A 243,156-nucleotide genomic window follows, 5' to 3' on the forward strand; every position below is an offset into this window, starting at 1 on the left:
AAATTGTTCTCTATAGGCCAAAACAAAAATAACAAACCTAACACATTAAAAGTACAACATACCCTTTAGCAGTTCCTTATTTCTCCTTATCTACTACCTTCCGTGAATGATTTTCTGCTTGGTTTTATTACTTTTTTTTTTAACAGTATGATTAATTAGTATGTTATTTTCCTTTCAGCATATGGGTACAGTAATAACCCAAAACTGCAGGGAGTCCCACTGGATTCCGCAGGGTCCTACGCAGCTGCTTTTATCATTTATTCAGGTAGAAATGGCCCTGTATCAAAAACGTTGGAAAAAATAGGTGATGCTACAAAAACATTTACAAATTTTTATGTTAAAAAGAATCAGTGGCTCTCCCACTTCAGAAAGACAGATAGCTTGAGTTTGGCATCCCAACAGTAGACATCACACACTAGATGCTGGTTTCAGTTCTTTCTTACCAAAGTGAATATTTAGTTTAGGAGATTCAATGAGAGATATTTGAAGTTAAAGGAAACACGTGTGGTCTCAGAACGTTTACAGGAAACAACATGTTGTTCTAAGAATCATATATGTGTCAACCAATAAAGTCATAGTTGTGAGTCCAGACAAGTCTGAAGATGACATATATATGTTACCAAAAATACTCAATGTGACACTCTTGGTTAGTTAGATGGGAGTGTCCAGACATATTTTCTGGCATAGTTAAAGTACAATGTATCTGGCAGACCAAAAATACAACAATATACAATTAAAGATACATTTCAAATCAAATTCATAATATATTCATTATTAAAGTGATCAAATACTTAAAATGTATCAATGTTTAAAATACAAAAAAAAAAAAAGAATTTAATAGTTTATTATCAGTAACTGATCTAATAACAAATATTTCAAATATGATTAGTCATGATACTTTACTGTAATTTTTTTAAATGTTCTGCATACTCTCAACACAGTTCTTAGGCTTAAATATGGAACTAGGGAACCTCTCAGTTCTGCTGCAGCTAACCAATAGAAAGCATCAGAGCGTTGCCCTCCCTGGTGGATATGTATATATATAATAAGCTAAACTTTTTGTATGTGATCATTACATTTGGATATGAGTATGTAGTAAATGTGAAACAAAATGTTATACATTTAATTGTTATTAAAATATATAGAGAAAAAGAAGTTTCCTTTTCCTTTTTGTTGTTTCTGGGCAATGTTCCCTTTGGCTGTGCTGATGCACTGTGCAACCTTTCTAGCCAATCAAATATCATGGCTCAGAGAAAATGTGCTTGCAGCAACATAAATTTAGCCAATCAGCATTCTGGAATTGAACAAATCAGGGTCACTTCATCTATTGCTCCAAGCAGAGTCAGTTAGTTGTGAATTAAAGACATGTGAAGGTTATTGATGATGATGAGGAATGTGATGAATCATGGCACAGGATTCCTGCTGCCTCCAAATTTAATATTAATATGTTTTCTAAAAAACACTTGAGAGTTGAACGCCTGTGAAGAAATTACAGGTCAAAGTGCTGAGTCTAGATACACACACACACACACAGCTTAGTTTTCTTTGTACACAGATACTGTATGATGTATCGATATATGTCATTCTAGACATTCCTAATATTGTCTTATTAGTGTTTTTGCTAATATATGAGTATGTTTCTGACTCGGCCTGTAATGTAATGATTCATATAATGTACCTTGTATCTGAACACATTAGAGCTGAAATTGATGGTAACTTTAATAACCATTGCTCTCATGATTTAATTTAGGGTCAATGAAAAATGACTGACTGAGAGCTTTGTTTTCCTGCTGTATGGGATAAGTTGTATTGGGATGTTTGTTGACAGTGACAGTGTGACACAAACAGCCCCACCTAAAATATATTTCACCAGCTGCATACAGTACCTATTTGTCTATTTAAAAGCTAGTGCTCAGTCAGTTCTGCTGGAACAGATCTGAAGCTAAGATCAGGCTGTGCTTCTACAGACCTGACTTCAGTCCCAGCCAGCTACCGTAGCCTCAGCATTGCTGTGTGGGCTTTGGAAGAAACTCCAGATGGTTCTGTGCTCCCAAACACTTGCGTAACACCCAGTCGGGTACCAGAACGCCAGCTGACTGAAGACGTGTTCCAACAGAGGGAGGTAGAAAGAAATATAAACAAACAAATACCATTAGATTGGATCTGCAGATTGTGGAGGCATTGTCTCTGGGACTGGGATAAGAACGGGCAAAAACCTAATAAGTCTGTATATCAGCAGTTCAGAGTGAGTGAACACTGGAGGGTACTTTATATAGTAAGGTCATGCTCTTATTTGTCAGATAAATGGCATTATACAACACAGGTCAGTGGTCAGCATCCCTGTTTTTTGAGATCTACCCTACAAACTTTACTTGTCTGTAACCAGGAACCATTTGTCTGTGTCCGGAACCTCCCCGGAATTACTGGGTGCAAGGCAGGAACACACCCTGGAGATTGCAGACAATTAATGAATGAATGAATGAAGGATTGTGAAAAGCTGTAGAAATGCAGACAGCTTTTAATTCATTTAATTAATTTGCCAATGTCACTAATTGCTGGTATATGTTATTTTGCCATGGTAAAAAGTGCCATTTCATCCTCTATTGGAATAGAGACACTATACATGTTCTTTGGATAGAAACTATGCAACTAAACATTTGATATGTGGTAGATGATTGTCATGCAGTGCCACTAGGGGAGATAATGACCTACAGGGTTAAGGCAGCTCTTCTTGCACAGGTGTCTGCCATGTGTGATTAAAGAGTTGTATCCTAAATATCTTCTGTTGGCTGAAGGTGACACATTAACCAGAAATTCATGGACACTGCTCAGAAACGTGATGTCACCCAGTTCTGGTTTCCCCTAAAATACTCCCATTCCTGTGATTAATTGTGTCATGTTCATGTTAGGTGTTGTTTTAATGAAATTCCCCTAAGAGAACAGCACACCGAAACGTTGGATGCTCTGTGAAATACGTCAGCGAATCCTGACCCCATACAAACCTCTCCCTCATTTCTGTTCTGCTTGAGAGATTGTGAGTAATGCTTGAAAGAACTGCAGCCCTCAAGAGCTTAGGGTCATACATAGGGTTATTCATCTCTATAAGACATCTCATACATCTATGAAGGAACATTTATTTTATCTATAATTTTATCTTTTATAAACAGTGTTCTCTCCGCATTAAAGAAAGCTAAGATTTCAGTGGTGTTTTGGCAGTTCACAATGATATCAGCAGCAGCATTGTCATTCTGCCAGTAGGCTACTCTTTTTTTATAACACAGACGTTATTAAAAACATTGTGAATTATGAATACCCAGAGGTTAAACTGGACCAAAGCCCAACAGACTACAGCTCTAGAACCTATTGTTTATTCAAATTGCAAACAGAGATGAGCCTTGAAGAATAGCAAGCTTTCAAAATTCAAACGTGTCAAGTGGTTACAAATGAATAAAACGCATTACATGACAAAGACATGTCATTATTGCAATTACTAAACAAGTAGATCAGGTAAAGCAATACTGTTGGTTTTTAAATATATTACCTGTGTGCAACCACTTGACACATTTAAATAATGAATCATTATTTTCCAGTGTCTGGTAATTTTAATGGAAATCATTTCTAAACCAGTCTTTGTAATATCCATTTATTCAGTTGGATACATTGTGTTGGCAGGTTCAGACCTTTTCATTTGTCCAATTTGTTAGCCAATTTAGTTTGTTTTTAGCTGCTGCATTAACACTGCACAATTTCTGGACAGAACATCTTGTACCTAAGCGCATTGTCCATTTTATCAGCTCCACTGACAATACAGGAGCACTCAGCTCTTCAATGGTCGGGACCCCCAGAGGGCCACCACAGAGCAGGTGTGATTTAGGTTGTGCAACATTCTCAGTGCTGCAGTGACACTGATGTGGTGACAGTGTGTTAGTATGCGTTGTTCTGCTATAGGTGGATCAGACACAGCAGTGCTGCTCAAGCTGTAAAGCCCTCAGTGTCACTGTTGGACTATGAATAGTCCACCAACCAAAAATATCCAGCCAACAGTGTTCTGTGTCCACTAATGAAGGACTAGTGCATGACAGGCCAACTGTGCAGGATCAGATGAACACATGTTTACACAGCACCACCATGTCAGAGTCACTGCAGCGCTCTGTGGTGGTCCTGTGGGGGTCCAGTCCCCTTTAAATCCAAAGAATTTCAAAGTAAACAAAACAAGATCACAGAAACAAGTCGAATATTTCGTTCACATTCTCTTGATATCAATGTTGAAAACTCCATTACAACAGCACTTAAAACTGGGCTCCAGCAGTAATTTGTTATTACTGTAATTTGTGAAACTGAGATCCTTATAGTGTAGTATGGTCTAGACTGTCTTGGTGCATGTCATGTTTTGCATTAATGCATTAATTACATAACTATAAAATTTGATTTAAAAGCAGTACCACTGGTTGTGGAAATGTAAACTGAAGTTAATTAAGGTCTGAGAGAAATAATTTTATGACTTTGGGAGATCATCTAAGGACACATGACTATTATGTGAGTTTTCCTGGAAAAGGAGATTCCTGAGAGATTCTGCTGGCCCCATTGGACTATGTTAAGCTCCAGTGAGAAGCTGCAGAGGAGTGGTACATTTCTCAGAATGAAGCTATTGGCTTTTGCCCAAATAATGGATTTTTTAAAATATAATGCCTGGGTTGAAAAACAGCAAGCCTGGCTTTTAATTCATGATGACAGGTGAGAGAATTGTGCACTGGTGTTGAGCGAGGTGCAAACAGCACTTCTTTAAGCACTGAGCCAGAGAGCACACTCGCACTGTGCTGTTGTAAATGAGATTACCTGATTCACTGTGAAGTGGCAGAGTTCAGCTGTATGTGTGTGTGTGTGTGTGTGTGTGTGTGTCAGAGCTCAGGCTGCTGAGTAGAGCCTCCGCTCAGCCAAAGCCAACAAAAAAAGCCTGCTAAGCTGACAGCACGAGACAGAAAAGCGCTCTGAGAGGAACAGTGAAAACAACAATGGCTGGAGAAAAATGGCCCCACTGCAGCCTTCTGAGAGGTGTCCTTTTAACCCACTCAAGCATAAATTCAACCAGGGATGCTACATGGCTTGGCTATATGCTCAGATTGTATATATCCCCTGGTTAACAGCGAGAGCAGGTCTTGCATGTTTAGTAGGCATTTTGTGTGTTTAAGAAGGGATTTGGGCTCTAAACCACAGGAGAAATGTATAATGCCAACACTGGCAAAAAATTTGTCAGTGTGGTGGTACATTTTGCTGTCACTGTGGTGGCTACATAGTTGTACCTTTAATTAGGGAACCCTTCTATAATGAAAACTTACAGATATCCCCATCTCCTTCTGGAAAAGAGAATGTAATGTAAATTTAGGTAACACAACTGGATGTTTAAACACTGTTGTACCTTTAAAGATACATTTAGACCTTTTGTTCCTTTAGTGACCAATACTGTACCTCTACCGTACCTCTTTTTTTTCTGAGAGTGTATGCTAGGAATTCTCTCAATTTACTTGAGGTATCTACTTATTAATCTTTGTGCTTGTTACCAAAATATGCCATAAAGCACTGGCCTCAAAATATTAATATTCATACCCTGGAGCTGTGTGACACTGTGCCATTTGTTGTCATAAATGTATTTTTTGTTATTTTTTCTGTGTGTGATAAATAATTATTTTTTCATTTGTTTGTTAAAAAAAATCTGCTCATGTATCTCATAGTAGAACATGGGTTCAGAACCCTTGAACACAAATGAGATGGTAAGTATACCAAAAGCATTTAGTGCTGTTAAGAAGGTATGGGATCTAAATTTTAACTGAAATGATGTTGAATGAAATGAATATGAATATGACACCACAAGCTACTCAAACTCTATTCATAAGGTGCCAGAGATTTGAGACCAATTACTGGACAAGCTGCAGCTTAATTGTGTGTGAATAATGGACATTTAGCTGGATTGTCTGAGTTCAGTCAAGAATGATTTGAATTGAACACATTGAGCTTTCCCTGATTGATGCAACACTTTTTAAACCCAATTTAGCTATTGCTATTTCCGCTCATTAGTTAGACCTTCCTCAATCACAGGATGCTACCAAGAAGAGAGCAAAGTGAGGGCAGATTTAAAAAAAAAACAGCTGTCATTATTAGCATTTTAGGTCAAACTAATCAATTAAGCTGGCTGATGTAAATAATTCTTGTGTCTAAGACATAAGAAATGCTTACTAGCTGAGTATTAATTTTAGTAATTTTCTGAAGGAATGGATAAGCCAACATTGCTACTAATTAGCACAGAAGCATGCTAATATTTGTTTACTGCTATTGGCTTTAGCTGCTATTTGCATTAGCATTTTGGGTCAAAATTGTTTAAGTTGCATTATACAAATTACTTCTAATGATAATGTGTATTTAAGGATTCCAGACTACAATAAGTACACAGCTGTACCTGCTGTGTCTACTCAGCTGATCTCCTGAGCTTTACTCACAGAGTGTGCTCAGCTAATTGCTTGAATGGAACTCTTTAGCCAAAAGCGGTTTTAGCAGTGTCCACATCCTAGAAGAAGCACTTTGCTGAGGGCAGTGTTTGCTTATTCACCCTAATGGCCCACATTTTGGAGCCTGTGCTGTTTCATTTGCGAATTAGCTGGCGTTTGCTTAGACATATTTGGCAGTTTGAAACCCTGCTCTTACTCTCTGAACCCCAGCTCCATTTATCAACTGCTTAAGACAGTGGCCCTATTCCAATTGCCCTCTGGAGGCTGCTGGAATATTGGAATACTGCAGACCTTTAGTGGCTGTCGTCAGGGGAAATTCACACCATGACAGATGTGTGGGGTTGTGAGCTCTAGTGACCCACTGGAGACATCTTAACCAAGTGGCAGAAATCAAAAGATAAGAAAGTCCCCAAAACATGCTGACTTAAGGGGAAGTGATGTGTGTTACCAGTATAATAGGGAAGTACAGAAAGTGTCAATGAATGTGTAAGATACGAAAAGGCTACTTCCCCATTAAGCTCAGTTTTCTGCCCTGGGACATGAAACCTATTTAAAATTTAAAACAACAGCATACAACACAGTTAAGTGCAGGACTTCATGACTGTGGGTGAATGACTCACTGTGTTCATTTGTGAAGATGTACATAATTAGCTTTAATTAAGTCTGAAATGCCTTGCAAATCATAATCCACAAGGCAACCTTGCAATGCAAATTTCCTGTTATTTAATAGGAGTGATAATGTACAAATATAGATTATCACTTAGAACAACAAAGCTGTAAGTCACTTAAAGCCATACACATGCTCCTAAGTGGTTTATTTGCCCTAATTAATCCAAAAGGTGTGGGAGAGTTGGGAGCAATTATTGGACATGCTGCAGCTTTATGGTGTGTGCATGATGAACATTCATCAGGAACATGTGAGCTAAGTAAAGAATGATTAGAATTGAACACATTGAGCTTTCCATGATTGATGCAACAATATTTTTAAACTAATTTAGCTACTGCCAATTGCCATCTTTAGCTAGGCCATCCCCAACCACACAAGAATACCAAGATTAGATAAAAGAAATGTATTCTTATTAATTTATGCCAATTTTTTACAACCTGCTGCTAACATAAAGCCACTGGAAAGTCCCATGTGCTTGCAGGAGTATGCTAACAATCCAAGTTCTGTGGTTTAACCTATAAATATGACAAAAGTATAGTTTCCACGGATAAAAATAAATGCTAATGTAAACTTTAGTGAATATCATGCTAATGCCCTTGCATACATAAAATAAGCTAAAAAAGGTCTTTATTGTTCCTGTCAGTGAGTATAATAACTTAATAAATAACTTTTATGGTTGATTGGGACTATGATGTTTGCATTTCACTGCAGTTCACACTGGCAGTGATGTGTCAGTGGTCTGATTGTGCTTTAAGGACATTCACACATTTTTTTGTATTTTTAATCTGTTTGGAATTTGATAGATATGTCCCAAAGTGTGGATTTACCCAGTGTTTTATTGCCACCAGTGGTCTTCTGTCACTGTCACCCATCATACTTCATTTTAGGGAGAGATTTACCCTACTCAAGCAGTTAAAATGAAATGTTTTATTAACCCTGCTGTTAGCTCTACAGGGCTAATATGACCTGCCTTGGCTAAATGAAGCCATTTGAACACTTGCCAGTTCCTCTCTCCTCTGTTCTTCTTAAAGAAACTGTCGGCTAGGTCTGTCCTGGAGGCGTGTGGCCTGTCACAAATCTCCGTGATTCTTATTCCCAGAAATTCTAGCAGATAGTCCCTTGGCAAGTCTACTAGCATATAAAAAGACTTGCTGAATTTTTATGAAGACACACACTGGGGAACAGAATTCTACTTCATTTTTTCCTTTCTCTTCCTAACACTTCCTGCCATGTTGTCCAAGTCAATACAAAATGTACCCCGTAGATGCCAATATATGTGTAGGCTCCTTATGTAATGTTTTCTTTTATGACATTATATAGATAATATCTATCTATCTATCTAATATCTGCATATGTCTTATCATCGTGACCTTATTTTTAAGTTCATTTATAGAATTAAGGCAGGTTGGTTGTATGTCCCCAAAACAATAGAAATTCATTTGAACTTCTTCCTTGTATTTTTTTATCTTTTAGTTTTTATTACAATGCTTCTAAACATTTGCCAACTATGACTGCTAGAGCACTAGGCCTTTATTTTAGAGCATTCATCTCGGTCATAAGCAAGGAAGAAAACCTTGATGATACTAATTTAGCATCATTACAGGATTCTAATAGTATATTAGCACTAGCTAACACAACTTTCAGGAAAACCTCTTGCCTATTCTAAATTAAACACATATATTTAAAGCTATTGCAGACTCACAGACATACATTTTTGCCCATATGTGGTCATTTCACAGTGATTCATCTGTAAAGATCATAGCTTTCCATTTTAACATCGGACTGAAACACAATAGTAGACTCACCGTGACACTCCCATTCAAAGTCTGTGGAATGAATTGTCAAGATTTTTAAGACCTAGACATTTTTTTCACATTTTCATTTTACAAACATTGGTCTCAATCATTGGAAATCAAAACAGTTTGGCTGGTGCTAATTACAGCACCTTATGCCATTGTGTCAGCTCATGTAGTCCCAACCAATAGGAGAGCTTGGTTGACCCAGATACCACAGAAAAACACATTCAAATATATTCCTTTTTCAACTGAACCAACACAGGGCCATCACAAAGCAGGTATGATTTGGCTGGTGTATCAGTCTCAGTGCTGCAGTGACATTAATGTGGTGGTGCGTTGTGCTAGTAGGAGTGGACACAATTCAAGTCCTACTTTGGTCCATGGGACCAAAATAAACATATTTTAATGACCACAATGTGCTTGCAATGATTTAGAATGTGTAAATGATTTAGTCATTGTAAAACATTTTAATCTTGTGTTGACATTTTTTCCATTTTCAAGTCTACCCACCATGGGTCACTTTGCATGTTCTAAACTACACAGGACAGATTATAAAAAGAAGACATCAAAACAGGTAGGTGCTGACAAGAACTGCCGATATAAACATGGGCACATCTAGACAATGAGTAGTCTGAGGCAAAGTGGGCAGATCCAGACATCTATGACCTGAATAGAGTGGGTGGGCAAAAGCAATGACACTAGATTTTGTGGGTAGATGCAGGCATAATGTGTGGTTGGAGTAGGCAGGTACCGGTATGAAAATCAAGCCTGTGCAAACCCCTATTTGGTTAATGTCAGGAGAATGTTACATGCCAGATATACTGTGCCAGCTGCAAAGTTTGATCTAGGAGTAATAATACTATGTGGTTTTTTTTCAGGGGTTGGCCTAGGACCCTTAGTTCTAGTGAAGGGAATCCAAGACATTTTGGACAATTGTATGTTTTCAAATTTTTGGGAAAGGTCTGGGGAAGGCCCTTCTCTGTTCCAGCATGACTGTGCCCCAGTGCACAAAGCAAGGTCTATGTAAGCATTGGTGAATTTGGTGTCTCACAAGGCTTTTCTGTATGAATGGGCAAAAATTCCCCAGAGGCACTCTCCAAAATATTATAGAGAGCAGAGTGGAAGCTATTGTAGCTACAAAGGGGTGGGCAAAATCCATATAAATGTGTAGAATGGGATGTCATAAAAGCCACAGTATATGTAATGTGTAGGTGTCCAAATACTTTTCTTCCAATTTATGTTTGAAAACACATTTTCCATGTTATAGGGTCCTCATATTCAACCACACAGGCAGCCCCCCATGCTTCTCGATATATTTTCTAAACATTTCTGTCAGAGGGAGACTTAATACCCATTTTGGACAGTGTTATTTTCTTTCCCTTACGATTCCATTTTCAATTGGCATTTTGTTCAGAGCGACCAATTTTCCACTTCATCTCCTTCGTAACAAGAAAGCTAATGATTCACTCCCCAATGCTATTACTGCTGTTGAAAAGGGAGTGCTAATCTCTAACATTCATGGAGTGCTATCCTCTGTTGGGGGCGCCTGAAAGAGTTGTTTTGAACTCTAGTGTGGAGCGTGCTGAGTCCTATTCCCCTTAACATGCACCATTCACTCGGCAAGATTGGGACACCAAGGGAAATCACCAGAGTGGTTCAAGGAGTGTCTTTGCAAGTGAAAGTATCTTAAATTCAGGCGATATATCTAATTTTTCTCATTATGGGATAATGTAAGAATATAATAATGTTATTCTGTTTTTTACAAGTGTTATTTCCTGAAGGAATCATAGTTATCTACCAGTGCACTGGGAATTTCACTTGAGAAATGAGCTCTGAATATGTAATATTGATAACAGTTTAGTGTAGGTAACTATATAAATTACATTGCTGCAAGAATTTTACTGTGTTCAACCACATTAACAATAGTGATAGTGATGTCACTGATGTTGGATGATTAGTTCCATAATCCCTTTCCAATTCATCCCAGAGGGCATTAGTTGGAGCTCTATCACTCCAGAATATACAGATCCTTTTCTCCACTGCCCTTTTTGCTCTCATTTGGCACTGAACACAGTGATTTTGGGATCAGGTGCCGTTGCCCCAGATTGTCCAGAATGGGTATATATTAGCTGATTTCACTTTAAGGTGTGTATAACGGTTTGGACATAGACTTTATTGATGTTTCACTAGCCAATATACATTTTTTCCTGTGTTCAAGAACATTCAAATATACATATACAGAGGAACATTTTGTTTCTGTGACTTTTGAGGACACTACATAGAATTTGGTTAAAGTCCCCATAATGTGTGTGTGTGTGTGTGTGTGTAAATAGATTTTGGGCCACATTCCATGAGGAAAACTTGGTGTATATCTACACACTTACACACACACACACACAAATACACACACTATCCTACAACTATGCCCTGCAACATCTGAAAATAATTTTCCAGATGTAGCATTTCTTATTAACCCTCTGTATTCCGAGATAAAATCCATATATCATGCATTAGGCTCATGAGTGTGATTCTCCCCTGGAATCCCGGAGGTCCAGTTTAAGACAGTCACTCAGGTATCCATTACACTGGGGTGATCTATTCTTAGAAAAGCATGCTTAAGAGCTGGTGGAAAAGATTTATCACACCGTAGTCAGGCTTTTATTATCCTGCAGGGGCAGTCCAATCTTTGTGCTACACAGCATCTGTCTGTAGTGTGGATGCTCATAATGTTGTTTATAATCATTTCATGACCACAAAATGGTCAAACCTAACATGACTTTGACAATCATGTGAAAGATGGCCTAACTATTGACATTAACCAGTAGAAAAACAACACTGATTAGATTTGTGTTCTTTTGGAGTACTGAGACCCTTTTAAAAATGAAGATGACAGACAAACTTTCATAGAGATACCATATTCAAAGTACCACTTCTGATCTGAATAGTGGATCGTATTTTCAAAGAAGGTTACACAGTCTATGTGTCTATCCTTTTTAAAGGGCTCATATAATAGAAAAAACAAATACCCCAATTTTTGACAAACTGTGTTAATATTTTAGCCCAGTCTGTGCAATTCATACATGGTAATTGTAGCCAGTTTTGCATTTTTTTTGTTTTGTGATGTCACAACACCAATACATTTACAGATATCTGTAATCAACAGTTTAGCTCCACCCATTCAAATTATGTTGTATGGAGTGTTTCAGTATGAACTGATCTTTGAATGAAACACAATATAGGCCAGGCTGGCCAATCAGAATTATTTTACATATCATTGAACTTATCATCTCCAAAGCTGTCAATTTTTTCAGGAGAACTACTGTTCTCACAGCAAAAGAACCCCCCACCACTACCACGTTTATTCCAAAGCTCCACGTCTTTTAAGTAGAATGGTATGTTTGAGTAAAAGACCAACTGTAGCTTCAGCTACTTGGCTGAAATTTAACTTGTCTGTACATTTTTGTTTATTATTGTATCAGTATTTGCATTGACACAGAAACTCATTTGTAACTCGAGTTGTTTAGCTTCATAGCATTTTCGGTCTGTGTTTACGTTCATGTAGTTAGCGTGAATTTGGAGTCAACTTTAGTGATCTGTACGCAAAAATATAGCAATATAACCCACCTTTGGAACAGAAATCAACATCCTAATCTCTTTTCATGCTTTTCAACGTTCTGAGATCTCTCCACTGTCCAAACGCCTGCAGATGCCATTTCTTGGCTGTGGCTGGTGTGAGTGAGTGATGCACAGAAAAGAACCCTGAGCCATTTCAGAATGAGAACCTTAATTTTCCCATTTTCTGAACCAGGGATGCACACAAACACCACAGCTGTTTCCAGCACACAGAGCAGAGAGTTAGCAAATGGTGAAAAAACATCCCCTGAATTTTAAGAAGTGTATTTTGAATAAAATTGCAAACATCACCTTTAACTTCTAATGGAATTTAATGTAACCCTATATTTTTTTCCCCTAAGTAATTTAGTCACATTCCAAAAAAAGGTTCATTCATATTCATAGTTTAATAAAATGGAAAGGAAAACTTTTCAAAGGAATTTTCAAATTATTCAAATAGTCAGAAACAACAAAAATTGAGATACCAATTTCACAAAATGCATGACAGTGACGATATATTAGCATTGATGTATATGTAAAATAGAACATGCTTTCTTCAAGATATATGAGGGTAGCCTTTTTTCAAACAGCAACTGATATAACATCTCAGTATGTTTGGAAGAAAACACAAACCACCCAGCTCTTAAGGAGAACCAAAAACAGCATAGGGCAGAGAAAGAGCCATGCTACTCACCCAATAAGAGCAAGGCCAGTAATGCTTACTTGCTGAGGTATCATCACGGATCGAATTTACACTCTCCTGATGACTGGACATATTCTCTGACAGCTGCACCACTCAGAAGCTCCCAGCCAACTTCATTCTAAAGGAGATAAAATGGGGATCCTTTATATTATATAAAAGTTAGTAGCAAACATCCAAGCCAAAAACCAATTAGGAACCTTCAATTTTATGAGCAATATCTACTCTTAATCTGGCAGAGTGAGTTAGAGCTAGTAGAAATATACAGGACATATGCTATTATTAGGAGTGGGGGGGGGGGATAAACTGCAGAAAAAGGAGAAGTGGGACAGCACAGAAAGCTGCTGGAGATTAGAAGGCTGGTGAGAGAGGGAGAGCAAGAAGAGTCAGAGGAAAGAAGATGCAGTAAGACTTCTGGGACTTGAGCGTAGGATTCCTACTAGGATGTGGTTTTCAATAAAAAAAAAAAAAGATAAATTCTGGTGTTGAGGGAGAACAGAAAGAGAAGAAGAATGAAAATCTTGGAAACATGAAACATAGACAATGCATCAGAGCTATTAGGCACTGGATCATTGTGTGCTTGTCTACAAAAGAAAGGAAGGCTGATTTAAAGGACAGGAGACGATTCTACACTGTTTGAGTTTATAATAATCATACAGTTACATTTTGATGCCTTGCTGCCAACGCCAAGATAAAGGCTCCACAAAGAAAGTCTTTTTATGAAGGAAAGAATGTAGTTTCTCTTTTTTTTCTGGTAAAAACAGGTCAGATGAGACACTGACAGGAATAATGTTATGCTGCTAGAGTAATGTGGAAGGCGAGGCTCTTTGATGTGTAATTTGGTGAGGATTTGGTGAGCAGGTTTCTGGAGCTGGAAAATAATGGAATAATTAATAAGAAAGAGGGAGGCTTTAATCTTGCTGAAGTAAAAATAACTTGGAGATTACAGAATGGAATACGTTATTATTCCACACTGATTACAAATGTGCAATTACTGTCATTCACAGCTGATTGCTGCTTTTTTTTTTTTACAGAGCTGCAGCTTAAAAAACTCTGCCTCCACCCCCCAGCCGTACAGTACATTAATTAATTAATTCATTCATTCATTCGTTGTCTGTAATCACTTATTCAGTTCAGGGTCAAGGTGGGTCCGGTGCCTACCCGGAAACACAGGGGGCAAGGCCGGAACACACCCTGGAGGCGGCGACAGTCCATTACAGGGCAACACACACTCACACCTATGGACACTTTTGAGTATCCAATCCACGTACCAATGTGTATTTGTGGACTGTAGAAGACTTCTGTGAAGGCATTAACAGTGAACCATGGGAGGAAACTGGAGACCCCAGAGGAAACCCACATGGACACTGGGAGAAAACACCAAACTCTTCATAGACAGTCATGGAACATCATACTGTCCGTGTACAATACAGTACAAATACAGAAGGCTAAGGCATATTTTTTTTAAATGGCATTACAACATACGTTATTATAACCCTTTCCATAAATGAACACAGCTCCCACAGGTTTTAATGAATCATCTATTACATTAATTCATTCATTGTCTATAACCAATTATGCAGTTCAGGGTCACGATGGGTCCAGAGCCTACCCGGAATCATTGGGCACAAGGCAAGAACACACCATGGAGGGGGCGCCAGTCCTTCAAAGGATGACACACTCTCACACATATGGACACTTTTGAATTGCAATCCACCTACCAACGTGTGTTTTTGGACTGTGGGAGGAACGATGGACACGGGGAGAACACACCAGACTCATCTGTGACATGTTTTGGTTAAAATTCAAAAAGGATCAAACTGAGCGGTAGCCACTGTTTTCATACCATAATACCATCTTGAATTTTCAACAGTAGCTGTAACAGTTCTTGAACCTGAGTGAGAATGTATGTGAGTGAGTTTCTGCTCTTCTGCTATTAGTTGCTGGTTACAGATAATTATCAACCACCAATCGTTCCCCAAGAGCAAGAATGTTGCTGTTATCACCATCGCAATCTTTTCATGGTTGAATACCACATTTGTCCACATACCGTCGTTAATTGCATTACTTCCACCAGATAGGACAAGGGGAGCATGTAAATACAACATGTGATATAATTATCTTCTGCAATATAAACCTGAGAATTGAATTAGAATCTTTCTGAATTAGAGCCCGAGCAGTACATTTGTGCTATAGGAAGAGCTCAGGTGTCCTGGGTTTGATCCACATCTCAGATCACGGTCCGTGAGGAGTTTGGTATGTTCTCTCTGTGTCTGTATGGGTATCCTCCAAGAGTTTCAGTTTCCTCCCACATAAAAAATAACAATAATAATAATAAAAATAAAAAGCATTCATTAGTAAGAACTTATCTGAATGCATGTGGCATTGCTCAAAGTGTGTAATTATTAAACATATTAAGGTCATTTCAGCTGGTATTAGTGAATATTTAGCTTTCATCTGAAACGTGCCTGTGTAAAAATGAAGATAAATTTAGAAAATATTATTTGGAATTAAAAGCAGCTGGAGGGATATGGGAGTGTAGACCACCCTTGAGTGGACCAAACAAGAGTCAAAACACAATTTCGAAAAAATGAATGCTGCTCGCTGTAGCCCATTTCTGTCATAATTAAAGAACACATCCTTTTAGAGAGGAGAGAAATTGAATTCGTTTCCAGGCACTCTCTTTCCCATGTGTTATCTGGACAACCGGCAAAAACATACTCTGCTTATTACCAGCTGCTGCATCCAGATATAATACATTAAGGTTTTTCCATTTGACTAGTGAGCTTTAACTAGCCCAGGCTTGGATAATGAAAGAATCACATGTGTAAACACATCTTTATTGAGCTTCCCTGCTTGTGTTGTGCTGGTTTATATGGATTTGGTTAAGACACACCTGTCTTTTGAGTCCCCTGCTACTGGTGTCCCTCTGTGAACACGAGGGTGTAGGATGGAGAGACATGACAAAGCATTGTTTGTTTTAATCAAATGTGTCCAGAGTCACACCTCACTTCACCTGAAGTCATTTTTTTTAAATTGGGGAAAATTGCTAGAGGAAATAGAATACTCCAGTTGAGTATGAAAAAGCCCTGCAGAGCACCCAGAAAGTTATTTCACCCCAAAAATTATTTAAATGCTGTTTTCTTTGGCTTTGTTTGTCCTGGATCATGTGTGAGGTCTGTTATAGTGAGATTCACTACACCATCTCCAGTGACGGGTTGATATCCCACCTAATTAGAGAATGGGGTGGGATGGGATATCTGAGAAAATGAAACATGATCAAATTGGAATGCTCTGGCACAGCCACACAAGCTTAAAATCACCTAGTTTGACGCCAAGCGCAGGGTACAGTGAAATGAAGGAACTGTGTTCTCTGGAGACATGGTGCTCCTTCCAATATTTTTCAGATGAGATGGAGTGGCGTTTGTGATCCAGAAGTAATCAAACAACATCAGTACTTCAATACTCTTCTGACTGCCATCAAATCTCACAGTAGAACTGACAAGTCTCACAGCTGTTTGAGTCGCCAATCCACCTAACAACGTGTGTTTTTGGACTGTGGGAGGAAACCAGAGCACCCGGAGGAAACCCACGCAGACACAGGGAGAACACACCAAACTCCTCACAGACAGTCACCTGGAGCGGGACTCAAACCCACAACTTCCAGGTCCCTGGAGCTGTGTGACACTACCTGCCCCTTTATTATATTTATATATTAAAAAAAATATATATATAGGCCATACAATCTCAGATAAAATTCTGGGGTTTGCTGTCTCTGTGGTGACTCTCTCAAGGCACTCTCAAGAGTGCATATTCAGTATCTTTAGTTAGGGAACATTATTGTACCAAACTTTATATTAATTGCATATTTTAATGTTGCATTTATTTCATACATTTAGACAACTGGTTTAAAACAACTGTTGTACCTTTACCTTTTTTTTTTCCTGAGAGTCTATGTGTGTGTGTGTGTGTGTGTGTATATACTTATTTTAGTATATTTTCAGGGGGAAAAATGTCCTGACTTTGTTAATAAACTGCAGCAATCTGCCAGCAAGGAAGGCCCTGAATTTATCGAGTGCTTTTTACAAATGCTTTGTGTGTCATGTATCTGTAAATGGGACACACTCAACACCCTGGCACTGGAAGGAAACAAACCTGCATGTCTCTGTGTGTGTGTGCGTGTGCAGGGTGAAATGCGTAGTCTGGTTTCTGAGGCTGGCTCCAGATGAATAGAATTTAAATATGCAATTGCTGTGTTATTATGCTGCTGGGAAATAGAATCCGTCCACCAGGACTTTCATCGCTAGCAATATGAACACGAGGGAATTCCAATTTATTTTATATCCCTAGAAATAATCAGAGAAAATCAACACAGCTGAAATTGTAAATTAGGTAATCTCTCCACAGAATGCCTATTACTAGATGCCATTTTTAAAGGTAAGACTGTGGAAAAGGGGGTAAAAGATTATAAAGGGGGTAGTGCTTTAAGAGAAGTGATCACTTTTCCAGTGTGGCTGCACTTTGCAGCTACTAACCTTTCTTTCTGACCCAGTCAGCTGAATGAGGAGAGTTTTAATGAGCCTTAGAGAGCAGCCTTGCTTTCTGCAGCAAACAGCACAGTACATTTTCCTGAGGGGAGAAACACCTAGGAGTGGGTCCACTGGGAAAACACTCATATATATTGGGCATCCATGCCGCAGGAAAGCCGTAATATCCAGCAGCAGCCAGTAAAACTGACCATTTGAAATCTCTGGCCTGGAAGGTAGAGGTTCCTGTCCCAGAGGATATAAATAGATTCTTTAGAATAAAAAGGTTGTTAAAAAGGAATGCTTTAAGGATAAGGTTTGGGTGATTTTAAGTACTTCATCTTAATGAAAAAAAAAATAGCAGGATATTTTATATGTCACTGCTGTACAAAACCAATATCTCCAAAGTTATGATCTTAACTTAATTTATTATAAAATTCTACATTAATGCAATTGAAATATTTTATAAAAAAAAAGAAAGATGAAAGCATTTTGTTTTGATGCTGACAATATACTTTCTCCAGTGTTAATGTCAGCTGTTTCAGTTTGCTAACAATGCTAGCTCTTTTATTATCATTCACTCAATCTGATGCTTAGCCTTGCTCTTAGCCTGAAGAGTCGCTTCATGTCACACCAGAAATGTATTCCATTTGTTTTGTTCCATGCCATGGTTCTCTGTGTTTTTGTTCTACAACAATAGAGACCTCTTTGTCTCGTTAATCCCTCCCAGCTCTCAACTAACCCTGCAAAAATTATGAAATCAACAAGTCACTTTTTTCCCAAATCAACAAATCACAGATTAACACATACAACATTTGTTTAACAGCCAAAGATCCAGGCCTCAATTTGAGGAAAAATTATAGAATTAACTTTTTCATTTTAAAAAATTTAATGAAATCCATCATTTCTAAAACAATTATCAGCACAATTCTAAAAATGCAAATGAGTCTGTAGTTAAAAAGGAGTGCTGACAGACCTTATGAGACCACTGGACTAATTGAAAGAAAATGCAGGAATGTGACCAACAGTGTTAGTATTTATCTAGTTCTGCTCTAATTGAAAATATAAAGATGACTGTCTGAAGAAATTAAAATTCAAAATTCCCACAACATGGACTTGCATGTCAGGTAAAGGACCAGGGGAGGTGACTATCATTGTGCAGACCATTTTTCCATTCAGTGCCTAGAAAATAAGTTTGTGATGATGTCATGAATGGCATGATTGTAATAGTCAGTTTTCAGGATAATAATTCATTTTCCTACAGACCAAAGTGTGTGTATTAATTCATGGAAGGCATCAACTCAATTAAGTGCCTAGCAAACTCTCCAGATCCTAATGTGGTAAAAATGGTGGAAATTTATCTAAAAAATAAAAAATGTATCTAGTGCAAGGCTTTGTTCTGCAAATATGATATATCAACAGCAACTTCCAGGAAGTTGGAGCTAGATTTTAAATATTATTTGTCCTTAGAGAAAGCCATGATGTAAAGAATTTAAGACCAAGGTGAACCAACAAAAGTGAGTTTCATAATGTTACAGTGTTCAGCTCTTTAAAAAATAGTTTTGTGTCATATCTGTGAATGGTTACAAATAAAAGAAAAACTGATTGAACAACCTGTTGATCACAATTTTGAGTCCATCATTTTTGCCAGGAGTAGAAATCTATACAACGCTGCATTAGAAAGCCTGTATCGAATCATGACTGTGTGATGTCTTGACCCTTGTCTTATTTGAATGCTGTTGTAATGCCTGCTTGCAACATCGCACAACCAAGGTCTGCACTTGATGTGCTTCAGCAGTTTCCACGGCAACAGCGGGCAAATATGCATAGCGCAGGGCTGCGCCATCAAGAAATAAACCCAATGTGTGATTGTATTGCTACTTACTGTGATTGTCATATGTCCTGAATTGTATTAAAACACATTGAAGGGCCCTTGAGACAGCATAGTTAAAGACTGGCCTGTGGTGTTTGGATCACAATCATACAAATTTGCTCAATTTCATGAATGCATCCAAACTCTGATGGAACAGTCCTGTCGAGTGTCTGAGGTCCAGGTATTCTCATATTCTTGGTTAAAAAAAACTGTAATGTGAAATGGGAAAGTGTGCTTATTTGAATATATATCCTATTGAAAGGCCTGATAGAAAAAAAAAGAAAAAACAACAACAAAAAAAACCCCAAAAAAAACAAATGCAGTACCCAGTATCTATATCAGGCCAACTATTGAAAGAGGTATGATTTGGGCAGGGGATCATTCTCTGCGCTGCAGTGACAATGATGTGATGGTGGTATGTTAGTGTGTGTTGTGCTGGTAAGAGAAGATCAGACAAAGTAGTGTTGCTCAGTTTTAAAACCCCTCAGTGTCCCTGCTCAACTGAATAGTTCACCAACCAAAAATATCCAGCCAAAAGTGTCCTGTGGGTAGGTTCTTGATAACAAGATTAGAAGATGAAAACAAAAAAATGTGCTGCAGCAGATGATGGTTTTGTCTCTGACTTTACATCTGCAAGGTGGACCAGCAAAGTAGGGGTGTTTAATTAGTAGACAGTAAGTGGACACAATGTTTAAAAATCAGTGCTACTCACCACCATCATGTCAGTATTCACAGTGAACATTAAAGGGTAGGGTGAAAGAGGGCTAACAAGTTATGCAGAGATGGACTACAGTTTGTAATCTTCAAACTACAAAGTGACCCTGTGTGGTCAGTAGGGCTGATAAAATGGACATACAAGGTATGCATTCCTAATCCAGTGATTTGCTATATAAACAGCACTGAATGGCAACTTGGCTGTGTCTCAACATCTACCTATCGTGATACCACAATATGTTGTCTTTTGGAATCCAGACCAGCTAATTCTAGCATGGAATTCATAGTGATCTAAGCAGTTTTTTATTCAGTGATAAAAAAGAAAATGTGGATTAATGTCATTATCTAGTAAAGACAGGCATTATTAGCAGTAATAGACATTTCTGCTAATAACCGTCCATGTTTCTCAAAAATATAAGCATTAGGAAAGGCTGCAGAGCCCAAGCTTCTACTGGGTTCATTAAAGTTAACGGATCTACCTCTGAAAAAGAGCAAGTTGGTGTACAACAATGACATTTGGCCAGCTGACGCTAATGGCCTTTGTAATGATGAGTGTCATCGATTAGAAAGAACATCTCCCTTAATTAAAGACTGGGTGAGTCCCTATCATGTTATTAAACTGATGGATTAAGTGACAGGGGTGAGGCAGCGCTGTGAATTTGGGAGCATGTCAAAAGAAAGGCAATACTGCTGAAGCAGTCACCAAGATATCAGCACTTAAAGCTGTGTGACAAGAGAGTCCAAGAATAGCACTCACTCCTTTTTTCCAGTTATTATTCTCCAGTCTGTTTCTTGGCGCTGAAGAACTTTAACAGTAGTGAAAGGTCAGGCTGTTGTTTTAACACCACTTTTAGGCCAACCCAAGATCCAAAACCTGAAAAAGAATGTCCCTAAATCGCTATTCTTACACACCAAGCCAAAGAGTGAATAAGCCTTTTGAGCAGATAACAGGCAGCTAGCTAGCCAACTAGCTAAGGCGTTTAACGGGAAACAGATCTGGATGGATCTACCCCCAAAAAAGAGGATATCACCACCCAAAATGAAGACAGCATCATTAGAAACTGGCATAATAAGACAACATTAAAACAATATATGGCATGGTGGCGCAGCAGGTAGTGTTGCAGTCACACAGCTCCAGGGACCTGGAGGTTGTGGGTTCGATTCCCGCTCCGGGTGACTGTCTGCGAGGAGTTGGTGTGTTCTCCCTGTGTCTGCGTGGATTTCCTCCGGGTGCTCCGGTTTCCTCCCACAGTCCAAAAACACACGTTGCAGGTGGATTGGTGACTCGAAAGTGAATGTGTGTGTCTGTGTTGCTTTGTGAGGGACTGGTGCCCCCTCCAGGGTGTATTCCTGCCTTGCGCCCAATGATTCCAGGTAGGCTCTGGACCCACCGTGACCCTGAACTGGATAAGCGCTTACAGATAATGAATGAATGTTATTTTCCTCACCAAACCTAATGCTTTCTTGTGATACTTAAAGCTAGGGTAGGTGATTTGTCTTAAAACATTTTTTATTATATTTCTCGAAATACCCTTGAGAAATACTCCTGATAGCAGCTGATATGTTTTAAGGTCTGATGACATAAAGAAAGAGATTTGTTGTGTATACATGCCAAAAAATAGCAAAAACTGTAAATACACAGTAAATTCTGTAAAGACTCGGGGTGTGTCTGGAAGTTTCAACTGAGCCATGGGTCCATCTTATATAGGCCAGCTGTCTACTGTGATATGGAACAAATCTGGGCCTAATCAACACAACACGTGTTGTAACACAGGTCAAGCCTGGATCATGGCATTTCCCAGAGGGACGTTTTATCACTCATAGGTTGCTCTGTAATTTTCTGAGGAGACATCATGGTGATTCTCCTAAAATTCCTTAGGAGGAAAAAATGAGACCAAAAGGAGAAATGTGACACTAGAAATACATAAATGAGTGAGTAAGGTTTCATCTGATAAATATGGCCACAGGTTGTGGCTTTACTGAGATCTCCACTAAACCTGTAGAGATTACTTGCCAGCATCATGACTGAGCCATAAGTGAGACAGACTTGGCTTTTACCTGGATATCTACCTCAGGATGGTTTCTCCCATTGCTCCATGTTGTGCTCATCACTAAAAACCTACAGGAGAGGGCGGACTTTCTGTAGTAGCTAGCAGATGAGATACAACAGCATATAATTCTGAATGTCTTCTGAAATGTGCATGAACCAATGTCAAAAAATTAAAACAGTCCCAAGTACAAGGTTTAACTAGTTAGCCACAAAAAGGAGGGCAAATAGAGGACTGAGGGCTGGTGATCTGGGCACCCTACCATCCATATTCTCTCATTACACAGCCATGCTATTGAAACACTCATGAACACTTGAGTTTTAATGACATAAGCATAGAGGTTCTTGTACTATAGGTCTTTTTGAAGGCCGTTTGTAATTAAGATCTCATTTTTATCATCTAAAATTACCCTAATCACTAATAGAATAATTTCCAACTAGGGATCAATTTTATCTATCTGCTAGGTAGTTAGCCTAATCCAAACCTAACTAGGTAGCTAGCCTGTAGCCCTAAATGATGTCTGCCTAAGCCAAAGGCTTTTTCCATCAAGCTTGAAGCTTCACATCAAAGGACTGCAGGTCTGCAGATATGTGATGGAGCTGTTGCTAAAGCCTGCCTTGGCTAGAAACTCTTGACATTGATCAGGCCCTCTCTCCTCATTAAAGAGGACAGAGAGAAACTGCTGACGGACCCACTGTAAAGAAGCTTGCATAACAGACAGTTAATGTATTGGCTATTTAATTGAGGCGTTCGTGTGGAGGAGTCTCAGTAGCCTCTCCAGATTCATGTCCATGAATCGTGCCATCAGTTTCTGTATGATATCATAAGCCTTAGAAGGTCCAACCTCTTTGAATTAGGCTCTGAAATCTGAGAGCACAAAGGCTGCCGAAACTCCTGGATCAGATAGAGCCCTGGGCCCATGTGAATTAATCTTGAAATGGTTTATTTTTTGTTGTGTTGCGACAAATCTTGTTGAAGATGGAGGGGATACACTGACCTGCTAAGCCTTAAAGCTGTATAAACCCAGTCTGGGCAATAAGCCAGACTCAGAGCATTGTGGCAGAATATCAACAACAGAAAATTCTAGCTTTCAAAACTGTCTCTTACTCACTTTTTCTGTGTCTCTCAATCTGTTTGTCTTCCTGTTTGTCTGCCTGTCTCTCTCTCTCTCTTTCTCTCTCTCTCTCTCTCTCTTTCTCTCTCTCTCTCTCTCTCTCTCTCTCTCTCTCTCTCTCTCTCTATATATATATATATATATGTGTGTGTGTGTGTGTGTGCAACTGTTGTTTACAGCTTTATAACTCTGTTGTCTTGTATAAACTCAAACTGAGAGATGGTGTGCTCTGACCAGCTGCTCTGATATATGTCCTGTAGAGTGTTATATGAGAGTGTGAAGAAGTTTCTGTCTGTGTGTGTCAGCACTTCTTTATCAAAGTAACTACATTTTCCACCTTCCTTATCTCCCTCCAGCCAATGAGCTACTGGGCTCTTTTCATCAGATTAAAGACACAGCAGCTTCTGATTACACTCATCTCTCACACTGGACCATGATTCTGAACACAAGTCATTTAAACAAAAAAAAAACGTCTGAGTGAAACTTGATTTTGATAGCAGTTTCCATCATATTGTCTCTCTAGAATGACCAATTGATGTTTGCAAAAACTAAAAACTTGGATTCAAATATGTCTTATATTTATATGACATGGATTTGAAATTGTTTGTTAAAATTAAAGGAGAAAAATGCTGCTAAAATATAATGCCCTTCAGTGGAAAATAAGTCCTAAACTTTGTTTTTTTTTATTTGTCAAATTTTCTGTTTCAAATAATAAATTTTTCTGTGGTTACATTCAAATACATTAATTACTGTTGGCACAAATTTAATTCCATAATGTAGATTACCATCAACTTGAAAATGCTCAGCCACAACTCATCAGATAAATCTGCTCACACAAATATACATACTGCAGCTTTAAAAAGTACACATTCTGGGGAGAATATATGAAAAAAAAAACATTTTCAGTGTATTTGCAAATTAATTTAGGGATCTGGAGTCATTCATTCATTATCTGTAACTGCTTTTCCAGTTCAGGGTCGGGGTGGGTCCAGAGACTACCTGGAGGGGGCGCCAGTCCTTCACAGGGCATCACACACATTCACTCACACACTTCTGAGTCACCAATCCACCTACTAACGTGTGTTTTTGGGCCATGGGAGGAAACCGGAGCACCCAGAGGAAACCCACGGGGAGAACACACCAACTCTTCACAGACAGTCACCCGGAGTGGGAATCAAACCCACAGCCTTGAGCTCCCTGGAGCTGTGTGACTGCAACACTACCTGCTGCTCCACCGTGCCGCCCTGATCTGGAGTCAGAAAACTTAAAATAAAATTAGCTATTCTCATTTTGTTCCATTCCAATATTAACAGCGGAGACTTTATTATTATAATTATCCCACCCTATCATCTGTGTGTCTCTAATCTCAGTGCTGGGCCTGCATTTATGTGAAAGTGCCACGGCGAGGTAGTACAGAAACAGTGAAGAGAAATAAGAGTACAGAGCAAAAAGGTCAAAAACATTAAGAAAGAAGAAGAAGGAAAAAACAAAAGTGAGAGCTTCTGCTTCTCACACCAAGCTCTTTTAGCTGTAGGTCATTGTCATTTAAAGGAACAGGCACTGTTCTGAAGATGGCTGTTTAGACAAAGGAAGTGCGGTGCCACTGTATTTAATCTTTGTGATATTTTGATCAAAGCATGTCATAGATGTTCCATTAAGACTCCAGGAAACAGTGTCCAGTTGTGTAAAATATGTTTCATTTGAAGCATGGCACCTAAAGCTGATTTTTAGAATGGTCTAAGTAAAAAAAAAAAAAAAAATACCCAGCCTTTAGCTTAGATTTGTTCCCATTTGATGAAAATGGACTATTCTTTTCAAACAGATGTCCACTGCACCAATGGGACCTTTAGCTGTTTTTCGCTCTTTATTCTGATTGAGCAGTGTTTAGGGCATCTGTGCTTTATGACTCAGGCTTTCTGCTGCATTATGGGACTGAATGTAATCATCTATTATCTGGAAGCCTGTCTGATAGCACAGGTATAACACAGAAACAGATAATGGAGCTCTATATTTGGAATGGGTTTTAGTGCCAAATGGAGGTGGCAGACTTTTTTTTCTTCCAGCTTTCAATTGGCCCAATTACATGTACATTTGTTTGAACCTGCATACGCGCTCTCTCTCTCTCTCTCTCTCTCTCTCTCTCTCTCTCTCTCTCTCTCTCTCTCTCTCTCTCTCGCTCTCTCTCTCGCTTGCTCTCTCTCTGGATGATCATATAAAAGTACTTCTAATTTCTCTTCAATATTAATCAGAGGTTCACATCCTGTTTTTGATTCAGAGTCATGTAATAGGAGACAGCGGATGTTGTGACATTGGGTCTATTCCAGGAAACTGTGTTCTGATGGCTTTTTTAATCCTGTGATCAATAGATTCCCTGCATGCACTGCCCAACAGTAGCATATAACCGACACGCCTAATCATGTCATGAAAAAAATAAATGTTATATAAATATATAAAAAATAATTAGTAATCATAATTATATTAATAACATATAATGAATAATAATTATATAATGAATAATAATAATATATATATGGATACGTGTTTGCTAACATATATATATATTGAATTGTCCCCGCCAGACTCTGTAGCTATGTTTGGTTGTTAGCAGCACCAAAACCAGAAGGAAAACTTTCCAGTCACATACAAGACGTACTGTGCAAGACTCATGTGCAACATGGGTGACACATAGGTGTCAAATGTGAGTGAGAATGGCAGCAAAAAAGAAGGTGTACATAAGGGGCTAGTTTTCAAAGAAACTTGTAAGTCACATAAAGTCAAGTTTATTAATGAAATGAGTGCATTATAACATTGTTAACAGCAATGCTAGGCTTTGGTGCACAGCATATAGCAGGTTAAAACCTTGTGTAGCTATGAATAACATGGTTTGGAATATAACTGCATAAAAAAACTGCCAACTGTTCTCTTACAGTCTCCCAGAGGAGCATGTTTAACTTCAGTTGAAACTCTCTGTGTCAGAGAAAACTAGCCTCATGCAAGGAACTTATGAAAATATGTCTTGTACTTTCACTGACATATTGAGAGATTTATTTTGTGATAGAAGACGGTGGCGTAGTTTAATGAATCATGTTTCTACATGGGTACAGACCAAATATGCCCTTCCACTGAGTAGTAGTCTCTAATGGCAGTGGCCTGTTTCAGCAGGACAGTGCACACGGCCACAGTGCATACAATTTTCAGTGAATGAATTAAGGAACTTGGAAGATTGACAAAAGATTTGGCCCCTGATTTCCCTAATTTCCCAATAGCTTTAATATTATGGCTGATGGTATATTCTTTCTGACAGTTTTTAATTACTTGCTGTTGCGAGACCGCTGAGTCACACTGAATTTTTTAGGGAGGTGTTGCAAGGATCAGGAGTTTGCTGATGTCTCCTGACTGGCCCCACGGGGTGAAAGCACATGGCATCACGCAGATGGTGGATGACGCTGCTGTAATCTTTTTGTAATCCTGCGATTAGTGAAATATCTGCTGAATTTCTTGACCAGGCTAATTTCAGTCCTTTGTGATCCCTGCTGTGTCAGTAATCCAACACTGCCCTCTCTCAGAATCACAGAGAAATTTACTCTACAGTTCATAAAGAGCTCTGAAGTTGCCTTCTGGAATTAAGGACTGAAATGTTTTTTGAAATAATAATTCTGTTAGCTGAGGCCATCTTAAATGGAGGTGATATGTTTTAGCATTAAAGGAGCAATCAGTCATTCCCTCCAATGAATGTTTGTCATGTTATGAATCATCCATTTTACTGACATATTAAACATGGCCACACCCTTGTGTGGGACCTGCTCTGTGGACCAGAAAGACATTTTATTCTTCATCTAATTTTCTTTTAGGGGAAAAAGCAGAATATATTTGCAATTTAAAGGCTCAAAATATTACACAGCAATACACAATTCACTTATTCAACCTGCAGTGGTTCAGCCCCACCCTCTGACATAGCAGTTATACATAGAAGGATCTGAGGAGTATCAGAATAAAGTGGTTGAGTATTCCATTAACCCAGGCCTGTGAAGTCATTATAAATTGTTCACCTTCATTCAGTGTAGTCATTGTGTGGAATAAATAAAGTGGCAGGCATCTGAATTCAATCCGCTTTTCACAGATGATATTTACCTTTCTCTCATCCTTGTGACTCAAGCCATGAATACATCCACAGCTTCTTTATAAAGTTATTTATGCGCATTCATGAATATTCAAACAGTACAGCATACTGCACTTTGAAGAGGGGTATGAATACCGGGGTAAAGAAAAAAGAAAGGTCAAGAAACGAGAGGAATAAAAAAACATAGTAATACTTTATTAGTATTGTTACATTATGTCACAGTGAATATGCTGAGCATAGTTTAGATATGATCCGTATTTCCAGAATAATGATTTTTTAAAATATACCATTTGAATACAGGTTTGGCACTGTAACAGGACACCCGCACTGCAAGCAGTCAGTTTGTGATATTGATTGCATTCTAGATATTCCACAGTCAACTATCAGTGGTTATTATTCTAAAGTGAAACTATCTAGGAACCACAGTAACTCAGCCACAAAGTGGCAGACCACGTAAAGTCACAAAGCGGGGTAACTTTGAGGTGTACAGTGCATTAATGTCGACATTGCCCTGCCCAATTTCCAAACCTGCTGTTGTAGCAGCAAAGGGGGCAAAATCCATATTAACACCTGTGGATTTAGAAAGCTTCTGTCGGTGTAAGGTATAGGTGTCTCAGTGTTTTTGTCCATATAGTTTATGTTGTTAGCAGCAGTTTGAAACTCATCCTGCTAGGATGGTGTCATTGTGTGTTACTGAGGGAGCCCTAGCTAAGTGGGTTTGGTGATGACTAAATTTGGGAGAAAATTAGGCCAAAATAAATAAAACTAGATTGGCTTCTTTGGATTTCAGATAACAAACTCTTAGAAAAACGAAATATTATGTATGAAACATTGTACTGTGAAAATGTCAGAACCTATCACCCACTTCTAACTGGTAAGGAAATCTCTTATTAATGCCCTATGGTCCTTTTTTAGGGGCAAAGTAGGGCGTAGAATATATTTACATAATTCATACAGTAAATGTATGCCCTAACACCAGAGATGATATAGGAGCGTGCAGAGGACATTTCCTGACTTCAAAATCCTGAGGGATCCTGTGTGACGAGGTGTCACACTGCTGCCTCCCATTGAAGCTATCACCAATTTCAAATACAGTAATAGAACCCTGCAGCGCTGCTACCTGCCCGACTCTACAATTATGCCACAACCTGTCACACAAACAGCATCACTGATTCTACTGCCACGACCAGGGAACCAAAGCTGCACTCAACTCCAGACTCAGAACTGTCAGTGCCCATCTATTTCCCAACACAATACTCTACATGAGCTGAATCAAAGTCCTTATAGGAACGGCTGTCCATTCAGCATCAAATACTGTAGTTACTTCCTTTCATATAAAAACAGGGTCCTGTGTCTCACATGTTTGAAGAAATGCCTTTAACCCCAAAATTAAAAGCATGTCCCCAAAACATTTTGAAATGGCTATTTTCCCCAGGAATTTTTGGAAGTGTACTCTGAGAAGATTTTCTGTACTGCTTTTTGAAAATAGCTGTCCACACAGGCTTTGAAGACTTCATTCCTTATAACTTTTAGAATATTTCTGATTTATTTTAGAGTTTATCTCACCCTTGTGAATGGTGGCCATTGAGCGATTCTTTGGGAAAATAAAGCACAATGACAAAATCAAAAATCATTCACGCTTGTTTTATTTCACATGATGCAGAGGCAATAAATGCAGCACTGCTGACATTTCATGAAACTAGAGATCTTTAATTTATAAATAAATAAAAAATAAATAAACAATGTTAGTACAAATATTTTTATTAAAAATATATATTAAAAGTGCTGAAAAATGTGAAAACGACCATAAAACCTTTGGTTAACCTCTTCATTTTAGTCCAAGACTCAATTTATTTTCAACAAACATATGGGCCCAAGGATGTGCCCTGATTTCTTAAAGGGAATGTGAGTTTGAGCAGCAACTAAACTGAATGGAACACCCGGTCAGCATTCTTATCTTCAGCACCTTTCACAGGATAGTTACTATCTACCCCATGGTAGCTTCTTTCCATAGAGGGATAGGACTTTCTGCTTGCCTTGGAGAGTGTAGCTGCAGGGTGTCCCATTTCTCATTTCAGCATTTAAGAGTGCTCAAGCACCCTCTATGCACCAGAGTACTGTGTCTCTTATCCTGAACTCCTTCTGATACAGTTATAGGGCTCTCCTTTCCAAGAACCTGGTTTTCCTCAAATACAGTCTGAATAACCTTTGGGAAATTATATCACAGTTTGTGTAAATATCTTATTTCTGCAGAATGTAACTGTATTCTGATTTTAATACTAGCTGAAGCATTTCTGCATATTAAAAACTATTTGGGCCCACAAAGAATACATTCTCTGAGTAGACAAATATATACAGCAAGATGCATGCACAGCCACCTTTGAATAAGGGTAGGAATCTTTAGTCACCAAAGTAGATTTAATTCAGGGTGCCACAAAGACATTATAAATGGGTTCTTAATGCAGCTCCATGAATCAGATTTATTTATATATTTACATAGCCTACATTATAATTTTAAATTATATTATAATGTAATATGTATGAATGCAAAACACATGCATCAATTACATCCTGCATTTTCTTCTCCAGTCACATTGCCCAAAGTATTGTATCTCAAAGATCTCTCTCATTTTGTGTGTGTGTGTGTGTGTGTGTGTGTGTGTGTGTGTGTGTGTGTGTGACTTCAGTTACAGTACCGAGCACAGACTATATGTAGACATCCCATAATGACACATTTAATATGTCAGGGTTTAAATGTGAAAAGAGCAAATATGAAGTCAGCATGATGTTTACATTTGCCATGCTCTGAGAATATTGAACTATTTGCTTGTAACAATGATGTAACAATGCAGTTGAGAATGAGGGCTGCTGGGATATGTAGTTTTACCTGACATTTATTCAGACATAGGCATATGTGCAGTGCTTTTAAACCAGTTGTTATCAACTGGTCCATATGGACACATCCACATTTCTGCTTAGTTCTTGTTTAGGAGGACCGGTGTGACAAGCACTGCTTCAAACAATTACTGGAGATTTTCAGCAAGGGATCTCTAAGAGTCAAACTCGTGGCTCTCTCTGGAAGTCACTTAAATTACAGTAGACCTCTGGTGAAACAAATACAGCTGGAGTAGAGTTTTAAATGCATTGTGCTTCGTAAGGAGGTGAGTCTGACAAGGTTTTAAGGAGGCATCCCACTGTGAAGATGATGTGCACAGGAAGGGAACTCAGCAGGATGGTCAAAACCAGGGTCAAGGTCTTCCATCAATCTATTTAGGGCACCATTAATTCATTGCAGCACAGTATCGGACAAGGACGCAGAACTGTGAACCTGCTTTCATGCATACACAATATTCACAAAAGGCTCCTGCCACCGAGCACCCACCCCTCCTTCGCCACTCATCGTCTTTCTCTGTAATGTGTGGAGATATTATGAAGTGATGTTCACTGCTTGATGACCCTGTGTCTTTGAGGGGGGGCCTGGCTTGAGGAAGTTGTGTTTAAATCAGTCCTTAATGTGTTTGCCTCAGTGCTTTTCTGTCTGGAGGTTTTCTCTCTCAGTCTTTTTAAGGCACTGATTAGGAGTGGGAATGGGGATGAAGTGTGGTAGCCATTTTTAGCAACTGCTAACGCACTCTGCTCTAAGTGTTAATTGAGAGAGAATTTCAAATCACATGAGATTGGAAAAATATATATTTTAATTTCTGTATTTTAATCAAAAATGGTATTGAAGATTTGGAAGACTTTGTAGTCAGTGTCTGCCTAGTGATATTACAAATACGTAATATAAAATTTATAATATGTATATATTAGCATATATAATATATAGTAATATAGTATATATAGAGAGAGCACAAAACAAGTTTATAAAATAACATAATGATACTGGCATCATATATTCTGGTCAAATTAAGTTTTGAAACATGGTGGAGGTAGTGTTTTATGAGGCTTTATAAAATCTGAAGGTTTATGGGAGAAGCCTCTATAAAAAAAATTAGACACCCTCTCACAGCATGTTTGTCAGAAAAAAAAGTGTGGCAACATGATATTGATCCTAAATACACAGCAAAAGGCACACACCAGTTTTAAACACAGTGTGTATCACAATGAAAAAAAAATTACATCACTTGGAGTATGTAATAATTTACATTCTGAAGTGAGCCATACATTTACATCCATCTGCTCCAGTCTCAGCCTATCCTATCCATCCTGTAGGTGAATTGAAGGATACGCAGCAGCTGAGATGCTGAAAGTGGAGCTGTAATGGCTTAGGCTTGAGCTGAACATTTGATCAGTGAAATCCTGACAGACTGCTGTTAGTGTGACGAGCAGCTGATGAGCTCCGCCCTCCTCTGTGTTGCCTCTGCCCTGAATATCTGCTCAGCCAATCAGAACTCTACTGGCTATGGCGCTGTACTGGAGGAGGAGATTAAACAGATGTGCCATGCACTGCAATATCTTACTATAGTATCACAGCATGGTTATTTGAACGATGCATCAATTCAAAGACAGGATTATTCCCCACTTCCATTTATTAAACTGAGTTTGTGCCAGAAATCACATATTAATGCAATGCTTCTGCATCTACAGGCAAAATACAAAATCCATTTACTCATTTACGCATTCAGAAATGCTTTTTTCTATATAAAGTCCACTGAGATATAGCCACAACAGTTAAATGCACAATAAGAAACCATTTTTCATTATTAATTTCCAAGCAAAATGGCCATTACATTATTAATTTTTCTGGGGATATTTCAGAGAAGATTATGTATAAGATAATCCACTTGCATAAATAAGGAGGTTATCAAAGGAATAAGTGTAAAAAAAGTGGAATTAGTGAACTGCTAAAAGAATCAGAGAAAATGGGACACCAAATAGCCACGCCAGACCTGGCAGACCATCAAAAGTGTCTCCAGTTGATATAAACAGCACATGAAGCTTTCATGTTAGATCTAAAATCAAGTTTCACTCTCACTTCAGATCTGAAATAATAATAATAATAATAATAATTTTAAAAATCCTCAGGGGATTGTGTCCATATTTCCAGGGTTAAAAACACTCAACCCCGTGGGTCTGAAAGGATGTGGAGCTGTCAAGGTGTTGCAAATGAGAAAAATAACAAAAAAGTACAAAGTCTGCAATCAAAGAGCTTGTTGGTGTTCCCAAAACCACAAACTGTCCTCCCCAGAGCCCATACCTCAACATCGCTGAAAGTGATCTGGATTACTCTGATTGTGAATATCTGAAGATTGAAATTCTAAGACTGAATTTGGAGCGATGGATATAATTCACTGCAAATTCCTTTGAAATACAGAAAGCAGTTCTCATGATACTAATGAAAGCTGTGAATAAATCATAGCGAAGACACAATAATAATGAATATATACATATTGTATTTAGTTAATGAGGCTTCAGGATAACATGCTTTCTGATACTGAAAACTGAGCAACTTGTACTTTGGCCTTAGACTTGCACAGTCATGGAGCTTAATTGGTTGGAAATCTTTTTTTTAATGAACAAAGGACATGCAGTTCATAAACAGCAAGCAGTTCATTAGCCCACTATCGATGTTCTTTTCAGGGACTCTGTTTCCTGTACTACCAAGATTCCTGCAGCTTTGTTAACACAATAATAGCAAACAAGCCATTCGGAAAAATACTGTGAGTATGCCCAACAAAGGGTTTGAAAAACCAGACAGAACCACACAAACACTTGTTAGTACTGTTAGGTTACATAAGATTAGAGCCAAGCCTCAGTGGGACACCTTGGTTTCTCTCATGTGTTGAAATATTTATCAGGTGTGTGTGTTTGTGTGTGTGTGTGTGTGTGTGTGTGTGTGTGTGTGTGTGTGTTAGCTCTGTAAAAGTGCAATGGTGGAGAATCTCTGGGTGCTTTTAAAAGCACCAAATGGAATGCTAAGAATAAACACATGCAGTATCCATCAGAAGGCAAATTTCACACCTGAAGGATCTTCTGAACAAGCGCCAGTGCGACTGCTCAGAGCATTGGGGTCAAATTACTGCGGCATAACAGCTGAGTCCATTTTAATACAATGCTCAAATCATCTCTCATGATGTTATTGACCCTAGCCCTCATTGTTTAACAGAAATGGACTGAACACTGGGAGAGAGAGTGTGGGGGTGGGGGGGTGTATCGTTGCTCACTCTCAGTCCTTGTTCAATCACATACTCCAGTTAAAAGCCTAGGATTGCCACATTTAAGCAGGAAGGGTCTAGCAAGCATGACATCCCAAATGTCTAACACATTCCCCATTCTGTGATTATTTTGTGGGGTTTTTTGTGTTGTTTTTTTTTTTATAATTCTATTTTTCTTCATATTTGCCGAATGAACATTGCTTTACAAATTCATATTTAGGCTGATGGCATGCATAAGAACTGTTACAAATGCTACCAGCTTCCATGCTACCAACATTTACTAAGGGAACTTAGACTTTGCAAAGGGTCAGCTTGCTATTCACGCTCTGGCAGCAGAGTGCAGAGTTGCACTTTATAGAAAGAAAACATACATTAATATAATTCCTTTATTTATTCATTGATAACCACTTCATCCTGATCAGGGTCACAGTGGGTCTGGAGTGTACTTGGAGTCAAGGGGAAAGGAAGAAGCACACACTTGATGAGACACCAGCCTATGAAGACCATCACACACTTACACAGTGGCTCACAACCCCCACACACCTGTGGGCAGTTTCACACATATGGAAGAAACCCATACAGCCACAGGGAGAACACCATACAATATAATCCCTTTCTTAAATATTGTTTGTGTTTTGTTACTACTCAAATCAATACAGGGCCATTCTGAATTCAGGCTGAATTTAATAATGCATGGAGGGATCAGCTGATTGGATGGACTCTGGGCTGGAACAAAAATCTACCAATCACATGACAATGGACTTGTTTACAGCACTATCTTGCTTGTCTAATTCAGGGCCAGGAGCAGATAAAGTGAGATGAATGCTACAGAGTTAAGCGGCTCCCCACAGTAAGTCTCTCCTATTCGTCAGCATCTGTCCAGAGCTGCTTTCTGTTTGAGGAGCTTATCATGAGAGCCTGACAACTGCGTGTTACTAAGTGAGCATCTCTTGGGATAGACAGTTCCGCAGCTATCTGTGTCATTTCTGAGTGTGTGTGTGGGCCTGTCTACAAAAATGCATGTGCACCCAGATGTGAAACTGTGTTCTCCCTTGAGTCCAGATGATGCATAGTCTGTACAACTCACAGGCCTTTTTCTTCATGTCCCTTTGGCATAACCAGCGTAATCCTCTCTCCATGGGAACTACTCCCACTTCCCTCTGCCAGAAAAAAAGATGATCTAAATGGAAAGCATTTCCGTTTATTTATTTATTTATTTATTTATTTAGAACAAGCCATTATTTGATAAATTATGAATGCCCCGTTGACAAAATACACTGTTAAGTGTCCACGGTCAAGTATTTCCCTCCAGTTCGGTGACTTTCAGTTTCAGGTTGCGTCTCCTTTTGGTATAATCAATACTTGGCACACACATCTTCATTATCTTTCGTTTTATGCTGGAAATCTGTCTGAGGTTGAGGGGTTGAGGCGGGTAGTAAAGGACTGTCAAGGTTACGCTGCATCATTTCTATATTTGGCAACACTCTGGATCCACAGGGCTGCCCTTTCCTGATGATTTAAAGTGATAGTTTAACCAAAAATCCTCCTAATAATGTCTCCTCCCCTTTACATGAAACGTATGCAATCAGTCAAAACTTTAGTGTCTGAAGTGATTCTTTAAATTTGAAGTTGAAAATGTTTGCAATTCAAATGTTTCATATCATCACTATACAAAGAAAAACATTTTTTCACATTGTGTGAAACGTTTATGGTGAATGGACCAATAGAAACACACCAAAATGTTTTTACACTGAATTCCACTGAAGGTTAAGAAGGTTTTTTTTTTACTTGTTTTTCTTGGCACAGTGATGATATGTATTTCAGATGTTAAGATGTAAATAAAGCCAAATTCAGAGTAGTTTAAAGTAAATATATTCACTATTGGAAAAACCAACAAATTGTATTTTCTTTCCAACAAAACAATGAACCTCATGAATCTTAAATTGTATTGCTTAAGGGTAATCATGTTTTTACTGTATTATAGTACATTTTTTATTCATTTAAGGGACTAGGGTATTGTCTTAGAAAATACCCTGCAGGTAACTTTCCTTCGGCAAAGCACTGAACATCGCAACCTTGCAGAAGAAATAAGAAAAAAGAAGGAAAAACAGCAGACATGAAAACAATTACATACTAGTTATTATCAGACAATTACCACCATTTTGAACAATTTGCATCTATAAAAGTGTTCATATTATATACTATTAAATACATCAGCAACCATTTTCAAACTTACATTTTTTTTTTAATTAATCTGCATCAGATCCTGTGGTACAGTGTCAGTCTGAGCATGTTGAACAAATGCTAGTGGGCTTTTAAACCTACATTACTTATCTGCTGCACAAATTAAGTTAGCTCCAGTCAAATGCATAAAAGCAACCTTAGGATGTAAGGGTGGAATTGTGTAAGCTGTATTTTTGTTAAGCTCTTATTTTAACCAAAGCGACTGGTAAACCATTGATAGCCTTTAGGGTTTGGTTTACACCTCAGCCAGCAACTCTATCACACTACACCAGTAAGAGCTCATTGGCAGGACTCCTAACACTACATTAGCCTACCTCTGTGTTTTCATCTTAATAGGAGTGACTGCTGTAAACACACATAACATGATGATATGTTAATGGCTGTGTTTACCGTACAGTCCCATTGTGTTGCTTTGCTTGTCTGGAAAGACTGCTACTGGCCCTAGACTCATTAACATGACCCCTTGTTTGTTTTTCCCAAGGTGCCATAACCACAAGAGTTGAAGCAGTGTGTAAACAGCTGAATGGAAAAAGGTGCCACACCTGAACACATTCTGTCTGACCTTGGCTCATTATTAGCTGGTCTGTTGACTCAGTTAGTGCTAATGGGATATGGTTTGGTTCCCTATCAAGTTTTCATGACAAATCATACTACAATAACAATAAACATGCCCTGAAACCATATTCCCAGCTGGTAAGTATTGACCTTATCACCTTTGCCTTGGAGGATAGGTGTGATGATGAGTGTGTTTCTCTGTGTGGGTGCATGAGGGTTGTGCTGGCATGGGTTAAAGCAGGAAGATGGGGTTAGGTGTGATAGTGTGTGAGGGTGGGCTGGGTGGGAGGTGTGAAGCTTGCGGGTGGGGAGCTGGGAGGGGTAGGTGTGAGGTGGGCTGGTCTGTGGGATAGGTGTGATTGTGTAGGGGGTTGGTGAGGTTAGGGGCAGCAGGATGGGGTCTCTGAGTGCTGTCAGAATGTTCACAGGTCTCAACATAGCTCTGATATCATAGATGCTATTTTTTGTTTCACACCTCTCTGTTAGAACACACAAAGCTGTGTAGTAGTCCAGTCTGTGAATGAACCATCTTTTTGAACCTTTTCAGTCAGTCAATAGAATCGATTCAGAAATCTGCTTGAACTGAACTTTTCTCAAACAACTATTACATCTGTTGTAGATTAAATATCTTTAATAAATTTGATTAACACTATTTTGTAATTTAATCTCAATAAAATCATTACACATAATATGACATATTCAGATTTACCTATTTGAATAAAACCCATAAACTGATGGAAACCCAAATATTTTCTCAGGAGTTTACCCAGAGGAACTGTATGTGTGAATGGACATACCCCCTTGTAGAAATTCTGGGTAAAGTCTGAGTAAACAGATGTGTGAATAGAGCAGTTAATGTAAAAGGAGTATGACCTGCAAGCAATGCACAGGCACTGCCCAATGCCGAAAGGCTGATTTACACTTCTGCATTGACTCAACAGAGAGAACTTGCCGTAGGCAACGCAAGATGTTTATAGATCTGCATTAGTATTTGCGTCACTCTGCAATTGCACCGCAACACCACTAGGGCTAAATCTCAAACATCAGCCTGTAAACAACATAGTAGTGCAGTAGAATTACTTTTATAATTCTTTAAAGTGCACTATTGAGAGATGAGGTCAGTGTTTGGGACAGAGCATAGTTTACATGAGGAGCCAGGAAAGTAACAAATACAAAGCCAGCACATTTTTTTTCCCACATAGCCCTGCATCTCCTTGAGTTTTGCCGATCTGCCTACCGGGCCGGCCTAGAAGAGGCATTTTCACTTACTGACTGACTGACTCCTAATGTTAAAATACGCATGCGCAAGTAGGAACTGTTAGTTAGATATGGATATTAGTTAGATATTTCACAGAGAAATATTAAGTTTCCAGTTTGTGAACTAAATTTGGAACCGTTTGGCAGTGATCAAACATCCTCTTTTGGGAAACTAAAAAAAAATGCATCCAGTTGGCATTTCTAAATTGCCAAAAATGAATTTTGCTGTCTACAGGCTCATTCCCATCTCATTTCATGTCGCCGTCCCATTTCTTGCCATAAGCCCTAAATCCTTAATTGAAGTGTTCACATGGATGACATTGTTGAAAGGTGAGTAGAAGGCATTTCAGAGCTGTAGGTCCACCATCCTCCACTGAACAACTCAGGGTTTCACTGGAGCCTCGAACAGAAATGTGTTGAACGGTGTTGAGGTAATATTTATCATAATCTCTGCTTTATGTTTGGAGAATGTATCTGTGACCCAGCCTTTTGTTTTCTACTATATATTTAACAAACAGAAAGTCATCTTGTCTGTACCTATAACGACACAGAAACACGGACACATCTCTCCGTTACTGACTTTCTGACGAGTAAATTACATCTGCACAGCTTTGTGTTTAAATTTACATGAAAACAAACAAAATCTCGGGATGATTAAAACCAAAACACCAGAGCGAGGCGTTATTCAAAATAAATGAGGTTGTGAATTTGTTACAGACCCTTATAGAAATGCAAGTCAGTAATAAATATCTAGTTCACAGTGATGCCCTGTTCCTTTATCAGGTATGGATTACTATCAGAGATAGATTACTACAGTCTCTATAGTGTGGGAAGAGTTCTGTACTTCTTCAGTTCAACATAAATAATGTCCATCCTACTACTGACCAATCACAGTCATTGCGGTCTGCGTTGGTGCAACGTTTTTGATGCGGAAGTATTAATTAGGCTTAAAGCACACAGAACATTTCTATGCAAGAACGAGTTTGGTATTTAAAATCTCTCACTGCGAGATACAAATGTAAAAGACTATTCCATGAAATATCAAGACCTGATACTCTGAAGTTACTCCTGAATTCATGTGTGAAAACAGCTTCTGAGATGCACTGAACCAGACCTCTAACACATGTGATTCACTGCAAGTAATCACTGAGTTAAACAGGTTCAGTGAGTCTATAAGTCCAAAGTCCTCCATATTCTATGAAGTTCATGAACTTTTCTTTGAAACGTAGTGTATAGTGCACTATAGGATAAAAAGTGCATGGTTTGTAATACTGATCCTTTCAAGTGTAGCACTTAAACCCTACAACCCCACACCAACTAACACAAACATTTGGAAAGGAAATTGAATCATAAAAATTGGATAACCAACTCATTAACCCAGACAGTTCTAATGAATCAGCAGGGGAAAATAAATACAGAATTTTTTATTAGACGTTATTAGACTAAATGATACAGTGGAAAGAACTGTTGCAAAGCTATGCTTCTGTGCTTCAAGCAAAGCCCAGTTCCCACTGTTGTACTGCACACAGGAAACTAGATTATTACTACTAGATTCAGTCAGTCTTTTATGGCTGCATCCAGTCCAAGTTTAAGCAATAATTATTTCCATTTTCCATTAGTTTACATTGAATGTGTTTGAGAATTGAAAAGGTTCACATCAGTGTTTTGCAAAGTCTAGCATCTACAATAACACACAGGTAAAGCAGAGCAATCACATGAAAATTATGAAAAACTATTAGTCAAATCTGATAATAAACATCATGTACTTTACTTCATGTTTGCATGTTTCAGCTAAAAGCCATGTGCTGCATTCCCTTTCAAAAGGCTGTAGCGCCCTGGATTCAGCTCTGTTGGGTTTCAGCTCATTGTAACATGTACATAAAGTCAAACACAACTGAGAACTAACGAGATGCAGTTCAGTAAGGAATCACTTTTTGGATTATGTGAATTTGGTTCAGTGAGTAGAACTCTCAGAGTCTCAGTGGAGCCCTTTGAGGTCATATCATGCACACAACAGAGGAAGCTACAGGCAATGAACAAAATAATCATTTAATTAAATAAGTAATTTGTAATTTGTGGTACTTCATGTAATGATTCTCTTAGGTTAAACAGTAGGCATATATTATTAAACCTATAAACATATTTGCTGCTACAAATGTTACAGCTACCAGAATCTACCAGGTGTTTTACTTAATATAATCAGCTCATTTAAAAGAGTTGGTTAAAAACATGAATTCTTTCACAAAATCAGACACATGGTCCCAACATTTTGCTGCCTCTATCACACTAACTCTCTCTCTCTCTCTCTCTCTCTCTCTCTCTCTCTCTCTGGGTCTCATTCTCTTCATTATATTTTTTGCTTTCTCTCTTGTGTTATCTCCCTCCATTAATCTCTCTGACTCATATCTCTCCCTCCCACTAACACTTTCTTCCTCTCTGTCTCACTCTCACTCCTGCTTGTATATTATTGTCTTTCAGAACAGCTGTCTGTGACTGTGTCCCCACTGTCTGAATGATGAGAGCAGACACACTTATCTCCCAGGGCCTCAACAATATGCCATTTACCAGAACATGGATGTTAACAGCCTGAATAAATGCCATGTGAATTCATGCAGTTCATGCATTAATGTGAGCTTACACTGGAAACAGGGACACTTAACATGCAGTACAAATACAGCCCTATTCAAACCCGGTTTATTTATAATAGAGAATGGCTGTAAACATTAATCTCAGTGTCTGTAAACATCATCTCATTGATTTTATTTTCTTTCCACTCCTGAAAGTGTTCTCTCAGGTGGTGAATACAGAGAGTAACCACAGTCAAAATGTTTCTTTCCAAAGACATGTACATGTATCTGGACAGGACCAGAATTACAGTAAGTAATAAACAATAAGTATTTCAGTCTGTTATTTTCTCACGGAAGGAAGTTGTCAGAAGGAAGTATTACAGGGGAGTGCCTGTAATACAGGAAATCACATCAGGTCTTCTGTGGATATATTATCACAGCAACATTTTGCTTAAGAAATTCAAGCACATTATTTAAAAGATATATTAAAGCTTCCAATCCTGTAATGGAGCACAGGACATCTTTCAAAAGAATATATTTGAGGTTCTGTTGTTAACAATGGTAGCTTCCACTCATATTACATCGAACAAGAGCTTCAGATGAGCTGAACTGCAGTGTAGAATTCTTATCTTGCTTCATTATCTCTTTCCTCATTTTGCACACTTTCTATTATAGTCCTATTATTTCCAGGTCCATGTTAATGTACGCTACTGTGGCTAAGCTTGCTATGAGCTAAAATGAAAATCCTAAGATCACTGTGAGGTGCTAATTCCAACTCTGTGGGGTTCTGAGCCACTCAGCTCTAAACGCTGGGCTTCATAAAATGGTAATGATTATGCTGCCTTGTCTGCTGACAGTAAAATTGTGTGTGTGTGTGTGTGTGTGTGTGTGTGTGTGCCCTGTGTAAGCCATAAAAATGCTGCAGGACAAAAATCTGTGCACTGACTTACAAAACCAGTTTATGGAAAACTTCCTAAAACAAGAACAACAGACTATCAACATCTAACGCACTGTCTGTCATTCACCACTATGAATAAATATGTACAAGCTCTGAATTATTACCACTGTCTTCTGACCTACATACACAGCTCCGTCTACACTGTCCCACTCAGAGTTCTAACCCAATAAATACCTGCACCTCACATATAGCAATAAACATACACACAAACACAGGGGCATTTCAATAAACTCTTGATATCAATATGAAAGTTTGTCTTTTTTCCAAGAGTGGTCAAATAGGTGGGTAGCCATAAAAAATGAGTGAACAAATTTAGATCACTTTTAGGGATAAAGCAGAAGAAACACAGCTGGAAAATATTCGCACACTGCACAAGGATCGTACCATGGTTCAGTTTGATTATCTCTTTTTGGACGGACCAAATTTTGGTCCTTTGGTCTGAGCCATGGTCTGAGGCACCTTTCACACCATCTATTTTTGTTTGGACCAAACAAGTAATGTGTGAAAACTCCTCGAGTCATCCTGTAGTCCTTCATCAGTAGTCACAGTTCATTGCCCACTGGAAGCTTTTGTCTGCATGTTTTGGGCTGGTAAACTATTCACATTCCTGCAGTGACCCTAAGGGGTTTAAAACTCCAACAGCACTTGCTGTGTCTGATCCATTCTTACCGTAAAACACCACCATGTCAGTGGCACATGAGGGCTGAGAATGGTCTACCACCCAATACATACCTGTTCAGTGGTGATCCGGTAGGGATGTTGACCACTGAAGAACAGGGTGAATTGGAGATAAGAATGTATGAAGAGCAACAGGTGGAATACAGTATATAATTGTAAAACCAAATCGCACGTGTATGGTAGTCAGGGTCACCAGCCTGTATCCTTCAACTTAATCATTTTCAATTCCACCTACTAATTAATTATCCACCTATCATATGATGGTTCTAAGCTAATAGAGTGAAGGATAGAACATGCTTTTACAAACCTTTTAAAAACTGCTGCTAACCTTACATCACTGTATAGCTCAACAAATTCAGAGAAACTCTCAATGCTTTGGCATCAGCCACACACATTGGCTAGTGCTCAGATAAATTATGAGGGATAGGCAAGTCTTCCCACTCCCCAAACATACTTGCTTTGATTCCCAGTTATAAATGGCTTTGGCATTGTTAGTGATTCAACTCATATTTTCAATGCCAGAGCCAGTGTTTAGCAGGAACACCCTGATTATGTGTTCTAGGATAACTGAGTAATCAAGATGAATTGAGTAATCATATCAGTTCTGGGCGGCACGGTGGTGCAGCAGGTAGTGTTGCAGTCACACACCTCCAGGGACGCCTCACAGTCCCTTGGTGTGTTCTCCCTGTGTCCGCGTGGGTTTCCTCCGGGTGCTCCGGTTTCCTCCCACCGTCCAAAAACACGTTGGTAGGTGGATTGGCGACTCAAAAGTGTCCATAGGTGTGAGTGTGTGAATGAATGTGTGAGTGTGTGTGTTGCCCTGTGAAGGACTGGCGCCCCCTCAAGGGTGTATTCCTGCCCAATCATTCCAGGTAAGCTCTGGACCCATCGTGACCCTGAACTGGATGAGCAGTTACATATAATGGATGGATGGATATCAGTTCTAAAACAGAGTTTGATGGTTTAATAACAAGTTTGAATGCCATATCCCTATTGGGCCTCTGTTTAATATCTGTCACTTGATCTTAGATACATTACTTGATCTTGGTTTCCGATTAAAAACATGCATCTCCATTTTTGTGGGTTTTTATTTTTCTACAGCATTTGAAAGCAGCAGCTGTCCTTCACATTGTGTGAAAAAGTCATGATGAATGGATCAATAGAAATGCTCCAAATTTAATTTGAATAAAATCTTCTTCCACTGACTTCCACTGAAAGTTAAGAAGGTTTTTCCTTCTCCTGTAAAGTTACTATTTTTGGAGATACATGTTTAATTTTTTTTTAATTGGACAGTGGTGATATGCAGATAGCACATAATAAATCATATGGAATGTCACTAGATACAGGTGGAAAAATAGTCTTCTTAACGGGAACAGCTGCATAACAAAAATTTTGAGCTTTCCAGGTCTGTTCCTCCAGCACTGCAGTCTCCAGCGTAAGGTGTGAGTGTAGTGTTCAGTGTGAGGAAGAGGTGATAAGGAACGTGTCTTCAATTGTACCACCCCCACCCCACAGGAGTGAAAGGGATATTAATATCCCAGAAAGACACCACTGTGATAGAGACAGATTGGCCTGTGCCTAAAAGCTGTTGTTCAGTAGTCCTCACGACTCTGGAGAGCAAGAAAGCAAAGATCTCTGGGAAACAAGTCCCTGGCACTGAGTCACTCACAGAACAAGAGCAGCAGATGGTGGTGAGTTTGCGTCCACACACTTATAGGACAAGGCAGCCAAGGGGTTCTCATAATAGCATGGATATTTTTACCTCCCTCTCAGCTCTTTTTAGGGATATGTTTTTGATGCGTTAGAAAGTAGGTGATGCTGCCAAAGAGTTTTTACTCTTGGAGCTTTCAGCAGGTTTTGCTGCATTTGATCTTAATGGAGGTCTGCTTTAGCATGCTAAAGAATAATTGCATTATCAGAAAGGACCTTCATACTGACCGGTGCTACTGGATAGCCCTGTGGTCCCATTACTGAAGTCTGGAATCTGTCACCAGGTCTGGACACGTATTCCATAAACTCATTATGTTAAACATTAGCCTAAGAGGGTTTCCTGCCTGGCATTTCAGCAATGCTGAAATCTCTCATGCTGCTATTAATATAAATGATACTATACAGTTCATTTGGTCAGTCTTTACCCAGCTGGCCACCAATGCCCATAGAGGTTGTTATCTGGTTGAATGTAGGTCATGACATCAGGTGACTAAAATTCAATATTCAGACAACATTTAATGCCAGTGTTAATTTGATGTTAACACATTTTGGACATAAGTCGCTGTGTTAATTAACCAACATCCATCGTCTTTCAAACCTCATGTGTCCAAGTAAAGCTTTTTATATCTGTACTCGTGAAAAAAGAATAAACCATAAACCTATAAACTGACACACAGAGGAGCACTTTGTAGTTCTACAATTACAGACTGTAGTCCATCTATTGCTCTGCACAAATTATTAGCACACTTTCACCCTGTGCGAGTGGATCAGACACGGCAGGTTCTGCTTGAGTGGTAAATGTTTTAAATAGGGCAAAGAGTGGACACTGTAAATACTGAAAAATTGTATATTACATTTTGCTATTGAGGCTTCTGGGTAACTTTAATTCTGACACTGAAATATTAGCAACTTGTACTTTGGGCTGAGCCATTGGCACAGTTCTACTGGAAAAATAGGTCTTGCAAAAAGTAAGGGAGTTATAAAACAGCAGCGTAGACAGAGTACGTGCTGAAAGATTCTCTGACATACTTTGTTGTTAACCTGTATAATTTTCTCTTAATTAAATTTTCTCTGGGCGGCACGGTGGCACAGCAGGGAATGTCGCAGTCACACAGCTCCAGGAGGTTGTGGGTTCGATTCCCGCTCCGGGTGACTGTCTGTGAGGAGTTGGTGTGTTCTCCCTGTGTCGGCATGGGTTTCCTCCAGGTGCTCCGGTTTCCTCCCACAGTCCAAAAACACACGTTGGTAGGTGGATTGGTGACTCAAATGTGGTGTGAGTGAATGTGTGTGTGTGTGTGTGTGTGTGTGTCTGTGTTGCCCTGTGAAGGACTGGTGCCCCCTCCAGGGTGTATTCCCGCCTTGCGCCCAATGATTCCAGGTAGGCTCTGGACCCACCACGACCCTGAACTGGATAAGCGGTTACAGATAATGAATGAATGAATAAATTTTCTCTACTTTTTTAGGTTTCTACTAAGTTTCCTCAATCTTTTAACAGGTCTTTCATCAAAAATATAAATAATGTTGCTCAAATTAGAGAACCCCTACTCTCTAATTTCATTCAGCACAACAGCATGTTCTGATGGCATAGGCACAAAGGTCACACTTACATCTTCATCTGACCATGAATGTCTGCTGACTCATCCTGTGTCACCATAGCCCTCAATGGGATGCGAATGTGTTGTCTTCACATTGTTTAACCAGCCACTGATGCAGCTGAGCTGAGCTGAAGTGGCGGCAAATGAGCAGGAGATAATCCCTAAGTAACCCAACTGCCAGATGCTGGCCCTTAATAAATGATTGATGTTGTGTATTTTCAGGGTCTAATTTCAGAATCGTGTGTGTCTGTGTGTAAAATGGAAGAATGTTTCTCTGGGCAAGTTTCAAAATGCATTTACAGTGTCCATCTGAAACAGTGCTTTTTAGGTCATTTCCCAGGGAGTATACATATATTTCTAAGTGTTTCCAGTTCCAACACGCCAGATTCAGACCTTTGTGTGATTCTGAAGCTCTATCAAAGCATGATAAAGCTTGGAAAGTGCACAAATATGCTAAAGGTCTGGGGTTCCCAGTGGTGTAACTGAAAGCCATTTAGTGGTGTGAGCAGTGGGATATGTATATACATACTATATCTATGTTAGACTGCAAAAGGTATTGACTACCTTGCCATTATTTCGTTTTCAAATTATAGAGGAATATTAAACTCCTAATAACCATACAAGAAAGGAGAAATATTAAGCTCCATTCTTGCTCTATATTCTTTGATGTATAGTCTGTTCCAAACACATCAGATTCAGCTAACCGTGTGGTTCTGAAGCTCTTTGTGAGTTGAATCAGGTGTGTCAAAGCATGGAAAACTTGAAAATATGCTGGGCAGGGGGTTCCCAGCAGTGAGACTGATTGCCACTCCACTGAGTCAGCGTGTGCTCTACTAGACACTAGGCAAACTGGCCTTTATTAATGTCAGTGGCCTGTGGAGCAGCAGGGGCCTGGTTTGTGTACTGCTGAAGCACAGCTGGTTAAGGCAGTCTTTAATCCATGCCGAATGAAGTGAGCTGCCTTTGACTTGGCTCCTGTTATCCTCCATGACTGAGCAGCAAACACAGAGCAGAGGTGAAGAGACGAGTGGAGAGGAGCATGAAACAGAATATTTAATGCCACTGAGCTGCCCTTCAGCTTATTTAACCAACACAGTCTGCCAACAGCTCGTCAGTTTGTTCACTCAGCTTATTCGAGATTGAGTCTTCCTTTCTTCTTTTTTACACTCTTAGAAATAAAGTGGCATAAACAGTTTTTTGGAGCTGTGCCATTGAAGAAGGAAATTATGTTACCTAAAGTCCCTCAGTAAATGTTCTTTTAGGCATTTGGCAAAAACCTTAATACACAATTTTTTATTTAGCTTAAAATAGCAAATGTGCCATCATTTATTGTCTGTAGTTGCTTCATCCAAATTCACAGTGTGTCTAAATCCTACCACACCCGAGACAGAGCATCAGTATCACACACTTTTACACAGCCAATAAACCATTTTTTTGTTTTGTTTTGTTTTTTACATGGATCTCTGACGCTAATGTTGCTAACTCTAGACCTCAAACTGCGTCAAACCTTTTCTGCAAATTAATCCTCAAAACTCATCTCAGCCACCTCCACATCACAGTATGACAAGCTGAAAGCTTTAAAATTCCCATGTGTAGCTGAGTCAAATACATTATAAGGGAGGAGAACTTACTGATTAAACAATGGGAAATGGAAAAACCAGCATGGCGTCTGTTCTGTGGGCAAAGTCATGCCATACAGTAAAAGCCCCAAGTGAGAAAACCCCTCCCTCAAGCAGCAAGGACCTTGTGTTATTGGTATGAAAATAACTGCTCAGGTCCTTTCCAAAATGGCAGTTCTACACAGAAACATGTATTTTAGATTATGCTGTTATTCCTGTTTCTAATTGTAAACCTAATATTCTGCCAGATTAGCCATTATTTATTTTTTTGCAGGTTCGATGATGGGTTTTAAGTCACAGCAACACTGCAACATGTGAACCATTATTGAGTGCAGGCACACAAGGGCACATGTGAAGAAAGGCACACGTCAATGAGCAGTATTTCAGCTTGTTGCAGGGGCACTACCTGCCAGAACACACCTTTCTTCTAGTGATGATCCTCCAACAAACACAATAAATAACAGTAAACAGAGTCTTTCACCCACACAAACTACCTAAAATCCAATATCTAAAACCAGGTGGAGATGCAGTGTATGATGGGAGCTGCCCTGTAAGCCCTCCAGGCTGATGCAGCTACAATTTACATTGTGAATGTGTCCTTACTGTGTTTATTAGAGGACACTAATGACATACCTCACATTTCATTCAGTTGCAGAGTGTACATTTTATTTATTGACAGTAAGTCATACTGTCCTAAACCTAGTCAAGAATCTTCATCACCTTAATAAATATCTGGATGTGATTTGAGTGGGTTGGCTGAGGATATATTCATCAGAGGTTTAACTGACTTGACTTGTTAGCAACATTTGTCTTGCTCCAGCACTAAACTAAGAAACAAATACTGGAAAATGAATACATTTCCAATCACTGACCACATCTGAGGTAAGTGGACAATTATGTAAATGATATTTTTTTGCGTATAAAGAATCACACAGCTCCTGGGTTATGTTGTCCTGGGTTCAAACCTCACCTCTGGTCACTGTCTCTGAGGAGATTGATGTGTTCTCCGTCCATTATCTGTAACAGCTTATACATTTCAGGGTCACGGTGGGTCCAGAGCCTACCTGGAATCATTGGGCGCAAGGCAGGAATACACCCTGGAGGGGGCGCCAGTCCTTCACAGGGCAACACACACACTCACACAACTACGGACACTTTTGAGTCACCAATCCACCTACCAACGTGTGTTTTTGGACTGTGGGAGAAAACCGGAGCACCTGGAGGAAACCCACGCCGACACGGGGAGAACACACGAACTCCTCACAGGCAGTCACCCGGAGCAGGAATCGAACCCACAACCTCCAGGTCCCTGGAGCTATGTGACTGCGACACTACCTGCTGCACCACCATGCCGCATTGATGTGTTCTAACTCTCAGAAAAATCATTAGTGGTAAGTAGATTATCTGTGCTTAAATACCCAAAGGCGTGAATGTGTGGTGGTGCCCAGTCATTCCAGGTAGGATATAAACCTATAGTGACCCATATGAATCAGTTTAAAAAAATGAATCAATGAATCAAACTTAGATGTAAAGTTTTTGATGTGATTAAATTTGTGATCTATATGTACAATCCAAGAAACACTTAGTAATGGTTCCTTCTTTCTTCATTTGTATGTTTATTTATTCATTTGTTTATTATATTTTTAGCTGCAAGCTTCTGAAAGCTTTCTCTGTGTTTGTTATTTCTCTTCTGCTCTATATGCTACATTGGCATGACGGCATTCATGTGATGTAACTTCGGAAAAGAATTGTTGCCCCACACTGATTGTGCAGCTCATTGAATTCCCTCAAGCGTATCCAGAGTTATCTCCAGACACAGACTGTCCATGATACCTTCATGAAATATGTTATTGAACAGTGACCCTAACAGTTTGGTCATTTGCCATTTCATCAGTTTATCCATTAAAGGAATTTTATTCTATATTTAATTAACTATATTCTCTCCAGATGTTTGTTGCTATTGAGCTGTTCTTTTGCAGACTTTCTTCTGGTTTGGATTGAAAATGCACCCCAACAGCGCAGTTATTATTTTGGTGGGGGATCTCCCACCAAAAAATATCCATCCTCTATTCATTAACTCTGCCCAGATAGCAGACACTTTTGGGCCAAATCTAGCTCATGTTTGGCACTTAAAGCTCAGTTATTGCACCGGCAAATAGTGTGAGCCAGGTGTCATAAGCCGAGCTTGTGGTGTGGGCCAAGCGTTGGCCATATGTCAATTTGTCCCACAACACACTTGATATCTGACCTATATAAAGTGGACCTGAGGCTGGAATGAGGCAGCCAGGCTCAACTTAATTCAATGCTGTCTTCAAGGCCAATTGTTGTGGGTGTCAGGATTGCAGAAACTGACGGAGGCGGACACACTTGCTAAAAACAGTGACTAATTTTAATTACAGCACAAGATAACAATACAGAGACAGACTAAGATAACTAGACAGAAATACTTAAAGACTGACACAAAGACTTGGACAGGATGACCTGGACAGAGGGGCTTAGACAGATAGAGAGGGAACAGGACTGACAGGGAACTGGACAGACCAACCTAGACAGACAGAGCTAAACAGAGATCTAAACAGAGAAAGAGCTAAAGCAGACTAAACTAAAACACAGAAAGCTAAACAGAGAAACCACAAACAGACATGAGACAAGAGTGAAACAAAGACTGACTTGGAAGGCATGAGAAACAACCAAGACAGACTGGAGAGCACAAAATGAAGGTGAATGTCCAACAAAGGAGCACAGAGACAAGGGAACTTAAATGAACACCACAGACAAGGGACACCTGGACTGATAACGAGGGGGCAGGATTACAAATGACACTGACAAGGAGGAGGAAGAAAGGTGGGAAATGGGCGGAGACATGGACAATAACAAACAGAACCATGTGCCAAGTGAGCACATGGCAGGGACAACAAACACGACAGGACAAGGGCGTGACAGTGGGCCATTGGGTGTCTGGGTGCTCACAAAATGTTTTTAGTTTGGTGGAGTATCCTTAGTCCAGGAGTGACCGGACTGAGAAATAAAAAACTCAAGCAGCACTGCTGTGTCTGATCCACTTGTACCAGTGCAACACACCCTCACACACTACATATGGTAACAGGCAAAGTGGAGCCAATAGACAATGAGTGTAGAACAAAGAGTTTGCTATAACATTATGGCTGATCATATGTTCATGGTTGTGACATCCCAGCATCCTGTACTGGCGAGGGAAACACATTCTAAACTAAAACTTTTTAAACAGCTCTTATGAGAACTTTAATAGGGGTACTTTGGAATCTTAAAAATCCCCAGAGCTCATATTAATGCTTGATTCCCACTGTGACCTGTCAGATTAAGACATGTACTACTCACATTTTCCTGGCAATTTTTATTAGGCCTAGACTAAAACGGTCAGCTCAAAGTACACAAGACTCTCATGAACACTCATTAAAATGAATTATGATCCAGGAAAGTACATTGCCTTTGTGGAAGCAGCAGATGCTGTGCACCTTGGAACAGACACAACAGATGGCCCTCTTTCCCGTCTCCTGGGATTCTTCTAATTCTCATCCACATTGATTAACTAAACTTGGTCGGCAGCATCTTCAGTAAGAGGCTGTATTCATTTCAGATGTGATTTGTGGTGGAAAGCCAAGAATGTCTTTGTGAATGAATGATTATTGATGAGCGAATGAGCACTTATCACAGGCGGCTGATCCTCAGCTGACTACCGCTGAGATATTGCCACAACTGCTAATTAAAGAGGACTTTTATTACCGATCTTCAATTTACCTTCATGTGTCTGGACTCTTTTGTCCATTGACTATGTATTTGTCTTAATTTACAACAGGCTTAATCTTGCTAATCTGTTTCTTGTAATTATTTCAGATAACAATCCAGAAGTGCCTGCTTCTGTCATGTTTTAAATGAAAGCCCAATGCTTTCAAATGATAATCGAGGATCATCTTCATTAGTATGCTGGCCCATCGCTTTATACTGTCAGCAATGCTTTCAGCAGGCGAGTTCTTTCCAAATCAAGTCTAAGCGGCACCATTTTTAAAGAGAAATGCTGAAACACACACTAGCTGTCTCATTAGGGAGCAATGAGTGTGACAGTAGTGTCCTTGGCAGTGAGGCTTAAATAAGGCCTAAAGACTGCACCTAATGAGCTGTCTCTCTCTCTCTCTCTCTCTCTCTGTCTCTCTCTGACAGGCTGTCAGTCTGCCACCATTAAGAAACAGACTGCTGAGAGCCTTCTGTTTGCCCAGGCATGGAACACGGCCTATGGAAACACTCCCTTACAACATGTCTTTGATACACCATGCCAAACCAGAAACAATTTACGACAAGTTGAATCTTTCTAAGAAAGTAAGTCCCCTATATTGCTGCTTAATAAAGCTTTCGACTCTCTTCAGTCACTGGAGAACTGGAGAGACGTTCTTAAACACATGAAAGTTTATTACCAAACTATGAGCACAAACATTTCTCTATTTATACTGTCCATCAATGATGCTCATTATGAGCATGTAGTTAACAAAACTAAAACATACCTAAGTCGGCATGCACTAAAATTACACTGGTACGGCATTCGTTTTTAATGAACTGTTTCTCCTCCACATTTGTGACAAATAACATAGAAACCTGTCATAATGAGGTTGTGGTGGAATGTTTAATGCAAAATAGGCCTGCCATGCTCCCAGTTATCAAGGTCAGACTGTTCAACTTCAGTATTATAGCAGTAAACTCCACAGCCTCTGAACGTTATGAGTACTGTCAGACAGATGGTTGGACACATTACACTTGATGGATCGTTTCTCTTATACATTATGGTTACACGTGTCTGGATTATAACTCACTCCTTCATGAGGAGGTCATCCAAAGATCGTATCATAAGCAGTGCTTTTAGGTACTGAATCTTTATGCAATCATTGTATTATGCAGGACTTACAGCAAATGAATTTCATGCAGTTTCACTGCTGCAGACATTTCGATATCCGAATAAAATAATGTGGAATCGTAGCACACACCTGTTATTTTGATTCATATGTGAAAGTTCATGCTAAAAGTGATCCTGCAAGACCCCAGGAATCATAGTCTGTGACTAAAAACTCTTTGTCTTTAAATATAGGGTGTTCATGTCTTTAATGTATGGATTGCATATGTATTTTATTCATATTTTAATCCTGCACTGCAGAAGGTATTCATTCCGTCATTCAGTGTCTGTAACCACTCTAGTCTAGTCCAGGACCAAGGTGGGTCCGGAGCCCACCCGGAATCACTGGGGGCAAGGTGGGTTGCTGGCTGAAAATCTAAATGAAGGGATCCTGACAGATGTGCTCTCTATAGATGAATTACTGAAGCCAGTAAACGTTTGACAAGAAGCACCTAAATATTTTTAAGCTTTTTCTATGAAAGAAGAATCAGAACCATTTGCATCTGTTGTTTGCTTAATTCAAAACTCCAAAGTATCATTTCCCTGGAGTGTGAAGAAGTGACAACTCAGGATCAAAGATCACGCTTAGCCAATTTCTGATAAAAGTAATACACTCTGCCTCTCGTAGCCACCGGCGTTTTCTCACCAGTGCGGCCGAGCTTAGACACTTTGAAGTGTTTCTTTTGTGGTGGAGTTCAAAAAGATGGAAGGCCCTGCTCTGCGCTGGACTCCATGCTGTCAAGCCTACTGCCCTTCAGGTGGATGATTACGCTCTCCTCACAGTACGAGCCCCTCCACAAGGCTGTGTTCTCTTAATGCAATTCTAATGTGCCTCTCCTGATCTCCACTGGGAAATTTCAGCAGGACACGATTCCCTGCGGCCTAATCAGCCGAGATAATTCCATCTGAAGGGGTGGAACCGAGTGAGGCTTGTAGCTGTGGATCCAGCCTATTATGCCTTCGAGCAACCCAAAGTGCTTCTGCTGTTTGATTGATTATGAGCATAATTGTTTGGAAGGGAATACTCTGAATGAGGGCTGCAGTGGATGGATGATTGTAATCGCTGTCAAAATTATTAGAGGTTGTAACACCATAGCAAAATTGCACGGCCATGTTTTTGCACAGCCATTACAAAGAACCTCAGGTGGGAATATTTGGGGAGTCAGCAGTTCAAAAAGAGTTTAAATGGTGTTTAGAAGCAGTGAGGCATGAGAAAGCAAATGACAGAAGATACGAGCAAAAATAAAACGCTCTGTGAAATCTAGGCCAGAAATGTCAAAATTCCTGAGCGGAGGTGAGGAGAATATTAAATATGAAAGAGTCATTAACAAGGGTTGCCTGTAATAGCCAAGCAGTATTACTGAGTGTAATTTTCTTGGGGATTAGGGTTAGGAGTTAAGGCCTTTAGTTCAGCTCCTGAAGGCCTAACTGGAGATTTCAGGGTTTTAACCTTTTACTTTTCAACACAACCTTAACTTGCAGTTAGAAAATATCAGATATGATTATTTCTTCTAAACTGACATGCATTAAAATAAAAAAAACATCTTTGAACGTCTTAAAAAGACAATTATACATGTTCAAATATTGAATTGTAGAAGCCTTATAAGACACTACCCAGATTTCCCAGCAGATGGCGCTGTGTCTCAGCCAGTGAGCTTGACTAATTTTCAGTAGTCCTGCTGAAGGCGAGTATTGTATCATTTTCGTTTTAATTACACAGTTTCATAACAAAGAGCATGATTCATGATTTCAAAGCATAATTATAATTTGCTTATCAGGGCCTTACTCCTTCCGTTTACACAATATAATTACACAGCGATCTGGTGCTATACCTCAAAGTTATATATATATATATATATATATATATATATATATATATTCCTTCCTATATATTCCTTCATTCATTCATTATCTGTAACCGCTTATCCAGTTCAGGGTCGCGGTGGGTCCAGAGCCTACCTGGAATCATTGGGCACAAGGCAGTAATACACCCTGGAGGGGGCGCCAGTCCTTCACAGGGCAACACAGACACACACACACATTCACTCACACTCACACCTGCAGACACTTTTGAGTCATCAGTCCACCTACTAACGTGTGTTTTTGGCCTGTGGGAGGAAACCGGAGCACCCGGAGGAAATCCACACGGACACGGGGAGAACACACCAACTCCTCACAGACAGTCACCCGGAGCGGGACTCAGAATTTCTTCTGAGTTTCTTCTCAGCTTTTCAGAATTTCTGCATAATTATATCACTGAGATGGAAAGCCATTCTGAGTAATTTGATCTGAAATGCTGTTAAGAAAGTTACAGGAGAATGTTCACATTTTAGTTCAGAATTTGATAATTATGAGGGTTTTTTTAAATTATTTATGAATCATAACGAGTGAATACAAACCCAGCAATGGTAAACAATTCTAAATTACTATACTATTTAAACTTTATTTCACATAAAACAGACTAAATCTAAATTACATCAATAGCACATCACCACCATAACTCTTTGATATTTATCATTGCTAAAGCCTCTTGCAGATTCAAAACACATTTATGTTGGAAAAGCATATTGGAATTGGTAATTGTTTCCACTAATCACACCCTCTGGATGTGGTACATGGTGAAAGGGCAGGTTTATTTACATGCATATTTTATATATATTCATTTTCATACACAATAGAAAAACGAAATTACACTGGTTACAAAAATTATGAGGTAAAATGTGATTTACAATTTTTTTATTAAATAAAAGGTTTTAAAGATTTAGAACAATACACATACAGTGCAGTGAATATAGCAGCATAAAAAAACATAACCAAACTGGGCACTCTTAGCAGGAAAAACTGCATTTTATAAATAAAATACGTTTGATGTAGGATGTAGTCGCAGCTACAAAAACATCCTATTCTGAGTTAGTTGTTTTTGTGATGTCACAGTAAACTGATATACATATACATATACTTGTCTATTCAGCCAACAGCAGTTAAGATCCACCCATTCCCATTAAATGGAACTCAGCCTGGAAGGTTGGTATACCACCTCCAATTAAACGCTTGAAGTGAACCATACTGACAAAATAGTAGTTCTCAACCTTTAAGAAACAGAGCCTGACTCCTAAGTTATTGAGTGATAATAAGAAAGTAGCAGCAATTTATTATCAATATAATAATTAACTTACATCTAGTGCAAAGATCCTAGAATTAGAGTGTTTTCATTTAATTAAAACTTCTTCAGCAGTGTTTTGAATGACCTTCAGGTATTAAATGTTCTTTAAAGGATGACCATGTAAATGGGTCATTATAGTAGTAGATGCAAATAGTTATAAAACAATAAACAAATAATATAAAATGTTATTAAGCTTTTTTAAATATAACTAAGTTAGCTATACACAGTTTGTGTTTATATGGTCCCTGTAATTCTCTGCTCTGTACTTTTACCATGATGAGTGAAGGATGCCCTGTGACTTCTCTTTGCTGTCAAATATAAAATGAGATCTTCTGTGTCCTCACTTAAAGGTCTGTCCTCCACTTGCAATTATCTTGCTTCAAGCATTGATAGAGGGAGTTACTGTGCTATATTCTGTTGGTATTTTATTGAGCATGTGTATGTGAGTATCATGGCCAGAGTGGTCAGTATTGTTTACTTCATACAACTGCATATAAATCTGAGTGCAGAGGATTCATTCATTTCACAAGGACCAGTGATATTTACAGGTCAATACATTTGCCTCAGCTCTTCCAGGTGTATTTCTGGAGTTGGCATGTTTCCAAATGCTGGACAATGGCTCTGTCTTGGGCTGGAAGAACGATCAGAGGGAGTTTAATTTCTGGGTTTTTGGTGAAGGACACATCCAGTACAACCTGCAAAATTGAAAATGAAATTTCTTTCAGTGATTTCTATTTATTCTGAAGTTCTATTTATTTGCTTAATGTAAAATATTGGGCAAATGTATAACATACAAGTAGAGTGTAGCAACTATTTAAATATATGAGAGCTCTCTGTACTTATAGTGGGTCCATAATTTGTAAACACCTCTTCCAGTATGTGAATTCAACTACTTTAAGGTGCATACTTTGCTGACACACTCAATCTCCTTAGAAAAGCATGGCTGATAGAATGGAATTTTCTGAACCAACTGCACTTAAGCCTAAAATCACCATGCCCTATACCAACTAAAGTAAAGGATTATAACGCCCCCAGCACTGGGCTCTGGAACAGCAGAGCATCATTCAAAGCCTGTGGAGCTTGTTATCCAGAACTAATCAACAAACATCGGTATCTGACCTCACTATTATTTACATGACCGAATGCTATTCAATCCTCACAGCTATGTTTCAATTCTAATTTAATTTACTTCCATTACAAAGCTTTTCTTGACAGGCAATACCATTCATTTCATTTTCTTTACTTGTCATGAAGAATCATGTTGTGTCCTTACAACACAATAGTTGCTCAACCTTTAGATTGATGGACTGAACCGAGAAAGGCTATTGACTTGTTTCTTTTTATTGCCTTTTTGATCAATACTAAACCAGCACACCTCTCTTAACACTCTTATTATAGACACTGAACAGATACCTTCAGCCTATATTCCACTTTCAGAATGCGGCAGTTGAGGATGGTGGGGGTGACTCCCCAGGGAATGGTCAGTACTTTAGATACAGTTTGCCTGGTGGAGGAGGATAAAGGAGCCTCCTTTTCCTTCAGGATGCTTGAAGTGTGCACTCGTCTGTGCCCTTGAGCAAAGAAGCTCTGCTTCTGATAGATGATGTATTTGGGAACAATCTTTCTGGTCGAGCTGTTAACGAGTTCTCCTCTGACCACCAAGTTTTCACCTGTGTTGGAATGAGATCAGCAGCCTTTTCAAGGAATCTGTTTCAATTTTAGTTCACAGTTGAAACAAAGCTGCAAAAATACATTGATATGGCAGGGGAAATCATCGTAGATCTTGGCAGTACAACGAATAGTCCTCATTTTGGAATCGTAGGCAAAATATAATATTGATGAACATATTTCTGGGCAATTTCACTTATATTTACAGATGACTGAATGAATTTGAGAGAATATCACTTTCTAAAAGATCATGGTTACACTTTAAACTGACAACTACAACAATACAGCATTTTTTTTAATTTTCTAAAAGGTGTTAGGTCATTTAATATCACTAATTAAAAACAATCAGTGTGACATAGAAATGATTCATTATGAATTGAAAGCTCAGATTTTTCTCCTACCTTGCTGGTAACCTGTCTTCTCTAGGTAGATGTTCATTGAGATATTCCCAGAGGCGAAAAATATGACGTCCTTCTCTTTGACTCCATACTGTGGAGACTGAAAAAAAAACTTTGCTGATTAGAGAAAAAAAACAATGTGCAACCAATGCCATTTTCCTCGTAGAGACAGATACATGCACTATAAAAATGTGAATTACAAACTGCATGTGATATGAACAGTGAAACAGGTTGTATTCCCAAGTGAGATAAATAATTTGATATAGAATGAATCACAAATACTAAAGGTCTGTATGCGATATAGAGTCTGTATAATAAATCAGATTAAAGGTTATAATATTTATACCATGGCGACTGGAAGCAGTGTATCAGGACGTGAAACAAAAGTGAACTTTGTCAAAGCTTTGCTGGGCACTCGCAAAGTTCGGCTTAAATGGGCCACCAGGTGGTACTCGACTTTCCCGGATTCACCTTTGAAAGATGATGGCATTTCACTGAAACAAAGAAAGCAACACTGACCCACTTCATCACTGTTCAGGGAAAATATAAATGAGACAGCAACAAAATATAAACAATGACCGCTTTCAAACATTTCATATATAAGGTCATAAATTTATCCACTGCTTCCCAAACCTTTCCTGCAGTGCCTCCCTTGTGTAGATGAGAATATTTGCCATATTTTCATCTCACTCCAAAAACTACTGCTGCTAACATACACCCCCACACACACCCTGTATTTAGCTGCACTTCTGAATTATTATTAACTTACATTACTGGAAGCTGAACCATAATCGGAAAACTGTGTCTTCCAGGGCCAATCGTGAAAGAACCTTTAAATATTTCATTAAGAAAAGGCAAATACATAAGTGAGGACACTTATTGTAAAAACTTAGTTAAACATATTAAACAAATATTCAAATGATTATAAATATCAGGATGGTGGCGCAGCAGGTAGTGTCACAGGGACCTAGAGGTTGTGGGTTCGAGTCCTGTTCCGGGTGACTGTCACCAGGAGTTTGGTGTGTTCTCCCTGTGTCTGTGTGGGTTTCCTCCGGGTGCTCCGGTTTCCTCCCATGGTCCAAAATCACATGTTGTTAGGTGGATTGGCAACTCAAAAGTGTCCATAGGTGTGAGTGAATGTGTGAGTGTGTGTCATCCTGTGAAGGACTGGCGCCCCGGGGTGTGTTCCTGCCTTGTGGCCATTGATTCTGGGTAGGCTTTGGACCCACCCAACCCTGAACTGAATAAGGAGTTACAGACAATGAATGAATGAATGAATGAATGTTTATAATCCTGAAGATAATTCACTAATCTCATTAGACACTGGACAAACAACACAGCTAACAATAGAGGAAGGGATATATCATAAACCTGACACTGAAACATGTTATAATCATTTTATACTGCCATAATAAATATATAAATAATAATATATATAAATACATGTATAATAAATATAAATACACATTCATGACACATTCACTACTGATATTGTATGTACTAAACATCATTTGAAATATTACTCTAAGATTTACAAATAATGTTCCATATTACCATTGTTATTCTCACTGGGGAGAATAGACTGTGTTTGTGAGAAGTACTTCTCATTATCCCAGTATGTCACTTGATGATCTCCGTGTGTTTCTGTCCAGGCCACATGGGCTTTCCCTTTCGCCTTGATGGTGAGGGACTTGATGGTGGTTTTCTTCGAGACCTCGACAACAACTTGACCCAACAAACTGTCTCCATTGCTGAAGGTGTTATATTCATTTATGGCATTGTACTCCACAGTGAGTTTCATCGCTTCAAACACAGAATCGAGGTTTGTGTGTTGTGGCGCAGGTGTGGAACCTTTCTTCTAAATCTCTGAATGCTCACAGGCAAGATCTTTTTGCCAACAGCCAATCAGTTGGCAGAATGCTTGACTGCAGGTGCCCTCAACTGGGTATGTCAACAATGACAAAAACTCAGAATGTAAAACCGCCTAAACAGGTTTCTCTGCTGGAGATAAATACCATTTAAAAAGCCACATCACATACACACACAGTGTCTGAATCACATGGTGTAGTATCTCAGAATATCAATAAGGAACAGCCACTCAAATCATTTGACTTGCAAAAGCAAATACAGAGCAATGATTAGGCCACATTCTGCAAAATGATCTTTCAATAAGTTTGAAATTTATAATGTACAAGCTCAAAACTATTATCTAGTAGTCTAACATAAACAGTAAGGTGCTAATTGATGATGTGGCATCAATATTTTGTAATAGTTTTAATAATAATAAGTACACCTAAAAGAACTAAACCTATGGTACCACTTTAAAATAAGACTATACTTATAAATGTTTATAAATGTTTTAAAATTGCATGGTGATTAATTAAGTTTTAAAAACCTTAAAAATAATTAATAATCATTTAACACAGAGATAGGAAGTTTGACAATAATACATTTTTTTGTCTAATACTGAAAGTTTCGGAACTGAAAATATCACAATTGAATAAGCTATGACCTGAGAATGTGATTTTAATAATTTCATATGTTAAAGTACATCACTTTATTATCAATGTCTAAAAAGACATATTGGTAGTTAATTGATTAAACTTGGTGGTTAAATAGTAAAACCTATTAACAAATACATGTTGAAGAAAATATGGAGAGGAAAATGTACTATGGTATATGGTTTGGTATTTGGTAAGATCTGAGGTTTAGCAGTGTAGATGGATTTGGGTTCACTATTTGGTAAACAACAGGTCACTGTTCCCCTTTCTATGTGTTATAACTGATTGTTACAAAATTTAAGGTGTTTACAATTTGATAAATAACTATTAATAAACAGATTGTAAAACATTTATAAACCTTTATAAGTATAGTCTTATTTTAAAGTGGTACCAAACCTACATTTGATTTGGAACCCATAAGTCTTTAACTACAACATTATTATAGCTCACATACTGGCTGGTAATTAGCAAACACCTCAGTACTGAAAAAATATGTTTAGGTGTACATCCACTTTCGAAATGGCACATGCATAATGAAAAAGGCCATCAAAAATCTGTTTTCTTTTAGGGTTGTTCAGTCTCTTTTCTAGTCAAAGACTGATGGATGCAATTATCTCAGGCAGATTGGCAACACAATGGTACTGAAATGCGGCCCTCATGCTTGATGTAGCAATCTAGGTCTACATCAACTCTGTACTGTGAAGTCACTGGAATGGTATTGTCAACTGATGTCACATTTTCCAAACCACACGAATGTGTGGAAGCCAAAACCGATGTTGCGTTATGAGACAGCTGACTTGCACTATCGACTGAAAATCTATCACCCTGCGGGCATACACAGGATGTAGCTTATTGATACTCCCAAAATGTCCTATTCTTACTCATGTCCAACATCAAATAATTGATGTGGTGCATAGATCATTTTTCTGTAGCTAAGACTTTCAAAGCGGTGGTGTGTCATAGTAGTCTATTATTATTATTATTATTATTATTATTATTATTAGTAGTAGTAGTAGTAGTAGTAGTAGTAGTAGTAGTTACGAAAATGGGTTAGTAATAACAAATCTGAAACAGCAACTTAACAAACATATAATTAATCTTCCCAATACCAGTAACTTGTTTAACATTTCTATTATCATCCCTTGGGTTTTTGAGGTGCATCAATTGGGATTGGTATTATTGTTACACCAAGTCGGTAATAACATTCAATCAATACGTCATTATGGAAAAATGATTGATTATTCAGAAAATATGAGAAAAAAGAGGAAAGTTTAAAAAAAAAAGAGTTCTACAAGAAGCTGATTTTGCTCTCCAAACAACTGACTGATCTCCCAATGCTTAGACCTCAGATTCTTTGAGAGTGTTTAGGTTTAACTTTAACTGATATGAAAAAATATGCAGCCAAACTGTAAGACAGAATTTGTAACAAGATGACTATATTTACAACAAAATCAAAACAAAACATAAGACACAACAAATGATTAAAAACCAAAGTGTTTAAACGCACCAAAACCACAGCAGGCTTATATTAACATTCAAACCCATTACAACAAAACACAAGGCTAAGGACAGGACTGAAACAAGGGGGTTAAACAAACTCAGAAAAGAGGAACACCTCAGAGTAATATCACCACGCTGACTGACAGCTCTCAGCTGAGACTAAAAACCAGGGTGGACGTATGGAGCAGCCAAAAACCAAACCAAAAACAGCAGCACATAGGCAAGGAGAAACAAGACAATGCAGGAGCAGACCATTACAGTGATGTGGAAGAGGATGTAAACTGTAATAAATGCAAAAGTAAACAGTAAATAGTAGTGAATTCATATCTAGATATCTTTCCATTTTATAATCACTTTTTGTGTTTTTTTAACACTGAAACATAAGCAAGTCTTATTTAACTATAATATTAATGAATTTCAAACTATAATGAGTTTATTATTTATTAGTTTTATCAATTCACCAGCTTATGTTTATTCTCTCAAACCCGTAAACTACAAAGCCTCATAGAGACTGTGAACAAACACTGCACAAGTACTACTTACTACTACTGCACTTTTTCACAACACAGTAATGGTCTTTTGCACTGCACTGAGACAACAGCAGAGAAAGGTCCAGCTATAGCTGAGCTTCTGAACGATTTCAATCTAAAGCTAAGGCTTTTCCTTATCTGTTTCTTTGCGCACTGTATTCATTTCTTCTTTGTAAATGCTTCAGTGGGTCTGGTCCAGCAGAGCAGGTCTTTGTGTGAAAATTCCCCAGTGCTGCTCTCAAGCTTGGAGCAAAGGATTTTCTCTCATCGATAATGGAGAGGCAGCCACATCTAACATGGCTTGGTTCACTGGACATGAATAAGGCAGAAATGCGCTGCTTCAGGTGGAGAGCTTTAGGCTCTTCAGACAGCAGCTTACCACTGTGTGTGCTATTCAGAAAGCCAGGATAACCATTTTGAACCATTCTGTGTTGGCCCAAAGAACTCATCAACACTACTGACCACGACAACACTGCTAGCCCTAGATATTATTGATACTGAGTCGCCCTGTGTTGTGTAGGAGCGGTAAGTGGCGTTTTACAGAATACACAACTTCCTATCGTTTTCATATTGTGTGCATTAAGCAAATAAATCAAAACAACATCCCTGTTGTTTTAAACAATTCTGACAGCATTTTTAGTTGGTTGTCATATCTTCCATTTGAGTAAATCATTCTCCCTGTTCTAAATATGATTTGAAGGCAGCTGCCACAATTATATATTTCTGCAACAAGATATCCAAGCTTATAAAAGTGATGTTAAGAGTCAGCTACCACAGATCCAGCCCCCCACTAGACCCAGAGGAACTCTGAATCTTGAATGGGGGGACTCCTGTCAAGGGGAACTCCAGCCAGCAGGAATGCCCTGGGATGCCTCACACCCTGTGGATTTGAAACCAACTTGAAGGAACGGGATAGACTCCCCGAAACCTGCAGAACCCAAACACCATCTATTCACCAGAGGTGGTATGCAAAGCAGGTTTGCTCTGCATTGTGGACCAACTGAGCAAACCTGGTTCACATGCCACCTCTGGCAAGATTTTGGCTGTATCTGGAGGTTGTGTGTTCAGGTTCTGCAGGGTACAAGATGTCCCCTCACTTAAGGATATCCTTAAGGGTCACCCTTTCCTTTTGGTTGGATTTTCTCTCACCAGCGAGACACTGGATTTTCAGAGTTCCCCATGGTCTGAGGGACCGGATCTGTTGTAATTCAAGCAGACCAATGGTCCTCCTGTGACAGTTAAATGTTTGGCTTTCTTCTTTGTTTACCAGCTAGCTGACAAAAAAGGAAAAAGAACCTCACCCCCACAAGAATTCATCCCAAAGTAGATGTAGTATTTTCCAATTCTTCCTCCCACATTCAAGCTACATCATCAGAAAGAGTTTATCCTTGTCCTTAAAACACAGAATTTCACTCTGGAGACTACAGCACCACTGTATGATTTGAGTAGGCTTGTTTATAACAGATGTAACAATGGTAGATTTATTGTGTAATAAGTGTATATTAATAAACAGTACTAAACGGACAGTATTAATTAATAAGAGTGTAATAAGCACTAGAACAGTTACACAATTAATCATTAAGTAATGCTAAAAGGGCTAGCATTATTTTAGGAATTTTATAAGAATGTAAGTTATAGTTTTTTTTTTAATCATTATATTATGATAAATTGTGACACAGGACAACACACATACACTCACAAATTCATACCTACGGACACATTTGAGTAGCCAATCCACCTGATAACGTGTTTTTGGACGGTGGGAAGAAACCGGAGCACCTGGAGGAAACCCACGCGGACACGGGGAGAAAACACCAAACTCCTCACAGTCACCCGGAGCGGGACTTGAACCCACAACCTCCAGGTCCCTGGAGCTGTGACAGTGACACTACCTGCAGAGCCACCATGCTTCCTTTTATGAATTAATGTACCCTGATTGTAAAGTAATATATTTATTTATTTAAACATTTTTTTACACATTTAGTGGTCAACAGTTCCACCCTTTAGCTAGGACTCTCACAAATCATACACCAATCTGGGAGGGTAATGGTTATGTTTCCTCTGAAACATGAATCATTTCTGTTTCTGTTCAGCTGAACTTGCTTGGAGGGGAATGTTTTCTTTCCAGATTTGCAATGCAAGCTAACTGTTATGCTTTGGTCATTACTGCACTGCACTTGTGACGAGTGGATGATGAGGCCATCCTACCCAAACTGAGTGAAGCCAATTGTGTTGTAATGTTCTAAGTATTGTACATGGAAGATCTTTCTGTTTAGAAAACATTGTGATGTTAAACTAATGCGAAAATACTTCACAAAGCTTTCTCTCTTTTTTTATGTTTTTTGAAAGAAAACAGTTTTTTTAAAACAATGTATTGATTGCAGCACTCTTCTGACCGCTGAAGCATACATAATGTCGCCCCTGGAACACAGTGGTATCACATGTCTGGCACCGCAAACTTACAGCCCAGGACAGGAAGGCCATATGGAGGGCCATGTGGAACACCTAAACAGCCACAGGATCTGATTTCCATCAGTGGTTCTATATCAAAACATGCATTACCAATGTGTTACTTTAAAAGGAGTATCTGGAATATAGTATCTTATATAGTATTCGTAGTATCTGGAGTAAAGGTAAAGAATATTGAAGACATTGACATGAGAATTATCTAAAAATGCTTTCTTCATTAAGGGTCTGCTAGAAGGCACATCACAAGACTCTGCCTGAACACTGCCTGATCATTTATTCATTCATTCATTCATTTATCCTGTTCAGGGTCATATCAGGTCCACGGCTTACCCGGAATCATTAGGCACAAGACAGGAACACATACTTGGGTGTCAGTCCATCACAAGTCATCAGAGGGCATCGCATCCTCACACCTGAACATACCTGAATAACAAATTTACGTACCAGTATATGTTTTTAGACTTTGGGAGGAAATCAGTGCCCTCAGAGGAAACCCACGCAGACACATGGAGAACACACCGAACTAGTAAAGTTTGAACCACAACCTGAGTACTCAGTGACACTGCCTGTTGTGCCATGGTGCCAGCATGTATAAAACATGCTGTTATTGTTCATTATGCTAAATACATATAAATTCGATTACAAACCATTACATACCATTACTATACTGAAGAGTAGCAGACTGAAACCGGATCTGAATACAGAATGGATCAATGTACGAGCAGGGTTTACATGTTAAAATGTCAGGAAGAACAACAGACAGTTATTCAGTTGGGGAATGTTTGTGTCACACATGCTGCAGCTAACATTAGTCATGACAAACAGGCCTTAATCTTCCGGAATTACGCATGTTGTTGCTCAAGGGGATCCGTAATTGAAGATCCCGTGCCATTACACATGCCCCCGGCACTGTTTCCAGGATCTGTAAAGCAATGCATTATCGTGAGGACAGTAACCTGTATGAACTACTGTCTAAATAAACAGATATTAATCATAAACACTTACACCACATTGTTTAAGATACTTGTAGCATGAAATCCTCACCTTTATTTTGCTACCACAATGCTAATCAATGGATGTTAGCATAGCATAATCATTAGCAATACAGGGCATTAAAAATATTTCCCATTATTTCTGAGGTTTTGAAAGTTTTTCCATGTTTTTACCCCATATATCAGACTATCAGACATACACTGTTAAACAACTGGTTCACTGTTGTTAGGTTGATGTTTTATTAGGGGTTAGTTATTGTGTGATGTTGCAATGTACTTTGTCAAGAAAAATAAAGCAGATCTCTTCATTACAACAAATAACTATTCATTTCAAAATTTATTTATCTAAACTTCAGTTCTGTGATTTACAATAGACATATAAGAAATGGTAAGCCCTTACTTTTTGTGTTTTATGTATATTATTATGCATTATGTATATTATTATGTGTACATATATATATATATATATATATATATATATATATATATATATATCTTATGTAAATAGTTGAGTTAATCAATTTTTCAGACAAAGCTTTTATTAGTTTTTTTGTTTGTTTGTTTGTTTGTTTTTTATCAGTCTCAAATGTTCTGATAGGACAACAGCTCTTAAGTCAGACCTTTAAATTTACCAATAACAGTAAAGACTTACAGGGTTGTAAATTACCATTTTGCATTATCTAGTCCATTGTAACTGTATAGGGAGGCATATCTAATTCTGCTTGTTCAAACTTATGTGGTTCCATGTTTTCACAAAATGATTCGTGCAAGGTCAAGCACAGACAAACCAATACATCTCTATATATGTAGTTTTGTTTTTATCCTCTGTGAATGTACCACCACCTACCGGTGGGATTTGTATCACACCATAAATATTACACCATGAATAAACACACACACACACACACACACTTATTTCAGTAAATCTATTGAAAAAGTGAGACTTGTATATTATATGCATTCATTACACATTCATTTTCAAGTGTTTATTTCTTTGAATTTGATGATTATAACTGATGACAACTAATGAAAACCCAGCCACCAGCCAGACACTGTAAGATAGTGGACTACAATGACACCCTAGTCATACAATATAATGAACTATAGACACTTGCATATCATCAGTACAGTCCAACCTATGGCAGTCCAGTAAAATTAAGCTTCAATACTTTTTTTTTTTTTTTTAAGTAGGGTGTAGTCCACTAAGCCTTTCAGAAAATTTCATGATGAACAATATGGGAAGTGACATGTATTTTTCTATGCTGTGTTGTTGCTTAAGGCACCTGGTGTTGACATGACAATTAACAGAACTGTGCGTAGTTTATGTGGCTACATTCCAGTTAAACAACTTGCTTACAGCGATAAGTATCATCCTTCCAAACCACCACGACCCACTTCCCCTCCTAAACACAAACCCACACTCCCCTGTGCCCCCAAATGCACATTCAAGTGCTGATTGCTCACCTCATCAAGTCTAGGCTTGTGTATAGGGCTGACAGAGCTGAATTCTGGCCCTGACTCACATCTGTCTGGATCTGGCAGGAATTTCCCTGTTTCCCCATTTTTCCTGCCTTTTAGCAGTGGTTTCCCAAAGGAAGTTTGGTTTCATACCTGACACTTCACCATAATGATTTAGCTGACCTGATTTTATCTTGTGCATTGTATAAAACAAGATAAGTTAACTCTCAATTACAGAAGTAAAACAACATGCCTTTTTAACAACATGGGAAATGAAGTATAGGAATATATTTTAAAACATTTTAGAAAGAAAACTGCTCCTAACATGCAGAGTACACATAGAGCACACTGGCTGTTAACTGACAGAATCCATACAAAATAGAGCCCTTTGAAAACCACTCAGGCCATATGCAAAAATACCAGTCCTAAAGATCTGAAGCACTGACTCCACTGACGAAGAAAGTGAGCAAAGAAACTGTTGCACCACTGTCTTCCTGGCTGGAATTTACCAGTGTAAATGACTAATGACAAGACCAGCTTTAATGAGTTTGATACAAAAGCTGCTAACTGTGCAGGTGATGTAGGTGTGTGTCACATACGGGATATTCCCAATGTAGAGTGTACATTTTTAATATAGATTACAGATGGTTAGCCACATTAGAGTTATTGGTCAGTAGATACATTAAACTTCAGTTTCATAAATGTGAGATAAAGCTATTGTTTTTGTGAAAATACTGTCCCATTACTGAAATGTCACTGTGTGATTAAATCACTATGCCCTGTTATTCTTCAGTCCTGTCACAACCATAATAGGAAATTTGCGTCTAAGCTTTATTTTTTTTGTGAAAGAAGGAAAGAAAGGAATGAAAATAACAGACATCATGCCCTGTATTACACACAAAAAAATTTCCCATTACGTTTAATTGGCCAGAATTCATCCTCCAAAGGAGCTAACACTGCTGCAAAATGAACAGACATGAGAAGATTAGGAAACATCACCAAAGGACCCTACAAACACCAGTTTTTTTTTTCCAGTGTTGTCATAAAGTACATTGGATGAGCTTTCGTTTTTATAAAATTCTGTTTAAACTGTATAGTTATTAGCCTTAATTTAATGCAACATCCTAGTGGCCACACTCTTATAAATAAACATGTTACAAAAGGTTCTTTGAGCAATGCCATAGACAAACCATTTTTAGGAGTGTGGTGTGTTCTCCCCGTGTCCATGTGGGTTTCCTCCAGGTGCTCCGGTTTCCTCCCACAGTCCAAAAACACAGGTTTGTAGGTGGATTGACGACTCAAAAGTTTCTGTAGGTGTGAGTGTGTGTGTGTGCTTTGTGCCCATAGATTCTGGGTAGGCTACAGACACACCACGACCCTAAACTGGAAAAGCGGTTACAGACAATAAATAAATGAATGAATGAATGAATGAATGTACCATCAGTCACCCATAACATTCATCCTGGACCTTACCCGGACTTTATCATCCTCGCACCCTAGGTCATGTTCACACATACAGCTCCTTTGGGAAAACTCCGGAACATTTCTGGATTACTGTACATGTGTGAAAGGTAATTAACTTATTGAGTTTTCAGTTGTTTTCTTTACTACAAGGAGTGACCATGGCAGCAACAGTTTCCAAAAAAAACATTTATTTTACAGCTGGAATTCCTAATGGATTAGAGTCAGCTGTCAAATGACATACAAACTAAGTGGTCTATTTGAAGCAGATTCCCTCTGGCCTTTGAAAAATGAGTTTTTCATGATATATTGAGTGTATTTATACCGTTGGTGTTATATACTGGCATTATTCAGACCATTTTTAAATCTGGGACTTCCCCAACTCACTCACTTAAAAATCTAAGCCTTCATGAGATAAACAGTGAGATATTATCTAACAGCTGTAGGACTGTTTAGCTGCATGCACATGTAAATTCTGCTTTGTCAGTGCTTTGTTACTGGCTTTGCAAGGAAAGATTATAGCATTTTTTATTTTGTTAAATCAGCTGCTCTGAACTACACAGATGCAAAAAGTGTTGTGTTGCTACTAACAAATCAAACATTTAATGACAAGAAAGAAATATCACTTTTAAGGAGCCATTTCCGTTTAGTTCTTCAGTTATCGGCATTTTCCCTCCAGTCCTAAAAACCCATTAAAACTCAGCTCTGTTCATAAAAATGACCTATTTACAGGTGGCTTCTATGTATCTCTACACCTTTGCCTTAATTCTGTACACACAGCTCTATCAATGTGCCATTAGTCCCTAATAATTGGATAATCTCATATTACCCCTGTACTAGTCGCTTGCAGTTGGAAAAGCCTCACATTGCATGTTGACAGGATTGGTTTGTTAGGTTCATGTTCATCTGTTGTCCTTGGATCACTGCATTTTCCAAACAGAAATCTCAGCCATGACGTTGTCTGATTATTTCACTCATATTATGTCTTCTAGCATGTAAACAACACCACGTGAACATGATTACAATGTTAAAAACTGTTTTTTGTTTGTTTGTTTGTTGTTGATTTTAGGTCTTTTTTATCTGCTACATTTGTACTTCCATTTAAGTTTGTGAATGTACTTTTTATTATACTGTAGTTATTCTTTAACAAAAACAATTTAACTTGAGGCTACTTTACTGAGTCTACTCTGCTCCCCTGTGATTAAAAGGAGGCACAAATATCAGCCTTGTTATTTCTGACACTGATTGCACTCTGTACTCTAAATCTCTCACTTTCCTCATTTTTATAGGCCATCAGAGCACGTTCTGTATTCCTTTGTCTCAGACAGTCAGAGGGCAGAGTGAGAATATTACAGACAAAAACACGAAACGGAGGCGTAGTCGTGCGTACACCACAGTGTTAAATAAGCAGTAATTATAGCTTGAGCAATCAAAGCCTGTGGTATCCTCAGCAGTGTTTGCCCTTGCACTTGGCTTTTCCCATCTCAAACCATCCTCTCTAAACCCCTCACTCTGACAATCTGCTGCACAAATAGGGTCTTAAAATGTTTTATCCTTCTTTTTACCCTCAAATACTGTTTACAGCTTACTACTGCTGTCTCTCTCCACCATTCAGACATCCTCTAATTGCATTTAAACATAGCTGTTAAACGATCTGCAGTGAGATTTGTTTTTTTTCCCCCTAGCATCTTGCCTATGCTGAAGTTCATGGAGTAACTCCATTTACCCTTAGCACTGTTTTCAAGTTTTTAAAGAATGCACCATTAGAATGGGGTGGGGGTTGGGGTGGGAGGGGGTTGCACTGTGACACAATGGGTAGCTTCACTACCACACAGCTCCAGGGTCTCTGGGTCCTGGGTTCGCCCCTCATCTTGGATGAGTTCTCCACATGTGCTTCAGTTTCCTCTTACAGTCCAAAAACACACATAGATAAGTTGATTGGCTGTAAGAAACTGTTTGTAGGCGTGAGTGTCTGTGTCAATATGTGATGCCTTGTGGACTGGTGCTCTGCCCAGCATGTGTTGCCAATGGTGCCCAATGATTCCACAGTGTCCCTGACTATGATGAAGCGATGAATGAATGAACAAGTGAACTGAATGAATGGAAGAAATGATCAATATTAATCGTCTAAAACCCTAAAAAGTTGGAACTCATCTTGCTACAATAACTTTCATTAAAATCAATGTTTTTCCTCTGCTCCTATAAAGTTACCATTTTGAAGACATGAGGTTTTGTTCTCAACATTGCTTTTCACATATATTGCCACATGTATAGGTCAGTGCATGTCAGGCAGCTGGCCATGTGCCTGTATCCAGTAAAAGAGCAAACAAATTTTTATAGGTGGGCAACCAAGGTTAGTCATTTAAGACTGGGGTTACACTTGCATTACTTGAAAAATTCTTGCTGATATTGCCATGTTGTAGCATTTTCTTGTTTTTAATTATGTTTCCCCCTTTCTCTCTCTCAGGCCCATGTATCATTTTTGTGATAGCCATAGCCACAACTATTTCCCAACCTCTCTTTGTCCCATTAAACAAGTTGTTTTTGTTAGTCTGCCTTTTAAGCTTGACAACTGTAAATAACATCTGCTCAGACCTTGAGCTGTGCCTCATTCTAAATAGCAAACCTGATAACTCCTTATAACCACAGGAGGAATGAGCATGGAACAATTTCTTTAGAGTTCTGTCAAGGAAAGGCAAGGCAGGTTTATTTATAGAACGCCTTCAAAGTGCTTTCCTGAAACTACGACAGAGTTTTAGGGCCACGGCATTGAAAAAATAAAAAAATAAGATTACGAGAATAAAGTCAGACTTCTGATCTCGGAATCATTCACTGAACGTATAATGGGGCAGACACAACCACAGTGTAATTGAGGAATGCAGTGTGTTGCTGAAGTCATACTATGGTATAGATTTCAGGAATAAATACTCAGCTCTCTGCCACATCAGGACCAGATCATGATTAGTTTTTAAACCCTGAATCAGTGCAAGAACCCGTTTATTCAGAAGAGGGCATGTAGTTTTACAGGATACAATGAATGATCACAAAAATGATTGATCCAGAGTGAATGAAAGTCCCACGTGCCCACAAGTCTCCATAACACGGCTCATGGACTTGTACAATAAACTAAAGCCGTATACATCACAGTCAGGGGCTGAACTGACGGGGTTTTGTCGTCATGTCGTGATTGATCTCTGACAGAATCCCCACTGTGATGATATTCAGTTTAAGAACACTCCTTTTGTGTGAATAATATGTTTATATATATATGTATTAATAGCCAAATTAATATCTTGGTGCTTTAATTAAGAATTTATGCCTATATCAATTAGATTACAATGATTCTGAACACAGCCACCAGTCGGAGTTTAGAAACTGCTGATTTAGAACTGATATTTTGTGGGGCAAATCCTTAATTTTATACTTGATGGTTATGATTAACTGCAGCTAAAATCCTGATTAAAACTAACATTCCTACTGAAGATACATGAGCTCCAGAGGTTCTGCTGTCCTCAGATAACATTTAGCATGTGTTCTATATGGTCCTTCACCCAGTTATTATTTTTAAAACTAAAGAGGAAGTTTTGCTGGATTCACACATACAACCCCCCACCCCCAACACACACACACACACACACACACACACACACACACACACACAAACTCACACAAAGAACACAGCACTATGAAAAGATTTAGCAGAACTTCTTTTGGGCCAGACTATCCACTCATCCCAGAGCTTCTTCCACAAGTGCTTTGACTCATTCCTACCGAGGTCATCAGACAAGGAGGATTATTTCTGTTTAGCTGGTTTCACCTTCATTCACATTAAGCTTTCAAAGATGATACATGGGTTGCTGGTTTAAGGTGTTACTCACTGACATATTCAATGCGTGACAGAAAAGATGTCATAAAAATCTAGTTATTAACATTTCCACATCTCTATCCAGGAAAAAAAAAACACTGGATATGCCACTCAGGCCCACATTACTATGTATCCTAGCTGCTGAATGAACCAGATTCCTGTAAGGAGGTTTTTTCCAGCCACTTAAATCTGTGATACATTAGAAGTCTTACATCTGCTTCTGATTCTAGGTTTGTAAATGTCCATGTTAATTCAGCAACTGTAATATTAAATGTGCATAATGTTTCTATATTTGCTCATGATTTTAATTTTGAACTTACGAGGGCAGCAACATGTTGTCATGTAGGGGAATTCTGCTATGATTTTGAGGAGGTGTCATAAGAATAGAAAAGCAAGTATATGTATGCATACATACCACAGTAAATAAAAAATAAAGAGGGCTTCCTAATATCTGTCACAGGCCTCTCCTACCTCCTACTCCTCTGTGGTTTGGTCTTATTTCTCTGTTTGGTTCTGTTTTCCACTTTGTTTTCCTTGTATGTTTTCCATTCTTTCATGTGTTATCCTTGTTGTAGTTTTCCCCATGCTTGTTGCTGTCTTTGTTCTCCTGTGTTTCTTTGTTTACATTCTCCATGTGTGTTTCTCTCATTGTGTTAATGTAGCCACATCTCTAGCTTGTGTGTCATATGACTCACACAGGTGTTCACACATTGACTAAGTGTAGAGACGTAAGTACTAGGTTTCATAATTGATCTGTGAGTTTTTGTTTTACTCTCTGCTTCTAATGTTCTTAGTGGTGTTTCAGGTTCATGTTTCTTGTGCTCTAACCCAGGGGGTTCATTAGGGCAATGGGGCAACGCGCCACCAAAAAAGATAGGGAGGAATTTTATTTTATTTTATTCTACTACAGTAAAAACATAGCTCTGCCAGACAGATTTTCCCACCTCTAAGTATCACAGTCCAGTCAGCGTTAGGTTTTGTTCCATACAGTCCACTTCTTTTTTGGGCAATTTCAAGATGGTGGAAAATTGCCCCAAACTACTCTCATAAACTCTCATGTTAAGACTCTTTTGTTGAGCTGCAGAGCCTTCAGTACATTCTGAGTGTGTTCCAGGAGGGCTCATGCCAACGGTCTTTATCTGAAAACTGAAGGGTGAAGAATGTGTAGAATTTTATATGAGTAGTGATAAAGCTATTTTATATGAGTATTACCTTTATAATTAATTTCTTGATAAAGCTCTCCACAAATACTCAGCAGTATGTAGATAAATAGAAAGCTTTATGAATCTAGTGGTTACTGGTGATATTTCTACATGAGGTGACCAGAAATAAAACTCTTCAACATTACAAGACACTGTCAATTAGATTTCTGATTAATTTGTACACCGCATTGTGCTAATAATCTCTCTCCTCAGGAAAATCTAATGTGTCTCCTGTTGATTTTTAATGGAGGCTACAGTGACGTTTCACACTGTCAGATTTGCTGATTTAATTGCACATATGTTTATTTTGAGCTAAATTAAATCCTCATCAATCATCAGGACCTTTACCAGTTTTTACAAAAAAATTGTACATTAAAAAAATTAATTTATCATTATCACATCTGAATAAGAAGCACCTTATATCTCTATTTTATCTAATGGTATTTCTCCCAAAGTGTCTTTAAAGAATCACTCTTATGTCTTCCGTGCCCCAAAGAGCAACTTTAGAGGTATAAAGTCGGTTTTGGGGCACTGTGATACACATTTAACCTTTGGCATAAAAATGGGAAACTGCAGTTTTGGCTTGGAAGCATATGTGAGGATGGCCTTACAGTTGATTAGAACCCTGTTGTCATATTCAGCAAATTTCTTTATGTTGGTTACATCCAGCCTACTCATGCTAACCACATACATGAGATGTTCACAGGAAGCATTTCTAACCACTGGTCAATAGGTAAGTGTAAAGTCAGGGAAAAATACTCTTTTATTTGGTTTTAACTCTGCTTGTCTGAGAAAAATCCCCCAGACTTTAACCATGTGTCACAACTCACTGCTTTTACAACCTGTTGATACAGAACATGACCACATTGTACAGTAACCTTGTTCAATAGAAGATTTCACAGATGATAATTTGACCAAAAAGAGGAATATGACAAATAGGGATGGAGGTGACAGACAGTATAAAACCAAATGAAAAATATTGGTGGTGAAAATATAATATTTTGTATTTTTAGTCTGTTGGGGTCACAAGCAACTGTAGTATTCAGAGTGCCTAAATTCTGGGTGTGTCATACGTGATATTGAAAAACATCACATTGTTAAGACACAAATGTGCACAACACCATGCAGGGTGATTGGCATTTGCCAGAGTACACCAAGATTGGCAGATTCGCCATTGGCTCCCTGTGCTCTTCACGGCTGAGAGCAGGTTCACACTGAGCACATGACAGATGTGACAGAGTCTGGAGCTGCCGTGTAGAACGTTCTGCTGTCTGCAATATCCTCCGGTTTTGCAGTGAGTCAGTAATTGTGTGGGGAGGCATTTCTTGATGCCAGAGGTATCCTGACTGCCATTATGTACCATTGTGAGACCATATGCTGGTGCAGTGGGCCATGGGTTCCTTCTGATGGATGACAATGCTAGGCCTCATGTCGCTGAAGTGTGTCTGCGGTTCCTGCATGATAAAGTCATTGATGCTGTTCCCCAGACCTGAATCCAATCAAACACATCTGGGACATCATGCCTCGTTCCATCCAACGCCACGTTGCACCACAGACTGTCCAGGAGTTGACTGATGTTTTAATCCAGGTCTGGGAGGAGATCCCTCAGGAGAACATCCGCCGCCTCATCAGGAGCATGCCCAGGTGTTGTAGGGAGGTCATACAGACATGTGGAGGCCACACACACTACTCATTTTGAGTCTCATTTTGACTTGTCTTGAGGAATTTCCACTGAAGTTTTATCAGCTTATAATTTGATTTTCCAATTTTATTTTGAGTATGATTCCAAATCCATACCTCCATGGGATAATAATTTTGATCATTTTTATGTTATTTTGTTCTCAACGCATTCCACTATGAAATGAATAAAGAGAATATTTCATTCTCTCAGATCTAGGATGTGTAATTTTAGTGTTCCGTTTATATTTTTGAGCAGTGTACATAAAAGGAAATAAAACACGAAATGTGTCCTTTTTTGATTTCTAGAGCAATGTTAAGCACAACATAAATCCAGAACAAAGAAATGGGTTAAAAAAGAGCCCTACTGGCTCTCACTCTCACTGGGTAGGTAGAATGGCACTTCTTCTTCCATCATCATAAGTAGGTAGCCATAGCAGGTGTCTGTTAGCTAATATAACAGATTGTGAGAGTTAACATTCTCCTCCATGCAGGATAAACTGTTTATAGACACAGTGTTACTTTGTCTTGCATGTCTCAGAAGTTGGTGGCATTGTGTGTTTGAGGGAGTCCTAGCTAATGTGTAGAACTGCTGATGACTAAGTTTCGAATAGCTGCAACAATATAAAAAAAAAATGTTTCCAAATTTTTCGCCAATTTAAGTTCAGCCATTAACAAGACTCCCCCTAAAACACAATGCTACCAGGCTGAGAGGCTCAAGATTAGCATATTCTTCCTGGCTAAAAATAAAGTGCAACACTTTACACATCATTATGGTCATTTATTGTTAAGCAACACATTGGTAAATGGCTTTAACACCATTTATATGGTTACCTACGTATTTCATAATATTAAACCTATGTGCCAAATATAATATAAAGTCTGACATGAACCCTGCTTTCCCATAAAGCTTGCTTGGCTCCCAGAGTGTTCAAGCCAAGTATGAGGGCACAGTCTGAGTGGGATATGACTGAGTGAGGAGGGCAGGGCCAACTCAGCTGCTGCTGTGGTTCTTTTATGGCAAAAGTTCTCTGCCTGCAGCATTTAAAGCATAATAATTTTCATGTAACAATGTGTGGCTTTTAAAACAGACTAGCTCCAGGCAGGACTTTTGGTTTGCTAAAGTTCTGGAGTTAAAAATCTCAGACAGTTGTTTGGGTAAACTCGCATGTAAGGACATAGCTATCCCAATGAACCATGCAAGACCTCTGCCATTTGAAAAGATGGTCAGTAAACCACAGTGCCAATGGAGTTAATCTCATTTACAATGTGGTCGCTCTAGTCTAGCCTCCTCTGCTAACATAGAGGACATGAAAGCCAGTTGCCAAATAAGGGAGTCATTGTTCATTCATTGGGAATGCATTCTTGGCAAACATGATATGATATATTTTGTTTACAGGCACGTTTTTCCTAGTATATCAGCCATTTTGGACCAGTGAAATATAAAAAAACATTTAAGTGCCACTGAAGGTAGCCTTGGAGCCATATTCATTAAACACTTGACGCCACACTTAAACAGTGGCAGATGTTTTCTGTGTTTTCTCCTGCTTCTAAAAATGTGAAATGTAAAAATAGAAGAAGACATATATAGTTGTATATAAATGGTCATAAAGTGGCACTGAATTAGCTTTGCTGGCCTAGCTTGGCGTAAGCTGAAATACCTACAACTTGCTTCACAATAGTAAAAGCATTATGTAATTTTTCAAGGCCTTGTTTACAAAAACGATGTGTGAGTTGTCATCTGACCTATTGGCCACAATAACTTTTGTGCCAACCCGAACCTGACCAAAACCACTGGCTCATTGCTAACTCATAAAACAATGATTTAATCATTTATCTCTGTGTCTGGATATGGACTATGAGAGGGTGTGCACATTGTTGTTACTCTTGTTAAAACCACAATGTCTTGGAGCTGTTAAATCAAATGTTTGACATTGGCTTGAATGGGGTGTTGTCTTAAAAGCGTTTTTATAAGTACTCTGCTGTTGAGGAACACGTCAAGGAAATAATTGAATGGTTGAAGACCATAAACAAAAGCATACCTTCCTCTTCTACAGTTGTGTAGAATCACTTCCTTGTGTCTCGAATATTGTGTGTTTTTATCAGTCTTGTTTATGTTTACCCAGTTTACTCCCCAGTTTTCTCTTCTCACCAAATCCACACTTTACTTCCCCAGGATTCCCCCAATCACACAATGCCACCAGCCTGGGAGTGCACATGCTTCCTCCAAGACATTAATTCATTCATTGTCTGTAACCGCTTATCCAGTTCAGGGTGTGTCCAGAGCCTACCGGGAATATTTGGGCGCAAGGCAGGAACACACCCTGGAGGGGGCATCAGTCCTTCACAGGGCGACAGACACTCATTCATTCACTCACACACTCACATCTATGGACAATTTTGTGTCGCCAATCCATCTACCAACGTGTGTTTTTGGACTACAGGAGAAAACCAGAGTACCCGGAGGAAACCCACACGGGCACAGGGAGAACACACCAAACTCCTCACAGAGCGGGAGTTGAACCCACAACCCCAGGATTCTGGAGCTGTGCGCCATCGTGGCGCCCTCCTTCAAGACATGTGAATCCAAATACCACTGAACAGCTTAACATGCTTGGAGGAGAACACTAATGGCACTTTTCAATTGCATGGTACTTACTCATCTCAGTTTGGCGTGGCTTGATATGCTTTTCAGCCCTAGCTTTTGCATGACATGTAGTTGATTTTGTAGCAAATCTCTGTCTCTAATGGGAACTGTGGGCTTTGAAATCCACTACAACAGCGACTGTAATGTTAAACTCTGCTTATTCTTCATGTATTCTTGTGTTGATTTGGATGTTTTTGTTGGGAACGAACACAGCTTTGCCACCAGTTCTCACAGGTAAGTAGCGTTTATTGTTCCTTGTTGCATGTCCACCTCTCACTGGAGTTTTTCATCCGCCATCAATCCAATAAATGTTTCAACCACTACAGAACACCACGCCATAATTTTATGCACTGCCACTATGAGTTAGATTGTGCTTATAATTACAGGGGAAATAAACCTGAGCATTTTGTCTGCATTTCCCCCTCCTCAAGTGTTTTCAAGTGGTCCCCAAGGTGGCAATTTCTGTTGCCAGTGTTATCGTGTTTACAGTCAAAAGAATATTTGTATAACCCTGACACAGTGTGTGGCCAGGCATGTCCATTTGTTGTGTGTGTGTGTGTGTGTGTGTGTGTGTATAAGGGGATGGATAAAAGTGTGTGTGTGTGAGAAAGAGAGATGGAGAATGAGAGAGAGAAATAGAGAGAAATTAAAGACAAAATGTTTTTTTAGTCATATTTGTGTGTAGCTTGGAAACTTTTCTGAAGCACTGTTTGTGTGTTCAAAGATTTTTTGAAAACCCAGACTAAAACATCAATTTTTAAAAATATACAGATACATGTGAACAGAAATGTCATAATGACAGGGGCAAGAATGCTGTGCCTGCTCATAAACCGAAACAGATCCCACCATTCACAATAAATGAAACCAGCATATGTTAGCAAACAGGACACCTGCTCATCTGACATAATTTCTTTGGAAATGAAAGGTATATTTGATTTGATGGCATTCACACATGAGAATATCAATTACATCAGGTACTGGTGTTTGATGATTAGTTCTGGATCTAATCTAAAACTCTGCAACTCATTCCAAAGGTACTAAATTGAGCTCCGGTACACCAGGGAACAGTTTCACTGCTCCACTGCCCAGTAGTTTCAGTATTGCTATAAACAATTACTTGTGATGAATGCTGTTGCTAGTGATGTGATTGGTTAGTTATCCTGTTTGAGTAATGCTGTGAGTTATTTCCGGGCTGTCAAAACAAACATTACATTATACTTTTTGCTTAGACCACTAGTTCCCCTTTGATTCACAGAAGACACCTGATGGAACTAGAGCAGGCTAGACAGAGATCTAGTGAGATTGGGTGCGGAATCAGGATGTAGAGATGTGGTTGATGTAGTTAAGGATGTCAACATTGTGAGAAAGCAGCTTGGGCAATTTTCGGCTAATTGATGTTTAAATGTGGTGCCTGAGTCTTACCTAACATCCCATTTCGCTGTGCTGCTACAACTTTCCCGAAACATATACCACATACGCCCTTACCACACCATGCCTTGGTTGTAATGCATCCATCTTCCTCATTTTAAGTAGGCCATCACGCACAGGCAAAATCTTAAGGTGTAAAATATGATGGTATTTAGTATATTTTGTTAAAGTCTATATGCAGTGGTGCAGTTAAAAGGATATCACCTACACAGATATAAGCCATTCTTATAAACTGCAAGTTATGAAAATGGTTTCTTTAAATAAAGAGATAAAGAACCTCCACGCTATATAAATATAGGTTTCTCTTATAAAGGTTTCTCACTGCAGCATAATCCAAGCCACACACCATTTAGGAAAGCACTCCAAATGTTGACATTATCAAGAGCCCTGATCTCAAGCCTGATGCATAGGGATGCTATTACTTCTCCCACAGTGTAATGCTAGCCAATGCTAGTTAGAATTCAAGCACAAGCATCAGATCACTACTAATTTGTAAATTAGAATCTTTCACCAAGCACATTGACTTTCATTCATTGCTGTTGAATTTTAGAATCAGTTTGAAGAGATGGCTGGAGTCAGATGAACACCCATATGCTAGTTTTCATCCTCCTAGCATCTTGTACGCCATAGGAGACTTGGATGGTAGTGACCATGACTTAAAGTGCAGGGAAAATCATTTGAATTGTTCTGAAACAGCAAAATCCTGCACGTCTGCATGAAAAAAAATGCACCATAAATTACCATATTCTATATTACTGTAGATTACTGTAATTCTCTGTTCTATGCCTTACCTTCTAATATACTCCGCCCTCTTCAGTACATTCAAAACTCTTCAGCCAGAGTGTTAACACACACTCTAAGAAATCCCCATATCACCACTGTCCTCCACTGCCACTTCATTGGCTCCTGGTTACCGATTGCCTCAGATACAAAATCCTGCTGTTGACATTTAAGGCCTTACATGGCCTTGCTCCCTCCTCCCTGTCCTCACTTCTACACACATATACCCCACTGCGTAAACTCAGATCCGCTGATTCCTGTCTTCTTCTCACAATCCCAAGATACAGGCTTTCCTCAATGTGCAGTAGGTGTTTCAGCATTGCTGCCTCCACACTTTGGAATTCCTTACCTTCCTCCATCCACTCTTCTTCCTCTCTTTCCATCTTTAAAACTCAGCTCAAATCCTATTATTTCTCAAAGAAATTCCACTGAATTTTTTCCCTCCAAATCTCTTCTCACTGTAAAGCATCCTTGATTATGTGAAAGGCACTATATAAACATAATTTATTATTATTATTATCATTATTATTATTATTATATAAATTGTAGATTTTTATGTTGTGTTATGATTTTGTCATCATGACTATTACTTTACACAGTTCTATAATGAAAGCTTACAAAATGTAAAGTCCTGCTATGTTCCCTAAATTATCTTCTCCGGAAGGAGCGGGGAATTTTTTTTATGACATTATAGTTCACAAAATTGTACAAACTCTGTAAATGTACCTTTAAAGATGCAACAGTGGTTGTATTCCCTACATCCTCTTCTCCAGAAGGAGAGGGGAATTTCCCTATATTTCCTGTTACACTAAGGGATACAGCTAAACACTTACATACATTTGAAAAGAGTTTCATTTATAGTGTACAGTGAGAGCTGGACCTGCGCTGTAAATGTTGTGGCATTCAGATGATTGATTTAAGAGTGAGGTTTCAGAACAGATCAACAAACCAGAAATACATGACCACAATTAAAAATAGAGCATACGAAGTCTTGATAATTGTCATTTGGGCTGAACGTAGTCTAAACTGACCTTATACTAGAAGTCCACAAAATCCACAACGCCTCCTCAGAAGTATTAGATGTCTGCTATTAAAAATATATATGAATATAGCACATGTTTCTCAAATATAAATACAAAGTTAAGTATTAAAACCATAACAGCAACTTAGGAATATTTTTTTTTTCTTTTTACAAATGGAATTTAACTTGCCAAAATATTATTTTAGTGTAACATATCAGTTCATTCAAACTGGCCAATGATTGTTTCCTCAACAGCAGGTTGCTGACCATAACCAGAATAAGACAGTGCATGGTGATTGTTTAATCAGTGGACAATGATGATGCAATGAGCAGGGATGATGTATAGCTGCTGTTCGAAATATTCACTGAAAAACCTGCAGTTACGGGATCTCTAATAGTAACGGATATAAGCTCATTGTTAATAGTTTGTCTTCTGGCCTATAAATAATAAAAAGGAAATGATGGTTGTTTTTATTTTAAGCATATATGTCCACATTACCATATGTTATATTGCCATTTGTGTGAATATTATTTTCATTGAGTATCACTGAGGAAATGGTCAAATAAAAAAAGGAGATTAAAGTGTCTCAGCATATGAAATTATATTTTATATTTATATTATAAATAAGAAATGTACCATAAAGGCTTCCATGAAGCAATGTCATAGACTAAGCTCAAAATGGTTCTGAGCTCACTCCACAGAAGACTTTTATTTTTATTGCCAGTTTGCTTGATTCTGGTTCTGTATTGAGGATTGATGATGTGTTGACTACTGTTCATTGTCCAAGTAAAATAATAATGATGTAGAGTATAACCGGGCAGCACGGTGGCGCAACAGGTAGTGTTGCAGTCACACAGCTCCAGGGGCCTGGAGGTTGTGGGTTCGATTCCCACTCCGGGTGACTGTCTGTGAGGAGTTGGTGTGTTCTCCCCGTGTCCGCGTGGGTTTCCTCCAGGTGCTCTGGTTTCCTCCCACAGTCCAAAAACACACGTTGCAGGTGGATTGGCGACTCGAAAGTGTCCGTAGGTGTGAGTGTGTGAGTGAATGTGTGTGTGTCTGTGTTGCCCTGTGAAGGACTGGGGTCCCCTCCAGGGTGTATTCCTGCCTTGCGCCCAATGATTCCAGGTAGGCTCTGGACCCCCCGCGACCCTAGAATTGGATAAGTGGCTACAGATAATGGATGGATGGATAGAGTATAACCCAGTCATTTGAATAAATGATTGGGAAAAAGTACATCTCTGTCATTTCTCCTGGACATCAAAGAAAGTATATGAAAAATCAAAAGGGTTATTAGCATATTTCTCTTGCGACTCAAATATTTCACTTGAGGAAAAGAATCCAAAAGCTCAAATTTGTGCTCTCTTGAGATTTAGTTGAGATCTCAGTAAAATCTCACACTGGGGTAAGGGTTGCTCAGATAATAGCACTTGATCCTAAAGCAGTACTCAAGACAGGAATTCAACTATTTCTCATTTAATGCTATAACCTTCTCTGTTTTGAAGTTGTGAATATTACTATGTGGAAGAGAATTCTCTAATGTCTCCTCTGTCTAATGCTATTTCTCCTAGGGACACAGTGTCCTGTGCCATAGGAAGCAATAACAAACTTCCTTTTGAAGTGTATTGGATTGTATTAATTTGCAATGGATTTTTCGTGTACTTAAATATTACTTTCAAGACCATATTTGAGCATGTGCTAATTTCAGGCCCAATGCTGTAATTTCTCATGATGTTTCACAATCAAAACAGGAAAGCACTGTGGCAACAGTGATGATCACTAGTGACTAAAGTCGTGTGATGTCAATGGTTTTTAAGGGACTCTGAAAAATTAAGAAATTAAGTTTCAAAATAACTGTTTGTGTAATGTTCTTTATTTGTTTTCTTGTATTTCATTATCTGTTGCGCAGGTTCATACTCAAACCCATTCCTGGATCTTTGCCCACGTCTATGCTCTTAGAGAACTAGTGATAATGAGAGTGGTTATAATAAATGTTAAAACACTAATAATAAATACAGTATAATAAATAATATAACACTAATAATAAATGCTATCTGACTAAATGACCTAACAGAGACTAATTAAAGGATATAAACCGGAAAGAAAACATCACATTTTCAGTTTCAGCTGTATTTTTAATTTGTAGTAAGTTATCTTCAGCGGAATTCCCCTTTTTAGAAAAGTGGGGGAGAATTTAACCAGACACACACACACACAGACACACACACACACACACACACACACACACACACACTAACACACGCACAAAAAAAAATCCCATCCCACAGTTTGCTGTATGTGTGTGTGGGAGGGCTGAAGTAAGTGACAGGCAGGTGGTGAAGCAGAGTGTGACCTAATCTTCAACAGGGCTATAAATGCTGGGTCCAGAGCTACTTCAGGAGCAGACCAAGAGCATCCAGAGCAGAAAGGAAAGGACTGAAGAAAACACTGCTGAAACACTCTTGTCTGATAGAGCTCTCCTTCAACTTCTGCAGATCTTCTTTAGACTTGTTGTTTTCAGGTTCAGGGACTGCTCTGAAAGCTCTCACTATGAGGCTTAGTGCCCTTGCGTTTGTGGTTCTTGGAACCTGCGCTTTAAGCGTATGGTGCCATCCAATTAAATCTGTCTTCGTGAACTTCCCCGGAGACATAATCAAGAACACAACAGACATTGAGCTGGCTGAAGTGAGTACTGCTTGCCTATTTTCATGTATTGCACTGGTTAATGCATATGTAGAATTATTCTTGGTTATAAAGAGTTCAGGTCGATTCATTATTTTGCCGTAAATCTGGTTGTTGTGAAAAGATTCAGTCACTGTAGGTCAATTTAATCATCATCTGCAGCCATTGCATAGGAACATCTAATTAACCTGGCTTAATTAATGAACAGCAAACCAAAAAAGTGTGTTGGAGTCAACATATACAAAAAAATTCTGTGGTAAATGCCTGTGTATAACAGATGCAAGAGAATGGATTTTGGTTTCTATAATTCTACACTTTACACTAAAATAATATTATCACTAGTTCCTTCCTACATACTCCATATAGATCCAAATATAAGACTAATATCTTAGTTGATGTCAGTATATTTGTAACAGCCTGAATGCACCTGATAGGATTTGTCTATTTTCTCTGCTTTCAGACATACCTGAAGCGTTTTGGTTACATGGAGGTTCAGGACAAAAGTGGACTGCAGTCTGTGGTGTCCACCTCTAAAGCTCTGAAGAGGTTGCAGAGACAGCTGGGTCTGGAGGAGACCGGAATGCTGGACAAACCCACAATCAGCGCCATGAAGCAGCCTCGCTGTGCAGTGCCAGACATCCGCAACTATCAGACCTTCGAAGGAGACCTTAAGTGGGACAGCAATGACATTACCTACAGGTAAAAAGTCTTCTTCTCACTGCTGTCAAAATAAGATTGCGCATCTCAAAGCATGTAATTCTAAAGAGACATACGTTTTTAAAGGTCCGTTATAAAGGAAAATGGAACTTCTATTATTTTCTATTATTTAAGTTTACTGTAGCATGCAAATTTCAAAACTTCCTATTCAGTTCCAGTACATGTAGTCCATATACAGAAAAACAAGCAGTAAAATGTCAAAATAAATGTCCTAAATCAGTAAAGTGAATTTCTCTGGATTTAGAACAGATTTACAACTAGCTCCAGTGAATTACAGTGAAGAATACATTCATTAAATGCTTTACTTTCTTGGCTGCTGAGGACACCAAGAGGAATATTGCAGAGCTGCAGAATAATTAAAACAGCTGCAGTAAACACAGAAAAAAGGGACACTGTAAAAGTACATTTTTTCACTAAAGGTACCAACATGGTAAATAAACCCTCAAAGGTACAACAGTAGTTTTGAAAATGTGTTGCATTCCCTAAAGATACACTACATTCTTTTATGCAGAAATAATTGTGAAAATTTGTTTTCATAAATGTTTAGTAAAATTACATTTAAAATTATGGTTAAGATACTAAAGATCTACCCTTGATGGTATCACCATAGTAACAGTGGTTCTAGGAGTGTAGCTTATGCAGTCAAACGGCTACTGATTTTAGAACTGTTTTCTCTCTCTCTCTTTCTCTCTGTAGGATTCTGAATTATTCTCCAGACATGGAAGCCTCTCTTATTGACGATGCCTTCGCCAGAGCCTTCAAGGTGTGGAGCGATGTTACCCCACTGACTTTTACCCGACTATATGAGGGTACTGCAGATATTATGATTTCCTTCGGAAAAGCAGGTTTGTTATCACAATAAGATTTTTATTCTTTTGTAACTCCAATGTGAGGGTGCCCAGAATACTGCATGCCTCCCCCAAAATAAAGAAAAACTTAAACATGGTGTCTTTTCCAGATCATGGAGACCCCTACCCATTTGATGGCAAAGACGGCCTGCTGGCACATGCTTATCCCCCAGGTGAGGGAATGCAGGGAGACGCCCACTTTGATGATGATGAATACTGGACGCTTGGCACTGGACCAGGTGAGACATAAACACTAACTGACTCACCTTACATTATATCCATGCCCATGTCATATTTATCTGAAGATGGAGATGATGCAGAGCTGCAAATACCTGCAAAATGGAACAATAGCTTCCCCTAGAGTTTTGAATATACACTGCATGTAAATGCCTAGAACCTTGAGAAAGTTTGCAAATGTTTTTATAAAAGCTCCACATTTTTCTTTCAGTGGTTAAAACTCGCTACGGCAACGCAGAAGGTGCTATGTGCAACTTTCCTTTCCTATTTGAGGGGAGGTCTTACTCCACCTGCATCACTGAGGGCCGCACTGATGGTCTGCCATGGTGTGCCACCACTGATGACTATGACAAAGACAAAAAATATGGCTTCTGTCCTAGCGAGCGTGAGTTCTGTTATCTCTTAAAACTTCAAAGGAACAGTAAATGGACAGTGCTGTACTTTGAGATGGTACCCATTACTAAGCATGTCTTTCCATTTCCACAGTTCTGTTCACCTTTGGAGGCAACAGTGACGGGGCTGAATGTGTCTTCCCTTTCACTTTTCTGGGGGTGAAATATGATGGCTGCACCACAGAAGGACGTAGTGATGGATATCGCTGGTGCGCAACCACAGCCAACTTTGATGTGGATAAAAAATATGGGTTCTGTCCTAGCCGAGGTGAGAAAACTATTTTTAACTCACTGCTAAATGAAATAGATTCAAAATTTCAAAAGCATCTTATAAAACAGGACTGACTTTGGCCCATAGATACCGCAGTGATTGGAGGAAACTCAGAGGGTGAACCATGCCAGTTTCCTTTTGTCTTCCTGGGGAAGATCTACACTTCATGCACCAGTGAGGGTAGAGGTGATGGAAAACTGTGGTGCGCCACAACTGGCAACTTTGATACAGACAAAAAATGGGGATTCTGTCCAGACAACGGTAAATTCATTGGCCACGTTTTATGCTTCTATCAGCACAGATTACATATATTCTGTATGTCTAGGATCAGCCTGAAACTCACTCGACATTGTTACTTTCTTTCGTAGGATACAGCCTGTTCCTGGTGGCTGCTCATGAGTTTGGACATGCTCTTGGTCTGGATCACTCCAACATTCAGGATGCTCTGATGTTCCCCATGTACAAATATGTAGCAGACTTCTCTCTCCATGAGGATGATATTGAGGGCATCCAGTATCTTTATGGTATGACATCAGTATTGATCCAAAGTGTCTAAATATATGAACTTTAGATGTACACTTACAAATACATGATTTATTTTTCTTTACGTAATGCTATAGAAATGTTTTTTTAGCTATAGTGAAATAACTCACATGCTCTCTCTTACAGGACGCAAAACAGGCCCTGATCCCACTCCTCCCAAGCCCACGACAACTAGATCATCCACAGTTTCTACCCCTAAATCTACCACTCAAAAACCTAGGACCACAACTCCCACCAAAACTCCATCTTTGGATGCTTGCCAGGTGGATAAATTTGACACAATCACTGAAATCCAGGGCCAGCTTCATTTCTTCAAAGATGGGTAAGAATAAATATCCTGTATACAGCAACATATGATGTACTATTTAGACTGTTACCAGTACATTCCAGGAGGACCCCCAGTTAACACTATTATTTATTCAGCAAATCTGGGAAATAAGTCATATACATTTCTTCTCTATCATTTGGGAATTTACATTTTGTTTGTTTCCTGTTTAGACTCTACTGGACGGTATCAAAGCGTGATAATGTGAAACACGAAGGCCCTTTCCAGGTGTCTGAGAAATGGCCTGGTCTACCAGCTAAAATCAACACTGCTTTTGAAGACCCACTGACCAAAAGGATGTACTTCTTTTCAGGTAACAGCATGTTCAAATGCTCAGATTACCATATACCTATGATTACCCAATTCAGATTTACAATTAAGATGTTCCATTTATCTCTTTTCCACAGATGCTCAGTTCTGGGTATATATCGGACAGGACGTTCAGGGACCACGCAGCATTGAGAAACTTGGTTTACCCAGTACTTTGCAGAAAGTGGAAGGAGCACTGCAGAGAGGAAAAGCCAAGGTGCTTCTGTTTAGTGGAGAGAACTTCTGGAGGTGAGCACAATTCTCTCTCTCAAAAGATTTCTGGAAATGTAATTCAAATAATTTGCCGACCGTGTCAGCACCTCCATACTCCATCTTTCAATATTCTTCTTCATTTTCTTAGGCTGGATTTAAAAACTCTGCAGATTGATAAGGGATATCCTCGCTTTATTGACCAAACATTTGGTGGGGTTCCAGTGGATTCTCACGATGTGTTCCTTTACAAAGGTAAGACCTTTAAGGCTATGAAACAGGCTCTTGGCAATCAAGTAGACCACATATCAGTTTTGCAATATGCAATTACTGGCTATAAATTAAACAAATTCATCTGCTAATTTCTTACTGGTATAATTTCAGGAAACTTCTACTTCTGCCGGGAAAGGTTCTATTGGAGGATGACCAGCAGACGGCAGGTGGACAGAGTTGGATATGTGAAATATGACCTCCTGAGGTGTTCAGACTCTTGAATCAACAACCTTCAGAAGACACCTTAAACTTTGCAAGATAGGAAAGCACAAACCTTTGGGAAGAAACTATACCCCACATATTTAAATTTGTGCAGTGAATACAATGTTCATTTGAGAGTTAAATTAAACAGTATTAATAGACGAACATGTTTTCATGTAAGATATTCAGAGTTATGTGCCTGGAGCAAATGTTAACTCAGTAGTTAAGTTTATAATCGGTTAATGTATTTTTCTTTGTATTTTTCCTTGTCTTATAGCTAAATTTGCACATGTGAACATGTTTCCCATTTGTTTTATTTATTTATAAAATCAGTAGTATTTTGTTATAACTATTCAATAAATTTTTAATTTAAATGTATTGAATGATTGCTCTTATTTGTGTGACAGATGAACACGAATATTAAAACTATAATTAATTCCTCAAAATCTAATAATTTAATACAATTAGTATGACTAATATAGTGAAAATCAATCATACGTCATTCTAAAAATTTAAATGCATCAAACACAGTACCCTTGCCTTGCAAAGACGAATACTTAGAACCACACAGAAATAAAGACATAAGCATTTGTGATCATTTGAACAAGGGAAAGAAAAGAGAGAAACAACAATTTAATAAAAGGTGATAGTAAGTTTTACAAAGTACAACTGATAACTGTATGCACAAGTGACCTGTAAAAATTACTTTACATTACATTACTTTCTTCAAGATTATATATTTTAAAATTAATTGAAGTGTGAAGACCCTTGCTTTGGTTCATCATCTCTGTTCCTGCAGGTCATTCTCCCACTGTTCTGTGCTTGGTTTCAATATTTCAGTCTCTAATTGGCAATTTTAGAGGGTTTCTTAGTCACAATATTTTTGCCAAAGATCTTACCAAGGTCCATATGAGGGCTCAACTATATCTCAATGTTAATGGCTTCAAGAAATGCATTATTACAGATGTTTGTGGGGAAAGAACTGTTGCTGAAAGGAGTTCTAAAAACATTTTCATTCACCTTGACATTTAACTGTATGAAATCTAAACATGTAGAACTTCCCCAAACCTCCAAACACATCAGATAGCTTTTTTGTTTGTTTGTTTTTATGAACAAGTATTTTTTATCTGATCCAACTAAATTAAAATGACATTAATAATGTAATAATTGGACCAATCCTCCATCAATGCAGTATGCCCCTCAGCAGGGTTTAGGCTAGACCATTTTATTTCAGCAGAGAGGGTTTCCAGTCTGAATTCAGATTAGCACTAATAAAACTGTAAAGAATCATTAAATGCTCCAATTTTTCATTTCAAATTTATTTATATTGTGATATGGAATATTTAAAAATGATGCCAGGGGCACCTGTCCCTTCATATTAGGATGTTTAACTAAATGTATAAGGACATTATAATGTAGGAACATGTTTTCTGCTTTTGGGCTTCACTGTATATAATACAATATATAATATATAACGTATTAAAAAAATTTGTTTAATCAGATTATACTGAAATGTGCAAAACTGTAATTTTATGAATGTCAAAAAGCAAGTACACTGAACACCATTGGACATTCCTTGCTGCTTTTCAATAATATTTCAAATTTTAGTATATACAAAAAAAAAACCATTTATTTAAAAGTTCCCATAAGGTCTTCCCCAGCCCCGAACTGCGTTTCGTATTTTCTCTGCATGCTAATTCAGTAAATGAACAGAGGTGCACTGTCTGTGAACTTTGTGTAAAACGGATGGTTAGGTTTCCTTCGCGTGCGGATTTGTTAACAGCTATAGCCGTTTAACGATCGTCAGATTAATCCGCCGAAAATTGAGAGAATAGTCCCTCATTTTCACACACCTTTTGACAAGTTACTGCCCGAGACTAGAGTCTAATGTTTGATAACTTAAAAGAATAAGCGGGTTTTAAATGCTGGCGCTCGGTGTGGATACAGCGGCTGTGTGTTTGTTGGGTGCTAAAGAGGATCCGGTGTAGTGAAGGAAGAGAGGGGACAGAGATGGCGCCCGACTAGAAAGACTAAGCGAGAATCTGTCTCTCCAGCGGATTTACTCCAGCGACCAGTGGCGGGAAAAAGAGGCCCGGGCGACGTCTCCGGTGAGTAGAAACGGCGCTGGTCTGTGGCGATGTGTTAGAGTCGAAGTTTATTTCTCTCAGGGCCGAGTTTCGGGCGCTCTGTGAGTGTGTGCGTGTGTGTGCGGAGGCCCTCGAGGTCCCTGGGCCGCTCTCTTAGCGCCTGAGCGGAAACATGGCGAGAAAAACGGTGCGGGCGCTGCAGGCAGCTCGGAGGACAGCTCGGAGGACTAGATGAAGAGAAAACACCGACTCGAGTAGAGTCTGTTGCAGTGTGTCTCTCTCAGTTCAGACTGTACACTCAGACATAGGAAAATAAAACATGTACAGCACACTCATGATGGCTCTAGTGTCTTCTCGGTTGTGTTAAATGCTGTAAAGTCCGATGTGGCCTATTCGTTGTCCTTGTTTTCTGAAGCTACCCAAAGCTAACTGACTTTATCGTGAGGCCAAATAAGCTAATTATAACGGCTAGTTTATAACTGTCTAAAGTAGGAATACAAGTTTGTAAATGGTTAAATGGCAGATAATTAATACCCATTGCCCTCTACAGTATGTTGTTTCTATTAACTTACACGTTTGGATCCAGTGCTGGCTAACGTAATCCCTGGACGCTGTTAGCTAGCTAACACTTTAGCCAGGTAGCAGCAGCCACAGTGTTCTCTGTAAACGGGGTTAATGTCATTGACCACATATTTAGACCCAGTAGCTGAACCACCACAAACCTGACAACAGTGTTACCTCCCGAGGAACTTTAAAACTTTAAAATATTTCTCTCAGCAAAAAAAAATCTTCAATCGAATTAAAAAGCAGTTCTGCTTTTTTCCATCTTATTTTCTATGCCAACTGCCCCATGTATCGTTAAACGCTTAACATTTGACAAAACTAACCATTCCTGTAAGCAATTAGGATATTTAATGCAAAGCCTGACACGAAAAAATATGTTGTATATTGCACATGTACATTTTACATTTTCTATGCTGTAGGGACAACAGTAAATAATAATTATGATTTAATTATTTAAAATCAGCTGTCCTTGCCCAGACGTGCTTTACAAAGAAGCAATATATACATACCAACCAAATAGGACAAAAAAATAAGAAGGAAACAATAAGATAATACACATTTGTAAAATCATGAAGAAAGTAATTTAAATTGACAGAAAATAACAGCAACTAGCAAAGCAAAAATAGCTTTTACACACACCACAAAGTTAGATTTTACAGAATTTTAGAATATCCAATTTCCTTGGAGTTATGAGGATCCCTCTGACAGACCTTAAATATTTCAGTCAGTATTTGTTAGGACATTATTTTGAAAGCATATCTGGAGTCATTGTCTTATTGTAATCTCTTCTCAGTTATGTTTCTTGGCAGAATAAACTTTCCCAAATAATTTTATTTCTTTTTATTTGTTTTATTTATTTATTTTGAGGGGGTTGATTTATGCCACAACATTTTTTTTTCTCATATTACAGGTTAGATTATTGCTAAGTATTTTGCAATTGTTGACTGTTTAACCCTTTGTGCATTTATACCCATAACCTATTTTCCCTACATGTTCTGCATATTTAAACCCTGTCTAGACACTGCCCAAGCAAGAACAATTTTGCATAAAAGAGATAAAATGGATTCAGAGGAAATAGAAGTGGAGAGCAGCAGTGATGTGGGGCATTCAGGAATGGAGGAGCCCTCTGAGAGTGGAATGGGGATGGAGTCTTCAGAGGCAATGTCAGCTGACAGCAGTGATACAGCCACACTACCCGCTATTGCACCAGAGTCAGACTGCCATGTTGGACAGAGTTCAGAGGGCCTTGTGGTAGGATGATCTATTTGTGTATACAAGCCGCATCTCATCTCGTCCTTTTTTTTGCCTAGTTCTCATGGAAACAATTAGTATTTGAAAATTATAAACAAAAGCAGAAAGCAGTGATATGTAAATCTACATTGTCATGTATTAAACTAAAACAGTGGGGGGAAAAAAGATATTTAATGAGTAATCTTATCAGATTAATACGTTTCTGTTAATATGTGTTAAAGGAATGGGCACATTACTGAAAAACTGGGAGAGTCATAATGTTAGACTTGAAACATTATGAAATGATGTAATTATATGTTATACATCTTGACTGCTGCCCATTGCAGGTCTTTATCCCTGAGACAAGCTCCAGTACAGATGTGCGTAGGATCCATCTCCCAGACTCTTCCTCTGTTGCCCAGTCAACCAGCGTCTCCAGCGTCTCAACAGTAACCCAGTCCATTCTGGTGTCAGAGTCGGCTCAGGTCCTAGTGCACTCTAGTGCTGCTTCTGAAGGTGGGATGATGGTATCTGATTCAACGGCTTCAACCTCTTCAGACCTGGGCTCTGCCATTGACAAGATAATCGAGTCCACAATTGGGCCTGATATAATGAATGGTAAGAAGCTATAAAGCTTAGAGAACTTTAGGCCAAGGTGCTGCTTTGAGTAACGATAAAGACAAATCACAATTAGTTTGTTTCAGCAAGGAAATATATATTTATATATATTTATATAAAAGTATAAAATATTTTTCTTAAGTTTAAAATTTGTTTTTACAGGGTGTATAACAGTTACAAGTGCAGATGATGACAGTGCTGAAACGACACAGTATCTGATCCTGCAAGGACCAGATGATGGTGAGCATGTAAAAAGGTTCTTCTGTCAGTAATGCTTTATTTTAGGCCATCTTTAAATATTTAGGAGGTCCCAGCACTTCTTTCCTGAATAGAATGCAAATGATTAGGGGCAGTATTATAGGGTAATAAGGGAAGATATGGAATATGTAAATTTGATGTGATTTCTTTTGTATTTTCATATGTTTGCAGGAGCTCCTATGGTTGCTCAGATGTCTTCCTCGGCGCTGTCTAGCCGCATTTCTATTGAGGCCTTAGCTGACGGTCCCACATCCACCTGCCTAGATCAAGCTGACTTGTCCGAGAGCCTGCAGGGCAGCCTGGAGCCTGACCAGCCTGATCAGCCTGAACACTCTAGCTACCCAGAGCATGAGCATGAGCACGAAGATGGAAGCAGCAGCAGCAGTCGACCTGACCACCCTCAACACTCACAGTACGTAGAATGTGGAGGAGGAGATGATCCCGATCAAACTGGTGAGGCCCGCTATATTGAGTGTTCCAGGGCAGAAGCAGATGAAACCCCCCGACAGTCTCGATTCACAGACTATGAGGTGAATGGCTATGTGGCTGACAGCAGTCCTCAGAGACGGTATATAGTGGAATGTAGTGATGGCTATCTGCCTGAGGATAGACAAGAACAGCCACAGCACTCTCGCTACATTGACAGCAGTGTGGACGATGGAGAACATAGCCACCACTATGCCGAGCATGTTTCTGCCTCAGAACAGGATGCTGAGGCAGTAGCAGAACCCCAGCATTCTTACATGGCCCAAGACTCACTCTACACTGATGACGGTAGGGTTCAGCATTCTCTGGCTGACACAGCAGGCTCCCAGATGCCAGACCAGATGGATTGCAGCGAGAGCCAGCCTGGATCATACATAAGCAGTAGTGGAACTTATTTGGCCCACCCAGAGCCTGAGGCAGTGGCCAGGTGGTCTCCCGAGCCAGGAGAATCGGCAGAGCCAGCCAAGTCAGATATACCTCAAGAGGATGATGTGCCTGTGGTGGAATCGGGGGTGGCAGCCGGGCCAGGGGACAGAGCTCCAGACCTGGCTCAGCTGGAGGAGATGATGGAGGTGGTCATTGTGCAGCAGTTTAAGTGCAAGATGTGCCCATATAAAAGCGTGTCCAAGGATACACTCATTAATCACATGAGAGACCGGCACTTTAAACCTGCTGGTAAGGAGTGCCAAAAATCAGAAATGTCTTATTAACCAAGTACAGGAGGTTTAAGCAGTTTGTCTTAATTCAAGTGTCAATGGAAAAAACACAAATACATAAAATGCTTATATTTATCATGACTAATCACATCAGGTTGTTGATTTAATGGCCATTTTACTTGTATATTTAATTTGCCCCTAAGTATTCAAACCAAGTATTCAAAAGTTAGGACACTGTGCAAAAATGTAAATCAAAACATTATAAAATAAAAGTTTAATTCATTTAAAACCTATATTTAATTGCAAATTGTACAAAGACAACATTTGGTTATTGGAAAAAGTATAGGCCCATTTGGAAATTGATGCCATCAACATCTTTCAAAAAGTTGGGACAGGGGATGTGTTAAACACAATAATACTTCACCTCTTCTTTTTACAACTTTATTTTTAAAACAAATTTTACTCTTTTTGTTTGATTTAGGATTTCATCTGCTACTGCACCCAATGCTTGGAACTGAAGTAGTTTAGCAACACTTTTTTACTAAGGGACAAAGTGTTATAAACTTTAAGAATGTGATTTGGTATTGTCTCACTAACATAAGGAAGACTTTCCTTGAAAAATACAAGGTCTGAATGTCAGCCTGTTTCTCCAAAACCTCTATGTATCATTATGCATTAACAGTGCCTTCAAAGATGTTCAAGTGTCCCATGGTCCAAAAACACGCATTGGTACATGGATTGGCGACTCTAAAGTGTCCATATATGTGAGAGTGAGTGTGTGTCGCACTGCGAAGGACTGGCACCCCTTAAAGGTGTGTTCCTGCCTTGCAGCCAGTGATTCCGGGTAGGCTCCTGAACTGGAAGCGGTTACAGAGAATGAATGAATGAATCACTCTAAAACCATAGTGCACCAACAGGACACGTGAACAAAAGCAAGGAATCTAATATTGCATCATTCTCGGGATGTTCTTATTAAAAACCATAAAAAATAATATTGCATAAGAGAACACAAATAAAATACACCAATCAAATGCAACGATTAAATGTGTTAATAGACAATGTATATCAAAAGTGTATATTGGAATCATCTCCCATGAGATGATTTCCACAATTGAATCATGTCTGTTTGTAATGCAGTGCCTCACAGATTGTTAAACTCTGTTGCGAATGAAATCATTTTTTTTATGTATTACACACATATACCAGTCTTGTGTTGTCCCATCCCAACTTTTTTTTCAGTGTTGATGGTATCATGAGCATATATATATATATACACCTCAGTTTCTACATTGTTTCTTTGTACTGCTTTCAATTAAATATGGGGTTTGAATGATCTGCACATCACCGAATACTGTTTTTATTTGCAATTTTGACAGCATCCCTGCTTTTTGGGACTTCAGGTTTGTAGATTTTCTTATTTATGAATAGTGCATGTAGCTATATAATACAAAAGTTGACATTATTAGCTTCATTATAATGGCTTTATTATCGTAAATGTCAAAAACAGTATTTTAGTGTGTCTCGTATCTGTTGTACCAGAACAGACACTTCCTTTAGAGAGTACCGTGTGTTTTCCTTTAGCTATAAGCTACTGTTGAGGATGTGTGTAGGCCTTTTTCTATCAGGGACCAAGAAAACACAGGGCAAACTTTAAATGTTTTGGTATGGAGCCACAACGCCCATGATATATATAAAAATAGTGAGCTGGATTCATTTAAATGATTCCCATTAACTCTTTTGTTAACAGTGGTGTCCATGTAAAATGCATGCCTTTAAGTCTCATGCCTACCAGTGTTATCTTCATACATAAATATGATCCAATATGATACTTCCAAACAAACCAGTGTCCTGTTAAAACACAACCTGTCTCTGCAGCAGTCAGAGTCACACCCATGCGCACACTACTTCGGCATCTCTTAAAGAAAAGGAATTGGCGATTTAAAAGCTTTGTACACATTAATGTGTTACATTTGAAGCCACTATGAAATATGTAGAATACTGTCATGTACAGTTTCATTGTATGATTTAAAAATTATTTTTAAATCTTGTAAACGTTTATGCAATCAATCAAAAATAAGTATTTTGCAGTAAAATAAAAAATTTATTAATTTTTCCTGCTTCATAAAAAAATATTTATCATGGCATTCACAGCTATATAAAATATGAACATTTGAAAAAGTGTTCCTACCCTTTGTCTACATAACTTCACATAGTTACACTTCTGAGAAAATTGCAGGAATTTCTTTTAAGCATCTGAAGTTGGTTGCTTTGCAATTTACTTGGCTTTGGAAATGGCTTTAAGAAATTGTGCTGTTATGTATTCTTTCTTCCATGTTGTAATATTTTTGTGTCTTTTAAGGTAAAGTGAGTAGAGTCCGTAAGACTTTGGTAGAATTTGAAAAGAGACGTGTCAAGCATCAACATATTCCTGTAGGTTTTAAGTAATTTCTGCTCTGCCTGCCACGCAGGTGTTTCTCATAAAAAGCGAGGGAGGGGAAGACCAAGAAAGTCTGAAACACTAGCAAGACAAGCAGTAGATGTGAAGAAAGAGGAGCCACAAGAGGAGGAAGAAGATGACATAGTAGATGCAGGTGCCATTGATGATCCTGAAGGTTGGTGTTGTCTTATTACTTGAAGGTTTTGTAATGTGTATGGAATGTTAAATTCTTTATTGACACTGAGAATTTTTAGGTGACAGTGACTATCACCCAACAAATGAACAGCTGAGGGTCAAACAACCTCCACCTCGGACAGCCCCTCCCACCTGCTCATCCTCATCCTCATCCTCGTCCTCACGGAAACGACCTCGAAGGATGGTGGGCCCACCCCGCAAATTCCTTTTCCCTCAGAGCTACACAGGTCAGTTAGTTACATGATTAAGTCTCTGTATATTCTGTGAACTTAAATATCTTATAGGAACTTACATGATGTGTTTAAATACACTCGCAAATCCGGAGAATTGGCTAGGTATAAATAAGTAATTGTAGAATACACATGGGAGAACACTTTGTAACAAGTGTTGTACTGCATTCCATATCCCGAGCAGATTTATTTCATCATAGTGAGGCTGTGAGGATTCTGCATTATAGATTTAGAGTTATGTGAAAACACTGAACATCATTTTTACAAGTATCAAATAAAAAAAAAAAGGAACTGAAAAAATGACACAAAATGCCAAACTTAAAATTATTCTCCAAACAAGCCTCCCTATGGTCGCTCGCTTTATGTTTTGTAAGCCAAAACTTTGTGTACCTCACTCCAGCACTTTATTACAACCAAGCTTCATACAACAAGAGCCACGGCTCTGTGCGCCTTGACCAAGATTGATGCATATTGCTGAACCAGTGCTCTTTGCCTCACAACTAAGAAGCCAGAATACTGCCTGCTTTATGGTGTAACACAAAATTGAAATTAGTCAGAGAATGTGAGACACACAAAAACAGATTATGGCTAGGTTTACTTAACAAACTTTACATTTGATTCCATCACTGAATGTCTCTTCAGTTATAACAAGAGCAATATAGCAATTCTCAGTGTGTATAATTTAAAGGCAGGATAAATAAGATTTCATAACATGTTTTGTGCATTTCTAAATAAAACATTCCAATGTCTTCTCAGAAACAACAACTGCAGCACCAGTGTCTCAGACCAGCAATACAACAGACTCTCAGGCTCCAGAAGAGGCCAGTTCCTCTGGGCTGGAGAATGAACCCATCCAGTTATCTAATGACTGTGCTGCAGATCCAGGTGTAAGCCAGTCAGACTCCGAGAACAAAGATCCTTCATCAAACACAGGGCCAGAGGATGATGAGTTTCTCCCAAGAAAGCGAGGACGGCCATCCAAACGTTTCCTACGCAAAAAATATAAAAAGTATATGAATAGGAAGTGAGTGTCTACACATTCCTCTGCATTTGTGCATTCTGTTTTTCCACATTGATATTCTAACGATTTGTACAAGGAAATAAGCTTTAATTCTGTATGCTCTCATCTTTTTTATTTTATTAGTAAGTACTACAAATCCCTCAAGCCTTTGCTGAGACCCCATAACTGCTGGATCTGTGGATCACGCTTTCTATCTCAAGAAGACCTTAAATTCCATGTGGACTCTCATGAAGGAAATGATCCAGAATGTTTTAAATGCCTCCAGTGCAACTACCGCTGCAAACGTTGGTCTTCACTTAAGGTAGGGAAATAAATCTAAAAGAATCGCAGATACATGTCCATTCAGATATTGAAAATAATATTTTATGTATTCTCAAAACTTATTTATTACAGACACATAAGGATAATATAATACATGTAGAAAACTTGTAGATGTAGGAATGTTCTGTGTGAATTCGATGACATTAGGCTACAGCACATTAGTAAGGTACAGGGACCACACAAGACCACAATAGGGCATCTATGATTTGGGGGGAATATAATTCTCAGATTTGCGTGGAGAATGTGTCACTTCTCGACTGAGAACTAGAAATACAAATTGCTTCTGTATTGTCAGTGGAGCTGAGAGAAAGGACGTTGTGTAGAAACATGGCGATGATGTTTTGTCTTTAACTTTCTTAAACCTGATTTACTCTTTCATCATAGGAACACATGTTCAACCACCAGGGCACCAAACCATATAAGTGTGATTTGTGTAATTACACAAGTGTCTACAAAAAGGATGTGATACGACATTCTGCTGTTCATAGTAAAGACAAGTATGTTTTCATTGACCTGTACTGTAAAATATAGCCCCAAAATCTTATGTAAATACAGCTACTGTAGACATAGATATAAATTACATTTCCCACAATGAATTAGTCCACAATTTATTAAAAGTTATTGAAAAAAAAAATAAATGAATAAGTTTATGTTTTTGGGAATTATTTGTATTAAAAATGCTCTTTTATTCTGTCTTTCTCACCACAGGAAGAGGAAAACAGATGTGGTAAGATTCACTACACATTTTTTTAACAAGGCATTATCAAATGCACCTTTTATGTTTTAAATTTTATATATATATATATATATATATATATATATATATATTTTGTCCTCTCAAAATACCATGGTAGTAAGGACATATATTCTCTTAATTCTTGCTTAGCAAAACCTTTTAACTAAATTCTTCTATAGCAGCTCATATACAATAGTAGATTATATATAGACACTAACAACTATTACAAGCATATAAAGATTAAATATGTAAATAAAATAATTTATGAAGTTTTCATCTAAGTATTTATTAATTAATTAATTAATTAATTAATTAATAAGAGAATTGTACTGCATGACTTGTGCCCTGATCTGTCAGCAGTCGCATTTAGAATGTTGCACATTGCACTGACCTTTATATGACTTTTCGTGAAAAATATATATATACACAAAATATTTTTATCTCAGTTTACAGTATTGTAATTTTATTTGTTTGATATTGATTAGTTTTTCATGTTACAGCAGTCTTGTGATGATACTCCGCAGATTCAGAAAGTGTCAGAATTCCCATGCCCTATCTGCCACCGTGTTTACCCCATGCAGAAACGCCTCACTCAGCACATGAAGACACACAGTACTGAGAAACCTCACATGTGTGATAAGGTACAAACACCAAAGTTCTTCATACTACGACTATATTAAACAAAACCTTTTAATGAAAAACAAGCCCTGCAAATAAGATGAAGTTGGTGTAATATGCTTGAAATGTCATAAATGAAGAGTTTGAGTCCTGCACAGTACATTACAAGAGTCAAGAAATATTTGTATACCAATTCAGCTTCCAGCTAAAATGTCGGTTATATATTATTCATTGCTAACTGTCAGTGCTAACTGTCTGGTAATAAACCTGCAGGGATGATTTTTCACACGTCTGAAGGTCAGTCTTAGAAACTCCAATACAATCCAAGTAATGGCAAACAAAGGTGTGGAAAGTCCACTGTGTTGAGAACATATGTATTTTTTTAACAAATGTCTTTTTTTTCCTCTTGTACCTCTGTGTTTGTGTCCATTTTTTAAAAACAATTATTCTTTTTTTTCCCCCAAGATGCAGTAGTGGATCTTAATGTTAATGTAAATAAATTAGGTTAATTTGTTGATGCTAGTGGACTGCTTTTTATCCAACTCTTAAAATGACTGGTTTTGAATGGAAATAAATAAGGGAACACCCTGGCTTTTGTACTGTTTTTAGTGCTGTGAACTTAACAAAACAGGCTAGCTCTGATGTGTAATATTTAATAATATTTCACAGTGTGGAAAGTCCTTCAAGAAACGATATACTTTCAAAATGCATCTACTCACACACATTCAGAACTGTGGAAATAGTTTGTAAGTTGCCTTCGTATTTTATTTTCACTTCTATTATTTCCTACTTAAAATGAATGTTTACGCTATCATATTAATGTTAATTTTGTGCCAGGTTTAAATGTGAGTACTGTGATGTCACATGCAGTGACAAGAAGCAACTGCTAAACCATCAACTCTCCCATACGAATGATAAACCTTTTAAATGTGACTATTGCAAATACTCCACAAGCAAAGAGGATTTCCTGGTGTCCCACGTTGCTGTCAAACATACTGGTGAGTTAAAGTAATTGACAGACAATTAAAAAGATATGATGTATTTGTTTTAGGAAATATCTGGCCAGAAACTTATATTTAATACGTTGTTTGATTTAGTTACACAATAAATCACAGCAGATACAATATTTTACCCTCAGCCTTATTTGTTAGACAGATATCAACATGTTGTACCCTTTCATCTGTTCATGCATTTATTGCACAAGTTATGATAATGATTTTTATTTTATTTTATTAAAATTGTAATAAAATTATAGTGTAATATGTCTTTGAACAGAGAATGGAATAAGTGCAGTTATTGTTTATATCACTGTATACGGATAAAAGTATATATATCCACTTTAGCACTGACTGCCTTATGCATACGTTTTAATAATACTTTTACTTTCTATTTTTATATTTTTACACACACAGTCATGTCAATTTTTGAAAGTATTCAAATCCTCTGAAGAGGGGTACTTATGTGTTTTCATCCATCACTTTTTTCTGATAAAAAATAATCAGCATGTGTTGAGCTCATAACAGTCTGATCTACAGAAGAATAAATGCATATATTTATCTTTGTATATTCCCCAGGAGAAAAACCCTTCTCCTGCACCATGTGCCACTTTATGACCAAGCACAGGAAGAACCTGCGGCTGCATGTGCAGAGTCGTCATCCTGAGGAGTTTGAGAAGTGGAGCCAAGCCCATCCTGAAGATCCAGTGCAGCAGCGCAGGAGACCTTTCTTCACCCTGCAGCAGATTGAGGAGCTCAAACAGCAGCATGAGAGCCAGGACCTGGCAGGCACCATTGTGAGTTCAAATAGAAATTTGCTTCATATCAAATTCATCCCAATCACACAAGTAGGATGATTTTATTGGGACTGGAATTAGCAGTAACTGAGTTGGGTGGGAAATTAGTTTTAAAAAATGCTTGTCATTCTTCTAAGAACATCTAAATTCTTTCCCTCAGGTTTCTGTGGATCCTTTATCTATCCAAACCGTGGAGCCCATGGGCAGTGCCCATGCACTGGGAAACACCACCATCATCTATGAACAAGGTTTGGAAAGCACAGTATACTAAGAGATGTTTATTCAACATTTATAACATGCAGTATGCGTATATGTAATACAAAATTGTGTTATCCCTTGTAGCTCAATCTTCAGACCTGTCTGCCCAGAATGCTCTAGACCTTCTACTAAACGTGAGCAATGCCAGAGAGCTGGTGGGAAACTCACTCCAGGTAGCCCAGCAATGTTTGTTTGAAACGTTAAATATAACAGAAACATTTAATTTTAGATTATAAATTATGAAACTTTTATAAATGGAGTAGAGGACATTGTTATCACCATATGGGCATATGCAGTATGGATATTTGCAAACTACTGTTTCTGATACTGATATTAATACAGGTATTAATCTCAATATGTAGCTGTATGATCACAATTCTTATATTCATGTTTTGCAGCATTACTCTAGTGTAATATTTCTACAAATTAATTATTAATGATTTTTGTGGGGATGATAGTAAGTTCCACAACATTTAAAAATGGTCAAACAAACCTGTTTATAATTCTTCTGTGAATAAAGAAGTATACTTCCGGCTGTTCTCAGGTAGCAGTGCTGAAGTCAGATGGGAAGACATTAAAAGCAAGCTCATGGTCTGGAGCAGACTCAGGAGATCAGAGCTCGTCTCTGCAGCCACAGAAAGTGGTGACGTTCCACCTGTCTGACAGCGGAGAAACTCTGGTGCAGGAGGCATTTGCGACAGTGGCAGAAACTGTGGCAGAGGAGGAGGAGACAGCTGAAGGAGGCCAGGAGTTCACACAGATTGCTATAAGCACTTATGAGAGTGCAGGAGAATTCAGTGTGGTGGAGCAGGCAGCTGAGGAGATCCAGAGCACTTCTACAGCATATAGGTGCTGCTTTATAACTATTATCAACATCACAAACACTGCTGTTAGAGTTATGTGGAAAAGATGTCTTTTAGCAGGCTGTGGTGTGGTATATATTAGTAGTGACCTAGATCTGACACCTGGTTCTTTCATGTGACTAGTTTGTGGATTTCATGGTTTTAACCGCATGCTTTTACACTTGGTAGCCTTGTTAGTTGGATTGGAATCTAATTTCTGTGTCTGACAAATATATATCTCCGTGATTAGCCTCCACCCCATCATGGATCACATATTGTATTGGGAGATGCTTTGGTTGTGTGTGCCATAGTTTTGGATGTATTGGAGACATAATAGTTAGATTTGGTGGGTTTTTGGTTTTTTAATATGGCTTGGAGAGAGAGAGGTGACAATTCTGATGCTAAAGACACGTGAATAGATTAGAAATAAACAGGATGTTTGTGGACTCTTGGGTCTTGGAAATGTCACTCTACTGCTTGTACTGGCATCTTAAAGTATAAACATAATGTTTTTGACAGTGTGGAAGAAAGCTCGGATGATCCTTGTGCTGTAGAGGTCAGCAGCAAGTCTGTATCCATCTCCACACCACTGAAAGAACACAAAGACAAGTTCTACCTGAGCTCCAGCTTGGCTGATGGAGTTCTACAGCAAGTGGAGGTAAGAGATTTATATCATTTATAAAATGGGCCATAGTTTAAAGGATATACAGGTGCTGGTCATAAAATTTGAATATCCTGAAAAAGTGGATATATTTCAGTAAGTTCATTCAAAAAGTGAAACTCGTATATAATAGTCATTCATTACACACAGACTGATATATTTCAAGTGTGTATTTCTTTTAATTTGGTGATTATAACTGACAACTAATGAAAACCCCAAATTCAGTATCTCAGAAAATTAGAATATTGTGAAAAGGTTCAATATTGAAGACATCTGGTGCCACACTCTAATCAGCTAATTAACTCAAAACACATGCAAAAACCTTTAAATATTCTCTCAGTCTAGTTCTTTAGGCTACACAATCATGGGGAAGACTGCTGACTTGACAGTTGTCCAAAAGACGACCATTGACACCTTACACAAGCAGAGCCAGACACAAAAGGTCTTTGCTAAAGAGGCTGGCTGTTCACAGAGCTGTGTGTCCAAGCTCGTTAATAGAGAGATGAATGGAAGGAAAAATGCGGTAGAAAAAAGTGTGAAAGCAATAGGGATAACCACACACTAGAGAGGATTGTGAAACAAAACCAGTGCTCAAGAACCACCACACACAGTGTTCAAGAACCACCACACACAGACGTACGCAAGACGTGTTTCATCTGTCGCATTCCTTGTGTCAAGCCACTCAAGAGACAAGAGACAGCGTCAGAAGTGTCTCACCTGGGCTAAAGACAAAAAGAACTGGACTGCTGCTGATTAAATTTTGTATTTCCTGTGGAAAAGCAGAGGAGGAGAGGCCCAGAATCCACGTTGCTTGAGGTCCAGTGTAAAGTTTCCACAGTCAGTGATGGTTTGGGGTGACATGTCATCTGCTGGTGTTAGTTCACTGTGTTTTCTGAGGTCCAAGGTCAAAGCAGCCATCTACCAGGAGGTTTTAGAGCACTTCATGCTTCCTGCTGCTGACCAACATGGAGATGCAGATTTCATTTTCCAACAGGACTTGCGACCTGCACACAGTGCCAAAACTACCAGTACCTGGTTTAAGGACCATGGTATCTCTGTTCTTAATTGGCCAGTAAGCTCTGATCATAAGCCTGACCATAACCCCATAGTAAATGTATGGGGTATAGTGAAGAGGAAGATGCAATACGCCAGACCTAACAATGCAGAAGAGCTGAAGGCCACTATCAGAGCAACCTGGGCTCTCATAACACCTGAGCAGTGCCACAGACTGATCGACTCCATGCCACGCCGCATTTCTGCAGTAATTCAGGCAAAAGGAGCCCCAACTTTGAGTGCTGTACATGCTCATACTCTTCAGTTGGCCAGCATTTCTAAAAAATCTTTTTTTGTATTGGTCTTAAGTAATATTCTAATTTTCTGAGCTACTGAACTTGGGGTTTTCATTACTTGATAACACAATTATAGTCATCAAATTAAAAGAAATAAACACTTGAAATATATCAGTCTGTGTGTAATGAATGAGTATAATATACAAGTTTCACTTTTTGACTGGAATTACTGAAATAAATCAACTTTTACATGATATTATAATTTTATGACCAGCAACTGTACAATTTTGACAAAAGTCAAACACTGCAGATTTAAACCCTCTAAATTAGACAACAGGTTTTATTTGTATAATTATTTATTTTAGAATATTTTAATTTCTTTCTTTAGTTTATTTTGTGTTCTATTATGCTGCTCACTGCTATATATAAGGGCTATATAGGTTTAATTTTGTTTGAATTATTTTTCTGTATCAAGTATCTGGAATTTAGCTGATAGTCACCATCCTGGGTTTAGCTGATATCCAGTTTTTGGATGCTTTTAATTTCAATGGTGAAATTGAAATCCTATCCCTTTAGTTGAGCAGTGAGACCCCAAGCTCTCCATCACAAAGTTCATCATCCACTCAGAGTCAGCAGCTCAAGCGCTTCTCCTGTCGTGTCTGTATGGAGACTTTCCGAGGTCGTTCTGACATGGAAAACCACAAGAGGGCGCATGTGGACCCCAACACTTTCAAATGCCCTGACTGTGAATTCACTGCTAACTCTTGGCCAGAAGTCAAGGTATGAAATGTCTGACTTGTTCACTCCGTGAAGGTTCCCTTATAAAACAACACAAGGTTCAGGAACGGTTTACAGTCGTTTTTTTACTCCCAAACAATGAACACAAATATACATCATTTATACACATTTGTTTACCAAGAATCAAATTGCTTTATAGCCTCTGGATAAAGCAGTGTATGCTCACTACAGCAGGTCACCTTCTATGGGTGTCCTGTTTAAAGGCCTGTGCAAAATCTCTGATACATCCAGGCCAAGATGCATCAGTACAATGGGTTTTATTCGTCCTTGGAGTAAATAGTTGATTTCCCTCACAGAGTAATGTGAACTAATATGTTTTTAAAAATGGATTTGATCGTTTACTTGCCGGTGTGTGCGTCAATAATGATGGAAATGTGTTGATCGTTAATTTTTCACAGAATCACATGGGCATGCATTCCTACCTGCGGCCACACAAATGTCCACTCTGCAGCTTCGCTTCCAAAAACAAGAAAGACCTGCGACGCCATATAATGACACATACCAACGAGAAGCCTTTCGCTTGTGATGTCTGTGGACAGAGGTGAGGAAAAAGGGACAACGTTTAGAACTGTGCTTCTGAGAAAAACAGTTCACTATGTCTCTCTCTTTAAATGTGTGACAAAAGCAAGACTAATGCTGAGGCGTGTGACTCAATGAGCTTAAGTAATATTTTTGTTTATTATTTTGCTTTTGGGAGGGTTTGGGGAATGGATTGTTTTTTTTTTCATCAGATACCTCTTTATTAATCGTAAAACAAATGACTCTGTAATTGATACAGATTTAACACTTTCAGTGCAAAGACACTAAAAACATAGACCCTTCACAAGCATGGCACATTTTTTCAGCCTCTAATGTGTGCATTGTTCTCAGGTTTAACCGCAATGGTCATCTAAAATTCCACATGGAGAGATTGCACATGCAGGAACCTCCCCCTCGTAAACCCAGATCTAACAGTTCCCAGCAGACCATCATAGTGAACAGTGATGAGGAAGCCCTGGCCACGCTGCAGAGTAAGTGCTAAGGCTGATGCTGAAGTTATTATTTTTGTCAGTAGAAACAAAGTAAAGTGTAATCCTGCCTGTATGAATAAGCAATGGTTTTACTGAGTTAGATAGTACTATTGCTAGTATCCTTGTACTTCTATATAAATATATTTATAGCTTGAATTGTCTCTTCTCCATTTTGTGTGTTACAGGTTTGCAGGCTGGTCAGACTGTGATCAGTTCTGAGCAACTTCAGCAGGCCTTGGAGCAAGAACACATAATTGTAGCACAAGAGCAGACTCTCTCTGACCAGGTATTGACATTCATCAAGTATAGACATTCCAGTTATTTGTATACAGGATTAAAAGCTTGTTCCTAAACATCCCATTCTGTTTACTGGAAAGTTTTATTATTCCTTTTAATAATTCTCAATAATTTTTCTGTGTAGAAAAGAATAGGTCTCCACAGGTTTGCAGTGTTAGCTCTTTCATCTTCTCTGAAGCTCAATATGGTGTGGAGTCTCTGTCTGGAATGTTTTAATATAAATGCCATTGTTCCTTTCCTTAAAAGCATGTCATTTGGAAAACAAAAATAAGGCTGACAGATAAAACAAATATTTCATTAAATAAACAAACCTTACATCTATGGCCCTGTGCACACAAGTCTGGATATTTATCTGCATTTTCTAAAAAAGCATCCAGAGATTTTTGTGATTTTTCAGTGTGGTGATGTGAAAAAGGGGTGGTGGGGGATGCAGCTTTAAAGGGTGAATAGAAAATTTTGCATTTTCATCTTGGTGAAGCTCCAGTTTCCACCCATGGTCAAAAAACACACATTGGCGACTCAAAAAGCATCCATAGGTTTGTGTGTGTGAGTGTGTCTTCCTGCAAAGGACTGGCGCTCCGGACCCACCGCAACCCTGAACTAAATAAGCAGATGCAGACAATGAATGAAATAAATGTTGCTTGCGATTTAAAAAAAGACCAGAAGTTTTTGTTTTTAAGCTATAGGAGTGGGGGAAAAAACATGCATTATAACATAAAATATTTCCCTCAGTAAAACCACAGAGGTGCTTGGTTTGAAAGCAGAAACACTTGTGTGGAAAGTGTCAGTTACATGGCATTCCTGGAATTTTAGCCCAGTGCGTTACAACCACACTACGTCAGTCACTAAAACTTTCTCTTTTCTCAGGAGGAAGCTACGTATATTCAGCAGATCACAACAGTAGACGGCCAAACTGTGCAGCATTTGATGACGGCAGATAATCAGGTGACAGAGGTACCATTCTCTCTTTATTGTATCAGTAATCCAAGTCTTAGCTAGATATCATACTCTGCTATATGACTTCACAGGCTGTATTTTGAAAGAGGCAATGATAAGTAATGTTTTACACAGCACTTTTCAAAAAGTCCCAGAAGTATACAAAAAAGAGGCAGAGACATGGGAGTACAGGCGTTGACAACAAAAAAGAAAACTATGTAGACATATGAAAGGTCAGGCTGGCGTAGGATATATATTGCCCAAATCTATGTGTGTACTCACACTATGGTATCTGTACCATGCCCAAACATATGTGACCCAACAGCTTGTTTTACTAGTTGTGATCACAGTGCTGATCTACACCTGCTCACTTTTGAAGAAGTGGGTTAGAGCATGGTTCTGTTGGGAATCAGGCAGGGTATGCCTCTAGTGCAATCACTTATTGTGCCCGAACATTGAAGTTGAATGTGTTGTCAATGATGCAATACCCACTGTAAACAAAAATAGAGGCAAAGTGATCACTCTTGTCAGACTAGAGTATACAGGAACAACTGGACACAACACACAAGAACTCTGAGATATTTGTTAAAGTTTGGGTCTGTCTTCTGCAATAAAATTCTTCTCATACATGGAGTACGCTTAATGGAACATTGCTGCCCTGCATAATCGATAAGTCTATAAACCATGTGAGAAGTGAGAGTCGCTTCCCACAAAAACGACTCCAGATAAGGCATAAAGTAAGTAAAATAACAGGCTACTGCCTGTAGACGTAATTGTGATCAGACACTGAACTTTAAATTCAATGTGAGTGCAGGCCTCCAGGGGAGGAGGGAAGGGGCAGTCTTGCTCAGGCTGAGGTTGAGTACATCCTAAGTCTTCCCAAAGGCTGTCTAACCGTAATTCTCTGTCTGCCTTCTTTCACCCAGGTCCAATATATAATCTCCCAGGATGGTGTACAGCATTTGATCCCACAGGAGTATGTAGTGGTCTCTGATGGGAATCACATTCAGGTGAGTCTGCACTCTAAAAAGGATTCATTTGAATCCTTTGCACACACACTAACATAAAATAAAAATAAAACAAACTTCAAGGAAGCAAGTAAGTCATTATAAATACTTATGTTTTGGCATTACACAGATGTAAGCACCTAACACTTTGTCATGAACGTGGTTAGTGTACTGTTCTTTTCTTCTGTAGATGGAGGATGGGCAGATCGCTCATATTCAGTATGAGCCCGATGGGACGTTTCTGCAGGAACAGCAGGTAAGAAAATGTGCTGCTACTTATAGAAATGACCCAACAATAGCGGTGTATAATAAGCAAGTTCCTTGTTGTGAATGTGTGTGCACAGATCGCTCTGACTCATGATGGACAAATCCAATACTTCCCCATCAGCAGTGAGCAGCAGATTGTAAGCCCTGAGGATCTGGAGGCTGCAGCCCACTCTGCTGTCACTGGTATATTCTTTCATAAATATTAACATTCTCACCATTTTATGGTACTGATTTAAATCACTATCTTAATGTGACAGAATATGATTCTCAGTGGGGCTTGCACAGTATACTGTATTCCAATATCACTTTCTGAGTAATATTTCTGTCTCCAGCTGTAGCAGATGCAGCCATGGCCCAAGCTCAAACAATCTACACCACAGAAGCCACACCAGAACAGCTGGAGCAGATGCAGCAGCAAGGCATCCAATATGATGTCATCACCTTTACAGAGGCATAGAGATTAACACAGTTGTACAAAGCCTGTCATAAGATAAACAGCCAAATTCTGCGACCTCATACATGAAGGTGTCACAATCCAGAGACTTTTTTTGTGTATATTCTGTATAATGCAATTGCTGGTCATTGGTGCAGTTCAGTAGGAAGCTCGGACAAAGAATCATGCCTTGTAATTATTTAAAGTGATTTATCTTGCTGTGCATCCTCTGTTCTGCTTTGTAAAATTATTGCGTATTTAATTAAATATGAGCATTGGTTGGGTATGCTGTAGGGAATGAAAGAAGAGTGACTGTGGATGGTACCAGGTACTGTTTCTCTGCTGGGGGTTATGCCAGATCTAAAATGTATTTTGTGATATGGTTCCCAAAAGCTGTGTAAATTCCGAGGCATAACATACATTTTCCTTTTCTGATTATGTTTTTTTATTTATAGATACAGTTATAGAGTTTTTCAGGAGGGATTTGCTTTGAGAGATGGTATTAATGCTCATACCAAATAAATCACGTCTACTTTACATTGAATCTGAGTTTTCTGACTTGAGTTTTAAATGCAATATTTAATTGGGATGATATTTATACGTATACAATTCTCTACTAATTAGTATTCACCTAACGCAGCAATTGCTGACACCGGTGTTCATACTTCTCTGTATCACTAAAATAAATCATGTTTCAAATGATAAATGACAATTACCAGGTATATTTACCTATATCATAAAAAGGTACTCATGATCTGTCTCAGGAAAGCAAAGATTTTAGTCAAATAATTTCACCAGGCCTAAGGATTACAAGGGCGGCACGGTGGCACAGCAGGTAGTGTCGCAGTCACACAGCTCCCCAGTGCTCTCCCCTGTGTTCGTGTGGGTTTCCTCCAGGTGCTCCGGTTTCCTCCCACAGTCCAAAAACACATGTTGGTAGGTTGATTGGCGACTCAAAAAAGTGTCCGTAGGTGTGAGTGAATGAGTGTGTGTGTCTGTGTTGCCCTGTGAAGGACTGGCGCCCCCTCCAGGGTGTGTTCCCGCCTTACGCCCAATGATTCCAGGTAGGCTCTGGACCCACCGTGACCCTGAACTGGATAAGCAGTTACAGATAATGAATGAATAATGATTACAAGTGTTCTCCCCATTGTCCGCATGGGCTCCGTCTGGGTGCTCCGGGTTCCTCCCACAGTCCAAAAACACACATTAGTAGGTGGATTGGCGACTCAAAATTGTCCTTAGGTGTGAGTGTGTAAGTGAATGTGTGAGTGTGTGTCACCCCCAGGGTGTACTCCTTTTTTTTTGGGCGGGGGGGCTCCTGTTTTTTCCCAAAAAATATGTGTGGGTAGATGACTCTGCAAATCAAAATTACCCATAAGTGTGAGTGTCACAGTGTGTTCCTGCCTTTTAACCAATGATTGAAAGACTCCAGACCCACTGCAACCCTGAAAGGTTAAGGTACGGAAAAAAATAACAAATGGGCTGTTCATGAGCAAATAAAGTGTTAGGTCATCTGGATTTAATGAGAGGAAGTTGTAAATGTGAAAAAAAAACCTCTCTGTTGTATTCAGCTTCTCAAATGTGGTTCCTCATTTCTCCAAGCCGAATCGTCTCCACTCAAGAAGATTAAGACGAGCAGATATGACGCTTTTCTTTTTTGTCCTTTTCTTCTTAAATAATGGTGAGCTCCTCAAACACTTGAGATGTATCTAAATCATTTTCCAAAATGTTAATATTTATATGTTGTTTTCAACTCTTTTAGGTATTAATCAAACACAGGGACAGCTGTATGCAGAGTTGTCAGGGGAAGTGACTCTACCATTTAAATTTCACCCAGTCTTTAATAACTACAGGACGACATGTTTTAAATATGCACACTCTCAATGGTTCATAATTGTGGACAATGAGAATAGTTATGGGACTTACCACAGAAGAATACAAATGATTAAATACAGTGGAAGGACTGATGTAAAGATCTGGAATTTGCAGAAAGAGGACGCTGGGTTGTACAGATGTCAGTTCTTAGTACAAAACCAGATCTACTTCACCGACTTTAATGTCCATATAACTGGTAAGTTCTTCGGATATGTAGTCATTTTAACTGTTCTCTATTGATGTCCCTGTAGGAAATTCCAATAATTAGTAGTTAGGTTGTCACAACTCATTTAATGAACTGCCAAGAAATGGTGTTTGCTGAATTGTAAGATAAGTTGTTAGGTAGCAATCTGTGGTCAGGTCAAGGATATGGTTAAAAAGAAGTGCTGTTATCACAAATTTCCCCACAGTTAGATAATTTGGTTGTTATAAGATTTTCAGACCATAACTTTGCAATATCAGAAGCAGGTTTTTTTTATGCTAATTATGTTTTTGGATTGCAAGGCTTTCTTTAAAAAAAAGCACTTCTCTAACTGTTAGCTGCTGACTTAAATCACCATTTTGCAGTCATTAAAATGAATAATTTAGTTCTATAAATGATTTAAAAGCTGCTATGGAACTATGTAAATCAAGTGTGAACAATAGAAACATGGTGTTAAGTATAATTTATCATTTTATTGTCATTTTTCACACTCTTGTGTGTTTTTTAAAGATAGGAACCCTAGATCTGGCATTGCACAGCTCGTCCCAAAGTCTACTATTCCAGCTGTCACTTTATTTCACAAAGTCTCAGAGAAACTTTTGGAATCACCCAGGTAAGAGCACAAACACACACACACACACGCACACACACACACACACACGCACACACACACACACACACACACACACTACTAAATTCATCTTCTTGTTACAATGTCAAAATGAGAGGAATAATGTAAAATGATATATCACTTTCATAATGGCTTTTCTGATCCTTTTAAATATATTGTGTATTTATATGGTATTGTTCAGAGAGACAACTCGCATCTGATTTTCTAGCCTGTACAATCTGAGCAGGACAGAAGCTTTGTGAAATCTTTCCACTTTATTATTATAATTTTTTTGGCTGCAGAATTTCTTGCCTTCCTACTCTCAGACTGTCACTACAAAAACGTATGTGTCTAACCCAGTTAATGCAGTTACAGACTGACAATAAGAAATTCGATTCTGGTCAAAGATAATGTGAAATGTGGACATACAGTCTAAAAATCAGATTTCAAATCAAGTGTGAATAAAGCCTATAATGACTTGCACTTAAGACTAAATTGAACTCTTTCTGCTGTGTGATCAGTAAATCATGGATTTTGAAACCCATATTGGGAGCAGTGTTTGGTGCTATGATCATTACCAGTATGTTGGTTTTACTGGGAGCACTTTACTGCAAAAAGAAAGCAAGAGGTAGGATTGGAACTCAACTTTCCACAAATAAGATTCACTGCTATTTCATGCTATGGGTATGAACCACCATATACCACAATTTTTCTTTTTAGGTCCAGTATATGGTACACCTTCTATTTGCCTGAATAAATATGGAAAAAGCCTCAGCAGTGCCCCTGATGTCATCCCTGTAAGATCTTCCTGTTTTGACTCATGCTCAGATGCTTGTTGTGGAGTAATTTTGTACTATTTTGTAACACTTAGCGTGATAAACATATGTTTGGCAAACTCTTTTACAAGGATATAAAAAAAAACTAAAGGGCTTTGTGTCTGTTGTCACAGTTACTGCTGTTTGCTTGAATTGCAATCTTAGGTTCCTTAAATTGTATTTGGGGTTTATCTCCAGTCTGAGTTTTAAAAAAGAAAGACAATTAAAAATGGACTATATAGAACAGAAACATAAATAGCTTTGTCTGTTAGATTCTGTTTTACTATAAAAGATCAGTAGGTCTTCAGAATATACACCTATGTAAACTGCAAATTAATCACTGCTGCTTTACAAAGAAAATATCACGTTAATGATTTATTTTAGCTTTGTTTTTTTTCCCCTCTGTGGATATTTTCATGTTCTGTCTCTTTGCGTTCTGCAGCAGCCACCGCAGGAGACCAACAGCATCATCTACACAACTGTGAATTTCAAACCCCACGAAGAACCATTTGCGATCTACGCCAATTTGTGCTCTCACAACTCAAGAGACAGCCAACCTGATTCAGCCAAGGCAAAGGAGAGTGTGGAGTACTCTAGCATAGAATTTTGTAATAATCTTCCACTGTGATAACATTTAGATATTCTATGTGCTGTCAAAACATATCACTTGAATTGTTTTATTTAACTTGTGATTTAACGTAACAACATTGCTTTCAAACGTATTTTAGAACATTATTTCTGTTGGTCTAACTTGAAAATTTTAAGTGGTAAGTGTCATTTTCCCTTGATATGTAATGGAGCAATATTTTTGCTGACAGTAAAGTTACGTAATATTAAAATTTTAAAAAGAACAGTTACGTAATTCTGTTAAGGCCCAGCTCCATGGGCTGAGTACATGGGTTTGACCCTTGCATCGGGTCACTTTCTATGAGCAAAGGTGCTGGTCATAAAATTAGAATATCATTCATTCATTATCTGTAAGCGCTTATCCAGTTCAGGGTCGCGGTGGGTCCAGAGCCTACCTGGAATCATTGGGCGCAAGGCGGGAATACACCCTGGAGGGGGCGCCAGTCCTTCACAGGGCAACACACACACACACTTTTGAGTCGCCAATCCACCTGCAACGTGTGTTTTTGGACTGTGGGAGGAAATCGGAGCACACGGAGGAAACCCACGCGGACACTGGGAGAACACACCAACTCCTTACAGACAGTCACCCGGAGCGGGAAACGAACCCGCAACCTCCAGGTCCCTGGAGCTGTGTGACTGCGACACCTACCTGCTGCGCCACCGTGCTGCCCTATTAGAATATCATGAAAAAGTTTATTTATTTCAGTAATTCTAATTCAAAAAAGTGAAACTTGTATATTATACTCATTCATTACACACAGACTGATATATTAAGTGTTTATTTATTTTTAATTTGATGATTAAAAGAATTTAATCATCATGATTAAATTCTTTATGACCAGCACCTGTAGTTTAGTGTGTTTTCCCTGTGTCAGCATGGGTTCCCTCCAGCTGCTCCAGTTTCATAAGGAGTGCAAAATCTTTAGTAGGTGGACTGGTCATGTGAAACTGTCCAATGGTGTGAGACTGAGTGACAGGGTGAGTGTGGGGCGCATGGTGTGTGCCCAGTGATTTTGTGTGAGCTCTGGACCCCTCCACGACCAGAGCTATAAAGTTGAGTTTACATATAAATCTGAAACATCAGTAGATGTGTTGTCTTGTTATGGATGATGAAACCAATATATATATTGTGCAAATATACTTTATTTGTTATTCAAAAGCACATAGACCTCTGCTATTTATTTTGTTTTTTCAAAGTGGATGTTTATATATATATATATTTAATAACACAACATGACGACTTCTACTATCAATGCATTAATTGCTAATATGATAAACCTAAGAGATATTGAAACCTGTATCTTGTGATATTTGTTTCTAATAACCATGAAGAGATCATAATATCATCAGATGTAAGTCAGTGTTGTTCCTCTTTGTTTATATATGACACATTTTGTGTTGATCTGGACACAATGACAGAAGCAGAGGTGATTTCTGATGCAATTTGTTTTATTTTTTGCACCTAAGAAATGATGCCCTTATCTCAGCAAAGACAATGTACAGGTTGGTGTTGATTTTGGGCTTTGTGCTTATGCAAGCTGAGCCAGACCCACGCTGTTGTCTGCCCTGTTAAAGATGGTGTACCAGTTCCTGATGAAGACATCCCCCAGGATCCAGGAGAAGCTGCTTCCAAAGTTGCCACCTGAGAAACCTGTCTGGCAACCATAGTAACCCTAGAACCAGAGGGGTACGTTAAAACTTTTATCTAGCTACATGTAGTCTACACACAAAGGCTTGAAAAATAGAAAATCACTTAGAAAATCAACATAAAATGGAATTCAACCAGTGTGTTACAGCTTTTGCACATTATTTAATACAGTTATATTAACACATTTTTGACTGCCAAAGATACCAAAGAGTAATTGACTGACCTGTGTGACGAAGGAGGAAGGAGGGATGGAGAATGTATAGCCATTAAGGGTGAATGTGACTGAAGGCATGCTCTGAACATTGCTGCAGCTCACAACGTACTGCAATGAGAAATGGATGGTATTAGAAGATAGTGTTGAAAATCTAGCTGAAGGGACCTAGGTAAATTTGGCTTCATTAAGTTCAAAAAGCACATGTCCAGCCTTCCACTTACATCTCCATTTTGGTCCTGCTGAGCTCCCAGATAAGCATTCAGGTTGCTGACATCACTACTTGGTCCGATAATCAGGGATGTCCCAGTATCAATAATAGCCTGGCAACCACCGGAGCAAGCAACAACTTGACCGTTGATTGTAACACTGCAAAACACAGAATCATTTCGTTTTTAACTGTTTTTAATTTACAGCTGTTGGAAATCTGATCTCCTGTTTAAAGTAGTCTGAATGATGGGGACAATTTGAACAGGCATCTGAGAGGACATGCTATTATTAATGCAGGGAACATGTAACTAAATATTAGGAAAGATTATATGAATGCAAATACTTCTGCCATCTTTTCTCACAGAGGGCCATGTAAATTCTATATAAGATGAATCAGGGTATCAGAGTAGACCGTTACATGCTGTAGCTCACCTGTCCATGGTGACCTGGTAGTAGCTCTCAGAGGAAAGAGGGAGCCAGTAGATGCTGCCAGTGTAATAGGAACTGTCAATCTCACCCAAGAACAACATACTGCCCTGCTGACCACTGGAAGATCCACATAAGATCATTTTAGTTTATCAAGCCAAACCTAATGTGGCTTAAAATACAACTTGTAACTGAACATACATTAAGCAACATCAGTGGAGTTCTGATGAAATACGCTAATCTAAATCACTAGTCAGTATGAGAGATTAATAAGCATTTACAAGCCATTCACCTGGGTAAATAAATTTCTTACATGTGGTTCTGTTTAAGATCAACTTTAACCAATTTCCACCTTTATTCCAAATGTAGATGATCTGACAAGGCATGTTTTATAAAGCTTGTTAATGCCCTGTAGCTATAAGGATAACTTGCTTAACATGAAATGAAAATAGCTTCTGATTAACGTAGCACACATTTGTGATGCCTAAATCATCATACTTTGACTAAGCCATGTAAAGAAATCATGAGCATAGTGGTAAAGTATGTAAAATAATCTCAAATAGACAATTTGCATGGCTTCTGAAAGTAAAATTCAAAATTCTAAATAAATCTTAGTACTAGCTATTTATAGCATTATGACATACCCATATAATTTACCGATAACATTAAGCTGTACAGTGTCAGTAACTTCTCATTTTGGAGAAAGGCAGTTGGCAAAATGCTAGCCAAATGGCCAAAAATGTTGCTTTTTGGCTAGTGCCAGTGTAAAACTGAGGATACAATTTAACATGACTTAATAAACTAATTTAATGCAATTTAGAGAGTTCCAAGGACTTCCACCGTACTTGCTGCTCAGGTAGACAGAAGACATCCTGAGAGACCAGACCCTGGCTCATCATGTTGTCAAAGACAGGGGTGGCACTATCAGAAGCAATGGACTGGTAAGCCAGACCCATAATACCATCAGGAGTCATGCTAGCCATGAAGGGAGCCTCAGTCTGGCTCAGCCCAAAGATCTGATTCTGCACTGAGATTCCACCAACCTACAGCAAAAAAAAAAAATTTTAGGAGTTACTTGCTAGTTACTGATTTTTTAACACTTTTCCAGAACCAATCAGTCGGTATTTTCATTTAGAGAGATGTAAGTGTCATTTACTGATAAATAGGAATTTGACTCAGAGCAAGAAGTGATAATTACAGTAACAGTGTCGTATCCCAGGTATCCAGTCATACTGCCAGTGCCATATGCAATGGAGACTGCAGTATTAGTACTCTGAAAAGTGCTGGAATCTTGAGGGTTGAACTGATCATGGTTCTCTAAAAAAAATAGAAAATAAGAATAATTTCAGGGTTAAAGTTTTACATACCATGGTACACAAATGCCCAAAGTCCATTTCAGTACTTACGGCAGGCCTGGCTAGAGCAGTAGACAGAAGGCACCCACAGATTGGATGAGCCAGTGTCCATAAGCACTGTGAAGGACTGACCAGGGGTACCAATGGAGATCACACCATAGTAGGTGAGCTGAGATATGACAAGAAAAAAATATATAGGTTTTGTTCACCACTATTTAATGCAAAACACAACACTAATTTCTCAACACTAATTTTGTACATAACACCTTATGTACAAAATGTAAATCTATCGTTATACTTATATAGTGCCTTTCTAGATACCCAAGGACGCTTTACAATCCACACACACTGGCGAGAAGCAGCAGAAATGCGCACTGGAGGACTGCATTGGGCACTAGGATTTCACCCAGGACAGAGCACCAATTCATATCTGGGCACACACATTCATTCACACACCAGGACAGTTATCACCTACCCTCCATGTTTTTGCACTGTGGGAGGAAACCGGAGACCCCGGAGGAAACCCATGCAAATACAGGGAGAACATGGAAACTCCACCCAGATGGGACTTGAACCCAAGATCCCAGCACTGAGAGGCGAACGTGCTAACCACTAAGCCACCGTGCCACCCAAGTACAATAAAAACAATACATAAAAACAGATTTGTTTTTTTCATTTAGTACATAATTCCATTATTAGATAAATTTGGAAAATCTCTATATCAAAGGGATAAGGCCCAAAGCCAATACTGGCTGGCTATGATCTTCAGGCCCTCACTTGGCACTGTGTTAAAAACAGATATGTTCCTGTAGTCGAAATTACTGCATGAGCTCAGACTGACTTCCCAAACTCCTTGTCCGTGATCACAGAACACAGTTTGTCACTGCAGCTACAAATATTTTTAATCTCTATCATGCAAAGCAGAAATCATTTATCAACATGATCCAGAAACTGCGTCACCTTCTCTGGGCCTGAGCTCATTTAAGATGGACTGAGGTTAAGTGGAAAAGTGTCTTGTGGTCCGACCAATTAAATTTTTAATTTCTTTTTGAAAGCCTGGATGCCACATCCTCCAGGATAAAGAGGAGAGGGACCATTCAAAAGGTCATAAGGTCACATTTGTGGAAAGGAACATCTCTGAAGACACTTAATGCAGAATGATATTTACAGATCCAACTTAAAATGTGCTCAAAATGAGCTCAAATCAGCTCAAAATGGGAAAATAGCTTAAAAATGTAAAAAGAATGTAGGGTGTAAATTACTTGAACATACACTGCATACAGGTTTTTTTTACATTTTGCATACCATCCCAACTTATTTGAAAATGGGGTTTTACTTGCAAACGTATACACTATTTCAAGTCCCAGTCCAGTCATTTTGTTTTATATTAACTTACATCAGCATCGTTGGTCATAGACTCTTCACCAGTCTGAACAAACTTGACCCATGGCTTATAGGGATATTGCTTTCTGTAATCTTCCCACAGACCTTGCTCCTGCAGCCTCTGGCGAGCAGATTTGCCCTTGATGAGAGGCACCCTGTGTAAAAAATTATGACAATTCCTGGTTAGAAACAGTGTATTGATGAACTGATGTTGAAGGAAAAACTCTAAACTGGCAACTGAATAATAATAATAATAATAATAATAATAATAATAAATTAATTCCCTTTACCTAGATGCCATCTTTGGTAACATTTTACTGCAGGTTAATTTTCATAAAACTGCATGACACCTACATAAGCTTCTTTGCACTGTAGAGTTTCAGCTGGCAATGGCAGATGGCATGGTGGATTGTGTCACTGACAATGCTTTCTGGAAGTATTCCTGAGCCCATTCTGTTTTTTCCTTGACAGTGCCATTCCTGTTTGAGGTGCAGTGATGTTTAAGGGCCCGGAGATCATGAGCATCCAGTAGAGGTTTATGGCCTTGACCCTTACGCACAGCAATTGTTCCAGATTCTCTGAATCTTTTGATGATGTTATGCACGGTTGATGATGATAACTTAAAAATCTTTGCTATTTTACGCTGGGTAACACCATTCTGGTATTGCTGCACTATCTTTCTGCACAACTATGGTGGAATTGGTGATCCTCTTACCATCTTGGCTTCAGAGAGACACTGACACTCTGAGAAGCTCTTTTTATACCCAATCATGTTGTCAATTGACCTAATTAGTGTTAATTGGTCTTCCAGCTGTTCGTTATTTGCTCAATTTCCTTTTTCCAGCCACTTATTGCTACTTGTCCCAACTTTTTGGGGATTTGTTGACACTGTGAAATTATGAATCAACATATTTTTCCTTTAAAATGTTACATTTACTCAGATTAAACTTTTGATCTGTCATCTATGTTCTATTACGAATAAAATATTGACATTTGCCATCTCCACATCATTGCATTCAGTTTTTATTCACAATTTGTTTAGTGTCCCAACTTTTTTGGAATCCGGTTTGTATAAATAAGACATAAGGCTATAGGTGCTGTCTGTTATTATGTCAGCTTAAATAAATAAAAACAACAACTTTATGGTGTATATCACAGTGTAATAGCAATGAGATGACATACTTAAACCTTATGAGTTATCTCAATCTCACTTCAGGTAAAGGCTACACAAACTCTCACCTTTGTTCAGTAAGGCAGACATAGCAGGCTATGTCAATATATCAACATTATATCACTGTAATATACACTGAGCTACAACCTTAATGCAATGTCAAGAAAAGTCACTTGACCCAGTGGTGATATCAGTTTGAAAAATGCAGGCATGAAATAATAATACAATAAAACAGATTTTTTTGAAAATCACACATTATGTGGCCCTTTAACTAAAAATATAAATATTGTTAATTTATAAATTTTGGATCATATAATTTCTGAATGCATCATTTTTTAGGAATATTTTTTTCTTTAATTGGTCTTTCATTTAGTTCACTGCATCTGTTAAAACAGTTCTTTAGATATTTTACAATTCTTTATTAATTTTGATTCATTTCAATTACCCAATCGATAGCAAATGATTGTCTCTGATCTTCAGAACTTTTCAGGAAAATATAACATTGAGCCGATGAGAAACACTGCTCCAGAGGCCCTTGACCTAGGAGTACTCTGTCCTTCATTCTGACCTTTTAACATTTCATATTCTGGTGGTAATAAAAACACCAAAACACAAAAAGCTCTTTTTTGTTGATCTGCACAGCCGTGTTTCTATATTTAGAGGAACTAGTTGTTTCGGTTAATGTCTTAACCTTGGCTTGAGGTATGAGGTCATTCTACAGACCTCCCACATTCACCTGTATCGTCATCTTCTTCCTCTGAATCTGTCTCACAAAATCTGTGCTGACAACTGAGCCAACACATTTTGCATGCAAAGTGTTTTGGAAAACTAAAACTATATTTTTGTTTCATGAAAATGCTTTGTAAAATTGACTAAATGTGTTTTGCTGCTATAAACAACAGATTGAATTTTCTGAATATTTATCATAATTAATGAGCATTTGACCGGTAGAATACACTACTATATATGAAATGGAACAAAAAACGCTTAGTTTTAATACAAGTAATATCACTCAAATCATACCTGGAAATCAAACCTGAAGTTTTAGCAAAAAGTAGCCTTGAGATTTTCTCCTGTGTTTTCATGATGATTGCAACAATTTTGTAATGGCTTGGTAAATACATGGGAAATACTTATATTTTGTTCACAGTTCAGTAGAGAACTCAGAACACTTGCCCCAAAAGGATGGAAGTTTGTTTCAGTAGTTCTTTTCATTAGATGATGAAAGAGCCACCTCTAAAATCATGTATCATATTTGATACGTTTGGCTTTATAGAGTTAAAAGCTCAATAAAAAAGTCACAAAGAAAAGCAAGACCGTGCTATGAAACAGAGTATAATAAACAGCTGAATATCTACAGTGCATGTTGAGAATACTTTTATGAAAACTTCATTTGGTCTAATGAGAAAATCACAATGCCTCCATGTGTCTCATTCTCTGTATCATAACTAAATTAGAAGTAGAAGCAAATAAAAGGTTAAACCTTTCCTAAAATAAACATGTACCAAAACAAAGAAAACAGACAAATTGTTTACCTGATGCACTGCGAGAGTGCGACCAACGCACACAAGACCAGGATCAGTTTCATTGTCTTCACTGAAACTCAATGCATGATTACACATTGAGACCCCATAATATATATACAGTTACAGTACTCTCCCTATCTCTACTTTTCCTTTCCACACAGATAATAACATAGATTAGTTTGTACCACTCAGGGGAAGGTGCCACTGCATATCATTTGACTTGTGTACATATGACTTATTTCTGAATGTTTTGGAATCATGTGGATCTTTTTCCCAAGGTCAATGCTCTGTGTATTGATATCATTAGATAAGATTGTTGAATGATATGAAATGTCAACAAAATGTTAATGAAACGCTTGTCTTTTACATTAGCGTTTTTGGTCTCCCATCACATTATATGTAAGACTTTTATTCTGTATTTAGACTTTTATTCTGTTGCTTTTAGTAATGTGTGAGTGTGTGTATTGCCCTGTGAAGGACTGGCGCCCCCTCCAGGGTGTGTTCCCGCCTTGTGCCCAGTGATTCTGGGTAGGCTCTGCGACCCTGAACTGGATGAGCGGTTACAGACAATCAATGAATGAATGAATGCTTTTAGTAACTCTTGATTTTTGTTGTTTCATTATTTTATTTTTATAATTATGTTATATATATATATATATATATAATTATGACGGTACGGTGGCACAGCAGCAGGAAGTGTCACTGTCACACAGATCCAGGGATTTTCCACCGTTTTTATATCTAGACATCTGTACAGATTTTTATACAAAATAACAACACACAAAACACTACATTATATATTCACTAAATATTTAAATGTTGATGTTGATAAAACTGTAAAAGATAAAGCTAAGGGGTTAGTGTATCACTATAATTTAATTAATAGAAAATGGTGATATGGTGACTTGTTTGAGTTTAAACAACAGCAAACAGTGCTATGCCTTGCAGTCAAATTAGTTTATCAGAAATTTCCAGATGGAAAAAATCTCAAGTTGAGATATGCATGACTTAATTTTCCAGACATACTATGCTGTGGATATCTGTGTGTGTGTGTGGGGGGGGGGGGGGATGAGAAACCTGACAAGGCAGTGAAATCTGGTAGAGACCACCAGATTTGTGCCCTTCAGAAGAATTTAACTTAAACCTATCATCTATGAAAAACAGGACATCCCTCTGCTCAACAAAGTGGGTCTGACAGGATGTGTAGCATCCAAGCAGTCATTATTACGAGAACAGCGCCATCTTGTGACATACTCATTTTTAATAGCGTAAAAGGTATGCTGAGCTCTAGTGCTTTGGGTACATCTGAATGGAAATGACTGAGGATATTTAAAAGTTAGATATTGTACACAGGACAAATCACGTGAAAATGTTCTCAATGGTGGGTCAAACCTGACTGGGTTGGGAGCAATAAAGTAAACACAAGAAGAAGGCCCTGTGTTCTGTAATTGTGCACCAGGTGGTGGCTAGCTTTATGTCTCAAGAGCATAAACTTTTCTCTGTTAAACATTAAATTTAACGTGAGCTTCAGATTTATTTTAAATGAATGCAGGAAACTTATTATCAGCTATCAGCCATGTTCACACTTGGCATTAACGTGTCTAGGGTGATCCAATCACAAGGGCCTGCCATAGAACAGCCAATGACATAACCCGCCATTGTGAATGTATCCCCTGTGATTGCATTTCAGCGTAATTTCTTTTAAAGAATGTGACATGTCAGTATTCACACAACACACACACTCACACATTCCTAAAAGCAACAGAATAAAAGTATAAATACTGAATAAAAGTCTTACATATAATGTGATGGGAGACCAAAACCGCTAATGCAAAAAAACAAGCATTTCATTAACCTTTTGTTGACATTTCATATCATTCAACAATCTTATCTAATGATACTGCTGCATTTGGTTTCAGACTGCAATGACTTGCAAAGCCTTGCTTACATTCCAGTAAATGGTTGTCAATTTTTGACTGCTTTGTATGATTGCAAATGAAGGGAGAGGACCGTCTGATATAAAGACTTCTGTTGGTGTTGGGGACACATCAGTACTACAGATCCGTTCCAAAATACTTAAAATGTACACTTACTCAAGACACATTAATGCCAGGTGTGAACAGGGAGAAGTATTAGCTAAGGTTTCTGTGCTGTTGACTGGCTAACAAGAGTACACTGAATCTGAGACTGGAATCCTTAGAAGACAGCAGGTCACATACAGAGAAAACAGTGACAGCTTTTACTGTAAATATGACATAAACTAGAATTCATTATTCCAGCAGCTTTACAGACAAACAGTAAACAAAAATGTTAAAGATTAATTTAAAAAAAGATTGTAAAATGGTATATTTATGTTTTACTCTCTTATTCTTCATCTTTTGCCTAATCATTAATAGGTTTGTGAATATTTAATCATATTTTAATGATTTAATTTATGAATTTGTTTCTTTATTTTTATATATACCTATATATATTTTTTGCTTGTAGGTCGAGACATGGTTCCCTACATGATACAGTCAATGATATCTTGGCTCTCATTAGGCTCCCTAATCCTAATTGTGTATGGATGGAAATACAGTTTTTCTAATATTGTTGCATACCATGTTTTAATGACTACTTTCAGTCATTAAGGGTGATAATGCACACTTTCACAAAAGTCAAGACAAGGATTTCAGTGTAAATTAATGGCTACCCTATTTAGCAGATATGAGTCAAATAGAACATGTCTGGGGTGTCACAGAATGTGGGATTAGCATCATAAAAATGCAATTTAAATCATGCAACAGAACCTTTAAGGAATGATTCAAGCACTATGAATATTTCTGGATTTACTGAGGGCAAAGATTTTTCTTGTAATTAGAATAATTAGAATTGAATAATTGCAATAATAAAATAATAATAATAATAATAATAATAATAATAATAATAGAATACATTATAAATGTAATGTAAATGTTTTCATACAAATGCATTAAAAGAAAATTCAACAAGAGATGTTTTGATGCTATGTTGTATATTTTATTGCTTAAAACAGAAACACTTATCTGTTTTGTTTTTTTTTTCTTCTCACATTATTGTTTAAATTAAAATATTTGCCATCCTTGCTTATGCAAGCTGAGCCAGGCCCACACTGTTGTTTGACCTGTCAAAGATGGTGTAGAAATTTCTGATGAAAACATCACCCAGGATCCACAACTGGTCTCTGCTGCCAGTAAATCCAGACCAGCAGCCACTGGAGTCCTGGAAGAAAATTTATTCAAATTATTCTCCCATTACAATTTTTGGGACAGCAGCAATATGAGATGATTAATGTCCTGTTTGATAAAGCTGTTGAGCAAAATGTAATATGTGGTTTGTCTCTGAAAAATAAAAGAGAGCTAACCTGAAAGACATAGGATGAGGCAGGAATGGTGAAAGTGTAGCCATTGATGGTGAAGGTAATTGAAGGCATGCACGGAACAGTGCTGCAGCTAACAGTAGCCTGCAAGGCAAAGGACATATGATGTCATTTGTACTGTGTCACTTTAAAGTACTTAAGTAGAATATGTAGATGGTTAATCTTGTCTGACATGAAAAAATAAACTTTATGAGGCATCAATAAGTACATCGACTCACATCTCCATATATGTCTGTGGTGGCACCAATCCAGGAGTTAATTTTGTTGATACCGCTGGTTGGCCCAACAATCAAGGAAGTGCCAGTATCAATAATAGCCTGACACCCACCAGCGCAAGCCACTATCTGGCCATTGATTGTAACACTGCAAAAATCACAATGGATAACACACAAGTATGGAATTCCACATTTATAAAACAGAATTTTAATAAACAGCACAAAAAGCAAGGAAATATGTGTTTGATAGATTATTTATTTGTTGTAACAAAGTATAGCTTCTTGGCCATAAATCTTATACCATTAGAAAACCTGTGAATTTCTCTTTTAAATGGTGCCACATTTGTAAGGAACATGCATTTGTGGGATGAGCAGTAGAGCTGAGTATGTGGGTTGCGCCCCTTTTTGCTGAAAAATTTGCCAATTTTTTTGCCAAATTTATTGTCAAGAAGCATTGTTACAACAAATAAATAATCTACCAAACATGCATTTTCTTACATTTTGTGCTATGTTTATGTATATATTTTAAGCAAAAGACTGTATTATAGCCTACAGTAAGAAAAAGAAATTACCTAATTTTAAATTTACAGGGTGGGCCATTTATATAGATACACCTTAATAAAAACTACGGATACTAGAAGCCTGTGCTATCATTTCTCCTGCGGTGTTGCTATCAGTGTGTGAAGAGTGGGAGAAGAGGGTTGCATTGACAATCCAACACAATGGATAGCCCTTTGAACACATTTTATAAGTGGTCAGAAACTTGTAAATAACTCATGAAAAAATAAAGTTATGTTAAAACCAAGCACAACATTGTTTTTCTTGTGAAATTTCCAATAATAAATTCCAAATCGATTTCTTTTCATTCTTAATACCTTATAAAATTATTATCTGTGCACTAACAAACTTTCTCAAGTTGTTTGACTCTTTCTGTTACAAATGTTAATTGCTGTATGTAGCACTTCAGGTCCACCCTTAATACTGAATGTTTTCTGGAATGAAAGGCACGTTATTTAAAACTTATTATTTGAAGCTAGAAAGTTTTTAGTACTGGTAAAAACAAGACTAATCTAAACACCCCTACCAAAAACTCAAGACTCTATTCATATATGTACGCCAGAGACTGAAGACATCATTCAACTCGCCAGAGATCTGAGGCTCAACTCAGACTTGCATGAACAGTCTCAGGCCAGCAACAACACCAATAATTGTAGATGTCACTGTCATAGTTGATGTGTGTGCTATGCATGGCATAATCAGACTGAGTGTAGTTCACCTGTCCATGGTGACCTGATAGTAGGTCTCAGAGGACAGTGGGATCCAGTAGATGTCGCCGGTGTACAATGAGTCGTCGATTTCACCAAAAAGCATCACACTGCCCTGCTCACTACTGCAGATTACAAAAAAATAAAAGTAATGATAATTCAAAAAAGCAAGTTGTTTTAAACTTCTAAGATGCTCTTAAACTAGAATTAATGTTAAAATACAGCTTGAGTGCCCAGAGAAACATCTACATCGTTGTGTGCTACCATCATCTGAACAAGTTAAAATTAGTGCCCAGTAAGAGGACTGTATCAGGTGTCACCGTACTTGCTGCTAAGGTAGACAGAGAAGACATCCTGTGCGACCAGACCCTGGCTCATCATGTTGTCAAAGACAGGAGTGGCATTATCAGAAGCAATGGACTGGTAAGCCAGACCCAGAATGCCATCTGCCGCTATGGTAGCCAAAAAGGGTGCCTCAGTCTTGCTCAGCCCAAAGACCTGATTCTTCACTGTTATTCCACCAATCTACAGCAAAAAATATTAACAGGTAGTCACTAGTTATAACTAAATATATCAGCACTTTTTTATATATATTCATTCAGTCAACAGTTAACTTTCATTCCAAATAACGTCAGGTTTCTGAAGCTAGTTTTTTTTTTTAGCTAAGTAATTAATCTAATAATATGTTAGATTAATAATATAATATAAGGATAAAGAAATAATATAAGGAGTAAATTAAATAATTTAATGTCTGTATTAATATTATCAGATTCATTCATGATGTTGAGCTGCAGTATCCGAAGCAAAATTAGCAGGTTAGCAAGTTTATACACTACTACAGTTCTATAACCACAGATTTTTAGGTACTACATTTCAGTTTTCAATAGAAACTTTAAGCTTTATCTCTAGCATTAATGTTTGAAACCAAAGAATGGTTCCAGTCCATGGTTTTTTTTTTTTTTGGAGAAGGTCTAAATAAGTTTCATTCTAAATAAGTCAGGTTAATCTGCAATTAAAATTTTGGTATTTATTTATTTATTTAATAACATTTAAGGTATAAATTAAGTAAAGGATTAAGCTTAATCCTGGACTACATCCCAATGCAAAATGCTGTGTAGTTTAGTGTAGTCCTGCTGAAGTCCCTGTCTAGGAAATTACTCATTAATATTTGTATAGTAGTAGTGTCGCAGTCACACAGCTCCAGGGACCTGAAAGTTGTGGGTTCGAGTCCCTCTCCGTGTCACTGTCTGTGAGGAGTAGTTGTGTTCTCCCCGTGTCTGCGTGGGTTTCCTCCAGGTGCTCCGGTTTCCTCCCACAGTCCAAAAACACACGTTGATAGGTTGATTGGCGACTCAAAAGTGTCCGTAGGTGTGAGTGTGTGAGTGAATATGTGAGTGTGTGTGTGTTGCCCTGTGAAGGACTGGCGTCCCCCTCCAGGGTGTATTCCCGCCTTGCTCCCAATGATTCCAGGTAGGCTCTGGACACACTGCGACCCTGAACTGGATAAGCAGTTACAGATAATGAATGAATGAATTAATATTTGTAAATAGATTATCAAATTGACCATTGATAAAATGAACTAGAGCATCAGTAGCAAGTTAGCAAGTTTACACACTACTAAAGGTTTATAGCATGTGCAGCTACTGGCTTTTAGCTCTCAAAAGAAACATAAATAAATTTTATCTCTAGCCTTAATCTACAAAGCCAAAGAATGGTTCCAAACCATGTGTTTTATATGTCTGAGGAACCAATGACTTATACTATAAAATTCATTTCTGCTACATTTTATTTTCAATGTTAGGATTCAGAAACACTATACCTGCACATTGTCGTATCCCAGGTATCCAGTCATACTTCCAGTGCCATACTGAATGGAAAGGGCCTGGTTGGTGCTTTTGAAAGTGCTGGAAGCACGAGGATTGAACCTCTTGTGGTTCACTAGAAGATTAAATAACTTTTAGTGCAGAAAAATGATTATTGTTTTGGTATGTCTAGAAAGAATTCTTCAAGAAAAAAGCTAATGTTTGGAGCACCATTAAGTAACTTCAGCTCATTCTGCTTCTGCCTCTGACTCTTTTGTATGGACTGTTACTTACGGCAGGCCTTGCTTGAACAGGAGACAGAAGGCACCCAGAGGTTTGATGAGCCAGAATCGAAAATCACCTGGAAGGACTGACCTGGGGTACCAATGGAGATAACACCATAGTAGAAGAGCTGAGAGAAAAATGTAAAAAAATTTCAGTTATCTGTCATTGTACAACAAACTGTGTCTTTTGCATTTAACCCCTCTATGGCAGGGAATACATGCACAAGTGCCTTAGGGGCAGTGAACACAGCCATGGCAGGCAGCCATTGCAGGTGCTTGGGGAGCGGCTGGGGGCCTTGCTCAGGGGCACTTTAGCAAAGGATTGAGGGAGGAATATAGTGCTTTTCCTTCACTCCCACCATTCTTAATTTGCCTGTCTGTCATGGGAATTAAACCAAAAACCTTCCAATCCAAAGCACATTATTCTAGCCATTAGGCGAACAAGAAGATGTTTGATGGAAAAAAAAAACATTTTGACTACATGGCAGCAATCCACAATCAGTCATGCATCATTGCAGTGTTTTTCTGTAGACATGGTAAAAAAAAAAACTTCTGAGGTATTTTTTTCTGAGCTATCTATGTTGTCAAACATAGACATTAGACTTTCGACCTGGCCCCAAGACCTAAATTCTAATATCCCGAAAATAAAAATCTGGCCATAGCACTGTGCAGGACCAATGTTTAAGTAACTTACATCAGCATCGTTGGTCATAGACTCAGCACCGGATTGCACAAACTTGATGGTGGGTCTGTGAGGATGGTTCAGCCTGAATTCCTTCCAATGGCCTTGCTCCTTCAGGTTCTCACGTGCACTTTTGCCCTTGATCAGGGGAATCCTGTAGCCCGGGTTACAGAAGAAGGGATTCATTCTTGGACAAAGTGACACCTGGCACTTTGGTTTAACTGACCAATTAACAGCTGCCACTCTCTGCTCAACCCTGCTGTAAACTGTAGAATCAACTCTATACAGCCCTTACATCCTGAACAGGAACATTAGAACAGTACTGAAAGCTACATCATCTTATTCTCAGCTGAATATTGAGGTTTTTATATTCTAAAACACTGACATTTGAAACCATGTGATTTCTCAATGGGAATCTAAACATTCTAGAGACTTGACGGTTACCAAAATCCAGCAAATTCTGTTACTGTTAGGGTATCCCCAATATTGCATTTTAAAAATACAGGGTAAAAACAAAGAATTCAGCACTTACCTGAGGGATTCTGAAAGTGTCACTAAGGCACACAAGAGCACGATCAGCTTCATTGTTTTTGCCCTGACTTTCCAGTTGGGCTCAGTGAGTGACTGCACAACCAGAGACTCAGCCTTTATATACAATCAGTCCACACACCTATACTTTACCCGTCATGTGCAACTTAAAACAAATTACTCAAATGTGATCTTTACATGATGTCTTCCTAAAGGTTTTAGCAATGTTTTAACACTATTTTGCATGGAAACATCAAACACTCTTGTGCTTGAGAGATTTTTATCCCTCAAGGTCAGATGGTCTTGTTCCACCAGAAACCTAAAAAATGATTCAAGCACTGTGAGGATTTCTGGATTCACTGAGACCATAGGGCTGGCCTATAGATTAATAGGTAACACTTTAAATTACAGGCTGCTAATTACTGGGTAAGTTAAGAGTAAGTACTTGTTATCTAAGCAGTAAGATACAATAAGTACTGAGTAAGTAAACGGTATGATACTAGAAATATGTGGTTATTACTGGGTATCTTACAAATACTTTACAAATTATGCACATAACTACATTCTGAATCCATTTGTACTTCTCAACATAATTACAGATTACAAAATTGACAGTTTATGTATGTGACTCTTACTGTCCTTTTTTATAAATAAGGAATGCAGGTTCTATTTTGAATTGACTGTAGTTCTGAATGTAATTATAAATCCTTTAAAATAATTTACAGTGCACATACAGAGAAGGACATGGTCAGTTACTTTTATTGCAGGCACTTCCAGAGTTTCACTGTGCTTTGTACTCATTAGTTTCAGAACATGGGATTTACCACAATAATCATCATCACATAATTCTGAGATATTTTACATTGTTTTGCCTGTATGTATTAAGACATTATATGTACATAGCTGACTAATGATGAAATGGGTGTTTCTCTTCTGCTCTTCTTACTTATTTGTAAAATGTTTCTAAGATACCAGTAATAACCACATATTTCTAGTGTCATACCATATCAATAATAGCCTGACACCTAAAAGAGCAAGCCACTATCTGGCCATTGATGGTAACACTGCAAATATCACAATGGATAACACACATAAGTATGGAATTTCACATTTATAAAGCAACTTTTTAATGTGTATAGGTTTTTAATAAAATACTTGCTTTTAGTGTAATTAAAAATCGACAGTCAGACTATGATGAGGTCCCTGTTTTACAGGTTCCACTATTTGAGTACATTTGGCTCTGGTTTGCAATGACTATATGCTGTCACAAATGTAATGTAATCCATCCATCCATTATCTGTAACCGCTTATCCAATTTAGGGTCGCGGGGGGTCCAGAGCCTACCTGGAATCATTGGGCGCAAGGCGGGAATACACCCTGGAGGGGACGCCAGTCCTTCACAGGGCAAAACAGACACATTCACTCACACCTACGGACACTTTCGAGTCGCCAATCCACCTGCAACGTGTGTTTTTGGACTGTGGGAGGAAACCGGAGCACCCGGAGGAAACCCACGCGGACATGGGGAGAACACACCAACTCCTCACAGACAGTCACCCGGAGCGGGAATCCAACCCACAACCTCCAGGCCCCTGGAGCTGTGTGACTGCGACACTACCTGCTATGCCACCGTGCCGCCCATGTAATGTAATGTAATGTGCAATTATTTGTCATTTTACAACATGCAATGAAATGTGTCTTCCTCATTTAACCCATCTATGGCAGTGAACACACACACACACACACACACACCTTATAGTGCACTAGGGACTATGAACACACATGCAGAGCAGTTGTGGGTTCGGTGCTTTACTAAAGTGGAATGAGGGGGGCATCACTGTGGCTGAATACAGTGCCATTGCCACAGATAAACGAAGTCATTGTTGAATTTTTGTTTACTGTGGAGTCAGATCAGAGTGAGATATAATATATGTAAAAATGTTGCCAAGTTACAAGCCGTCCTACTGAGCTTGTGAACAGCAGAGAAATATATGCGCATTGTCACGACAAACACAGCCCCAGAAACACACTGAGCGTTTTCATGTTTTATTTCCTATTATTTATTTATATGAAACTTTGTAAATGACCCCGTCCATCTCCACTGGGTGATAACACTGTGTTTGAGGCTCTGAGCTCTTTCTTGAGTTACTGAACATTGACAAGACCATGGACAACCTCACGGTTCAAGCTGAAATACCATCTCTTCTTTAGTTCCAGCTGGGAACTAACTTTTCTGGTTTGCGAACCAGTTTATATCGGTGGAAATGCGCCGAACGGTTCCAAATTTAGTTTGTAAACTGGAACTGTTGCAGTTCCTCCTTGGTGCAAAAGCGCTGCATTAGGCCATGGCTGTCCAAAGTGTTTAATTTACTTGTGGAGTATTATGTTCGACACATCTTCAAGTTTATCTCTTGAAACCAAAATGTTTTTAGTAGGTTTCTTTAGTAACATGCAGTGCTTAATGCCAAGAACAAGACTAATCTTAAAATCTCAAACAAAATCTCAAGACTCTATTCATATATATGATAATTTAAAAAAGCAAGTTATTTTAAACTTCCAAGATATTCTTCAACTAGAAAAGTAATGTTAAAGTACAGTTTGAGTGCCCAGAGAAACATCTACGTCGTTGTGTGCTATCATCATCTGAACAAGTTAAAATTAGTGCCCAGTAAGAGGACTGTATCAGGTGTCACCGTACTTCCTGCTAAGGTAGACAGAGAAGACATCCTGAGAGACCAGACCCTGGCTCATCATGTTGTCAAAGACAGGAGTGGCATCATCAAAGCAATGGACTGGTAAGCCTGACAGAATGCCATCTGCCACCATGTTAGCCATGAAGGGTGCCTCAGTCTCGCTCAGCCCGAAAATCTGATTCTGCAATGTTATTCCACCAACCTACAGCAAAAAAAATATTAACAGGTACTAACTAGTTATAATGAAATATACCAAAACTTTTCATTTATTTATCATCATCATCATCATCATCTTCTTCTCCGCTTCTCCACTTCAGGGTCGCGGTGTCATTTATTTATTCAGTCAACAATTAGCTTTCATTCTAATTTCATGACCTGGTGTACCAATGGAGATAACACCATAGTAGGAGAGCTGAGAGAAAAATGTAAAAAATGTTCAATTATCTGCCATTGCACAACAAACAGTGTCTTTTGCATTTAACCCCTCTATGGCAGGGAATACATGCACAAGTGCCTTAGGGGCAGTGAACACACCCATGGCAGGCAGCCAACCCTGGTGCCTGGGGAGCGGCTGGGGGGCCATGCTCAGGGGCAATTCAGCAAAGGATTGAAGGAGTAAGAGAGTGATTTTCCTACACTCCCACCATCCTTAATTTGCCTGTCTGTCATGGGAATCAAACCAACAACCTTCCAATCCAAAGCACATTATTCTAGTCAAGTTCTGAAGTATTTTTCTCAGAGCTATCTATGTTGTCAAACATAGACATTAGACTTCCGACCTGGCCCCAAAACCTAAACTCTACTATCCCTAAAATAACAATCTGGCCATAGCACTGTGCAGGACCAATGTTTAAGTAACTTACATCAGCATTATTGGTCATAGACTCTGCACCGGATGGCACAAACTTGATGGTGGGTCTGTAAGGATGGTTCAGCCTGAAGTCCTTCCAACAGCCTTGCTCCTTCAGGTTCTCATGTGCACTTTTGCCCTTGATCAGGGGAATCCTGTAGCCGGGGTTACAGAGGAAGGGAGTCACTCTTGTACAAAGTGACACCTGGCACTTTGGTTTAACTGATCAATTAACAGCTGCCACTCTCTGCTCAACCCTGCTGTAAACTGTAGAATCAACTCTATACAGCCCTTACATCCTGAACAGGAACATTAGAATAGCACTGAAAGCTACATCATCTTATTCTCAGCTGAATATTGAGGTTTTTATATTCTAAAACACTGACATTTGAAACCATGTGATTTCTGAATGGGAATCTAAATCCTGAACAGGAACATTAGAATAGTACTTGTCGTGGAAATAGTATGCGAATGTGGCAGATGGTGTTTTTATTTATTTCCAGTTAATATTCATGGAAGGGTAATGGCACTTAGTGATTCGTTTGCCCTGCTTGGCTCCAACCCCTTTCAGTGAACTTGACCTTCCTGTCGTTGGCTTGGTGTGTGGTGTGGTTTGGCGGATTCAGGTACAACTGCAACGATTTGCGTGCTTTAATTATTTTAGGTAGGACCATGGGTGTCGGTACATTTTTTCCTATTTGTTTGTGGGTTTACAATGTGTGGAGTAACTGGGTGATTTTTGTGTTTATTTAGTAGTGATTGCTGCTTCACAGCTTAATTCCAGGTAGGCATGTTCCCTCTCTTTAAGAATATTTCAAGTTGTCTTTTGTATTTACTTTCTATATTTCATTAGAACCATCATGCTGCCAGCTGCTCCTTCTCTTCTATCGGTTGTCGCACCTCATAGTGCCGACGGAGAAAGATAAACTCCTTTAAAACGGAGCTTAAACATTCCTCTAGCTGCTCCTCCACCCGTGGTGCTGCTGTTTTGCTATAGATTTGTATCACTTGCCGGTCTGTTAAATTGTTTTGTTTGTTTATTTTTGTTTTTGGTTATTTTTTGTTTTGTTTTCAAGGAGCAGTTTATTCTGGGACAGTTGCATTTTTTTGGTAATTGTTGCTTTTCTTTTGTGTTAAGTTTTTCGTTTTTATTTTATTGAAATTTGTTAGATTATATTTGTGTAAATTTTTGGGTTTAGTTAGCTGGTTATTTTCCAATTCTTGATGCTTATTTTCTTTTCTTCTTATTTTTTTGTGTGGTCTCTAAGTGTATACTGTCCTTATTGATTTTCATTTGTTTATTTTGGTTTAGTTATAATTGGTTATTTTTCTTGAGTTTGTGTCAAATTGTTTTATTTTTAAAGTTTGTTTAAATATGTGTTTTGTTAAAGAATCTTGCTTTAGTTGTGGCAGCTAGCTTATGGCACCTTGTTGTTGTTTAATATATAGTAAATTTGACTGATCTTTTTAAGGAATGTCGATGTATTAATTTAAAAGCAGCAGCTAAGTCTTTTAGTGTTTTAGGTCAATGTTTGAATGTGCATTGAAATAAAATCATATTATCGTGAAAATAAAATTGAGTGTGGACAACGGGTCTCTGTCTCCAACAAACGAACCTGGGTTGCCCGGCTAGTTTTTACTAGTCTTATTTCCTGAGGTGAAACTCCTCAGGTGGCGTAGTCGGACTATAATCACAGGTATTTTTTTTATAACTCCATTCTGTTAGTGGGTATTATCCCTCTTATGACCATTGGAGCTTGGTGATTTAATGGGTAAGAGGTAGGCCGCGTCACAAACATGTTGCGGTGGCATAAATACTACATAGCGGAGTCAATGATAATTAATTATTATTTTATTAATAATTATTTAATTCATTTTGGTAAGCTCCGTGCTTGGGAACCATTAAATCATATGTAGTGTCTTTACCTGTCCAATTTTAGCTTAGACAAGTAGGTCATCATGTTAGATGACTTTACATATTATATAGCAGAATTAGCTAGAATTAATTATTATTAATGAATTATGCTCATTGTAGGTTCTTGGCTCTGAAATTGAATCTGAACTAGAAGAAATAATTCCATACAAGAAAAGTGCACACACAAATAACCAAGGATTGGTTTTATCACACAACGAATATTGATTATACATTCATATAATGAAATGGATGACAGCGATACATGAGGGAACAGGGAGATTAATATATGAGGAAATTTCTCTATGATAATTACTCTAAATTCTACAAAGGCTATTGTTTCTCCCAGCAAGCATTCAGCACCAAGCTTCTGAGCCATGAAAGAAATGAAACCATGTGACCTTACGTATCCCTGGAGATAGCTGGGAGCATGTCGCTGATGCGCGGTGCTTTCCGGCACGGCTTCCTTGAGCACTGCAGACGCTGGCCTGTAGAGCTGCAGCCGCTGGCATTCCTTTTCTCCCCCTTTTCAGACACGGTCACCCCTCCGTTGGAGCTGGTGGCGTTCTGAAGTTCTCCGTGGGGATTCTCCATCATCGCTGATCTGCCGCCTTGTGAGAGACATGTCCATGCAGGTCTCTCCTGGGCCTCATCTCAGAAGGTCATTCTGAGGGTGCATGTGGCCATCTTCTGCATAGCTAGTCAAGAAGTCAAGATCACTTTGAGGGTCAGAAGTCTGAGGTCTCCTCAAATGCTCTGGCTGTGGCGTTGAATTTTGCTGGAGCAAAATATAGCTTTTCTTAAACTATAGTTTTCTACAAGACATAAAATTAAAATAGAACTTCTGTTCTATCTGGACCATGCTTGAGGAGCCCAAGACTGTTTAAGAAAGCCATGAGAGTCTGACGCCTGCAGAGTCATTTCAAAACCTGAGTCAGTTCTCTCTTTTAGCCTGTGAAGGGCTTCTTCTTTCTCTCTCTCTCTCTCTCTCTCTCTCTCTCTCTCACTCTCTCTCTCTCTAGATTTTGCGCCAATGGGCTTTTTAACCAGAATTTAGAAAACCCGCCTTTAATACCAGATTCATAATATCATTCAGACAGGCATGTTTTACATCATTTGTAAACAAAAATCATTCATAGTTCATATAAAAAAGAAATGACTTTAAACACATGTAAATTAATCCCACTCATTTTGATTGTCCAAATGGACTTAATTTTAAACAGATGTGCCCATAGGCAACTTGTTCATCAGGTAAACCAAGGAATTAAGGAATGTGATTATTTTGTTTAACAATCTTTCAAAATGTGTGAGTTTTAATCAAGGTTGAGTCTGTGTGTCTCTCTGCATTCTGCATTTGAGAAGAGTTGCATGACCCTCCAAGACCCTGTGTCGTAAACTGTCCTTAAAAGGGCCTGTAGTGTCAGTTTTATGACTCTCTGACACAGACCTTCAGGCACAGGCCAGTTCTTGCTGAAAAGCTTATCTCAGATTCCAATATTGGCTTGTTTGGCTGGGAGATGTCCCAGCTAAAGTTTGGGTATTTAAAATCAAAGTCATATTTCTTATTAGAAATTAATACACATTCATCGTATCACACTGCATACTGAAAGCTACATCATCTTATTCTCAGCTGATTATTGAGGTTTTTATATTCTACCACACTAACATTTGGAAGCATGTGATTTCTGTTAAGTAAACAGTAAGATAAAATAAGTACTGAGTAAGTAAAGGGTATGATACTAGAAATGTGTTGTTATTACTGGTATCATAGGAACACTTTACAAATAAGGCACATCATAAGTACAGTGTTAGTACCTACTAAGTAAGGTGTAAGATAAAATAAGTACTGAGTAAGTAAAGGTTATGATACTAGAAATATGTGGTTATTACAAATACTTGACAAATTATGCACATAACTACATTCCTAATACATTTGTACTTCTCAGCATAATTACAGATTACAAAATTGAATTAAAAGTATGACAGTTTATGTAAGTGACTATTACTGTCTTTTTTATAAATAAGGAATGCAGCTTCTATTTTGAATTGACTGTAGTTCTGAATGTACTTCTTACTTATTTGTAAAATGTTTGTAAGATACCAGTAATAACCACATATTTCTAGTGTCATACCCTTTACTTACTCAGTACTTATTTTATCTTACAGCTTACTTAACAGTTACTTACTTTGTACTTGGCCAGTAATTAGCGGGCTGTAATTTAAAGTGTTACCAATTAATAGAATTGTGTTTCTAATAAAGTAGTTATTTGTCTAATCCATGTTTTCTTGTAGCACTAGTCCTTGATATCATTAACCTATTAAGTAAATCTACTAGCACCTCAATGCAATAAAAATGTAAAAAAAAAAAAGAATATAATACATCATTAATTAATTTGTAACAGATTTTATTCAAATACATTTAAAGAAATACAACAAGAGACGTGTTGATGCTACATTGTGTGTTTTATTACTTAAAGCAGAAACCCTTATCTGGGTGAACATTTTTCTTTTGTTGTTGAATATTTTGGTTTGAAATATGAGTAGATTTTGCTGTCTTTGCTTATGCAATCTGAGCCAGGCCCACACTGTTGCTTGACCTGTTGAAGATGGTGTAGTAGTTTCTGATGAAAACATCACCCAGGATCCACAGTGAGTCACCGCTGCCACTAAATCCAGTCCTGCAGCCATAGGAGTCCTGAAATAAAAAGATTGATTTATTCTTCCATAACACTTTTTGGGACAGCATCAATATATAAAATATATAAAATGAGTGGATTAATGTCCTGTTTGATAAAGCTGTTAAGCAAAATGTAATATGTGGTTTGTCTCTGAAAAATAAAAGAGAGCTAACCTGAGTGACATAGGATGAGGCAGGAATGGTGAAAGTGTATCCATTGAGGGTGAAGGTAACTGAAGGCATACTCTGGACATTGCTGCAGCTAACAGTAGCCTGCAAGGCAAAGGAAATATGATGTCATTTGCATTGTGTCACTTTAAAGTACTTAAGTAGAATATGTAGATGGTTAATCTTGTCTGACATGAAAAAGTAAACTTTATGAGGCATCAATAAGTACATCGACTCACATCTCCATATTGGTCTATGGTGGCACCAGTCCAGGAGTTAATGTTGTTTATATCGCTGGTTGGCCCAACAATCAAGGAAGTGCCAGTATCAATAATAGCCTGACACCCACCAGAGCAAGCCACTGTCTGGCCATTGATGGTAACACTGCAACAATGGATAACACACATAAGTATGGAATTTCACATTTATAAAGCAACTTTTTAATGTGTATATGTTTTTTAATAAAAAACTGGCTTTTTATATTATGTGACTGGCTGTCACAAATGTAATGTAATGTAATGCGCAATTATTTGTCATTTTACAACATGCAATGAAATGTGTCTTCCTCATTTAACCCATCTATGGCAGTGAACACAAACACACACACACACACACACACACACCTTATAGTGCACTAGGGGCTATGAACACACATTCAGTCCTGAGTCATTATTGAATTTTTGTTTACTGTGGAGTCAGATCAGAGTGAGATATAATATGTGTGAAAATGTTGCCAAGTTACAAGCCGTCCTACTGAGCTTGTGAACAGCAGAGAAACGTGCGCGCTTTCTCACATCAAACACAGACCCAGAAACAAACTGAGCGTTTTCATGTTTTATTTCCTATTATTTATTTATATGAAACTTTGTAAATGACCCCGTCCATCTCCACTGGGTGATAACACTGTGTTTGAGGCTCTGAGCTCTTTCTTGAGTTACTGAACATTGACAAGACCATGGACAACCTCACGGTTCAAGCTGAAATACCATCTCTTCTTTAGTTCCAGCTGGGAACTAACTTTTCTGGTTTGCGAACCAATTTATATCGGTGGAAATGCGCCGAACGGTTCCAAATTTAGTTTGTAAACTGGAACTGTTGCAGTTCCTCCTTGGTGCAAAAACGCTGCATTAGGCCATGGCTGTCCAAAGTGTTTAATTTACTTGTGGAGTATTATGTTCGACACATCTTCAAGTTTATCTCTTGAAACCAAAATGTTTTTAGTAGGTTTCTTTAGTAACATGCAGTGCTTAATGCCAAGAACAAGACTAATCTTAAAATCTCAAACAAAATCTCAAGACTATTCATATATGTACACCAGAGACTGACTCGACTAACTCCCTTGACTCCTTGTTCAAAGACCTGCTGCTCAACTCAGACTTGCATGAACACTCCCAGGCCAGCAACAACACCAAAACCTGTAGAAGTCACTGTTATAACTGATGTAAGTGTGTTACGCATGGCATAATCAGACTGAGTGTAGTTCACCTGTCCATGGTGACCTGATAGTAGGTCTCAGAGGATAGGGGGATCCAGTTGATGTTGCCAGTGTAGTAGGAGCTGTCAATCTCACCAAAGAGCACCACACTGCCCTGCTGACCACTGCAGATTACAAATAAATAAATAAATAAATAAATAAATAAATAAATAATTAAATAATAATGCTAATTTTAAAAAGCAAGTTATTTTAAACTTCCAAGATATTCTTCAACTAGAACAGTAATGTTAAAGTACAGCTTGAGTGCCCAGAGAAACGTCTACGTCGTTGTGTGCTACCATCATCTGAACAAGTTAAATTAGTGCCTAGTAAGAGGACTGTATCAGGTGTCACCGTACTTGCTGCTAAGGTAGACAGAGAAGACATCCTGAGAGACCAGACCCTGGCTCATCATGTTGTCAAAGACAGGAGTGGCATCATCAGAAGCAATGGACTGGTAAGCCAGACCCAGAATGCCATCTGCCACCATGTTAGCCATGAAGGGTGCCTCAGTCTGGCTCAGCCCAAAGATCTGATTCTGCACCGTTATTCCACCAACCTACAGCAAAAAAAAAAAAAAATATTAACAGGTACTCACTAGTTATAATGAAATATACCAGAACGTTTCATTTTTTCATTCAGTCAAGAGTTAGCTTTCATTCTAAATAATTTTAGCTTTCTGAAGCTAGTTTTTTTTAGCTAAATAATGTAATCTAATAATATGTTAGATTAATAATATAATATATGGATAAGGAAATAATATTAAAGAATTAAATAAATTAGTTAATTAAAGAATTTAATGTCTGTATTAATATTATCAAATTTATTCATGATAATGAGCTGCAGTATCAGTAGCAAAATTAGCAGGTTAGCAAGTTTATACACTACTACAGTTTTATAACCACAGAATTTTTAGGTACTACATTTCAGTTTTCAATAGAAACTTTAGGTTTTATCTCTAGCTTTAATGTTTGAAACCAAAGAATGGTTCCAGACCATGTTTTTTATTTTTTTGGATAAGGTCTAAACGAATAACTACTACAACATTCTCTGCTACATTTTATTTTCGATGTTAGGATTCAGAAACACTATACCTGCACATTGTCATATCCCAGGTATCCAGTCATACTTCCTGTGCCATACTGAATGGAAAGAGCCTGGTTGGTGCTCTGGAAAGTGCTGGAAGCCTGAGGATTGAACTTGTTGTGGTTCTCTAAAAGATTAAATGGTTTTTAGTGCAGAAAACAGATACATTTTTTTGGTACGTCTAGAAAGGGGTGGCACCATTCAGTAACTTAGCTCATTCCACTGATGCCTATGGCTCTTGTGTGCAGACTGTTACTTACGGCAGGCACTGCTTGAACAGGAGACAGAAGGCACCCAGAGGTTTGATGAGCCAGAATCGAAAATCACCTGGAAGGACTGACCAGGGGTACCAATGGAGATAACACCATAGTAGGAGAGCTGCAAAAGAAAAAAGTAAAAAAAATGTGTACTTAAAGTGTACTATTTTGAAACCGCTCATTTGTACTAAATCATTACAAATATGTATTTTAAATTACATTAAGTTATACTTAATATATACTGAGTGAACTAGTCATATGTTATTTCTTCAATTCTGTGAGTACACTTTAAATATATTTATATGCTTAGTTTTGTAAGTCAAAATCTTATCATTTACAAGTAATGTAATTTGTATTACTCTATATTGATATATTTTGTGCTACTGCATAATTCTATTAGTGAATATTGACATGGTCTGATTGTTTATATTAGTGACTTTTATTTTATATTTTATTAATAATTTAAACTCATTTTAATGTGTTTCAGAATTTAGGCATGCATCTTAGAGATTTTATTTCAGTTGTATTGGAAGAGTAAAAAAATATGTCTAGTATATTCACTTATTCATTGTCTGTAACCACTTATCCAGTTCTGGGTCACAGTGGGTTGGGAGCCTACCTGGAATCATGGGCCCATGGCAGGAACACACCCTGAAGGGGGCGCCAGTCCTTTGCATGGTGACACACACTCATACATAAACTCACACACTCACAGCTACGGAAACTTTTGAGTCTCCAATCCACCTACCAACGTGTGTTTTTGGACTGTGGGAGGAAACCGGAGCACCCGGAGGAAACCCACACGGACACAGGGCGAACACACCAAACTCCTCACAGACAGTCACCCGGAGCAGGATTGAACCCACAACCTCCAAGTCCCTGGATCTGTGTGACTGCGACTTTAATATATACTGAATATTCGCCCTTGGAATATTCAGTATATATTAAATATTGATTAATATAATTTAAATTACATATTCTAAGAGATTTAATACAAATAAGTGGTCCAAAATAACAACTTAAGTATACTTGTACAACTGTGTCTTCTTGTGCATTTAACCCCTCTGTGAAAGGGAATACATGCTCAAGGGCACTAGGGCAGTGAACACATCCATGACAGCCAGCCAACCCTGGCAGCGGTGGAGGACATTTCAGGGGCACCTCAACAATGCATTGACGGATTTAAGGAGGGGGACATTGTTTTCCATTAACTCTCACCATCCCCAATTTTCCTGCCAGTCATGGGAATCAAACCAGCAACTTTAGACTCCAAAGCACTTTACTCTAGACATTAGGCGAACAAGAAGAACTTTTGAAGAAGAAGAAGAAGAAGAAGAAGAAGAACATTAGGTGAACAAGAAGAACCCTAATATCCCTCAAATAAAAATCTGGCCATAGCACTGTACAGGACCAATGTTTAAGTAACTTACATCAGCATCGTTGGTCATAGACTCAGCACCGGATTGCGAAAACTTGGTGATGGGGCTGTAAGGATGGTTCAGCCTGTATTGCTCCCAACGGCCTTGCTCTCTCAGGTTCTCACGTGCAGTTTTACCCTTGATCAGGGGAATCCTATATGCCGGGTTAAAAAAGCGGGGATTCACTCACATCATAAACCACAGAGAGACCAGAAAATGCAATCATAAATTCACAAAAAGTTAGGGGTTAATGAAATATTGTACACGTAATTGTACATCAATCAAAACTGTGACAGGAACATTAGAATAGCACTGAAAGCTACATCATCTTATTCTCAGCTGAATATTGAGGTTTTTATATTCTAAAACACTGACATTTGAAACCATGTGATTTCTCAATGGGAATCTAAACATTCTAGAGACTTGACGGTTACCAAAATCCAGCAAATTCTGTTACTGTTAGGGTATCCCCAATATTGCATTTTAAAAATACAGGGTAAAAACAAAGAATTCAGCACTTACCTGAGGGATTCTGAAAGTGCCACTAAGGCACACAAGAGCACGATCAGCTTCATTGTTTTTACCCTGACTTTCCAGTTGGGCTCAGTGAGTGACTGCACAACCAGAGACTCAGCCTTTATATACAGTCAGTCCACACGCCTATACTTATCTTTTGGACTTTAAAAGAGATTACATTTGTAAAACTCAAATGTGACCTTTACATAACCTCATTCAAGAGGATTTCTTAATGTTTTAACACTATTTTGCATGGAAACATCAAACACTCTTGTGTTTGAGAGATTTTTATCCCTCAAGGTCAGGTGGTCTTGTTCCATGCAAGGTATGATACTATAGATGTTTTATTTAACTTTGATAAGATTAATGATCTAGGACTAACACAAACAAGGAACGTTAATGTTTTATGCTCTTTTAAAACATCAGTTATATTTACTGACCTGTGAAAGTACACAAGGTACAAGATTTCTTATGCCTTAAAATGTATGATATATGCAATCTATATACTATTTGTATATTCATATATACACATCGCATATATATGTGTGTGTGTGTGTGTGTGTGTGTGTGTGTGTGTGTGTGTATAGATGGATAGATAGATAAATCATACGCGTTTAAATTATTAATTATAAAATGTTCTGTTATTTACTTTTACATTTCCAGAAAAATGTAGATACTTTCTATTATGTATATAAAACATTGCAATTATGTGTAAATCACTTAACCCCTATATTAAATTGATAATAACACAACACATTGAACAGGTTTTCCACTGTTGAAATTCCTGGAACTACAGCAGGCAAATCCAGTGTTTAAACAAATATCTTTATATGGGGGTAATTCAAAAGAAAAGAGAAAAAAAGACAAATACCAAGCTAACACCAAGAACCAACAGATCAAGAGGGCAATGCAAAAGAAAAATCGCTTTCACACCTTTGAACAACTGAAGGGCCAGTCCACCTACCAGCATGTATTTTTGGACTGTCGCAAAAAACAGGAACACCCAGATCACAAAAAAAATCTAAAGAAAAGGAATCATTTTGCTTACTAAATATTTATAATATACCATTACATTAAAAAGACTAAACAGGAACCTCTGTGTATCCCACACAATTAGTTGTAATTCTTGCTAAACTGCAATACGTAAGCAATCTGTGGTAAAGATATTGCTTCTTTGTGTCATGTTATTAATCTGAAATAGATATAGCTCCTTTGTATTCCTAATCTATTTTTAAACATTTCTGCACGTGCCAGTGTTTAACTGGCCCTCCTTGTGGAAAGATTGGTGCAAGGTCGGGCTGCACTTGTGACTTTTGAATCACCTGTGACTTCTAAATGTGGTGATATGGAACATAAGAAGAATGTTAGCATTTTACTGATTTAGAAAAATCTAATTAGTGTTTTTCTCTTGTTTTTAAACAAAGTCACAAAATAAAATATGTTTTTTCAGTATTGATGAGCAATCTGCTTTTTTTTTTTGCTCTGGGTTACTGAGTTAAATACTTGTTTATTTATTTCTGCTGTAAATCATGATTTTATTCAGAGTGTAAAAATTGTGAATAAATCATTTTTAAACTTTTAACTTTTGTTTGCAACCTTAACCTGTTCAAATCATCCTGAATGTTGCCTAGAATAAACCTTTTAATTAATAGTTGAAAAGATATACTAAGCACAGTGTGCCATCCTTCCCTGTGTGAAAACCCCAGCAGAACACAGAACCATATAGTAATCAAATACAGAGAGATGATTTATATTCATTGTATTTTTTATGTTACCCAACCATGAAAAACATGGACATGTGGAATATGGAGTATTAGATTTATTTGGAAATATAATATTTAATATATCCTTATTTGCTATAAGCACACATTTTAGTGCCCATGATTTATTACATGTCATATCAAGTATAAACACGTTGAGAGCCAAAGTAAACCAACTGTGACTTTGCATTTCTGAAGCAGACACTGTGACGTGCGTGAATATGCTGGCATTTGAGAAAAACATGCGCAAAACGCATGGACATGAAAATTAACCTGGGGGAATGATGGCATTTTTCTTGTGCAATTTTGGTTTCTCCTTCAGGTATTCCACTCCTTACATTGCAGTCTTCCTCCTCTCTCTCTCTCTCTCTCTCTCTCTCTCTTTCTCTCTCTCTCTCTCTCTCTCTCCCTCTCTCTCTCTCTCTCTCACTTCAGTTAAAAGTCAATGTTTTTGTAATCATTTGTACATCGGTATCTGTTGTCTGCAAATCTGGTGCACACCAAATGAGGCAGACAGGGGCAGGTGTGATGTTGTCTTTTCCCATGGAAAGGTACCTGTACAGGGAGATAGAGAAATAAACAGAATCAACACAGCACTATTTCACTTTTTTTTTTTGGTACAAAATGTTCTGCAGAAAACATCTCTTTATTTGCTGCTTCTTTCACTCTCTCAGTTCAGCTGCTGCTTGAAACCCAGTTTCAATATCTCAGAGCGAGATGGACTGGGAGGGTTAAATTCACTGATCTCTGACTCAGGCCTCCAAAAATCCTGATCAGCATCTCATACACTTTTCAGCAGTTTTCTAAACCAGTGCCTCTGGCCTGTCAAGGGAGTTTCCCCCAGACCGCTAAAAAACCCATAGCTCAATTTTTGTAACTCCTTCACTAATTCACTTTCAAACTCAGTCAGTTGCTTGCTGAGAGCCACAGACAAAGGCTCTCTCTGCACACACAGAGGATCAAAAGTACCTTTCATTTTCATGTTTTATTTCTCCAATACATTAAACTCTGAACTGTTTGCAGTTAAAAGATCAACAAGACATGTTATGTGGAGTTTGTAAATGTTTTCATATGTCTGTATATACCACACACTGGAACTGATTAAATATGTGCACAAAACAAAAGTAATAATTTGATTTATCATAATTGTGTTTGATTTTTGGCATCTTTTTACAACCAGCACTGGTCGCAATAAACCACTTTACAACCAACTTTACTTTATAAACATGACTACTCCTAGTAAACCGCTCACATCTACACTGACACTTTACTTTCACTAAGAATACAGGATGTACATTTATTTGGATGAAATATACAATGTGCAATATCTTGTGCAATATTTCCATGTACAATAATCTTGTTCATTAATAAACATTCTTCTGAGCTTTTGATATTTCTATATTTCATTATAATTTATTATTTATGTTTATAGTAATTACTATAGTAATTACCGTTTTTATTACTGAGTACTTCACTGTCCCTTTGCTGCTGTAACACTGTGAATTTCCCTAATGTGGAACTAATAAAAGATTATCTTATCTTATCTTATCTTATCTTATCTTCATTCAGGCTGTGGCAAAAGTCCATAGCACCTCCTCTACTTTTACATGGGGCATCATTAGTCCTTATTTCATCTAAACCATCCTTTTCCTTTTTTTTTTGGGTGGTGGGTGAATGACAAATATTGAAGATCTTCCAACTTCCAAAAGATTCTTCACATTGTCTCATCTCACATAAGCTGTTTTTTAAATTGATTTTATTTTTTTATTATTATTTTTAAATGATATTAAGTACCTTGTGGCTGAATGGATGACACTCGTCTCCTTCTAATCCCTGTGGTGTGCACATCCGGAGACCCCTCAGCCAGAGACTGACCGCACAGCACAGCCCCACACCACACTGGACATCTCTGTCACATGCCTAATAAACACACAAACACACACACACAAATCATATGTTCATACTGACACGTACACACATGTCACACAGTGCCTCACACCTGTGTAGATATTTCGTCATACAGAGATAAATGTACAGTTCATTCAATTGCAAAAAATACAATCTGATCCAACACAGACTTCAAATGTTGGGCATTGTTTTCATCAGATATTATTAACAAAAAAAGTATTTTTCTGTCAGTTCTTTAACTCTATTTCTTTGTGATGACACTAAAGTCATATAACACACTAAAATACACATATTTATTGAATTTGGACATTATTTATGTTTAAAACCTATTATCCGAAATCTGAAAAATAAAAACTGAATTTTGTCCAAAATACACCAGGTTCCTGAATTGTTTTCATAGTCAATAAAATGACACTGAATGCATTTGAAAACATGTATGAAATCCAGCACTTGTTTCTTTAAACACAGATCAATGCACTTAGCAATACTTGGCAGTAGCAGTAATATTAGGAAGACTTACCCCAGTGATGACAGCACATCTGCAGCCACTCAGAGACACAAGAAGCACTGAGATTAAGACCACCAGGTTCATAGCAGCAACTCCACTCCAGACTATTACACTCTCAGTTTCTTTCCGTCTTTGCCCACTGTAAACTCAATATTTATATCTATATGTGTATCTATATATATATAGATACACATATAGATATAAATATATATATATGTATAGCACACTAATTCTTTCTCTTCAGGACAAATGCTTTCAGATGAGCTCGTTTGTTTTAGTTTCAAGGAAAGTACAGGGAGCAGAGGATGCTGTCCTACTCTTCCTTTCTTCTTCTTTGTCTGTTCCTTTCTTTTTCCTCTTCTTCTCTCTGGTGTCTTAGGTCACAGAAGATCTGGTGACTACTAAGACCCAAGGCTTTCTCTCTCTCTTTATCTGCCCTCAACCAACTCCATCCCCCCACCCTCCCCTCCGCAGGTTCCTCGTCATCGTACTCTGGACAGGTCAATAAAGCAGTGTCATTCTGGGTGTCTCTGGATGCTTCCCTTTAAACATTACTTTGAATGAAATTGAATCGTTTGTGGCAACAATTTATGTTTTCTGACAACAACATTCTGACCAGATGCTCCTCATCAAAGAGATCAGGGAGGTGTTGGTCATGTTAACGGATACTTTAAGAATATATTATTAGTAGTAGTAGGAGTAGTAGTAGTAGTAGTAGTAGTAGTAGTATTACTGCTACTGCATTACACACATAAAAACAAAAATATTTTGCTCTCTTGAAAAGATCAAAAGAGAATTTTTACCACCTAAATATCAATTTCTTGTTATTTACAGAATGGATTTTTGGTGTGGAAAGTTCAGCAAACCCGCAATAACAAATCTCCTGCATGCAAGACCCAGGTGCAGCTCACAGAAGTAAATTCATTTACCGTCCTGTTCCTCTATTATCTGACCATCTAGGAGAACACCATGCCCCGGACCATGACCTTATTACTTCAGTCATGCTATTTTCCACCTTTATTTGACCTGCTGGTCTGAGTTGTGAGTTTAAGAATATCAGTGAACGTCATGTAAGTTCTCCAGAGATGAGTCATTGGTGAGAGGAGTTGGCCTGAGTAAATTTGGATTTCCGTTTGCATGCTACTCGTTGAAAGTATTCAGCTCGCAGGTAGATCACAACAAATTAAGCACTTGTCACTGCTGTTGAGAAATAGCAGCCTACAGTCACACACTGATATAATTCACCCTGTCATTCAGTGACATCCTCAATTTGCACATCTAGGAATGACACTCAGGCTAAAGCCATTAAGTACATGTGACCATGCGACCATTTATGCCTTAATACTTCCTTAACCAGTGACACTTATGAATCACCACAGACTCATGTGCTAACCATTCAGGGAGTAAAACAGAACACATTTATAAGCTAAATTGATTCTATGATATTTTGAAATTGCAGGTTTTCTGTGTTAAGCTCTATCTACAAGTTTATCTCCCAGCAGAATCTGTGCTCATTGTTCACTGGGAGTATTTGAACTCAAATCAATCATGACACGAAATGACATCTTCACTTATGAATGGCATGGTGCCGAACAGCTTAACATCGCTACTATTTACAGTGTTACAAAGGTCAGAAGGCAGCCTACATTCTACATTTAATTAATTTAGTACAAGGTTACTATTATTATTATTATTATTATTATTATTATTATTATTATATCAACCCTGCAAGACCAGGTGGACCACCCAAATATTCATGGGCAGAAAAAGTAATACTTAAAGCTACTTAAACCGTATTTAAATCATTGATAGATAATAGAAATCAAGCTCAATGTTTATTTCTGTTCTGAGCAGAAGTGCATGGGAGTTTGTGTGAATCCTTCCTTGAAAATTCAACTCAGCAACAAAACCTTTGATGAAATTCAACACAACTAATGGATGTGTAGCTGCCAAGATTAAATAAAGTATTTTATTAATATTTACTAAATAAAGAGAATGAGCAAAAAGGGCAACCTTTGTTAATCAAAGAAAGAGATGCTGCTGCCCTTAGAACAATGAAGTGGCTACTCCAGTGTACAGACCTCCACATTACTAAATAGGTTTGGGATTAATTGGATTAGAGGCAGAAAATATAACAAAATGAATATGAAAAATATCCCTGCAGATTTTTTTTTAAAGAAAAAAAAAAATAAAAGCATGGAAGCCATAGTAAAGGCAAGCGCATGCAGTTTCAATAATCCTACTGAAAATGTTGTTTAGAGAATTGGATTTTGTAGAGCACCTGCAGAGAAGCCTGAGGTCACATGTAGAGGGGTATAAATCCCACTGTATTGGGCTGTGGTGCAGTGTAATAGTGTTCTTTGTAGCGATGGATGTCCATCATTTTAGCATGAGTTTAGGATGAGTTTAGGATGAGTTGAAGATGAGTTAGTGTTTGTGATTTAGTAGCTGGTCTCAGTAATGCTGTCGTGGCTAAATGGAGTCAAATTCTCAGAGCAATGTTCCAGAATCTCATGTAAACCTTTTCAGAAGAGTAGAGGCTGAAACTGCAAAGTGGGACAAATCAAGGTTTAATTTTATCATATGAATCCTGATACTATTTCAAAGGCACATGCTTTTTCAAATACGTTATTAAAGCAATACACTTTGGTGTGTTTTCTGTACATATCAGAAACCTGTCACCAACCTCTGATCTTAATAAATAAATAAATAAATAAATAAATAAATAAATAAATCTCTTAGAAGCTCCAGGGCAAATGCTTCTTCACTTGTCCACTGGCCTTCATTATAAATGTATTCAATGTCAACAAGCTCTGTTCTTTCAGAAAGTAGAGAAATGCATGCTACGGATTCATTAAACATAGATTACACTCAGAAATGCTGGACTGTTCCTTTAAACTTGGGTGACTAATCATGACTATAGCCCTCAATTAATTGCAGTGAAGATTAGGACACTTTAAAGGCTCCAAGGGTGAAATGCAGGGGCAAAGTGGAGCTATTCATGGCAGTTGTATTTCATTTCTCTCCCTGGCATTTTGAATTAGAGCTGGATAAATTATCTGATGTGGTGGTGACGTGCGTGAAGTATGACAGCCTGAGAGGTGTTCCGTGTGCCTGTTTGACTCTGATTTAGAGTGAGTTGGAGCCTTAAAGTGCCATAGAATAGTCAGCAGGGCATCGCTGAGCTGCAGTGGGGATGATATATGCTTCACATCCACTGGCCAAATAATTACATTGCATCTTTTTGCCTTGTCAGCATAGTACTCTGGCCTGTGTCTCACTGGACAGGGTAGAAATCAACTCAGAGTGCAGCCTACGAGAACGTTTTTGCTATAATAAAAAACCACTGTAGAGCTCCCTTGTGGCAATACAGAAAGTAAGTTAAGCAGAATTTCCCCCAACAATTTTTTTCCAGTCTGTGCACTTGTGATGGAGGTTCTAATGGGATATTTATTTAAATAACACTGTTCAAATGTCTAGGGCCAAAGATCATTATTTCCATTTGCAGTCATTAAAGTACTCTGTGGGAGCAGTGAGGGCAAATATTTTTTATTTATTGCCTTTTTCTGTAAAGACTGATACACATACTTACAGACCCATAGTGTTAAGCTGATTTCTCTAAATGAATGAACAAACGTACCTGAGGATTTTTTTTCATATCTGAAGTAAAATTAGAACATTAACATTTTCCTCACATTATCCTCAATATTTGCCTCAAAAATATTAAGTAGAATTTATTTGATGGTGAGTGATTTGATTTTTCAATACCTTTTTTTTCTTGATTGGAGAAGCAGGTTTGGAAGCAGAAGTTCACCAGTAAAACCCCCACGGTTGCAGGAAAACTGATACACAGTTGAAAGCAAAATATAATAAAAACAAGACAACAATCAAAAGATATTCCATCACATTTACTAAAATAAATAAATAAATAAATGTCTGGTCATAATATATAATGAAAATTGGGCATTCAAAATTCCATGGATGAAAACTGATGTGAAAATTTGGTAGCTGTAAAACCTGCCTGTAACATTTTTTGTAACACTTAATACATCCCACATCTTAACGTGTACTTACCCAGAACTTACAATGTACATTTATGCATTTTATGGTGTATTTTCCCTCGATTTAAAGTGTATTTACCCTGTATTACCCAGACAGTGTACCTTCCCATAACTTCATTATATGTACATCTAAGAAACTTACCAGCCCACGTTTTAACGTGTAATTCCCTGGCACTCCTCGCTTTTTTATGGCGTACATTCCAGCATTTTAAAAGATTTACCTCATATTTATAGTGTACCTTCACATAACTTACGTATTATTTATATGAATTGGTAAATATCAAATACTTACGGGTTCTTTCTGGTACTTAAATATTGGGGACTATAATATTTTACCACATTATTTCTCCAAATATATTGTGTACATGAGTGTGTCGCACTGTGAAGGACTAGCGCCCCCTCCAGGGTGTGATCCTGCCTTGCACACAATGATTCCAGCTAGGCTCTCAACCCACCGCGACCCTGAACTGGATAAGTGGTTACACATAATGAATGAATGAATAAATTAATGTAGGAAGGTACACTGTAAGTACCAGTTAAATCCCACTTTAAAACGCTGAGAAGATGCAGTCAGGGATGTATTTTAGATGTACGCTGTAAATGCACTTTAAATGTGAGAAGATGCATTATGTGTCGGGGACGTACTTGTAAAAACATGTATTTTAGATGCACAGAAAACACATACACTTAAAATACACTTTAAAACACGGGAACGTACAGCATAAAATGTGTGAAAATATGCAGCAAGTACACGTTAAGACGCGTGCTGTATTATGAAGCATTACCACATTTTTCACTGAGTTAAAGAAAACTGTAGAGTTGAATCATCATTTAGAAGACATCAAGTAGTTTAAACAATGCAGCCTTTGTAAAAGTCCATACACCCGCTATGTTAGAACTTATGGATGAAAGTACTGGTAGCTGAATTACAGATATTACAAACAAAACTAAAGATAATTTTCATCCTAAATGGAGTTGTGTATGCCCTGTGAACTACTTATATAATGATAAAACTGCTAAACTTTTAGATGTTTGGGTTAAATTAGACCATGCTTTTTCCCCATGTCAAAGACTGACAAGCAGATAAGAGCTTTACTGACCCTTTCAACTGGAAATGGATAAATGACGAATTTCAAGGTTTCAAAGTTTCCTTGAGTTTTGCACATGTCCAAAATTATCCAGACAGTCATTCAAGTATGCAAATTCAGCCAAGGTGGACGTGTAATAGTATATGGTACTCTTTTTTTTTTGTCATTAATGCTTTCTTTAATGCTATTGTGATACTTATCAATAAAGGAAAAAAATAAATAAAAAGAAAGAAGTGGAGCCATTACTAACACAAGCTCTTAATTATGCACAAAATGTGCTTAGTCACATACTGTACACAGCTGTAGTCACATTTCCATACAATACAATCACATACACAATGAAAATATCAAGTGTCCAAGCTTTGCCAGTAACAGCCTCTGCTTTCAGTGAAAATTGAATGTGCCTAACAACAAAAAAGGGATAATCTTAAGACAAACCAAAACTCAGGAAACCCAGGATCTTACAGCTGACAACTGGAGAGCAGAATTATAACACAACCAAAGCAATAACAGTTATTGGAATAATGAATTTAAAAAATGACTATAAAACGAGCTGAGACTAACTTTGTTAAAGAATAGCTTTAGACAAACATCAGTATGTCTCTGGAAATTCAATGTTGGAAAAAGATTGTATAATTCTTCTTCTATTATTGTCTAATATTTCTCATAAATCTTGGACAACAAGTAGCAACATTCATGTTCACATTTTTTTCATAGAGAACTAATGAGTCACCTCAGTCCAGTTTTGCCTGCAGTCCTCACATGCAGCACTCTTTACTGAAGAGAATGAGATCATTCTGATTGCTATTTGACCTGTGGTAAAATAAAGTCATATGAAATATGCCATATAATTACATTTATTAAACATATTCATCAGGAATACCAAATGAAGCGATGAATGCATGTAGACAGGACCCCACTTAAGCTGTTCATAAAACAGCATATTCTGGCAGAGCTGATTTGATTTTGAAGCCTTGAAATAGTAGTTAAGAGCTCTCCTTGCATTTCCTATTTGCATAAATATTGAGTTCATAAATAAGTCAATTTAAATGAGATTGACTGCTGGCTTACAAGCTCTGGGAGAAAAGGAAGAATATAAGAGGCATGTGAGATGAGATCTGGCATTTCCTATTGATCTGATATGGAAGATCTAAAACCTGGCCTTCCACTAATCTCTCTGGCTACTTTGCGAAGCAGGAATCAATGTGTAAAATGTTCAGATGGATATATAGATTGCCATGAAGCTCCAAGTCCACAGCAGTCGTGTGTCCAAAATAAAGGATAATATTTGATAAGAAACTATGGTAGGGTCTTCAAAAAAAGGAAAGCCATTCATCTCTTTTGAGCTAGACATGTCCCCTCGTCAGAAGCAGTTCTTTAAAATAGATGTCAGCAAACACAAAAGACAAAGTTTTGCAGTGTCATTTTCAGCGGACAAAGAAAGAAATGCTGATTTCTGATAAGGCCATATACCCTTTAAAGAGCTAGAGGGGAGAAGAACTGGTCTTTTCATGGTGTTACAGTCAGTGGAGAGGGTTCATCTGATATCTACATTCACAGTGGGCACTATACCGGCCACAAGAGACTTTACCAACAATAGCAGCTAAATGTGAGCTTAGCATCTTTAAATAGCCACTTCCTTGGATGGTTTCTGTGTTCCTACAGGAAAAAGTTTGAAACACTGGGGCAGCTTGTTTTGAGCGATAGCCAAAAAATAAACAATTAAAACATTCTCCTCGTTAATTAATAAAATATTAATAAAATATTTTCCCATATTCCAACAGCATTTAAATTATTATTAACATGATGTATAGAGGGATGGCATGGTGGCACAGTAGGTAGTGTCACAGTCACACTCTCTGGTGTGTTCTCCCCGCGTCCGTGTGGGTTCCCTCTGGGTGCTACCGTTTCCTCCCATAGTGACAATGAATGAATGAATGAGTGAATGATGTATATAGGGCGGGATGCTGGCACAGCAGGTAGAGTCTCAGTCACACAGCTCCCAGGACCTGGAGGTTATAGGTTCAAGTCCTGTTCCGAGTGACTGTCTGTGAGGTTCTGTCAGATGTGTTCTGCCCCGTGTCGGCATGGGTTCCCTCCGGGTGCTCTGGATTCCTCACATGGTCCAAAAACACACGTTGATAGGTGGATTGGTGACTCGAAATTGTCAGTGTGTGTGTGTTGCCCTGTGAAGGACTGTGCCCCCTCCAGCCCTGATAGCAAGGAGACGGCGGACCACTGTTGACCCACTGAGGGCAAAGTTGGAGGTCCAACTGGGCCGCTGAGTCAACATTTTTAGCATAATCATTTTATATCAGGCTTAAACTCATTATTATATCTCTCATAGTTGTTGGTAATATTTGTATTAGTTTGTTTTCCAGAATAAAAGTCTCTGTGAATTTAAATTCTCTTTGAGGAGATTAAAAATGAGTTATATCCTGTACAGGACAGTAATCTGAGTGGTCCCATGGTGGACCAGCAGTGGTCTACAGTCAGTGGTGTGCCAGCCTTTTATGCCAGTGGACCGATATATGCTCACTGTCTGGGAGGGTGTGTTCCTGCCTTGTACCCAGTTATTCCAGGTAGGCTCCGGTTAAAGACGATGAATGAATGAATGAATGAACGAACGTACGAACGAACGAACGAATGAATGAAATATATATTTCTTTATGAATACATGAACATACCAATTTTTTTGACCTAGGAGCAAAATTCCTTTCATTCCAACATCAGTACTTAATTATATATAGAATTACTTATTTTCTTGAAAACTGGAGGAGTGTTTCGAAGTAATGACTGTGGGAATAAATTGTATTATTTTTAAGATAATATACTTATTGTGTTGTGCTAATTCAAACATTCTAGAAAGACAATAAATGTTTATGTAGGGTGACCATACGTCATCTTTTACCCGGACATGTCCTCTTTTCTAGACTTAAAAAAATGTCCGGGCGGAATTTCGCAAACGTCCGGGATTCTGTTTTTCTAGAGCTTACATAGAACTTCTAGAAGCGTTTCGTTTACAAACTAGTCCCGCCCTCACCTACTCCGATTGGTTCGCTTGAGTGAGAAGGGGGCGTGATGAAGTATCCTAAAATCATAGGATTGGACGGTCCGACGGTAGAGCTACTGTTATTGGTCGATAACCTTCTCTGTAAACATTTAATTGGTCAGTCTGAATGTCAGTAGTCATTGTTTACGTCAGGCAAAGCTCATGTACCTACCCTCATCTCGAGCAGCTATGCTGAAATGTAAATGTAAGTTCTCGGATGAATTAAAAAAGAAATATCCATGTTTTCCCATGTTTAGCAAATAAAGGTGTAAATGACCTAAAAGCACACATAGGTTCAGCTAAGCATACAACGGCAGCGAGAGCTCACCCCCAAGACGCGTGTCCTCTTTTTCACCATCTCAGATCTGGTCACCCTATATTTATGAGACAGTAAGTCCGGTTTGGTACTGGTTTGGTTTTTTTTACCAAACAACGCAGTGATTTATGGGTAATTTGTTATCCGTTAGTATACATGGGTTGTACACTAATATTTGCAGTGCACTGTGGGATTGTTTGCGTGCACTGAATGTCCATGTTTTCGGACACTACTGCAAAATGGCGGAACCTCAAAATAGTACACTATATAGTAAATAGGGCACAGTTGACTGAGAAGGATGAGAAAGCCTCTGGTGGGAGTAAGTTCACAACACGAAGTGAATTAGTTTGGCCGCCAGATGTCGCCACTCTATTTTTACCTGCGTTGGAACTAATCACATGATACAGTGTCAGCTGATGACTGAAGTCACCCATGTAGCACGTAGCTGTTAGCATAGTGGAGAAATCCTTTAGTGTGCTAGTTAGTTTAAAAGTGTTTCATTCATTATTATGGAGTCAACACTGGAGCAACATCTGGACGATACGTAAGAGTGTATTTATAGTCGTCTATAACTCTGACTATTTCTGTGAAACGGGGAGTTTGGTGGTGTTGCAATAGGAGCAGATAATGGATTCTGTAATTGATTTAAATGTTTTTACTTTGTTTTAGGATGAAAAATCCCGCGATTGTTGGGGTTCTGTGTACGGACGCCCAGGGTCATAATCTTGGATGTAAGTGTTGGGAGTGCTTCTGTTGTGTATAATACAATACCTCTATATTTAAAAGGCCAGACTACAGATTATAGGTTTATGATTGAGTAATTCCTAATCATCTTCATACTGGCGGAGTATAAGCGTCTAAACAAAGTAATAATGCAGCATTGCCCTAGCAGTATTTCCGAGAAATAAAGGGATATGTCCTTTTTGACCGGAATGCCCATTTCATAAGGCTAGGGTACACCAACAGACAAACATGCTGAAAATAAAACTGAACTTTGGTGAATGAGAAAAGAACATAATAAAACCTTAAAAAAAGAGCTGTGATGCACTAACCAAACATTTGTTCACATTTGGCCTGTCTGTACACTGACCTGGTGCAGACCCTTCTTCAAAAACATCAACCTGAGTTTTAGGGTATGGTGCACACAGACGTCTCAGGCTCTGGACATGTATGTAGGACAGAATATTAGGAAATATAAGGAGTTTTCCACTTGTTAAATAAATTAACCATGCAGCCATCTATGCTTGACCATACAATAATATATTCCCTTCACAACGGCACTTTTTTAATTCTTTAAATACACTCCACCAAGTATCTTCCCACTTTCTTAGCCATGATTCTGATGAGATCTGTTACTAACTAACTAGAAGTAGATTAAACATGTCATTGGAACAATGACTGGAGCAGGGATTAGTTTGAGGTGTTTTTCCACAGCAAGACTAAGATCATTAAAAAAAAGACAATTTGAGAGTCATAATGACTGGCTGTAAAAATCTCCAGAATGAAGAAAAAAATAGTTAATGATACTTGAGAAATAATATCGGCACTACAGGCACACATACAGACTTGTATTACATAGAACAGGGATGCAAAGCCTATACTGAGGAAAGTTTACTAGCACATTACTCCTATAGCTTGTCCATATACATGCAGCCTGAACCCACTCTGTCATTCTTCACATCTGCCCATCAGGAGGGTTCTTCCTGATGCAGGATTCCATCCTGATAACTGCCATTTCACTTCCCTGAAATAATACACACACTCAACTGTCTTCAAGGTCTGAACAAATAGATATTATGACACAGACAAAACAATGGAGAAATCTTATAACCAAACACTACTTAGGGCAACTATGGCATGAAAAGACTCCCTAGCTGTTAACTAGAAGAAGCCTTGAGAGGCATAGTTTTGAAAACCAATCTTTTTTTTTCCCTGCAGGCCGTGGTTCCTTGTCAGATGAACACGGTGGTGTTGTGTCAGTTTTAGCCAAACAAGCTGCTTCTCTAACTAAAGACCCAACAGACACACCTACTGTGTGTCTTGAATCTGATTCTGGGTAAGATGCTACTATATATATTTATATGTGTCACAAACTCTTTGTATTTGTGAATTTTATTTTGAAATGCTCTGTTTGTGTTGTAGCTGTTGAGTGAAGTGATTGCCATCCTCTCATGATGTGACATTGATGCTTTAGTCCAGGGGTGTCAAACCAGATCCACGGAGGGCCGTGTGGGTGCAGGTTTTCTTTCCAACCATGCAGAAGCCACACCTCATTCCACCTGTTTTTAATCATTGGATCTAATCAATAGATCTTGACTTTCAGTAGTGTGGGGCTTTTGCGTGGTTGAAAAGAACACCTGCACCCACATGGCCCTCCGTGGATTTGGTTTGACACCCCTGCTTTAGTCTGTGTTGTGTGGGTTTGAGTGAATCGGACACAGCTTTGCTTTTGAGAATATGGGATGTTCCTGTGGGGCAGGAAGAAGTCCAAAATAGTTTTCTTAGTGAAAAGGAAAAGTGGCTGTAATTAAGATCTTCTGTAAGTCTCTGTGCAACAAAAAAAAATATTTGTCCATAGTCTTGGAGGGTTTATGAGCTCCAGCAGAAAAAAACTGTAGGTTTTCCTAAAAACAGACTTTTAATCCATTCCACCACTGAATTTGCATATTTGCCTGTTCATACCCAGCAGGTCAGTGGTCTGCATATTTAAAAGAACATAATTCTAATGCCTCATTGACTTAATAGAATTAATCCGATGCAGAAATACCTCATCTTACCTAGTGTTGTTAAAGACATTTCAGGTTGAGCTTAGTAAAAACACTGGTAGGACAGTTCCCATAGAAAGTGAGCCAAGTGTCCTCTGACCCTGTTGCTCCAGTGGCTGTGGGTTCACCATCTAATAGGTGCATGTAAAAGATTTGTTGTGTTTTTTTTATTTAAATTGTTTAAAGACACAGTGAGTTAAAGCAGTTAACAAGTGTAAATATATTCGATAATCTAAAATCTAAAATATATAAAAACTGTAGTTATCTTTTAATGCAATATTTATTTTCTTGCTGAAGATACTGGCCCATGATGGAAAGCCTAATAGAATTATGGTTATTATGGTTTCCCAGACAGGGATTAAGCCTAGTCCTGGACTACATGGCATTTTGAGTTGTGATTTTTCTATTGAAAGGAGGATATAGTCCAGGATCAAGCTTAATCTGGGAAACCAGCCATATGTTCAGTGGCTTCATAGAGATCACTTTTGAACTTGCATTTCAGAATATGTTGTCTGTAGGCTGTTTTAGTTTATGGTGTTAGTTGTTAAGATGACTTTGATGAAATGACCTTGTTATAAAAATATCTCCCTGTCTGTTACAAACAGTTTCAACTCATACATTTATTTTTTGCAGGAACGTGTTTGTGAAAACTCATGGATCCATCACATTAGCAGTCCACAAGATTGTGTCATGAAAGGTTTGCAGAGTTGATGCAACTGAAAGACAAATCTGCACATTCATATAATCATCAAGTATTCTGTACATGTAGGTGCTAACTGTTGTAGGGGATGCTGTGCTTTTAACATATTTTGGTTTGAGAAATGTCTGAATGCTTGTATTGTATAAATCTTTTTTTTTTTTTTGCTAATATTTTGATGTTCTCAAAAAGCTCAGAACTCTGCCTTTTCGGTTATCAATGTTTTCAGTTTTCTTTGTTCAATAAATTATTTTAAAAATGCATGTGCAGATATTTTAATACAAGATGTTCGGACAAAATAAAAAAAAAAACAATCATGCAATTAACAACATTTATTAATGAGAAATGATATTCAATATTGCTCATATGGACTTAGTTGCAACTAATATTGAATTATTTCAGTATGTCTAATCTGCCAAAACCTGATTAGCTCCAGCCATTAACATTTTAGTTTTATAGGACTGTTTAAACCTGGCTTAGTTTCTAGCACCGCAACAAGACACATGTGGTTGGAAAACTTTCATATAAAAATGAAATTGAAATATTATCTTGAGATAGAATTTGTACATAAAAACATGTTTGTTTTGAACATTGTTGAAGTTGTTATAAATTATTTAGTTTTATATTTGATTCTAAAATTTGTATAATTTGTTGGTTTGTATAATGTAAGTAAATTCATCAAGAATATTGTGGACATGTTCACTGCAGAGGAATACACAAACAATAAGTTGTACATAAAGTACCACTGGTTAATCACATGGTGGCAGTAGTCAGTAGTTGAAAAACATTTGAACTATCCCAGCAATGCACTGAGTAAAACATGCCAGAACAAAATACTCTGCTTTTAAGTTGCAGCACGTTGTAGGATGTGGATAGAGTGCCAGGATTCGTCGTCTATGAACACTGAACTGTTTGTCTGAGCACTGAGGGCAGCAATTCCATTAAAATTGGGACAGTTTTATATTTAACGTATGCCTCAATAGTGTAGGAATATAGTGTTATTCTCACAGTCACACATTCACACTCATGCTGAAGTGTAACAAACAGAATTCTCAGAACTTAATTATTCAGTCAGTTAAACTGATGATTTTTCCAGAATTGTTGGCACAAAACATTTGATGGTTTACTTACTGAAATTTGAACAGTCATCATTTCTGTTGATTACACAGGTAGGCGTGTGGAACAGTATCTCCGGATAACCATTAACTGGAATTGAGATGAATAAGTTGACCCCATTCACTGTTAGAAATTCATTATCCATGAAGAAAAGTGACCTTTCCATGGCTAGATTCACATTAAGGTGCAACACTGAATGAGACTTCTTGTGCTATATATATATATATATATATATATATATATATATATATATATATATATATACACACACACACACACAAGTCTCAAAATGTACTTTTAAGAACTACATATACCACATTATTTGGGAAAGTTTCAATAACGCAAAGAAGTGTAAAAGTATATTGCTGAGTGAATTAGTTGGTTACTTTAATTTGCCACATGCTCAAAAATATTTAACACATCCATAAAAACACAGGTTAAGAGTCTGAAATATATAAATGCCTCTAGGTGCAACCTCACAGAAAGATAACAGTGGATACCATGTTTTGCCTGATGCTGTTTATGAACTTTGAGGTATAGTTTGGCCTCAAATACAAAAATAATATTAAAAAATATATACAATATACACCGCAACCCTGAAATGGAGAAGCGGAGAAGAAAATGATGATGATGATATACAATATATAAGTGTGTTCAGGGCATTTAAAAGCAAAATAGTGATGTTTTCTGTGTCCAACACCAAACAGTCCCTGGTGTTAATTATATGCCCCATTTCACATCAGACTTCTCTAAATTACTTTGCTTACAATTGAATTATAAAAAGATTTGAAAAAAATTGACAGAATTTGAGATTGCAAGCTTTGAACCTGCTTTAGAAATTGCAAAATTGGTCCCAGGCAATGCCTCAGACAAGTGGAACTGGCAGTGACTTAAACAGGTTAAAATATATATGCCTCAGCATCTCCTTGTGTCTGCTATCTCTGAGGTAGGCATATAGAACACTAAGTGCAGACTAACACACATTTGTTCCAGGAGACCCCGTGTGAAAAATAGACCCGGATCACCTTCTTACATAACTCCAGGGTTTCACTGAGGGCATGCAGCTCCCTGTAAAGGGTGAAAGTTTTAAGACTGGAGTCTTGGCCTCTGCTGTAGGTCGAGATTGCAGACACGTGGTGGTGAAATTCTCCTTAGAGGCTGCAGCAGTGCTCCAGTGTGTGGCTGCAGTGAGAGCAGGAACCATGTAGCACTCAGCAAAAAAAAGGCAGTAAAATAAATCCACACACGGCTCAGAGAGCAGGACAGGACAAACGAGCCGGGAAAGGCAGCTATGCCCAGGCGTGATGCTGGAACAGTGTGTAATTCGGGGGGGTCTGTGCTTGGGGGCTTTATGGATGGAGCACAGTGAGAGAGAGAGTAGATGACCAGAAGAGGAAAGTCCCGACCTGCCTGCTTCACCAACTGACCTGAAATACACCGAGGAGAATATCCATGACTCGTCCATACAGTGAGGTGATGCTACACTTTTTGCACTTGTTACGAACAGTTCAAAACAAACTGTTGAGACTGTGGGTCACGATGTGTAGGACATTTTTGTTAGAACTTGAATTAGTGGTTTGTTTTATAGAGTTTGGATACATTTTTTATTCTTCTGACTACTTTTTAATCGACGGCATCATTTGAAAACAGAGGCCATAACCACATTACACAACATTACTGAGAATAACATGTTCTTCACCTTAAGAGACGTTAAACGTTTTGTTTAAACGGTTTGTCTGATAAAGTTGGTCGGGTTGCTTGTTTTTAGAAAGTGGCGTTTTTTGTAATATAGCCTATATTTACAAGTTAAATATATTCAGTTGTATTGCTTTGTACATTTAGACCAAATGATAATACAAAAGAATGGCGGCCAATGCACTTTGTAGGTGATAGAACCGTACTAAATTGTTCCACATAGTTCTGAGGAGAATTATGTGCTTTAGGAGGGTTTTCTCCATAATTGGTCTCTCTTTTATCTCACACTTAACGGCTTTCACTTCAGTCTGACCCATTATTTATTGGCAAGTGGCTTCCTATTCCCTTACCCTCGTCATTATGAAAGAAGCTGAACGTATGGAAACGAGACTGGGGTCTTATATATAAAACGAGCCGAGTGAACTATTGGCGCTTGGGTGGTCACGTGACCGTATGGGAGTTTTTGAGCTCGCTAATAATTTAAAGAATGGCTTGTGTCCCTTCTGTACATTGGGTGAAAAATCTGTTACTCTCCGTCTGCTTAGTTAGGAGTTCAACCTCTGGTGTGTTTGCTAAGAGGATTATTCTGATACCTGGCTTTGATCAGGTCTGAACTGAACGTCAACTGATGCTGTGCGCCTCTGCAAACACAGTGGACAACAGCGCCAGGACAGCTGGTCAGTACACTACTCTTTGCCATTACCTCTCAGATCTCCGGCCTCATAACAAACAAATAATGGTTGCTATGCAAATAAAAAAAAAGTAAACTGAGAACACCTCTGATTTGTTTCATTTCCAGTGAAATCAGTGTCAAATTAAAAGCAGAATATAAATATATTCCATTACAGAGAAGCCTAAACAACTATATATTATTTTTCTTTTTAAATACAGAATATTCCACAATGTGCCTTTGTTGCATGTTTTATGGCTTCGATGAGAGATATTATTCAAACAAGCCTCCAAAGAATTCAGTCTTAGAAGTTGGTTGCATTTCTACATTTCCAATTAATTAATGTTGAGGTTTGTGTTCAGGGGTGGCCAGTGGTTTCTTTGATAACACCAGCAGCTTTTTTCATTTTTTCCCCCTTTTCTCTGTTACAGCGTTATGACTACACATCCTTTCAGACCCACATTATTTAGTTGTCTTTCCATCGTCAAAGAACAGAGAAAAACAACTGTGGAGCTGTTCTAAACTCCAGTTCAAAAAACTCCGGTGGTTTTCTCTTTCCTACAGAATTTCATATACAAGGAATTCATGTTAATTTCATTATTTTATATATAATCCATTAAAAAATACCTCCTGTAGACCGATAATCCACTGGCAACTAGTCCCTGGCTTTTGCAGCATACAGGATTTACTTATAAATGATCATTCAAGAGCTCAGATAATGGTAATTTTACAAAGAGATTTTTGAGTTAGCTATATAATTTAAACCCAAAGTCACGGCAGTCAGATGGGAGGAGAGGTTAGGGGTTTTCCTATTGGACAGATTGGAGCTGACAAATGCTGCTGTCAAATACCACCAGGTGTGTTAAAGCAGGAAAAAATTTAACTGGTCAGTGGAAGAGGAGCTGGGAGACACAGTTAAAATAACTGATTTACTTTCCTGACATAATATTTTATACTGCAGTCATTGTTTAAATCACAAATTATCTTTTGTCTCAGCGTTTTTCTAAATCTAAATTGCCTATGTTCAAAGAAAGTGTAATCATTATAGAAATTGCTACCTTCTTTGTTATATGAGTTTAACCATGAACCACGAACTTTCTACATATGGTAGTTTTCTCACAAAGGGAGCCAGTCAACACTTTGTATGATGTGTAAACATGCATTTAGCACTTTGTCAGTTGGTTCCATGAAATTATCTGCTTTCAAAACTGAAATTAAACTATACTTCTAAGTTATAATTAACCACTAAACAGTACAATAAAAGGCTATATGTGAATTCTAAGTGCATCTTTAAACTCAGCCAGAGCTCTGTTTGAATCACAAATAAGTTTTGTAAAATACAGATGTCAAAATTGGTGGTGTTTGCACACTTTTTTGAGCAGGGCCAAACAAAATGTAACTTATTAAAATTTCCTGTCAAATCTGTTTTATTAAAGTTATTTAAAACTTATAAATATGCTTATAAAAGTTGTTTTATGTTTATAGTTTAATGTGAATATTAATTTCTCTGTTACCTTGTCCATCCAACTAGTGCACTGGAAATTCCTGCTAAATTGTATTGGAATGGACGTCATTGTCCAGAATATTAAAGTGATGTTTTTTATTTGGAAGGCTCCTTTAAATGTCTTTGCACTGTCCTTCCATCTGCACTCCAGCACCTCACACAGGCCAGCAGTGCAGTAGGGTGGAGATAAGAGAGGGACACGTCCACTGATACTGTAGTGGAGACTCTTGCTCCACCCCCCACCCCCCAGCCCCCTCTAGACAAACCGTACTCTCCTCCCACTACAGACAAACAGCACTCTCCTCCCTTACTTCTTCCCTCCCTCCCCCCTCCCCTTCTTTGGAAAACACTCTCTTCACTGCAGCATGGGCTGGCTGCATTTCATTGCAGCACTGAGATGATAGAGAAATGCCTACACCTTGGGAGGAAGTACATACTACAGTAGTATAGGAAGTAAACGATAGTTTTACTTGATTGCCAGGATACCTGATATTTCAACTTTTTTTAACAGATGCCAAAAAAAGCTGTGTCATTAAACAAAGAAGTTTAGCTACTTTGGGTTGTTTTTCGGGTTGATGTGCACACCTGAATTTTAGAAAAGCAATAGGTTGCAAAAAGTGACTAAAGTACCACTTTGCTAGCTAAGAGAGCTGTCCAAGTGGATGACATAGAAATGGGTAAGCTAAGCTTTTGTTCTGCTCCCTCCTTGGCCTTTCTCAAGGACAAGGGATGGATTTCACATTGCTTTACACTTGTTTTTATCACAGACTTTCAAGGCACTTGCTGCAGTAGCTGGTTTTCTGGTCATGAATATAGTTTACCTCAGCGATGATAATGCCAAATTCCCAGATATACATTACACCAAATGAATTCCTTATTTCAGCACATCAGAACCCCTCAGAAAAAAGAGACACAGACATTTTTGGGAATGACTCCTCTTTAGGTCTTTTGAGAATTTCTGCAGAAACAGGATTGGCTAAAGTTTGAAAGTTCATTTGCAAACATGTAGCTTGTGTGATGCCTTAAAGACTTAGGAATGCTCTGTTAACCATGTTTGTGTGTTGTTATTTTTTGCACAACAGGTAAGACAAGAACTTCAAGCTGCGTTCCAGACCAAAAGATGGCACAAACTGTGTAAGGTTTCTTTGTGTCTTCAACTGGAGTAGAAATATGCTTCCCAAAGAGCATAATTGGTAAGATATACTTGTTGAGTTTTGTCGAGTTAAGTTTTGGTCTTGAGTTTGTTGGTTTTTAAAGATTTGGCAAAGTACATTTCTTACAGAGTCTTTACAATAATGCAAAATCATTCCTCGGTGTCATAAAGTGGATGACTTGGCAGTAAAATCTTTAGCAAGCTTTTAAAAGGTTTAGGTTGTTTTTCTCAAAATCAAGTCCTTGTTTTTTAACTATGAGTTTTAAGGTAAGGATTCTGTGGCTTCTTATCAACATCTTTAAGATACTAAGATTCAGCATCTTCTGTTGTTGAGTGAACCCTGAGCAGTGTCTGTTAGATAAGACCCTGTGATCAGATTTTGTCATTAGCTATGTACTACATGTCAGAGTTTCTTAGTTTTAGTGAAACTTTTCATTCTGTGTTTTGTTTCTTTCACTATATATTGTAACTCAGTTAACTGCAGTTTTACAGATTTCTCTGTGATCTTGGCACTATCAGCAAAGAACTTGCGTCGGAACTTGCATGTTTTTTCACACTTTGAATTACTTTACACCACCTTTCTCCTATATAAATCACTGCCACTATAGCTGCAGGTTTTCTTCTCTATTTCATGAAAGTAGTACGTGATAAACTGCTACATGCATTTGAGCTTTTTGTGGAAGGTCTTTCTGAGAAGTTTCAAATTCTGGTTCTGCCACAGCACTATTCAGCATACTACACTGCATGTTGCTTTACAGGCTACAACTCTGGGGCTATTTTAAGTTTAAAAGAGCTCTGAAGACAGACTTGACTTTATGGATTAATAGATTAGGTTTTTTTTTTTAACATGACCCCATAACTTCAAAACCTAATCACAGAAAAATGCAAGCAATGCTGAAAACCTGTGGTTAAGCTGGGTAAGAGGAAAGCAGAGAATATGCTTTTCTTACAACTTTTTTTAATTTTATTTTAGTGTAACAACTAAAATATAAGCTGTTAATATTTTTTTGAAAATGTCTGATTATAGACCATGAAAGTAATAGGAAAATCAAGACTTTTATTTTAATAAAAATAATATAGATTTTGCTATTATATTTCTATTGGATTATGTAAATACCTTAATTTATCAAAAACCCACAGAAAACACAGTGGGAACTGTGTATGGATGTGTAAATGAAAAAAAAATATATATATATATAGTTAAAAGTTGCTCCTTATAATATTATATTTGCATATTTTGTTATATCAGCTAGTTACAGCTTTACTGTAGCACTTACCATAGTGCAAACAATATTAGCAACACTGCTAGCACCTCTAGGATACACAGACTGTTGTTTACACCTTTGTCAAAATATCATGACAACAGGAATGGTCAAGATAATGGTAAATATAATATCATTAACTTTAGGCTGAATTTAACAGTGTTTTGCTTTCATCGTGTTCTGCACTTGTGTTATAAGGGATTCATAAAATTCAACTAAATGTGTTAAAGAACACAGATTATTTTGCTGTTTTGAAATATCTTACCCTAGCTGACATAGAGGTGAGTGGGAATCATGATAGTTTGTACCTGTGAATTTCCTTATTCACCATTGTTGCAGATGTAGAGCTTTCATGAAGTTTGATGGGGGGCTACAGTACTACAGCACTCAGCTACAACTCTCCAACCACACATACAAGTACACACACCACACAAAGACACATATGCACACACACCCACACGCTCTGGAGCAGCCTGTGAAAAGCACATGTAAATAAATGCTTTTGCCTGCGACACACAGGCGCAATTCATTATTTTCTAATCCGCTAAGCAGTTTCTGCCTGATTTGGGCTAGGCCTCTCAACATATCTGTTTCTGCTCAAGTTCATTCAGCAACTCACAACATTATGAATAGTTATTTTTTAACATTCTCATTACGGTGTTAGAAATATCTCTGACTAATATCTGGCTGTGTTTCAGAGTGCGTTTTTATATTATAGTGTGTCATGTGAAGCTGTTTTCTTTTGTATCATATATTTAACAGTGTAGCACTTTTAGACCCTGTGGCGGTTAGAGGTTTAAGGGCACTAGGAGTTTATTTGCATCTACAGTATACCTGTTTTTCAATGCAATGGAATATAACAGAGGCATGTTTTGAACTGCCTTTCTATTAAAGTAGAGAACTGGATGTTACCAGATTGACTGGGTTTCTCCCAACAGCTTAGGGGCAGAACAGAACAGAACATTCAAGGCTTATAAAAGATAATATTAATTTACAAATTTTATATTTAATTACCTATAACAAATTGTTTGTGTCTCATCTCAAAAGGTACCCACTAGAAAAATGCAAAATGCTGACAGAGACAGGAGACAGTTGCCTACTGAGAAAGAAAGTGATTAAAGATTTACAATGACTGCAGTAGATGTGACCCTGAAAACTCTGGTAGAAGTATGGAATACTTTCTTTAGCCTAGATTACATTTAAACAATGATTCAAAAAAATAAAATACAAAACAAAACATGGTTCCAGTTAAACAGTAAAACACAATATCTCAGTGATGTTACATGTTTATTCTGGATTTTTCAATTGCTTTCAAATGTTGCCTTTAAGACTCGGCCTCTTTTGTTGACTTTTGTGATTGAATGTTTGAACCGGTTTGCTTAGTCAGGTGGTTAGATTGTCTCTGTCATGCATATGTTCAGTTTCCCTGCAGCAATTTGAAAGCAAGGTTAATCTGATAATGACCAGTGTTCTCACACAGTGCTTGGAAGACATGTCCCTGATTTGTATTTCATATGTTATAATATGCTTTTTAGGCAGGTGGCACATCCAAAGGAAGGTTGAAATCCAAATGAATCCCTGAACCTAGGACTTCCCCACATGCTTGTCTTCCTCCCATATTACAGCCTGGTGCCATCTGTTCTCTATGTAAATTCCTATCCATGTCCACATGATTTTAAAAGAAAACAAGGCTCATTAGACAACCTCCTTAAATTGTTCTTGGAATAGCCAACATGGCCCTTGTGCACAGGTGAGCTCCGGGGATCCAGTGCTGTTGTTATCAGTTCAAGTTTTGTCCATCCTTAAACCAGTGTCAGTAGGTTCATATCACTGCTGAATGCTGGGAGCACCTCACACGTTTTACTGTTTAAGGCCACAATATTTCCAGCAATAATTATTTGACCTTTGTCAAAGTCAATCAGATTTCCTCCACATAATCAAATTTATTTGGTTGTTACTTTCACTGGCTTTTATTTTTGTCACTGATTTTTAGTTGAATATAAATCACTGTGGGCTTTTTTTTTCAGTGAGGGTAAAGCAGCCAAACTCACCCAGTATGAGCAAAAGGTCAAAGCAGCCAAGAAAGAGGAAAAGGAATTATGTGATCCACCGGATGGAGGATGGGGCTGGATGGTGGTTCTTCACTGTTTTCTGGTATGTGCGAAGAAGCAATATGTCTGGTTTTATTGCTGTAAAATAACACTAAGACCTGCAGCTTGTATGATTCTATGATTCTAAATGGTAAAGTATAGGCTCCCATTACTTTTAACACCAGTACAACTACTGGAGCTAACTAACATCAGACATCATGCCATGCTAACTAACTGCAGATTTGTAGCATTGTGGGTAATACTGCTGCTCTCCCATGCAGTAGGCTTGATTCTTTAAAAATTACAGCAAGAAAGACTTATTTTCATTTGTTCTGAGACTCCTGAATTCTTAGTTCAAGACTAACTTTAATAACACTGTCATTCATTTGTGCTGTTTCCTGGCTATTAGGTGAATGTCTTGGTGATGGGCACCTTGAAGAGTTTTGGGATCTTCTTTGTGGCACTGCAGGATGAGTTTGGTGGCTCATCCGAAAGTATCAGCTGGATTGGCTCCATTATGTCCAGCCTCAGGCTCTCTGGAGGTAGTTGTGCTGTCCTCATAAAGTTCTGTCTCACCAGGCCCAAAAATGAACATACATTTTTGGGGTTCAGGATGGGAAAAAATGCAAACTTAAAGTGAATAAAATATAATTTAATTTACTTCATAACCAGAACACTCGTGTCAAAAAATACACAAAGTACTGATTCTTCAGAAGAAAGCCAACATAATGTTGTGTCTTTAACCAAGCAACCCAAAACAAACCCAGAATTCTTCAAAGAGAAGGGAATAGACAATGAATCTTGACTGTACACATTTAAATGCCTGTGTTGTTAACCACTACAAGAGAAAAAAAGGTATAGGTACAAGGTCAGGTTCTCAACTCTTTCTAAAGTACAGTTAAGGTAATCAGACAGACAAAAATGTCAAACAGACTTCTGAATACAACCGGTTTTGTTTCTTTGTCTCTGTACAGTTTGAATCTGTAGGAAATATTTACTAAAAGTAAACATGGCTGATGTCACAGTCTATAATAACTAGTCTGCATTTTTCACATTTTTTACGTTCCCACAGGTCCTCTGGCTTCTATGGCCTGTGCTAAGCTAGGGAACAGAATCACTTCCATCATGGGTGCTGTGCTGGTCAGTGCAGGCTTTCTAACCAGCATCTTTGCTACCAGCGTAATCTACCTATACATCAGCATGGGGCTGGTGGTAGGTGAGTCTTATAATGTAAAACTAGATTATTTGTACAGAGTTGAAATGAGGCACAGTAAATGTGTTATCCTGAAATGTATCTGACACATTTTTACTGATATCTCCTCTCAGGTCTCGGCTTTGCACTCTTGTACCAAGCCACGTCTGTTGTAACTGCGACTTATTTTCGAAAGAGGTTAGCAACAGCATACTCCATTGGTCGCTCTGGTATGGGTTTGACCTTTGCCCTCGCCCCCTTTACCCAGCTTCTCCTGGATCAGTATGCATGGCAAGGTAAATGTGATTGAGTTGCCCTTAAGGTTTTAATTCTGTGACACGTATGCTTCATTGTGTGAGTAATTGTGGTGAATGTGCTATTAGCTGGTATATATAAAAAAAAATGTAAAAAAAAACATAAATTAGCCTTATTTTCAGTGTTGGTTCTATTGTAATTACTACCAAAGTGTGCAGCCTTAAAAAACTACATCACAACAATTCTCTAAAACCAGAAACTATAATTAAACTCAGCTCTTGCTGGATAATCTTCTAAAAGATTAGTTCAGCGAAGAAAATGTTCGTTAATGCTGGTCATATTGAACTACTCTGACTGTCCTTGTCCAGGAGCTCTGTTGATTTTGGGTGGCCTGATGTTGAACCTGGTGGCCTCTGGAATGCTGCTGCGGCCGATACATGTGCGGCCCGCTGCCTCCACTTCGATGTCCTCGTCCAGCCTCCACAAAAGTCTGACAGGTTCTCTAAAAGGACCAAAGAAGGAGCCTCTTCAGAATGGCATGAACGGGACGATGTCTAATGGCATCACCAACACACATTCTTCTCAAACCTTTCACTCTGATACACTGATCATAGAGAACTCGTCCCTTGGGCAAAAAAACCTTCAAAATATGGAACTTAGTAGCCTGGTCCAGAACGGTGTCAATGGATTGGACAGTGGCCCAGTAAAATTACACCCAGAAACTAATGGCAAGACTGATGTGAATTCATTACTGCATGAGAAGACTCCCCCCAAAAAATCCAGAGTCTTGGACTTTTCACTCTTAAAGAATCCTTTCTTTTGCATTTATACCTGGTCACTGGTCTTCAGCCAGCTAGCTTATTTCATCCCCTACTTCCACTTGTCTGCAAGAGCGAGGAATTTGGGCATTGACCCAATGGATGCGTCCTTCATCATATCTGTGGCAGGTAAGTCTCAGTGGGTTGTAAATGTATTCTGTATTTGACTATATTGTTACATTTAAAATCTCACTTATTTGATTGGTGACAATTTTAATATGATGGCATTGCATGATATTCTGTGGCATAAAACACATCCCCTACTAGGAACATTTGCTGAGTTGAACTAAATGGAAAAGACAATACATTTTCATTTATTTTTGCACAGGCCTCTTTTATGTTTAAAGGTTTCCCCATATTTTCACACTGAAGATCAAAAAATACATGTAATCTGACCAGAGGTGCACATAATTGTGATTATGAATGTAGTGGAAAAATAGTTTGTCTTCTTCAAAGTATACCTGTTGTTATTACTCCGAGTGAATACAGTCCTTGTATTTTATTAGTTGTAGAAAAACGTTTGAAAGCCTTATATGTGTAACATATTATAATTTAAAACGCAAACATTCTCCTGCTCTTTTGTCATTTTATTTAAATGAAAACTTAAAAATGAATTATTTTCAAAATTGCAAGTGAGAAAAATGTATTCCTCACTGCTGCATAATCTATTTGTTCTTGGGGATAATATTGTATCCAAAATACATGTTAATACAATTTGAGAATAGTGGTTTCGATGGTAGGGATCTAAAATATAACACATTAATACAAAAATATTAGGTGTTTTTTATATTAATTGACTAATTGTATGTATGTATTTTGAATTACAATTACATGTTATACAAACGCTTCCAGTCTTATTTGTAAATCTAATACATTTGAAGAGCTTGGCATTTGATCAAAACAGAATACTGTACCCAAATATTGCTGCAGTTTTCTGTGAGCTAAGCGACTAGTCAGCGGAGCAAGAGTAGATCCTTGCACGTGCTTATCTTTTGAGTTCCCAGCCAGACATACAGAGCACTACAGAGAGAGAGAGAGAGTATGGTGTGGTGTACTTGGACCACTGTACTTTTTCTTTGACAAATTCTAATGGTTGGTTTAAATGTAGATATAAAAAAAAACTCTGTCAACTGCACATTAATTATTTGTGAGCTGCTCAGAATCTGCAGGCTTATGTAATGAATGTTCTTACATAAAAGCTGAACTTTACCCCAGTGGCCAGAGTTGTTGAGTTCAGAAGTATCCTATTGATGAGGCTACACCATAAGAAAAACTAACAATAATAGCCTTTTCTCAAATATTGCCAACTTAACAATCATTTGGATTATATTAAATAATATAGTGATCCTCCATCTTTATATGGATGCTTTTTATTTTATGTTTTAACCATAACATAAAATACCATAACAATGGTAAAAAATGCATATTGTCATGATGTATTGGCAAGAACTGCACATTTGGTGGTCAAACATGTGCTACAGTTTTGCCTTTAATAAAATCTGGCAGAATATACTGATCATAAATTTTTCAAGTGAAATCAATAGAGTGGGCCACACTGGGCAAGGCTTAAATGAAACCTCAAAGAAAAGTATAAACATTATCTTGATATAAGGTGTACAATTACATTTTAAAGTGTTTTTATATAATGTATAATTGCAATTAATAATTCAATCATTCTCCCACACTTTTGTGATTTTATGGTAATTGTGTAGTTTTAAAAATGACAATTGCCATTTTAATCAAATATAAAATTACTTAAAAATTCAGTAGTCTGAAAATGGCAAGTGAGTTGAATTTATTATTTACTGCATTTGCATGTGCATCAACTTGTTCTGTTAGTGATGATAATAATATAGTTTTGGTTTAGATTTTGATGCTAGCTGACATGAACGTTTTTTATTGAACAACAATATTGTCATATTTTATACTATGCAACAGTTACCATAAAATGACAAAAAGCGTGAGAATGTGCACCTAATCGTATAAAAGATAAATTAGGGGTGATACATGTATATTAACATATAAGCTGAGCAATTGATCCTGTGTTGAGGCACATTGTTTAACAAAGATCATATCGTTGGCATTGAGCCTGCTATTCTAATAATTAAATGTTTGCTTGCAGTGATCATCTCTTATAGCCAGCATGTATTGCACTTTCACAGAAATGCTGTCTAGTGAAGCCCCTCCCTTTTCAATTCAGAGCTCTTTTGAAATGGGACAGCCCGGATCAGATCAGGCGAGTACAGCTGAGGCCACTAAAAGCGGCTCCTGATGGTGGGCGGCTTACTGTCACTGAAGGGGGGTGGGGGGGGTGTTGCTAAGCAATGGGCTGAGTGGCTGCCGTGGCGACAGGAGGGCTTCCCAATGCAGCGGCCAGCTCTAGAGTGGCTGACATTGTACTGGGGTGCACTGAGGCAGCAGCAGTGCACAATAGCGAGGGGATGAGAAGAGCCAAACACGTTTGTGTTTTTAATGAGTGGGCCGGGAAATTGGACATGCATTCGGGCCCACTGCTCCCTAGTGTTTACTCTTTGTCTTGCGTTGCTGTAGTGGGGAGCATTGCTTTTTGTGGCCATTCAAGGAACTCCATAAAAGGCGTGAAACACCTGCCACATGCCTCATCACTGGACATTAGACGCTACACAGTAGACAGATATGATGTTCTATGACTCTATTAGTATCTATGAATATTCATAACTGAGAGTCATATTATTTATGATGTGCTTGCATGATTTTAATTCCTAAAACACTTTTTATAAAATTCTGGGGTTGTTTCCTCATCATCTGCTAGCTGTTCTAATGTGTTTACAAAGCCCCAGTGACTGTAAATGGGTAAAAACACAAAGTGTCTCGGTTCAGTATGCTATGCTTTCTCTCTATGTTTACAGAAGTAAAACACAATTTTGTAGGTTTTTAGACAAACAAGAAACATCCAAACATTGAAAAGCATGAACTGAGATAAGGATATTATTCTCTTCCTGCTCCATAAGTGGATAATATTGATTTAATTTTGCTGTAGATGGAAGTGACTCTAAATTTGAAGAGAGCTAACTGCATGAAAGTAAACACAGACCATTAAACAATTGCTCTTGTATTGTTTAATTGCTATTAAACAATACAACTCAAGTAACAATGAGTTTCTGTTGTAATTCAACTTCAGCCACGTACAAACAAGTCATTTTTTCTCCTCAAATATATTTCTCCTCACTTTCCACCTTAAATGACACCGAACATAACTACGCTACTGAACATAAAAAAACCAGAGAACAAACCAGTTTCCCCACAACCACAGACGCTCCCTTTAATAAAAAATTAGACAAATTTTTGTCCTTATAAGACATGCTCATATTGTAAGTTATCTGAAGTTTTATCTTTCAAAAGTTAGGCCTCTCGGTGTTGGTGACATTTATATTTACATTTAGAAAACTGGATGGCAGGCTGGTAAAAGGAGGGGATAAAGTTTCTTTTTTGTGCTTTGCTATTCAAGTCCATTGTGAGGAGCATGACAGAAACAGCTGTGAGCCTCACTAGATCCTCTGTGGTTTAAACACACAAATAATTCACCAAACTCCTCTGTACTCAAGTGGGAACGCACCAGGAGATTGCCTCTGGTGATGCGCCAAGGACACATAAACACTGACCAGCTGTTTCGCTTCATGTCTGCCCACTGCTAAGAATCCCACAGGGTGCACTGTAATACTGCCACTGCTTTAAGAGTTGCTCTGGTTTTCAGGCCTGACCGCATTGACTTGCTTTGTGAGTAATGTAGCATTTAGACACGCCTGTGTTTGTATTAGTGTTTTGAATTCATTTGACAAAGACAATTTTCACATTCTGCACACCTCCTTTTAATTGCTGGTGTCAGGTCTAGCAAAGTTTTAACTGCATTCTAAAATTATCCACATTGTTTGTTTTATCTATCCCTTTAAACGTCCTTAAGCTACATTTAAAAAAAGATTTGTGATATAATGCAATATTTCCTGAATATCTCACTGTAATATAATATTATATAATTTTCAGTCATTTTCTGTTATTGCTTATACAGTTCTGGGTCACGGAGGATCTGGACTCCAGAGCAAGGCAGGAACACACCCTGGACGGGCACCAGCCCTTCACAGGGCGACACACACACACACACACACATGCACTCACACTTATGGACAATTCACCTACAAACGTGTGTTTTTGGACCATGGGAGGAAACCGTAGCACCCGGAGGAAACCCATGCAGGCACAGGAAGAACACAACAAACACAACACTCCCTTTAAATTTAATAATGACTTCCCTAAATAACTATCCCTTCAAAGGAGGGATGCGCTGATATGGGAATTTTAAACCCCTATTTTTTTTATATATCTGCAAATATTAATACCAAGACTGATACCTAAACTTTTATAAAATGTAAAAACTGAGTAGGATCCATATAGTTTGGCATTAAAGAATAAAACAGTAATCCATATTTCTGCTGTGATATAAGGACAGTAAAATGAACCAAATGCAGATAATGCAGCGTTGCATTTTTCCACAGTATGATTTCTAAAACTTATTTGAAATTTCTGTCAAATCTGCTAATATCATTAAAATTTCAGTCCCTAATTGAAATACTGTTAAATAGTAAAACTAAATATTTCTAACTGAATCATAAACCTACATTGTATAGTTTGAATACAGTTAATAAGTGTTTCTTTAATCACAATTTGCAAAAAGGACCACTGTATTAGTGTGCGACTGTGCCTGCAACTGCTGCCATTGATCTATATACATTTTGCTGTTGTTTTGTTCCATTGATCTGTGCAGCCATGTTGCCTCATATCTTTTCCAGAGCCAATCAATAGCCCACTACAGCACAGGCCACTGAACTGCGGTGAATTCCATACAGCATTGCCCAGGCAATCACCTCCCCCCCAACTACTGACTCCAAAAAGCAGAAAAACAATCTCTTTTTTGAAGCTATGTTGTTAAACATCTTATTATGTCTTCTCCTTTTCCCTACTGCAAAAATTAAAAAAATCAAGTTCGAAGGCATATTTGTATGCACATGTGAAACAAATGGCTATACAGGACTGACTGGATTTAAGGCTGTACAGAGACTGTAGCCTTCTCTCTCCAGAGCTGGGTATTGGATTGATTAATGCTTCACAGGGTCATGAAGCTAGTGATCCAGGTCTGGAGCATATGCAGATGTCAGACGTCACAGCAGCTCATTCTTCCACAAAGAGTATACAGAGCTGCTCTCTTTCACAATGACACAGAGTTCACTGCTCACTGAGCAAAACTGATTGATGCCCTGGGTGCCATTTACTCTGAGGGTCAAAACAGCCATTGAGTACAAGAAATTTTTCAGACGGTAATTCTCGGAGGGCGGCATGGTGGCGCAGCAGGTAGTGTCACAGTCACACAGCTTGGGTTCAAGTCCTGCTCTGGGTGACTGTCTGTGAGCACTAAGAATGATCCAGCACCCAAATCATATCGGCTCTGTGGTGGTCCCCTGGGGGTCCTGACCATTGAAGAACAGAGAGTGTGTCAGTTATCATTATATTCTTTGTACTGTTGCCCACTGCTTTATAACCTCATATTGGTGAATTGTTCTTATGGTCTAGATGACAAATGAAAAGAAATATTTTATTTGTGAAAATAACCACAGAACTTGTGCTGAGGGTCCACGTTGTGTTCAAATAAAACTGCAAAAGCATGTAACAAATACTGTAATCACAGTCTAGATCACAGTACATTTCTTTTTCATTTCCCTGGCCATTACAGACTCAAAGTGGTTAATTTGGGTAAAGCTGTTGGCCCAGCTCTGTAGCTCATACACACTGCTGATTATAGATGACCCTTTTGCACAGCTGTAAACTGTGTCAGTGTGTAATTGCTGACTTCTTCTCTCCCTCTCAGGTATTACAGAAACCATGGCTCAGCTGGCCTCTGGCTGGGTGACAGACAGGAACCTAGTGCATAAATACCACTATCACAAGGCGTATCTGATCCTGTGTGGTGTAGTGAACCTGCTCTCCCCCCTCGCCACATCTTACATACTGCTGATGGTGTATGCTGTCTTTTTTGCCATCTTCTGCGGAGGCTACATGGCACTGCTGCTCCCTGTCCTGGTGGGTAGTGAATTCACACATAGAATGAGCACAAACAGTAATATCAGGCTTTAGTATCAGTCATAAGGATGAATTCTGAGGGTCTTGTACACTCATGAACTCCTGTACTCTCACATTTAGAAAACAGAAGCCACATATGAAAGGCTAACAGATGTAAATACAGTTGATAAACTGATGATACATGAGTATACAAGTTGTGATTTATCACTAGCCAGGAGGATTGCAGATATTCAAACACACAAGACCAAGTTTGAAATAACATTACAAGTTTAATGGTAAATATATATATAAAAACTTCTGTGTACATCTTGGTGGCACGGTGGCGCAGCTCCAGGGACCTGGAGGTTGTGGGTTTAATTCCCGCTCCGGGTGACTGTGAGGAGTTGGTGTGTTCTCCCCGTGTCCGCGTGGGTTTCCTCCGGGTGCTCCGGTTTCCTCCCACAGTCCAAAACACATGTTGCAGGAGGATTGGCAACTCAAAAGTGTCCGTAGGTGTGAGTGAATGTGTGTGTGTCTGTGTTGCCCTGTGAAGGACTGGCGCCCCCTCCAGGGTGTATTCCCGCCTTGCGCCCAGTGATTCCAGGTAGGCTCTGGACCCACCGTGACCCTGAATTGGATAAGCAGTTACAGATAATGAATGAATGAATGAATGTGTACATCTTTGTAATATCTTTATATCTATAATGTATGGGCAAGCACTGTCAGGAACAATGTATAGTTAGTAGGAATTTTACAAATGGTATTTAAGAGTATTATTTAAACTAAATCTGGATTAGAATTACTATAAAACATAACGCTTATTTTCATAGTTTTGAAAGTGTAGTGAAATTAATTAAACCCAGACATTTTAAGCCCAGTAGGACAGTGTTAACATAAACATTCTATAAATAAGTCATAAAAAAGACTTTAAAATATCAGTTAAAAATCCAAATATATGACCAATTCCTCAGGAACTATCTGTTGATTTAGAGTCCCATTATCATCTGGAATTTAATCACTTGCTTTCATAGCTTGCCTCTTCTGGGTTATTTTGGACTAGTTCTATTGGTACATTCATTACATAAGCACAATGTAGAAAGGAATTATTACATTTCACAGAAACAGTAATTACTGGGATTTGCTATGCGGTGTTATGAAATAAGCGATACACCTGGTCTGTCAGAGTTGATAAATGCTATATTTTTTATAAGTAAAGTTTGTAGAAATCCCTGTTAATTAGTGTAATCAGCTACTTTCATCATTGTCCTTTGACAACCAGACACCGGCAATCTGAGTCATCATTAAAATCCAGCAGTTCAGAACATACTTCTGGAAACTGCAGTATGGAGTCAAAAAAGGTTCAAAAAGATTTTGAGTTTGTAAAACAATACTCACAAATGTAACAGACTTTGTAACTGCATTTGAGCAACTACAGACACGTAAAACTAAAATCCACAGATGTATTAGAATGCACAAATTTAAAAAAACAACAACAACAATAATAATAATTTAAATTCACAAATATGAAACAAAGATTTGCATTTGTAAATCAAATGTTGTGAATGTGTGAATCAGTACCTATTCAAATGGCTTAAAATGTGCAAGAGCAAACCTTTTTAACTGCACCAGAAACACATAAAAATGGGCCGTGTTCCTGTTTTTTTTCTATTATTTATTTATATGAAACAGTGTAAATGACCCCTTCAAGCTCCACTGGGCGATAACACTGTATTTGAAGCTCTGAGCTCTTGGTTACGTTTCTCAGCTGTTCACAAGGTCAGCAGGACGCCTCTGAACTCGGCCACAGCGTCCCCCACTCATGACGTATTTCTGGTTCCCCTCTAAATGTGTGGAAACACGGCAGTTCACTGGAAAAAAACAATTTTCCAAGAATCAGGAACGAAACCGGTTCAAGAACCAGAGTTCTTTTGGTGGAAAAGCGCTATAGTTGACAGAAACAAATCAGTGTTCCAATTGGTTAAACAAACCTCACGATCTGATTGGTCCAGCTAAAACGTTCCTATTGGTCCATCAATTGGCCGTCAAAACAGGGTCTTAAATCCGCAACTGCAGCAGAGAAGGTGAATGTGTGAATTTTTGTCACATTTGGAACCTTAAAAACGTCTGCTCTTGCACATTTTAAGCCGTTTGAGAAGGTACTGAGCCACACATTCACGACACTTGATTTACAAATCCAATTTTTTTTTTCATATTTGTGAATTTAAATTATTATTATTTTAATTTGTGCATTCCAATACGTCTGTGGATTTTAGTTTTACATGTATGTAGCTGCTCAAATGCAGTTACAAAGTCAGTTATATTTGTATTGTTTTACAAACTCAAAATCTTTTTGACCCTTTTTTGACTCCATACTGCAGTTGCTTGATCAAGATAGTACCCGGTAAAACCCACAGAAACTCAATATAGATTTTGAATGCATGGTACATGGGCTTTTGCCATAAGTGCATAGGTTTTTCCCATCTACTGAGCCTCTGCACTGTGTCCAGAGACTGAGATTGATAACATACTACAGGGGAGCTGCATTAGCCATTGGCTGGCATTATCCCACTCTTTTGGATTGGTTGTATTTTGCCTTTCAAGTATTTTAACAATCACTTAAAACCAATTTCCACACTGTATGGCAGAATTTCTTCCAGGTCCACATGAGAGCTATCAGTCAGGCTTTGAGGTTAGGTATGTCTTAAGACACAAGCTGTGTACCTGAGTATAACTGTGCAGAAAAATGTGAGATTAAAGGTAATTATCTTTCATTTGTTTTATTTTATTAATTTATTACTTTAATGTTAATTGAAATTATTCAATTCATTTAATTTTCTTTCATTTCCTTACATTATCTTCAGGTGCAGACCTCTTTGAACTTTTCACAAGGCCAGCACACTATGATTAAGAGTATTTAAGTAATTAGTGTCTTTAGCAGAGTTCCAACACACAGCAGTGAATTCAGGGAAATCTTATCTAGGTTTTGTTTTTATTGGAAAATCCATGATTTCTGCAGACAGACCCTTGGTTGTAGCTGTCAGAATGAGAAATGGAAGATTCTAGCTTCCCCCAGGGCAGGTGAAAATTATGAAGCTGAAATTTATGTCTTGTACCTTCACATTCAAAGCTTGGGTGCATTGAACCCACATATTGGAGTAGAAATTATAAATTGGAGTTTGGTAAAAGGTGTTCATAAGCAGTTAATGGAAGCTAAAGACAGTGAGAGATTTAAGTAAAAAAATAATTTTAAAGAAAGACAAATAGCAGTGCTGAGGAGCACAAAGGGTGCTTATTTGTGTCATACTTGTGGCAGTAAGTCTCAGTTTTCAGTGTAGTCAAGGGCTTCTCTCCTCTGGACCTTAGTAGCAAGCCTTGTCTTGATAACAGCCTATAACTGAGTACACTTCATAGAGGGACTTCAAAAGCACCCTCAACATTCAGAGCTGGGTCTAATTATATATGATTACTGTAATGTTGAGTCGAACACTTTACGTAGGAGCAATACAAGCATTAACATTCTCTAATAGCTTCTCTTGTGCAATTACTTTATCATCTGTTGCAAGATGTTGCCTTAGGGTAACAAAACCCTTTGTCTAAATAAACATATTGCCTGTATGCAAAATTGTGTGACAGTGAAATGTAACCATGACGCCATGAAGGAAATATAAATATTATTTGACAATTACAGGGTTGCACAGTGGCAAAACTCATAGTGTTGCTGTCATATGCCTGCAGTGTGCTGGGGTTGTGGGTTCGAACCCTGCCTCAGATAACTGTGAGGAGTTTGCTGTGTTCTCCCTGTGACTGCATTGTCCGCTGGGTTCCCCAGTTTCGCCTAGTTCGAAAACACATGCTGCTAGGTGGATCAGCTATTCAAAAGAATCCATGGGTGTGAGATATGAACTGGCACCTTGTCCAGGGTGTGTTTCTGCCTTTTGTCCAGTGAAGTCCAGGAAGGCTCCAGACCCACCATGACCCTGAACAGGATGAAACAGTTAATGAAAATGCTGTTATTTACTTATGCTGTTGTAATGCCCTAAAGCACAATACAGTCATTTTGTCATCTACAATAAAAGGATTTAATGTTTTTTTTTTCTCCAGGTTGACCTGGTAGGTGCTGATAAGCTGAACAACTCCATGGGGTTTTCCATGTTCTTTGTGGGACTTGGATGTCTAACAGGTCCACCTTTAGCAGGTAGGTGTTTTTCTCTCTCTCTTTGTGAAATCTGTGCTCTATGTCATAAGTGATAAATATTAGCTAAATGCCATATGTGAGCTCTTGAAATTGAGAGTGCCTGAGGTGCCTTCAGGAGGTGGTTAGGTTTTCGGAGGTGCCTGCCTAGTGTACTTGTTGACCCACTTTGTGTGTGCGTGTGTATGTGGACACATATCTGAGCAGTGTCACGTTTCGTAAGGGTAGGAAAAATCTTCCAAGAACAGATATATCTGCTTTTGACACTGCTAGGAGATCGTATCACCCCTTCTTTATTTAGCAGCAGGTTAACTTTGATTAGATCATGGATGTTTTACCGTTGACCTTTCAATTCTAAAGGAGTTTGCCTGTGTGAAGAGGCATTCACTCTAATTTTAGCTAAAGTGTTACCTTTACCTGCACCAACTGACGTAATTTAAGACCTAGCATATTGATCCTATTGGCATTATATTCACATTCAAAATTATGAGTGCATTAGACAGTAAAACACTGTTTGAAGCCTGTACAACTTGTCCACTGACAGAGCTCAAATTCTTGGAAATGCAACAGACTCTCTCTCACTCAGTGGGGCCCTGGGTGGAGGGGGGCCCTATTTAAATGGAGGGTATGCACACACTTTGGGTGGGGGGCTGTGTGTAGACTCCATTTAAGAGAAGGGTGTGGAGTCCTTGACCTTAGTCCCACATAGTCAGGAACCCCCTGAACTTGAGCCCCAGCTGGGGAAGCAAAATGTGATTAGTTAACCCCCATGTGGGCTTTTCCGGACAGAACCCTCTGTTGTTGACTGGCCCTGCTGAGGTGTTCCACAATCCACACTGACCTCTGCCGCATAGAAACCAAAAACACCCTTCAGCCTCCTTTAGATTCGGCTGTGTTTCCTATAGTATAGGCAGTTAGCAAAACAAGCAGAAAATTTGAAATTGATTCTTCGACAACCCCTAATTAGTCTATTTCCTTTCTTAAAGGAGAATCCGTTTTTTTCATTTGTTATAACTCGCCATAACGTTTTCGTAACGGAAATGTAAATAAAGTCATTCAGAATGGATTCATATGAAAGCAAGCAATAGTTTTACCGTGCTGGTGTAAAACACAAAAAAAAATTACATCCTTGCACACAAGTCTCTACCCTTGATGGATTTTAAAAAATAAGGTTTGGACTAAAAGCTTACTCCAAAACAATTCATTCATTCATTCATTATCTGTAACCGCTTATCCAGTTCAGGGTCGCGGTGGGTCAAGAGCCTACCTGGAATCATTGGGCGCAAGGCGGGAATACACCCTGGAGGGGGCGCCAGTCCTTCACAGGGCAACACACACATTCACTTCAAAACAATCACCATTTTAAATAACTTCATGTGAAGTAGTTTTTAGGCTAATTAAACTCTCCACACAGCTGGTTTCCATGACCCACACTGTGGAAATAATCTGGCTCAGTAGTCATTTGACATCAAGCCATATTAAAGGACTCTGTTTGCATCTTAACCACTTAAATATGCAAGGTTTTTGAATATCCCCAGAAAAGAGCTGGGTAGTTAGTTCTCTTACAAACATTGTTTAACTGCCAAATGATGTAGCACTGTCAGCAGAAGTGGGTGATGCCTTTGCATGTCACAGCAGAAGAAGTATGTGCTAGCATTGTAGCATTATGTGATTGGGAAAGATCTTGCTAAAGGGTGGAATGGTGGAGAAGATTGGGTTAAAAAATGGTTTCCATGTCTTAAGTCAAGAAAATGTCTGAACTTCCCTGTATCCTCTAGGTTTTCTGTATGACTACACTCAAACATATGACTGCTCCTTCTACCTGGCGGGTGTATGTTACCTGTTATCTTCAGTCTCTCTCTTCCTGGAGCCACTGGCCCAGCGCTGGCATGCCAGAAAGAAAAGGCAAGAGCTGCTCACTACAGAGCTGATGTGGAGTAATGGCTGCTTCTGTCCAGTGCCTCAGAGAAACGGGGTGGTTTAAAGGAAAACAATTCACAGACTGTGGTTCACATTTATCATCCAAAAGAGTGCCCCTGACCTAAGCTTTTGGGTGGACTAGTGTAACACTTGCTTTCTTGAGGAAAGAGCATTCATTTGAATGTCGCAGAGATAAGGACCAACAGTCTCAAATGCTTGAAGACATCGTACCTGATACTGCCTTTGGTTCCAGAGAACAGACGGTCAAACCAAATTATTTTGAAGTTATGCTAAAATAACAACCTTCCCAGTCAAAGACTCTCAGTGCATTTCTGGCCCAGTGACAAGAATAAGTACTGTCTTGTACATGGTATATTTTATTGTTCATATCTCTTCACTTTTTATATAGCCGACATGCAATACAACTGCTGTCATCAAAACAAAGTGCTTCCATTGTCAGTGCAGAGATCAGAAGGTTATCAAACAGACTGTATTCTATTTTCTTTAAAATGTTTCAAAACCATGCACTTTATTACATGCTGATTGTTCTCTATGCAGTTTGTGTGCTGGTTTGAGGTAAAAGGTTTCCCTCATATGCTGCTCACAATCCACCGCCGTTTATTTTTTAAATCACATCGCCCAGAATCCTGTTTTACCAGCGACTGTCATACACTAACATGAGGCACATCTACAAGACTTGTGGTTTGGTGCCAAATTGTAGTCATACCATTAACAGCTAGACAATAGTTGTGAGAATTTTCTTAAACAAGCTGCTTTACTTGTGCTAGGGTGAATATCCCTCCCATGCTTTTTAGCAAAGGGCTGAGTTTGAGATTTAAGTCACTGTGCATGTAGATATACCCAGTTATAGACTAGTTCTATTTACTTTATTATTGCAGACTACTTTATGTTGAACTTCCTGTAGTCTACCAATAATATTTGTCTTTTATGTACTGCTTAACTGTACTAATGTGATATGAGCCAAAGATGCATTTGAGATGGGAGCTATGCATTTTACCTTAAAAGGTGTAGAATTTCACTTTTTTGTTACCTTTAAAGTCATTGTTACACAAAGATGGCAGATTGATAGATGGTCCTCAAGTACCACACATGGTGTCTGCTATCAGATAGTGCCCTCTAGTGGCCCAGTGGTCTACCACTGAACAGGAGCGCTACTACTAAAGTGCTAAACCAGATGGATGGTTTAGGTCCCTTTTTTCTACAGGCCTAAGCAACTATAAATATCTGAGCTTGGTAAAGGACACAGAGGACAAAATCTTGCAGAGGTTTACAAACACTCCTGTTGAAAAACAAAAAGTTTGTGTGCTTTGAACTTTTTGAAGTCTTTTTACTTCAGATGTTTAAAAGTTATGATGCTTTAAGGCAGGGTTTTTTTTTTTAAATATATCATTTATTATCTAGGAAGGCAGGGCTTTCAGTGTCCTTGAACAGGTGATATAACTTTGACTTTCATCAAAGAGATAATTGTCAAAAAAGCCTCTAAAAGCGTTGCCTTTAGGGGGCCACAACTTTATGCAATTAATGGCAAGTGCAGAGATTTGCCAGCACAATGGTACACCACCACTGTCTGTGAGGACACTCTTTTTTCTACATGCTGAAATGTTAGTGTAAATTCTGGAAATGGTTCAGAAAAAATGTTGAAATTGTCAGTCTCAGAATTGTCAAGATTTTTATCCGTGAATGTGGGAACAGACATAATTCCATATACACTCTTACTATATTCTGATAAGGCTCTGCGGGCCAAAAATTAAAACAGGATTTCCATAAAAGTATCGTTTGTCAGCATTGTTTGTATTCCTGTCACTTGCCCCCCACCCTCAAACACACACACATTGATTTTATAAATCATAATTTTAAAGAATTGCACACACCAGTATAATGAAAAATTTTATTCATTTTTCTGTTAAAATGTACAGACATCTTCCATGAGAGAATACAAGCCAGAATATTAAAAACACTAGCCCACTTAAACGTCACCTTAATACAGGCATGCAATTCTAGAAAGAACATATATATATTGCCACTGCCGTAAGAAATCCTTGATTTTATATATATTTTTAAAAAACAATGTGAATATTCCAGCAGCTCTTTACATTGTTCATTTCATTTTGAACAAACCATTACATATGATCCAAATATTGTTAAACCGCATTGTATTTTCTTCCACTGAAATTTGGGACTGGTTTATTCCTTGGCTTGTATAGGCACCAGTTCATTCAGACAGTGTCAATATATCAAATATATAGCTTAAAATGAAGTTCAAGTACTTACGATTTTGAAGCAGTAATGATTTTCCTGATTGCTTTCAGAGGACAGAATTTACTAGCAGATGCGATGATGTTCATAATCCTACACCAGTAGTGATCAGGAGGGAAGAAACTGACAAGCTTTGAAAACCTAACAGCAACCCACATCACTGACAGCTAAAAAAATAAATAAATATATAACACGATCCAGAATATTACCATTTAAGTTCCCACAGGTAGCACTGACCACTGCAACCACAGCCAGGCCAGAGTTTCTCCATCATCCTGAAGAGGACTCCATGCAAAACTAGTAAGAAAAAGCAACAGGATTCTACATGAGAAAATGTAATAATGATGTTGCATATTATAAAACCACCAAATATACTTTACATCATTTAGCTCAGTGTATAGTTAGGTTTTATAATCTATATTCTGCCTAAATTCTCTTACTGAATATCATTCTATTACTATTAATATATCACATTACTATATTCTCTATCACAGAAAGAGCCTGGGAGAGTTATCAGTATGTATTTTTTCCTCTACACAGGGTTTATACAGGTTTGCTGGCAGAACTGAGCTGTGCATCACCGTTTTTACTATTTTTGTTTTAACATCATTGTAAAGTGCCTTTTACCTTGGATGAACACAATGGACGAACCTACCAAAAATAAATAAATAAAAATTATCCAAAACTTATTTACCATCAATTATTTTACATTGCATTAAAGGTTGCCTAGTTTATAAAGACTATAATTATCCAGTTAATTATTTTAAAATACTAAATATTGATTATTTAATGACATCACTGGTTAACGATACTTCTAACTTTACACTATTCACATGTTCAGTTGTGAATAAATTCTTATTCATTTCTTTAGTTTCTAAACAATGTGAGGGAAAGTGGTGACTCACTTTTTCAAATACAACTTAATTTTCCTAAGAAAATTGGGAGTTATGTCCTTAGATACACACCACTATAAAATAGGTTTTAATTTTGCATTCAGACAAACATTACCTTTCATGTTTGTTCATGGGACTGCAAAAAACTACATTAAATTACATACTGACAAGAATTTGCCTATTACTCTGTATCTCATCACAATTTTGTGTTGTGCCACTATTCAGTCTTATTTAGCTCCAAATTTTACAACTGTAGTCACCAGGCCTTAAAGAGTTTGCCTTTTATAATCATTGCTTTGAGTAATTAAATGAATGTACTGTTCATTTTTCCTGTTGTTCACTACCAATTTTATTTTTTACTGAAAGATTGGGACTGAAATGATGAAACAGGTTTATGTTAAACAAGATGTTATGAAATAAAGTACATGTAAACAAACATGAGCTTGTTTCGCATGCTCTTGTCCGTTCTTGATCAAATTCTCAGATCACTGATAAGTGCATTTTCCAAAGAGGGAACATGTGCAATTTAGTCCTAAATATTTACATCAAAACTGATCTATAATTTTTTTCTCCTAACACTTGTCAGCAAATTACCAGCATTAATGTAAAATTTAGGGTAAGTCTTATTTACTGCAAAATAAATGTATTTTACACTAAATGCTACATACCATTTATCATGAGTAGAATTTGTTTTTAGAAAATGACAGGTTGCTGTCCATCTCTTGCTCTGCATTTTAACACGGGTAGATCCATCACAGAGCAGGTATTATTTTGGTGGTGGACAGTTCTCAAGACTACAGTGACAGTAATATGTGGGTGGTGTGTGAGTGTGGGTTGTTATGGTACAAGTGGATCAGGCAAAGTAGTGAGTGCTGCTGGAGATAAACTCGTCTTTCATTGCTAAACTGAGAAATATCAAACAACCCAATATATCCAGCCAACTAACAAACTGTGCAGCAACAAATAAGGTAGTATCTGACTTCACATTTACAAGGTAAAACAACAAGTGTGCCTAATCGAGTCGCCAGTAACTGGGCACAGTGCTTGAAAACTCCAGCAGTGCTGCTATGTCTGATCCACTCTTACAAGCACAACACACTCCTACGTTAGTAGCACTGCAGTGCTGAGAATGACCCACCACCTAAGTAATAGCTGTTCTGTGGTGGTCCTGTGGGTGGCCCGACTAGTGCATAGCATGGGTTCTAATAAAGAATATAGTGCAACAGATGGACTACAGTCTGTAAAACTAGAGCTACAAGTGAACTGAGAGTACTGTGCAAAAGTTTTAGACACCTAAGGTTTCCATTAATTTAACTGATTTATCAATAATGTGGTGCTTGTATAAAACATGTATGAATAATTTGAATAAATACAACAAAAACAAATATATTACAAATTTACAAACCATTTCTTGTAAAATGTAGATATGTTGTGAAGTTGCATGGAGAATAAAGTTTGTTTTCATATATATCCTATGTTGTATGGATATTTTTTTTTAATCACATGTAAAATTGATTTAAAATAATGAAGTATTGATTAATCAAACTAGATATTGGATGATTACCTCAAATAAGACACCACGAGATTAGGAAAGGGTTAAATCAACCAACATTTGTTGTGCAATACATTTATTTTACACCAAAAGCTTCATGCACCCATCAGCCATCTTTGAGGTGTATTAAAAAACTAATACAGCACAGTGATTTTCTGTACGTACTGATTAATTTAGTCTTCTATTGCATTTTTCTGAAATGTTTAGCAGCCAGATTAATGTCTTTTTTCATCTCGTTTTCTTACATACCTAAATCTTATACACAGTCCAGTATTATTTGAGGTTATAATTGAATACCTAGTTTGGTTAATCAATTAATCAATACATCATTATATAAAATCAAAAAAAAAAAGTGTAAGGGTGATTTTTAAAAAATCTGTATGATCAAGGTGAATATCTAGAAACAAACTCAGTTCTTCAAACTAGCTCAACATCTAATTAAAAAAATATATTGTATTTATGTTGTTGTATTTATTCTAACTGGACATAATTTTATACTAGCAAATCTTAGGTGCCTTGTACATTTGCACAGTACTGTATATAGAAAGTAGCAATGATAAAAGAGATCATGAGTGCAGGAATGAGGACATTTTAATGTTGTCTAATAAGTGTGTATTGGCCACACATTAAAGTAGCAAACGGGTAGATTAGGTTATATGGCTGAAACTTTTCTCAGTTTATCTAGTTTAGATAAATAATGGGCATTGGAATATTAAAGTGAAAAATGTGACCTATTTTTTAAACATCTATGGCCGTTGCACCACAGATTAGTGTCACACTTTACGTCGTTCAGTAACAGTGCATATTTATTTGTGATCGGTTACAAAAGTGCAATAATTCATTAAGTTTTCATACTGACTTAACAGTTTTTTTTTTCCTTTCCATTACAATTTAAACGGTTCATTTCCTCTGTAACAAGTTTTCATTTCCACGTATTTAATTACTGATTCTTCTGTGCCTTGGGGTGTCTAGTGAGATCAGACTGACTTGAGCTGCATGTTAATTAAGATATTATTTGATATTCACTAATTGTAGTTCCCAGACCATACAATTATGCATAAACACGTCACTCTAACTTAAATGTAATACTCTTTTCATTGCATTCTATATTAAATGTTGAAACTGACCTAGGAATGTTTAATCCGTTTGTAATGACAGCAAAATGCCATTTGTCTTTACTATAAAACAGTTTTTTAAAAATGTTACAAAATTTTACTCTCAGCACACTGTGGATAATATCAAAATAGTAACTGACGGACTACATGTTTCATTACGAAACAAGCAGTGTACTTTCCCCTTCATATTGCCAGCATGATCTATATTATTCTACTCAAAATTAGTAATCTCTGTTCAGCGCTTAAAAGGTGACAACATTAAGATCTTAGATTCCAGACACTTGAGTAAATCTATTTTGAGAATATATAGAACCCATTCTTTATCAGCAATCAATCAGAAAACAATCCCAAATACCAAACCTTTTGGTATTCCCTGCTGAAAAACAGAATGGAGCAATGTAATGTTGAAATTTCATCAGTCACTGCCCTGATACTTACCTTTACCAGGAAGACTTTGAGAAAGGCCCTGGCATGAAGCAAACTAACCCAACTCACCACCACCTGGTTGTCATTCACTCAGCCCCAAGGTGAGGCCAAGGTCCTTATCTCTGGATCACCTGGAGAGCTGCTGAAGACGAACAGATCTCTTACTAATGAGGGAAGGAGGGATGTTCGTTCTCTTTCCAGTTGAAGCTCCTTGCAAACAAACTCCTCCACGTTAACCTTTGTGCAGCTGGAAGAGACTTGCAGTCTAGTTGGCAACACATTTCTTTCTGGGTTTCTTCACTGAAGCATGTCAATTTTAAATTGGGGTGAACTTTTAAATTTCTTTTCACAAATAGGAGTGTAGGAAGACAGAACTATCAGACTCCCAGGGTCAATAGATCACTGGTGGACTTTAATTGATTTTACTTTCTATAATCACTGTTCTTTTTCCAGATCATGGAAATCCTCTTCCTTCACTGCTTTTTCAACAGGGTGAAAAAATGTAATCAGCAGATATCAAAGGACGGGATAAACAAATGACTGCTCCTCTGAAATGGAAACCCTTGAAATTCAGCCTTTAACTTGCAGGTGGCTCTGCTGGCAATGCAAATCAGGCAGCAACAGTGCGGCCGGCCAGGTTACTGCAGGCCCGGATGCTTCCAGCTGATACACGTGTGGGTGGCTCATGGAAGGGAGCAAAGACCATGCCTTGGAGCTTCAGAACATGAGCAACAGTGCTGAAAACAAAAATCTCTGCTTAGTTGAAGGTCTGCAAAATCAACCTTTCTCCTCTGACTCTGGTCACGGGCAGAAAAGAACCCTGCTACATTCACAACACATGGAAGCACAAGCCCCCTTCTCTCCACATGGCTTTTCCCTTGGGAGTGTGAGGGTGGGGGTGGCTGGAGCAGGAGCTTGCACAAATAGGGCTGTTAATAGCAAGCCAGGCAACTCCAGGACACAAAGTTGGAACACAATGATCATGAACGACACAGAGCAACAAAAGCGCTCTTGCCCTCGGCTCCTACTGTCATGCCTGATCCCGTGGCGCAAACTTGGGCAATTTCTCTTTCCTGAGCAGAAACAATCAATCAGCAACAATTCCTTCGAAACACAACCCGAAACGCAGTGGGAGATGTTCTTCAATTCAATTCCAACGAATTAATTTTTCTCCCTCAAATGAAACAATTTATTGAAAGCAAGACAAAATCAATTAAGTGCCAGTGCACTTTGTGTGTATGTGGACAGCTACTTCTTAGCTGTGCAAGGTGTGAATGACCGATTCCTCTTTTTTCTCTCTCCTTCAAGAAATCAGGTAAACACAGCACAATGCATGAGGGTCATTTTTCCGTTTAAATATGGGAACTGTAAGCACAAAAACAATTACACAAGTGTGAAGCTGCTCTCTCAGCAAGAATACACAATCACTAAACGGAAAGCTCTTGCCCCTCTGCATCCAAAGGGCTCCAGTATCAATTCAAAACAATTATTTCTGATTCCAGCCATGGGAAGTCCTCTGGTGTAATGGTCCTCACCTCATCCAGTGAGATGTCAGCTGGAGATACAGTATATACAATCATTCATACATAGTTTTGAGATTCTTAATTCACAAACCAATCAGTTTAAAATAAAATTTAGTGTGTACTTAAAATGATAGAAGTACAATATACATAAGACACCTACAACTTTTGTTAATAATCAGACCTCTTAAACTGCTATCAGCTTAACAAAAAAAATCCATGGTTTAGAAAAGGAAATCCAATATGCTATCATTCTGAGACTAAATGAAATACACTGAGTGTCATAAAATGACAGCTCAGAATAACTGATGAGCATTCAACCTCACACATACTTAAATGTAGGGCTGCACATAAAGATATACATGTAAAATTAGAACTCCTGAGCCGACCATTATTTAAACCGGTGGATGTTTTTGTGCGCTACTGACAAATATCCGAGCTTCTGTGCGTTTTGGGTTTGTTTTTTTGCAATAATTAATTATTACACTTTCTGAAGCACACTCATGGACTGGACTTGATAATTTGATGCTGTGCAGCCCTGCACAAAAGTATGATCGCCTTTGATAACTGAAGTTAATACATGTAAGATATTATAGCTGGATTACATCATTAATTACATCACATCATTGACCAAGGAACAAAGACCAGTTTTCAACATTTTTTGTACCTGTTTGTCTATTTAACAGTATCATAGATTACTCCACGCCTTGTGGCATGCGTAACAAACCTGTGGCCAGAGTTGACAAATCAAAAGGCCACATGCATGAAATATTGCTATCCTGTCAAATGTTCATTTTTAGTTCTTTGTTTATTTATTTTTTGTTGTTGCTGTATTGAGTGTGTCCCAAGGTTGTGATTTCTTAAAAAAAAAAAATAAAAAAACCTGAAAATAAGAACTATATGCTGACGTATTCACCCATTTTAACAGAGGTTAACAGGTACTCAGTGAGAGAGAAAAGGAAAAAAGCAAATAAGAAAATGGCAATGTCTCCCCATTACTAGTTTTAGAATTTAAATGACTTTGAAAACTAAAAACATGTAACCTGAAGACAGTAAGACAGTAAACCATATATCTTTTTCACAGAACACTTCACTGATACTGTGACAGTACAGCACGAAGAGCATGAGATCCTTTTTTATATATATATTTATATACTTTGAAGCACATCATAAGAGCTGTGCATTGGTCTGAATTTCAAACATGTTAAAACTAAAAAAATTAAGCCAATATAAAGATTTATGTTGTTAATGGATCTGGCTACAATAAAACCTAACAAAATCTGTAGCCTCATTAACTGCTTGCCCAATTCCGCACTGAAGGGCATCCCAATACTAAAGTTTGTCTCTTTGTCATTGATTACAACATTAGCCTGTATTGAGCGGAAATTTGAAATACCTGTGCAACAGTCTGAAAAGAGGACACAGAAATCAACATGCAGTTCTATGTAAAAAAATTTTTAACTGATGTAGGTGCCTACATAACTACACACCTAGGCCTAAGTTACACTTTATCACTGACTATCATTGACTGATTGTACCAAGCATTAGGTCACAATAACTCAATTACCCTTTTAAACCAGAAGGAATGAACATACCTACACAAATCCATCAAATTCCATGTTATTCATAAGGGCAACTGCTTGCAATCTATCTGCTAAGCAAAAATAAAGTATTTTGAACAGTACAGTGTTTTCTGACAAATAGTCAATTTTCTAAATCTATGTCTGCCTTTTATAATTCACTCTCTTACAATTTTGCACAAATGTTATTTGGTTAGGACTAACACTCAACTTGTAATGGTAAGCAAATATTTGCCATATGAAACCCAAATGTGCTATTTAAAAGACACTGCTTTTTTTCTTCATGCATTGTATTTGGCAGAACAGATGACACATACCCCTGTAACCCTTCAAACTATAGTTTGCTGCACCAGGCTTAACAGAGCATGCAATTTAAACACACATTTTCTTTCTTTTTTTTTTTTTCTTTTTTTTTTTAAACAATACATTTTTTGGTGTGTTCTGATTGTTAAGATGCTCCGCGAACAATGATCATGACCAGGTAGTCCTCTTCTGTTTTGGCAAGAGCTTTCGCAGAGGAATCTAAGAACTGCTGAGAGAAATCACAGGGCGGAAAGGCGTGCAGTACCCCCGTGTTGTCCTTATCACGACTGCCGCCCACAGGTAAGCTGATGACCCCGGCTGCCTGCTTTTGCTTCAAGTATGACACCAGGTTGCGCAGGGGGCGCTGTGTTGATGCTGCTGGATCTGCTGTGGAAGACGACGATGTGTCCTCTGAGCTGCCTGGAACTGCAAGAAGAATGGCGTACCCACCAGGGCCTGCTACTTTGATGCGTCGAGACACTTCGTCCATCTTGGGCTGGTCGAGGCGGAGGCGCTGTGTGATGCGGAGCTGTGTGACTTTCCCCCCAGAGCCACCATCGACAAGTAGACTGTTGGCCACGCTCAGGTCACCATCCAGGATGTGCATGCTAGCTGGGAAGTTGCTGTTCTTTAGCAGCAGCATGCCATTCCATGCCATGCTAAGCTTTCCACCAGAGTCTTGCTTAGAGGACTGGCTTCCTTTGGACCCACCCTCAGCTCGTTCTCTTTTTGAAGGGCCTTTGTTGGCCTCCCCTGCTTTGCGCTTTCTCTCTGATGGGCTTGTTCCAATGCTGGACTCAGAGAGACTGCTGCTGTTCTTGAGGCGTTTCTCCCCAGGCCCTCTCTCTAGGCTGCTGCGACGCTCTCGCATTGGAGAAGGTCTTTCTGTCCTGAGTGGACGCTCTGTGTCACTGAGCCGTCCATCACGGCTGCTGCCCCCAGGGCTGCCCTCTAGAGAGGGAGGTCTGCGTCGACGGGCCGTCCACTCACTGCTGCTGTCTGGTGAACATTCCAAGTGGCGGCCATCTTCCAGCAGCCGCCGTTTGCGTGCAGGATCCCTGCCAGGCAGCTCACGCTCCAGGGACCAAGGCTCTCTCGCTCGCCGCTCACGTTCCAAGTGCTCCAGGGGCTCAAATGCATGAGTCCTTACTCTCTCACGAATGGCAGGTGCTGGCCACTCAGCCCCTGCATAGAGTTCTCTCTCTCTGAAGTGCAATGGCGGGGGAGTCCTTTCTCTAACCCTTATTGCTTCAGGAGTGGCACGGTGGACAAAAGACTCAGTCACAAGGTCATAGTGAGGCAGAGGAAGCGGCTGCAAAAACTGCTGCTGATAGCGGTGTTCTGTATCAGCAAAGTCCACTCTCAGTCGTCTGTCTGGTCCACCAAGAGGAAAGCCACGCATGTGGGTACAGGCCGCCTGAGCTGCATCCAAACTTTCATACTGAATGTAGGCCCATGTGTCCCCTTTTCTATAGTCTATAGTCCTAATGGTTCCAAATCGGTCAAATTCTCTTGCTAACGCAGCAAGTGGAACCCAAGGTCCGAGGCCACCCACCCAAAGACGTGTAGTAGGGGTGGCTTTTCCGTAGCCGATTTTAATGGCATTTCGGCCCACCACTTTGCCAGACATACTGATTTTTGCTCTGTGGGCCATATCTAAGTTCTCAAACTTAAGAAATCCATATGTGCTGTTCTGACCCCGTGTGGGCCTCTTTATGTCCACTTCAGTTATGGTACCAAACCTATCAAACGCCCTCCTTAAATCACTCTCAGTAACTGTGATGTCCAAATTCCCCAAAAACAACGTTCTGTTCGCTCTTTGGTCATCTTCTGGTGAGATAAAATCCTCCTCACGGAAGGCGGCGGCCCTCTCCGCAATGTAAGCAGGCCTTGCTCTTGCTTCATAAAAGGCAAACTCTCTTTCTCTTTCCAGCTCACGGGGTAAAGGAGGGGGAGGGGGTGGAGGAAGTCGACCTAGGGCCAACTGCTGTAACCTATAGTCCCTATAGCCCAAGCCAGTCGGGGAGAGAGGCCGCTGGGTGTGCAAATGTCTGTGTCCGGCCACTGCAGAAAAGTGGTCTTTCTCCACTGGAGAGCGACTTCTCCTCCTGTTCATGTACACTGCCTCTATTTTCAGCGGGCGGTCGTACAGCACAAGCCGGCCTCGAGCATGTTTCGCGGCTCTGGCGTCGTCTGGGCGCCTAAAGTTCACAAAAGCGATTCTTTCGTCGTTCACGCGGCTTATTTTCACACTCACGTCACCGAACTTTTTGAATTCGTGAAAAAGTCCGTCTTCGATTTCCTCGTCGCTCAGCTGCGAGCCCAGTTCACTTATTTTCAGCGTTTTGTACTCACTCTCGGCGGCAGGGATCGGAGCCCGTTGCTCTGTGCGGGAGTTGCTCCTGGCTGCCTCCAGAGACAAGCTCGAGTTGTGGTTTTTGCTGCTGGCGCCGCTGGCCACGGGGCTGGTGTAACTGTGGCTATTTGCAGTTCGACTGGATACGTGTCCGTCAAAGTCCCGACTGTCCCTTTTATCGCCTAATAAACTCCTCCGCCCCGAGCCGCCTTCACTTTTGGAGGAACTGTTACCGTTGTTGTTGCTTCCCGCAGAAATCGAAATGACCCCCATTTTCTTGCTTCCTCCTCGGTCTCGTATGTCGTCCAAGGCCCTTGAACGCTTTTTCACTGGCGATCGCTCTTTTCCTTTCATGTCGGACACAATCCAGTGACTTTTGCGTCGTCTATCAAATACTTATGAAGCTAGTGAGCCACAAAAAATAAGCAAATTGAGATGGAAAAACTACACTATTTTCGCTAAGTATCGTTACCATTGCAGCAAAACAACCGCATACGCCATCTTGTCTATGGTCTAGACTCAGGCGTACCTCGCCCGATGAATTTGATTGGTTGGAGTTTCTGAGAACCTACTCTTATTGGTTTTGTCGCACGTCATTCGAGAAAATAGTACCCACCCAGCTGCTTTTGGCTCGTTTTAAAAAAATGTGATCGGCAATCCGGCTTTTTTTCAGTGATCATATCAAATGACTCGGTTCACCAGTAAGAGTCAGTTTTTTTTCAACTCCATAATGCCTGTTAATTAAGTAATTTAGCAATAAATTAATCTGGCCATAGGTCGACCTATTATTCTTTGTTTTCTAATATCTATTGCACTTAAATTGATAAACAACCTCGTCACTATATATATATATATATATATAATTAATACGGAATTGTTTATTACGTTGCACACAGCTTCACACCGACATCTGGTGGGGCCAGAACCCACAAGCCCCTAATGTTTTTTGGGTTTTTTTTGAGAACAAATTACAATCCAGTGATTTAAATATCCCTGACTTTTCCATGCCCGAACGTCTGATGATATTAGCAATCATTACAACCGAGAATGTAATCTGGCAATACTAATGCTAGTTTGACTGCGCTAGAAGTCAATTATCTGCATATTGGCACTAGACTGAAAATCAGATAAAACGTTTCACTGGATGCAAGGTTATAGTATGAAAAAAAGTAGCGAACACTACCATGAGTCGGCCCACAATGTTCATCTAAAAGATCCGAGTCAAATAACCGATTCGCTCAGAAGTGACACATCAGTAAAGCAGTATCCGTCGTGGCATGCGGAAATAAGCGCGGAGGAAGGACATTTGCGCATTTTATGGTCCTTTTACTTTATTTTTCAAGAATATAGGACCAAATCGCGAAATAAATCAATTGAGCATCGTATAATAACTCGTGTAGATGCAGTAACATATGGAAGGATACGTTTATTTCACATGTAAAATATTTGACCTTTGCAGATATGCAGCCTTCATTAATTTGACTGAAGTTCACTTTCTGCCCAATAGATGGCGCCGTCTGAATTGTCAAAATCTCCTGAGACGTTAAAACGTTCAGATACTTTTATAAATACAATATGCATGGGTCATATACACAAAAGCAGGGGAAAATAATATATATATATATATATATATAAAATGGCATATGCCTTTTGTTTTGTCATATACTTTTATGCTTGTGTTTTTTTGTTTTTTTTAATAAATCCTGGTAAATCTGATCAATACGATCAATTATTTATCATGCAGTAGTACTTGCCCATATCCATTTAGTGTTTGGGGAAAGGCTATCTAAACCATGGCAAATTTGGCCTACCATATATGGGTCATAATTTTATATTATATATAGCCTATATCTTACACAGCATTCAGACTACTATTTAATTTGTAAATAAAAGATATATATATATTGTATAATGGTGTAAAATCTTATAATTTTTTTAATTATCATTATTTTTAAACTTACCTACATTATTTATGTTCTGTGTTGTCTTATTGGCCATCACCAAACCACAACAGTGCACTTTGGCTCCCAATAAAATTGCTTGGGCATCCATAGTCTGCATACGTTGTATTGGGTTAGATATGTCCCTGCTGCCATCTAAACATTCAGTAATGTTCTTTCATTCCATATGAAATTTCAGTATTTTTGCAGTGTGTTGTTAATATATCCCCAAGTGTAAACATCATAAATTGGATGTGTTCTAGATTTATGTATTGGTCTGTTTGCATCCCTTCAGCTCTAACTCATCCTATGTTTTTGCACTGATTCTTATTTTCTGTTGTGCTCTATCTGCTTATCTCATTCTCTTAATCTGGGACCTAATCATTTTGCCTGTGTGGCCGGACCAGTCCTCACTGTCTCGGTGGAGAAGGCTGGAATTCTAAGCTGTGGGTGTGGAGAGTGTTTTGAACAGCCTCACTCTCATTTTGGCTCTATTGAAAACACATGTCAGCTCTTTCAAAAACACGATATGGTATGCTAGACTGGCACTTAATGTGGTCCAGCACTTCTGTCATGCTGAACATACAATGGAAAGAAGTACTAACATATACTTGCCCTCAAGCCATCCTTCATCGCTCCTCACTTGGAGATTCTAGTAAAATGGCTTTGAACAGGTTGTAACTACAGCTGTTTAGATTTTTTTTTCATCATGGCCAGAGCTACATCTCAGGCATTATCTAAATTAGGTGGACTGTCCTGAAAATGTGGCTGAAAAGACTGGCATGCAGTCATTAAATCCAGATGGAGCTGTCCCATGCAGCACAATTAGGCTATGTCACATCTGCTGTGGGCTAACTTAACTGGTCGGGATGCTGTTGGCATGAATTATAACACAGCTATTTTCTGCACTGAGAAAAAAAAAGTTCTCCTGCATTGCCTTGATTCAGAATTTAGTAAATGCATTACTACCATCGGTGTAAAGCCTCTTAAAAGATTACTTAGAAACATAGCAGTAGGGAATCATAAATTATCCATAAAGTGAATTCCTGATGAATATATACAAGTATATACAGTATAAAGGGCAGCACGGTGGTGCAGCAGGTAGGGATCTCGGGTTGGAGGTTCGAGTCCTGCTCTTTCCTCCTGGTTCTCTGGTTTCCTCTCAAAAACACACGTTGGTAGCTGAGTTGGCAACTCAAAAGTGTCCATAGGTGTGAATGTGAATGACTGTGTGAGTATGTGTCACTCTGTGAAGGACTGGTGCCTCCTCCAGTGTGTGTTCCCACCTTGAGGCCAGTAATTCCGGGAGTGCTCCTGACCCACCAGGAAGCTGAACTGGATACGTGATTACAGACAATCAATTAATGAATATATAGTATAAAATATTACTAATAACATCAGAAGTTTGGGCATAGAAATATGCAGGATATTTAATTCACTCGAATGTAATGTGTCCTCAAAAAAAACCCATTAGGGGCCTGTGAGTCCTGGTTTCCAATGACGTTCAAAATATTTACCAGTACTTGTTGCGTAAAGGCCTATACTTCTGTTGCAGTCTTCATTTAGTGATCAAAGGGGAACTGCGCATGTTCAACACGCTTTCATTAATGAGCTGTGGCGCACGATTTTGGAGGTCTCATTCTGAGCAGCCAATAAAAAATAAAAGATTTGCATAAGTGAAGAGGTTAAGTGAATGTCGTTTATGTCGCCCTTTACACTCACTACGCACGCTGCGTCTGCCCCCGCCAATGAACGAATGTCTCCTACTCGTGTCAAGTTGAATTAATTAAGGAAATAACCAAGGCTTTTGTGTAGTTTTACTGACTGTGCCCCATCAGATTTTCCCTGCCAGAGACGCCACTGTCTATAAACATTTCCATTGTACAGTATATTTTAACTCAACAGTCATTAGGCCTACAGTTTACTTCTGCTGTCACAGTTTGTAGTTTTGTAAAGGAGTATCATGATCATGAATTTTTGACTGACAATAAATTGTCAGCTGTAACACATATTGGACACAAACAACCTAAATAAATAACTACCAATTAACTTATTTAGTTCATATTGCATTAGCAGCGTGCAACATACATGGGTTGATTTCTTCAGGCCTCTTGATTTATAGCAGGCTCAAAACTCTTCTGCCTTTTACTCTACTGAAGAACGGAAAGATAACTGTAAAACAATATGGTCACAATATGTCCATGCTGTATATCTGTCACACAGTAAAGGACGTATCTAGACTAAAGCCTCTGAAACATAATATCCAGAAACAGTCTAAATTATGTGGTGACTGCAGGAACCATACACGCTACGTTTTGACAACTGGGCAACTTACAGCTTACTACAAAACTACAAACATATGACTATGGTGCCTTATCTGTATTTGTGGGTTATGGAGGAAGCAAATACAATGTTTTTTTTGGGGGGGGGTTTGCATTGACATTCACTTTAATGACAGCACAGCTCTGTTTTATTCCTCAGAATAAACATATTAATGAAAAATAAAAGTAATATAAAAGACATTAATTAATTTTCTTACTACTGTAAAACTTCAGCATACATTGAACATATGAGATAAGCCATTTTAAATAATAATAATAAAAAAGAGTTATTTTCACTGGTTCCTACAATGTTTATATAATTATGCTCAATATGTGAACGTACATTGTTTAAGTCTCAGGCATTAAGGCAGGATTTCTGGTGCACATATTTCTAAAAAAGCTGACGGTAACCAATTACATGCTTCTGTTCTGAAACATGCGGCAGAGACACATATAGGACGTGAGGCATTCCTCGTTCTCATAACAACTGTGAATGTAGAAACAATCAATAGGCATGAGTCTGTTTCTCACACAGGATGGACTGTGAGCTCCGTGTCAAAACCTAGGTCTCCAATGACTGAATTTCTATGACGCACAACGCGGCAATGTGTATCCAAGGATTACTTGCTGGCTCAGTCATATCCTTACTGAAGGCACAGCCACACGGTCACGTTTGCCAGGATAAGAGGCTGCCAGGGTCTTTGGTTTTCATACGCAGGGCCACCAGACCTGAAGGCTTGTAGTCAGATTCAGGACCTGGCTCAAAGGAATGAGCCCCCAGGCCCCCCTGAAAGCTGTGTAGGGAGTAGAGGCCATTGATGCCAGGATGGTGTGGGTGATGATGGTGAGGGGGATGAGTGGGAGATGTGGGCATTCCCATAAGGCCGGGAAGGTTGCTGTGGGGGTGGTGAGGGTAAGGGGACATGCAGGATGATGACATGCTTTCTGTTCCTAGCACGCAACCTCCACTGGCAGTTCCTCCGCCTCCGGATCCTGCTGGCCACAGATTACTCTGCATCTATGATGTAAGAAAATTGTCATTGGTCTAATGAAAATTGTTCACCTATATATAGTGCCATAGATATTTATATAGAATTGCTCAAGTGCTTTCTAAAACACACATTATATGATATACTGCTACCAGTAAAAAAGTACACTTTCCAGAAAAAACCTACGATGGATGCACCTTGGTCAGTAAAGCTATAAAGTATGTAAATGTAACTTTAAAAGTACAACAGTGTGTACACTAAAAGGTACATAGCATTCTCTTCTTCAGATGCAGAGGTGAATATTTTTAATATCTTATTATAGATCTGTGTAAAATAAAACAACATAAAATAATCCCAGAGATGAAATGTGATGTATACAATTTAAAATCTACAATTAAAATAGAATAATGTACAATTATGTTCACTAACCAAAAGAGCAGAGAATGTCCCTTTGAGGGTACCACCACAGTGACACTAGCTGCCAGAAAAAGCCTAATACAATAGCTAATACGGGCTAATGATATTTTCATAATAATTCCCATAACGTAAAACAAAGCCCTCCATCTATAAGGAGATATAAAAATATAGTACATATTAATAAGGCAATGCTGACACAATGCATCGTATTCAGATTTTATCAGTACAAAAAATAAATAAATAAATTACAGACCACCATATAACCATGTGTTTATTTACTAACACTGTAATATTAGCAAGCAATTTGCATACTGCCAAACAACACATTCCTGTTACTTATTGGCTTACATTAGCAATGCAGTTCCAGTGGAAAACTAAAGGAAACTTTGATTATCAAATAAGCCTTGGCTTATTGATTATATCTGAAAAAAGGGAACTTGTGCTTGTGATTAGATTTTATAATTAAAAGATAAAGTCTGATTATTCTGAGCAAAGAATTGAATTTGACAACAGTTCCTACTCACCAGTGAAAAGAGGTTTTTACTCATTAAAATGTAAATATTTTACAGTTAAATGCAAGTGTGAGACATTTCCAGTTGTGTTCATATTTAGATTAGATGTTGCTCATGTTTGTGTATATTGAGAAGTCATATAATATAGATATAGAAGAATATATTAAGTTAAATGTATGATCTTAAAAAATAAACGTTACACTATGTAAACCAAGCATGACAGACCTGGTATGTATCAGAACGGGGGAGGAGGGAGATATCATATGTAGCGGCAAAGTGGTTCCGCACTTCCTGCATCTTCCCATAACGTTCCCTCTTCCTCCATTTTGCTCGTCTGTTCTGGAACCACACCTTCCACAGAAAAAGGGAACTGATGCTAATAATAATAATCATTTTATACATTCATATTTATTAATTTGTCAGTATTCCAGTCACATCAAATATTATAGATAAGATTAGTCATTTCACATGTTTGCGGCTCTACATTTTTAGAAAATATTTGTACCTTCCAAGGCCCTAAAATGTTCATCTGGGTGGTTTTGAATGTCTTTAAAATTTTCATAGTTAATATAAATATATGAAATGATCCAAATATACTCGTTTGCTCCAGATATGAACTAAAAGACATATTGTGTTAAGGAGTTATCTACTAAAATTATTCTTAACCCTGGAAAACCACTGTTTGAGTAAAATGCAGCGTAAACTACAATAAAATAATAAATAAAATAATGTTAAATTACTATAAAGGTTAAATGCATTACAGTGGTGTTGACCTGCAGCTACAAATACCTGTGATTTACAAACAAAACAAACCACTAATATCTGAACAGATTTAGGCATGTTTGGGGAAAGAAAAGATGTTTATTCTAATGAAGAAAGCTTTTTGGGCTTAGGCCCCTTTGTGAATACAGAAGACTTTTTTTTCCTGCTTTACAAACAAATGCACTCTTTAAAGCTGAAATAAACATTTAATGTAATACAGTTCACATACAGTTACATGATGTTTTAACGTGTTTCATTTTTATTCTAATGTATTTCATTTAAATCTGTCGTTTTATTTTGTTATTTTAATGTTTCTTACTATCTTTCATATCTATCATTATTATTATTCAGCACACTCTCAACAAGTCAACCCTGGTTAACAGATTTGAGAGTAGATAATTTTGTAAGTATAAAAGCTATTTTAACATTGTAGACTGACCCCTGGTTTTGTTATCACTAAATAAAGCATAGTCTGTAAACATCTGTACAATTAATAATTTCACAAGCCTTTCTGAATGCCATTTTGTAAGTGAATTATGCAGAAGCTTTGTTGTGGAATCCCCCTTTAACGGGCGAACAGTATGGAATCCACCCCAGATTACATTAGGAAAACTGCCCCGACCTGGTTTAATAGATTTGGACAAGTAAATACCTGCACACGTGCTTCAGTAAGCTCAGTCCTCAGGGCCAGCTGCTCTCGTGCGTAGACGTCTGGATAATGTGTCTTTTGGAAAACCTTCTCAAGCTCCTCCAGCTGAAAAGTGCTGAACGTGGTGCGGTTTCTTCGCTTCTTGTTTTTACCTGAGAGATCAATGGAATCTGCGATGGAGTCTCCCTGAGTTAATCCGCCTGAAGCCTCCTTTAGTTTGCCACAGCATTCTGAGTCTAGGACCGGGTAACTCAAAGACTTCTCCCCTACGTAGAAGAGAAAATGCTGAATTAATGCCTACACTTCCACAACTCTCACACTTCCACTTACTCAGAATTACATAACTACACGATGGGCATTGGTTTAAAGAACCAAGTCAATAATGGTTAATATTACTATGTAATAAGTTATATGACTGGTCACTGTGTAGTAAATCTAGAGTTTCATAACTTGCTTATTTATATAAAAGTAAAAACAAAATATGCATTTAAAAATAAGGGTGCTTGGATATTCTAGTCTATTTTCAAAAAAAAAATTACAAGGTACCAACTATCCAACAGTTTTAATGGCCTTAAAAGGTAATTTACATTTTGATATATTGTGTACATCTAAAATCTTGCAGATCCCACACCAGGGACCAAATACAAATGATATCTGAATGGTAAACTGCAAATAAAACTTATTTATTTATAACCCATGTCCCATGCTATTATTCCTGCTGTGCTTTATACTGTGTTATGTTTTTTTTTTTTTGTGGTTGTCCTTTACATGTTCTCCTATTGTATTGTTTTTGGTGTTATTGAAAAGCGCTTTTAAAGTGCCATTTATTGTTATTATTATTATTATTATTAGTGTTATATCCTCCTATTTCAGTAATTTAACTCTGGCTATTTGTGTTCAAGTTAAATACTGGACATCAACCCGGCCTACTTTTAGAATGAGGCACAAAAAGCACAACAACTGAAAGATATTAACTTTTGACTTGACTACTGAGCATCACTAAACAATATAATGCTTCTAAAAATTACAATAACAATTACAAAAATAAATGAATTATTATGAACATCTAACAACAACAAAAAACATTTTTTATTTTTACCAGCACTGCTTGCTTTTTCAGCCTTAGTCAGCTGATAAAAGTTTTTCAGCAGGAGCTTAAATTGAAAAAAAAAAACATACAAACAAACAAAAAAACCCCAAACACAATAATAAACAGGAGAGATGATTTGGTAACTGCTTTGTTTTCAATAACTGACATCAAACAATACCATTTGAGAGGGTTTTTCTTGTGTCATATATAGGCTTTTATGTTGAAAGTGCTCGGTCAGCTGTATTCAGAAGAAACAAAAACATATAAACATAATTTAAGATAATTAAGTTTTATTACATAAGTAACATATATTTAGATCTTATACAAAATACATAGTAAATTAATTTTATATGTAACCATAGACATTGTATTATATAGGCTGCACTATATGATCTTGTTTACTACTGACCCTTTACTGTTGCTATGGAATAGTTTATACTCAGCAGAATACAGTCAGTACAAGTTTTCTTCATCTAGTGATCTGCAGAGAGTAACCTAATCTTTAGTATACAGGTCAACCTGCTACTCAGGGATACACTGTAATTTCTATATTTCATAATTAAGAGAATTGTGCTGTTGAAATATAACATGGTGGATTTTGAAATAAGCACAAATTTCCCAACATTATTATGTGAAACTGTCATTATATTTGGTCAACTGGGAAGTATTCAGTACATTCTTATATCACTTTATAGAGAAAAGTGTTTTTCTCTATGAAGTATAAAGAAAATCTGCGTATGGTTTTCTACAGATTTATTTTCAGTAATATCTGTTCAGAGGGTTTACTATGTATATATATATATATAAGCCCTAAAATGGATCTTTAACCCCTTTTTAGGTGATATATATTTTGATATTACTGTATTGCGTAACCATCAACAGTAAATTACCATATACTGAAACAAGTAATTAAATCATTTTCAGGTTTCTATGCCCCTTTTAAAAAAGCTTTAGGGTAATTGACTGCAGTCCATGCTTATAATTCATCTGAATTAGAGTAAAATTAGGAATTACATGTTTTTGGGGTTTTTTTTTGATAATACTAACCTCTGGCCTTGTGGGGTCACGTGTCTTTGGATAGTGGGCCTTTAAGTCCCACGGCCTCCATAGCAAGCACAAGTAGCAGCAGTGAATGAATGAATATCTTTTAATGCAATCATCCATTGAACAGAGAGAGGCATTCAGTACAGTCAGATATCTGTCAAATCTGTTTGGACTTGACCCTGTGAAAGAGTTCAGCCTGAAATGGCTTTTTCACATCTCACAAGCTAAAAATACTAAAGACGGGTTTGGGAGAAAAGAAAATCCGCATGTGGTGTTCTGCAGATTTATGTTCAGTTATATCTGTTCAGATCATTTGCTTTTTTAAAGCCATTGCTGTTAACCTCATTAAGTAAACCTGGAAATTGTGGTCATCATCAGTGTTTAATAAATTGTGATTATATTTTTGAACTAGGCTTCGCTGGTGAATTTTGAAATTGGGGACTCACTTGCCAACAGACAATACAGAAAGAACAATGAGGCCTTCTAAAGCAGCAGAGCCTGAGGAGGCCTCTCTGTTTTCAGTGTCCTGTTCGCGAAGACTATTTCACTCCACTGCCCAAATAAAACAGATAAAACAGACCACACTACAAGATCCGCCTCTAAACGTGTAAACTCTTGGCCTTATATTTTCTCAGATGGGCAGTGGAGTTTGAAGCTACGCATGCTATAGGATTAGAACTGAAAAATTAAGGAAACAATCTAATAATGACTTTTATGAATAATATTGCTTTTGCATTTCAATGATTATAAAAGCTTTAGATTTTAGCTTTCATTTTTGGACATAATGTATTTAATCTAAATACTGTAAAAAACAGAGTGAGATTTACCTGACTATGACTGACTATATAGACTAAGCAGTCTATATAACACAATGTATTTTTATACAATTATTTGCAAACAGAACTCTTTATTGTGCCATATATAATCATATTTAAAAGGTTTCTTTACAAATCTTCACAGCAAGTTTCCCCATCATGGACATATTTAATATTTAACAAGGCAAAGATTGATTTACACTTCTTCAGAATTCTGTGTGTGTGTGTGACTGAGAGAGAGAGAGAGAGAGAAAGAGAGAGAGAGAGAGAGAGAGAGAGAGAGAGAGAGAGAGAGAATATGTGGGTGTGTGTAACTCAGCTCTAGGTTAAAGTTAGTGAATAAAAATAAAATATATGTTTCTTGGTAACATAGTAAGTGCATAAAGTTTATAGTATTTTGAAAGGTTCTTCACACTCATATCTCACCAACCATTTTTAGAGACCTAAAAGAGGAATCTTGCATCACGGATGTGCTCTCATATGGACACATTTCATCCCAAATTACATTTATAAAATATTTTTATAATAGCTATTTTACCCTTTCATAACCTCAGGTATTCACAATACGCAATGTTATTTGCCACCAATCAGATTTGATGCAAACTATGGTATGATCAACACCAGATTATTTTTCCTCTAGGAATTACTCCATTTTTGTTTTGTTTGGTTCGGTTTGGTTTTAGAGTGTTAGACCACCTATGTCCAATGAGCTCCTGTCTGTTCTTAAATATATTTGTGATCTGGGATTCCCTTCAATGTCCCTTTTTTCTTTTTTCTTTTTTTCCTCATATGTAATTACTTTTTTAGTAACTGGTCTTCTTGACCAGAAACACAGTGTGCACAGGTACACTCAACCCTGCTAAATTTGTTTACTTTTTGATACCCCTGTGCACACCCTTTCATAAATGTCATAAATGCCCTATGAATTATGTCAGAGATGTTATAGCAGGGAAGACACTGAAACGAACAGAACTGTGGTACTACAGGAATAGACTTGAGATCTACTGTCTAGCCCAACACATCTATTCATTTGTTTTTTTCTACCATGGTTTACTTCAGATAAACCTCAGCTGGGGTATTAGAGCTGAGCAATTTCCTTTTGACAGATTCCTAGAGATTGTAATTTAAAACCAGAGGAAGTGGCTGTTTGTGTTAGGAGTCTGTCACAGTGCAGTCCACACCGTGACACTGTCTCAGTCCTGTAGAGTCCAAGGTCAGCCAAAACATACCACAATAATTCTTAGCAAAGACACTGAGGATAAGAATACCAGCAATGTTCGAAATGTTTAAAACTTCAACGTGTCTTATTTTCAGGAGAGATTTTTTCGTCTTTAAAAATGAGAACAAACCACAGCTCTCACTGGAAGTCTATGGGGTCCCCACTCCAACCAGAATTTCATCCAGGTTAATACTGGACTGCAACTCAAGCTATGCAGTGTGTTACCTAAAAGCAAAATTAAATTCCGTTCAGCTACATTTCATATCTGTTCTCTCAATGACTGCCTAGGTAACAAAGCCTATTAAAACAATGACATAAAGCTTATGTTTTACTGCAGTTCTGCGTGAAGAGACGTATCTTCCAATTTATCCCAGTGAAGCTGCAGATTAGGTTTTTTTATTATTATTATTTTATTTATTTATTTGAACCACGATGGTAAGGAAGGGACTTTTCGTTTGAAACGTTTAGCAACTTTAGGCTTCACGGACAAAAATAAAACAAATCCCTTTGATATATCTAGAAATATAGTGTGAATTATTAAAACTATTTCTTCCACTAAAAGCTAATAAATAAACATTTCATTTATGTCCTTTTCCCCTTTAAAAACTTAAAGTGCTGCGCAGGAAAAATAACATTTTCATAATTTACCTCAAACCTTAACATAAGACCAGTGGTACCACAATTGTGTTTTATTGTGCACTACAAGCATTAAGACCGTGTTGCATCTGTGATGTTGTATTTACACGGTTCCTGTTTCCGACAGAAGTACGCACTGTTCCTGTGACCAGCTGTAGAAAATGGCGTTTCGTCAGAATGGTTCATAAATTCAGAGAAGGCCTTAAATCACATCTCCAGACTGTCGAAATCTCAATTATCTTTCATTTAAACTTCTATTGTTCACATTATTTGCAGAGAAGAAGAGAAAGTTTGAGTAATGTTTATAATGACTTCAGATGGAACAATGGGCTTGTCAGAAAAATATCTAGTTCTTTAATTGTGTAGTCTATGGAATATTTATTATACATTTTGAAGAATTTCATTGACTATAACAGGCTTCGTTTAACACGGCAGCTTTCACGGCATTAGTCTCGTAAATTCACGCAGATGACGCGAATTTTTGTAAACATCTTTTATTTTTGTAACATCCACTTGTTGAGTTTCAAATCTGAAATTTATAGTGCACTTATTTTAAGTATTTTAAATTGAAAACAGTTCACTTTACATGAATGTGTGCAATGCACTTTTACAGAGAACATCAGAATAGAATTGACCAGAATAATGCTTATTGTAATTTACACTTCTGCTTATTTTCATTCATATACTACGGCAGTATTATACTTCACTGACAAAGCTCTAAACATGTTTATTAATCTTAGAACTCATTGCCCAACAAATCTAAAGGATCAAACGGGAAAAGAGACACAATGTTTGTCCCAATATTTTCTAAGGAAACGCAGTGTGTTACAGTGCAGCACGTGTCATTTATTATTGCTACCGAAACATTAAAATCGTTATACAATTTACTTCGTACTTTATATTATTAAACATTTATTTTCTACCGAAACGTTGCTAAAGTACTGTTATCCATGTTTTTATATTAGTTCTCTGATGTTATTTTTAGTTTATAAACCTTATTGTAATTGTTGCTGTTTGTAATAATAAAGCACCGTTTTGTTAGATTTCTAAGTGTCCGACTGTGTCCTCTCCTGGCTTTATCTTCTTACTTTAGATGTGTTCTGGACTCACCCTCAGTGCTGCTGTGGTGGTAGAAGTCGCTCTTGCTGCTCAGTGTGTATTCACTGTGTTTGCCTGCGGAGGAGCGGATCAGCGGGAAATCAGACATGAATACAGCGCGTGGAGAGATACCCTCACACTGGAAACAAGACCCCGAGCCTGAGATGGAGGAGGATGAAGAGGAGGATGAAGGTTCCGAGAGTGTGACAAGCTCTGGTGTGCTGCTTTGAGGAGAAGAGAAAGTTACACAACCAGCGTCCGAGTCCATAGAGAGAGAGAGAGAGAGAGAGAGAGAGAGAGAGAGAGAGAGAGAGAGAGAGAGAGAGAGAGAGAGAGAGAGAGAGAGAGAGTTTTTCGGCTTTTCTCTCTCAGCTGCTCCGTTTGGAGTGGGTGGGATTTAGGAGATCAGAAACAAAGAGCCGTGAAACAAGAGGGGGCGAGAGGGGAATCTAATCCTATTCGCCAAGAATCCAGTAGATCCTGACTGTCCATTAACGATTTAATGCCTCTACCAGAGTCAGAAGACAGGTTTGACCAGGAGGTTTACCTTGGAATACCTTTTGTTTTTTTTTAAACCAACCTGTGTAGAATCGGCAGCGTGGGGGCCATAAGCCCTCTCATCATTTCAGTCTCATCCGAATGTCTTTCATTCCTTGTAGGCTACTGTATACGATTCACGTGCACGTGCACGACAAGCGTGAACACTGGATCTTAAAGGAGTTTAAAGAGTTACACTGCATTCACTTTTCCAGGGCAAATTGGCACATGTTTACCTTTTCAAACCGGTACAAATGTAAACGATTTTAGAGTAAAAGTGTAATTAAAAATAATAACAACAACGTGAGCGCTGAAGGGAAAAAAGCAACATAAAAAAGTCAAATTATATACATTTATAATTCCAGAGATGTGCCGAAGAGGCTACCCGTGACATTTCAGTCATTTTTCTGCGAGTGCATTACTTTGCTTACTGTCATTTTTGTCATTATTATTATTATTATTATTATTATTATTATATTATAAAACATAAAAGAAAGCTGTCTGTAATTCGTTATAATTTAATGTCATCTATTAAACACGGTTAATCAATTTAAACACTTAAATGGGATTTCTACAGGCGACTGAGAGGTCTAATCTTACATTGATTAAGAAACATTGTCTTATTTTCTTATTTTATTCCAATCACTGCCGAAGATCGGGTAAATAAACTATTCCAAGGTTTTACTGAAGAAACGCCTACAGTCAGGGTTTTTTTCTAAATTAAAAATTAAAAAGAAAAACAAAATCTGTGTTTATGATGAGCTATATCTTTATAAATAAAGAAATTAGACACATTATTTGTAAGTATGAAAGTTAATTATAATAATAATAATTATAATCAATTATAATACATTTATTTCAGCATAATGTACATTTAGTGAATTATATTTGGTTTACATTCAGAAGCACTTTGTAATATTAAATGTATATAAAAATATTGAATTTCAAAATATTATGATTAGAAATAAAACAACAGTAATCACCGTCGATACTTAAGTCTATAATATATTGCATTTCTACGGAAATATTTTGCAGGAATATCTGGAGTTAGGAAGCTGTAATTGTTAAAGCTTTCTAAACAAATAGAAGTCTGTAGTGCAGCCTTTGTTTTCTTACTTACATAGCAGTGAACTAACACCTACAGCAGTGTATAACTTAACGAGAGGAATATATTTATACCTCCATCACCCGGTAGCATCAGAATAAGTATTAGAATATATTTTAATAAAAATCCATTGCTATAGCCTCCTCCAGGTTGTGTTCCCGCCTTGCGCTCCGTGATTCGGGGTAGGCTCCGCACCCTCCGTGACCATGGTTACAGAATAAATTAATCAACGACTCAATTGCTATAATAATAATAATAATAATAATAATAATAATAATAATACGTCACATACGGTAGATCTGACCGCTTAGTGTAAAACTAGATGTGGAAAACGTATCGAAGAGGCTAAAAAATGATGCTCACAAAAAGTTTAATAAAACACAGTGCCATCATCTCTCTCTGATCTATTTAACAGTGTATAATTTATTTAAACAACTGAACAATTATTCACGCTTAACTACCCAAGATCTGAGTGGGTTACATGTTTTTAATGACTGCTCTCTAAACCACAATTAAACTCGCACACCACCTCCGTCATTAATAGCACGTTAATTATTACTTACAGCGACTAACAAAGTTCATCTTCTAAAATCTCTGTGGGCGACCGAATGAAACCAATACGTCACTTAAGGTGGAACGTGCAATTCGAAGAAGGGGAATGTGGCAAGCACTTTCAGCTTAACCTTAAAAGGAGAATGCATCTACTCCAGTTAACTCAGTTAACTCACTGTCTGATTGAACACGCCTTCAGCGCAGCCTTGCCTTCTACAACCACACACACACACACACACACACACACGCGCGCGCGCTCCTTGTGTGTTATGAAGAAACTGAAGGCTGTGGCGGTTGTAATCTGTGAGAGATCTGTGAACTCAGCTTCTCTCCCTCTGGAACTGTGCTGATGCCCGGAAGGCCACACGGAGCTGGACTGACGGACAAGTGTGTAAACACCAGCTCCATTTACTGCACTCAGCGCCATTTACCCAGAGAACTGAACCCAAAAACTCACCAGAACCCAAACAGCAACATACTTACTTACTTACTGCTCCGTTCTTGTTCACTTTCTGCTTAGTTAATGTTCACTCACTGCTCAGTATCCGCTTACAGCTCATTTACTGCTCAGTAGCTGTTCGGTTAATTAACGGTCAGTTTGTGCTCAGTTACTGTTAAAGTACTGCTCGGTACCTGGACAGTCGCTCACACCCTGACGATGTCGCACAGTTCGTCCACATTTCCACGTTTTGGGATTGTGGAAAGAAACCGGAGCACCAAAAAAAAACATGCACACGGGAAGAACACACCAAACACCTAACAGACAGCGAACCAAAGCGGGTGGATTTAAGAAACAGGCCAGGATCCAGGAGCTCTGATGCAGCGAAATGACCTGGAGTGCCTGCGTGCTGCCTTCATTTTAATACGTAACCCACTCTGCATATGAATAAATCTGACAGCTGCAGTTAAGAGCAAATAGATCTGTCACCAGCCTGTCTCAAGTATTTACAGCTGATTCTAGACGTTTTCGAGCTTAAAGTGAAGTGGTAAAAGAAATGTATGGGAGCATTGGATAACAAATATACAATAGGTTTATTTATATATATATAACCTATTTTATATTTGTTATCCATTCTAAATTATAAACTTTGAAATTATATATTAACACACACACATTAACACACAAACACACAATATATACACACAAATTTGGTTCATTAGCGTGCATTAATTATATATGAGGACAGATACTTGGTACAGATTTTGTTTGTTTGTTTTTGTTGTTGATTGGAGGTGGCGGGGGTAAAGTGAGCAAATAGAGGGCAACTTTTATTTTATTTCCACTTTAACACAAGAGATGTGAAAACTGACCTTAAAAACACCAAGCAGCCTACAGACGTGCTGAAGGTTTAAAGGAGTCATTTCTAAAAGCCAGGGAAAAAGCAGCGGCGCTGACCTGTGAGTAAAGATACATGACCATAGAACACAATTAATGAACAGCATGACTTCTATTAAGCCGTAATGAAAAACACACCCACCCACCCACTACCCCCCCCCCCCCCCCCCTTCCCACACACACACACACACACAGGGAGGTAGAGTGCTCGTTTTTTTTTACTATCCAGACTGTATTCGTGCCATAGGCTACTGTTTGAAGGAACCATGATTTCTCTCTGTAAATGTGTCTCACCATTCTTTTAAACTCCACCTTTAAACTGGTATTTAGAACATTCTCATCTGTTGGACTAAATGTGAAAACACATTTTAAACATTTAAAGAGCAAAAATAATGTAAAGGTATAAAAGTCTGTAGCATAAACATTTAATCCGAAATCATTTTCATTGTTACGCAGTCAACGAAATGATCTTGAGCACGTATGAGATCTAACATACTACATGGAGCCAGAAAAGAGTTATAGACTAAACATAGGCATATTACAATAACAGGTATAAGGTATAATACTATCCAGGTGACAGAGAAACTGGGAGACAGGCTGGGTGTATAATTATGTACTCATGCGGGATGTGTGTAGGAAATTAGAAACTGTTATTACCAGAGCATTATACAGTGGAATGGTCTAAATGTGGAATTATTTTCTGTTCATTTTAAAAACTTGTGTTGTTAAGACGTGAGAAGCTATAAATTGGAGAAAAACAACTGAAAGGCAGATTTTAAATTAAAGCAAAAATAGGCAAGTCTCTCAAACTGAGCAGCATCTGTGGGAGTTTGGCGCGGTCAGTGAAGTGACTCACATCTTAAAACCCCGTTGTGCCTGAGGGGCGACAGAGATCCTGAAATAAAAACCATGCGCAGAGCGGGATAGAGGTTATCAATAGAGTGTCTGTCACACTCTCAGAACGGAATAAACAGGCCTGTCGACATAGCATCGATATCTAAACCAGAGGGTGAACTTATCCTTTGCCGTTAATCCTCGGGCTTCACAGACCTTTACCTCTGCGTTAAGAGATTCACTCAAAAATGCCTCGTAACAAATGTGGACATCGTTTTTAAGTCGAATAAGATTTAACTTTGTATTCGGAGGTGTTGGAGTCCACGCTGTTCTGTTAATTTAGAACATCCGTTGAAACGTCATCCCGAACCTCCCGGGCACGCGCACAGATAGACCCTAGTGTTGCTCAAGCACCTGCCCTTTGCCCTGGATGAGAAAAGTGCCCTAATTTTTTCTTCATTCATCAATATTTAAAAATAAAAACGACCCTCTCTGTCATCAGTTCCCCCCAAAAGTGTTTTGATATCTGACTGGCGTTTATTTGAGTTTTTGTGAGATTTTTGCCCTGATCCGCGGCGCGCACAAACTCAGTCAGAGCCCCTCCCTCCTCGGGTTAGGAACCATTCAGCGCCGAGCGCCAGGCCAAACCTCTGACCCGCAGCATCAGACAGACAGGTAAGGACAGTGTTTGTGCAGCCCCTGACGTTTTTTGCTGCAACATTAACAACATTATAGCGCCGCTGAAAACATTGTGACCCGACGTTTCGTTAAAAAAAAAAAGAAAAAAAAAAGCGTTGTGGGGTTTAAGAGTCACACCCGCTGAAAACGCTTGCTTCTTCATACAAAGAGGATCCACGCGTAACTCATAGCCTACACGTTTTGTTCTCATGAGTCATGAAATAAGTGATTTTAAAGCCTTGTCCAGATGTTTACTGACGTTTGTCTTGTTTAATGAAGGGAGAAGGGGACAAAGTGCAGCAGACAAACAGACGGAGAATTTAAAACACAGTTTTACTGTTTTACAAATTAGAAAAGTTCACTGGTTTGTTTCATTTAAAATCGTACTTATTTTTATGTGAAAGTCTGAAGAGTTTTAAGTAAGAATATTTTTTGCTGATTATTTAATATATTGTTTGGTTATTAAAAACACGTACAATATGGCTTGTTTTTGCCTGTTTTTAATTTATTTATGCAATTTGATCATTTGAGTTATTTTATCTATTTATTTATTTATTTAATTTTATGAATAATTTTTGCGAGGGGTGCACTTTTTTTTGACCCCAAAAATGAATCTGGGAACGTGTCTGCTCCTCACTGTACGCTAGGTCCACTACAATTACCAATAAGCTAGATTGCACAACCACGTGTAGTTCAGTTTCAATTAAATAAGAAAACAGTGTTTTAAAAACTGCAAATTTCATCAATATTTGTAACTTATTTTCGGGGTGATATGTTTATCTTTGAAAAAACGTCATTCATGTGGACAAACCGCCGCCATTTTCTCCGCCAGAAGAAAGAAGCACTGATGTATACTGTGAACGTTTTCCCGCAGTAATTAGTTTTGTAATGAAACACTTAAACGAAACATTCATCAACAGTCAAGGTCTGTTCTCCAGGAATGCAACTGTTCCTCAAATGGGAAAAGACTTCGTGGACCTCCACTCACAATAAACTACCTAGTAGTTTTTATCTTGGAGAGGTAAAAGAAAGTCAAACTCCTCAAATTGTGTTACTGTGCATCCTCAAACGTTAGAGAACAGCTCAACATTATGAGCCTGAAATAATATGAAGCTGTCAAAAAGCTTTTACTGTGAAACAGAAAAATATGCATATAACAAATGCTACTGGTGTTACCAGATCAATGGACTGATCACCCCAGACCTCTTCCTTCAGAAACAGAAAATACATCCATGAGTCCATGTTAAATATAATTTATTATTATTATTATTATTATTATTATTATTATTATTATTATTATTATTATTAATATTATTATTATTAATGCACTTAATTTTGTTATAGGTCTGTTGTTATAATTTTTCAGCTAATGCTGGATAAACATATACTATACTAAATAATTTTTACTGGAAATGATCAATGTATTAATACTTTTAAAATTTGGTGCCTCAGAATGATCTACAAACATGCTTTATTTCCAAAAGTGTAATGTTGCTGTCTCTGCTAATTGCAGAAAGGAAAACAATTCATAACTCCACCTGAAAATGAAAGAACTACTGCAGAGGGAACACTTTCTCTGGCAGCTTTGCTTTGGGCCTGAAACAAGTGATCAAGCGACTGACTCTCACTTAGCTTTCTGATCCCGAGGCTCCTGTCCCTGACATGACCCTGCACAGGAAATCAGTCCAGTCTGTGCTCTCTCTCTCTCTCTCTCTCTCTCTCTCTCTCTCTCTCTCTCTCTCTCTCTCTCTCTCTCTCTCTCTCTCTCTCTCTCTCTCTCTCTCTCTCTCACTGCAGTATGATGCAGGTAATCAGAGTCAAAGGTAAGTCCCTCTAAACCTTTTAACTCTCATGTTGCAGCCCTCCGGGTTCAGCCTGCTTACATCCTCTCACTTTCTTTTCCTCTGTGTGTTAATGACGACACAGAGCAAATCAACACCTGAGGCTATTTGAAGGGTTACAGTTATGCCCATCACCATCTTTACAAAAAGAATAAAAGTAAATACTTAAATAGGTTAATATTTGTTTAAAATCATCAGTCATGTAGAAATGTCTTACTGAGCTACACGTACTACAGACACATCGTGTTCTACTCATATGTGAGCGTTGTTTTGATTTTATGACAATCACCTTACGGAAATGACTTGCAAATCACTCTCTCACACACACACACACACATACACACACACATACACACACACACTCTCTCACTCATATATACTCAATGATAATTATGAGTTAAAAGTAATGCTATGTCCCACATACAGTATTCACTCATATAAGGACAGCTACATAAGGTGCTTCAATTGCTTCAGTGACGATGTTTAAATAATATATGAAATATAGCATATTCCTCTGTGCTAAAGATGCTACAGAAATTGAGACTACAGAAAATTCAGCGAAACATCATTTACTCAGTTGGTTTACTGGAATTTTACCCAATGTTCTGTAAAGTTTCTCCAACCTCACAACAGTTACTATGGTGAAAAATACATTTGTGGTCAGCACATGGACAGATGAATTTTCTTTTAAATTGTTGCCACAGTGAGACACAGAGAAATATTGAAATACATGAATGATCAGGTTAAAGAATCTAAACTCTGGATCATGACGTTCTTCACTAGACACACACCGTTTTAACCAGTTTTGTGTGAACAATGAAGCAATGTGTGCTTTCAACAAATTGGTTCGTACACACTCTTAACATATGTGGAGATCTTTGTTCCATCAATGCATCCAAATGCTACAGCCAACCTGAGGTTTGCATTAAAATGTGCAGGAGGAAAGGGAAGGGCAGTAATTAGATTACATGCCCTGAATGTAGAGACATGATCCCAAGCAAAAGGGGATGGCTCGTCCTCTGAAGGCTTTTTCTCTTTCCCTCTCTCTTTTGCTGTCCGGCCTGTTGACCAGCTGAGGCTTTGACTGACAGCTGAACACCCCTGGGTCATAAGAGAGCACAGAGGCAGTCTGGGAAGCAGCTTTATTCCAAGTTTGTTTCTGAGAAACCTAGGAAGAAGCAGTGTGTATGTGTGTTTGCGTGTGGGAGGGGGTGAGAGTGTTGGGTGAAAATGGGGTGACTGTCCTCTTGATGACCCCACGCTCAGTCACAAAAGGCTCAGTGAGACTCAGTCACACTATATGATATGATCAGTGTGCCTAACCTAATGTGTTTAAATCAGCTGGACACAGTTGGACTTGTTTGCAAAGTTTAACAGATATATTTCTATTCCTACAGAATATGAGTATTCCTTACTCATCAGTCTAAGTACAACAGCAAAGAACATGAACTGTGACCCAAGGTAACTAAGGATTGTAAGTGAAAGAAATGGCTTCTGAGTCATAAATCCATCTGCCATCTTTTGATTCATCCATCCATCAGCATGGATTAACGCCAACTCCCATGTTCTTGGAAATGCAAATGAAACCTTATAGCTACCAGAAACAAGCATATAGCTAGCTATCGTTCATTCCTATAAGTAAAACTAACTCTAATCTGTGACAAACTGAAGTTCCCTCCCTTACCTCCTCCCAAACTGCAGGAATCCATAAACTGATGCCTCAGCAAAACCATCTGGGTATCAACTGACCTGACTGCTGTGAACGCACGCCATTGCTAAAAATAAATAACCCCTAAATGTGTTTATAGTGGATGGGGAACCAGTGGCAAAGCATCCCTGTGACCTATGGCTCTGATTAAATTAGAAGTGGTCGCACAATGACCATGAAGACGTTTCTGGAGCGCGGATGCTCTGCCATAGGATTTTCATTAGCTGGAGCCTGAGGCCAGGAACCTCTCTGCAGATAGAACTAAACCTCCGGAGAGCTGGCTCAGACCCCCAGTTTACATCTTTTCCACTTTGGGACCTCCAGTGTGAGGAGCCAGCAGCTTCTCCAACACCTCTACCATTAGCATCCTCTTGCTGGATAAACTGAATGCAGTCCTGGTACTATTTTGTTACCAATTGTCATTATAAACAAAAGAGAACAGATATATAATGGATTCTTACAATATTTTCTTAAAGTTTAATTACTTACTATTTAATTTTTGTGTTTGTGGTACCAAAGCATTTTTATAATGTTCATATTTTTGTTTGTGGATGTGAAAACATAATTATGCAAACATAACTATACACAGTTCTGAACACAGTTCTAAACACACACACACACACACACACACACACATAATTCTATGTTTAATGACCATGTTTGGCATATTAGGAAATAATATAAAATATACATTGTACCATAAGTACAAAATATTATATATAATATACAATATTAATATTCTCTCTATATATAAGGTGTAAGTATATAGTATATAGAAAGTATCCCACTTAGATCAGAAGCTATAATAAACAATGTTTTATATGATAGTTTAATACATGCTGAGACTTTTATAAAGTACTCTGTATGTTTCTGTATTTTCCTGGTGCTGAAAAAAAAAAAACTATACAACTAGTAATTTTTAACACTTTATTTATATATATTTCCCCCATTTAGCTTAATAGATTCAGCTACTGGCATGAGGTCTTTTCAGCAATTTGTTTGGTAAGTCATGTGTGGTCTACAGAGGCTTTTTTAGAGTTTTAGAGGTTTGTGCAGTGATTCACCAGCCTCAGTCTAATTATAGCCTGCACTGAAAATGTGTTCACACATTAGGATGTCGGGCTTCTGCTAGGCTGATAATAGTAGTATTATTTTATGATATATTTTACTGATGTATATTTTATAGTATTGGGCAAAGGGGTATACATCCCCAGCAGTGGAACTGTATTCTCTGGAGTTATATAGCCTTGCAATATATATAGCAATGGTGAGTTGGAACAGCGTGAATGATCCACTTTATCCAAATTTTAACAGTTACACTAACAGTAGAAATGCTTCATAGTGACATTTGGAACATACAGGACTTTGTTGTCCTGTAATTTAATTATTTTGGAGAAACATGGTTTTGTTCCAGCAGCATTAATATCTAGCACCTACCAGCGTAGGAACTGAAGTCTGTAAAGTTTTATTCTTCTCTTTAGGACCGATTTGGTCTGAAATAATACACAAATATACTTGGGTTGAAGAGACTGTATTATAATTTGAAAATATTCAGGAAACCAAAAAAAAGAAAAGAAAAAAAGCTTAAGAACAAAATATATTTTTAATAGTCCTGTGATTTTATTCCAACCATATACTTTAAAAGTACTGCTCATTTCTTCTGGCAGAAATTTGGCAGATTCTGAACAATAATAAATTGTGAGTTGAAAATAAGAATACATTATGGTTTTCATAGCTGCTATAAGCAAGGTTTAAGGGAGAAGAGGCAAAACGTATGTACTAAAAATCATCATACTGGATCTAAACCATGATCTGGAAGTGTAAAATTTCCAGTGGAATTGTACTTAACTTTAATGCATGTTTACATCTGTGTCAGCTCAGAGAATGTCACATGGGCGGCTGTGGTTCAAAACATTTAGGACTGGTTTTTAGACCTGAGTGGAGTAGATAGTAGACCATGCACATTTGGCCTTGGCACATTTTATAAGTCTGAACCTGAGGAGCTTTAGCCAAAAGCCTGAAGTGATGTAAATGGATATTCTATCTTTTACAATTTCCAGCAGTTTCAGTGTTTCCAGCTGAGTTGAGTTACAGGTGGATATAGTGCAGAATTATACTTGAGGACTGAGGCCTGTTTTCATCTTAAACAAGCTTAAACAATGCAAATGTCTTTCTCCAAACTATGCCTTCAATATATAGTTAGTATGCTCCATAGTTCATTCATTCATTCATTGTCATATCATTCGTTCATGCGTATGGTGTGAGTTGCCAATCCATCTGCCAACGTCTGTTTTTGGACGGTGGGAGGAAACTGGAACATGCAGAGGAAACCCACACAGACACGGGGAGAACACACCACACTCCTCACAGACAGTCACCTGGAGCCAGACTTGAATCCACCACCTCCATAGTGACTGCTCCATAGTTAAATATTTCAAAATCCCATTTCCAGGATCAGGTGATGCATTGATCAGTTGCAAATAATTTAAACCCAATATTTAACTTAAAATAGTACAAAGACTATATGTCAAACATGAGAATTGTACTATGATTATTTTTTTAAATATATACCCATTTGAATTTGAGGCCAGCAACATGTTTTAACGAAGTGGAAATGAAGCAACAAAATTAGCAACAGGTCAGTTACACGAATGGGTTTGAATGGGTGAGGCTGAGTCTTTCAGAAAGATGGAAAAGGGTTCACCCCTCTGTGAAAAACTGCATGGGCAAATTGTGAAAGAATAATGTTTCTCAACTTCCACTGTAAAGAACTTGGGGGTTTAATTATCTACAGTACATAATATTATTAAAAGGGAACCTGGAGAAATCTCTTTATGCAAGTCACAAGGCCCAAAACTAATATTGGCTGGCTGTGGTTTTTGGGCCCTAAGGTGGCAATGAATTAAAATCAGACGTGATTCTCTAGAGGAAATTGCTACAGGGTTTCAGAAACACTTCCCAAAACCAGTGTTTGTGAAAATAGTTCATCGCCGCATTCACAAATGAAAGTTAAAACTCACAAAGGCAAAGAAGAAACTGTATATAAACAGGATCCAGAAATGTTCCTCCTGGCTGGAGCTTATTTAAGATGGACTAAGGCAAAGTGAAAAAATGTCTTGTGGACCAACAAATCAAAATTTAAAATTCTTTTTTGGAAATTATGAATGCCATATCCTCTGGGCTAAAGACGAGAGGGACCATCCGGTTTTTATAAGCGCACAGTCCAAGAGCCGGCATCTGTGATGGTATGGGGTAAATTTTTTGCACATGGCATGAGTAACTTGTACATTGGTGGAGGCACTGTTAATGCTGAACAACTGGTGCATTATAAAATAAAAAAATGCTGTAATGGAGACACCAAACACTTTAGCAGATGAAATCCTATAACAAGTCAGAATGGGAAATATTTCCCTTTCAGAACTAGAGCAGTTGGTCTCCTCAGTTCCCAAAGGTTTACAAAGTGATGTTATCAGAAGAGGTGATGAATACAGTGGTAAATATGCACCTGTCCAAAATTTTGCAACATGTTGCTGGCATCAAATTCAAATTTTCCATATTTTAATAAATAAATAATAAGCTTTCTTAGTTACAACATTTAAAATGGTGTCTTAATGCTATATTTTCTATTAAATATAGTGTTTAGGTGATTTGCACACCATTGTATTTTGCTTTTTACATTTTACACAATATCCAATATTTTTGGAAATAGGTTTTTTATTTAAATCAATGAGATTAACTATTAATGCAACTGGGCTGTATAAACTGCTTAAGGTAACTGCAAATAAGCTCATACTATACCCATAAATATGAACTGAATTCACATATCATTCCTGTGAGTCTATTTAAATTCAGTTTAAGCATACAGGTTTTAATACTAAATTAGATATTTAGTATGATCTATTTAGTCACATAAATAGATACAGATATTCTTCTTATTAAATGAGTATTTATTGCATATTAAAGAGAAACTCCACCGTGTTTTCAAAAGGTTCTGCATAATTCAGATGTCTTTTGGAATCTCTTTCAGAGTGATTTAATGTCAAATGGTTCCACTTTTCCACCATTAATGGATTTAAATCTAAAAAAACAAAAATATCAAGCACCAGGCATTGTCATTATTTAATAATGCTATGTAACTTATTCTAGCTTGATTTAGAAGCAGTAATAAAGTGTTTAGTTACAAACACAGCCTGTTTCTCTAGAACACAGAACTGCATCTTTAATATATTTATATTATTATTATATATTTATATTTATTAAAATACATTTAATAAATTGTTTGCCATGTTACGCACCTAAACATTGAAAATCATTACGATAAAACTCTGCATTAAATTTTCCATCTTCTCTGGAAGACTGCCATGGATACTCATTTATACACTGTATAATCTAATATAAAACAGAATAAGTCTTCATGTGTAAGAGTGCTCAGTCTTCAGCCTTCGGCTGTTGTCTGTGGCAGTAGGCACAAGAAAGTGGCAGGGCGTGGGCAGGGGTCAGCAGGATGAGGAGCAGCTGTGTAAGCCAAGCTGTGTAAGGACAGTAAGGGTCATCTTCACTTGGCCCTGCAGCCCATCCTCATCCTGACGCCCTGAGGGCTAGTCTGCTCAACATGACCTTTCACTCAGCCACCCAGACACCAACCATAATACAACCTTTCATATATGTTCACTTCTCTCCTCCCCAAGCATCAGATTTGGATATCCACAAGACTGCAGCTTTATGCTTTTACAAAGGCTACACATCCTCATGAACGATGTAAGACAATACCTTGATCTGTATCTGTTTAAGCACTTTAGTCCTGACATAGCTCCCAGATAAACACAATGAAGCATCTTAGTAAACCTGTGTGTACTCCAATAATCATTCACATGGTCAAACAACACAGTGGTGATTGCATGAAGTGTGTTTCCTACCAAATCAATGAAATGATCTCATGAGAGCAAACACTTTGAATAGACATTGTAGTAGTTTTGTCATTCCTTTAATTCAGAGCTAGTGTTAGTTTGTCAAGGGGGAAGTGAAAATATTAATTCATTCATCTTTGGCAACTGCTTTATCTGGATCACAGTGCATCCAGAATAATTTGGTGCAGGGAGGAACATAACCAGGGGGGACAGTCCCCCACAGCCAGTTGACTTAGGGACGTGGGATTTGGACTGTGGGAGGAAACCCACTCAGCCACTAGGGGAACACATCAAAAATTTTAACACATTTTAAATCCTATATACATCTGCATTTGCAATATTCATTGTAGAAACCAGAATGTCTTACAGTGTTTTAAAATAAAGGTGTTTTTTAATAAAAAAAAATGTAAAAAAATGTATCTGTATCCCCAGCTTTTTGATATCATTAACTCTATCTCTGTCTAGCCGAAAACAGTTCTACTATAGTTACAAGCTTGACATCATGACAATAGAGGAAATGTTTTTGGTGCAATGTAGAACCCTTTTCTAAAAGGTGCTATATAAAAAATATCTATAACATATACTCCATCAATCTGAAGAACACTTTCATTATGTAAAGAACATTCAAAAGATTCTTCAAGTGCTCAGGGTTCTATATAAAACTATTTCTTTTAATAAAGAACCCTTGCAGAACCATCATTTTTAAGTGTGTATGAAATAATGAGATTCAGGGCAATTAATGGTTTAATCTTTCAACAACGTTAAAATAAAGGCCTGTGACATGTACCCGATTTCTATTTCTACTGAAGTCTCTTGAAAGCATTAGTCAATAATTTATTCATATTGGGTTACATCTCTACAATGTGCACTGAAACAGACTGCAAGAGAGCAAATAGCTTTTAGCAGAAACCTCAGAAGTAAAACAAGAATGCATGACATTGTGTGCATTTGTGAAGAGAGGACTACACAGGCCAAACACTAATCAGGCAGAGACTTTGCACATCGCTGAGGAAGACTTCTCCAGAGAGAGAGAGAGAGAGAGAGAGAGAGAGAGAGAGAGAGAAAGAGAGAGAGAGAGAGAGAGAAAGAGAGAGAGAGAGAGAGAGAGTCAGTCAGTGAAAGCTGGCGTGACTGAGGGAAACAGATCACAGGGCTGAACTGAGGAACATTACTTGCATGTTGTCTGAATCCGGCTCACTCTAAAAGACAGCGGTTGACCTTGAGTTACATACTGGTCGCATCGAAACGTAAACTGTTTAGAAACCCTCAGCACTTAGAGCTATTGGAAACAGATGCTGATTGAAAAGCGGCATCACTCTTATGCTTTATTGGTGGAACGTTTTCTACACAATGGAGCCAGGCCCAAAAGCCAGAGCAAAGACCAGCCAGAGCAGAGGATTCTCACACAGGTTTCTCACAGCTCAACAAAACTGAAGATGTCATACTGACGTATACCTCCTCTCATACCACAAGGTGCTGCATATTGGGCCTTTCTGTAACCTGTCTGCACACCTCTGGTAATATGCCATATTTGACTGATTGTCCAAGTGACTGGGCAAGTTTTCTTTAGGGAACCACTGGAATATCAGCATTGTCCAGCAATTCTCCTGCACAGTGTAACGTATTAGACAAAAAAAAAACATGAAACATGAAGGATATTTGTTATTGCTTAAAATTTGCTCATTGACAGATCGGGTTGATGATCCTCCAAAGATTACCTAAGAGAAATATTAAGGAAAGAAAAATTAACTAATAAATAAAACAAAACCATGAGCTAGACCCAGGCAAATGAGTAACAGTAAGTGACACAATGAGGTTACAGAGGCTCTGATTCTCAGAAGAATATCTGAGGAGAAAGAGACACTAATGATTCTAGAGATCTACTATTCTGACTGCAAATAAAACTGCCCCTCATTTGTTTTCATTCAAAAACTCTTTTAATCTTTTAATGTGGAACTGTATGTTTGAGTAATTGAGTTAGTTACAATACAGTGTATACAGCTGATGTTTAACTTCTCTGTAAGTCTTACCACAGAAGCTCATTTGTAATTGGAGCTGTTCTGTAGCACTTTCAGTGTGTTTACTTTTATTTAGCAGTCTCCTGAATTTAGAGTCAATTCCACCTTAAATAATCTATAAAAACAAAAATAATATCTTCATCTCTTCACTGTCCAAACACTTCCTGAGTTTTTTTATTGGCCACAGATCAGCCTCTGACACACAAACAAAAACCCTGAGCCATTTTGGACCCAAATCCTTACTTGATTTTTTTAAAAATTATTATTTACCAAGCCAGGGATGTGTACAAACACCGGACTTGTCCCCAATGCACAAACAAACCAGAGAGTTGGCAAATGGTGTGGAAACATCCTCTATAAATGATATAATTTGTTATAAATAATTTAATATTTTATATATGTTCTCTGCAAACATAAAGATAATACTTATTTTCTGCTGAAGTCTGGACACTACAATGGTCAGTCTAAGGACACCAGAACACCTCTGCTTTTTTCACAGAAGCCTGGGAACCTAACCCCTGCTTGGTTAATCTCACCATGCTACACCAATTAGAGACTCTGGGCAGCTCCTAAAACTATATTCACCCACCACTGTAACATGATTAGAACTGAAAGTCAGTGGACAAGGGTTCCTGGCAAATTCTGTAAATGTAAAGTTACCAGTGGCACCAAAAACTTTGCATCCTGATAAATATTTGTTATACAGTGAGTGTAAAGTATGATCAGCCGGATCTGGGACTGCTCTCTGGCATTGATAAGGCCTCACATTGCTGGCTACGAGCGCTCTGGAGACCTGCATGCCTGGAGCGCTGCAGAAAATCTAATTTATTGAAGCTCTGCAGCAGCTGGATTTGCACTTCCAAGGCAGGGATACCGTTACAGCCAGCGGAACCTGGATCCCTTCTCCAGAGCTCAGGGCTTCAGCAAGTGAGTGGAGCACACCAAATAGTCATGGGAGAGCCTATCTACCAGGCCTGTTCATATCGATAAGAGCGCCTCAGGCACTAGAACAGTTCACTGGAATGTTTTAAAAAAAGACAAGGAGGCTCCAAGGCTTTCAGTGATGGATAAAATTATGTGTTATCTTGTGCATCAGCTTCGGGATTGGTGACCATCTGAAACTGCCAATCAGTCCAATTTCCCACTGTGTGAAAGGGAATAAAACACTGCAGGCTCTCAGATCCAAAGGAAAGTGCTACAAAAGATTCTTAACCTCATGTTTCAACTACTGCACCATGTCCAGACCCACTGGAATGTCTCATTGCAGATACAATGTCTGATAAATATCTTTTTGATGGAGAAAATACCTAGTTACGGTTACATGCAAAAGTCAGAGACCACATTACAGTTATTTAATTTCCAGTCAAAACACCCATTTTGTATAAATAAAATATTTGCTTGCCAGAATCAGGCAAACAATTTGCATAGTGGTTTACCAACTCTAATTTTTTTTCACTTGTTTCCCTTTGACTCTCCACATCCTTATCCAAGCGAATTACCTTATATTGACTATCCACTGTAATATCTCTTGGGAAAAGAATAACTTGCACTTAATGGGAATGTTGACAGAGTGGTCACATTTTGGGTTAAATATCTTGTCCATAAGGTGCCAGGATTGTATTTAGTGATAATTCTATTTGTCAAAAGCCTGTTCTTCATACTAAACAGTTATTTGAGGCCTAGACAAAATATTCTTAAAAATAAACAGGATTCTGCAGAGACAAACTGGTTCCATATAAGTGCATTTGTTTTTGAATTTAAGGAAATCTACTGAAAGCCCCTCCACGGAATCAAATAGAAAACATAAAAAAGAGAATAAAAATGCTTTTTCCGCTCTAGTTTCTTTTTGCCTTTCGCCAGATTTCAGTTGGTAATTTGTACTTTTCTGAGATTGGGATATAGCTATTGATTTTTATGGCCGTTTGTTCATATAAAATTTACCCTGTGCCACTAGAGAAAAAAATACATTCTTAAGTTTCAGTGGAACTTAATAGAACTTTCTGTGATTTTGGATCATTGATATTTGCCCATTCATTATGAAATTTTAATACATTGTAAAAGACTCTCGTTTTGTCTAGAAGTGATGCCATGGAACCTTTCAGTCCAACGGTTGCAACGGTCTGTTTTATTGAACCATATGCAGAAAGGTCAATGGAACCAAAAGTAATTCTTCTATGGCATCTTTCCAAAGATCCTTTTTGAATGCACATGCAGGAGCACAGGCTGTGACCTTTCTATGGCCAGTCGCCCCCCAGACGGCGAGCCTCAGGTCCCAGTCTCTAAGCGCAGTATCAGGCCTGCAGGCCAGCCACCCCCTGCCCTTCCCTCCTTTCTCCCTCTCTCCAACCTCCCTCTCCCCAGTGCTTTCAAAAGCTCCCTGTGTCACCAGACTGATTAAAACAAACATTGGCCGTATTTTGGTATCTAATCCAATTGTGATCTTTTTCTTCTAGCTGGCCCTGGAGCACAGGGTATTGGTGTCCGGGACCCTGAAGGCCCCCTGTGTAGCTGGGCTTCAATTTCAAACACTCTGGAACATCCCATATGGAGGGCAATGCGTAAATAAAGACTTAGTGCCTATCCTTTGAAAACATGCAGGTAGACACAGAGTGACATTTTCAGGTTATTTTTTGGTAGTATGTTATATTTGCTGTTTCTGTGCATAGCAAATATACCATTAGTATTTGTGCATGTAAACATACCATACCTTGGCATGATGCATGATTTTATACGTGTCAGGGTATTGTGGTTGTGTGTGGCAGTAGATTTATATAAGGATGAAAGGCAGGGGTCTTCAAGGGGTGACCCCTAGTTTTGTAGAGTTCTAGTCTATGTTTATTGTTTTATTAGAAAGGACATGTTGAGCTTGTGAAGTCAGATCTAACCTTCTTGGAGGAATACATTCCTTCACAAGCAGCCTGATGCATTAAGAACTAAATATAGACATTCATTAGTTCACACTCCACTTCTAAAACATAAAGGTGCCACAAATCAGTAATGTTAATGACTGCTTTGTTTCCAGTGGACACAAGGAGGTACTCTAACAAAATTTGGGTTATTCCTGCACCATTTTGTTGTCAAACATGTTTGAGTGAGGTGAAAAATTTTCCTGGTTGAATAACAAAATCTAATCATATATTTATTTTTATTCTAGGTCATTGTTCCAACTCTCCTGAGTTTTTCCCCCCTTCATTTGGTGAGATGTACTTTTCTGAAATTATAAGATTTACTCTTTATTATTTGTAATCTATAATAATTTTTAATGGCATACGATGTTTACACTGTGCCAAAGTAAATTGTAAATTGTAACATAATGTTCGTGTTGGTATAATATGTATATATATATATATATATATATATTTATTTATAATATATAAATAAAATAACAATATAAAATAACAAAGATGGAGATACAAGGTTTTGATATGACTCTTGAGTTTGTGTGTGGCAAATGGTTGATATAAAGATGAAAGGCAGGGGTCTCTGAGTGATGACCCTGGTTTTGTAAAGCAGTCAGCTTGGGCCAGAGTCAGATCCTGGGTTTTATCCCTTGTTTGTTGTTTTAGATAGAACAAGTTAACTCCTTGCATTGCTCCAAAGAGCCTCTTTTGGTGCCTTTATTTTTAACAGTGTTCTTCCAGATAGATGATGAGGAGTAGGTCCCTGTATCTGCAAGTGATAATGCCAAACAAAGACACAAATAAATACTATAGTTACACACTTAAATGAAGTTTGATTTATTAATTATAACTATATATTTTTTTTTACAATTTTTGTAAATGTGGTTTCTTTTTCACCATTGGACTTTTTATTTCTTCACATAACTGAAACATTTCACACTTTCTCTTTTTTTATTAAGTAAAATTAAACTGAAACATTTTACAGTGCTGTTGATCTGGACACAGAAATGGCTAATAAATACACATAAGTACACATAACCTGTACACATAACCAGTAATAAGTACACATAACCTGTACAACATGAATAATAAAAATGCAGCTCAGAATTGCATGTGATTAAAATGTATGCAAGTGTTTATATATGGAATTTTTCACCTAAAATGTTGACAGTGGTAAACTGTAGACAACTGAAACCACATATAGCAAATCCACAGACAAGGGGGGCTTTGTGTCTAGAGCCTCTCAAGAACCTAAAGAACATTTCAAAACTCTAGTTCCAGAGAATGACAAGAAACTACCTCCTGGCTTCAGTCTGGTTATCAAAAGACTTCCTGCAGAGGATCTGATCCTGAAATGCTGCCAGGTCATGACAAATGCATTCTAGCTTTAGGACTCCCCTTTGCACACATACAAGATAAACATGAAGAGACTTAGACTGAAACCAGAGATACTCAGAGCACATTCACTTCTCTCGATGACTTATTTAATGGTGTAGGCGTCCGCTGCCTCACATTTACAATCATAGTGATATACGTCGACGTATGAACATAATGAACGTTATTGACGGCAATTCACTGACACACAATGATTAGTTGTGGTCCACAAACCTCACTACAAATCATACCATCGGTACTGAATGTTACTCCACCACTCAAGAGAGTGCAGTTCCATGGGTCCACAGCCCAATGCTGTGGGACTTCTGGCCCACACTTCTAGCCACAAAGCATTGGCTATTACCTTTTGCTCATGTACAGCTGCTCCAGTGTAAACATTTAAACAGATTACACATGTGAACAATTGAACATCTAAGTCCATAACGTATGTAGGTTATTTAATTATGAATAGTGACTACTAATAAAATTTGAACACACAGTGTATGCTGTGGCCTATCCCAACAATAGTGAATGATATCTCCACTGTCATAACACATTGTCTTAGTATAATTTCTTCAAATACTGCTTACATTAATTAAAAGCTGACAGTTGGTATACACTTAAGAGCCCTGCAGAAAAATCACTTAGTCCAGACATTTGATATACTCTCAGAGAACAGTCCACAAATCTTTGGCCAGTCCCTCACAGGCATGGTCTGTAGTACTTATTCCAGCAGTGCTCTTTTTGCTATTTTCCGTTCTACGTGTTATGACATTGGATTACTAACATTTATATATAAGTCCACATCCTGATTACTGATACAGTTACATTCACTTTCCATTGCTAGTAACATCTTATACCAGGGAGAATATAACTGGGCAGTGACTCTAAGGGAAAAGAGGGGAAGTGGGAATTATTTTATTAACTGTTAAGTACAACTGTGAACATAGGGAAAGACAGATAAGGGTAGAGAAACATCATATAAGACATATGTAATGTACAGTATCAGATAATGCCTCACACTGTGCCCTAAAGAAAACTATTTGTGGTAGTATGGAGCCTTTGAAAAGACCTGGAGAGCACCAGATACTATGTGGTGAGTCCCAGACACTATTAAGTTAGCAGATTAGATCTTTTGGATAGCAAGGAACCAAACTTACACAGTGGTGCTTAAAGTTGGTGACGATATTTTCTAATTTTCTGCCTAAATTTGAACTACAACTTCACCAGATTTTCACACGTCCTACAAGTAGATAAGGAGAACCAATCAAAATGATAATAATAATAAATGAGACACAATTATTAGACATGGTACTTTATTTACTGAAGAAAATGATCCAAAATTACACATAAGTGAGTGGAAAAAGTGAGTGAACTTTTGCTTTTAGTATCTGGTATGATCCCATTAAGTCATTGCACTAAATTAACTAATTGTTGATTAATCCTGCACATTGGCCCAGTGGAATATTAGCCAATTCTCCATACAAAACAGCTTCAACTCTGTTATGTTGGTGGGTTTCCTCCCACGAACTGATTGCTTCATGTCCTACCACAACATTTGTATTGGATTATGGTCAAGATTTGGACTTGGCCACTCCAGAACATTGTCTTGCTGCTTGACCCATGTACTCTTGAGAATGTTGCTTAGAAGTTACCTTGAGTTACTGTGTGACCCATACCAACAGTCAACCCGGAAGCAGTGACGGGGACACTGCACTGAATAAATGGTGCCATCCTGCAAATGAGAAGGTAAAACATGATAGTATCTTCAGTACAGTCCCCCAGTTTAATATTTAAATATCTGTTTAACCTACCTGCTATTTTCTGTTTTATGTTTACTGGTCAATTAAAACAATATTAATAAATAAAACAATTTTAAATCTTTATATAACATATATATATTAGTGTGTTAACATACTTTAAAGTATTTTGCAGTATAACTGCAGAGACCTTTAGGATCAAATGAACAAAATAATCAGCGGTTACGGAGGAAAGAAAGTTTTTCGTACATGGTTTTGGCTCGTTTTGTGAGCGTAAACAGTTCGTTACTTTCTGTATTTAGTGCTATTCATTTGTCCATGAAGCGTTAAAAGCAATGTGCGCAGCATTTTGTTCACATCGAACAGTCCCTTTCGTTCACTGCTTCTCACTGAATTTGATTCTAAGGAGCTAACTTCAGTCTGCGAATAAGAGACTGTGTATAAAGAGCCAAAGGAGTCGGGAACTGCGAATAATGAACCAACTTCAGTGTCGTGGTCCTGAGGTCATTTAAGAACATCTGAGGCTTGCCCTGGGAAAAACTGCCACCGTGACCACGTATGGCCTCTAATCTTCAACTTAATTGGCTCAGACTCCTCCCCGTGTACATAATAGCTGGAATGTGCTGAGTGCCTTCACAGAGACAACTCCCTAATGTTTCAAAGAATATGAAGGTGCTGTAGGCATCTAGAAAAGTGCTATGAAACGGCCATCATAACTATCATTCATTCAGGTGTCAAGGACTTGCTGCAGCTAAGGCACTAATCTGAAATGTAAAAGGAAATGGGTATAACATCACTATGATTTTATCTATATTGGGGTTATTAGCACCCTCTAGTGGAAGAATCTTTCCCAACTCATGGGTGAGTATGAACAGTTAAAAAGCCCTTTCCTCATCATTGATGGTGCAGGCCCACTCAGCATAGTTAACAGAGTTTGTAAATGGTTAAAACCCAGTGGAGTTTATTTCTAAATGCTCTGAAATGTGTAAGCTTTAATCCTAAGCATAGATTTTAAATCCAATGACGATAATAGATTCTATTACTGTTACACAGCTATTTAAGTACATTCTGAGGCTACGTTCGTTATTAACTAAAAAATATAAGAGGGTTAAGCAGCCTTTAATTGGTCATCAGTGGACACCATGATTTTTATTATTATTAATTCTTTATTAAGATCCATATCAGAAGCTGCTTCTTCCTCTGATATTCTTCCTCAGCAATAAGTCACAAAAAACACTCATTGTAGTGCACCCCTCATTTCCTTTTATAGAAATGTTTTGCACAGTTCTGAAACTGAATGAATATTCTTAATTTAAAAACGATAAGATAATCACCTGTTTGTAGATGTAAGTTTTTAACTTTTATTGAAATTACAAGATAATCAAATATAAGATGCTATATAAACTTTTCTTCTAAAGATCTGATATAAAGTACAATAAATATTACTAACACTGTCCATATATTTGTAGAAAATATGTAACAATTTAAAAATAAAACAGGTGACATTCCAATGAAAACATTTTATTTGTAAAAAAAAAAAAAAAAAAGATGTTTGTATTAATCCTAATATAACACTGATATTTATCAGTAAAGCAAGAAATATTTGTCAAGGAAAAAACCATGTTGAAACCCTTCTTATCATTTCAAATAGGGCATTGCTCACCTAGACAAACAGAGTTCTTTCTTCCTTTAAAATCTGTTTCCAAACACTTTTTAAACAAACTACGTGTTGAAAGGTTATTCTGGGCCATTGCTGTACTACTGTGGCATCTGATTCATAAAGAAATGTTTGGAATGCATATTTTTTAGAGTAAATTCAGATAAAAAGGCTAGACTACAGCACTCGAGAACCATTTTTTTCGACCATTATTTCTTGCTCTCCAGTGTTGATTCATGGTTCTTTCAAATGATTTCCATATACCAGGTCTTAGGAATTGGAATCCACCCAAATGCACCGCCATCACACAGTTGGTGATGTATAGCCTATTATCGGCCACTGCCTTTGAGTCATAATGTGTCTTCTACGCTAGAAAGGCCAACCCCAGGAGTGGCTATAAGTCGCAACTTCAAAAAGCGAGACAAGAGCATTGGGCAGGAGATATATGTCCACAATCATTCCCTGTAATGACGGTGCTGCTTGAAGTAGAGGAGCTGACCAGGAGTTTTAGGAGCCTAAAACTGTAGATCAACAGCAGAAACCCTGGGATTCTTTTTTTATGGTGCTTTACACCAAATTTGGTGCTGAAGCAAAGGTTCTTTATAGCTGTAATAATGCAATATTACCTGTTTTCATGAAAACAGCAGCAGGCAAGCTATAATGTAAAAAAACAAGATTAACCCCTCACCTTCTCTGTCTGACTTCTGTCCAGACAGTCTGAGTAGTAAAGCTACTGAAGCTAGGGAAGACATCATGTGAAAAGTGAAAGTGAAATAAATCCCTGAAACATTCACAATTTCTTTCTTGCTTGAAATATTATAGTGTTGCGTTCATAAGAAACCACACATCTGTGAAATTACAACTTTATATGAAAAGTCTGTGTTTGAATGTAACCTAATTTTGAATCTTTTCTGCTGGACCAGTTGTCAAAAAGTCATTTCAAACTACATACATTTGATTATGAAATGGACATTCCAAACCTGGAGTAGAAAAATATTAGAACATTTAATGTCAGGAGATTATTGACCTCCACTCATAACTTCTTATAAACATAAATAAATAAATAAATAAATAAATACATAAATTCCACAATAAATCTGACCTTAACATTCTATATTTGAATGGTGGTCTCTGTCATTAGCACAGCAGTGAAAATAGAGGTGTTGAGCTTAAGAAAATTAAATGGCTGTAAGTCCTGAAAATAGGCCAGGGACTTAGTGAGAGATGATGAGGCTAAAGAAGACACCAGGTGAGGTCTTCATATGCTAGAGAGAGAGAAGTGAAATCAATAGAGCAATGAGGCATGAGGAGAGGGAGGGCAGAAGAGGGATGATAAGTCACACTGTCCTCTGCAGCGTTGGGACATGGCCATTTGTCACATGGTGGATGAGAGAGGACATAAGAAATAGAAACAGATATGGATTTCTGTGTGTGTGGGTGCGAGTTTGTGTGAGGGCCACTGGTGAATCAACATTAATCAAGGTCCTGCAGCTCCTTTATTTCTCACCATCAGAAAGTACAATCGCTGTATAGATCTATGAACTATGCACTACATGTTGCTATATATAGCACAGAGCAACGGCACTGTAATTTTCAGAAAATATTCTAGAAGATGCCTCCAAAACATTGTTTACGTTAAATCAGCTAAACAGAATCAGCTGAGATTAAAAATGAATCTGAGATTTATAGGCTATAACTTCTAATTGTAACAAAACCGTGTTTAGTGTAAGAAATGTTTGCATTGGTGCTGCATAGCTAATGTAGTCAAATGAGGCTGATGAGTTATATAAATGTGAAACTTTTAACACATCTGCCTCAAACCATATCAGGATTGTTAGCTACATTAGCTATACATTCATTAACTGAAACCACTTATCCAGTTCAGGGTCGCGATGGGTCCAGAGCCTACCTGGAATCATTGGGCGCAAGGCAGGAATACACCCTGGAGGGGGCGCCAGTCCTTCACAGGGCAACACACACATTCACTCACACTTACGGACACTTTGGAGTCACCAATCCCTCTACCAACATGTGTTTTTGGACTGTGGGAGGAAACCGGAGCACCCGGAGGAAACCCACGCGGACACGGGGAGAACACACCAAACTCCTCACAGACAGTCACCCAGAGTAGGACATGAACCCACAACCTCCAGATCCCTGGAGCTGTGTGACTGCCACACTACCTGCTGCGCCACCGTGCCATCCATTAGCTATACAGTACAAAGTTAACGTCAGTCAGCTGTGTTAAGTAGTTTAAAACTTAAGTCGTAGAACGAAAATAGTTTACGTCTTTTCACATATCCCTTCAAGAGACTTTTTGTTAGGGTGTGGGAAACCCATATATTCATTCATTGTCTGTATAACCTCTTATCCAGTTCAGGGTTTTGAGCCTACCCGGAGTCACTGGGCACAAGGCAGGAACACACCCAGGATCATACCCAGGATCGCAGGGCGAATCACACTCATGGACAGTTTTGAGTAGCCAATCCACTTACTAGCATGGAGTTTCAGACTGTAGGATGAAAAACGAGCAGCCGGAGGAAACCCATGCAGAAACGGACCAGAGAACACACCAAACTCCTCAGAGTCACCTGAAGTGGGGCGCGAACCCAGAACCCCTGGACTCTGGAGCTGTGTGACACTACCTAACACTACATAAAGGTTTACACGCACGCACCCACATACACACACACACAGCAGAAAGGGAAATATTCATTAGTCATTAGTAAACTGAAGTACAACTGAAGAATAGATAGATAGATAGATAGATAGATAGATAGATAGATAGATAGATAGATAGATAGATAGATAGCCTTATTTACATGGTTTCACAACATTAAAATTTCATATCCCAGTACAAACCCAAGGAAGCAAACTTCAGACACAGACATAGGTAAATATCCATAGACAGAGACAGATAGGCAGCGATAAACAGACTCTAGGACAGTCAGACAGATATATACATATTACAAATTCAGTTTGTTGACGTTCAACTTCTATTTGACTTTCTGTGTGTGAAATACTGCCACTAGAGGGCAGTAGAAGATAATTTCATTATTCAGCCCAGTGCTGGATTTCTGTGGATTATGTTAAAAACGGCTATTCTCCTGTCTGTCTGATTCACATATAAGGTAAAGTTTGATAATATTAGTCCATCCATAACCTGCAAACCAAAGGGAAGATAGACCTGCTCTGAATTTAGCTTCAAATTCAGCTTGTACACTATTTGTCCATTGTCCATCAGGTCATAGTTGTTTTCCAGTGTAGCTTTGATTGGAGAAGAGGCAGAGAAGGATAAATGATGCACTCATGCATGATTGTGAATCCTGACACACACACACACCTCATTAGAGCCAAGACTCTTCTCTGTGTTAGCCCCAGCTCTGTGCTGCTGGTAACCTTAGACAGCAGTTGTATGGGGGCTAGATTGAGAACATGGAGAGTCCCAGAATAGCTCATTGATCCTCAGCTTTTTCTGAGGCACACCTCATTTACCCAGTGCTTTTTAACCATCTGATAACAAGCCCCTGTTTTACTTGCACATTTATAAATGTCTCTATAATAGGTTTTACATTCAGCTTACATGGAAATAAGGTTCATGGGGCAGAAAGCAGATTGCCTTTATCTCTCTCTCTCTCTCTCTTTCTGACCTTCAGCCTATGCCACTTTCTGACCAGTTCAAAAAAATAAGATTATAATAAAACATGTTGTGCAGCAAAGTAATTAATATACATTAAAGTGCTCAATAATATTTTGATAGAGGTATATTTGTAATTTTTCATGTTTTTTCTTAGATATCCATAAAAAATCAATATGTATCCTTCATTAATCTGTATTTTTCTCAAAGTAGATGAAGGGGTAGTGTTGTGAAATGTGCCCAGTCAAAGTTCAGCTTTTACATCTAATGTCAGTTTCTATTGTTCTATACAAACTCATTTGGTTCATTATTACAACTACATTGTTATGTACTCAAACATTTACACAGAAAAGATTATATGCAGTCATATGTAGAATGCAATGCATCTTCTATATGTCCCTGTTTTGTGTTAAAATCTGAGCAAAACACTTGGTCTTTGGAGACTTGAGCAAATGTTAGGAACGTTAACTTCTGAATTACCACAGCCTAGAAATTTCTTAATGAAATGAAAATCCAAATATTTCTAGGAATAGCAATCAACAAAACCTTTCATTTCAGTGCAGAATGCAAGGTGGCATTATTTACTCTTCACCAGGAGAAGTAAAGAATTTGCCACAGTTTCATTAGCTTTAGTTTACAGTATTACTGTAACCTACCTAAACCCCTCTCTCTCTCTCTCTCTCACCCTCTCTCTCCATCTGTCTCGCTTTTTTTCCCCTTTCAATTATCGAAAGGCCCCATGAACAAACCCTGCAGTCATTAAGCAGGTGGATTAATAAGTGGAGCTTTAGGTTACAGATTATGACTGAATTGTACTCAAGTGTATTGCTTCAAAATGGAAATTACACTTTTAATGTCATAATGGACACTTTTGCATACAGTAGGAATATTGTACATAATCACTTTCTGTATTTAGGCTTATTGTATAGGGCCTTATGGGCAATGTTATATTATATACTACTACGACTACTACTACTACTACTGCCACTATTACTCCTGTCATTACTCATGTTATTACTAACAGTATTTTGCTTTCTTATTCTTTTCAGATTATTTTAAATTACCTTGTTAATATTATAATATCGGGCGGCATGGTGGTGCAGCAGGTAGTGTTGCAGTAACACAACTCCAGGGACCTGCAGGTTGTGGGTTCGATTCCCGCTCCGGGTGACTGTCTGTGAGGAGTTTGGTGTGTTCTCCCCGTGTCTGCGTGGGTTTCCTCCGGGTGCTCCGATTTCCTCCCACAGTCCAAAAACACACGTTGGTAGGTGGATTGGCGACTCAAAAGTGTCCGTAGGTGTGAGTGTGTGTGTAGCCATGTGAAGGACTGTCTCCCACTCCAGGGTGTGTTCCCACCTTGTGCCCAATTATTATAATAAATAAATATTATTATTAACATTATTGTTTGCTGAGTTATGGACAGACAAGCACTTAATAAAAACAGATACAATATCAGCACATGTTGTAAATACAGATATTTAAGAGATATATAATATTTCATTCATTCAATCATTCATTGTCTCTAACCACTTATTAAGTTCAGGGCCACGGGATATATAGTAGTAGTAGTAATAATAATAATAATAATAATAATAATAATGATGATGTTCAATATAATTAACATTTTTTATTATATAATTATCATAAATATATAAAACATTTAGACACAGATTCTATATATACATTTAGTTTTAGCATTTATTTATATATTTACATCCTTTGAAATACTGTAGTGTTGTCCGGAACATGGCAAACTCACTCCCTCACTTTTTAAACTGTTTAAATTGTCAGTCTAATCTAATCTCATCTTGTCTAATCTAAATATCTCCTACTTGAAATACAAGGTCTAGAAGCATGTTGTCTTACAGTGAGCGCACCGTGATGTTTGAGTGACATCCTGATGTGCAGCAGAGGAGGATGTGTATCTGCTTCATTACATTCTCCTGATCACAGACTGGATGGGTCAGTAAACATGACCATCAGAAGGGCTGGAAAGTATGTGACTCAGACTGACGGGCCATTTCTGCACAAAGACACACACCCGTCACACGGGATGACTCACCACTAACACTTCCCTTGAAATTTTCCCCCGGTTCATAAATGCTTTGTTGCAACCTGCTCTTGATCATTTTGGCCTTGCGTGCATGCTTTTTTCTGTTAAAAATAGAGAGCGGACGAGCTGGAGCATCACTGAAAATGACCACTGCTCCTACTTACCATGAGATTAGAGATCATTTTAGAGTGTTATATAAGCCCAACCCGGCTGGCAATGCTCAAAGTCTGTAGGAGGCCATCTGCCGTAGCATCGCACCTCACACTATTCCAGAGTAATATGGGCTTAGGCCTGACTTAACCCTCACAACCCTCTTACCACGACTAGCTGGAGTGGCTTACGTAACAAAAACAGACATCATAGTTCATATTAAAGATGACTAACACAGCCAAGAACACCTATTGCACATATTCTATATGCAAACATTCCGTTTCAGAGGCTACTGAGCGTGTGGAACAATGAATATGCCTCCCGAGGGGCCTTAGCAATTACTGAGGATTCTGTTGTAAGACACAAAGCCAGTTACACAACCATGTAAACATCCCAAATGCACAGACAATTCTAATTATTTTACTATAAGGAGCCAATGGAAAAATTGTTCTTTTATAATAAATCCAGGTATTTTAAACATGGTTGCCTACATATGGGGAACCCATGCTGTGGATCATAAATTGACTTCAAAGCAATTTTACTTGTTATAATGCATGAGTTATAGTAAATAATCACTGTGCTAAATATGGTTTACTACTTATTGGTGATATATAGGTATCTTAGTGTCATCACAAGAGAGTGCACTCACTGTTTAGACTGCCTTGTTTACTGTTGTATATTTTTAATAAATGAAGTGTATTAAGTAGTTCAGGGCACAACAAAGTCTTTATGTCAATGGGAATTAGCACAAACGGACTCTCCTCATTGTATCATGACCTGTTTGAAATTGCTAAAGGCGTAATAAAACATGAATGTATTTATTCGAGATGTTTGTATTTAGGTCTCAGTCCATCCATTAATGTTATCAAAGCGGTTCCTGATGCTTTTTTAGCACTGGTTTGTTGAATAAGTTTGGATGATCAAATTAACTGTGTCTAACCTCATGGTTCTCACTTTATCTGTGTAACTCATATGACCAGTTTTGTTAAAGAACTAATTAGGTACTGTTTAAGGTGGAGTGGAAAGGTAAAGAAAGACTCCAATGTCTGCGTCTTGCACACTGGAATGCCAGAATACTTTTACAGAAACAAGATTGTACCTCATAGCTCAAAAAGTGCATTTTACAAGGTTTTCAGGTGTTCACATTTTTGCAGTGCATCATACATTGTGGCCATATGTATATAATGCACAAACACACAAAGTTCTAAACATGTCATTGGGTGAGGTTAGGCCCCACGAGTCCTTAATGAGAAACTTGATTTTGAGCTTGAAAAGGTCAAAAGTTTTATGTACGGTTCATGTAATGGTGATCATTCTGTTGATTTCCAGGCATTTCTGAATGGATAGTAGTCACATTTGTTTTATTATCCACTTTTTTAAAACCCAGTTTTCCTTTGTATTTTCCCTACCTTATGTAAGTGGATTATCTTATATTTAATCTCCACTGAAATATCTCTGGAAAATTAATAACTAATACTTTGACTACAGGTCAAACTAAATTCACAGAACGTACTTGAAATCTGCAGTTTTAGCGATTATGCAACACGCAGGTTGCCTCAAACTGCTGAAACCAGCAGTACTGTACACTGGAGGGTTTTTTTAAGACAGAACAAGATCTGGGGTATTTAATCACCCTTAATAATCATTTGGGGACTGAGAACATCAGTTATTATTAAAACACTGTCATTCTTCCCTTATACAGATCATTAGTTGTGCAAATCTATGGGATGTTTGTTGTTGTTTATTGCATATAATTCTATTCATCTCACTGAACATGCTATTTTGGGATCTTTGAATGTGAAAGCCGCTGTTTGTAAAGTCTGACTGATGTGTTTCTGCAGAAATCAAATTGCTTTTCACATAGTATTTTTCCACTCATGCAAATGTAATGGCTGTGCTGAACCATGAAATTAAAGCAGGCAAACAATGATCCTGATCAGGATCATATTATTTACCAGTGACACAATGTAACTACACAGGATATCAGGCATGGAATATTATTTATTGTTCCTCTGCATATTGCTGGAAATAATATTACATTAACACAGCAACATGATCCTCAGAGAGCTCCATCAGCAAGCAGGATGAAATGGATTCCTTTATTCTCACAGATGAATGATATATTTAGGCTATCACGGAAATAAATATTTATTATATTCACGACAGTACATCCATGCACTGGGCGCATACACACACACACACACACACACACACACACAGCTGGATTCATCTTAAAGCAATGTGTGGGTGCTTGCAAAATGGTCTCAAATATAGATTGAAAAGAAGCTTATATATATATGTATGTGTACAGCTTTGCTTTGCTTTACAAGTGTTCATCTTGTTTGTGGTGACTTGTGCTGCAGATGGTTAATAGAATAATTCTTGTGTTCAAAGTTAGCGTTAAATTAAATGTGCTGTCAGGCTTATAATCAATCAGAAGCAAAAGCTGTCACTTGAAATAGTCGTGACCAATAATGTTGAATATCAACTTTTCACAGTTAAATGGTTTATTATTTTCCCACTTAATTCAAATAGTTCACTTGAGGACATCAAAGTGAACAAAGACCACAGTGAGAATAAAACACACAGGACATAAAAAAACATAAAAATATTTGGGGCCAAAAAGATATATAGACTCACTTCAGGGGAGATATTTTGGATTACCAATCAATTTTCATTTGTGATCACTGATTTTATATGTCATGCTTACCTAGTAATGTTTATGCGTGATTTGTGACATCTGAAAAATAAGTCTGTTTTGAAACTTAGCTCCCATATATTGACAGTCCTCCAAAACACCCCGAAGTGGCTCAATAATATTTAGATCTGGTGACTGTGCAGGCCATGGGAGATGTTCAACTTCACTTTCATGTTCATCTTTCACCAGTCTTGCTGGGTGTATTGGTGCATTGTTATCCTTGGATGCACATGGTCTTACTGGTGTAATGTGCAATTAATGAAGATTGGCCACCAGGCTGCTCCAATTTAGCCATGAACCCTCCCACACTAAAATGACAGGTGTTTCAGTTTCATTGTCCAACTCCTGTATATTTATTGTGCACTTTATCTGAAAACCCTCCTTTGTTCTCCACATTTAAATTAATATAAATACTAGCCTAACTTTAGGCCCTCACCGATGCTGTGTTTGACTACACAACCATCAACACACTCTTAGCCCAGAAAATAAATGGTCTGGTCAATTGTGACCCTTTGGTGGTCCCTTTTAATTGATATATAAATAGAGAGTAGAAGGCTTATAAATTGTGCAGCAGCCGATGGGCTACAGTCAGTAATTGCACCCCTACAGAGTGGACCTCATTAAGTGGCTACTGTGAAGAAGTACATGGTAAAGATTTTGATTGAAATGGATTGAGTTTACTCTGATACCTTGATATAGCAGGGGTTAATGGTGTAGCTCAAGTATCTAAAGGTTAGGATACTTGTTTAGATACTTTTCTGGCAGAAATCTTGCACATTCTCTTGCACAGAGATTTACAGCCCATTTCTATACTTGTCCTCTTCGCTGTGGTCAAGGTCATTTCTCTCCAGTCATACAGTGATAATTTTGTGTTGTTCACTACTAAAGCAGCTGGTCTCAGGTGCATAATGATGCTCTTCATGTCTGACATTTCTACAGGATGAGGAGCACACACACTGAATACAAAAGAAGGCAGTATCTATCCGCAGCTCTGACACTGTGATAGCCCCCTGGCAGCAGCCCTTCATGGTTACAGTGACGTAGGATACTGAGAAAAACAGTATGTGCCAAGGCTGTTTGAGTGCCTTGAGATCTGAGATGTGATGCAGATAGTGTGGGCTTTGGAGTTTTTTGAGCGCAGACGCAAACAATAAAAACCACCAAATTAATAAATAAATATATAAACAATATTTAGTACTACTAAAAAGGCTAGTGTCTTCATACAAATAGTTTTAAGATTTCTCGTGCACACAGTAGGAGCTTATAACAAGAGAGATTTTCTCTTTAAACCAACTTTTGAACTAAAGGAGAAGTAGAGGAGCATATCTCCCCAAAAGAGGGTGCCTTAGGCGAATATTAAAAACTGAAAGCCAGTCAGACTCTTGTTACGATACATGACCCACGGAGACCCTGAACTTGGTAAGTGTTTACAGACAATGAATGAATGAATGTTTTTATATACAATAAATATATACAATGGATTACTTTTTTGATGGAAAACGTCCCTCTGGTCCAGTCAGTTATTGTTTACCTGAAAAATACCCTATGTCTGTATATTGTATATTGCTATAAGTCACTGAGTCCTAAAAATGTGCTTGTTCTGTAAAAAGCAAAAGCACCTCGCAGTTTTCTGTCTGATGAATCAGTCTTTCTGTTTGGAAAGCTTTCTGTTGTTATTTTCCCATGTCCTCCCCAGAGTTCTGATGTTGTGAAAAGGAAGCAGGAGAGAGGGACTGGCTGATGCATCCTTCTGTGCTCTGTCTGGCACATCCTCCTCCCTACATCCCTCCCTCCACCCCCCGCCCCCCAACCCCTTACTCCTCTTTCGTCAACACTGACGTGTGTGAGCACAGCAAAGCTGACGAAAAGACATTCAACAACCTTCCGGAAGAGATAGATCAGGGACAGCCAGAATTCTCAAAGCCAATTTGGCATTGTAGCTCAATCCCTCTGTGCTCTCAGCACAGAGTAGCTCTCGTGCATGTTCCATGGGTGACAATATTGTATGGTCTCATGTGTGGGATAAATCAAGATCTCCAGATCACACGAGTAGGCTTGTATTTATGTTTTGATTATATGTGACTAATTAAAACAGGCCAGACTTCTGCTGTTCAATGCTATCAGTCCCAGAGACTTACTCATGAGGCAGACTCAGAAAACCCATTTAAATCTTTCATTACCCAACCACCGTGACACCAGAAACATTAACGTGACAGTGCTCATGTCAATCGAGGGTATCAAAACAAGTACCCTAAGCTCAAAAAAAATGTAATCCATTTATCCTACACTTTCAGAAAAATTGTCACTGTGGTGGTACATATTGATTACCGTTACTTAGGGAACATGATTGTACTTTATGCTACAATTTTAAAATTGTGTTGATTTCATACACTATGGATAATCTCCATATCTTTAATATTCATTCATTCATTCATTATCTGTAACCGCTTATCCAATTCAGGGTCGCGGTGGGTCCAGAGCCTACTTGGAATCATTGGGTGCAAGGCAGGAATACACCCTGGAGGGGGCGCCAGTCCTGCACAGGGCAACACAGACACACACACACATTCACTCACACCTACGGACACATTTGAGTCGCCAATCCACCTACCAACATGTGTTTTTGGACTGTGGGAGGAAACCGGAGCACCCGGATAAAACCCACGCGGACACAGGGGGAACACACCAACTCCTCACAGACAGTCACCCGGAGCGGGAATCGAACCCACAACCTCCAGGTCCCTGGAGCTGTGTGACTGCAACTTGTTTCTGAGAACTTAGAAATGTCTTCTGTATACTTTAGGCCAAACTAGCCAGTCAGAACAAATGTAATTATATATGTATATGTAAATGCATCAAAGGCACAGTTACAGAATGGTTAAGCAATGAATATAAATTGGAAAATGGTAGGGTACATCTAGTTTCCCTGCCACACTGCTCTAGTATCCCTCTAGTGTCCTGGGGTCAATACTGGCCTTGCATCACTCTCTGTGAGGAGTTTGGTTCTCCCTGTGTTTGTGTGGGTCTCCTCCAGGTGCTCTGGTTTGCTATCACAATCCCAGAGAACATTTATTGACTATGTGAAACTGTCCGTATGTGTGATGGACTGATATTCGTCCAATATTTCCGGGAATGTTCCCGACTCAACACAACCTGGATTAAGATGAAGCAACAAGAAAATATGTGAATGGTTGAATTAATCACTGAATGAATGGAAAGATGAAATATATAAACAATGTTCTCCTCAAAAGAGGCTGGTAATAATGTGTTACAGGTGAAACTGACAATAATTAAAACATGGAGATATGTTAGATATTATAATATGGGTCAAAAAAAAGGAGAACTGAATATATTACTTAATTCCTTGTCCTTAAACACTGATCCACTGGCGGAATCAGTTAGTCTATTTAGTTCACTCCAGCTGAGTTCCAGATGTCAGTCTATTCGATGTAAGAAAGAAAAGGGTGACATCCCTGGTAGCACAAATATCTATTAAACATTAACTCTATACATAAATGCCCATAAATACAGACCTAAGAGCCTGGTTCAGCTATGCTGTAAATTCAAGACTTGTTCCATGCTCCATTACCTCAGTAATAAATATATAGCCTGTCAGGCTCTGGCAGCCCATGCCTACAAACCTTTAAGCACAGCACATGATGTCTTTATCTGTAAAATTATGATGCTCAGTCTCTAGGCACTGCTAATTTGAGGGACACAAGGGTCTTAGAGAATACGATTTAATAGTAGATCAATTTTAATA

The 243,156-nt window shown here is 38.1% G+C and overlaps 9 protein-coding genes, 1 long non-coding RNA gene and 1 pseudogene across 13 annotated transcripts in view; 3 read left to right on the forward strand and 8 right to left on the reverse strand.

The window, feature by feature from the left end:
* Positions 1-54,410: 54,410 nt before the first annotated feature.
* Positions 54,411-59,005, reverse strand: zgc:110353 (uncharacterized protein LOC550482 homolog). The gene is made up of 6 exons (XM_066644653.1): positions 58,710-59,005; positions 57,925-57,985; positions 57,502-57,649; positions 57,159-57,255; positions 56,503-56,759; positions 54,411-55,784 (listed from the first exon to the last, which is right to left on the reverse strand). The coding sequence occupies exons 1-6, from the start codon at positions 58,954-58,956 to the stop codon at positions 55,653-55,655; spliced, it is 942 nt and encodes a 313-aa protein (XP_066500750.1). The 5' UTR covers positions 58,957-59,005; the 3' UTR covers positions 54,411-55,652.
* A 24,100-nt stretch (positions 59,006-83,105) lies between these two features.
* Positions 83,106-113,081, forward strand: LOC136665610 (uncharacterized). The gene is made up of 49 exons (XM_066643258.1): positions 83,106-83,369; positions 83,827-84,065; positions 84,780-84,928; positions 85,042-85,170; positions 85,380-85,553; positions 85,655-85,828; positions 85,919-86,092; positions 86,200-86,355; positions 86,501-86,696; positions 86,873-87,012; positions 87,107-87,257; positions 87,370-87,473; positions 87,603-87,700; positions 87,970-87,983; positions 89,667-89,800; positions 91,362-91,594; positions 91,921-92,191; positions 92,354-92,431; positions 92,621-93,610; positions 96,060-96,203; positions 96,283-96,450; positions 97,210-97,477; positions 97,598-97,775; positions 98,180-98,292; positions 98,504-98,522; positions 99,056-99,172; positions 99,819-99,895; positions 99,987-100,147; positions 100,724-100,941; positions 101,102-101,189; positions 101,284-101,372; positions 101,744-102,048; positions 102,561-102,699; positions 104,568-104,771; positions 105,188-105,330; positions 105,660-105,799; positions 105,985-106,085; positions 106,964-107,050; positions 107,959-108,042; positions 108,230-108,295; positions 108,384-108,489; positions 108,639-108,757; positions 109,504-109,574; positions 110,311-110,420; positions 110,502-110,810; positions 111,327-111,429; positions 111,948-112,054; positions 112,147-112,223; positions 112,684-113,081. Exons 1-49 carry the CDS (start codon positions 83,235-83,237, stop codon positions 112,867-112,869), a joined length of 7,836 nt encoding a protein of 2,611 aa, XP_066499355.1. The 5' UTR covers positions 83,106-83,234; the 3' UTR covers positions 112,870-113,081.
* A 1,270-nt stretch (positions 113,082-114,351) lies between these two features.
* On the reverse strand, positions 114,352-120,994 carry LOC136665885 (pepsin A-like; annotated as a pseudogene).
* A 2,912-nt stretch (positions 120,995-123,906) lies between these two features.
* Positions 123,907-129,031, reverse strand: LOC136665887 (pepsin A-like). Its single transcript, XM_066643719.1, has 9 exons — positions 128,979-129,031; positions 128,459-128,600; positions 127,775-127,892; positions 127,498-127,616; positions 126,004-126,203; positions 125,690-125,803; positions 124,417-124,561; positions 124,184-124,282; positions 123,907-124,041 (listed from the first exon to the last, which is right to left on the reverse strand). The coding sequence occupies exons 1-9, from the start codon at positions 129,029-129,031 to the stop codon at positions 123,907-123,909; spliced, it is 1,125 nt and encodes a 374-aa protein (XP_066499816.1).
* Positions 129,032-136,881: 7,850 nt separating this feature from the next.
* On the reverse strand, positions 136,882-142,131 carry LOC136665886 (pepsin A-like). Its single transcript, XM_066643718.1, has 9 exons — positions 142,032-142,131; positions 141,522-141,663; positions 140,095-140,212; positions 139,843-139,961; positions 139,108-139,307; positions 138,760-138,873; positions 137,514-137,658; positions 137,281-137,379; positions 136,882-137,124 (listed from the first exon to the last, which is right to left on the reverse strand). Exons 1-9 carry the CDS (start codon positions 142,082-142,084, stop codon positions 136,990-136,992), a joined length of 1,125 nt encoding a protein of 374 aa, XP_066499815.1. The 5' UTR covers positions 142,085-142,131; the 3' UTR covers positions 136,882-136,989.
* A 2,089-nt stretch (positions 142,132-144,220) lies between these two features.
* prok1 (prokineticin 1) lies at positions 144,221-154,826 on the reverse strand. Of its 2 annotated transcripts, XR_010795399.1 has the most exons (4): positions 154,731-154,826; positions 152,084-152,163; positions 149,970-150,043; positions 145,597-145,705 (listed from the first exon to the last, which is right to left on the reverse strand). XR_010795399.1 is itself a non-coding variant. In XM_066644926.1 (3 exons), exons 1-3 carry the CDS (start codon positions 146,283-146,285, stop codon positions 144,221-144,223), a joined length of 318 nt encoding a protein of 105 aa, XP_066501023.1. The 2 variants fall into 2 exon arrangements, 1 of the variants encoding a protein (XP_066501023.1); XM_066644926.1 differs by lacking the exons at positions 149,970-150,043; positions 152,084-152,163; positions 154,731-154,826 and adding exons at positions 144,221-144,340; positions 146,214-146,285 and having other exon boundaries at positions 145,580-145,705.
* Positions 154,827-155,078: 252 nt separating this feature from the next.
* Positions 155,079-158,441, forward strand: lamtor5 (late endosomal/lysosomal adaptor, MAPK and MTOR activator 5). The gene is made up of 4 exons (XM_066644639.1): positions 155,079-155,262; positions 155,388-155,449; positions 156,657-156,774; positions 158,117-158,441. Exons 1-4 carry the CDS (start codon positions 155,228-155,230, stop codon positions 158,175-158,177), a joined length of 276 nt encoding a protein of 91 aa, XP_066500736.1. The 5' UTR covers positions 155,079-155,227; the 3' UTR covers positions 158,178-158,441.
* Positions 158,442-160,446: 2,005 nt separating this feature from the next.
* On the forward strand, positions 160,447-186,662 carry slc16a4 (solute carrier family 16 member 4). 3 transcript variants are annotated; one of them, XM_066644586.1, is made up of 10 exons: positions 160,447-160,769; positions 164,248-164,358; positions 167,608-167,734; positions 168,080-168,212; positions 168,743-168,886; positions 168,997-169,158; positions 169,486-170,064; positions 175,832-176,043; positions 180,124-180,217; positions 181,993-186,662. In XM_066644586.1, exons 2-10 carry the CDS (start codon positions 164,336-164,338, stop codon positions 182,196-182,198), a joined length of 1,680 nt encoding a protein of 559 aa, XP_066500683.1. In that variant the 5' UTR covers positions 160,447-160,769; positions 164,248-164,335; the 3' UTR covers positions 182,199-186,662. The 3 variants fall into 3 exon arrangements, with proteins under 3 accessions (XP_066500683.1, XP_066500685.1, XP_066500684.1); XM_066644588.1 differs by lacking the exon at positions 160,447-160,769 and adding an exon at positions 161,561-161,668; XM_066644587.1 differs by lacking the exon at positions 160,447-160,769 and adding an exon at positions 163,605-163,842.
* Positions 186,663-186,865: 203 nt separating this feature from the next.
* rbm15 (RNA binding motif protein 15) lies at positions 186,866-194,663 on the reverse strand. Its single transcript, XM_066643938.1, has one exon. It carries the CDS (start codon positions 194,508-194,510, stop codon positions 191,946-191,948), a length of 2,565 nt encoding a protein of 854 aa, XP_066500035.1. The 5' UTR covers positions 194,511-194,663; the 3' UTR covers positions 186,866-191,945.
* Positions 194,664-198,723: 4,060 nt separating this feature from the next.
* On the reverse strand, positions 198,724-207,916 carry alx3 (ALX homeobox 3). Its single transcript, XM_066644865.1, has 4 exons — positions 207,661-207,916; positions 201,750-202,012; positions 200,561-200,686; positions 198,724-199,435 (listed from the first exon to the last, which is right to left on the reverse strand). The coding sequence occupies exons 1-4, from the start codon at positions 207,914-207,916 to the stop codon at positions 199,085-199,087; spliced, it is 996 nt and encodes a 331-aa protein (XP_066500962.1). The 3' UTR covers positions 198,724-199,084.
* A 27,759-nt stretch (positions 207,917-235,675) lies between these two features.
* The window catches only part of LOC136665734 (uncharacterized), a 13,032-nt gene continuing 5,551 nt past the window's right edge, over positions 235,676-243,156 (reverse strand). Inside the window, exon 3 of the long non-coding RNA XR_010795305.1 lies at positions 235,676-235,848. This is a non-coding gene — a long non-coding RNA (uncharacterized lncRNA). The remainder of the gene's footprint in view (positions 235,849-243,156) is intronic.

This window comes from Hoplias malabaricus, chromosome 14, assembly GCF_029633855.1.
Source record: "Hoplias malabaricus isolate fHopMal1 chromosome 14, fHopMal1.hap1, whole genome shotgun sequence".
Lineage (NCBI taxonomy): Eukaryota > Metazoa > Chordata > Actinopteri > Characiformes > Erythrinidae > Hoplias > Hoplias malabaricus.

Bases quoted from the DNA above. Each gene is read 5' to 3' on its own strand.
- zgc:110353 (XM_066644653.1), bottom strand. From the start codon at position 58,956: ATGAAACTCACTGTGGAGTACAATGCCATAAATGAATATAACACCTTC. The intron at 56,760-57,158 runs GTAGGAGAAAAA...ATTCCAACACAG, and splicing joins GAAGACAGGTTACCAGCAAG to GTGAAAACTTGGTGGTCAGA. The intron at 55,785-56,502 runs GTATCTGTTCAG...TCAATTTTGCAG, and splicing joins AAGTGGAATATAGGCTGAAG to GTTGTACTGGATGTGTCCTT.
- LOC136665886 (XM_066643718.1), bottom strand. From the start codon at position 142,084: ATGAAGCTGATCGTGCTCTTGTGTGCCTTAGTGGCACTTTCAGAATCC. The intron at 139,962-140,094 runs GTAAGTAACAGT...TTAATCTTTTAG, and splicing joins CTGTTCAAGCAGTGCCTGCC to AGAACCACAACAAGTTCAAT. The intron at 139,308-139,842 runs GTATAGTGTTTC...TTTTTGCTGTAG, and splicing joins TGGGATATGACAATGTGCAG to GTTGGTGGAATAACGGTGCA.
- LOC136665887 (XM_066643719.1), bottom strand. From the start codon at position 129,031: ATGAAGCTGATCGTGCTCTTGTGTGCCTTAGTGACACTTTCAGAATCC. The intron at 127,617-127,774 runs GTAAGTAACAGT...TTAATCTTCTAG, and splicing joins CTGTTCAAGCAAGGCCTGCC to TGAACCACAAGAGGTTCAAT. The intron at 124,283-124,416 runs GTGAGTCGATGT...TTTGCCTTGCAG, and splicing joins CCACAGACATATATGGAGAT to GCTACTGTTAGCTGCAGCAC.
- lamtor5 (XM_066644639.1), top strand. From the start codon at position 155,228: ATGGAGTCAACACTGGAGCAACATCTGGACGATAC. The intron at 155,263-155,387 runs GTAAGAGTGTAT...ACTTTGTTTTAG, and splicing joins GAGCAACATCTGGACGATAC to GATGAAAAATCCCGCGATTG. The intron at 155,450-156,656 runs GTAAGTGTTGGG...TTTTCCCTGCAG, and splicing joins CCAGGGTCATAATCTTGGAT to GCCGTGGTTCCTTGTCAGAT.
- rbm15 (XM_066643938.1), bottom strand. From the start codon at position 194,510: ATGAAAGGAAAAGAGCGATCGCCAGTGAAAAAGCGTTCAAGGGCCTTG.
- slc16a4 (XM_066644586.1), top strand. From the start codon at position 164,336: ATGCTTCCCAAAGAGCATAATTG. The intron at 168,887-168,996 runs GTGAGTCTTATA...ATCTCCTCTCAG, and splicing joins CAGCATGGGGCTGGTGGTAG to GTCTCGGCTTTGCACTCTTG. The intron at 180,218-181,992 runs GTAGGTGTTTTT...TGTATCCTCTAG, and splicing joins AACAGGTCCACCTTTAGCAG to GTTTTCTGTATGACTACACT.
- LOC136665610 (XM_066643258.1), top strand. From the start codon at position 83,235: ATGAGGCTTAGTGCCCTTGCGTTTGTGGTTCTTGGAACCTGCGCTTTA. The intron at 96,204-96,282 runs GTTGGTGTTGTC...GAGAATTTTTAG, and splicing joins TGCCATTGATGATCCTGAAG to GTGACAGTGACTATCACCCA. The intron at 109,575-110,310 runs GTAGTGTCGCAG...TGTTGTATTCAG, and splicing joins GCGGCACGGTGGCACAGCAG to CTTCTCAAATGTGGTTCCTC.
- alx3 (XM_066644865.1), bottom strand. From the start codon at position 207,916: ATGGACTCGGACGCTGGTTGTGTAACTTTCTCTTCTCCTCAAAGCAGC. The intron at 202,013-207,660 runs GTGAGTCCAGAA...TCTTCTACGTAG, and splicing joins CCACCACAGCAGCACTGAGG to GGGAGAAGTCTTTGAGTTAC. The intron at 200,687-201,749 runs GTATTTACTTGT...TTTCTGTGGAAG, and splicing joins TTACTGAAGCACGTGTGCAG to GTGTGGTTCCAGAACAGACG.
- prok1 (XM_066644926.1), bottom strand. From the start codon at position 146,285: ATGAACCTGGTGGTCTTAATCTCAGTGCTTCTTGTGTCTCTGAGTGGC. The intron at 145,706-146,213 runs GTAAGTCTTCCT...TGTGTTTATTAG, and splicing joins GATGTGCTGTCATCACTGGG to GCATGTGACAGAGATGTCCA. The intron at 144,341-145,579 runs GTACTTAATATC...CTCCCTGTACAG, and splicing joins GTCATCCATTCAGCCACAAG to GTACCTTTCCATGGGAAAAG.